The sequence below is a fragment of the Cetorhinus maximus genome, chromosome 2, assembly GCF_964194155.1.
Source record: "Cetorhinus maximus chromosome 2, sCetMax3.hap1.1, whole genome shotgun sequence".
NCBI classification, from domain to species: Eukaryota; Metazoa; Chordata; class Chondrichthyes; order Lamniformes; family Cetorhinidae; genus Cetorhinus; species Cetorhinus maximus.
Genome location: NC_135880.1, coordinates 44,711,769 through 45,000,126, shown reverse-complemented (window position 1 = coordinate 45,000,126; position 288,358 = coordinate 44,711,769). Strand labels below are relative to the sequence as shown.

General features: G+C 44.0%; 1 protein-coding gene across 1 annotated transcript; it reads left to right on the top strand.

Moving 5' to 3' along the window:
• The first annotated feature begins 167,555 nt into the window (after positions 1 to 167,555).
• map1b (microtubule-associated protein 1B) lies at positions 167,556 to 287,471 on the top strand. The gene is made up of 7 exons (XM_078564211.1): positions 167,556 to 167,806; positions 176,220 to 176,321; positions 255,675 to 255,757; positions 264,772 to 264,912; positions 265,408 to 271,381; positions 277,441 to 277,679; positions 280,859 to 287,471. The coding sequence occupies exons 1-7, from the start codon at positions 167,635 to 167,637 to the stop codon at positions 281,012 to 281,014; spliced, it is 6,867 nt and encodes a 2,288-aa protein (XP_078420337.1). The 5' UTR covers positions 167,556 to 167,634; the 3' UTR covers positions 281,015 to 287,471.
• The last annotated feature ends 887 nt before the right edge of the window (positions 287,472 to 288,358 follow it).

Sequence of the window (288,358 nt, the reverse complement as noted above, 5' to 3'; positions counted from 1 at the left end):
GTTGTGGGTGAACCAGTGAGAGCTGAGGAGTGCTTAGAATTCCATGGTGGATACAATCCCTGGGTATCTGTCAGGATCAAGCCCCTTGGATTTTGTAGAAGGCTTGTTTTACTGATGGATTGTTCCTTTTCTGAAGCCTCTTTCTATTTCTCTTTGTCTCTGCCACAGTTAATGTCACTTTCTATCTTATTGACTTATTCTGCTTGGGTTGCTATTCAGTTTATCTGTTCCAAACCTTGGGTCTTCCCTGTAATGCCTTTTCATATTCATTAAATTTTCATTACCTGCGCTGCCAAAAATAGATTAATTATCATCCACCTTATTATCGTTTATGGAAACTTGCAGGATGCAACTTGCCCACTGTTTTAGCTTATAAGGCAACAGAGTTACTTAGCCTGGAAAATAAAAGACACTACGTGGAGTCCTTTGAGATGCTTCTGAGAGACATGATTAGGCACAATTAAAATGTAAGTTATTTTAATTTCTTGTTCATTGCCGCTCCTAACTTCTCTCTAATAAGGGAACAAAATGCTTGTATTTTATACATCTGTTTGTTTTGTTGAGGCTCCCTTGTCAACATGAGAAAAGAAGCATCCCTTAATCCCTACCTCTTCTCATTGCTTGACATATCAAGCTGTGTGAAGGATACTTAATGAAGATTATTAAAAAAAAGGAAACTGTGGTCAGCGTAGTATACCTCTAATTCATAAACGATTCATGAAATCATCTTATAAATTTTTCCCCACCTCCTTTGCAAACTGAAAGTAACACGGCAGCAGAAATTCAAGGTCTGTTGAGTGATGGTGGCATGCAATGACTTTCTGCAAAATGTTGCTCTCACCTTACTCAACAGAAAATGGCAGACCAGCAAATCAGTGGAAAGTGAGAAGCTCTGTGATTTCTAACGCAGTGACTGATAAGAATAAGTGACGCTTCTGAATTATGCTTGGATTTGGCTTCCCAATTAATAAGCCCCATTTATAATTCCCGTTCTGCACCACTTCACTCCAACATTTCCCTCACAGGTTGAGCACATTCTGTTCATGTGCTGAGTCTCCATGTTCAGTACAGTACACACATGAACTGCTTATTCAAAATGCTCTCTAGCATCTTAAAATCTTAAAGGCATGTTGGGGACAGCTAGGTTCTTGGAATAACTCATTGGCTGTTGGGTCATGTTTGGTACACTTTGTTCAGTGCAACAAGAGATTTTCTAAAACATTATTTAATTCAATTTTTGAATTCCCTCTTCAATTATCTTCCCTTTTTTCATGAAAGCTCTTCTTTGTGCTCAGCTTGCTTATACACGATCATTTACTGTGACTTGCATTTGGGTTGATTTGTTATGGTTGGAATGGAAATGGTAAATGAGGTGCTTTCAACACCACGTGGGGCTGGAGTGAGTTTGTTTCCTAAAATATCCCTGCGACATAAACTTAGCATAGAAAGAACGTAATTTAGTTACCAATGTCAAAAAATGTCAACATATTTCAAAAAAATACTAACATGTGCAAAACTGAGAGAAAGTTAGCTTGTCCTGAACTATAAAAATCCCCAACACATCAAAAAATGCCAAGAATCTCTGTTGCAGGCTTTAAGACTGTTTGGACGGTCCCAGGAGATCTCGCATGTATCACTGCCTGAAATCTTTCCTCTGTCAAGTTTGTAAGCAACTGTCACCATTATCATTTATTTTTTAAGGACATCACTCTAGACCACGTTAGACCAAAGATTAAAGTAAAACATTGGTCTTTCTTACATTTACGTTCCTTCTTGTCAGTGCACACATTTAGAGAGGGAAGGGTAAGGAGGAAAGATGATCCAACTGGTAGTATGATAGTAAACTATAGTACAGTGCCGTTTGGAAGTCTGGGGATTGGAGGAGTGTGTTATAATGAGGGAGGAAAAAGGCAGGGTAGGGAGGACCTATAGAATTCCTTGAGCACTTCTTGATATCAGGAAGTTGAGATTAATTCATGAGTAGCATGACATCACGATCCCCTTGGAATAAGCAGCAGCATCTCTCATCTAATGCTCTTTCAAAATTATCTTGCTGTTCCCAAATACTGCACAATAGCTGAAACTGACAGAAGATTTTTTACCTGCATGTCATTACCAGGTAATTGTATTTTCCTTCCTACAAGGGACTTTCTCTTTTGTTAGCTAGACAAGATTGTGTCAATGGCTGTTTCCTAGGCAGCGATTCTCACACTTCCTGTGGTTAATTTGTTAAACTGCTTTAATACTTCCAACAAGAAGCCCTATTATGGAATTGTTGAACAATATAATTCCACACCTTCTTTGGAAGACAACATTTCCTCCATCAGAGGTATCAGACACAGCACAGATACAGAAAGGACAATGAAGACTTTTAGGGCTAGCAATTCATGTGCCCCGTTTTTTGAGTACGGGCTCACAATTTGTGATTGCCCGTGTTGGTTCCGATCGAGGTAAACAACATGAAAATTTGATGCACCCACCTCATCTACATTATTGAAGCATGTGGCTGAAAGGGTCCCACTCTGCTTTTCTCTTCCTTGCTCCACCGTCTGTGTTCAGCAGGGAGCCAAGCAGTGTCGTGCAGATTCCAAGTGGCGCAGCCAGCCATCTCTTCTTAAAGGCAGATTTTCCCACTTAAAGGGCAGCAGCACTAAATAATATTGGCAAAGTTTAAAAGATACTGCCAGCCCCCATATGCACCTCTTGCTGCTTCCACATAGCTCCAGCTATTCAGCTATAACAGGGACATCACACAATCATAGCACTGCACAATCACTGACATTCTGCCTTCTCTGTTGCAGGAAAAGGTGACACACAAAAGGGAGCAAAGCTGGCAGGGGACATTGACTCCTGAATCTCCTGAGTCCTATGAAGGAGATGATTCTCGGCATCACGGGGCCAGTAGCAATAGAGCCTATGCTATCTCATGGGACAGTGGCATTAACTGAACTGGGAAATATCCTAGATGAAAGCACTAAGATAAAAGCAAAATACGGCAGATGCTGGAAACCTGAAACAAAAACAAAAATAAAAATAAAAATAAAAATAAAAGCTCTATCCAGCTCTACCTGTCCCAACCCCCTCAACCAGCTTATATTTCACCTCATTTCTATATTTCTTAGTTCTGATGAAGAGTCATACGGACTCGAAATGTTAACTGTATTCCTCTCCGCAGATGCTGTCAGACTTGCTGAGTTTTTCCAACTATTTTTGTTTTTGTTTCAAATTATCCTAGATGAGTTGGTTGTATTGATGTTCATGGAAAAACCTGCTGGGCCTCCTCCAGAGATAAGAGTTGATTTTCTGAAAAATGAGGAGCAAATTTTAAGGACATTAGGCGGAATCGTCCCACATATGCACTAAGGGTAACAGGTGTGAAAAAAGTCATTTTACCCATCAGCCGCAATGGCGGGTTTTTGCGTCGTATCGTCCCATAATGCATTCACGGGAAACATCTGGTTCGCTTGCAGGGCAGCCTCTAATTCACCTGCCCCGCTGCCACTTCAGGCCTTCAGTAATCCAGGCACCATATTTAAAGGTTGCCCCTGCACAGAGCTAGCAGTCTCTAAGGGATCGAAAGCTGCTGGAAAGTCATGGCTGACAAAGGGTGGAAGTATGCTGCCCCAAATTTAGGACGCCTCCCTCAAGCACCTACTGGATGCAGTAAAGTCCTCTACCCCCCCATTCTGGGTGAAGACCAGCAAGCAAGGTGACAAATCCAGCAGCAGCACCAACGCCCTGCAAAAGAGGACAGCCACCCAGTGCTGAAAGAGGATGAATGATCTCCTCCGCTTTGTCGGGGTAATTCAGTCTTTTTATTACTCTCAACTCGCACATTCACAAACCCATCACTCATCTACAGGGATTGCACTCACTGTCAGTTCAAGGTACATCATCATTCTCTCTCTCACACACACATTCATTTGCCCTGTGGATCGTGTCCTCATCCTGTCCATGGCATCAATCACCACCCACACATGCCAGGCATCCTTGTCATCTGGCCTGGCAGATGTCCTGCTTACGCTCTCTCCATCTCTATTCACGCAGGACAAGCTGGCACACAACTAAAGGGAGATGTCGCTAACTGGTGGAGGATTGCACGACATCAAGGTCCTCGTGGACTTTGAAAATAGAGTCATCCAGCTGGCCAACGATGATCTGGACTGTTCCTGTGCTGATGGTGAGGCCAGAGGTACTCAACCAAGTGAAGATCTAGTAGTGCAGCATCCATCACACAACCATGCTGTCAGTGATGTGTCCTGTTTCACAGGCCACTGCCATACACTAATTATCTCCCCTTGCTTTCACAGGCACATATAGGAAGCAGCCAAGGGGGTCCACGAGCCAGGTCCTCGACTCAGGCCCCGAAGACACCTTGGAAGAATAATCTGATGACCCCCTAATTGGACACCCATCACAGCGCTCACCCACACCCTTCAACAGTGCAGAGACAAACATTGGTGGGACCTAGATCTAGAGTAGCCTTGGGGTCACAAGTTGCTGAGCACATCGCGTTGTCTGATCCATAACAGGCGGCAGCGACAGCGGCAGGGACTTCCCAGGTTTCCGGCACTCAGACGACTGCTGGAGGCCAGAAGCCTGCTGAGCTCGAGTCAGATGAGCAGCCTCTGGACTTGGTCATATGTCAATTGCTGGAGCTACAAAGGCAAGCTCGGGAACATCAGGAAGGGTTGTCTGCTGCACTCCTCAGATTGCAAGGCACAATGGAGGAGTCGTCTGCCTTAAGTCTGTGGTGATAGCACCAGCATGCCAACGCACCGACGTCAACATGGAGACCTTTGTCTAGGACACTGGTCATGCACTGCTGCAGGAGCTGCACTCCATCGCTGAGGCACTTGCAGGCATCCATCAATGTCAATGCGAGAGGGGGGTGGGGCATCTTGAGCTCATTGCATCTGCCCCTTCCACTCAAGGAGTCGGCCAGCGGTCCTTGAGCACCCATAGGGAGGAGGATCAGCAGGTGAACTCCCTGGGGTTATCCACCCAGGTGACTCCGGGAGTGACTGGCCCATCTGAACCCCTGCTTCCTGTGACCCTAGCATCTCCAGCTCCACAGGCCGAGGAGGGTGCCACTGCCACACAGCAGGATCCTGAAAGCAGGCCGGGCCCTCCAGGTTGCAGCCCTCCAAAGGACACCCTCCAAGGTCATCAAAGACAACTGGATGTAGCAGTCAGCAGGCCACCTCCACCTCCACCTCCACTGTGGATGTTGTGGGAGCAGCAAAACATAGCGGCAGGCTTAGAGAGGTCAAGATTTAGTTGCACAATGTGGGAATGGGTGTTAATCACTTGTACTTAATGTTCACTATTGTAAATACACCCAAGAATGTCTCCTTTTCTATGGCTCCTTGTTCTGTTGAGCAGTGTTCGTGTCACTCAGATTCCTGCACAAGATAAAGGCAGGTGTCTCAGTCCACGGCCTCTTCCCTGTGCAGTGTCTAACCTTCAGACCAAAGTGATGGTCTGGCTTCACTCCCACTGGACACATTAGTGATGTCTGCACCTCAATGGTGCTTGTCATTGCTGCCAGAATGTCGTGGGCAGGCGTCACAGAGTTCCATCATTCTCTGTGGTCTCAGCACCTTTGAGGTGGGACTGGCCACCCATCTCTTCAGCATCTGTGAACAGTGACGCTGTGCTCCTGAAGACGATAGGTGCTGAAGGCTAACAGGTGCATTTAAAGTTTCACAGCTGTGTCTCCATAATATGACCCTGATCACAGTGCACAAGCGAGCTGACCTCAGCCAGACAGGAGTCAGGCATTCACAGAGGCAATGTGAAGATCTATGAAGTGTCCTCACTGCATCTCGTCATCATCCTTCACGAATCTCGCAACTATGAGGGCTTCCCGAGCTCACCTACCTTGTTTGGCCAGCGCGATGGCCTCATTGCCGGCATCCTTGCCTTCGAAGACCTCATCACCATCATCCTCTTTGATGTCCTCCTCATTGGAGGAGATGTGCAGCTCTTCCATCTCCTCCTCAGTCAGGTCCTACCCTGTTGCAGCGCCAGATTGTGTAACGCGCAGCAAGCTACGATGATGCGCGACACCATCGGTGGACTATATTTCAGTGCTCCACCAGACCTGTCGAGGCACCGGAACCTCATTTTCAAAATGCCTATTGTTTGCTCCACCAGGTCACGACATGAAGCTTGTTATATAGTTGCTATGCTGCAGTTTGAGGCTACCGCATGGGCGTCATCATCTATGTCCTCTGTGGGTAGCCCTTGTCCCCGTGGAGCCAACCCTGCAGCCTCTGTGAATCCTGAAAGATGTCTGGGTTCTGAGGCCTGCTAAGGATGTAAGAGTTGTGGACACCCCTTGACCTGTAAGATGCATTTGTGGTGGTCGCACACCATCTGAACATTCGATGAGTGGTAGCCCTTGTGGTTGACTGCTTGTTGCCGTGAAGATCTAAGCACCATGTGAGTGCAGTCGATGGCACCCTGCACCTGTGGAAAACCAGAGATCTGCGCAAATTCCAGCGCTCTTGCTTCCTGGCTTTCCTGATCCCGGTCGAAATGCACAAAGTTCTGTGCCTTCACGAAGTTGGCATCCATGACCTCCTGGATACACTTGTGTGTGGAGGCTTGTGAGATCCCACACAGGTCACTTGTGGAGCCCTGGAAGGAGCCACTGGCATAAAAATTGAGCGCCGCAGTCACTTTTATGTCCACTGGCAGTGGATGTCCTCCATGTCCCTGTGGCGCTAAATCCTACAACAGGTGGCATATGTGACTGACCAGTTCCCCAGACATGCGCAACGTTCGGCGACATTAGTGCTCAGTCACCTGCAGGAATGACAGGAGCAGTCTAGAGACCCTGGGTCTAGCGAGGTGCCTATGACCGATGGCTCGCTGTGGATCTTCAGCTGGCTGCGGATCAGGTCCTGCCGCCTGTTCATCTTGTGGGAGATGCTCCTCTTTTTGCTGAGCCAGGCACCTCTGCCGCCCTCTTCTCCACTTTCTCTGCTCCCTGTACACCATGAGGCATACCACTAAATCACCAGGCTCCATGATCCTGATATTCTCCTCCTGCAAGATCAAAGAGAGAGACATGTGGGTTAGCATATTTGTCCTAAGAACCTCTCTTTGCGTACGATCGCAAACTTGTTTCTCGAGGGCGTGAAACCGATTTTTGGCCTCCTCGCCATATTGCCTGCTCACACCCGCCGTGATGCCCGCCGCCAACCAGACTGGACAATTCCATCCAATAATAATCATTGATAGGAAATGATGGAAAGATTTAAGGAACTGTAAGAGAATAAGAACCTACTCAACATGGCATGCACACAAGGGTATTTAGGAAAAGGCCCCAAAATTGGTCACATCCTGGCAGAGTGAATCATTAGAAGTGGAACCTGTGCTACAGGATTGAGAGAAGGTAACATAACGCTGATGGCATTGAATAAAGGCAAAAGTGAGCATAACTGCCGATGAGGAAAAATGATGTATTGTATCCAGATAAAAAAAATCATGAAACACCTGGAAAATTATGGGGTTATCAAGATAAGTCAGCATGGATATATGGGAGGAAGAGCAATGAGATCATGGTTGACAAATTTGTTAGAATTCTTTGTGGCAATCTATAGTTTGTGGATGAGAGGAACTCCTTGGACATAAACTTCAACAAGGCTTTTGGAGGCAGTAGTGTAGTGTAACTGGTAACCAGTAACTAGTCACTGGACTGGTGATCCAGAGACCCAGGGTCATACTCTGGGGACTCGGGTTTGAACCCCACCATGGCAGATGGTGGAATTTGAATTTTTAAAAGTCTGGAATTTAAAGTCTAATGATGACCATGAAACCATTGTCGATTGTCGTAAAAACCCACCTGGTTCACTAATCTGGCCTACATGTGATTTCAGACCCCAAGAAATGTGGTTAACGAGTACAGAACTGGGAGGGTAAGGCAGATGAATGCATAGCTGGAAAGATGGTGCAGGAGGAAGGGCTTCAGATGCCTGGAACACTGGAACTGGCTCTTGGGGAGATGGCACCTGTATAAGCTACACGGTTTGCACCTGAACAGAGCTGGGACTGAGTTCCTTGTGGGGTGTTTTGTTAGTGCTGAGAGGGCTTTAAAATAACTCAACAGGGGCGTGGGAACCTAAAGAAATTATTAGAGAGGAATACCAGAGTGCACAAAATACTGGGTGGGACAGATAGCACTAGTATGGAGAATAGTAAGCTAATAGGTAAAGTCAGGGTGAGGAAGAAAGTAACAAAATCTAAATCAGGGTTACTATGCATGTATGTGAATGCACACAGCATAGCAAATAAAATTGGGGAGTTGCAGGCGCAGATTGCCATATGATGTTGTGGCGATAACAGAGACCTGGCTCAAGGAAGAGCAGAACTGAGTGTTAAATATTCCTAAGTACAAAGTGTTCAGAAATAGGCAAAGAAGGAAAGGAGGAGGGGTGGCGGTATTGGTTAAGGAGAGCATTGCAGTGCTGGAGAAAGAGAAGGTCCCAGATGGCTCAAGGACAGGATCAACTTGGCTAGAGCTAAGGAACAAAAAGGGTGCAATTACATTGCTCGGTGTAGTCTATAGACCGGCAACTAGTGAGAAGGATGTAAAAGAACAAATCTGCAGGGAAATTACAGAGAGATGCAGACATTATAGAGTAGTTATAATGGGGGACTTTAATTACCCAAATGTAGACTGGGAAGTGGTAGTGTAAAGAGTGGAGAGGGGCAAAAGGCCCTAGATTGTGTTCAGGAGAATTTTCTACAGCAGTATGTGTCCAATCCAACAAGAAAAGACGCACTGTTGGACCTGGTTCTTGGAAATGAGGCGGGCCAAGTAGAACAAATGTCAGTGGGGGAGCATTTAGGAGACCCTATTGTATTGTATGTTTTAGGATGATGATAGAAAAGGACAATAGGCAATCCAGAGTAAGAATAATTAACTGGACAAGAGCCGACTTCGATGAGGCAAGAAGGGAGCTGAGCCAGATAGACTGGAATGAAAGATTGGCAGGAAAAACTGTAGCTGAACAATGGGCTACCTTTAAAAAAGAATTGGTTCATGCACAGTCAAGATATATTCCATAGAAAGGAAAGTTATGACAAACAAATCCAAATCTCCCTGGATGAAGAAGGAGATAGAAATTAAGATAAAGAAGAAAAAGTGCACATATGACAGGTGTCAGGTAGAAAATACAATTGAGAACTAAAAGGAATACAGAAGGTCCAGAGGGGAGGTGAAAAAGCATATTAGAGAAGCAAAGAGGGATTATGAGAAAAGCCAACATAAAGGGGAATCCCAAAGTCTTCTATAGGCATATAAATAGTAAAAGGGTGGTAAAAGGAGGTGTAGGGCCAATTAGGGAGCTAAAAGGGAATTTATACATGGACAAAGGGGCCATGGTTGAGGTATTAAGTGAATACTTTGCATCTGCCTTTACCGAGGAGGTAGATGCTACCCAGGCCATGGTGAGTGACGAGGAAACTCTGTCACCAGAAGGGTTCAAGATTGATAAGGAGGAAGTGTTGAATAGACTGTCACTAATTAAAATTAACAAGGCACCAGGAACGGATTAGATGCATTTAAAAATATTAAAGGAGGTGAGAGTAGTAATTACAGGGGCACTGGCCATAATCTTTCAGTCTTCCTAGGCTCAGGGTAGGTGCCAAAAGACTAGAGAATTGCAAACATTGCGCCCTTGTTCAAAAAAGTTTGTAAGGATAAGCCCAGCAATTACAGACCAGTCAGTTTAACTTCAGTGGTGGGCAAGATTCTAGTAACAATTATTCGGGATAGAATTAGCAGTCACATTGAAAAATATGGGTTGATAAGGAAGAGCCAGCATGGATTTCTTAAGGGAGGAAATCGTGTTTAACAAACTTGCTGGAGTTTTTTGAAGAGGTAACAGAAAAGGTCAATGAGGGTAATGCAGTTGATGTGTGGTGTACATGGACTTTGAAAAGGCATTTGACTCAGTACCACACAACCGACTTGTGAGAAAAGTTATTGCTCATGGAATAAAAGCGACAGTAGCAACGTAGAAACAAAATTGGCTGAAAAATAGGAAGCAGAGAGCAATGGTCAATGGATATTTTTTAGTCTGGAGGAAGGTTTGTAGTGGAGTTCCCCCAAGGGTCAGTATTGGGACCCTTGCTTTTCTTGATATGTGTTAATGATCTAGATCTTGGTGTGCAGGGGACAATTTCAAAGTTTGCGGTTGATTCGATGCTTGGGAGTGTTGTGAACTGCAAGGGGGATGATGTGAAACTTCAAGAGGACATAGACAAGTTGGTGGAGTGGGCAGATAGGTGGCAGAGGAAGTTCAGTGCCGAGAAGTGTGAGGTGATGCATTTTGGTAGGAAGAACATGGATAGACAATATAAAAATTTTGAAGTGGGTGCAGGAGCAGAAAGACTTGGGTGTATATGTGCATAGATCATTGAAGATAGCAGGACAGGTGGAGAGCAGTTAATTAAGTATATAGTATCCTGGGCTTTCTTAATAGAGGCATAGCGTACAAGAGCAAGGTGGTTATTCTGAATTTATATAAGACACTCGTTAGACCTCAGCTGGAATATTGTGTACAGTTCTGGGCACCATATTATAGGAAGGATGTGAAGACATTGGAGCAAGTGTGGAAGAGGTTTACAAGAATGGTCCCAGGGATGAGAAACTTCTGCTATGATGATAGATTGGAAAGATTGGGACTGTTCTCCTTGGAGAGAAGAAGGCTGAGAGGAGATTTGATAGAGAAGTTCAAAATCAAGAAGCGGCTGGATAGAGCAGATTGGGAGAAGCTGTTCCCACTTGTAAAATGATTAAGAACAAGAGGGTACAGATTTAAAGTGATTTGCAAAAGAAGCAAGTATGATATGAGAAAAAACTTTTTCAAACAACAAGTGGTTTGAGTCTGGAATGGATTGCCTGGAAGTGTGGTGGAGGCAGGCTCAATCGAGGCATTCAAGAGGGCATTAGATGATTGTGTGAATAAAAACAAAGTTCAAGGTTAGGGGGAAAAGGCAGGGCAATGGCCCTAGGTCATAATGCTCATTCGGAGAGCTGGTGCAGACATGATGGGCCAAATGGCCTCCTTTTGTGCTGTTAAGATTCTGTCATTCTGTGACTCTTAAATGCCCCCTGAAATGATCTAGCAAGCCACTCAGTTGTATCATAATTGTTAGAAAGCCCATATGGAATGAAATGACAATGGCAAACTGTTGACCCTGCAAATTCCTCCTTACTAGCATCTGGGGGCTTGCCCCAAAATTGGGAGCATTGTCTCACAGACTAGTCATATTCACAGAATCACACCTTACAGATAATGTCCCACACACCACCATCACCATCCCTGGGTATATCCTGGACCACTGGCAGGACAGACCCAGCAGAGGTGGTGGCACGGTTGTATACAGTTGCCTTGGGAGTCCTCAAAATTGACTCTGGACCCCATGGCATCAGATTAAACATGGGTAAGCTAACCTCCTGCTGATTGCTACAAACCGACCACTCCTCCCCTCAGCTGATGAATCAGTGTTCCTCCATGTTGAACGCCACTCGGAGGAAGCACGAAGGGTGGCAAGGGCGCAGAATGTACTCTGGGTGGGCGACTTTAATATCCATCACCAAGAGTGACTCGGTAGTACCACTACTAACCGAGCCGGCCAAGTCCAAAAGGACATAGCTGCTAGACTGGGTCAACAGCAGGTGGTGAGGGAACCAACAAGAGGAAAAAATAATTGACCTCATCCTCACCAATCTACCTGTCGCAATGCATCTGTCCATGACAGTATTGGTAGGAGTCACCACTGCACAGTCCTTGTGGAGACAAAGTCCTGTCTTCACATTGAGGATACCCTCTATCGTGTTGTGTAGCACTACTTCCATGCTAAATGGGATAGATTTCAAACAGATCTAGCAACTCAAGACAGGGCATCCATGAGGAGCTGTGAGCCATTAGCAGCAGCAGAATTGTACTCAAACACAATCTGTAACCTTATGTCCCGGCATATTCCCCACTCTACCATTACGATCAAGCCAGGGGATCAGCATGGTTCAATGAAGGGTGCAGGAGGGCATGCCAGAGCAGCACCAGGGATACCTAAAAATGAGGTGTCAACCTAGTGAAGCTTTAACACAGGACTACTTGCATTCCAAACAGTGTTAGAAGCATGCAATAGACAGAGCTAAGTGATCTGACAACCAGTGGATCAGATCTAAGATCTGCATCCTGCCACATCCAGTTGTGAATGTTGGTGGACAATTAAACAACTCAATGGAGGAGGAGGCTGCACAAATATCTCCATCCTCAATGATGGAGGAGCCCAGCACGTCAGTGCAAAGGATAAGGTTGGAGCATTTGCAACGATTGACCTCGGCCCAACCATCTTCAGCTGCTTCATCAATGACCTTCCTCCCATCATAAGGTCAGAAGTGGGGATGTTCGCTGATGATTGCACAAAGTTCAGCACCGTTTGTGACTCCACAGATACTGAAGCAGTCCATGTCCAAATACAGCAAGTCCTGGACAATATCCAGGCTTGGCCTGACAAGCGGGAAGTAACATTTGTGCCACACAAGTGTCAGGCAATGACCATCTCCAATAAGAGAGAATTCAACCATTGCCCCTTGATGTCCAATCACTGAATCCCCAACTGTCAACATCCTGGGGGTTACAATTGACCAGAAACTGAACTGGACTAGTCGTATAAAATACTGTGGCTACAAGATCAGGTCAGAGGCTAGGAATCATGTGACGAGTAACCCAGCTCCTGACCCCCCAAAACCTGTCCACCATCTACAAGGCACAAGTCAGGAGTGTGATGGAATACTCCCCACTTGCCTGGATGAGTGCAGCTTCCACAACACTCAAGGAGCTTGACATCGTCCAGGGCAAAGCAGCCCGCTTGATTGGCACCACATCCACAAACATTCACTCCCTCCACCACTGATAGGCAGTGGCACCAGTGTGTACCATCTACAAGATGCACTGCAGGAATTCACCAAGGCTCCTTCAATGGCACCTTCCAAACCCACGACCATTACCATTTTCAACAAAAAGGGCAGCAGATAGATGGGAACACCACCACTTGGAAGTTCTCCTCCAAGTCACTCACCATCCTGACTTGGAAATATATCGCCGTTCCTTCACTGTCGCTGGGTCAAAATCCTGGAACTCCCTTCCTAACAGCACTGTGGGTGTACCCATACCACATGAACTACAGTGGTTCAAGAAGGCAGCTCACCACCACCTTCTCAAAGGAAACTAGGGATTGGCAATAAATGCTGGCCCAGCCCGTGAATTAATTTAAAAAAATTTTCAGCCAGATTTGCTGGGTGGATAATCCATCTCGGCCTCTATGGAGGTCCCCAGCATCATGAATGCCAGCCTTTAGTTAATTTGGTTCACTCCACATGATATTAAGAAATGGCTAAGGCACTGGATACTGCAAAAGCAATGGGCCCTGACAATATACCAGCAATAGTACTGAAGACTTGTGCCCCAGAACTTACCACGTCCCTAGCCAAGCTATTCCAATACAGCTACTACATTGGCATCTACTCATTGGCAATGTGGTAAATTGCCCAGGTATGTCCTGTACACAAAAAGCAGGACAATTCCATCCCAGCCAATTGCTGTCCTCATTCAAAAACAGAATTACCTGGAAAAACTCAGCAGGTCTGGCAGCATCGGTGGAGAAGAAAACAGTTGACGTTTCGAGTCCTCATGACCCTTCGGCAGAACTGAAGTATAGTTAGGAGAGAGGTGAAATATAAGCTGGTCTAAGGTGGGGGGCGGGGGGAGAGAGTTGAGGGTGGGGTGGTTGTAGGGATAAGCAAGCAGTGATAGGAGCAGATAATCAAAAGATGTCACAGACAAAAGGATCAAAGAGGTGTTGAAGGTGGTGATATTATCTAAGAAAAGTGCTAATTAAGAATGGAAGGCAGGATACTCAAGGTACAGCTCTAGTGGGGGTGGGGTGGAAAGACTAACAAAGTTTTAGTTTTAGATTTAAAAATAATGGAAATAGGTGGGAAAAGAAGAATCTATATAAATTATTGAAAAAAAAAGGGGAGGGGGAAGAAACGGGGTGGGGATGGGGGGAGGGGGTGTTTAAGATCTAAAGTTGTTGAATTCAATATTCAGCCCGGAAGGCTGTAAAGTGCCTAGTCGGAAGATGAGGTGCTGTTCCTCCAGTTTGCGTTGGGCTTCACTGGAACAATGCAGCAAGCCAAGGACAGACATGTGGGCAAGAGAACAGGGTGGAGTGTTAAAATGGCAAGCGACAGGGAGGTTTGGGTCTTTCTTGCGGACAGACCGCAGGTGTTCTGCAAAGTGGTCGCCCAGTTTGCGTATGGTCTCTCCAATGTAGAGGAGACTGCCACCTCTGCTGTCCTCATTAGTTTACTCTTGAACACCAGTAAAATGATGGAAGGGGTCATCAGAAGTGCTCTCAAATGGCACTAGCTTAGAAATAACCTGCTCACTGACACTCAGTTTGGGTTCCACCAGGGTCACTCAGCTCCTGACCTCATTCCAGCCTTGGTTCTAACATGAACAAAAGAGCTGAACTCCCGGGGTGAGGTGAGACTGACTAACATCAAGGAACCTAGCAAAACTGGACTCAATGGGAATCAGGCAGAAACCTCTTTCTGGTTGGAGTTATAGCTAGTACAAAGGAAGACAATGTGGTTGTTAGAGGTCAATCATCTCAGTACCAGGACATCACTGAAAGGGTTCCTCAGGGTAGAGTCCTCAGCCCAACCATCTTCAGCTGCTTCATCAATCACCTTCCTTCCATCATAAGGTCAGAAGTGGGGATGTTCACTGATGATTGCACAAAGTTCAGCACCATTTGTCACTCCACAGATACTGAAGCATTCCATGTCCAAATGCAAAAAGACTTGGACAATATCCAAGCTTGGGATGACAAGTAACAAGTAACATACATGCCGCACGAGTGCCAGGCAATGACCATCTCCAACAAAAGAGAATCCAACCATTACCTCTTGACATTCAATGGCATTACCATCGCTGAATCCCCCACTATCAACATCCTGGGTGTTACCATTGACCAGAAACTGAACTGGACTAGCCATATAAATACTGTGGCTACAAAAGTAGGTCAGAGGCTTGAAATCCTGCAGCGAGTAACTCACCTTCTGACTCCCCAAAGCCTGTCCACTATCTACAAGGCACAAGTCAGGAGTGTGATGGAATGCTCTCCACTTTCCTGGATAAGCCCAATTCCAACAACACCCAAGAAGCTCAACAAGATCCAGGATAAAGCAGCCCTCTTGATTGGCATCCTCCCACAAACATACACTCCCTCCATCACGAACGCACAGTGGCAGCAGTGTGTATCATCTACAAGATGCACTGCAGGAACTCACCAAGACTCCACAGACAGCACCTTCTAAAGCCACGACTGCTACCATCTAGAAGGTCCAGGGCAGCAGATATATGGGAACAGCACTACCTGCAAGTTCCCCTCCAAGCCACTCACCATCCTGACTTGGAAATATATTGTTGTTCCTTCAGTGTTGTTGGGTCAAAATTCTGGAACACCATCCCTAACAGCACTGTGGGTGTACGTACACCACATGGACTGCAGTGGTTCAAGAAGGCAACTTAGCACCACCTTCTCAAGGGCAATTAGCAATGGACAATAAATGCTGGCCTAGCCAGCGACGACCATATGCCATGAACGAATATTTTTAAAAATTCATAGAAGGTTGTTCAATAAGAGAAAAGCAGGGAGTAGTTGGACAATTATGGAAGTGGACCAAAAACTGACAATATTGGAGGAGACGTAGAATGAATGTGTATGGAGCTGCATTGGTTGGCAGGAAGTGAATATGTCGCGCCCCAAGGGCTAGGCCTGGAAACTTTCCTATTCATGTTATGTATCAATGATTTGGAAGTGTGGGTACAGTCAAGACTATCTTCATTTGTGTGGGGAGGGGCAGCAGAAAACAAGTAAAGGTTGTTCAGATGCAGATGAATCCATATAGGTTGAAAAGTTGGACTAAGAAATATCAAAAGAAATGCAACATCAACAAATACAAAATAATGAGATTAGAGAAGAAGAAGAAACAAGAGAGGCTGAAATTTGACAAAAGTAAAATACTGCAGATGCTGGAAATCTGAAACAAAAACAGAAAATGCTGGAAAAGCTCAGCAGGTCTAGCAGTATCCGTGGAGAGAGAAACAGAGTTAATATTCCAAATCCGTAGGTTATATGGACTTGAAAAACCTTAATTCTGTTTCTCTCTCCACAGATGCTGCTAGACTTGCTGAGCTATTCCAGCATTTTCTGTTTTTGTTTGAGGCTGAAATTTGCATTGATTGCAAATTGCATAGGAGTGAAAAACCTCCAACCCTTCCTATGCAGTTCTGTCACAACTCTGGTGGGGTGCAAACATGCTGGGTTTCAATATTGAGCCTATCCCTTCTGGAAAGACCATTGATGTTGAGGAGCAGACACTTAAGTTTCCATATTCCTGAACTCTTCATTGCCAGACAGATCATTAGCAGTAGGTTTGCTGGGTGAAACCAACTGATGTGCTGAATCATGGATGTGGACCTCAATGTGGAGGTTCAGATCTGTGTTTCAGACTGAAAATTTTTCATGAAAATATTTGAGAATCCATAATGGTGCACATGATAAAAACATGCAAATGATGGCTTTTCAAGAATCTGAAGACTCATTTCTTTAGCTGTATAATTGAAAGGCTAGATGTGCTAGTTTTTGAAGTTGACAACTGATAAGACTATTTGGTGAGGATATCTCAGGTTGTCTCAAGGACCTGCAATAAACTGTGGCAGAAGATCTGCGAGAGCAATTGCATATAACCTTTAAAGCAGAGATCCATTACAGACAACAAGAAAAGGTTATAATCACTTTGAGGATCCTCAGGCAATAAGTAGAATTAGAAGAATAATTTTGACAGATAAGAATATTTCCTTTCTCCAAGAAATTCTCTAATTAACTTTCATTTTTATTCATTCTTGGGTGTGGTTGTCACAGGCAAGGCCTTTTTATTACCCAACCTTAGTTTTGCAAGGAAAGTGCAGTTGCAGCTCAATACAACAAAATGGCTTGATAAGCCACTTCAGAGGGTAGCTAAGAGTCAATAACATTGGTGTGGCACACTTTTTTAACTCATTCACGGTACATAAGCATTGCAGGCAAGGCCAGAGTTAATTGCCCATCTCTAATTGCCCTGGAGAAGGTGGTGGTGAGTCACGTTCCTGAACTGCTGGGGTCCATGTGATGTAGGTACACCCACAGTGTTGTTCGGAAGGGAGTTCCAGGATTTTGACCCAACATAAGTGAGGGAACATAGATGTACTTCCAAGTCAAAATGTTGTGTGGCTTGGAGGGGGACTTGCAGGTGGTGGCATTCCCATTCATCTGCAACTCTCATTCGTCTACGTGGTAGAGGTCGTAGGTTTGGATGGTGCTGTCGAAGGAGCCTTGGTGGGTTACTGCATCTTGCAGATGATACACATTGTTGTCACTGTACATCAGTGGTGGAGGGAGTGTATGTTTAAGATGGTGGATGGGATTCAATTAAACAGGCTGCTTTGTCTACCTCACGGAGGCTGAGCGTCAACTCGCAGACACTTCCTCCTACCTCTCCCTGGACCATGACCCCACCACAGAACATCAAGCCATTGTTTCCAGGACTGTCACTGACCTCATCTCCTCTGGAGATCTTCCTCCCACAGCTTCCAACTTGATAGTCGCCCAACCTCAGACGGCCCGCTTCTACCTCCTACCCAAAATCCACAAACAGAACTGTCCTGGCAGACCGATCGTGTCAGCCTGTTCCTGCCCCACGGAACTCATTTCTCGTTATCTTGACTCCCTTCTCTCTCCCCTTGTCCAGTCCCTTCCCACCTACATCCGTGATTCCTCTGACACCTTACATCAACAATTTCCAGTTCCCTGGCTCCAACCGCTTCCTCTTCACCATGGATGTCCAATCCCTCTACACCTCCATCCCCCACCAGGATGGTCTGAGGGCCCTTAGCTTCTTCCTTGAACAGAGGCCCCAACAATCCCCATCCACCACTACTCTCCTCCGTCTGGCTGAACTTGTTCTCACACTGAACAATTTCTCTTTTAACTCCTCTCACTTCCTCCAAATAAAAGGTGTGGCTATGGGTACCCGCATGGGCCCCAGCTATGCCTGTCTCTTTATGGGGTATGTGGAACATTCCTTGTTCCAGTCCTACTTCGGCCCCCTCCCACAACTCTTTCTCCGGTACATCGATGATTACTTCGGTGCTGCTTCATGCTCTCGTCGGGACCTGGAAAAATTTATTAATTTTGCTTCCAATCTCCACCCCTCCATCATCTTCACATGGTCCATCTCTGACACTTCTCTTCCCTTCCTTGACCTCTCTGTCTCAATTTCTGATGATAGACTGTCCACCAATATCCATTACAAGCCTACCGACTCCCACAGCTACCTCGAATACAGCTCCTCACACCCCGCTTCCTGTAAAGACTCCATCTCATTCTCTCAGTTCCTTCGCCTCCGTCGCATCTGTTCTGATGACGCTACCTTCAAAAACAGCTCCTCTGACATGTCCTCCTTCTTCCTTAACCGAAGTTTTCCACCCACGGTCGTTGACAGGGCCCTCAACCGTGTCCGGCCCATATCCCGCGCATCCTCCCTCACGCCTTCTCCTCCTTCCCAGAAACGTGATAGGGTCCTCCTTCTCCTCACTTATGACCCCACCAGCCTCCGCATTCAAAGGATCATCCTCCGCCATTTCCGCCAACTCCAGCATGATGCCACCACCAAACACATCTTCCCTTCACCCCCCCTGGTGGCATTCCGTAGGGATCGTTCCCTCCGGGACACCCTGGTCCACTCCTCCATCACCCCCTACTCCTCAACCCCCACCTATGGCACCTCCCCATGCCCACGCAGAAGATGCAACACCTGCCCCTTCACTTCCTCTCTCCTCACCGTCCAAGGGCCCAAACACTCCTTTCAAGTGAAGCAGCATTTCACTTGCATTTCCCCTAACTTAGTCTACTGCATTCGTTGCTCCCAATGCGGTCTCCTCTACATTGGAGAGACCAAACGCAAACTGGGCGACCACTTTGCAGAACACCTGCGGTCTGTCCGCAAGAAAGACCCAAACCTCCCTGTCGCTTGCCATTTTAACACTCCACCCTGTTCTCTTGCCCACATGTCTGTCCTTGGCTTGCTGCATTGTTCCAGTGAAGCCCAACGCAAACTGGAGGAACAGCACCTCATCTTCCGACTAGGCACTTTACAGCCTTCCGGACTGAATATTGAATTCAACAACTTTAGATCTTAAACTCCCCCTCCCCCCATCCCCACCCCGTTTCTCCCCCCTCCCCTTTTTTTTTTTCAATAATTTATATAGATTCTTCTTTTCCCACCTATTTCCATTATTTTTAAATCTAAAACTAAAACCTTGTTAGTCTTTCCACTCCACCCCCACTAGAGCTGTACTTTGAGTGTCCTGTCTTCCATTCTTAATTAGCACTTTTCTTAGACAAATACCACCATCTTCAACACCTCTTTGATCCTTTTGTCTGTGACATCTTTTGATTATCTGCTCCTATCACTGCTTGCTTATCTCCACAATCACCACACCCTCAACCTCTCTCTCCCCCCACCCCCCCACCTTAAACCAGCTTATATTTCTCCTTTCTCCTAACTATGCTTCAGTTCTGCCGAAGGGCCGTGAAGGCTCGAAACGTTAACTGATTTCTTCTCCCCCGATGCTGCCAGACCTGCTGAGTTTTTCCAGGTAATTCTGTTTTTGCTTTGTCATGGGTGGTCTTGAGCTTCTTGAGTGTTGTTGGAGCTACACTCATCCAGTGTAGTGGAGCATTCCATCACATGCCTGATTGTGCCTTGTAGATGATGGATAGATTTTAGGGAGTCAGAATGTGACTTGTCCAGTTCAGTTTCTGGTCAATGGTAGCCTCCAGGATGTTGATGGTGCAGGATTCATCAGTGGTAATGCACAGAGCACCATTTCAAAATATGCAAGATGTCAAAAAACTTGGAAATATTGTAAACTGTGAGGAGGATAGTGATAGACTTCAAAAGGACATAGATTGGTGGAATGGGCAGAGGAAATTTAATGCAAAAAATGTGAAGTGATTCATTTTGTTAGGAAGAACAAGGAGAGGCAACATAAACTAAAGGTTACAATTCCGAAGGGGCTGCCGAAACAGAGAGATCTGGGGATCTATGTGCATGAATCACTGAAGTTGCAGGGCAGGTTGGAAAGGCATTTGGGATCCTGGCCATTATAAATAGGGGCATAGAGTACATAAGAACATAACATAAGAACATAAGAACTAGGAGCAGAAGATGGCAATTCAGCCCCTCGAGCCTGCCCCGCCATTCATTACAATCATGGCTGATCTAATTTCAGCCTCAACTCCAATTTCCCACCCTCTCCCCTTAACCTTTCAACCCATTACTAATTAAAAATCTGTCTATCTCCTCCTTAAATTTATTCAGCGTCCCGGCATCCACTGCACTCTGAGGTAGTGAATTCCACAGATTCATGACCCTTTGAGAAAAGTAATTCCTCCTCATCTCTGATTTAAATCTACCACTCCTTAACCTAAAACTATGGCCTCTCGTTCTAGAATGCCCCACAAGGGGAAACATCTGCTCCATGTCTACTTTGTCTATCCCCTTTAGCATTTTATATACCTCAATTAGATCTCCTCTCATCCTTCTAAACTCTAGTGCATATAGGCCTAAATTGCTCAATCTCTCCTCTTAAGACAAGCCCCGCACCTCTGGAATCAATCTAGTGAACCTCCTCTGAACCGCCTCCAGTGTAACTACATCCTTCCTCAAGTAAGGGGACCAAAACTGTGCACAGTACTCCAGGTGCGGTCTCACCAATGCCTTGTACAGTTGCAACAACACTTCTCTATTTTTATACTCTATTCCTTTAGCAATAAATGCCAAAATTCCATTTGCCTTCCTTATTACCTGCTGTACCTGCATACTAGCTTTCGGCAATTCATGCACGAGGACACCCAGATCCCTCTGCACTGAAGCATTCTGAAGTTTCCCTCCATTCAAATAATAAGTCACCTTTTTATTCTTCTGACCAAAATGGATAGCCTCACACTTATCCACGTTAAACTCCATCTGCCAAATTTTGGCCCATTCACCTAACCTATCTATATCCATTTTTAAATTCCTTATTTCTTCATTGCAACTTACTTTCCCACCTATTTTGGTGTCATCTGCAAATTTAGCTGTAGTTTCTTCTTTCCCTGAATCCAAGTCATTGGCATAGACTGTAAATAGTTGGGGCCAACCAAAGAAGTTAAGTACCTTTGTAAAGTTAGTTTCAAGTTCAGTATCAACTGGAGTATTATGAATCAGTTCTGGGAACCACACTTTAAAGAATGTGAAAGCTGCTGAGATGGTACAGAAAAGATTTATGTGAATAATTCTAGGGATGAGGGACTTCAGTTGCATGGTACATTGGAGAAATTGGGGTTGTTCTCCTTGAAGAAGAGAAGATTGAGAGGAGATTTGATAGAGGTATTGAATATCATGAGGGGTCGAGAGAGAGTAGACAGGGTGAAACTGTTCCCCTTGGAGGGAGGATGGAGAACCAGAGGAGACAAATTTTAAATTAATGGTGAAAGAAACAAGGGATTTCCGATGAAAAACCTTTTTTAGGCAGAGGATGATTAGGACCTGGGATGCACAATCTGAAAGAATGGTGGAGGCAGATTAATTGTGCCTTTCAAGAGAGAATTGGATAAGCACCTGAAGGTTGCAGGGCTACAGAGAAAGGCTAGGAGGGTGCAACTATCTAAATTGCTCTTGTAGAGAGCTGGCATGATATCAACAGGCTGAATGGCCCCCTTCTGTGATACAACCATTCTATAATTCTATGATTCTATAAATGTCAAGAGGAAATACTTAGATTCTCTAATATTGGAGATTTTTGATAAGGTAACAGAGAGGGCTGATGATGGTAATACAGTTGATATGATGTACAAAACTTCCAAAAGGCATTTGATAAAGTGTCACAAAACAGCCTTCTCAGCAAAGTTGAACTCTCATGCAATAAAAGGGACAGTAGCAGCAATGATACAAAATTGGCTGAGTGGCAGAAAACAGAGTAGCTGTGAATGGTAGCTATTCGGACAGCAGGGAGATATTTAGTGGGGTTAGTGTTAGGATCCCTGCTTTTCTGATATATATTAATGATCTGGACCTGGGTGCACAGGACACAATTTCAAAATTTGTGTGTGACACAAAACTTGGAAGCATTGTGAACTGTGAGGAGAATAGTGATAATCTTCAAAAGGATATGAGGTGGTGGAATATGTGGACAAATGGCAGCTGAAATTTAATGCAGAGAAGCGTGGTGAGTCATTTTTGTAGGAAAAATACAGAGACGATACAAAATGAAGGGTAAAATTCTAAAGAAGTTGCATGAGCAGAAGGACTTAGAGCGATGTGTGCAGAAATCATTGAAGATAGCAGGCAGGTTGAGAAAGCAGTTCATAAAGCTTAGTGATCCTGGGCTTTATAAATAGGGGCATAGAGCACAAAATCAAGGAAATTATGATAAACTTGTATAAAACACTGGTTTAGCCTCAAATGGAGTATTGTGCCCAATTCTGGGCACCACGCTGTAGGAAGGTATTAGAACAAGGTGCAGAAAAGATTCACAAGAATGGTTCCAGGGATGAGGAACTTCAGTTATGCGGTTGGTTGGAGAAGCTGAGGCTGTTGGCCTTGAGGAACAGAAGATTAAGATGAGATTTGATAGAGGTGCTCAAAATATGAGGGGTCTGGACTGACTAGATAGGGAGATACTTTTTCCATTGGCCGAAGGAATCAGAGGACACTGATTTAAGGTGATTCGCAAAGGAAGACACAGCGAGATGAGGAAAAACTTTTTTACGCAGAGAATGATTAGGATCTGAATTGCACTGCCTGAGAGTCTGGTGAAGGCTGTTTCAATTGAAGCCTTTGAAAAGAATTGGTTAATTATCTGAAGATAAAAAAGTTACAGGACTACAGGGAAAAAGACGAGGGAATGGGATGAGGTGAGTTGCACTTGCAGAGAGCCAGCACAGATACAATAGGCTGAATGGCCTCCTTCTGTGCTCTAACCATTCTATAATTCTATGAGATCATTACTGTGTGGTGCAAATGTTACTTGCCATTTATTATCTCATCGAGAGAGGATTGGAGAATTGCAAACATTATACCCTTGTTCATAAAAGGTTGTAAGGACAAGCCCAGCAACTATAGACCAGTCAGTTTAACTTCAGTGTTGGGTAAGCTTCCAGAAACAATTATTCGGGATAGAATTAGCAATCACATGGAAAAATATGGGTTGATAAGGAAGAGCCAGCATGGATTTCTTAAGGGAGGAAATTGTGTTTAACCAACTTGCTGGAGTTTTTTTGAAGAGGTAACAGAGAAGGTCGACGAGGGCAATGCTGATGATGTGGTGCACATGGATTTTCAAAAGGCATTTGATACAGTACCACACAACCGACTCGTGAGAAAAGTTATTGCTCGTGGAATAAAAGCGACAGTAACAACCTGAATACAAAATTGGCTGACAAATAGGAAGCAGAGAGTAATGGTCAATTGATATTTTTCAGGCTGGAGGAAGGTTTGTAGTGGAGTTCCCCCAGGGGTTGATATTGGGACCCTTGCTTTTCCTGATATATATTAATGATCTAGATCTTGGTGTGCAGGGGACAATTTCAAAATTTGCGAGTGATACGAAGCTTAGGAATGTTGTAAAGTGCGAGGAGAATGGTGTGGAATTTCAAGAGGACATAGACAAGTTGGTGGAGTGGGCAGATAGGTGGCAGATGAAGTTCAATGTGGAGAAGTGTGAGGTGTTGCATTTTGGTAGGTAGAACATAGACAGACAATTTAAAATGAGGAGTAAAATTTTGAAGGGGTTGCAGGAGCAGAAAGACCTGGTTGTATATGTGCATAGATCATTGAAGGTGGCAGGACAGGTGGAGAGAGCAGTTAATAAAGCATATAGTATCCTGGACTTCATTAATAGGGGCAAAGAGTACAAGGGCAAGAGAAGACCATAAGACCATAACACATAGGAGCAGAGATTAGGCCATTCAGCCCATCGTGTCTGCTCCGCCATTCAATCATGGCTGATAAGTTTCTTAACCCCATTCTCTCGCCTTCTCCCCGTAACCTTTGATCCCCTTACTAATCAAGAACATATCTATCTCGGTCTTAAATACACTCAATGACCTGGCCTCTACAGCCTTCTGTGGCAATGAATTCCATAGATTCACCACTCTCTGGCTAAAGAAGTTTCTCCTCATCTATGTTCTAAAAGGTCTTCCCTTTATTCTGAGGCTGTGCCCTCGGGTCCTAGTCTCTCCTACTAATGGAAACATATTCCCCACGTCCACTCTATCCAGACCTTTCAGTAATCTGTAAGTTTCAATCAGATCCCCCCTCATCCTTCTAAACTCCATCGAGTATAGACCCAGAGTTCTCAAACTTTCCTCATATGTTAAGCCTTTCATTCCTGGGATCGTTCTCGTGAACCTGCTCTGGACCCTCTCCAGGGCCAGCACATCCTTCCTGAGATACGGGGCCCAAAATTGCTCACAATATTCTAAATGTGGTCTGACCAGAGCCTTATAAAGCCTCAGCAGCACATCCCTACTTTTATATACTAGTCCTCTCGAAATAAATGCTAACATTGCATTTGCCTTCCTAACTACCGACTCAACCTGCAAGTTAACCTTAAGAGAATCCTGGACTAGGACTCCCAAGTCCCTTTACACTCCAGATTTCTGAATTCTCTCCCCATTTAGAAAATAGTCTGTGCCTCTATTCTTCCTACCAAAGTGCATGACCTCACACTTCCCCACATTGTATTCCATCTGCCACCTCTTTGCCCATTCTCCTAACCTGTCCAAACCCTTCTGCAGCCTTGCCGCCTCCTCAATACTACCTGTCCCGCCACCTATCTTTGTATCATCTGCAAACTTAGCCAGGATGCCCTCAGTTCCTTCATCTAGATCATTAATGTATAAAGTGAAAAGTTGTGGTTCCAACACTGACCCCTCCACTAGTCACCGGCCGCCATCCTGAGAAGGACCCCCTTATCCCCACTCTCTGCCTCCTGCCAGACAGCCAATCTTCTATCCATGCTAGTACCTTGCCTCTAACATCATGGGCTCTTATCTTACTGAGCAGCCTCCTGTGCGGCACCTTGTCAAAGGCCTTCTGGAAGTCCAAGTAGATAACATCCATTGGCTCTCCTTTGTCTAACCTACTCATTACCTCCTCAAAGAATTCTAACTGATTTGTCAGGCATGACCTCCCCTTGATGAAACCATGCTGATTTTGCCCGATTTTACCATGCACTTCCAAGTATTCTGAAATCTCATCCTTAATAGTGGACTCTAACATCTTACCAATGACCAAGGTCAGGCTAATCAGCCTGTAATTTCCTGTCATTTGCCTCACTCCCTTCTTAAATCGGGTGGTTACATTAGCAATTTTCCAGTCCTCAGGGACCCTCCCTGACTCCAGTGATTCCTGAAAGATCACCACTAATGCCTCCACTATCTCTTCAGCTATCTCCTTCAGAACTCTGGGGTGTAATCCATCTGGTCCAGGTGATTTATCCACCTTCAGACCTTTCAGTTTTCCTAGCACCTTCTCCTTGGTAATGGCCACCATACTCACCTCTGCCTCCCAACTCTCTTGAACTTTGGGGATGTCACTCGTGTCTTCCACTGTGAAGACTGACGCAAAGTACCTATTCAGTTCCTCCGCCATTTCTTTGTTCCTCACTACTACTTCTCCAGCGTCATTTTCCAGCAGCCCAATGTCCACTTTTGCCTCTCTCTTACCCTTTATATATCTAAAAAAACTCTTGCAATCTTCTTTTATATTACTGGCTAGTTTACCCTCATATTTAATCTTCTCCCTCCTTATTTCTTTTTTAGTTGTCCTCATAACTTTAGAAGTTATGCTGAATTTATATAAGACACTTGTTAGACATCAGCTGGAATATTGTATACAGTTCTGGGCACCACATTTTGGGATGTGAACACATTGGAGAGAGTGCAGAAGAGGTTTACAAGAATGGTTCCAGGGATGGGAAACTTCAGTTATGAAGATAGGTTGAAGTCATGAATGTTGGTGGACAATTAAACAACTCACTGGAGGAGGATGCTCCACAAATATCCCCATTCTCAATGATGGTGGAGCCCAGCACATCAGTGCAAAAGATAAGACTGAAGCATTTGCTACAATCTTCAGCCGTAAGTGCTGAGTGAGTGATCCATCTCAACCTCCTCTGGAGGTCCCCAGCATCACAGATGCCAGTCTTCAGCCAACTCAATTCACTCGAAGCGATATCAAGAAATAGCTGAAGGCACTGGATACTGCAAAGGCTATGGGCCTTGGCAATATTCCGGCAATTGTGCTCCCACTTGGGCCTCCTTTGTGCCATTAAAATTCTGTGATCCTGATCCTGTAATTCCAAGCCTGAATGTTGTCAAGACCTTCTGCACGCAGGCACGGACTGTTTCGTTTTCTGAGGAGTTACGAATGGAGTTGAACACTGTGTAATCATCGGCAAACAACTCTACTTCTGACCTTATGATGAAGGCAAGAAACAGCTAAAGATATCTGGGCCTGGGACACTGCCTTGAGGAATTCCTATAGCGATGTCCTGGGGCTGAGAGGATTGACCTCCAACGACTCAACCATCTTCCTCTAGCTATGACTCCAACTAGTGGAGAGTTTTTGCCTGATTCCCATTGATGCCACATTCAGTCAAATGCTGCCTTCATGTCAAGAGCAGTCACTTTTCCCTCACCTCTAGAATTCAGCTCTTTTGTCCATATTTACACTGAGGTTGTAATGAGGTCTTGAGCTGAGTGGTTCTGGTGGGTCTGGAATTTCGCATAACCCAGACCAGGACTGCAGGCTTCCTTCTGTAAAGGATATTTTTGATCAAGTTGGGCTTTTGTGACAATTAGACAAACTTCTTGGTCTCTTTTAATGATACCAACTTTAGTCCCAGACTTTTTTATATTGAATTCAACTTTTCCAACTGCCATAGTACGATATGCATGTGTGTTCTCTGGTGCAGACTCGATGGGCCGAAGGGCCTCTTCTGCACTGTGTGATTCTGTGTTTATGAGAATTTTACAGGTTCACCGTCACTTTTACTGATAGCCAGAGCCCAGTTTGGTTTGATTCAAATGTCCATTTTGCACCCCGTCCAATTTTATGCTCATTTGAAGTTCATGGAGTGCAGGATTGAGCAGGTAATAAAATGGGCATCTTACTTGAACAGTTCCCGTCTGGTGTATGAGGACAATATATGGGCTGAGCTTTTTATTTCCAGGTTTAAAAAAAATGAATTCAAATTCTCAAACTGCCATATTGGCATTATGAATATACACTCTCTAGATTCTTCGTCGAGGCCTCTGTATTACCAGCCCAGCACCATAACCACCATACCACAGTACCCCTATCTGAGAGCAGCATTTCTATAATTGATTGACAACCCAACATTCTCGAGGTCCATTATTGGGCTGAACTCTTAAGTAATTTAGAACAGGCTGCTTGTTCAAAAGCAATATGGTTGTGGTGTATTACAGTTCATTGCAGGGAGTCCAACTTGCTATGGCAACATGTACTTTGTAGTCTGGAGCTATGAATAGTGATGTTGGAGACTCTGGCATTCTTTCCATCACATGATTGGCCAGGAATCTCTCCCACTCTTCCTGCCTACCATTGGCATATGTTGGAAGGATTTGTAGGTTGATACTCAACCCGCTTGGCAATGTGAAGAATACATCTTCCTTGGCCATCAAGTCCTGGGCTGGGATTTGAATCCAGACAGTCTGGTGCAGAAGCTGGGATGCTAGTCACTGTGCCACAAGGCCTCCTACAAAGCAAGCCTACAGGCTGTATATCTAAAGAGACCACAGTCGCTGGAAACATGCAACATGAACACCTGAGGTATACACAAAGACCTGAGATGTACTGAAACAAGCAATACAATATGGAAGACCGATACATGCAATGTGACATGGAAACCTGAAACATACGTTATTCTCTGGAAACCTGAAACAAGAAAACCCTGAGACAAAAAGATAATGCTACCATGTCCTCTAAATGTACAGGCAAAGTAAAACTTCTGGCAAGAGCAAGTGCCCCTTTCCTCCTGAGATAATCACAGATCCACAGCTGCACATCTATTCAGCCAGCATTCCTAAATCATTTAGTTGTCCATCTGCTGTGGAAAATATTTCTCATCAAGGGAATTTCTATGATATCTCCCACATTATTTTATTTTAACACAAATAGATGTCCACTATATAACAAATGAAACCAATGTTAATGCTGTCTGACTTTTATTTGGCTGTAAATAATTACATTGTTTGTTCTCATTTGTTACACATTTGTTTCCATTTCCCAAATTTTACGTACATAAAACTTTATGAGTATCATTTGTCTTTTTATTTGTCCTGCTGCACCCCAAATTAATTTCAGAAGAACTCCTGTTCTCTTTTCCCTCTGCCCTGTTTTGTCAAACTTTCATTTCCTTTCAAATAGTTCAAGTGTATCATAAGCATACAGTTTTTTCAGTTTTCTCCTCTGTGCTGCGATTTCAGACTTAAGGTAATAACTTTTTCTTTGTTGACAGAATTTCCAATGAAAAATATGAGTTTAAATTATTACACATGTTGTCGACTTACTGATAGGTAGCTGGACTGTAAGGAATGAACTCCTGGCCAATATGGTGGGCTTCAGTTCTTATTAATACCTAAAACAAAAACAGAATTACCTGGAAAAACTCAGCAGGTCTGGCAGCATCAGCGGAGAAGAAAAGAGTTGACGTTTCGAGTCCTCATGACCCTTCAGCAGAACTGAGTAAAGTTAGGAGAGGGGTGAAATATAAGCTGGTTTAAGGTGGGGGGTGGGGTGGGGGGAGAGAAGTTGGGGGGGAGGGGTGGTAGTAGGGACAAGCAGGCAGTGATAGGAGCAGATAATCAAAAGATGTCACAGACAAAGGAACAAAGACGTATAAAAGGTGGTGATATTATCTAAGAGAATGTGCTAATTAAGAATGGATGGCAGGACACTCAAGGTACAGCTCTAGTGGGGGTGGGGTGGAAAGACTGACAGGGCATTACAGTTATAGATTTAAAAATAATGGAAATAGGTGGGAAAAGAAAAATCTATATAAATTATTGGAAAAAACAAAAGGGAGAGGGAAGAAACGGAAAGGGGGTGGGGATGGGGGAGGGAGTTCAAGATCTAAAGTTGTTGAATTCAATATTCAGTCCGGAAGGCTGTAAAGTGCCTAGTCGGAAGATGAGGTGCTGTTCCTCCAGTTTGCGTTGGGCTTCACTGGAACAATGCAGCAAGCCAAGGACAGACATGTGGGCAAGAGAGCAGGGTGGAGTGTTAAAATGGCAAGTGACAGGGAGGTTTGGGTCTTTCTTGCGGACAGACCGCAGGTGTTCTGCAAAGCGGTCACCCAGTTTACGTTTGGTTTCCAATGTAGAGGAGACCGCATTGGGAGCAACGAATGCAGTAGACTAAGTTAGGGGAAATGCAAGTGAAATGCTGCTTCACTTGAAAGGAGTGTTTGGGCCCTTGGACGGTGAGGAGAGAGGAAGTGAAGGGGCAGGTGTTGCATCTTCTGCGTGGACATGGGGAGGTGCCATAGGTGGGGATTGAAGAGTAGGGGGTGATGGAGGAGTGGACCAGGGTGTCCCGGAGGGAACGATCCCTACGGAATGCCACCAGGGGGGGTGAAGGGAAGATGTGTTTGGTGGTGGTATCATGCTGGAGTTGGCGGAAATGGCGGAGGATGATCCTTCGAATGCGGAGGCTGGTGGGGTGATAAGTGAGGACAAGGGGGACCCTATCATGTTTCTGGGAAGGAGGAGAAGGCGTGAGGGCAGATGCGCGGGAGATGGGCCGGACATGGTTGAGGGCCCTGTCAATGACCGTGGGTGGAAAACCTCGGTTAAGGAAGAAAGAGGACAAGTCAGAGGAACTGTTTTTGAAGGTAGCATCATCAGAACAGATGCGACTGATGCGAAGGAACAGAGAGAATGGGATGGAGTCCTTACAGGAAGTGGGGTGTGAGGAGCTGTAGTCGAGGTAGCTGTGGGAGTCGGTAGGCTTGTAACGGATATTGGCGGACAGTCTATCACCAGAAATTGAGACAGAGAGGTCAAGGAAGGGAAGGGAAGTGTCAGAGATGGACCATGTGAAAATGATAGAGGGGTGGAGATTGGAAACAAAATTAATAAATTTTTCCAGGTCCCGACGAGAGCATGAAGCAGCACCGAAGTAATCATCGATGTACCGGAGAAAGAGTTGTGGGAGGGGGCCGGAGTAGGACTGGAACAAGGAATGTTCCACATACCCCATAAAGAGACAGGCATAGCTGGGGCCCATGCGGGTACCCATAGCCACACCTTTTATTTGGAGGAAGTGAGAGGAGTTAAAGGAGAAATTATTCAGTGTGAGAACAAGTTCAGCCAGACGGAGGAGAGTAGTGGTGGATGCGGATTGTTCGGGCCTCTGCTCAAGGAAGAAGCTAAGGGCCCTCAGACCATCCTGGTGGGGGATGGAGGTGTAGAGGGATTGGACGTCCATGGTGAAGAGGAAGCAGTTGGGGCCAAGTATACTGGAAATTGTTGATGTGACGTAAGGTGTCAGAGGAATCACGGATGTAGGTGGGAAGGGACTGGACAAGGGGAAAGAGAAGGGAGTCGAGATAACGAGAAATGAGTTCCGTGGGGCAGGAACAGGCTGACACGATCGGTCTGCCAGGACAGTTCTATTTGTGGATTTTGGGTAGGAGGTAGAAGCGGGCCGTCCGAGGTTGGGCGACTATCAGGTTGGAAGGTGTGGGAGGAAGATCTCCAGAGGAGATGAGGTTAGTGACAGTCCTGGAAACAATGGCTTGATGTTCAGTGGTGGGGTCATGGTCCAGGGAGAGGTAGGAGGAAGTGTTATTACCTATCAAGTAGCATGGCTCCGATATGAGAAGCAAGTGTGCCTTGATTCAACATTGATCCAAAAACACAAAGTCATTTTTGATATGATTGTTTTTAAATACAGGCTGGCTAGATATCAGCTTTACTCTTATCCTGACAATGTTGAAGCCCTTTCACAGATTTACAGAATTGTTACAGTGGAGAAGGAGGCCATTCGGCCCATCACGTCTGCACTGGCTCTCTGAACATTTTAACTTAGTGCCAATCTCCTGCCTTTTCCCGTAACCCTGCACATTGTTTCTATTTAAATAATCATCCAATGCCTTTTTGAATGCCTCAATTGAACGTGCCATCTCCACACTTCCGGGCAGTGCATTCCAAACCCTAACTACTCGCTGTGTGAAAAAGTTTTTTCTCACCTCGCATTTGCTTCTTTTGCAAAACACTTTAAAACTGTGCCCTCTGGTTCTTGATCTGTTTACGAGCGGGAACAGTTTCTCCCTGTCTACTCTGTCCAGACCCCTCATGATTTTGAAAGCTTCTACCAAGTCTCCTCTCAGCCTTCTCCTCTCCAAGGAAAACAGTTCCAACTTCTCCAATCTTTCCTCATAACTGAAGTGTCTCATCCCTGGAACCATTCTCGTAAACCTCTTCTGCACTCTCTCCAGTGCATTCACATCTTTACTATAGTATGGCACCTAGAACTGTACACAATACTCCAGCTTAGGTCTAACTAGTATCCTATATAAATTCATCATAACCTCCCTGCTCTTGTACACCACGCCCCTATTAATGAAGCCTAGAATAATGTATGCTTCAGAAACAGCTCTCTCCACCTGTCCTGCTACCTTTAATGACTTATGTACATATACATCCAGGTCTCTCTGCTCCTGCACACCCTTTAGAATAGTATCCTTTATTTTATACTATCTCTCCATGTTCTTTGTACCAAAGTGTATCACCTCACACTTCTCTGCATTGAACTTCATCTGCCACCTATCTGTCCACTCCAGTAATGTGTCAATGTCCTTTTGATGTTCTATACTGTCCTCCTCACAGTTCACAATTCTCCCAAGTTTTGTGTCACCTGCAAACTTTGAAATTGTCCCCTGCACGCCAAGATCTAGATCATTTATATATATCAGGAAATCAAGTGTCCCAACACCAACCCCTGGGGAACTCCACTACAAACCTACTTCTAGCCTGAAAAATACTCATTAACCATTATTCTCTGTTTCCTACCCCCTCAGCCAATTTTGTATCCACATTGCCATTGTCCCTTTTATTCCATGCCCTATAACTTTCCTCACAAGCCTGTTGTGTGGCACTGTATCAAACGCCTTTTGGAAGTCCAAATATACCACATCAATAGCCTTGCCTTCATCAACCATCTCTGTTACCTCTTCAAAAAAACTCCAGCAAGTTAGTTAGACACGATTTTCCTTTAACAAATCCATGCTGACTCTTCTGAATCAATCCACGTTTTTCCATGTGACTATTAATTCTATCCCGAATAATTGTTTCTAGAAGTTTCCCCACAACCGAAGTTAAACTGACTGGTCTGTAATTGCAGGGCAGATCTTTACAACCTTTTTTGAGCAAGGGCGTATTGTTTGCAATTCTCCAGTCCTCTGGCACCTCCCCTGAATCCAGGGAACATTGAAAGATTATTGCCAGTGCCTCTGCAATTTCCCCTCTCACTTCCTTCAATATTCTTGGATGCTTCTCATCCGGTCCCAGTGCCTTATCAACTTTAAGTACCAACAAGCTTATCCAATACCTCCTCCTTATCAATTTTGAACCCTTCTAGTGACTGAGTTTCCTCCTCTCTCACCATGGCCTGGGTAGCATCTGCCTCATAGATAAAGACAGATGCAAAGTATTCATTTAACACCTCAGCCATGCCTCTTGCCTCTATGTGTAAATCCCCTTTTTGGTCCCTAATTGGCCCTACTCCTCCTTTTACCACCTTTTTACTATTGATGAGCTTATAGAATACTTTGGAATTTCCTTTTATGTTAGCTGCCAGTCTTTTCTTGTAATCCCTCTTTGCTTCTCATATTTATTTTTTCACCTCTCTTCTGAACCTTCTGTATTCAGCTTGGTTCTCAATTGTGTTTTCTACCTGACACCTGTTGTAAGCGCACTTTTTCTTCTTTACCTTAATTTCTTTTTCCTTTGCCATCCAGGGAGCTCTGGATTTGTTTGTCCTACCCTTCCCTTTTGAGGGAACATACCTCAACTGTGCCCAAACCATTTCCTCTTTGAAGGTAGCCCATTGTTCAGTTATTGTTTTTCCCTCCAACCTTTGGTTCCAGTCAATCCGGCCCAGCTCCGTTCTTGCCTCATTGAAGCCTGCTCTCCGCCAGTTATTTATTCTTACTCTGGATTGACTAATGTCATTTTCCACCATCATCCTAAACCTTATGGTACAATGATCACTGTCCCCTAAATGTTCCCCCACTGTCACTTAATCTACTTAGACCACCTCATTCCCAAGAACCAGGTCTAGCAGTGCCTCCTTTCTTGTTGAACTGGACACATACTGCTGTAGGAAATTCTCCTGAACACAGTCTAGGAACGCTTATCCCTCTCTGCGCCTTACACTACCATCATCCCAGTCCGTGGGCGGAATTTTCCCAGAATTGCACTAAGCGCAGAAGCGGGCAGGTAAAATGGAGTCCTGCCCGCCGATGAAAATAGCGGGTTTTCACACTGTATCTTCCCGAGCTCACCTCATTATATATTCACTCCCGCGAAACACGCCGTTTCCATGGCAGTGGGCTCTCATTCGCCCGCTTGCCATCACCCCGCTGTTGCATCACGCCAGCTGGCACCCTTAAAAGGCAGCCTCCGGCAAAGCGCTCATCGCCACCAGCTCACCACCGCTGCCTGGGAGACATGGCCAGCAAAGGCAAAAAGACTGCAGCCCCCCACTTCAATGACGGGTCCCTCGAGTGACTGCTGGATGCCGTGGAGGCCTGACGGGACGTGCTCTACCCTCGCTCTGGCAGCAGGATGGGTAGCAATGTCAGCAACCCAGCTTGGGAAGCGGTGGCAGCGGTGGTCAGCGTGAATGCCTTGCAGAGGAGAACAACCACCCAGTGCTGCAAAAGGATGAAAGATCTCCTCCAGGGAAGTCACTCTTCTCATCACTCCCAACTCACACACTCACAAACCCATCACACATCCACAGGTCCCTCACTCACTGCCAGTGCAAGGGACATCACCATTCACTCTCTCACACACACCGTTATTGTCCTCATCCCATCCATGGGACCACTCACCACCCACACAGGCCAGGCATACTTATCATCTGGCCTGGCAGGCGCCCTGATACACTCTCCCTATCTCTATCCATGCGGGACAAACTGGCTCACAACAGGAGGGAAAGCTCGCAGACAGGTGGAGCGATGCCTGAAATCAAAGCTCTAACAGCATATAAAAACAGAGCCATTCAGCTGGCCGGCTATGACCAGGACCAGTCCTGCGCTGGCGGTGAGGTCGGCGCTACTCTACCAAGTGAGGATCCAGCAATGCAACATCCATCAAAGGCTGTGAGTGGCCTCTTTCACAGGCCACTGCCATGCATTAATTATATCCCCTTGCCTTCGCAGGCACATCTGCCAAACAGCTGACAGAGTCCATGACCCAGGGCGTCCAATTAAGCTTCGAAGAAACCTCTGAAGAGGAATCTGAAGGCATCCTCCCTGAAGTCCCGTCAGAATTCACCCACACCCTCCACCAGCGCAGAGACACACACCTTGGTGGGACCTAGCTTTAGAGTAGCCTCGGGATTACAATCTGGTGAGCACATTGCACTTTCTGTTCCAGAGCAGGTGGAGGCAGGGACTTCCCAGGGCCCCGGCACTCGGAGGACTGCTGGAGGCCAGAATGCTGCTGAGTCTGAGTCAGATGATGAGCCTCTGGACTCGGACATGTCACAGTTGCTGGAACTGCAAAGGTAAGCTAGGGAACAACAGGAAGGGATGTCCGCTGCACTCCTCAGATTGCGAGGCATGACAGAGGATTCCGCCCATCTTCAGGCTGAGGCGATAGCGCCAGCATTGCAACACAACGAGGTCAACCATGGCAGGAAGGCGGCCTCCATGGAGACCTTGGTCCAGGATGGCACTCCTGCACTGCTGCGCGGGCTTAACTCCATCGCTGATTCCATAGTTAGCCTCCAACAGTGTGTACGCAAGAGGGATGCTGGGCAGCTCGATCTCACTCCAGCTACCCCCTCTGCTCACGGAGTCAGCCAAGGGGCCTTGGGGACCCATAGGGAGGAGGATCAGCAGGTGCACGCTCCGGGGCCATCCACCCAGGTGACTCTGGGTGTGACCGGCCCATCTGACTCCCCTCTTCCTGTGACCTGTGCAGATCCAGCTTCACAGGCCGAGGAGGGTGCCACTGCCACATAGCAGGACCCCAAAAGCAGGCCGCGGCCCTCCAAGTCTCGACCCTCCAAAGGACACCCGGTAAAGTCATCACAAACAGGGCATCACAGTCAGTAGGCTCCCTACAGCTCTGCTGTGGATGTCCGGAGAGCATCAAGATGTAGCGACAGGGTTAGGAATGTTAGATAAAAGTATTTGCACAGCCTGGCCATGGGTGTTGATCACTTGTACATATTGTTCACTATTGTCAATAAACTCCTAAGAATGTCTCCCTGCCTGTGGCTCCTTGTTCTGATGAGCAGTGTTCTTGTCACTCAGATGTGAAACCTTTCTGCACAAGATAAAAGGCAGGTGTCTCAGTCCAGGGCCTCTTCCCTGTGCTCTGTGCAGTCTTCAGACCACAGTGATGGTCCAGCCTCACACTCCCTGGAAATATTACTGATGCCTGCACCTCGGCAGCGCTGGTCCTTGCTGCCAGAATGTAGTGGGCAGGCGCCATAGTGTTCTTTCGTTCTCTGTATGCTCTCAGCACCTTTAAGGTGGGGCTGGCCCCCATCACACCAGCATCTGTGACCAGTGATGCTGTGCACCAGCTTCTGAAAGGCTGAGGTACTGAAGCCGGACACAGCATCAGATGCGTCTAAAGTTTCATGGCTGTGTCTCTGAGATGGCCCTGATCATGGAGCGCAAGCGAGCTGAATCGGCCAGACAGGATTCAGACATTCTCAGAGGCTATATGAAGATCTATGGAGTGTCCTCACTGCATGTTGTCATCATCCTCCTGCGATCGAGCGACTATTAGGGCCCTCACTGCATCTTCAAGACAAGAACATTCTCACAGAGGGTATTGGCGCTGCCATAAGCCAGACTGGAGTCAAACGTTCACAACTGCGATGCGAGGATCTATGGGGACACCTCACTGTATGTTGTCATCATCCTCCACAAATCTGGCAGCTATGAGGGCCTCCCAAATGTGCCTGCCTCGTTTGGCCAGTGTGAGGGCCTCATCCCCATTATCGTCACCACTGAGGACCCCCTCACCCTCATCCCCGTCGGCGTCCTCCTCATTGGAGGAGGCATGCAGCTCCTCCATCTCCTCCTCAGCCAGCTCCTCACCCCGTTGCAGTGCCAGGTTGATGATAGGTAGTCAATTTTATATTCCAGATCTATTAATTGAATTTAAATTCCACTAGCTGCCCTGGTGGGATTTAACCCAGAGCTTGAGCTGGGTCTCTGGATTACTAGTCTAGTGACATGATCGTTAGGCCATCGTCTTTATTTCCCTTATCTCCCCTTACTTCCACCGCCCGCACCCACCCACCCCCACCCCACCCCACCCTTTAAATTGTTTTCCATCATTTTCCTGGTGCACAGCAACCTAGAGATCTGTTTATGCGGGTGAGGAGGGAAACCAATGCAAATGAGGAGAAAATAATGGAAAACTGGCATCTGAAGTAATTTTTACCTTGTGTGGGTAGATTGCTGAGCATATGATGAACTCCCAATGTTCAGAGGTCAGCATTAGGATTTCCGATGCCAGCAGTCAGGGCTGTTAGCTGCCCTTAAAACTGTGCTTCTGCTGGGTCTCAGAATTTGCAGGAGGCTGAACAGCCTCCATCAGTAATTGGGTATTAAAGGTCCTGGTGCAGAAGGTCCTGTAGAGGAGGTGACTCTATTTAGAGGTGAATGCTATTGTGTAACATTGAGCACAACCAGAGCTGTATGGATAGAGGTGATGGTACCTCGACCAATGACTTCGAACCAGGAAGCGGGTTAAGAAGTGTATAAACATGTGGCAGCATCTTAATAGGTTGTATCGTGAATCATCTTCAAAATCATAGAATCTTGTAGCACAGGAGACCATTCTGCCTATTGTGACTGTGCTAGCCCTTTTGAAAGACCTGTCCAATTTTGTCCCATATTCAAGCTTCTTCATAACCTTGCAAATTAATCCACTTCAAGTACATGCCCAATTGACTTTCCAAAGTTCCAATGGGGTCTGATCCCAGCACCCTTTCAGATATTGTGTTCCAGATCTTAAAATGTCTCCTTGCCTCCTGTAGTTCTTTATTACTCTTCATTGTTAACATGGTTCACCATCACAGAAGGGGAATACAGTAAACTGTGCTAAATGCTTATCTTGATAAATACACAGGCATACTTACGTCCTTCCATGGTGTTTTGTAATATATCAAAGTGCTGACTCTATCATACACTGAACATGTTAATTAAAAAGCACCAAGTTCCATGCCAGCACAGGGCTCCTTAGAGCTGCGTGTTCGTGTGGCTAGCACTCATTTTCTTTCACAAGCCTTTCCTCAGTCAATGTCCTTTTAACATCTGCTTTCAGGAGAAGGCTACACTAAAGATGGGAGAGAGAAATAGGGAACTACAGTCCAGTTAGTCTGACATCAGTCTTGAGAATTTTTTTTAGGCTGCATTTGCTGTCAACACTGTGCATGCACAGTTCAAAGTGTGTTACTCATGACATCATTGCTAGCGTGAGTGGGCAGTGGCCAGGACCAAAGATGGTGATGCTCAAATTATCATACCTCTGTTTTATCCATCCATAAGGCATCCTTAATGGCTCCATAAAGTTAATACAACAATTCCAAATCCACTAGATGGAGAAAATACCTAAACTTAACTATATGGATATGTATTCAACCAAAACCAATTTGTAGAGGAAGAAGTAATGTGGGTGGAAGTTGTTTGAGATCTGCCCAGGCTGCTCTGTGATTGTCTTCAAGTAGAAGGAGTGCTCTGCACAAAATTTATCATCAGCTCATGCGGATAAAGCGGCTGCAGTGTAGCAGGCGTTCAATTAACCCCAGCAACTGGTAAAAAGACAAATATAAATCTGATTGTACAGCAGCTTTTTTATGAAGCCATTAGTACCATATAGTTTCACTGTGTCTCTGAGGAGGACAACGCGAGGCCATACTGATATCATTGCATATGTGCATAGTGATGTCATTGCTGCTTGTGCACAGGGGTACAGCAAGCTGGGGCTGTGCACAATGGATGACATCATTGGTTTTCTGCATATGTGCAGACAAGTGCGCATGTACAGATGGGTATTGGTGACCATCTTGCGTTGGCAGGAGACACAGTGGCCAGAATTTTCTGGCCGTGCTACCACTGTGGCAGGGCTGGAAAATGCAGCGTGCCAACGAAAAGTCCATTGACTTCCATGCAACCAGAAGATCCCGCCAGCCGGCAGAACCAGAAAATCCACCCAGTGTTCTTGGAATGTGAGCACTGGTGGTAAGGCCAGCATTTACTGCCCATCCCTCGTTGCCCTGCAGAAGGTAAGATATTGGAATCTATTACTAAGGAAGTGTTAATAGGGCACTTAGAAAATCATAATATGCGTAAGCAAAATCAACATAATCTCATGAAGTGGAAATCATATTTTCTGAGGATGTAACTAGCAAGGAAGATAAAGGGAAACCAGTGGATGTAATATATTTGGATTTTCAAAAGGCATTTAATAAGGTACCACATGAGGGCTTATGGACTTGGTGGTGTTATAATAGCATGAATAGAGAATTGATTAAGGGAAGAAGACAGAGAATGGTGTTATGATCCCAGCTGATGTTATTATTGGACAAGCCAAATCCCAGAGTGGAACCCAGCTTGATAGATCCTAACTTTTATTTTTTGTTTAGTAATATGGAGAGTGGCTACTGAACAGAGTCACAGGAGTTGGCTGATGAACTTTTAACAAAATAAAAACCATTTATTAAATGAGAAATGATGAACTATATTACAATACTCCTTTACCCACAACCATATCTTTACAAATATATACAGATTTGTAAGGATAACACAAGTTACAAAAAAGTATCTTATACTCTAATATTCACAGCATGTACACAGTCCATGTAAACCAATAAGTGACCCGTGGTCAGACACACCACACTCTGAAACCAAGTGACAGATGCTACCCCAAACAGTTGCTATGGATTTCTTCTCAACTTCCCCCAGACGCTTGTCACACCGTGAGCCAACCAGTCTCACTGAACTCCGTCTTTCACATGAGGGTTTCCAATTTCCACTCTCAGAGAATGCACTTTGGAACCTTCTCCCAAATGATGCTTTCTCTCAGACGCTTTCCGCAAGGATCTCCCTCCAGGGTTTCAAGCTCTCCATTCCTATGTCCCACTCCCGTGGATTGCCACATGCACTCAAGTTTCCTTCTACGCACTCTTTCTCAAATGCTTAGCCATGCCAACAGCACACTGCTGCTTCACATGCCCATTGTAAAGAGTTGCAGACCTTCAGCTGTCTCCTTGGATCTTCTGGCTTTTCACAAGCCTATGTTACTTTAAATCTGTGTCCTTCAGCTTTGCCCTGTAAGCTTGGAGCCTTTCTCAGCTCCTTACTCTTAACTGCAATTAACAGGACCCTTCCAGATTCCTGTTCATACCCTTTGCCTAGAAGATATTCTCAGGGCCCCTCTTCTTCTGGCCGTTGGAGAAACCTGTTTCCTGCAGCTCCCTCCAGTCCAGCTTCTCCTGGCAGCTGGTTTCAACTTTAGTTTGGGACTTGCTATCATTCCCTCCTATACTGCTTCTTGCTAGCCAACAGCACAGTTTTTTTCTACCTTGCTTGTTTTAACTCCCCTTTGAGTCCTAAAATCTCATTAAAATGCAGGCATCTTTTAAAGTGAAACTAAAACTCAGATTCCATCCACTTAACCCACAAATACAGAAACACAAATTAAGCTTAAACTTAAAGATATACTTAGGGCACGATTTTCGGGTCGCCAAGCGGGCACGGCGGGCGGGTCCGCTCGGCTGGGAAACAGTCTAGTCTGCTGCCCACAATCGGCTGAAGAATATTAATACCAAAAATAAAGATTATGCAAATGAGCAAAACCTGTCCGCACACAAGACACACTGACATGAGCATAAATGTTATAAAAATTATGTCACGATTATTATTTTTAAAATTAATGTTGGAAACCTCATCTCGCCCATGGATGAGGTTTCCTAAAAAATCCAAAGGCCGCCTGGCCGATTTACCCACCTGCCCACCGTAACGTTGGATAAGCAGTGAAAAATAGGTTTAAGTTAATTGATTAAAGGCATTAATAGGCTTCTTAATTGTCAATGGGCGTGCTGCTGTCTCTCGTGCACACCCACCAACTGAAATATCGCGCGAATGCGCGATGACATCGGACGCTTGCCTGATGTCATCGCGCCCTATTTTATGCCCAATCGGGTCAGGCATGCGCCCACCCACAGGACGTAAAATCCTGCCCCTTATTCCTAACATAAAAAAAAATACACATATAGCTTACTTAAACTATCTCCATTTCCTAACGTCCATCCCCTTGAAAGAATGAAAGCATCACAACAGTGAAGGTTTTTTTTACAATGGCCTTAGGTCCGCTTCACACAAACTTAACATCATAAACCTCTATGAATAGCTTATTACATGTTACATAAATACATTTTCTATCTAGTTTTACAGCTGCACACCAAATTGTACAATTACAAAGATTTAAGCAAAACAACATCCGTCAATGTAACAAGACCAGCAGAATTTGTACATCATAACATTACCATAACTCAACTCTTATGTTTCTTTTGCTCCTTATTTCCAGTCTTTTACTCAGAAAAGAATATTTCATTGAAGTCCACAGCCCAAGCATCCTTTTCGTTAACTTTTTAAAAAATTCATTCATGGGATGTGGACTTCACTGGCTGGGCCAGCATTTATTGTCCAGCTCTAGTTGCCCTTGAGAAGGTGGTGGTGAGCTGCCTTCTTGAACCGCTGCAGTCCATGTGGTGTGGGTACACCCACAGTGCTGTTAGGAAGGGAGTTCCAAGATTTTGACCCAGTGACAGTGAAGGAATGGTGATATATTTCCAGGTCAGGATGGTGATATATTTCCAAGTCAGGATGGTGAGTGACTTAGAGGGGAACTTCTAGGTGCTGGTTTTCCCATCTATCTGCTGCCCTTGTCCTTCTAGATGGTAATAGTCGTGGGTTTGGAAGGTGCTATCGAAGGAGCCTTGATGAATTCCTGCAGTGCATATTGTAGATGGTATAGCTACTGTTACTGTGCGTTGGTGTTGGAGGGAGTGAACGTTTGTGAATGTGGTGTCAATCAAGTGGGCTGCTTTGTTCTGGATGGTGTCAAGCTTCTTGAGTGTTGTGGGAGATGCACTCATCAAGACAAGCGGGGAGTATTCCATCACACTCCTGACTTGTGCCTTGTAGAAGGTGGACAGGTTTTGGGGTGTGAGGAGGCGGGTTACTCGTCTGAGGATTCCTAGCCTCTGACTTGCTCTTGTACCCACAGTATTTATGTGGCGAGTCCAGTTCAGTTTCTGGTCAGTGGTAACCCCAGGATGTTGATAGTGGGGGATTCAGTGATGGTAATGCCATTGAACATCAAGGGGTGATGGCTGGATTCTCTCTTGTTGGAGATGGTCATTGCCTGACACTTGTGAGGTGCAAATGTTACTTGCTACTTGTCAGCTCAAGCCTGGATATTGTCCGGGTCTTGCTGCATTTGGACATAAGCTGTTTCAGTATCTGAGGAGTCGCGAATGGTGCTGAACATTGTGAGAAAATCCCCACTTCTGACCTTATGATGGAAGGAAGGTCATTGATGAAGCAGCTGAAGATGGTTGACGCGAGGACACTACCCTGAGGAACTCCTGCAGTGATGGACTGGAGCTGCGATGACTGACCTCCAACAACCACAACTATCTTCCTTCGTGCTAGGTATGACTCCAATGAGTGGAGAGTTTTCCCCCTGATTCCCATTGACTCCAGTTTTTCAAGGGCTCCTTCTTGCCATACTCCATCAAATGCTGCCTTGATGTCAAGGGCAGTCAATCTCACCTCACCTCAGGAGTTCAGCTCTTTTGAACCAAGGCTGTAATGAGGTCAGGAGATGTGTGGTCCTGGCGGAACCAAAACTGGGCGTCAGTGAGCAGGTTATTGCTAAGCAAGTGCCGCCAGATAGCACTGTTGATGACCCCTTCCATTACTTTAATGATGATGGAGAGTAGACTGATGGGGCGGTAATTGGCCGGGTTTGATTTGTCTTGCTTTTTGTGTACAGAACATACCTGGGCAATTTTCCACATAGCTGTGTAGATGCCAGTGTTGTAGTTGTACTGGAACAACTTGGTTAGGGGCGTGGCAAGTTCTGGAGCATAGGTCTTCAAGTACTATTGCCAGAAAATTTTCAGGGCCCATATCCTTTGCAGTATCCAGTGCCTTCAGCCATTTCTTGATATTACGTGGAGTTAATCAAATTGGCTGAAGACTGGCATCCATGATGCTGGGGACCTCTAGAGGAGGCCAAGATGGATCATCCGCTTGGCATTTCTGACTGAAGATTGTGGCAAATTCTTCAGCCTTGTCTTTTGCACTGATGGGCTCCACCATCATTGAGGATGAGGATATTTGTGGAGCCTCCTCCTCCAGTGAGTTGTTTAATTGTCCACCACCATTCATGACTGGTTGTGGCAGGACTGCAGAGCTTAGATCTGGTCCATTGGTTGTGGGATCGCTTAGCCCTGTCTATCACTTGCTGCTTATGCTGTTTGGCATGCAAGTAGTCCTGTGTTACAGCTTCACCAGGATTGACACCTCATTTTTTTAGAGATGCTTGGTTCTGCTCTTGGCAGGCCCCCTTGCACTCTTCATTGAACCAGGGCTGATCCCCTGGCTTGATGGTAATGGTAGAGAGGGGGATATGCCAGGCCATGAGGTTACAGATTGTGTTCGAGTACAATTCTGCTGCTTTCCACAGCGCCTCATGGATGCCCAGTCTTGAGCTGCTAGATCTATTTGAAATCTATCTGATTTAGCAAAGTGGTAGTGCCACACAACACGATGGAGAGTATCCTCAGTGTTAAGCCAGGACTTCGTCTCTACAACGACTGTGCGGTGGTAACTCCTACTGATACTGTCATGGACACATGCATCTGTGGCAGGCAGGTTGGTGAGGATGAGGTCAAATATGATTTTCCCTCACCACCTGCCACATACCCAGTCTAGCAGCTATGTCTTTTAGGACTCAGCCAGCTAGGTCATTAGTGGTGCTACCAAGCCACTCTTGGTGGTGGACATTGAAGTCCCCTACCCAGAGTACATTCTGCACCCTTGCCACCCTCAGTGCTTCCTCCAAGTGGTGTTCATCAGCAGAGGTCCATGGTAATTGGTAGGAAGTTTCCTTGCCCATGTTTGACCTGATGCCATGAGACTTCACAGGGTCCAGAGTCAATGTTGAGAAATCCCAGGGCAACTCCCTCCCCACTGTATACGATCCATTGTGCCATCACGTCTGCTGGGTCTGTCCTGCTGGTGGGACAGGACATACCCAGGGATGGTGATGGTGGTGTCTGGGACATTATCTGTAAGGTATGATTTTGTGAGAATGACTATGTCGGGCTGTTGGTGTTCTCATCTGTGAGATGGCTCTCCCAATTTCGGCACTAGCCCCCTGCTGTTAGTAGGGAGGGCTTTGCAGGGTTCGACAGGGCTGTGATTAGCCAACTGAGCCAACTATTTCAGAGGGCATTTAAGAGTCAACCACATTGCTGTGGTTCTGGAGTCACATGTAAGCCAAACCAGGGGACAACAGATTCCCTTCCCTAAAGGACATTAGTGAACCAGATGGGTTTCTGCAACAATCAACAATGGTTTCATGGTCAGAGTTTTAATTCCAGATTTTTATTGAATTCAGATTCCACTATCTGCTGTGGCAGGATTCAAACCCAGGTCCCCAGAGCATTATCCTGGGCCTCTGGATCACTAGTCCAGCGACAATACCATCACCTCCCCCTGTAGGTGTAATTCCACCCTCAAGCTCATTTTCCAAACTGAAATGCAGTAAATTCTCATTTCGATTTAGCAAAGTCAAAATGGCATTTTTGTGCATTAATATCACATTTCTACTCTAGTCAAAATCTATTTTTCCCATTTCAATGATGTTATTGAGATGCTTTTTATGTTCACACAAGAGGATTTCATACTCCTGCTAGGTTTGTTCATTAAATTTTTTATGATCTTGATGTTTCTCCCAATTCCATTTCGAACAGGTCTTTTCCACTTCTCTTTGGGCAGTGCCAATTGTTTTCCCCCTTTGGAGTTTCATAGTTCATTCCAATTCTTCAACTCTTTTGCATAATCCATGAACTATATCATGCCTCTTCCCTACAGGTTTTGAATGGTCTTTGCAAACTGTCCACTTTCCTGGATTCCAACTTCTGTACCTTTTGTATTAGCACAGGCAAGCACTTGTAAATTAGTGTCTCTGGTCATTGACCTGGAAAGGTCATTTTTCACATTCAGTTCTTTCCATTGACACTTCTTAATTTTCAATTCTGCAGGTGCTTTAGTTGTTTTCATATTGTCCATTACTGAAGTTGATACATCAGTAATGTCACTTGCATCAGTTCTTTGCTCAATTAGATGACAATTTAGCAAGAAATTTTTATTCACATGAACAACTTCAGATTTGTGGCACTCCATACCACACATCTCCTCTTTCATTTTCTCCAGTTTGCGTTGAAGTTCAAGAATCTCATTACTCTTTTCGTGATGAAGTTCTAACAGTTCATTAGTTTTGGTTTTTAATTCTGTATTCGACCAATTATTCTGATTTACCAACAATTCCATTTCCTGTTCAAGGCATTTTCCATGATATTTCATAGCAACTTCTGGTGCTTGAAGTTCATTGAGTTTTAACTGAAGATAGACCTTTGTTAAGTTTGTTTCCAGAAGTTTATCATTCAGACATTTCAAGTTCTCAGTCAAGCGTTTTACTTTCTGTGACTAATTCTCAACTGTTCTCCTGAATTCTTGTTTTTCATTCGCAAACTCCTCTTTTACACATAAAAGTTGGTTTTCTATATTAATCAGGTTTTCCTTCAATTGCTTGTGATCAGCAATAAGGGTTTCATTTTTGACCACAGTAGTTTTCTGAAGTTGGTTAAGTTCAGCATGATCAACTGCCTATTGCAATGCAGTCATTGCCACATTACTGTCTTCGCTAGACAAATCACTACCTAGAATAAAATCTACCCCTTCAATAGGTGATTTAGGAATAATTCCCACTGTAACAATTCCATTTATGAAGTGACTTTGTAAGTTGACTTTACACAAAGAAACAGGTTCATAAATTCCATTAATACCCCTTATTAATACATTTTCCTTCATAAAACTATCCAGAACACAAATTGTATCATCAGCCACCATCAATGGTATCTCAAAGTTTTGATATGTTTACTCATGTTGTTGGAGGAGGAAGGGGATACTTCTCCCTTCAAGACAAAACATCCAGAACCTCTAATAACCTGACTTCCTTCACCAATAATCATAGAAGAATTCTCTGGACTATGCTGAACCAAACCCCCCTTTCCTGTAGGTTCTGAAGGAACACATTTCACCTGCACCCCTGCTACAGTTTTAACAACCATTTCCTTTTCTGATGCAAGTTTTCCTGACGATTCCTTAGGCATTCTCACTACTGCAATAGGACTACCGTTTAGTTTCCAGCAATCTGCCCGAACATGTCCTACCTTGTTACTATGGAAACATTTAGGACTTTGAATGTCACTTCCCCCCTCAGCACCTGACGACAATGAGTGACACCCTCTGTGGACTGTATTGCAGGGCTCCACCAGACTGGTCCAGGCACCTGAATCTCATTTTTAGCATCTCGATGGTTTGCTCCACCAAGTTACGAGCTGCAGCATGAGCCCTGTTACCTTCGCTCTGCTGTAGTCTGAGGCCAGCACATCTGTGTCATCAGCCACGTCCTCTGCGGGTAGCCCTTGTGTCCGAGGATCCATCCATGCAGCCTCTGTGGACCCTGGAAGATGTCAGGGATCTGAGACAACTGAGAATGTAGGAGTCATGGACACTCCCTGGGAACCATGCGCAGACCTGCAGATACGTTTGTGGTAGTCGCACACCAGCTGCACATTCAGCGAATGGAATCCCTTGTGGTTGACATAGTTGATCGTGTGTTGTGACGGAGATCTGAGCACCATATGAGTGCATTCGATGGCACCCTGCACCTGTGGGAAACCTGAGACCTGGGCAAAACCCATTGCTCTTGCCTCCTGGCTTTCCTGTCCCAGGCGAAATGCACAAAGTTATGTGCCTTCTTGAAGATAGCATCTGTGACCTCATGGATGTATTTGTGGGTGGAGGCTTGTGATATCCCACAGAGGTCATGTGTGGAGCCCTGAAAGGAGCCACTGGTGTAAAAATTGAGCGCCGGGGTCACTTCCATGGCCACGGGCAGTGGATGCCCTCCATGTCCCCGTGGCACCAAATCCTACAGTAGTTGGCAGATGTGACCAACCAGTTCCCTAGACATGCGCAGTCTTTGGTGACACTGGTTCTTGGTCATCTGCAGGAATAAAAGGCGGCATCTATAGACCCTGTGTCTAGCTAGGTGTCGAACAGCGACGGCTTGCTGTGGCTCTTCAGTGGCATGTGCGGAAGCCCCAGCCACCCCTTCCTCCTGAGGGTGCTGCTCCTCCCTATGCCCAGCCAGGCACCTCTATCATTCCTTCGTCTCTGCTCTCTGTAGGCCATGAGGCATACAGCTAGGTCACCAGGCACCATGTATCTCATGTACTCTTCCTGCAGGATGAAAGAGAGAGACGCGTGGGTTAGCTTTGATGTTCTAAGAACCTCCCTTGGTTAAGTCTGAAGGTGCCTAAACGCATCACAGAAAGTGCTGGCCACCACTCTGAAACCGAGTGACAGATGCCACCCCAAACAGACGCTATGGATGTCTCATCAACTCCCCCCAGACACTTGTCACACAGTGAGCCAACCGGCCTCTGTCTTTCACATGAGGATGGGAATCTCCACTCTCCAAGAACCTGCTTTGGAATCTTCTCCCAAACGATGCTTTCTCTCAGGTGCCCTCCACAAGGGTTCACCTCCAGGGTTTTGAGCTCTCCTTCCAATGTCCCTCTCCCTCGCCACGAGCGTTCAAGCTTCCTTCTACGCGCTCTCTCTCTCAAATACTCAGCCATGACAAAAGAACACCACTGCTTCACATGCCCATAGTAAAGAGTTGCAGACCTTCAGCTGTCTTCTTGGATCTTCTGGCTTCTCACAAGCCTATATTGCTTTAAACCTTTGTACTGCAGCTTCTCCCTTTAAGCTTGGAGCCTTTCTCTGCTCCTTACTCTTAACTACACCTAACAGGATCTTTTCCAGATTCCTGTTCGTTCCCTTTGACTAGAAGGTTCTTTAGGGAAAAAGCTTCCTACAGCTCCCTTCTGTCCAGCTTCTCCTGGCAACTGGTTTCAACTTTAGTTCAGGACTTGTTATCTGTCCCATTCCTATGCTGCTTCAGCTAGCAACTCCCCTGAACTTTAGAGCACATTGACCAACTGAACCCAAACACTTTCGATTTCTCTGTCTGTCTCCCTTTCTGGCCCCTGTTGCTCAGTAACAGCACAGTTTTTTTTCTACCTTGTTTTGTTTTAACTCCCCTTCAGGAATCCTAAAATCTCATTAAAATGCAGGCATATTTTAAAGTGAAACTAAAACTCAGGTTTTATCCTTTTGACCCACAAATACAGAAATACGAATTTAACTTAAACTTAATGATATACCTTATTCCTAACACATCCAAATACATACATAACTTACTTAAACTATCTCTATTTCCTAACAGTACTAATAAGCACATTTTTTTTTACTAGTGGAGTACTGCAATGATCAGTGTTGGACCCTCAACAACTTACCATTTATTTTAATGACTCAGATGAAGTAGGATACGAAGGGCTGAATTTTCCGTCCTCCAGCTCTGATAGCAGCCTGGCCTGTTGCCAGGAGGCCACCTCCAAGGGGCTGCCATGAGGTTATTTACTTTGGTATGAAGAATAGAAAAACTGAATGTTTTGAAATGGAGACCAACTATGAAATCTTGGAGTTGTCATGACTCACTGGGGATAGTGCGCTGTAGTTACAAGCCCCACTGCTCCTGAGCTGTAACAAATGTGAGAAGTTAGATTAGACCACCAAATTGCCCCAATTCCACCTAACTGTTTAATTTAGGTTAAAAGAATACGAGCACCAGGTTTGTAAACTTAACAAATAAATAACTGTTTATTAAATAAATTGTTTGTAACCAGTGGCAAAAGAAATAAATATGAACTGCTAACTTTTAACTCTATAACTTAAACTCTAACCCTTCTTAAACCCCTATACACAAACACACACACATGCATGCACACACACACACAAGACACACAAAACATGGATTGTAAAAGGGAGATAAAACAGTTCAATTGCACCAATCTGGAGTTCAGGATTAAATGGGTTGACTTCAATTACTTTCATCCAAATTCCTTTCAGGTTGTTGTGGCTGACACGAGGTGGTCTCCCAGCATTTGCAGTCTGTGGTTCTCTGGTTGAAACTTACTTTTAATGTCTCTACTGGTGATTTTTCCCTTTTTCCTCCTGACAGGGGTTTCTCAAAGCAAGCAGGATACAGCAATATGAGGAATAGCCAGCTAGCTACTATGGCAGGATTACTGGAGTCTTACAAAACACAGGAGAGAAAGATTTCAGGTCTTTCCTCTTTTCAGGCTAGGAGCTGATCTACAGCACTATCCTCACACAAAACCTGACCACTCGGTCAGGAGCCAATCAGAACGCCATTGCTAGGCAGTCCCCTCTTAAACCAGGTCTCCTTTCCAGCACCATTCTGTCCAACCTGGCACACACTGTTCCAGGAGGTAGCAACATTGTAGATTTTCTTCTTCTTGCTCTAGTGAACATCTCCTTTAAACTGTAGCCATGGTAGTTTTTAAAACCACAGTCCAATCTTAAAGCCACAGTCCAAAAAATAAAAATATGTTCTTTACAGTGAGATTTGGGCTTCCTTCTATAAGAAACGCAGAAAGCTAGAAAGTAAACAGTTAGGAAAGCAAAGGCCTCTTGGCTTTAATTGCAAGGCGGTTGGAGTAAAGAAGTCTTGCTAAATAGTACTGGGCTTTGGTGAGACCATACCTGGAACACTGGTCTCCTTCTAAGCAAGGATACACTTGCCTTAGATGGTGTGCAACAAAGGCTTACTAGACTGATTCCTAGGGTGAGATGGTTAACTTGCGAGGAGAGATTGAATAAAATGGGCCCAAACTCCTTGGAGTTTAGAATAATGAGAGGTGATCTCATTGAAACTTACAAGATTCTAAGAGAGCTTGTCAGGGTAGATGCAGGAAGGATGCTTCCCTTGGCTAAAGAGCTAAAGAGCATAATCTTAGTAAGGGGACGACCATTTTAGACTGAGATGAGGAGAAATTTCTTCACTCAGAGGGTTGTGAATCTTTGGAATTCTCTACCCAAGATGGCTTTGGATGCTCATTTGTTGAGTGTATTCAAGACTGAAATCAATAGATTTTTGGATTATGAGAGAACCATGGGGCATAGTGATCAGGTGGGAAAGTAGAATTGAGGCCAAGGATCAGCCATGGTCTTATTAAATGGTGGAGCAGGGTCAAGGGGCCATATGGTCTACTCCTATTCCTGTTTCTTATGTTCTTAAATAGGAGGCAGTGCATGCAGACAGGACAAAGGGTCAGCAAAGCTATGACCCTGGACTCATTTGAGGAGAGGGTCAATAAGATTATTGGCATGTAGGCAATAGAGCAACTGGAGGGAAGGAGAACACAGTCTTTCTCCCAGAGCATTGGATTTTCTTTTGATTTCCATTTCTTGTCTCTATATTCTGTCACTCATTCAATCTGTCACACATAAGTAGATACTGAATCATTTCAGTGCATCAAATTGCAATGGTTTGCCTTGTGAAGCCATGTTTCAAGTGGCATCTTTCTGTAATCACTATAAAGTGAGATGTTCTTCGATCTTTAACCGCCCAATAAGAAAATGTGGCTGAGCCCAAGCGAGCATCTCACATCACCCATTCTCGAAATGGTAAACACGATCATAGGTATAATCACGGTGATTCACATTAAGTTTCTCTCACCCATCCTCTGACCTCCTGCCCTCCAATACATTGGATGCAAAATTCTCATCCTCATCTTTAAATTCCTCCATGGCCTTGCATAACTCTTCATGTGAATCTAACCTCTTGTATATCTCCTTTCCTTTGCTGCACCATTGTGGCTGTGCACTCAACCATCTTGGTCTAATCTCTGAAATTTCCTCTCTAAAACCTTCTGTCTGTTCACTTCTCTGCTTACCATTAAAAACATCCTCAAAACACATTTTCTTCACCAAGTTTTTAGTTACCCACCCTAATCTCTATCTACATGGCCCTTGCTGTTTCTCTTATACTTAAAGTCCTTAATAGTTTTCAAAATTACAGACGCTACGTAAATGCAATTTGCTGTTGTTGTTGTTGTCCTTCAAATACTTATCCACTTCCCTTTAAAAGCTACTATGGATTTTGCTTCCGCCACTGTTTCTGATAAAGCATTCTTTGTCCTAACAACTGCCAGCATATAAACTTGTCCTAACCTTTCACTCTATTCTTTTGGTGATTATTGTAAATTTATATCCTGAAGGTTGGAGCTCACTGACTGGGAATAGCTTTTCCCTATTTACCACATCAAGAGCTATCATAATTCTGTACACCTTTAGCATTCATTCATCTTAACCTACTTTGCTGTAATGAAAAGACCAGTTTCTCTAGTCTCTCATAACTCATGCCTCACATTCTTGGCATGATCTTAGTGAATAACTACCACACCCTCTCTATTGCCCTTGATATCCTCCTTAGGGAAGGGCATCCAAAACTGGACACAGTAGGGATGATTCTAGATGTGGTTCATGCTCACATGGAGTATAGATTAGAGATAGGTCCATTCAAATTCAGTTCCCTGACCTGAACTTCCTGTAAGCATTTCTGACCACTGCAAGGTTTAGGATTATCTCTGCCTTTGTACTTTATGCCATTGTTTATAAAGCATAGGATTCCATCCACTTTTTTTCCAGCTCTATCCAGCTTGTTAATGCACTTTGAAAGATTGGGTGGGAAAATGGAATTGAGGCCGAGGATCTCTGTTTCTCAGATAAAAGCAAAACACTGTGGATGCTGGAAACCTGAAACAAAAACAAAAATAGCTGGAAAAACTCAAGCAGGTCTGACAGCATCTGCGGAGAGGAATACAGTTAACGTTTCGCGTTCGTATGACACTTTATCAGAACTGATGAAGAGTCATAAGGACTCAAAAAGTTAACTGTATTCCTCTCCGCAGATGCTGTCAGACCTGCTGAGTTTTTCTAGCTATTTTTGTTTTTGTCTCTGTTCCTCAACCCCTTTTGAAGATTCCCCATCTAGTGCGTGTGTCTATAACCTTGTTATAACCTTCATTAACTTTCATCCAATATCTATCTTCCCAATCTACTAATCTGCCAATGTCCTACTAAAGTCACTTACAGTCCTTTTCACTGTAAATATTCTCCCTATTTTTGTGTCTAATTTTGATATTGCACCCTTAGACCAGGTCATCAATTTTTACCGGGAAGAGCAGTAAACCCAAAACAAACCATTCAGGGACATCACTGTTTACAACGCTGCAGTCTAAAAATATTATCTTGTGACACTCAATTCCATTTCCAGAGATTGTTATTTCCTTTCTGACTTCCCTCAGCTTTTTAAGTACATACTTTCAGTGCCAGGTGCCTCTTTTACCTTGAATGCAATTAGCTTTATCTGTAATAATTCCTATCTATCGTTATCTTCTCTAAATCGCCACTTTGTATTCTTGTACTCTTTCATTCCCATTATCACACATATCATGTATAAAATATGATTACCTTCATGATTATTGCTGCTTCACTAGAACAGTTTCAAATGTCACTGCAGAAATTCTTAGTATCTGATATAGAGTAATTAGGCTACAGTATTGTTCATATGTATTTCCTTTTCATATTTGATCTACATTGTGTGTTAACAAACTAATTATTAATAATCACCTTTCAATGAAACCAACATGAAATCCATGTTATCATAATTTTAAAATAAAAATGTAATTGCATGTTATGGGTAAATTCACGATTTTCTTTTCTCTTTGTGGATGTCTATGTAATATACAAAAAAATGTCATCACAATTTGCATTTGTGCCATCACATGTAGAGTATTGTGCATTCTATTCATGAGCTGGAGAAAAACGTATAATTTTGTAATCATGTGTGAAATTTAAATGGGCACAAATTAATGTAAATTTATCCTTAGAAAAACAAGGTAGCGCTGCAGAGAAAAGTTTGAAATTGCAGCCTACGGAATATGACAGGAAAAGAAAGCAGCTCAGGAATGCATCAGTTCCTGCAGTAATGACTAGTGAGGCATTATGGAGGAGAGAAAAGCTTCCACTTATAATGAGTTTAAGTTTCATGTGATTGGGGCTCATCAGAAGTAAAGAATATTTGGATAGATGTAACCAATATTTAAATGTGCAATTGAAAACCTTGACAGATGTTTCCAAATGTGAACTTCAAACACAGACTGAAGTGCAGAGATGATACACGCCTGATGACTCATTGGAAAGGCTGAAAGAGAGGCATAAGGACATGTTAGCACAATCCAGTAGGGTGATCACTGTCATAGTATCATACAGCATAAAAGGCCACCATTTGGTACACCATGTCTTTGCCTGCTCCATGGTACAGCTATCCAATTCATCCCGCTTTTCTCTCTCCATAGGGCTGTAAATCATTTCTCCTTCAAATTCTTATCCAATTCCGTTTTGAACGTTGCTATTGAAGTTGTTTCCAGTACCCATTCAGGCAGTGTATTTCAGCTCATAACAACTCGTTCTGTACAATGTGTGCCAAGAAGCAAACAGTCTGAATATTTGCTCCCAAGTTGGAAGCACACAATTGGGAAAATCCCCATCTTTGCAAACCCAACCTGAGAGAAAGTGCCCCGGAACTTTGGATTTTCATTCCAGGGGAACTGGGCTTTATGGAAGTCGTGGTGGGTGACCCCAGAAACAGTGTGGAGGCTGCCGAGTGCAGAAGTGGTCAGGGTGGAAGACCTGCTCTGTCTTGGTGCACCGGCACTTTGTTGAATCAATGAGAAAAAATAATTGTCTGGTCCTGTTGGTGGCATGCGTGAATGGACAATATGGCAAGAAGGCCAAAAATTGGATTCACACCGTCATGAATTCAGTTTGCGATCATCCGCTCCACCCATCAATGGTGGGCCACGTTTCCCGCCGTCCAAAGTTGGGAACTTCATTTTAACGCATTTGCATCTCATTATTGTCTCCCTCAAGTCGGAATCACCCTCCCACGTCAAAATTACTGCCCACGTCGGCATGACTTCAGAACGGTGGGCTTCACGGCTACCGTTAAAAGGCGTGCACCTGGTGAGTTGAACTTCTTGGGGAACTCAGAGGTGAGTGCACACAACCTTGCGCAGCGCTTGCAAGCATCGTCTGTAAGACTTCAAGGAAGAGGCACTGTGAATTCGGTGGGGGAACATAGCCAAGTCATTTTTTCCAGGCTGGCTTTCAATGCAGTGCCGGGGCAAGGGCAGTGCAGGTGGGGCTGGGGTGTGGGGGAGCAAGGCAACACAAACTGAAGGAAGTACACATGCTGGGGTTGGAGGTGCGGGGGGAAAGGGGGTGAGGGAAATGGCCACGCATTTGGAAAAGCTTGTCAAAAGCGAGCATTTTTCCACAGCTGAGACCGTTCAGCAGCAGCTTCATTGACATGCTTGGAGTCAGGCCTCTGAAGCTTTTCTGCCCACTCAAGCAACACAAAATCATGAAATGTGCCACCGAATGCTCCAGAACTTTTCACCCTTCAGGCGAAGACCGCAAATTAATGTGTGTTTCAGGGGGCAGCAGAAATTGGCCGACTAGGCAAGTTGTAGAATCCCTAGTGAAAGGTGGCCATGGTGCAATCACTGGTGGAGGCACTCTGAGCCCATTGCAAGTCTTTATTAAGGTTTGTACCAGTATCCCTCATGGTTCAAGCTAAGCCTTGCAGTGTGGGTTAGGAGAATGCCTTCACCTGAGCTGAGAGCACAGCCTGCAGCCCAGTGGCCGAGGCTCCGCCAATTCGTTAAGTGGAGTGGGGCAGAGGTGAGGAGGGTTTCAGAGACTGAAGAAGCTCACTAAACACTGGCCATCCAAGTGGCGGCCCGCACTCTCCGGCATGCGTGAAGCGGCTTTCAGACTTAACCAAGAGAGGTTCTTAGGACACCCATACTAACCCACATGTCTCTCTCCTTGATCCTGCAGGAGGAGAACATCAGGATCATGGAGCCTGGTGATTTAATGGCATGTCTCAGGCCTTACAGGGTGCAGTGAAGAAGAAGTGAGGCAGAGGCACTTGATCGACAAAGGGAGCGGTATCTCCCTCAAGGTGAAGGGATGGCAGGGCCTGCTTTGCACGCAGCTGAAGATCCACAGAAACTCACTGCTCACAGGCGCCTTATTAGACCCAGGGTCCATAGACAGCACCTGTCATTCCTACAAATGACTGAGAACCAGTGTTGCCAAAGACTGCGCATGCCTAGGGAATTGGTTAGTCACATATGCCACCTGCTGTAGGATTTGGCGCCACAGAGACATGGAGGGCATTCACTGCCAGTGGCCATGAAAGTAACCATGGAGCTCAATTTTTACGCCAGTGGTTCCTTCCAGGGCTCCACAAGTGACCTGTGTGGGGTCTCGCAAGCCTCCAGGCACAAGTGTATCCAGGAGGTCATGGACTCAATCTTCAAGAAGGCACAGAACTTTGCACATCACCCGGGATCAGGAAAGCCAGGAAGCACGAGCGCTGGGATTTGCAGAGATCTCTGGTTTTCCACAGATGCAGGGTGCCATCGACTGCACTCACATGGCGCTCAGATCTCCATGGCAACAAGCAGTCAACTAATTCAACCACAAAGGCTACTACTCGCTGAATGTTCAGCTGGTCTGCGACCACCAAAACGCATCCTACAGGCCTGCGCACGATTCTCAGGGAGTGGCCATGACTTCTAGATCCTTAGCAGGTCTCAGATCCCTGACATCTTCCAGGGTCCATAGAGGCTGCAGGGTTGGTTCTTTAGGGACAAGGGCTACCCATAGAGGACGTGGCTGATGACACCCATGCGGAGGCTTCAGATTGCAGCAGAGCGAGGGTATAACAAGGCTCATGCTCCGACCCAGACATTTTGGAGCAAATGATAGGCATTTTCAAAATGAGGTTCCAGTGCCTTGAAAGGTCCAGTGGACCACTGCGATACATCCACAAAGGGTTTCACACATCATCGTAGCTTGCTGCTCACTACACAACCCGGCCTGCAATGGGGGCAGACCTGGCTGAGGAGGAGATGGAGGAGCTGCACATCTCCTCCAATGAGGAGGACATCGAAGGAGATGACTGTGATGAGGTTCTCGAAAGCAAGAATGCCGGCAATGAAGCCATCGCACTGGCCAGATGAGGCAGGCGCGCTCGAGAGGCCCTCATAGCCACAAGATTGGTGGAGGATGATGATGAGATGCAGTGTAGACAGCCCTGACACCCTCACCTTGCATCTGTGAACACTTGACACCTGGCTGATGGCAGTGCACATACCCTCAGTGCTTAGGCTCATGTCATGGAGACACAGCGGAAGCCTTAATAGTCGCTAGAGTCCCAGAGGATGATGACAACATGCAACACTCCCTAGATCTTCACATCGCCTCTGTGAATGCCAGATTCCTATCTGGCTGAGGGCAGCTCGCTTGCGCTCTGTGATTTTTTTTTCATTTCATTCATGGGATGTGGGCTTTGCTGGCTGGGCCAGAATTTATTGCCCATCCCTAATTGCCCTTGAGACGGTGGTGGTGAGCTGCCTTCTTGACCTACTGCAGTCCATGTGGTGTAGGTACACCCACAGTGCTGTTAGGGAGGGAGTTCCAGGATTTTGACCTAGTGACAGTGAAGGAACGGTGAAATATTTCCAAGTCAGGATGTTGAGAGACTTGGAGGGGAACTTACAGGTGATGGTGTTCCCATCTATCTGTTGCCCTTGTCCTTATAGATGTCAGTTGTCATGGGTTTGGAAGGTGCCGTCTAAGGAGCCTTGGTGAATTCCTGCAGTGCATCTTGTAGATGGTGCCCACTGCTGCTACTGTGCATTGGTGTTGGAAGGAGTGAATGTTTGTAGATGTGGTGCCAATCAAGCAGACTGCTGGACGGTGTCAAGCTTCTTGAGTGTTGTGGGAGCTGCACTCACCCAGACAAGTGGGGAGTATTCCATCACACTCCTGACTTGTGCCTTATAAATGGTGAACAGGCTTTGGGAAGTCAGGAGGTGAGTTACTCGTCACAGGATTCCTAGCCTCAGACCTGCTCTTATAGCCATTATATTTGTATGGCTAGTCCAGTTCAGTTTCTGGTTAATGGTAACGCCCAAGAGGTTGATAGTGGGGGATTCAGTGATCATAACACCATTGAACGTCAAGGGGCGATAGTTAGATCCTCTCTTGTCGGAGATGGTCATTGCCTGGCACTTGTGTGGCATGAATGTTACTTGAAGCCCCAGTCAGCCCAAGCCTGTTTATTGTCCAGGTCTTGCTGCATTTCGGCATGCATTGCTTCGGTTTCTGAGGAGTCAAGAAAGGTGCTGAGCATTGTGCAATCATCAGCGAGCATCCCCACCAGGGCCCAAAGATGTATATGGAGAGGTGTCTCCTACAATCGTCAGGGCCTACTGTCCTAGACTTTTAAAATCTTTAAAATTCCAATTACCTTTTTGAAGGTGCTTCCATGTTGAGGTGCCCTGATGTTCTCTAAGCTGCCTTAGCAGCGCCCAGCACTCTTGGTGGTGTTGCTGATGCTCCAGAACTGCCCCGGCCCTCTGGTTGGATCAGCAGTCCACCTGCTTGCCTCAATTGGATGTTGGGCCCAGCAGTTGCCAATTAAGCAGCTGATATCGATGAATACTGCTGACTCAGTCTCCCTGCCTACCTGTGCAGGCTTGGGACTTGCATATGGGCCCAACATCGGGACTTCCCCCATTCCAATAAAATTCTGTCTAGTCAGTCACAGGTTTGGGTTCAAAATATGACCTTATTTATTTTTATGTATGTTGTGATTACTGTCACATCTCAAAATCATAATTGTCTTTCATGGTCTTTTCTTGCCAGTGACAGTTCTGGACATTTATCCTAGTTGGCATCTGTCCCCACAAGAAATACTGAAAAATAAACAAATGCATCCATCCCATTACATTTACCATTTGACAATAATGGACAAACCTACTGACAAAAAGTGACTGCAGTTGAAAGTTTTCTTGAAGTTTTTGGTGCCTCTGTGAACTAATTGTCCACCCCTACTTTGTCAAGCTAACAGTCGTACCATAAACAATAGCCATTGTACAAGATATAAAAGGCATTAAATAATTGCAGCCCTTTCAAGGAACATATTGAAATTTGTCAGTTGGAATATGTGTGAGCGTTAGAAATTTTAGGGGCCGGGAAATACTATTTGGCCGTGAAGGCCCACCCCTTTTTCATGTTATCACAATCCCAACTTTTCACCATATCCCTAATTCCTTTCTCTCTCCAGAAAAACATTTTGCATCTTGAAGTTATGGCCCTGAAAGAAGGTGGGGTTCCCTTTCCCGCCATCCGAAGAGTTGGCGGGGAACACATCCCTGCCGACTCCGATTGCCCCACAGTCATTTCACACTCGAAAGAGCATCAGTTGGCTGCAGGCGGACTTCCGCCCTTCACTCGGGAGGAAGTCCCGCCTTAGAGAGCTGTCAGCCAATCTGATTGTCCAGAGCCCTCAAGTCCCTGCAGCGACAGAAGCTGCAGTGGACAGAAGAGAAAGTTCAGGAAGATACCTGAGCCTAAGTCTCAGGTCTGGACAGCAAGGTATGTTTACGGGGTCCCAGGGCAGGGATGCTAGGGAAGGCCTGGAGCTGGGGGGTGGAAAGTGGGTGATTGAGGTGTTGGGGGACAGGCTGGGGGTCAGGGGGAGGGAGGTCCAGCAGCTACCAGATCTTAAGCGGTGGTGAGGGGGGCAAGGTGGGGGTGGGGGGGGGGGTGGGGGTGGGGGGGGGGGGTGGTGGCATTAAAAGGGGGCTTCTGATGGAGGTGTCCACCTCCTTTCCCGCCCAAGGCCTAAGCCTATTCATTTGCAGGCTTTCCCCACAGCAGGGAAATCCTCCCACCAGCCTAAAAATTGAGGCTGGGTGGGAAATGGCCATTAAATGGCCAATGATAGGCCACTTAAGGGCCTCAAATACGGCAAGGGCGGGCGGCCCATCCGAGGCCTAGCTCACCCCAGCATAAATTCGCTGCGAGGTCAGGGTGGGCTGGAATCCAGAGGGAAGCCCGTTCCTTCTATCTCATGCTCCCCCACTACCTAAAAACCTAGCAGCGGGGGAGAATGAAATTCAGGTCATGATTACTATTTCCTTCAACAATCTTTCCTGTGATTTATTCCATATTTCTTTTACCCTTTGTATGAAACAATCTTGTCTGAATTTCTTATTTCTTCCTGAATTCTTCAATTTAAATGTTATCCCACAGTTTGTGAGCACTAACCAAATTGACTTTTGTGAAATGTCAAGTGAACGTCCGTGTTTTAGTGCAAGCCCCATTATTTTTAATTGTTCTCTACTCTCTGTCTTCTATGTCCTAATTGGTTGGAAGGTAGGAGACAGAAGGCGATATTTTATGCTCTCCCCTGTGGTGAGTCTGGGGGAGGGGAGTGCATTTAATCGGGCCTTCCCACCTCACCACCAATTGAGGCCCTTAAGTGGGCAATTAATGTCCAAATAAGGCCTCATCCCATTGCCACTGATATTGAGAGCACAATGAGCAAACCGATGTGGGTTGCTTGTGATCTCCTGAAGATGGGGGGAGGAGGCAGGGTGTGGTGGTGGTAGGGGGTCCCTTGTTAAAAGGCACTAAGTGCCTGATCGAGGGACCCGGCATTGGGAAGGAGTGAGGATAATGGGCTGGATTTTATGTGCCCTGATGGTGTGTTTTCGGTGGGAGACATGTACAATATGTTGGGCAGCTGGTCTAACACCTTCCGGCCCACCCCCGAGCTGACTCCATGATAAGCTAGGTGGGCAGGCGCTAAAATTGGTGGCCCACCCACTGTATGCAAATAAATAATTAAAGGCCATTTAGACCAGGATAATGCGCTGGTCATACCATAATGCAGTTGGGGAGGCACCTCATTCGGAGTGTTCCCCTTATGCATCGGCGCACCCCATCCAAGATGTCACCTGTCCACTTCCTTCCTTGCTGGTTGCCCTCCAAAATGCGGCTCCCTCTGACACCTCCCTGAGCTCTCGGATCCCTCCCTACCCTAAAAGCCTGGAACCTACCTGACTCCAGCAGCCAACCATCTTCTGCGTGCTTTTGCTTGCAGTTCTGGCAGCACCCACCACTGAGTTCTGGTGCTACTGGGGCTGCTGGAGCTGCCAGATTAGCCAGCAGCTCTTGAGGCTGGGACTCCCTCCCACTGAGGGGTGGAAGTTCCAATCTCTCCTCACTTAGCAAGCCCACAGCACGTTATGGCTGAGGATGCAGGCTTCTTTCCGACATGTTGGTTGCCAGCCAAATTTCCTTCCGGGTGGAAGGATGTAAATAGTCATGTCTCCCAGGTCTCTGTGCAGGTGCCTCAATTTTTAAGTATATTTATAGCTGAATGAATAGAAAGCCACATATCCAAATTTGCTTACAACACCAAGGTAGATGGCACTGTAAATAGTGTAGATGGGAGCAGAAAGTTGCAAAGGGGCATTGAAAGATTAAGTGAGTAGGCAAAATTGGCAGATGGAGTGCAATGTGGGGAATCGTGGGGTCATTTACTTTGTACCTTAGAAAGATAGATCAGAGTATTTTCTGAATGGCAAGAAGCTAGGAACTGTGCAGGAACAGAGAGACATAGAGATCCCAAGTATAGAAATCACTGAAAGCCAGAAGACAGACACAAAAATAATTGGAAGGACTAATGGACTGTTAACTATTATCTAAAGGTGGCTGGAATTCAAAGGGGTGGAGGTTATATTACAGATATATAGATCTCTGGTTAGATTCCATCTAGAGGACTGAATTTGGTTCTGGGCACTGCATCTCAAGAAAAATACATTGGCCTGGGAGAGAGTGCAGTACAGATTCTTCAGAATGATACCAGGACTAAAAGGATTAAATTATGAGGACAAATTGCTTAGGCTAGGCTTGCATTTTCTTGAGTATAGAAAATTAAGATGTGATTTAATTGAGGTGTTTAAGATGATCAAAGGATAGACAGAGAGAAACTAATTCCTCTGGTGCTAAACCCTTCAGGATTGATATCAGGAAACACTTCAAGCAAGGAGTAATGGAAATCTGGAACTCCTCCTGAAAAGCAGTTGAGGCTAAAGTAATTGTAAATTTCAAAACTGGTATTGATAGATTTTTGTAAGCTAAAGGTATTAAGGGTTATAGGACCAAGGCAAGTAGATATAGTTAAGGGACGGTTCAATCATGATCTCGTTGAGTGGAGGAACAGGCTAGAAGGGCTGAATGGCCTACTTCTTTTCCTATGAACCCTTCTTTGTAAATGTATGTTGGAGTAATGAACAATGACTTCAGGCCCAACCCTCTGCCACCTATGGGGTAGAGTATCGATTTACGAAACACAAACAGAATTCATCAGCCTGGAGAGGAATTGTCCCAGATTTTCAATAAGTGCGGTAGCAGGCGTGAAAAAAGACGTTTTACCCACCACCTCAGTGCTGCATTGTTCCCTTCCCAGCGCGTCCCAACTCATTAAAAGTGCATTCACGGGAAACATGCCAGATCGCTGGCAGACGGGCTTCGATTTGCCCACCAGGCCATGACCTCAGCGCTTCCTCGTTACAGGCGCCATATTTAAAGCACACCAGAGCGCATGCCTACTTTCATGTCTATGGACCAGGACTGCTTCAGGCATCAGCTGGCTCGAAAACAAAGGCGGCAGCTGCCCCCAAATTTACTGATGCCTGCTGAATGAAGTGGAAGGCCGCCGCGATGTCCTGTACCCCTGCTCGGGCCACAGGAGGTCCACCAGAGTCACCAATCCAGCTTGGGAGGCGGTGGAAGCAGTGGTCAGCACCACTGGAGCACAGAGGAGGTCAGCCATCCAATGGAGAAAGAGGATAAATGCTCTCATCTGTTCCACCAGGGTAAGTCAACCACCTCATCATTCTCAACACACACTCCCAAGGCCATCACACATTCAAAGGGATCTCACACTTCAAGGGACAACACCAGTAACTCTCACACACACCCTCACATCTCCATCAGACTCATATCCTCTGGAGCTCACTTTCTCATCCCGCCCATGGCTTCGCTCACCACACAAACATTCCATGCAGTGCCATGTGTTCTGCTCCTCCAGCTGTTTTCATGCAGGAGCAGCTGGCTCACAACAAAAGAAAGAGGTCCCAGGCTGGGGATGGAGTGGCTGACATTAGGCCCCTCACTCAGTTTGAGGAGCATGCCATTGCACTCATTGGTGAGGAAGTGGATCCCGCTTGTTGCGATGGTGAGGTAAGCGGCAAACACCCACATTAGGATCCTGCGCCACATCATCCCTCTCTCAATGCAACTGTGAGTGCTCATTCTCCTGTTTTTGGCTGTGCTTCCATGCACTAATTACCTCTACTTTGGTTCACAGGGAGCTCTGCCAAGCGACCAATGCCCTCAGCCAGCCAGTCCCTCAGCTCCATCCAAGTCCTCACCTCCAGCCAAGAGGACACCTCCTCCATTGAAGAGCTGGAAATAAACAGCCTGGAAGGCTCATCACAGCGCTTACCCACATCCTGCACCAGTGCAGAGACACACATCCCGGTGGGACCTGGATCTAGAGCAGGCTCAGGTTCACAATCTGGTAGTCACCACATGGACATGTGTCTGCAGCAGGAGGAGGCAGGTTCAGCCGAGCCTCCTGGCAATTGGATGATTGCTGGGGAAGAGGCATCTGTGAGGCCTGAGCCACTTGACAGGCCTTTGGATTCGGCCTTCCACCTCATCATGGAGAGTCAGCAGAAGGCGGGGAACATCACACAGAGCTGTTGGAAGCCCTCAACAGGGTGGTACATGAGTCGGAGTGCTTCCACCTGCTCTCTGATGAAGTGGTGCCCACATGTGCATGTATGGAGGTCTACATGGGAAGGATGGCGGACACCATGGAGACCCTGGTTCGGCAGAACACGGAAATGTGCGCAGACCTGCACTCCATTGCGGTAGCCATGGGTGAATTCCTGCAGTGGCAATGCAAGAGGGAAATGGGGCACCTCAGCATCCGTCCAGGTGCTCCTTCCCCTCAAGGAGTCACGCTGGGGCCCTCGGGCACCTGAAGGGTCAAGGAGTGGCAGCTGGACACCCCTGGGTCATCCACTCAGGAATCACAGAGCTTGTCCGCTCCATCTGAGTCCCCTTTGCCTATGACCCTCTCAACCTTGTCCTCTGTCACCTCAGAGGGAGCAGCTGACCCACAGGAGGACAGCTATAGCAAGCCAGGGCCTTCAAGGCCTTGACTCTCCCAGTCATCAGAGGCATCATGGCCAACCATTACACAGGCTGTCTCCACCCCTGCTGCGGATGTCAGGGCAGCACCTAGAAGAAATGGTAGGCCTAGAAAAGTTAAGAAATTCTGATCACAAGTGATTGCACAGGTGAACGCATTTTGTCACTTTATAATCTGAAAATATATTCGCTTTCCCTGAATAATGTGAAATGTTGTGTTTCAGCTTTAATGATAGGCTTCACGAGTCCTCCCACTGCATCCTTCCTGCAGCCCGCCTCGCAATTCAGCTGCACACAGCTGGCCCATGAGTGATTCTGGAGAGAGAAGTGTGCGTGTGGGGCAGGGCCTTTCAGTGCCTTGTGCAAGCATCTCCCATGCATGCAGATCCTTCCTCCATCACACTCATCTCACTGTCACGAGCATTTTCAAAGCTGCCTGCTGGGGTTCTCTTTCAGTTGTCCATCTGAGCTGACCTGCATCTCCACCCACCCACTGATCAGACTGCCATGCAGCACCTGTGCCCGTCCAACACGAGGCTCCATTCAATTTCGAAATGAAAAACATGGTCGCAGTCAAGTTTCTCGTAAGCTCCTCATCCTTTCCCCTCCCCCAGTCACCTATGTCCTTTGCCTTATCACAGTTGACCCCGTTGACATCACCTTCGACCACCCCACTGTTACCCTACAGCCCGAATCCTTGTCATTCCAGGATGTCCAGATGAATGTGCACGTTCCCTGCCTTCTTGTGAATCCCACCTACATCCACATTGACCTCCCTGACCTCCTCCTTCCCACCCCAGGTTCCATGTTTGCCTCCGTGTCCCCACCAACCACCCTCACCGCCACTTCTACTGGTACTGACGCACCCTCACCCTCCCACCCTACCAGCTCCCACTGCCTCCTCTCACACTCACCATTCCCTCCTACCACACCCACCCGAGCCCTGAGTTCACTCCCCAGGAGACAGTCATTGACTCTACAGAACCCTCCCTTGCACGTTCACCTGGACATTCCACCTCCCTCTTTACTCCTTCCACCCTTACTCCCTCCTCCCCTCATATTCCCTTCCCCCTCCAAACTCCCTCCCCCCCTGGGCCAGCGTGTCTTCCCACTGGCGTAATTGGGTGTGGAGGGACGATTCCGGTCAGGCCTCACTTTGCACCCCATTAGCAGGATGAAAATCGGGTGTGGGGATAAGGGGGTCCTTCTCAGGATGGCGGCCGGTGACTAGTGGGGTTCCACAGGGGTCAGTGTTGGGACCACAACTTTTCACTTTACACATTAATGATCTAGATGAAGGAACTGAGGGCATCCTGGCTAAGTTTGCAGATGATACAAAGATAGGTGGAGGGACAGGTAGTATTGAGGAGGCGGGGAGGCTGCAGAAGGATTTGGGCAGGTTAGGAGAACGGGCAAAGAAGTGGCAGATGGAATACAATGTGGGGAAATGTGAGGACATGCACTTTGGTAGGAAGAATAGAGGCATAGACTATTTTCTAAATGGGGAGAGAATTCAGAAATCTGGAGTGCAAAGGGACTTGGGAGTCCTAGTCCAGGATTCTCTTAAGGTTAACTTGCAGGTTGAGTCGGTAGTTAGGAAGGCAAATGCAATGTTGGCATTTAGTTCGAGAGGACTAGAATATATAAGCAGGGATGTGCTGCTGAGGCTTTATAAGGCTTTGGTCAGACCACATTTAGAACATTGTGAGCAAATTTGGACCCCGAATCTCAGGAAGGATGTGCTGGCCCTGGAGAGGGTCCAGAGGAAATTCATGAGAACGATCCCAGGAATGAAAGCCTTAACATATGAGGAATGTTTGAGGACTCTGGGTCTATACTCGATGGAGTTTAGAAGGATGAGGGGGGATCTGATTGAAACTTACAGAATACTGAAAGGCCTGGATAGAGTGGACGTGGGGAAGATGTTTCCATTAGGAGGAGAGACTAGGACCCGAGGGCACAGCCTCAGAGTAAAGGGAAGATCTTTTAGAACAGAGATGAGGAGAAACTTCTTTAGCCAGACAGTGGTGAATCTTTGGAATTCATTGCCACAGAAGGCTGTGGAGGCCAGGTCATTGAGTGTATTTAGGACCGAGATAGATAGGTTCTTGATTGGTAAGGGGATCAAAGGTTATGGGGAGAAGGCGGGAGAATGGGGTTGAGAAACTTATCAGCCATGATTGAATTGCGGAGCAGACTCGATGGGCCGAATGGCCTAATTTCTGCTCCTATTTCTTATGTCTTATGGGTTCACGCTAGCCTCCAACGGGATTCGTGGTCCACCATCGAATGCTCCCGAAACCGATTTCTGCCCCTCCCACCAAAAGTTTTTAAATAACGCAAAAGGCAGTTCAGTGCTCGAGGACTGGAGGCAAGCAACTAACTTGAAGAATTAAAGGCCCAATTAAGGACCATTTTCTTGGGCCTCCAGCACTTTGCCGGCAGTAGAGAGGTGAGGAAGTAGCTAGCCACATGCAGGTGGCCTTCCAGCTGTTTCTGGGGGGCCGGGTGGACACCAGAACTGGGGCTCCATGCCTTGAAAGAGGACCAGGACCAGGAAAGGCTTCCCCCTGCAGGGCTCAGAGATATACACAGAGAGGTGTCTCCTACAATCTGCAGGGCCTACTATCCTGGACCTTTTTGAGGGTGCTTCCATGTTGAGGTGCCCTGATGTTCTCTAAGCTGCCTCAGTAGTGCCCACCACTCTTGGTAGTGCTGCTGATGCTCCAGAACTGCCTGCCCTCTGGTTGGATCAGCAGTCCACCTGCTGGCGTCAATTGGATGTTGGGCCCAGCAGTTGCCAATTAAGCAGTTGATATCGATGAAAACTGCCGAAGCAGTCTCCCTGCCTACCTGTGCAGGCTTGGGACTTGCATATGGACCCAACATTGGGACTTCCCCCATTCCGATAAAATTATGTCTAGTCAGTCACATGTTTGGGTTCAAAATATGACCTTATTTATTTTTATGTATGTTGAAATTACTGTCACATCTCAAGATCATAATTGTCTTTCATGGTCTTTTCTTGCCAGTGACAGTTCTGGACATTTATCCTAGTTGGCATCTGTCCCCACAAGAAATACTGAAAAACAAACAAATGCATCCATCCCATTACATCTACCATTTGACAATAACGGACAAACCTACTGACAAAGAGTTACTGCAGTTGAAAGCTTTACTGAAGATTTTGGTGCCTCTGTGAACTAATTGTCCACCCCTACTTTGTCAAGCTAACAGTCGTACCATAAACAATAGCCATTGTACAAGATATAAAAGGCATTAAATAATTGCAGTCCAGGCCATATTCTCTCATGTCTATAAATGAATGTCTTATCTTGCAGATATTATCAGTTCATTCTCCTTTCCTAGACATCTTATTTAGTACAGCATTGGCACAGTTTGCAATAGGTTTGTGAGTGCTATTATGATAATTGCTATACCGTCTGTGACAATGGGCCAGGTTTCACTGTGGACACTGCACCACTGACTAAAAACTCAGGAGGAACCCACCATGATCTCAATGGCTGCCGTGCATAAACTTAACATTGAAAGCAGCGTTAATTGCTTTAAGGCAAGACTTCCACCCCTATCTCGGGAGGAAGTCCCGCCTCAGACAGCTACCGGCCAATTGGATTGGCCAACAGCTTTCTAGTCCCACCAGACCCAGCGAGAGTATTTGCAGCTGCTGAGACTAAAGGCAGTCCCTCCATGCCGAAAAGTCTAGGCAATTTACAAGTTCAGGGTCTGGGGTCTTAGCAAAGGGGCGGGGGAGAGGGAGTCAGTGGGGACCTGAGTTCAGGGTGCCAGGGGGTGGGTTAAAGGGGAGATGACCTTTGGGAGTGGTGGCTTTGATGGGCGCAGGGCACCCCTTCCTTTCCTGATGCCAGCCCAGGCAGCTAAACTTGCCAATCTTCCCGCATGGCATGAGCCTTCCCCCACCGCAGGTAAAATACTGGCACAGCCAAATGAGGCTCTTAAATGTCCATTAATTGGCCACTTAAGGACCTTAATAGGTCAGGAGAGCCACCTGATGCCTCCGTGCTCCTTGTAAAACCTGTGCACAAAAAGCAAGACAAATCCAACCCGGCCAATTACCGTCCCATCAGTCTACTCTCGATCATCAGTAAAGTAATGGAAGGGATCATCAACAGTCCTATCAAGTGGCACTTGCTTAGCAATAACCTGCTCACTGATGCCCAGTTTGGGTTGCGCCATGGCCACTCGGCTCCTGACCTCGCTACAGGCTTGGTTCAAACATGGACAAAAGAACTGAACTCCTGAAATGAGGTAAGAGTGGCTGCCCTTGACATCAAGGCAGCATTTGACCAAGTGTGGCATCAAGGAGCCCAGGCAAAACTGGAGTCAATGGGAATCAGGGGAAAACTCTTCACTGGTTGGAGTCATACCTAGCACAAAGGAAGATGGCTGTAGTTGTTGGAGGTCAGTCATCTCAGCCCCAGGCCATCAGGAGTTCCTCAGGGTAGTGTCCTAGGCCCAACCATCTTCAGCTGCTTCATCAATGACCTTCCTTCCATCCTAAGGTCAGAAGTAGGGATGTTCGCTGATGATTGTACAATGTTCAGCACCATTCTCAGATCTGAAGCAGTCCATGTCTAAATGCAGCAAAACCTGGACAATATCCAGGCTTGGGCTGAGGTGTGGCAAGTAATATTCACGTCACACAAGCGTTAGGCAATGACCATCTCCAACAAGAGAGAATCTAACCATTGCCCCTTGATGTTCAATGGTATGACCATCACTGAATCCCCCACTATCAACATCCTGGTAGTTACCATTGACCAGAAACTGAACTATATAAATACTGTGGCTACAAATGCAGGTCAGGGGCTAGGAATTGTGCGATGAGTAACTCACCTCCTGACTCCCCAAAGCCTGTCTACCTGTGTCAGGCCTGTGATAGAATACTCCCCACTTGCCTGGATGAGTGCAGCTCCTCCAACACTGAAGAAGCTGGACACCATCAAGGCCAAAGCAGCCTGCTTGATTGGCACCACATCCACAAACATTCACTCCCTCCACCACCGACGCACAGTAGCAGCAGTGTGTGCCATCTACAAGATGCACTGCAGGAATTCACCAAGGCTCCTTAGACAGCGCCTTCCAAACCCACAGCAACTACCACCTAGAAATACAAGGGCAGCAGATAGATGGGAACACCACCACCTGGAAGTTCCCCTCCAAGTCAGTCACCATCTTGAAGGGTTCTCAAAATTCCCACATTTTTCATATCATCAACAAGGATATGACTTTTGGACTTTTACCTGAAACCAGACAACGAGATGAGACAGAATATGCATTCTTCCCTTTAAAACAATCAACCCAGAGAAAGACACAAAACTAAAGCCCATCAAAATCTTGCATAAATAATCACTACTAACTACTAAGGCAGGAAGGCAACAATCAATGCAATTATGCGAACCCATCAATACTCCACACATACAATGGCTTTCAGTTCAGGACTAGTTACAGGAGCAGGAAGACAATGATAAACATCATCCGAGCCCATTAAAAACAATGAGACAACAATCACCTGAAGAGGCCCACCAAAAATCAGAGAACTAACCTTGATTTGGATTGAGATAAGAAATTCGAAAAAAACCCAGTATAACTGGGCCAGCAGATCTGAGTGAGGGCAGTTTTTGGGCAGTGAGCAGTTGGGAGCGGTTGAAGCAGAGTTTAAGCAGGGAGCTAAGACAAGCAGAGGAAGGAGATCTGGAGGTTTGCAGGCCCGCAGGCAACATCATGGCGAGGGGCACGGGGTGGCAGGCTCAACCGAAGACAACAAGGCCGTAACCGCAGCCCCCCACGAAGATCGACCACCCACAACCGCACCCTCCACCCAACTGAAGAACCTTCGCAGATTCCACAGACCAGGACTACGTGGGGACGGCAGGCCCCAGAGGACACAAAGAGCGTACCCCAAAACTGCAACCGGCTTACCTGGCTGGATTTCGAACTGTCAAGGAACCCTGGTTGGTGAAGATGATCCCTGACCTCTCCTAGTTCAATTTATTTAGGTTTTGGGGGTGGGACAATGGTAAGGGGATTAGTAGCGTGATTATCCCTCGTTATGCCATGTGTTCCCCATTCTTAACTAATGTAACTTTGTAGGTCTGTATAATCTCAGTGTAATCCTAATGTTATAAGTTCATTTGTGACTTCAATAAACTCAGTTTTTTCTTACACCAAAACCAGTTGTCTGCTGCACTTTGTCACAACCCCCAAATAAGTCCAAGGTCTAGAACCCAGGAAGTGGGAGCAATTCGAACTGCTCAGAAGTCAGAGGTGAAGCTGACACACACCACCACCCCCTACAATCTTGACTTGGAAATATATTGCTGTTCCTTCACTGTCGCTGGGTGAAAATCCTGGAACTCCCTTCCTAACAGCACTGTGGGTGTACCTATTCAAAAGGACTGCAGCGGTTCAAGAAGGCAGCTCACCACCATCTTCTCAAGGGCAACTAAGGATGGGCAATAAATGCTGGCCCAGCCAACAAAGCCCACATCCCGTGAATGAATTAAAAAAAAAAACAGGTCAGAGGCAGGTAGGTAAGTGGCAGGAAGGCCAACCACAGATTTTACGTGCCATCACCACCTGCTGCACCCCCCTCCCCTCAAATCGCATCTTCAAACCCACTGGCAAGGAAGCATAAAATCCAGCCCAATGTTCTCGTTATCAGATATCAGCTGCAGGCTGGAGCACAAGCCTTTCCAGTGACAGGCATTCTCAACAGGCGGCCTAACCTAACATGGCTAATTTAGAAACTTGTTTTTAACAAACTCAACATGATACTGTGAGGTACTTTAACAAATCATTTAATCCTTTGCATTTTATCCTTATGCCTTAGTAGAGTTTATTGAGCATTTTTTTTTCTTTAAAGAACACTATAAATGAAAGTCACATTTGTAATTGTAGTTGTTATTGTTCAAATTATCAATAGTTCTCACAGAGATGTTCACTCTCTTATCCAATATTTGAATCTGCACAGTTCAACAGCAGCACAGCAAATGGGTCTAAGCAGGAAAGAGCTGATGCATAAAGAATGGAACAATGGAAGCAAATGGAATCTCTCCACCAAACTTCCCGTCAGTCAATTAAACAATTGGAAATTGGCTTATTTTATAATGGAAGAGTAAACGGGCAGCTCAACAGAAACAAAAACTATAGTGAAATTAAAGACTTAATTGTACCCCCTTGCTTAGATACAATGCTCATCCAGGCAAGTGTCAGCAATGATGAAGAATTAAGCCTTTATCATCTAAATAATTGTTGGCTCTAATAAGCACATTAAGCAAACTATAATGCACATTGAATCATGCATAGCAGTATTGTTTTACAATTCAGGTCACTAAGAACTAGAGTTCCTTTTGATGTTGACAAAATATTTGTTATTTAAATTGCATTAATGCACTTAACTCGGATACACGCTGCACCATTTAATACAGATATAGAATAAATGCTGTAACATTGTAACACTGAATGTTGACAAGGAATGAGAAATTCCTCTTTTGTTGATGAGCATGTGTGGGATTCTGATTTTGCCATGCACTCACATTGCATGTCACCAAGCGCACACCATGTCGCATCCTCACCCTGTACACTAAAAGTGCGGCCTGTAGCCTGGATGCTAAGCATGAAATGCAACCAATGTAGGTAACCATAGAGACGAAGAGAAAAATGTGGCGGAGAATGTGAGGTGGGAAGTAGAGGTTGAGGAAGGATGCAGTACCCCTGGGTGGGGTGTTGGGGCGGAGCAGAGCATGGAGCGAGCACGGAGAAGGGAGAACATGATCCACTAGCTGATAATGTACCACACATGACTCCAGGTTCACAATGACTGGCCCAAATTTATGTCATGCAGCCTTATGTTGAGTGGGGCCTTGCTTACCAGACCAGCCAGTTCTCATCGCTGCTTCATTTACTTGCTTGTCCATTTAGCCAGCCCCAAACTAGGGAATTAGCTCCTCTGTTTGGTCACTGAACTAGTTTTGTGTCTCCTCACTGAGTCAGTCTTTCCATGCACAACACTGCAATGATTATCCCCCACCTCCAGGTGGACAAGAGCCAAAATTCTGTGGAATCACAGTAAAGTCTTTAACAATGTGGCAACTTTCAGCTTTAGGTGAGATGCAAGGAGAGACTGCGATACAACCTAATAATGCACAAGTCCTTCAATGTCCTTCACATTCCTCAAAGGGGTTGGATGCTTAACGGAAGAAGCAGTTGAGCAGCGTGGTGCTTCCAGAGGGACTCCTCCTGCACCTGATCTACCCATTCTGCTTCGTTTATTCAAGCAATTGTTCAAATACACTCATTCAGGGAGATGACAATGCTGACAGATAGCAAACATTACTGGATAGTACCCAGTGCAGCACTGAGCAGAAGCAGTTAGTAGGCAAGATGAGGAGGCATCTTCCCACTGGTGCCATTAGCAACAACTCTCAGCTAAGATTCTAAGACAACAATCTCAGGGGTCTAATCTGTTAAAATCAAAGATTCAGGAGTTTTGGCTTCATGGACAGACTGTGGAGCCAATCTCTCCCCTGGTGTTGCTGATGACAGGCCAGTTGGAAGAGTCCAAAACTCACAAATGCAATGTACTTTGAGAGGCAGGACATGAACTGAGGAAGATCTTGTTGACTGGCAGTCTAGCAGAACAATCCAGTCAGACATTAGGGTATAAGACTTGCAGTTAATTCTGTACTGGCAATAGTTACTGCATTCAGGGATGGAAGTAGCCTTGACTGCTCAGAAACTGTAGTTTCAACATAGTAGTTGTCTTCTGGTCAAATTTGTGCTCCAGGGTGGAACTCCCGTGAGATTGCAATTCAAGTTCAGCTTGTCAGTCCTAACCAGCCCCCTACCAGTTCGTTTGATTCAGATGGGTGGATAGCCAGCAGAATGATCAGGGCGGCAGAGGGGTCATGGGGAGAGAAGTCATGGTAGAAACTGAGGTGGCTGGTTCTCTTATAGAATGTTACTGAGAGACTCTGCCCCACTTCACTTGCTGACCCAGAAGTGAGTGGTTTTTATAAGGAAAGCCCAGGCCTTTATTTCAGAGGCAGTTGCAAACAGGCTGTTCCTCAAACAATATCTTAACTCCTTTGTGTAATGCCGGTTACTGAGACTCAAGGGAATTATTGAATGTGCTGTGACCAGGGCAGAGAAGAGACAGTAGGGTCACCAGTATTAGAATAAAAATGAATTCAAAGATAGGAATGATATCAAGAAATTATTCTTCACAGAAAGAAGGATTGACAATTGATTTAAGGTGAGCTGAATGGCATCGCTCATCCAGAGTTATCCTGGGGCTGAATCTTCCAGTCAGCGTGCAAGGGGCAGGCCCAACACGCTGGCGTGTAAAATGACACACAATGACGTCGGGCGTGCATTCTGATGTCATCATGCATCATCTCAACATTTCATTCGGCGGGCGCACACCGGAGGTGGCTGCGCTCCCGCCAAAATGTCAATGGCCTATTAAGGCCATTAAGGAAGTAATTAAGATAGTTCAGAATGCTGCCCGTCCAACTTTAAGGTTGGCGGGCAGGCGAAAAGCCCAAGCGACCTTCACGTTTTTCAGGAAACCTCATCCACGGGCAGGATGAGGTTTCTTGAAGCTTTTATAAAATAAATACATAAATTTTCCCACCTTTACAAACATGTCCCAACTCATGTGATACAGTCACAAGAGGGGACATGCTTGAATAAGTTTTTAAATCTATTCTTTATCAATTCTCATAACCATTCAATCTGCCCGAGGCCTCAGGGAGATTGCTATGCTCTTTCGGGAACATGTGTGAAGGAGCGCAGAGCCCGATTCTCCCTCCTCCCCCAGCCCACACAGGTAGTGCTGAGTGCTACCAGCCACGCATTAGGCTGAGCAGGCCTTAATTGGACCCCCACGTAAAATGGCAGCACACAGCCAATCATGGGCGGCGATCGGCACTGCGCCCGCCCCCACCTGCTCCCGCCCAGCCCAGCCCAGCCCGCCCGCCATAGGAAAAATCCAGGCCCTGGATTTTTCTTTTTGAATGAGGAAGAGAAGGAGCAATAGAAGGAGGATGAGCAATATTCATATAAATTCAGATAACCTAATCTGTAGGAATGAAGAAGAGGCATTGTGCAGACTGGAATGTCTGCACTTCCAAGCAGCTATCACCTGTATTCCAAAAGACACTGTCCATTATCTGCAGTGGTGGAGTAGAAGGCAATACTACTGTCTGTTGGCCCCCGTACCTGCCTGTCATCTTTCCCGCAATTCGATGTTTGAACCTCTCTGATCGTGTTTTGAACCCAATCAAAGTAAAAAATGATTCTCTGTGATTGTGGCAATGGCGCAATACTCTTCTTCAACTTTATTTCAGTAGTTTAAACATGGTTCACCATGTAATCCTTCTCCAATTTCTCTGACTCGTTGACCAGTTGAGTGAGAATGTTCTTGCTTTATTCCACTAGTGCAAGAGAATATCCTGCAGTGTCGTCTCTTCCCTGCCCCCACAGCATTACCTCTGGAGTTCTCCATGGATCTATCCTTGGCCCTATCCTATTTCCTACCTGAATTCTGCCTCTAGGTGATATTATCCGAAGACTCAACACCATGTATATTGGCAACAGCCAGTTCTACCTCACTACCTCCTCTCTCAATTCCTCCACCATCTTTGTATTGTCAGACTGCTTGTCCAACATCCAGTCTCGGATGAAATACAAACTCCTCTAATTAACAATGAGGAGACAAAAGACCCACCATAAACTGTATTCCCTCCCTAGCCATTGTCTTAGGCAGAAACGGTTTGTTTGCAAGCTTGGCAACCTAATTGATCCATATCCTCTCCATCACAAAGACCACCTACTTTCATGTCCACCACATTGCCTATCTCAGTGCCTGCCTCAGCCCATCTCCTGGTGAATGCCTCACGCTTGCCTTTGTTACCTTCAGACTCTATCTATTCCAATGCACTCCTGACTGGCCCTCCCATCTTCCATCCTCGAATTCATCCAAAACTCCTCACCTGCAGCAAGTCCCAATCATGCTTACAACACTTTAATATTAAAATTATCATTCTCAAGTTGAAATTCCTTCATGGCCCCGCCCCTTCATATTGAATTCGGTAGTGTTAATGCTGTTCATTGTCTGAACTTGGTACAGTTAGCGCTGTATGTTCTCTGAAATCAAAAGTGTTAGTCTCTGTGTTCTCTGAGCTTTGGAGGGTTAGCGTTGTATATTCTTTGAACTCCAGAGTATTAGTGTTTGTGTTCTCTGAATTCCGAAATGTTAATGTTTTACATTCTCTGAATATGGTAATATTAGCATTGTGCTTTCTGTGAAGTCAACAGTGCTGGCACTATGAATTCTGTGAACTTGGGAATGTTAGTGTTGCACACTCTCTGAACTCAATAGCATAAGCGCTTTCTGTTCTCTGTTCCCTATGTGTAAACTTTGCCAGATGACAATGACTGAATCAGATTCCGGATAAAGTATTGGGGTGAGTACTGTCCTTCCACTTGTTGATGGTGAGAATAAATTTGTCTATTTGCAATGTCTATTGGTGTCAATTGACTCAGAAACTTTATTGAGCTAGCCACTGAAATGACACTTTAATCATTCATGATTGATGTCGGACCTATTGAATATTGAAACAGTAGATAGTCCATGCTTTCTTCTGTGGCACCTCGCCGCTTTCCCGCTTACCTTTGAAAGCCTGTTGCTCCAAGACAAAGGAAGATTAATTTTTTTTATTTGTTCAAGGGATGTGGGCATTGTTAGCAAGGACAGCATCTATTGTGAATTCCTTGATGCCCTTGAGAAGATGATGGTGAGCTTCCTTCTTGATCGGCTGTAGTTCATGTGTGTTCTTGCAGTGCTGTTAGGGACAGAGTTCCAGGATTCTGACCCAATGATGATGAAGGAATGGCCATAAATTTTCAAGTCAGGATGGTGTGTGACTTGAAAGGGAACTTGGATGTGGTGGTGTTCCCAGGTGCCTGCTGCCCTTGTCCTTCAAGATGATAGAGATCATAGGTTTGGAAGATGCTATCAAAGGAACCTCAGTGAGTTGCTGCAGTGCAACTTGTATATAGCACACACTGCTTCCACTGTGCATCAGTGGTGGAGAGGGTGAATATTTAAGGTGGTGAATGGGGTGCCAATCAAGCTGCTACTTTGTCTTGGGTGGTGTCAAGCTTCTTGAGTGCTGTTGGAGCTGCACTTACCCAGGCAAGTGGAGAATATTCCACCACACACCTGACTTGTGACTTGCAGATTGTGGAAATGCTTTGAGGAATCCTGCGGCGATTAACTCACCTCCTGACTCCCCAAACCTGCCCCCCATCTACAAGGCACAAGTCAGAAGTGTGATGGAATATTCTCCACTTGCCTGGATGAGTGCAGCTCCAACAACACTCAAGAAGCTTGACGCTATCCAGGACAAAACAGCCTGTTTAATTGGCACCCCATCCACAAACATTCACTCCCTCTACTACCACTGAACAGTGGCAGCAGTGTGTACCATCTACAAGATGCACTCCAGAAACTCACCAAGGCTCCTTAAGCAGCACCTTCCAAACCCCCAACCACTACCATCTAGGAGGGCAGGGGAAGCAGACATGGGAAGCAGTCACTCACCACCCTGACTTGGAAATATGTCGCCGTTCCTGCGCTGCCACTGGGTCAAAATCCTGGAGCTCCCTTCCTAACAGCACTGTGGGTGTAGCTACACCACAGGGACTGCAGCAGTTCAAGAACGCAGCTCACCACCACCTTCTCAAGGGCGAGTAGGGATGGAAAATAAATGCTGACCTATCCAGTGATGCCCACATCCCATAAATTAATTTTAAAAATTAAAAAGAGTCAGGAGGTGAGCTACTTGCTGCAAAATATCTAGCCTTTGATCTGCTCTTGCAGCCACAGTATTTATGTGGCTGATCCAGTGAGGTTCCTGGTCAATGGTAGCCCACAAATGGGGGATTCAGTGATGGTAATGCTGTTGAACATCAAGGAGAGATGGTTATTGGAGATGGTTATTGGCTGGCACTTATGTGCTTGAATGTTATTTGCTGTTTATCAGCCCAAGCCGGAATGATGTCCGGGTTTTGCTGCATTCAGGCATTGATTGCTTCATTATTAGAGGAGTTGCAAATGGTACTGAACACTGTACAATTGGCAAATGTCCCCACTTCTGACCATATGATGGAGGTAAGGTCATTGATGAAGCAGATGAAGATTGCTCAGCCCAGGACACTACCCTGAGGAACTCCTGCAGCGATGTATTAACTTTTAACTCACCAAGGTGTCCAACAAAAATTGATAGCCATTCCAACATTTTTCCTAACCTTACCAAAGAGAGTAAATATGAAGCACACCTGAGGAACCAGGCCAGGATTGAGACCAGATCCCTGAAGATGAGGAGCTAAAAATTTATTTTTTAACAAGTGGCTATTTAACCACTGGAGACATTGAAGGTTTCTTTCTTCAGGGTGAGGGGAGGGAGATGTCAGGAGAACCTGGTCCCAGGCTGACAGACATTTACTGATCTTTTTGGTCACTTTGACTTGGGGACACCTCAGACTCATCTGAAATCCACCAAATGCCTGCTACTCATGAACCCTCCCTCCGATCCTACAGATGTAATTAGAGTCAACACTGTAGGTCACAGGTGAGCACATCACAGCACCTATACCATTTGTAGCTCAAAGACTGGTGTGGGAGAATGGGTTCTGGTTTGTGGGGCATTGGCACCAGTACTGGGGAAAGTGGGGTCTGTACTGTTTGGATGGGTCCACACCTGAACCGTGCTGGGATTGATGTTCTAGCAAGCTGCATAACTAGGGAAGTGGAGAGGGCTTTAAACTAAATAATGGATGCAAGGGATCAAATTTAGGAAGATGTGGTAGACCAAAGAGTAGAGACAAGGCAATGGAAAAAGCTTGTATATGGGAAATGATAAACAGAATGTGACAGGAAAGGACAGATTGTCCAAATCTAAGAATAAATCAGCAGATAAGGCTAAACATTACAAAAATAGTAAAAAGACAAAATTAAAGGCTCTGTATCTAAATGTGTGTAGCATTTGAAACAAAGCAGATGAACTGATAACACAAATAGAAATAAATACCATCTGATAGCCATTACAGAGACATGGCTACAGGATGAAATAGATTGGCACCTGGATGTTGAAGGGTAAATGACATTTAGGAAGGACAGGAAGCTAGGAAAATGTGGAAGGGTGGCTCTGTTAATTAATGATGGTATTAGCGCATTAGAGAATGATGATCTTAGTTCAGGAAACCAGAATGTAGAAACAGTTTGTGTTAAGATGAGGAATGATAAAGGCAAAAAGTCACTTGTGGGAGTGATGTACAGGCTCCCTAATTGTAACTACACTGTAGGACAAAGGATAAAGGAAGAGATAATGGGAGCTTGTCAGAAAACTACAGCGATAATCAGGGGGGATTTTAATTTACAGGTAGACTGGAAAAATCAGTTTGGCAAAGGTAGCCTAGATAAAGGGTTCATAGAATTTTTCGGGTTAGTTTCTTAGAACAGCATGTTCTGGAGCCAACCAGAGAGCAGGATATACTGGACACGTTATTGTGCAATGAGATGGGATTAATTGATAATCTCATAGTGAAGGCACCCGTAGGTAGCAGCAATCATAATGTGATTGAATTTTACATTCAGTTTGAGGGAGAGAAGTGTGGGTCCAAGACTATTATTTTAAACTTAAATAAGGGCAATTATGACGGCATGAAAACAGAGCTAGCTAAAGTGAAGTGGCAAATGAGGTTAAGGGATAGGTCCATAGAGATGCATTGGCAGACTTTTAAAGGGATATTTCAGAATACACAGAATATATACATTCCAATAAGAAAGAAAACTTGCAAGGGAAGAACCCACCATCCATGGTTAACTAAAAAAATTAAACATAGTATCAAACTTAAAGAAAAAGTATATAATTGCGCAAAGACAGGTGGCAGGTCAGGAGATTGGAAAGAACATAAAGAACATCAACGAATGACAAAAAGATTAATAAGAAGGGAAAAGTTAGAGTATGAGAGACAGCTAGCTTGAAATGTAAAGATAGATAGTAAAAGTTTCTATAGATAGTTAAATAAGAAATGAGTTAACAAACTGAGCATTGGTCCTATAGAAAGTGAGTAATGGAAAATAAGGAGATGGCAGATGAGTTGAAAAGGTACTTTGCATTGGCCTTCATTACAGAGGATACAAGTAACATTCCAGAAATAGCTGTAAATCAGGAAATGGAAGGGAGGGAGGACTCAGGAAAATTACAATCACCAGGGAAATGGTACCTAGCAAATTATTGGGGCTGCGGACTGACAAATCCCCAGGTCCTGATGGAATTCATCCTAGGGTCTTGAACGAAGTGGCTAGTGACATAGTTGATGTGTTGGCTTTAATTTTCCAAAATTCGCTAGATTCAGGGGATGTTCCATTAGATTGGGAAATAGCAAATGTAACTCCTTTATTCAAAAAGGGAGGGAGACAGAAAGTGGAAACTACAGGCCAGTGAGCTTAACATTTGTCATAGGGAAAATGTTAGAAGTTATTATTAAAAATGTTATAGCAAGGCACTTAGAAAAATTTAAGGTTATCAGGCAGATTCAATATGGTTTTGTGAAAAGGAAATCATGTTTAACCAATTTATCGGAGTTCTTTGAAGGAGTCACATGGTCTGTGGATAAAGGGGAACTGGTGGATGTACTGTACTTAGATTTCCAGAAGGCATTTGATAAAGTGACACATCAAGGGTTATTGTGGGCAAACAGAGTGCAACCAACTGAGTGAAGAATTGTGGCAGGATTTTCAGGTCATCGGGCGGGTGCGACAGGCAGGCCCAGGAGTGGCCGGGAAACGGCCCGCCACCCGCAATCAGCCCCCAACCACGATTTCATGCTGGCTGACCAATTAACGGCCAGCCAGTGTGAAAGGCTGTCGGGATGGGGGTGGGAGGAATGTGAGCGCAAAAGTCTGCACTGAAAGCTCCCTGAAGGCAGAGAGCTGAAGAATTTTTTAAAAATTCATTCATGGTTTGTGGGCTTCGCTGGCTGGGCCAGCATTCATTGCCCATCCCTAATTGCCCCTTAGAAGGTGGTGGTGAGCTACCTTTTTGAACCGCTGCAGTCCATGTGGTGTAGGTACACCCACAGTGCTGTTAGGGAGGGAGTTCCAGGATTTTGACCGAGCGACGGTGAAGGAACGGATGATGAGTGACTTGGAGGGGAACCTCCAGGTGGTGGTGTTCCCATCTATCTGCTGCCCTTGTCCTTCTAGGGTAGAACCCAAAATAAAGCTTTTGAAAATCGGGAAAAAATGTCCCCACGTAGGACTCACTCACTCACATAAACATAAACAGAATAAAAATTTTGTCAAAACATTTTTTTTAAATTAACCTTATGGATGAAATGGACGCCTGGCCAATTCCCCCATCCGCCAACCGTAAGATTGGACGGGCAACGACAAACGGCAGTTAATTGAAACTTTAATGTGCTTAATAGCCCTCTTAATTGTCGACGGGTGAGCTGCTGCCCGCCATCCGAAAGATTGCATGAGTGCGCGATGACGTCAGGACACTCGCCCAACATCATCGCGGCTAAACGTCATCGCAGCTATTTTATGCCCAATTGGGTTGGGCATGTGCCCGCCTGCAGGATGTAAAATCCTGCCCTTGGAGTTTGGTGAGAGGGGAGTTTTAAGTGTCAATTTTGTTCTCAAATTTTCCTCTTAAAATCTAATCTAGTCCGTAATTAGCAGTAACTGGAAAGTACATTGTAAGCAGGCTAAGTTCTTTCTTTCTTGCAGTTTAAACAGGGTAAACTTACTCTCAGTTGCAGGAACTGAATAGTTAATTAGCTAACTTGTTGAATCTGGTTATTGTAGCCCCAGTTCAGTTTACTATAAATTCAAAGTTCTTGCATGCATCCTTGGCAAAAGGAGTGCAGCTGACTAACTAAGTGAAAACTTGGAGTTGGTGAGAGGGAGAGAAGGAGTTGTTTATTTGCCCTTCCTATCTTTCTTACCCTTTAGAAATTGGTTCTTGCTCTGCTACATGGTGGCACGAGTATTGATGAGTATCTGGTAAGTGGGTAAGTTCTATTCTATCCCTAAGTTTTAAAATAGTACACAATTTGGTGGTAAAGTTAATAAAATATATAAGAAAGTGACATAAATAAGTGATTAATATAATTAAATATTTAAAACCTTTGAGGTTCTGCTTCTTAATTTGGTGCCTAGCTCCTCATACTGACTATGCAGAGCCTTCTTCCTCATCCTGCCTATGTTGTTGGTACCTACATGGACTATGACAACTGGATCCTCACCCCCCACCGCCCCACCCCAGCTCGCCACTAAGTTCCTCTCCAGTCCTAAGCAAATGTCCTGAACCCTGGCACCGAGCAGGCAACACAACCATCTGGATTCTCGCTCTTTAGTGCAAAGAACAGTCACAAAAAAGGAATGAAACTGGACGGACCACTCGGCATCCACCTAGGCACTGGAAAAGACAACGGCAATCGCAGCCCTGTTGACCCTGCAAAGTCCTCCTTACTAACATCTGGGGGCTACTGCCAAAATTGGGAGAGCTGTCTCACTGACTAGTCAAGCAACAGCCTGAAATAGTCATCGTCACGGAATCATACCTTACAGGTAATGTCCAAGACACCACCATCACCATCCCTGGGTATGTCCTGTCCCAACGGCAGGCCCAGCAGAGGTATACAGTTGGGAGGGAGTTGCCCTGGGAGTCCTCAACAATGACCCTGGACCTCATGAAGTCTCATGGCATCAGGTCAAACATGGGCAAGGAAACCTCCTGCTGATTACCACGTACTGCCCTCCAGCTGATGAATCAGTGCTCCTTCATGTTGAACAGCACTTGGAGGAAGTATTGAGGGTGGCAATGGCATAGAACGTAGTCTGGGGGGGGACTTCAATGTCCATCACCAAGAGTGGCTCAGAAGCACCACTTCTGACCGAGCTGGCCGAGTTCTAAATGACATAGCTGCTAGACCGGGTCTGCGGCAGGTGATGAAGGAACCAACAAGAGGGAAAAACATGCCTGACCTCATCCTCACCAACCTGTCTGCCAGAGATGCATCTGTCCATGACAGTATTGTTAGGAGTGACCACTGCACAGTCGTTGTAGAGACAAAGTCCCAGCTTCACATTAAGGATACCCTCCATCGTGTTGTGCGGCACTACCATAGAAACTAGGAGCAGGGGTAGGCCATTCAGCCCTCGAGCCTGCTCTGCCATTCATTATGATGATGGCTGATCATCCAACTCATTAGCCTGTTCCCGCTTTCTCCCCATATCCTTTGATTCCTTTTGCCCCAAGAACTATATCTAACTCCATCTTGAAAACATACAATGTTTTGGCCCAGCTACTTTCTGTGGTAGTGAATTCCACAGGCTCACCACTCCAGGTGAAGAAATTTCTCCTCATCTCAATCTTAAATGGCCAACCCATATTCTCAGACTGTGACCCCTGGTTCTGGACTCCCCCACCATCGGGAACATCCTTCCTGCATCTACCCTGTCTAGTCCTGTTAGAATTTTGTAGGTTTCTATGAGATCAGCCCTCATCCTTCTGAACTCCAGCGAATACAATCCTAACCAACTCAATCTCTCCTCATATGTCAGTCCCACCATCCCAGGAATCAGTCTAGTAAACCTTTGCTGCACTCCCTCTATAGCAAGAACATCCTTCCTCAGATAAGGAGACCAAAACTGCACACAATATCCCAGGTGTGGTCTCACCAAGGCCTGTATAATTACAGCAAGACATTCCTGTTCCTGTACTCGAATCCTCTCGCTATGAAGGCCAACATACCATTTACCTTCTTTACCACCTGCTGCACCTGCATGCTTACCTTCAGCGACTGGTGTACGAGGACACCCATGTCTCGTTGCACATTCCCCTCTCTCAATTTAAAGCTATTCAGATAATAATCTGCCTTCCTGTTTTTGCAGCCAAAGTGGATAACCTCACATTTATCTACATTATACTGCATCTTCCATGCATTTGCCCACTCACTCAGCTTGTCCAAATTGCATTGAAGCACCTCTGCATCCTCCTCACAACTCACCCTCCCACTCAGCTTTGTGTCATCTGCAAATTTGGAGATATTACATTTAGTTCCCTCATAAGTAAGATAGGACATAGGAACAGAAATTAGGCCATTCAGCCCATCGAGTCTGCTCCGCCATTCAATCATGGCTGATAAGTTTCTCAACCCCATTCTCCCGCCTTCTCCCCGTAACTTTTGATCCCCTTACCAATCAAGAACCTATCTTTCTCAGTCTTAAATACACTCAATGACCTGGCCTCCACAGCCTTCTGTGGCAATGAATCTAAATCATCACTGCCTGCCATTCGAAAAAAGACTCGTTTATTCCTACTCTTTGTTTCCTGTGTGCCAACCAGTTTTCTATCCATCTCAATACACTACCCCCAATCCCATGTGCTTTAATTTTACACGCTAATCTCTTACGTGGGACTTTGTCGAAAACCTTCTGAAAGTCTAAATAAACCACATCCACTAGCTCCCCCTCATCAACTCTACTAGTTACATCCTCGAAAAATTCCAGTAGATTTGTCAAGCATGATTTCCCTTTCGTAAATCCATGCTGACTCTGTCCAATTCTGCCACTGTTTTCCAAGTGCTCAGCTATTAAATCTTTTATAATGGACTCTAGAATTTTCCCCATGACCGACATCAGGCTGACTGGTCTATAATTCCCTGTTTTCTCTCGACCTCCTTTTTTAAATAGTGGGGTTACATTAGCTACCCTCCAATCTGTAGGAACTGTTCCAGAGTCTATAGAATCTCGGAAGATGACCACCAATGCATCCACTATTTCTAGGGCCACTTAAGTACTCTGGGATGTAGATTATTAGGCCCTGGGGATTTATCGGCCTTCAATCCCATCAATTTCCCTACTAATACTGATTTCTTTCAGTTCCTCCCTCTCTCTAAACCCTGTGTTCCCCAACATTTCTGGTACATTATTTGTGTCCTCCTTTGTGAAGACAGAACCAAAGCATAGGCTGAATTTTGCCATAGGCGAGCAGGGGGCGGGGCCCACTCGCCGACATGTAAAATGACGTGGGATGACGTCGGGCGGAACCCCCAATGTCATCCCGCCCCATTTAAATTTTCAGGAAGGCGGGCCCACAGCAAAATCAGCTGCGAGCCCGCTGACCTGTCAATGGCCAATTGAGGCCATTGACATGATCAATGAAACAATTAAAGGACCTGCCCGTCCAACCATAAGGTTGGCGGGCAGGCCAGGAGCCCTGGCGGGCAATAGAAAAAACTTGAAACCTCATCCACCGGCGGGATGAGGTTTCATGAAGGGATTTAAAAAGTTTAATAAAATTTTAGTGTAATTTATGAACATGTCCCATCTCATGTGACTTTGTGACATGAGGGGAACATGTTAAGGATTTTGTTTTTTCTATTTTTAATGTTTTTAAAACTGTCAGCGATCTCCCTGAGGCTGCACTTAGCCTCAGGGAGATGTGCGCTCTTTCGTGCGCATGTGCGAAAGAGTACACTCTCGCTTTTGGGGAATCCCTCCCCACCCCCGCCCACACAGGAAGCACATAGCACTTCCCGCCGGGCGTCACGCTGGGCGGGCCTTAATTGGCCCGCCCACGTAAAATGGCGGCAGGGCCCGCCTTTCCGGCGGGGATCGGCTCCCCGCCCGCCTGCCAGAAGGCAGAAAATTCTGCCCTATGTATTTAGTTGGTCAGCTATTTCTTTGTTCCCCATTATAAATTCCTCTGTTTCTGACTGCAAGGGACCTACGTTTGTCTTCACCAATATTTTTCTCTTCACATACCTATAGAAACTTTTACAGTCAGTTTTTATGTTCCCTGCAAGCTTATTCTCGTACTCTATTTTCCCCTTCTTAATTAATCCCTTGGTCCTCCTTTGCTGAATTCTAAACTGCTCCCAATCCTCAGGTCTGTTTTTTCTGGCTAATTTGTATACCTCTTCCTTGGATCTAATGCTATCTCTAATTTCCCTTGTAAGCCATGGTTTGGTCACCTTTCCTGTTTTACTTTTGCGCCAGATAGGAATAAACAATTGTTGCAGTTCACCCATGCGCTCTTTGAATGTTTGCCATTGCCTATCCACCATCATCCCTTTAAGTAACGTTTCCCAATCCATCATAGCCAACTCACGCCTCATACCAGCATAGCTTCCTTCATTAAGATTCAGGACCCTAGTCTCAGAATCAACTATATCACTCTCCATCTTGATGAAGAATTCTATCATATTATGGTCGCTCATCCCCAAGGGGCCTCGCACAACTAGATTGCCAATTATTCCTTTCTCATTACACAATACCCAATCTAGGATGACCTGTTCTCTATCTGGTTCCTCAGCGTATGGATCCATAAACCATCCCGTATACAGTCCAGGAATTCCTCCTCTACGGTATTGTTACTAACTTGATTTGCCCAATCTATATGCAGATTAAAGTCACCCATAATTACAGATGTTCCTTTATTGCATGCATCTCTAGTTTCCTGTTTAATGCCATTCCCAACATCACCACTACAGTTTCGGGGTCTGTATACAAACGTTTTTTGCCCCTTAGTGTTTCTCAGCTCGACCCATACAGATTCCACATCGTCAGAGCTAATATCTTTCTTCACTATTGCTCTGTGCTAAATCGGATAGATTTTGAACAGATCTAGCAACTCAAGACTGGGCAACCTTGAGGCGCTCTGAGCTATCAGCAGCAGAACAACTGTACTCGAAGACAATCTGTAACCTCATGGCCTGGCATATCCCCCACTTTATCATTACCATCAAGCCAGGGGATCAACCCTGGTTCAATTAAGAGTGCAGGAGAGCATGCCAGGGGCAGCACCAGGCAAACCTAAAAATGAGGTGTCAACCTGGTGAAGCTATAACACAGGACTACTTGCTTGCCAAACAGCATAAGGGTTAAGCGATCCCACAACCAACAGATCAGATCTAAGCTCTGCAGTCCTGTCACATCCAGTCGTGAATGGTGGTGGAAAATTAAACAACTCACTGGAGGAGGAGGCTCCACAAATATCCCCATTCTCAATGATGGAGGAGCCCAGCACATCAGTGCTAAAGATAAGGCTGAAGCATTTGCTACAATCTTCAGCCAGAAGTGCCGAATGGATGATTCATCTCAGCCTCCCCTAAAGGTCCCCAACATCACAGATGCCAGTCTTCAGCCAATTCAATTCACTCCACGTGATGTCAGGTAACGGCTGAAGGCACTGGATACTGCAAAGGCTATGGGCCCTGACAATATTCCAGCAATAGTACTGAAGTCTTGTGCTCCAGAACTTGCCGCGCCCCTAGCCAAGCTGCTCCAGTACAGCTACAACACTGGCATCTACCTGGTTATGTGGAAAATGCCCAGGTATGTCCTGTACACAAAAAGCAGGACAAATCCAACCCGGCCAATTACCGTCCCATCAGTATACTCCTGATCATCAGTAAAGTAATGGAAGGGGTCATCAACAGTGCTATCAAGCAGCACTTGTTTAGCAATAACCTGCTCACTGACGCCCAGTTTGGGTTCCGCCAGGGCCACTCAGCTCCTGACCTCATTACAGCTTTGGTTCAAACATGGACAAAACAGCTGAACTCCCGAGGTGGGTGAGAGTGACTGCCCTTGACATCAAGGCAGCATTTGACAGAGTGTGGCATCAAGGAGCCCTAGCAAAACTAGAGCCTATGGAAATAAAGGAGAAAACTCTCCACTGGTTGGAGTCATACCTAGCACAAAGGAAGATGGTTGTGGTTGTTGGAGATTAGTCAACTCAGCTCCAAGACATCACTGCAGGAGTTCCTCAGGGTAGTGTCCTCGGCCCAATCATCTTCAGCTGCTTCATCAATGACCTTCCTTCCATCATAAGGTCAGAAGTGGGGATGTTCGCTGATCATTGCACAATGTTCAGCACCATTCACGACTCCTCAAATACTGAAGCAGTCCATGTCCAAATGCAGCAAGACCTGGACAATATCAAGGCTGGGCTGACAAGTGGCAAATAACATTCGCGCCACACAAGTGCCAGGCAATGACCGTCCCCAATGAGAAAGAATCCAACCATCACCCCTTGATGTTCAATGGCATTACCATCACTGAATCCCCTACTATCAACATCCTGGATGTTACCATTGACCAGAAACTGAACTGGATTAGCCAAATAAATACTGTGGCTACAAGGGCAGGTCAGAGGCTAGGAATTGTGTGATGAATAACTCACCTCCTGACTCCCCAAAGCCGGTCCACCATCTACAGGCACAAGTCAGAAGTGTGATGGAATACTCTCCAATTTCTTGGATGAGTGCAGTTCCCACAACACTAAAGAAACTTGACACCATCCACGACAAAGCAGCCCGGTTAATTGGCACCAAATCCACAAACATTCACTCCTTCCACCACCGATGCACAGTAGCAGCAGTGTGTACCATCTACAGTATGTTTTGCAGGAATTCATCAAAGCTCCTTCGACAGCACCTTCCAAACCAACGACCACTAACATCTAGAAGGACAAGGGCAGCAGATGGATGGGAACACCACCGCCTGGAAGTTCCCCTCAAAACCACTCACCATCCTGACTTGGAAATATATCGCCCTTCCTTCACTGTCGCTGTGTCAAAATCCTGGATCTCCCTTTCTTCCAGCACTGTGGGTGTACCTATACCACGTGGACTGCAGCAGTACAAGAAGGCAGCACTCCACCACCTTCTCAAGGGCAACTAGGGATGGGCAATAAATGCTGGCCCAGCCAATGAAACCCACATCCCGTGGATGAATTTTTAAAAAATTAACTACAGGCATCATGGTACGTGCTGTAGATGAAGAAGAGGGGAGAAAATTGGTTGTTATTGATTCTTTAGAATATGTATTATAGGCTGCAAATACCTATAGATTATTATAGATATTAATCGCTCTGACATATTGGAAGTGTAGAAGCAATACTGTGGCCTGTGTAGTTCCTTTCCATAGCTACTGTAATTGAATACAAATATATCTACAATATACATGGACTAGTCAGGTACACAGAGCAGTGGCAAATAGAATTCAACCTGGAAAAGTGTCAGGTAATGCACTTGGAGAGGGCTAATAAGGCAAGGGATTACACTATGAATGGTAGGACCCTGGAAAGTACTGAAGATCAGAGGTACCTTGGTGTGCATATCCACAGATCCCTGAGGGTAGCAGGGCACGTAGATAAGGTGGTTAAGAAGGCATATGGAATAATTGCCTTTATTAGCCGAGGCATAGAATACAAGAGCAAGGAGGTTATGCTGGAGCTGTATAAAATGCTGGTTAGACCACAACTGGAGTACTGCAGTTCTGGTCACCACATTATAGGGAAGAATGTGATTGCACTGGAGAGGGTGCAAAGGAGGTTTACCAGTGTGCTGCCTGGGCTGGAGGGTCTGGGCTATGAGGAAAGATTGGATAGGCTAGGGTTGTTTTCCTTGGAACAGTGAAGGTTGAGAGGGGACCTGATAGAGGCGTATAAGATTATGAGGGGCATAGATTGGGTGGATAGGAAGGCACTTTTTCCATTAGTGGAGGGGTCAATAATCAAGGGGCAAAGATTTAAGGTACGAGGTAGAAGGCTTAGAGGGGAGTTGAGGAGAAATTCACCCAGAGGGTGGTGGGAGCCTGGAATTCACTGACTGAAAGGTTGTTTGAGTCAGAAACTCTCTTAACATTTAAGAAGCATTTAGATATTCACTTTTGTTGCTATAGCCTCCAGGGCTATGGGCCAAGCACTTGAAAATGGGATTAGTGTTGTCAGATCTTTGTTGACTGGTGCAGACATAATGGGCTGATGGCCTCCTTCTGTGCTGTGAACATCTATGAGTCTATAATATATATAATGTCATCCTTTAATTACACTGGGATATATTTAACATGGAAGCTATCAACAATCTTACATAAATATGATATGGGCCAATGAACAATGATTATTTAACTTTATTATTGCATGTTTTGTCTGTCCACAAAATGAAATCTGATATCAAATAATCAGCTATGCTTAGTCAGCTACTCCAGCCATTAAAAGTTTCCTTGCTACGGGGGAAATATGAGATGTATTTGACTTCTATTCATATTGCAAGGTGCTTTGCTTCTTTCCAAAGTGCCTAGTACCTTAGTCCAACAGATAAAGCACAACTGCTCCATTAACATTAAATATGTTTAAGTGTAATCTGGAATGTTAACAATGCAGTAGACTAAAGAAGGATGGCCTACACTATGTACAAGTCCTAATTTTTTAAATTACAGGGATTTAGCAGGCTGCCCGTCCTTGCCAAGGACACAACCAGAAGAGCATCTGGAGAGACATCTCAGCTTGTGACAGAAACATGAGAAATACTGTCGATCCTCCTCGATATTCTGTCATAGTTTAAATATGGAATACCACGAGAATATCAAACCCGCCTATGGAACTCTCACTCAAATATTAACATTGGCTAGAAAGCTATTTTTTGTTCAAATATAGAGTTAACTATCATGGTAAACCAAATATATTGGATGTGAGTTTGCCAACTGACATGTCAGCACAAGCATTTCAGATTGGTTGCTCTCAGTCGCCAAGGTCAGTTTTGTGAGTCAGCTGTTGTTGTGTTGGTCTTTGGCTGTGTTCTTGCTGTTACACCATCTAATACATAAAGAAAAACATCAGGCTGTCAATAGGAAAAAACATTGAAGTAGTTTCTATATGGTGATCTACAAACCCAATTGTATCTTTACTTATAGCAATGGGCAACAAACCTGTTAATATTCCCCTTATTAGATTTTAACTTGATTCTGCAAGTATTAAAGAGAAATCTGAGATTTATCCACTTCAAATCAGAAAGACTTGTCCTTGCCTTGACAGCCCCAGTTGCTCTTGCCACCATAATATTTTCCTTTTTGTTATTACCCATGAGCCCAACTTTAAACTTCACTAAAGATCCTGCCTTCAAATTATTGAGAAGCTTTGTTGGCTGCAGAATGCATTGTATGAGAATTAAATTGTGGTATATGCCTTCAAAGTACATGAAGCCAGGGTAGAAAGCTATGCAGTGATGTCACCACCTTTGATATTATGATAAAACATGTGATATAAATGCAGAGAGTAAGAACAAAGAGAATGTTATCTTCCACAGTGCTGCTCTTAGACTAGCTGGGCATGTGCCTGGGGGTGTAGACCTTATTAACAGTCTCATTATATTTCCTTGAACATCAAATCACTATTTTTCTGTGGAAATTATGATGGCAGTTACTGAAGCAGAAGTAATTCCGGAGACATGATGCTCATTACACTACTTTTCCTCCTCTCAATGAGCATTAATTTAAAAAGCATGAGTATAAATCTTGTAGTTGTATTTATAATTAATAGTTATATGGAACTGGTCTATTAACATGTTTCAATCATCCCTGAACAAGTGGTTCTGTGGTATGAAATATGAGCAATGCGTGATGAAATGCATTTGTAACCCAAAGTGAGTCAGTTTGGGCCATTCAGGAACTATTCATAAAGTTATGAATTTGATCCAGTTGGATCCACTCTTAAGCTTTGAAACAACCGCACAAAGCAAATGGCATCTCACTGTGTGTATGTGTGGTACTGTTTTTTTCTGTCTGGCCCTAATGGCAAGTGCAGCAGCTGACAGCTGTGTCTGAAGCCACTACACTGTGTTTAAAATAAAAACATTATTTGTATGCCTATGATCTAGTTGGGGAGAGGTCAAATCCCTGGTAGCTTACTGGAGTCTAATACTTTGTGGCCTATCAATGGAATGTAGTTTTGATGTCTGCAAATCGAGGGAGAGATGATTTATTTGAGCCTTTGATGAGAGTGAGGGTGGTCGAGATCAGTCCCTTGGAATGACGATGACGTCTGCCAGGCTCCATGAATTGTGTGTCCACAGGTAACTCAGTAAGCCAACCCAGGAGCCACAGCTCCTTGAGCAGAGGGGACAAGAGTTACACCGAGGAAGGGGTGGGGGTCCTCTTGAGTCAGGGGGCAGAATTTTTCCCTTGGCGGGCAGGCTTGGCGGGGGTAGTGTGGGAAGCTGACCGCCGCCCACGATCAGCACCAGACCGTGATTTCATGCTGGCGGGCCGATTAAGGCCCGCCCAGCATGAAACGTGAGCGGCAGCGCTACCTGTGCGGGCGGGAGGGAGGAGGGCGAATGGGCCGAGTGCGAACTTCACGCGTGCACGTGAGTAAGTGCTTCATAATCTCCCTGAAGCACAGAGATGAAGCGTTGTTAAAAAAAGAAATAAAAAGGTAATGAAACATGTCCCCTCCCTCACATAAGCAGGGACATGTTATTAATTCAGTTGTAAAACTTTTATTTTATTTTTATTTGCTTTTGGAAACCTCAACCTGCCCATGGATGAGGTTTCCAAAAAAATGCAAAGGCTGCTTGGCTTTTTCGCCTGCCCACCAACTGTTAGGTTGGATGGGCAGCGAAAAATTTAGGTTCATTGATTATTTAATGGCCTTAACAGGCCTTCTAATTGTTGGCGGGCGCACTGCCAACTTGGCGCGCGCCTGCCGACCGAACTATCGTGGGACTGCGCCTTGATGTTGGCACGCTCGGCCAATGCATGTCATTTCATGTTCGAGCTGGTCGGGCATGCGCCTACCCGCTGAGCGAAAACTTCTGCCCAGGGTTCTGCTTTATTTCCTTCCAATTTTGTCACTTCTCCGCGACAGTTTGTGCCGTCAGTTTCCAAGCGTGTTGCAGCTTGTTGGGTGAGGCACCACCAGGTGGCACAATTTGCACCAAGTTCCTCCATTTGGTTCCCTTTTCAATGAGGCCTTCGGAATGTCTCATTTCTGTAAAACGTTTTCTGTGACCTCCTCGAGATCAGGTGCCATGGTTAAGTTGTAAAGGAGGATCTGCTTCAGAAGCCGATAACTTTGGCATGCTGGTGCAGTGTCCAGACCAGCGGAGCAGGTTTCACATGATCATGGTTGCGATACTGGAGGAATTGGCTTCATTGAGGATGTTAGCGTTTGTTTGCCTGTCTTCCCACTTGATTTTGAGTGCGGGTGGTAAGTAACAGTCTGCTGCTATACTCAAGGGTTATAGGTCCACATTTCCTGGAATTCTATGTCTAATTTTAGATTGCAATTGATCATCAGAAATCTAGTACGGAGTCTAGGTTTTGGCCTCAAAGAGATTAGAATTCCAGCTATTGAAGCCAAAGCCTAAGTTTGCAAGAGCACCCACCTCTACTGCAAATCTTGTTTATTGCTGCTACTTGATAATGTCAATCCACGTTATAAAGCAAATATTGTGGTGTTCTCTTATGCACTATTCAAGTAGCAGTCAATACATGTCTCCTTTAGGTCCATTCCCTCCACCAACAGAGAAACAACATATTAACCGATGCAAATTAACAGGCGCTTAATTCTAGATCTCTCCTGCAAATCCCAATTTGTATCCTGCTGCTGGGAAGCACAGGAGGGTGAACCAGATTAACTTGTCTTTTCATTTTCCATCTTTAGCCTTCACTCAGCACCTGCCCTGCACCTCAACTGGAATGAAGAACTTAACTGGGTTGATTTTGACTTGGGGCAATAGTATAAAATGGGCAAATATTTGATCAGCTGCCCACTGTAAATGTGTCTCAATTTTTATTCCTATTGAAGACAATGGCACAAAGTCAAAATGATTCCCTCTGTGTGGAAAAATAGCGGACTGAAGCATATTTCCTTTAGTTCCTGCCACAGAAATGTTAGCACATACTGAACTGTCTCACATAAAACTCAGTTTGCGCCAGTAGTCAAGTTAAGCAGTGTTTCCAACAAATGTTTGAAACAGCAATGTTTTTATATATTTCAGTTGAGATGAATGGGTCATTCTCAGGTTGACAAACTGTAAATAGTGTTATGGAACAGAACCCAAAACTATATATTTTTAAAAATAACTTTATCCTTATTGTTATTTCTTATTTTTAAATTGGACTTTTGGCTGACCCTCTGTCTGTGAGTCACCAGAACAAAAGAATTCACTTCTCAGTTTTGAAAATATCACACCTCATTATGTCTGAAGGATTTCTAATAGACTACCTGGAACTGCACAGATCAACTTCAAAGAGTGGCCTTCACATGAAGGCAATTTGCATTTGATAAGCCAAACGTGTTAGCAGAGTCCTCCCTTCCCTCCCTTCTTCTAACTATGCTTCAGTTCTGCCGAAGGGCCATGAAGGCTCGAAACGTTAACTGATTTCTTCTCCGCCGATGCTGCCAGACCTGCTGAGTTTTTCCAGGTAATTCTGTTTTTGTGTTAGCAGAGTCAGTGTGTCTAAGAAGACAATGATTTCCCAAAAACCAGACCCTCAACAAATAGCACCTCTTTCAATCCATAAAGACTGAGCCATTATCAGTCCAGTACACAAAGCCAATTTCCAGACACTGGATAAGCATCCTTCATTGAAGTCATTGTGGAGAAGTAAGGTCACGTGACCTAAGACTCTGGCTTGCTGAACAGGTTAACATGACTAATAAAAACAGAAAATGCTGGTAAAATTCAGCAGGTCTAACAGCATCTGTGGAGACAGAAACAGAGTTTCTCAGAGAGAAGAGTCATATGGACTCGAAATGTTAACTCTGTTTCTCTCTCCACATATGCTGTCAGCCATGCTGAGCTTTGCCAGCATGTTTTGTTTCTATTTCAGATTTCCAGCATCCGCAGTATTTTGCTTTTATCTTAGGTTTAATATTACCCTTTGAGCTGCAAACCTCAGTCTGCTGTTTAACATCTGACTGGCAAGTCACTAGGTTGGACAACTGGCCCCCATTTAACCTGACTCTGTTGGGAAATTTTTGAACAATTGCCTACAGAACTGGTTCAATCTCTACATGCCTATTTATTCTTGGGACATCAACACCATAACACCACAACACCACCAGTCTTCAACCAGCTGATTTCTGCGAAAGAATTCCTCATTGGACTTTAATTCTGGACTCTAGAACTCACATGAACCAATATTCATTCTCTCTGTTGTCCTTGTACTATATGACCTCCTTTTCTCCATCCTTCCCTTTACTGTATCAATGTGGAGTGGGACGTTGCAGATGCTTCTTTTCACACTTATTTTAACGTGTGCAATAAACTAACCTTCTGAGTTAATTTTCACTCAAGTTTGCTGTGGGGTTATCAGTAAAAATCAGATTGCACAAAACTCAAGATGTTGGGAAATACGCTACCACTTATTCAAAAAAAAAATTCAAAATATCTTCTATTTCCAGATAGGTGGTAAGAGGAAAAATCAGGGCTGTTTGAACTGATCCCCTCCTGTCCCTAACAGAAATTGGGAGTTCAAATCCGGGATCACCCTTTGGAATTTAGCCAGAGTCCAAATTTAAGATGCGAGCCAAATCTGATTATAAAAGAGCCAATTAGAAGCCAAAAGAAAATCCTGGGGCAGAATCTCCTGGTTGGCGAGCGGGGGTGGGTCCTGCGCGCCGACGCATAAAATGACGCGCGGTGACGTCGGACATGCGTCCTGACGTCACTGAGTGCCATTCCGATCTTCAGTTCAGCGGGCGCACACCGGAGTCGGCTGCGTGCCCGCCGAACTGTCAAAGGCCTATTAAGGCCATCAATCAACTAATTGAAATACTTGTCAGGACTGCCCATCCAACCTTAAGGCTGGCGGGCAGGCGATGAGTCCAGGCGGCCTTCGCATTTATCATGGAACCTCATCCACGGGTGGGATGAGGTTTCATGAAGGACTTATTAATTTAATAAAATGTTTCAAGTAAATTCATAAACATGTCCCAACTCATGTGACAATGTCTGAATGATTTTATTTTTTTATTTCTCACATCTTTATGAGTTTTATTAGTCTCCCTGAGGCAGCTCTGTGCCTCAGGGAGATGTCTGCGCTCTTTGATGTGCATGCGCGATAGAGTGCAGGCCCCGACTCTCCCTCCTTCCCCCGCCCACACAGGTAGCGCTGAGCACTTCCGGGTGCGCATCACGCTGGCCGGGCCTTAATTGGCCTGCCCACGTAAAACAGGGGCACACAGCCGATCACGGGCGACAATCAGCTGCGCGCCTGCCCACACCCACTCCCACCCAGCCCACCCGACCGGGGGGGTGGAATTCTTCCCTTGGTATCTGGACCGAATTTTAAAACACAGTAAATTACCACAGCAAATTCCTTTTCTCTAACACAAAGAAAATGGCAACTTTCAATGCCCAGATATGGGTCAAACAAGGAGATCTAAATGGTGAAACATTAATATCCCTAAGCACAGAGCAACTGAAAGCTGTAACTAGGGAGGTGCAGTTAAAATTACCCAGTAAAATGAACTGAACTGATCCAGTTGCTGTTGGGCATTTGGATCTCATGTATCTGACAGTGCAGGTAAATGAAGAGCTCAACCCTGACTCCAAATCCCTTCCCCTAGCCAAATTTGAGCTGGAAAAGCTCATGATGCAGCTAGAATATCAGGAGAAAAAGAGAGAGAGAAAAGCAGAGAGAGGAATTCCAGCTGCGAAAATAGGAAATGGAACTAGCATCTCAGGGGGAGAGAGAGAGACCAGACAGCTGGAAACTGTGAGGGCAAACCTCTCTCTACCTGGTAACAGGCCCCATCTTCCTACCTCAGAGCCATTCTCTGAGGCCCCAAGTATGCTAGATTCATTCCCAAACTTGAAGAGATTGTTGTGGATTCATTTTTTGCCACTTCTGAAAAAGCAGCAGGATAGCTAAAATCAGATATCTGGACATTTTTTAATTCAAGAGCAGCTGCCAAGGAGAGCCCAAGAGGTCTACTCCATGCTGACTCCTGATGTGTCTATTAATTATGAACAGACTAAGGCTGCCATCCTAAGGCTTACGAGTTAGCCCCGGAGGCTTATTGCCAGCAATTCAGGAACACTCGTAAGAAAACCATACAAACTTACGTCAAGTTCAAATGGCTGAAGTAAATTGCGTTTGATCAGTGGGTCAGTTCTTTAAAAATCCCATGCACTATGAGGGATTACATGAGTTGATATTGTTGGAGGAATTCAAAGATTGATTGGCCTCCAACCTACAGATGCACTTAGAGGAGCAGACGATCCTCACAGCCAGAGATGCCGCTGTCACAGCAGACAGCTACGGTCTCATCTATAGGCTTGGACACTCAGAACCTTTCCAAACCATTCCCATGACCATTGGAGAGGTAAGCAGGGTGACCTAGATAGGAAAGGCCACCCCACCCACCCCCCGCCCACCCTACCCTGACTCATCCAGTAAAGAAATCACAAGTAAGGGTGCGAGAATTCCTCCTGCAGCCCGAAAGGAGAATACCTGGATACCGGCGTGTTCCCATTGTCATGAAAAAGGTCACTCCAGACTTGAGTGCTGGAAGTTACGATGAAAGCCCGTGGGACTAATAAGGCTCCATAAGAGTAGTCCCCCGAAGGATGTCCCAATGGATAATGTGGCAGAGCAGGCAGAGACCCTCACTGAAGAAACTTACCCCTATGGGGGCATGGCATTACGTGTGTTCGAGACAGACAAACTGCCAGAGTTCTTTTGGAGTTTTGTCCTTTCAGGAACAGGGTGCCCGTACCCATCCCAGGATATGAGCAAGTCCGTTGTACTGCTCTGAGACACAGGGCCACTCAGTCCTTAATGCTGGAGGGAAACATAAACCTACCCCCGAGTCCTCTCTGAAGGCTAAGGCACTGATCAGTGGAGTGGGAGGAGGATCTGTGTTTTCCCTCCTCCATAGAGTCCACCTAGAGTGTGACCTAGTTTCGGGCCACATCACGATAGGAATTGTCCCTAAACTACTGGTGGCAGGAATCGATTTCCTCCTTGGAAACGATTTGGCTGGCAGCAGGAGTGTAGAGAGCTAATGAAAATTCTGAGGCCCGAAAGGATGAAGTGGAACTTATCACCATTGAGCGAGAACTGCTTGAAGTTAACAAGGCCAAAGCCAGGCCAGTAGATTTAAACGAGGTCCAGGAAGGCCCAATAGAATTTAAGCCAGATTTAGAGAATATTCCAGATTTAAACAGGGACTAGAGAAGTCCCAGAGCAGGGAAAGAGACAGTGAAGGAGATGCCCCATGTAGTCGAAGAGCCCAAGGAAAGGCAAATTATTAAACCAGGAATAAAAAAAGGTTAAGGAATTGCCTGAAGCATGGCTGGTAGAAACCTTCTTTCCAAATTTAAACAGGGTAACATAAGAACTAGGAAATGGAGTAGGCAATTCAGCCCCTCGAGCTTGCCCCACCATTCAATACGATCCCCAAGCAGATGAACAGATAGGGATCGAGATGCCTCATCCAGTTGAAGAGCCACAAGGGAGTATATCAGGAGCTGAAACTCCACTTAAGGGCAGAAGTGTTCCGGGGGCATGGAACAAGTTAGGAGAGCACCGACTCCCAAACCAAAGGCACAAGCTAAGGAACCAATGATTGGTTTAGCCAAAAGCTTTATGTCAAAGTTAAATGGGGACCAGGAAAGTTCCCAAATAGAACCAGACAGAGTGAAGGGTGATGCCTCACCTAGTCAAAAAGCAACAGGAAGTGCAGTGGGAGCTGACCATCCACCAGAGGGCAGTAGTGTTCCAAAAGACATGGAACAGCTGAGAGGAGAGCCCATTCCCAAAGCAAAAGAGAGAACATGGAACAGTAACAATGAATTGCAGGGATACACAGCTGAAGACCATATTTAAACTCCTACTTTTAGCTCTGAAGAAGAGTCGTAAGGACTTGAAACTTTAACTTCTGTTTTTCTCTCCACAGATGTTGTTAACTCTGTTTTTCTCTCCACAGATGCTGTTAGACCTGCTGAGTTTTTCCAGCATTTTCTGTTTTTGTTTTAAACTCCTACTATTTGGCTGACCAGAGAGTTTCCAAGATTGGACCCTGCACTCATCCATCTTAATGCAGAATCGCGAGACAACCTGACAGAGCTGCTCACTGCATTTACAACGACATGTAAAAACACATAAGGCTACATCATGGTAACCCTACCTGGTATGGATGTGGAAAGTCTTCCTATCATCTGTACCCAACCAGGCTGGCCCAATGTCCATCATTAAGAATGCTGACCGAGCTGGCTGAGTACTGAAGCACACATCTGCTAGACCAGGCCTGCGGCAGGTGGTAATGGAACCAACATGAGGAAAAACCTACCAGACCTTGTACTCAAAAATCTACCTGTTAAAGATGCATCTGTCCATGATAGGATAGGTAAGAATAACCACCACACAGGTCTTTGTGAACTCCGGGTCCTTTGCTCACACAGAGAATTGCTTCCATCATGTTGTGTGGCATTACCACCATGGTAAATGGGCTAGATTCAGAACAGATCTAGCCGCTCAAAACTGGGCATCCGTGAGGTGCTGTTGGCCATCAGCAGTAGGAGAACTTTATTCAACCACGGTCTTTAACCTCATGGCCCAGCATATCCCTCACTCTACCATTACCATCAAGCCCGGGGATAAACTCTGGTTCAATGAAGAGTGCATGAGAGCATGCCAGGAGCAGCACCAGGCATACCTAAAAAGGAGGTGTCACCTTGGTGAAACTACAACACAGGACTAGTGGATGGCAAACATGCAATAGACAGAAGCAATATGCAATAGACAGAAGCAATATGCAATAGACAGAGCGAAGTGATTACACAGCAAATGGATCAAGTCTAAGTTCTGCAGTCCTGCCACATCCAGTCGTGAATGGTGGTGAACAATTAAACAACTAACTGGAGAAGGAAGCTCCACAAATATCCCCACCCTCAATGATGGGTGAGCCCAGCACATCAAAGCAAAAGATAAGGTTGAAGCATTTGCAACAATGTTCAGTCAGAAGTGTCGAGTAGATGATCCATCTTGGCCTCCTCCTGAGGACCCCAGCATTACAAGTGGCAGTCTTGAGCCAATTTGATTCACTCCATGTGATGTGTAGAAATGGCTGAAGGCACTTGGTGCTGCAAAGGCTATGGGCCCTGACGACAGCTTGGCAGTAGTACCGAAGACCTGTGGTCCAGAATAGCCATGCCCCTAGCCAAGCTGTTCCAGTACAGCTTCAACACTGGCATCTATCCAACAATGTGGATAATTGGCCAGGTGTGTCCTGTCCATAAAAAGCAGGACAAATGCAATCTGGCCAGTTACCACACCATCAGCCTACTCTCGATCATGAGCAAATTGAGGGAAGGTATCGTCGAGAGTACTTTCAATTGGCACTTGAATTCCTTTTCTCTTCTAATTTTCACTCTAAACAACCTCTCGAGAAAGATCTCCCACTGTTGTACAGTTGTGTGGGTAGAGACAGCTGTTAGGCACCTATCCAAATCAATATTTTTTGAGAGTGAGTCTGGACAGTGAGTGACAATAGCTGCAATTCTATCCTCATCTGGCATCACGCTCAGTTCTAACAACAGTTGCTGGATCACTTTTAGGCTGGCTGCTCTGTATTTTCCTTAGTCCCCTGAGATGCTCACAGCCATTGCTCTCTGGATGCTGCAGCCTTTAAGAGCCCAGCTACTGACGAAACAGTCAGGGCCAGCTGGAGTTCAAGCACTATGGTGGGTGTTGGCTGAGCAGCTGGTAATGGATGAAACATGCAGATGTCCTGAGAAAGGTCTACACATTTTTCACACTTGTTCCCTCAACCTCCTTCTATTGGGGCAATGGCAGATCAGTCCTGTAACTCTGTGGGAGAACATTCTGGAGGAGATAAGTTAAATCTGGAAAACCACAATGTACTCTGTCCTCCAACTTGTCTAAAGTGAAGCAGTCTTAGGAACCCAAAGTTTGCATAGCAGCCGTATGAGCCTGTAGGCAAGCAACAATGGATGGTAACAGTCTTGCAAACAGTCACTCCTCTTGTAAACATCTGGTTACTGTTTCATAAAAGTGGCCACATGATCCATATTACATTGCAAAGTCGAGAAGCCCTTCTAACACCTCACAGCACTTGACCGTATTAGTTGATGTCTTGAAGTTGGCTGAAGATTAATTTGGTTTGTGGGATATGTGGTTAATGGAGTCATCCTGCTCTGGTGGCTCACCAACATCATCACCATTACCAATGTTTAAGGTGCTGCTTATCTACAGTGCCTCCCCCTCAGCTGCTGCCACTTTCACTCTGTCTCACAGTCCCCTTTGCTGGTCCTGGGCCTCTACATGGCATTTCTTTTATCCTTTTATGTGATCTGAGTGTTGCTGGCAAGAAAGTAGTGGTGAGCTGCCTTTTTGAACCACTGAAGTCCATCTTGTGTAGGTACACCTACAGTGCTGTTAGGGAGTTACAGGATTTTGACCCAGTGACAGTGAAGGAATGATGATATGGTTCCAAGTCAGGACGCTGAGTGGCTTGGAGAGGAACTAGGGTTGCCAATTGTGATTGAATGTATTCCTGGAGGCTTCATCACATGTCTTTCCCTCCCCCGTCCAACCATTCGTCAGCTAACACATCCATCCTTATGACTTACTTCCTACGTCAATTGGAAACCAAAAAGACACATTACCCATTTGGATGATGTTTGACTGTTAGCCAAACAGCCTTTATTTTCCCATTTTCAATATTTTTAAATCTGGTGAAGAGAAACATTCAAAGAAAGTGACAAAAAAAATCTTATTAATGTCCGTATGATTTTTCTCCAGAGCTGCACACAACGATTCCTGGAGACTCCAATCTTGAAGGTTTGGCAACTCTAACTGGGGGTCAGGGGAGAGATGGTGGCATAGTGGTAATGCCACTGGACTAATAATCCAGAGGCCTATCCTATAGGGGTTTGGGTTCAAATCCCACCATGGCAGCTGGTGGAATTTAAATAAATCTGGAACTGAAAGCTAGTTTCAGTAATGGTGACAGTGAAACTATCAATTGCCATAAAAACCCATCTGGTTCACTAATGTCCTTTAGGGAAGGAAATCTGCTGTCGTCTGGCCAACAGCTGACCCCAGATCCACAGGAATGTAGTTGACTCTTAACTGCCCTCTGACATGGCCTAACAAGCCACTCAGTATTAGGGATGGGCAATCAATGCTAGCCTTGCCATCAATGCTAGCCTTGCCAGCAATGCTCACATCCCATTGTCACAACAGCAGATCACAGCAGGAGAACATCAACTAGACATCCCTGCAGCTTGCAAGTAAAGGTCTATTTCTCTCTCTTTCTGTCGCTGGAGGCATGTCAGAAAAGCTGCAGTCAAAAAGGAAACAGGACAACTCCTTTCAGCTAACCTGCAGAACCAAGAATCTCCAAACCAACTGCTTATCTGCCAAAGTCAGCTCTACCAGAACCACCCAATTTAGCAGCCACAATGTTTCGCCATCTACTCCTCACAGCCAAGACGAGGACTGATTCGCATATCTTCTTTTACTTTTATTTCTGGATTCACTGGATTTCTAATCTATGTGTATGTGTGTTGCGCTTTTATTATTTTTCTCGGGTTTTTAGTAACTAATAAACTTACTCTTTCTTTGACTTAAGAAAGCTCGGTTAAATTGGCTCCTTCTAAAACATAAATACATTTGGACTGGGAACAGGTATCCACGAGGGAAGGGATTGTTTTTAAATTAACTTTGTTGTGACCAACCGAGGGGGGTTGAACAAAGAAGGGGAGCCAGCACATTCCTCCTCCACCCGAAGCATAACAAAATTGGGGTCCCCTTTGGGAAGTTAACAATTTGGGGTATCTCATCCGGGATTATAACAAATTGGAGGACCTCGCCCGTGGACCGGTCACATCAAACTGGGGGCTCAGTTCTACATTAACGAGGCGTTTAGGATTAGAATTTCGTCCGAAGGCCAGAAAACCCGAAATTTTAAAAGGGGTGGCCAATGGTCTATGGGTGGAAATTGAGGACGAAGAAATGGATAGAGTAGCGGCAGAGAGATTAAAATTGGAGCAGTGGGAATTAGAATTTCAGGAAAAAGAAAAGGAAAGGGAAAGGGGAAGAGAAAGAGGAAAGGCAGGAAAGGGCACGGAGAGAAGAGAGAGAATATCAGGACAGAGAGCGGGAGAGGGAATTTAAACTAAAACAGCTCGAGCTGAGGGGCAGGAATCCTACAGTTTCCCTTGAAGACACCACTAGCTGAGACATCAGTTTGATGAAGCAGAGATGAAAGCCTTCTTTATCTCTTTCGAGTGGTTAGAACAGCAGTTAAAGTGGCCAGTCCAACATTGGTCTCCTACTACTGCAGAGTAAGCTTTCCAGCTCACAAGATTTACTCCCTCCTGCCTGAGGAAAGCGTCACTGATTATGAGGCGACAAAGGGCTATATTAAGTGCGTACAGTTAGTGCTGGAGGCGTACCGTCAGAGATTCCGTACCCTCAGGAAATGGCCTGACCAGATGTATCTGGAATTTGAAAGGCTGAAGCAACTGGCTTTTGACCGGTGGGTATGGGTACTTAAGACAGAAACCACTTACAACAATCTCCACGAAATAACTCTCCTTGAGGAGATTAAAAACTTCCTACCCTTCCCAATAAGAAAACACCTAGAGCAGCAGAGGGTAACAGGGGCCAGGCAGGCAGCCATACTGGCTGACGATTATGAGTTGATCCACAAATCCTTGTCCCAGAAGAGACCCTCCCCTTGCCACCCCCAACTAACTGGAAAGGATAGAGGTGGAGAGAGTGATAGGAAACTGAGCACCCATGGGAGAGAGGGAAATGCTGGGGGCCCTCCTCATGACAGAAAGGGTGATGCTGAAGATGAAAAGTGAGGCCAAGAAGCCTGTGTATTTTAACTGCTGAAAGGTAAGGCACCTCCAGGCCAACTGTTGAAAACCAGTGGGATTTATTGGGGCACATACACCCCAAACAGAGAATGGGAGTCAGTCAGATATAGCATAGCATAGCAAACCAGACTATGGCTCTGAATGCTGCTGCGAATCCCTGTAGAAGTATTCCTGGGAGTATGGATGAGGTTAAACAAATCCCTAAGAGTTACGAGGATTTTGTATTTGAAGGAAGGGTGGCCACATTTCCCCAAGGTGAGGCAAGTAAACCTGTAGTGATACTGAGGGATACAGGGCCTAGCCAAACCCTACTGCAGGGAAAGGCATGACCTATCCACCAGAGAGCGCAGTAACTGCCAAGATGTTGATGAAGGGAATTGAAGAAGGGTAAATGCCCATCCCCTTATACCAGGTGCATTTGAAGTGCGACTTTGTGTCAGGACCGGTGACCATGGGAGTCATCCCCAGTTTGCCTGTGTACAGGGTTGACTTGGTCCTCGGCAATGACCTGGTAAGATCGAAGGTAATAGCATCCTTAGTGGTCTCAGAGAAGCCCACTGAGGCCAGGGAGACAGCAGCTACAGGAGAAAGTGCTTGGCATTTTCCCTAACTGTGTGGTAACACAGTCAATGGCAGACAAGCTCTGTCAATGGAGGCTGAGGTGGTACTACAGGCAGAAGACCCTACGGTCTGGTTATCTGAAACCTTTTTTGGGAGTCTAGAAGACCCTCACGAGGTAATAAATAGATCTTCCTTGGTAGCGGCCCAGCCAGCTGACCTACTGTTAAAAACATTAGCTCAGACTGCACACACTGAAGCTGAGGTAGAAGCAGTCCCTGGACGCTACTACATTAAAAATGAGGTGCTGATGAGGAAATGGAGACCCCCTCACAGACCTGAAAATGAGGAGTGGACAGTGATCCACCAGGCCGTGGTGCCACCGAGGTAGCAGAGGGAAATATTACGGCTAGCTCATGAAATTCTGAGAGCTGGGCATGTCAGTATATGAAAACCCCAAGCTCGCATCAGCCAGCAATTTTACCGGCCTCACATCCACAGAGAGGTACTAGGGTTTTGAAGAACCTGTCACGTCTGCCAGGTTGTGGGGAAACCCCAGCCTGCAATAAAACCTGCACCTATGATTCCCGTGCCGGCTTTTGGGGAACCATTCAGCAAGGTGTTACTGGACTGTCTGGGGTGCCTGCCCAAAACAAAAGAGGGCTGGCTCCCAGCATATCCTCACCATCATGGACTTGGCTACCCACTTCCCAGGGGTTGTTCCCCTGAGAACCATATCTGCCAAAACAGTGGTGAGGGAATTAACCCAATTCTTTACCATGTATGGTCTGCCCACTGAGATCCGGTTGGATCAGGGCTCAAATCTCATGTCCAAATATTCCAGGAAGTCATCGGTAACCTGGGCGTGACCCAGCTGAAACCTTTAGCATATCACCCGCAGAGGGCACTAGAACGGTACCAGCAGACCCTAAAAACAATGCTCAGGGCATACTGCCTTAAGTACCCCCGTGACTGGGATAAAGGATGAAGTTTTCTTCTATTTGTTACCAGGGCCTCATCCAATAAGTCTACCGGTTTTACTCTGTTTGAATTAGTTTACAGGCATCAAGTGCGAGGGCCTCTGAACCTAATCAAGGAGAGGTTTTTAGAGCAGAAGGAAGAAGTCTCCAGGTTAAACTATATAACAGTGTTCCAGGAGCGACTCATGAGAGCCTGTGATGTGGCCCAAGGACACTTGAAACTCTCCCAGTCAGCTATGATAAAACAGGCAGACAAACATGCCACGGCCCGAACCTTTTGGCTAGAAGACTATGTGTTAGTGATCCTACCAATACCAGGTGAACCCTTTAAAGCTCGGTTCTGTGGCCTATACAGGGTAGAAAAGAAGCTCAGGGAAGTAAACTATTTAATTGAGACCCAAGATGCGGGGAAAAAGTGAAGGCTGTGTCATGTCAGCATGATAAAGCAATATCACAGGTGAGAAGGGGACAAGCAGGTAAGGGTCTGTCCCATTGCCACCAACCTAGAGGATGAGGGTAGCAGTGGGGATGAATTGGAGGGACACGTGAGTGAGGCCCACATTGAACGCCTTAATATCAGCTAACCAACACAGAAATACTAGAGAACTTAGACTCCTTCTTCGTCCACCTAAGTGCAGAACAGCAAGCAGACTTGAAGAGGCTGCTCACTGCATTTAAAGACTTACGCAGAGACAAGCCAGGCTGCACCATACTAGCTCTACATGATGTGGATGTGCGAGAGGCCCCTCCCATAAGACAACATTCCCATTGTCTAGGCCCCGAAAAGCTGGCCCAGATTCAGGAGGAGTTAACTACATGCTGGAGCACCAACTAATAGAGCTTAGCAGCAGTAGCTGGAGCTCCCCAGTTGTGCTCATGTGCAAGCCAGACAGCTTCACAAGGTTCTGCATTGACTCCTGAAAAGCTAATGCAGTGAACAGAGCCAACTTCTACCTGTACCCTGGCTGGAAGACTACATTGTTAGGGTAGATAAAGAAGCCTACATTACAAAGATAGATTTACTCGAGAGATACTGGCAGGTCCCCTTGACTGCCCATGCGAAGGAAATCTCTACCTTCGTAACTTCGGATGAGTTATACCAATGTCGAGTCTTGTCATTTGAACTCCAAAATGACCCAACAGCCTTTTAAAGGCTGATGATCCATGTAGTGGCAGGCTTATCCAATTGTGTAGTATGTCCAGATGGCCTCCTAGTGTACAGCGATACCTGGGAAGCTCTCTTAGAGAAACCGGAAGCCCTCTTCCAGAGAGTACAGTCAGCTGACCTAGTGGTCAATCTCACAAAGAAAGAGTTCACTAAGGCTCAGGTGACCTATCTAGGACATGTACTGGATCAAGGACAAGTACTGCCTAGAGCGGCAAATGTACAAGTAGTAGCATAATTCCCCATTCCCACAACAAAATCGGGAAATCATGAGGTTCTTGTGGGTTCTGCTGCAAGTTTATCCCAAATTTCAGCACAGTAGCTGCCCTGCTGACAAAACTACTACAGAAAAAGCAAAGGTAGCATGGACTGAGAAACGTCAGACAGCTTTCGAAAAGCTGAAAATTATTTTAATAGGCGAGCCTATGCTAGCAGCTCTGGACTTTAACCAAGCATTTAAAGTAGCCATCGATGCGAGTGACATCTGGGTAGGGGCTGTCCTCCTTCAGGAGACGAATCACGGATAGAGAGACCAATCAGACACTTCTCCAAAAAGCTAAACAAGCATCAGAAACAGTACTCCACAGTGGAGAAGGAGTCTATTGGTCTATTTCTGTCTCTCAAACACTTTGAGATATATGTTTGAAATGGATGCAGGGAGATCACAGTCTATACTGACCACAACCTGTTAACCTTTGTGGAAAAGTTTAAGACACAGAATGCCAAGCTATTCTGAAACTCCAAAGTACCACATAAAAATCCCCCACATTGCCGAGAAATCAAATATGATTGCAAACGCCCCGTCCAGAACTTAAAGAAACCTGGTCAGGACTGAAGAGATAATATTGATCAAGGCTAGGAGAATCAATGTGTGTGTGAGTGCATTTGTTGTTTTAGGATTTCTTTTCCCCTTTTGTAATGAAATGATGAATCTCATTTCATTCGTCATGTGAAGGAACTGTCACGACAGCGGATCACAGCCCCAAATTACTTGTGGGCGTATTGAACTTTTTAAGGAGGTTGTGTTTTTTTTTAAAAAAGACACGCAAGCAAAAGCTGACTGAGAATGTAAAGTAACCACTTTCTTGAAAACCCCTATGTGTATTATACTTGACTGCCTAGTTCAGAGAGAACATGGAATGTTGCACCAAAAAAGGTATCAAGGCCTACTTCAGACAGAGACACTTGAAAGGAAGAGATGTAATGCAAAAGACTGAACTTTAATCTCCTGTGGTTGCGGAGACAATGGCGACTGATTACCACATCTCAGCAGAGTTATATCTCAGAATATGGAAATGGTCTGAGTTGAAAAAAAGCAGATTCTGGGCGAAAGGCTTGTTTGTTTTTTCCCTTCCTGGAATACACAAGGAAATGGGTTAAAAAGCCAGCTGCTGACCTGATCTGTGTGTTCTAGTTCTGGTGTGCTACTGTGGGCAGTGAGGATCACAGCAGAAGAACATCAACTAGGCTTCCCTGCAGTTTGCAGGTAAAGGTCTCTATCTCTCTCTCTCTCTGTGGCTGGAGGCAAGTCAGCAAAGCCACAGACAAAAAGGAAACAGGACAACTCCTTCAGCTAACCTGCAGAACCCAGTGCCTCTAAACCAACTGTTCAACTGCAAAAGTCAGCTCTACTGAAATCACCCAACTTAATGGCTGCAATGTTTTGCCACCTACTCCTCACAGACAAGCCAAAGGCTGATTCATATATCTTCTTTTACTTTTATTTTTGGACTCATGGACTCAGCCTTTCATTTCTGATCTGTGTGTATGTGTGTTGCATTCATATTATTTTTCTCAGGTTTTTAATAACTAATAAACTTGCTCTTTCCTTGACTCAAGAAAGCCTGGTTAAATTAGCTCCCTCTAAAGCATAAATACACTTAGACTGGGGAAGGTATCCACGAGGGAAGGGATCCTTTTTTAACTAACCTTGTTATGACCAATCGAGGGGAGGGGGGGTTGAATAAAGAAGGGGAGCCAGCTCATTCCTCCTCAACTGGGAGCATAACAAAATTGGGGTCCCATTTGGGAAGTTAATCATTTGGAGTATGTCATCTGGGATGATAACAAATTTGGGGACCTCACCAGGAGACCAGTCGTAATACCATGAATGAATAAAGAAAAAAAAAACTTGCAGGTGGTGATGTTCCCATACATCTGCTGCCCTTGTCCTTCCAGGTGATAGAGGTCATGAGTTTGAAAGGTGTTGTCAAAGGAGCACACTTCTCTTGCAAAGAGGGAAGTAGAGTTCTATGATTGGCTAGCAAGAATATGTGCTTCCTGTCAGTATGGTGCTTCTAGTGGAAGTGAGAATCAGGCAGATGTAACAGGAATAGGGATGCCATGCATTTCCGGAGTTTGGCTGCAATGTGAATTGAGGAGGCTTGTGAGAGGAGGTGCAGGTTGATCAGCTCAGGGGAGATGAGATGATATGAGAATGTGCATATTGGGAGTAGTGAAAGGAGGAAGTGGAAGGGGACAATATGTAAGGGGTGAGGATGAGAGATGGTACAGTGATTCGACAGATGCATTATAAAGCATACCATAGGTATACTGAAACAGCAGCTCTGGTGCCTTGATAGATACAAGGATGTTCTTCAGTATAACCCAGCCATACTATCCTGGATCATTGCAGTCAGTTATATTCTCTGTAACATTGCAATTCAAAGAGGATCCACTTGGAGCAAGACCCTCTGAAGAGAAACCAGAGATTATTACTGAGGTACCTGAGCAGCCAGAGGAGTCATTAGCATAATCATCTTTGGCAACTCCAAGAGCAGTGTGCCATCCTTAATATAGGATGCTTTCTTCTAAGATCGTAAGATCATATAAAATAGGCCATTCAGCCTATCGAGCCTGCTCCGCCATTCAATCAGATCATGGCCAATCTGATTGTGACCTTAACTCCACTTTTCTGCCTTCCTCTAATAATCCTTGATGCCCTTGTTGATCAGAAATCTGTCTAACTCAGCCTTGAATATATTCAATGACCCAGCCTCCACTGCTCGCCAAGGAAGAGAATTCTACAGATGAACGACCCTCTGAGAAAAGATATTTTTCCTCATCTCCATCTTAAATGGGAGACCCCTAAATTTTAAGCTGTGTCCCTTCATTCTAGATTCCTCCATGACCCTTCCAACAAAAAGTCCTCCCATTTCCTTTATTAACCATTGCAATAAACCACAATCACCCACTTTGTATGCCTGCCCTATTTCCTGATGGCAGCTAGCCCACAATAGCAGGGAAAGAACAAGAGAGTTAAACATTCGTTTGCTAGCAACCATGACATAATTTCCAGACTTATCATCTTAGTTTCTGGCTCAGTTAAGATACCCATTGTGGGAAACACACTGGGCGAAATTGTCCCAGATTTGCACAAAGTGCAGTCGCGGGCAGGAGAATGGATGTTTTACCCGAAGGCCGCAATGGTGGCTTTTCATGCCATATCGTCCTATTCTCGGCGCATCCTGCCTCATTAATTATGCCTTCACGAGGAACACGCTGGCTCACTGGCGGGCAGGCGGGTGGGCTCGGATATGTCTGCCACACTGTGACCTCAGTGCTTCCTTGCTCCAGGCACCATATTTAAAGCGCACCAGAGTGTATACTTACTTCATCTCTTCAGAACAGGACTGCTGCAGGTGACAGAAGGCACTGAAAGCAAAGAAGACGGCAGCCCCCAAATTTAGTGACACCTCTCTGGGGCACCTGCTGGATGCAATGGAAGGCCTCCGCAAAGTCCTCTACCTCCACTCTGGCTGCAGGAGTGGTGAGTGGAGCCATGGACAATGTCCTCTACCTCCACTCTGGCTGCAGGAGGTCCACCAGAGTCACCAATCAGGCCTGGGAGGTGGTGGCAGCAGTGGTCAGTGCCATCGGGGCACAGAGGAGGACAGCCTTCCAGTGCAGGAAGAGGATGAATGCTCTCACCTGGTCCACCAGGGTAAATCAACCACCTCATCACTCTCGACTCATACACTCACAAACCCATCACACATCCACAGGGATCTCACACCTCAAGGGACAGCACCACTAACCCTCACACACCCTCACATCTCCATCACTCATATCCTCTGGAGCTCATGTCCTCATCCTGTCCATGGCTCCACTCACCACACAAACATTCCACGCAGTGGCGTGTGTCCTGCTCACATCCTCTCCATCTGTTTTCATGCAGGACAAACTGGCTCACAACAGCAGGGAGAGGCCCCTGACCAGGGGTGGAGTGGTCCACATTAAGCCCTGCTCACTTTGAAGAGCGTGCCATCATGCTGACTGGTGAGGACATGGACCGTGCCCGCGGCTACGGTGAGGACGGCAGCGAATATCCATGTGAGGATCCTGCACCAAATCATCCGTATCCCAACATAATATGAGTGCTCTCTCTCCTGCTTTTGACTCTGCTGTCATGCACTAATTATCTCTACTTTGGTTCATGGAGACTGACACCCTCAGCCAGCCAGTCCCTCAGCTCCATCCACGTTCTCACCTCCAGTGAAGAGGACACTTCCTCCATTGAAGAGCTGGAAATAAGCAGCCTGGAAGACCCATCACAGCGCTTACCCCCGCCCTCCACCGGCGCAGTGACACGCACTTCAGTTGGACCTAGACATAGAGCAGGCTCGGGTTCACAATCTGGTGGTCACCACATGGACACATATCCACAGCAGGACACACGCCACTGCGTGGAATGTTTGTGTGGTGAGTGGAGCCATGGACAGGATGAGGACATGAGCTCCAGAGGATATGAGTGATGGAGATGTGAGGGTGTGTGAGAGAGTTAGTGGTGCTGTCCCTTGAGGTGTGAGATCCCTGTGGACACGCACTTCAGTTGGACCTAGACATAGAGCAGGCTCGGGTTCACAATCTGGTGGTCACCACATGGACACATATCCACAGCAGGTTGAGCCGAGTTCCCTGGCACTTGGAGGACTGCTGGGGAAGAGGCATCTGTGAGGTCTGAGTTAGATAACAAGCCTCTGGATTCGGCCTTCCAATTCATCGTGGAGAGTCAGCAGAAGGTGGGGGATCATCATGCAGAGCTGTGGGAAGCCCTCAACAAAGTGGCACAGGAGTTGGAGGAGTGCGTCCGCCTGCTCTCTGATGAAGTGGTGTCCACATGTGCATGCATGGAGGTCTCCATATGAAGGATGGCAGATGCCATGGAGCCCAAGGTCCAGCAGAATGCAGAGATGTGCACAGATCTGCACTCCATCGCGGTAGCCATCGGTGACATCCGGCAGTGGCAATGCGAGAGGGAAATGGAGCACCTCAATACCCCTCCAGGAGCTCCTTCCCCTCAAGGAGTCAGGCCAGGGCCCTCGGGCACCCGAAGGGAGGAGGAGTGGCAGCTGGACACCCTTGGGTCATGCACACAAGAATCTCAGAAGCTGTCCACTCCCTCTGAGTCCCCTTTGCCTGTGACCTCCTCAACCTCGTCCTCTGTTGCTGCAGAGGGAGCAGCAGGTCCACAGGAGAACAGTCAAAACAAGTCGGGGCCCTCAAGGCTTCAGCTCTCCAGAAGACGCATGCCGAAGTCATCAGAGGCGACAGGGCCAACCATTGCACAGGCTGTCTTCACCCCTGCTGTGGATGTCAGGGCAGCACCTAGAAGAAGTGTTAAGCCTAGAAAAATTAAGAAATTCTGATCACAAGTGGCTGCACTGGTGAACACATTTTGTCACTTTATAATCTGAAAATATATTCACTTTCACTGAATAATGTGTAACGTTATCTTTCAGCTTCATTGACAGTCTTCACGAGTCCTCCCACTGCACTCCCCCCACTAACAGTTCAGCTGCACACAGCCAGACCATGAGTGATTCTGGAGGGAGAAGTGTGTGTGTGGCAGGGACTTTCGGAGCCTCATGCTAGCACTCTCCCACACACACACGGAGCCTTCCTCCATCACACTCACCTTACTGTGAACCCTTGCTGGGGTTCACTTTCAGTTGTCCATCTGAGCTGACCTGCATCTCCGCCCACCCACTGATCACACTCCCATGCAGCACCTGTACCCGTCCGACACGAGGCTCCACTCACTTTCGATTTCAACAACCAAGGCAGTCGTTAAGGTTCTTCTTAGCTCCCCCATCTTTTCCCCTCCGCCAGTCACCCATGTCCTTTCCCCCATCACCGTTGACGCCCCTGGCAACACCTTCCACCTCTCCACTGTCATCTACCAACCAGAACACTTGTCTTTCCAGGATGTCCAGGTGAACATGTACGTTCCCTAATTTCCTGAGAATCCCAACCTCATCCTCATTGACCTCCCCAATCTTCTCCTTCCCACCCTCAATGTCCGTGTCCGCCTCTGAGTCCCCACCAACCGCCTTCGCTGTCCCTTCTACCACTACCATCACACCCTCGGCTTCCCACGCTGCTGACTCACTCTGTCCACTCTCATTCCCTCCTACCACACCCACCCTCAGTTCACTCCCCAGGAAGCAGTCATTGCCTCCACAGACCCCTCCCATGCACGTTCAATTGGACATCCACACCCCTCACCTTTACCCTGTCCACCACCCTTACTCCCTCTTCCTCCTGGAATCCTTCCTCCTCCTGAAGTCCTTTCTCCCCTGAACTCTTTTCCCCTCCGAACTCCTTCCCCACTCCAAACTCCTTCCCTTACACCTTTACACCTGCCTCCCCAGTTCCAGCATTGCCCTCCGTTACACCCTCCTCCCCCCTCCCGGACTCCCTCCCCCCTCTCCCAACTTCACCCCCTGTCAAAATCATCCCTCCCCTCCCAACCACAATGCCCCTGACACCTTCGTTCCCCCCCTCCCAACCTCACCTTCCCCCTCAGTACACCTTCCCCTCCCAGTCAAACCTAGATCTTCCTCTCCCACCCTGCCCCAGTACACCTTCCACTCCCAGTCAAACTTAGACCTTCCTCTCCCAACTCCCTACCCCGGTATACCTTCCTCTCCCACTCACAGCTGGACCTTCCTCTCCTGCCCCTCGCCAATCATCCATAGCAGCTCATGGCCAAGACTGTGATGTTCCGAAGCAGACTCCAGACATCAACAGAAACCTCCCGCCTTCCGTGAGCTGCTTCGTGGCAGAGCCATGTCCATGAGGATCCACTCAGCATGCGATGCACATGTTCCTCCAGGGTCCGGTAGCTATAGGGCTCCAGCATCTCCTGCTCCTCTGATGTCCACAATGTGAGCAAGGCCCTAACGGTAAGTCCTGACTTCTGCACGTCACACTTGTCCAGATGTGTTCTGTGCCAGCGTGTTTTCCCGCCTACTCGGGCAGTAAATTTGATGTGGGGGAATGATTCCAGCGGGCAGGGAAGATGATGAGATGCAAATGCATTGAAATTAGGTTCCCAAAGTTGGACGGTGGGAAAGGCAGCCTGCCAAATGCGGGCAGAGCGGACAATGGTTAGCTGAATTCATGATTGCATGAAACCAATTTTTGGCTTCCCGCCATATTGTGTCCCCCCCCCCCACCCGCCATGACGCTCACCGCCAACAGGGCTGGAGAATTCCGTTCACTGTGTTTTTATAATTACCTTACTTGGCTGGGAAATTGAGCCCTGTTTTTCAAACAAAAAGTGAGGATGAAAATGACTAATTGTGTGGGAGTAAGCCCTGAGCACCAAGGATGCCTGAAATATGTCTGACCCCAAGTTAGAGTGAGCCATGTTCTTTCATTCCTGGCTAATGCTTTAAAAAGCGTAAATCTTCTTGCATGCATTAATGAGGGCCCACTGCCTATTCCGGGACAACTTCTGGTAAAATGGTCAGTGAGCATTCTGGGCATAGTCACTAAAAAGTGCCTGATCTATTACAGAGGAAAAAAAGGAAACAAGAATATTGCTGTTAATTATGGTGATAACCAATTATTTTAATATTGATTTATGAGAGGGGAAAGGAGGGCAAAAGAGGTGACGAAGAAACATATGAACAAGTTGCATGGGCATAGACCAAATTCTCCATCTAGCCTGTCCCACACAGTCATGATATAGGGGCACTGCCTCCTCTCCTGGAGTCTCGTAATCCCCTGGGACTACTGAGAAGCTGGGTGAAAAAAAAGCAAATGAGGGAAAATGTTTTGAAGAGGTCTTATCCTTTCCTAAAGTTTCTTTATGACTTGAAATATTGATCAGAATAAGCCATTCAAAATGTGAAGATTGTTTTCCCCTTTGATTCCCATAATTCTGATATTATAACCTATTTATCGGAAAATAAATAATTAGTGCACAACATCAAATCCAGTCTTAAAATAAAAGTAATTTGCTTAAAACTAAAGGGTGTGTTTGAAAATTTTGATTCTGCATCAACTTATTATCCTGATATAATGAAAAAGATCAATGAATGAACCTACATTTTGACAGGCTAGAAAATTCCTTAGAGCTGCTCCCACTCTGTCAGCATTACTGGCGAACGTATGGCAGAATGTTCAGTTCTGGTGAAATAATGAGTGGGGGCAGCTACAAGGAATGTTATGGCCACAGTGTCTCTTGTCTTTGGGAGGTTCCAAAACATTTTTCAGCTAATGAATTACTTTTGAATTGTAGTCATTGTTGTTGTGTAGGGAATGTAATCCACAAAGGACCATTGGGTATCTCTTTCCATTAGAGAGAAAGAGAGAGAGACAATTGGTTATATAGCTTGAGGGGCATTGTTAGGAAATAGAGATAGTTTAAGTAAGTTATATTGGTATTTGTAGGTGTTAGGAATGAGTTTTAGCTTTAAAATTTAAGTTTGATTTGTATTTCTGTATCTGTGTGTTAAGAAAGGTCAAATTGAGTTTTAGTTTCACTTTAAAAAGGTGCCTGCATTTCTAGTGGGTTGTAGCTAGGTTAAACAAACAAGAGTAGAAGAATTGTGCTGTTGCCCAGCAACAGGGGTCCAGAGAGGCATGTCATTCCCACAGGCACACACAGAAGAAAAACAGCAGTTTGATTTTGGAAGCTGTTTGAGTTCAGTTGGTTGAAAGTAGCTGCCAGGAGAGATTGGAGCAAAGGGGATAGATAGCCAGTCCCAAGCTAAAGAAATCCAAAATCCAGCGGAGTGGAACAGGAGGAAGTCCCAATAAGACCTTCTAGTTAAAGGAAGTATAGGAACCTGGAAAAGATCTTATTAAGTGAAGTTGAGTGAGGGACAGAGAAAAAAGCTCCAAGCTTCAGATTTAAAGAGACAAAATCTGCAGAAAGCATATTTAAATTGAGAACAGCTTGCTGGAGGCAAGAAGGCCCAAAGAGACAACTGAAGGTCTGTAACTATTTGCTATGGGCATGTGAAGCAGTGGTACTGTTGACAGCTGAGTCAGTGAGAGAGATTGTGAGGAAGGCATTTGAGAGAGAGCATCGCTTTGGGAGTAGATTCCAAGCGAGGTCTTGGAGAGTGGAATTGGAAACCCTGTGTGAAAGACAAGAGTTCAATGAGACTCGTTGGCTCACGGTGTGACAAGTGCCTGGAAAGGAGTTTAGGAGAGATCCATAGCATCTGGTTGATGTCACACCTGTCACTTGGTTTCAGAGTGTGGTGTATTGTAATATAGTTCATCTTTTCTTCTTTAATAAATGTTTTATTCCTTTGTTAAAAGCTCATCAGCTGACTGCTGTGACTCTGTTCAGTAGCTACTCTCCATGTATCTAAACAAACAAACAAAAGTTATGTTCTATCAAGTTGGGTTCCATCATGGGATCAGGCTTGCCCAGGGGTAATCTCAGCTGGGGATTGTAACAGGCACCACCCCACATCAAATTTGGAGCAAAGCAAGGAGGCAGGGCTCCGTGAACTGAAGCCAATTTATATATAGCAAGCATCCAGCAATGAGGTATAAGACCAATTACTCTATTTTCGCAATGTTGGTTGAGGGATATTGTTGGCCAGGGCACTGTGGAATTCCCCAGCTCTTCTTTGAATAGTGCACGTAATGCATAGTACTCGATATGCATTTTGAAATTGTTATCTTCCTTTACAAGTTCATTTACAGTATGTGGTGGTTTCTCACTTGGCCAATATAGTTTCAGTGGAAAAATGGAGGAAAACACTTACTGTGCTTTTCCACCAAAGTTATGATGAAGAAGTAGGGGAATCCTTGCAGAAATTACTCCATTATGTGTTTAAATATATTTGCCTCTTTCACCCATTTTTTCTTTACATCACCTGAAGGCACTGATTTTTAAAATCTTTCATTTTATTTTTTTATTCATAGAATATGGACAGTGCTGGCATTTATTGCCCATCCCTAACTGCCCTTAAGAAAGTGGTGATGAGCTGCCTGCTTGAATACAACTGAGTGGCTTGTAAGGCTATTTCAGAGGCCAGTTAAGACGCAACCACATTGATTTAGATCAAGATTCAGGGATAGGTAATGACAGAAAGTTCCCTTCCCTAAAGGACATTAGTGAACCAGATGATTTTTTCTACAGTACTCCAATAGTTTCATGGTCACCATTATCGATACTAGCTTTTTATTCCAAATGTATTTAATATAATTCTGTATAGCTGTCATGGTAGGATTTGAGCTCACTTTTCCAGATCATTAGTCCAGGTCTCTGGATTGCATGTCCAATAATTATAACCACTACACTGCCATACCCTCAAGCCTTTTATGATGTGGTTTCACAGGCACCAGATGGTTTCTGTTACATGCATCACTATCCTGCTGAGGGTGCATGTTTATGGATGTCAGGTGGGGACAAAATTAAGCTCAGTAGTGATGCTCCATGTGGTGCAATAGCCTGCCAATAGTTATAGTCAAATTTCACACTTGACAAATTGTACCTTTGTAAAAGACCTGAGGTAACCACATGCCAAAAAGGACTAATGCTCACAGGAGTGGGAGGGGGAAAATTGACAAGGAAACAAAAATGAAAAACCAATGCAAACTCATTTCAGTTAGGATCTTGGCAGCTATTGGTGAGGTCTTAAAGGTGAAAGAACATTTTCCTAACTCATATTCTAACTCCAATCCCCACAATCTCAACTTTTCAATAGATAAATACAAATATAAAACTCTCAAGCAACATACATTTTCGATAGTCCTGTACCAACCCCCAAAACAAAACTATCTATATGTCTAACAATTACAGTGAAATCCTAGTCTGACTGAATGGGTAAATGAAAGAAATTATAAGTATCATTTTTTACAAGGTAATGATTTTCCATTTAAATGCTGGATATGGAGAAAGTAAGCATTTTATAATGTTGACTAATTATCAGAGTCTGATAATCATTTAGCCTTTTCAGATTTTTGGATGTGTATACACAGTCTTGGAATTCAAGTCTGGAATACAGCAATTTGCAATTACTATATTTATTTCATTGTTGGTTATTTATTGCCACTGTTCTCAGTTACAACACATCTATATATTATCAAAATACTTGCAAGTGGAAAGCATATCCTGCCCAAAAACCTTACTTTCTATTCTCACAACCTTCCAAAACACTTTAATGTCAACATTTATACTGAAAAAATCCATAGGAATATATTAGAATTTCAACATTGCAAATTCCTGTGTCTGTATTTGTAGCTTTCTGGTCACTGTGCTATGAAGTGGTAGTTGCAGGCCTCCCACCATTGGTGGTGCTATGATACATGTTGCCTAAATCTGGCCCAATCTCGTTTTGTCTTCTTCATGTGTCAATTTAATTCTGTCTATTTTTAAAAATATGTTGTCTCCCAACCTTTTTCTCCCATACTCTCGCACCCCTGCTGTGTCTATCACCCTTCCCCTGCTGACCAGCTACCTCTACACCTTTTAGCTCATTCAAAGTGCTGCTTCGACCAATATTCACAGTTTCCACCTGCCCATTACATCAATTGACCGCTCTTCCACATCCTCTACCTGCTTTGTAGATTTCCCCACCACCTTCTGGCCTTTGTCACCATCTGCCACTGGTCTTGACAGCCTCTGGTCACATTACAATCACTCATTTGTGTGACGTATTCAGAATGCTATAGGTGTCTTTGGAGTTAACCTGATAACTTGTTAACTGGTGCTATTTGCAGACCATGGTATTCATGATATTTATGTTATCTTGGGGGGCTGATGTGCTGTGCTTTGATCACAGAATCACAGAATCACAAGGTCCCACATGGGAGACTTATAAAGAAGCAAAGGCACATGGGATACAGGGTAATTTGATAAGGTGGATTCAAAATTGGCTTAGTTGTAGGACACATCGGGTGATGGCAGAAGGTTGCTTTAGTGACTGGAAGCCAGTGTCCAGTGGCGTACCACAGGGATCTGTGCTGGGACCCCTATTATACGTCATTTATATAAACGACATAGATGACTATGTGGGGGGTAGGATTAGTAAGTTTGCGGATGGCCGGATGGTTAACAGTGAGGTTGAGTGTCTTTTGCTACAGGAAGATATAGACAGGATGGTCAAATGGGCAGATAAGTGGCAGATGGAATTTAACCCTGAAAAGTGTGAGGTGATACACTTTGGAAGGAGTAATTTGACAAGGAAGTATTCAATGAATGGCATGACACTAGAAAGTTCTGAGAAACAAAGGGACCTTGGCGTGTGTGTCCATAGATCTCTGAAGGCCGAGGGGTATGTTAGTGGGGTGGTGAAAAAGGCATATGGGACACTTGCCTTTATCAATTGAGGCATAGATTACAAAAGTAGGGAGGTCATGTTGGAGTTGTATAGAACCTTGGTGAGGCCACAGCTGAAGTACTGCGTGTAGTTCTGGTCGCCACATTATAGGAAGGATGTGATTGTACTGGAGGGGGTGCAGAGGAGATTCACCAGGATGTTGCCTGGGATGAAACATTTAAGTTATGAAGAGAGGTTGGATAGACTTGGGTTATTTTCGTTGGAGCATAGAAGACTGAGGGGCGACCTGATCGAGGTGTACAAGATTATGAGGGGCATGGACAGGGTGGATAGGGAGCAGCTGTTCCCCTTAGTTGAAGGGTCAGTCATGAGGGGCCACAAGTTCAAGGTGAGGGGCAGGAGGTTTAGGGGGCATGTGAGGAAAAACCTTTTTACCAAGAGGGTGGTGACGGTCTGGAATGCGCTGCCTGGGAGGGTGATGGAGGCGGGTTGCCTCACATCCTTTAAAAAGTACCTGGATGAGCACTTGGCACGTCATAACATTCAAGGGCCAAGTGCTGGTAAATTGGATTAGGTAGATAGGTCAGGTGTTTCTCACGTGTCGGTGCAGACTCGATGGGCCGAAGGGCCTCTTCTGTACTGTGTGATTCTGTGGTTCTGTGACTGCACTTTCACAACTAAAGTGCTGGGCTAGTAATGTTAATAGGTGCTTCTCCTGCTTCTCTGATGTAAAATCACCATTAGTGCACTTTTATATGTGTAAATGGGATTTCCATCACAATTTGGCTGCATTACAGCTGCAAAGTGGGAGCAACTCTGAGGAACTTTCCATGCCCTGTTTTAGTTGTAGACATCACACGATGCTGCAAACTGGCACCCCACCACTGAGTGAATGGCAAGAAACACAACAAGACCCTGGTCTCCAAATTAACAAGTGGCACCCCTTTCCCTAACACAGCAACCCAACATAATAACAAGCATCAATTCCTCAAATAGCCTCAGGAAAGTTATGCAACATCAAAGCACAGCACATCAGCCCCCCAAGATAACATAGATATCATGAATACCATGGTCTGCAAATAGCACCAGTTAACAAGTTATCAGGTTAACGCCAAAGACACCTATAACATTGTGTGAATACATCACACAAAAAGACCAAAGGAATGGAGTAAAGCATAAACTGCATTTGCTAAATTTGTTTTCTGTATAAGCCATGTCCAAAATTTAGATCAGGAGATTGGGAAAACTGCCCACCTTGTCTGTGACCCCACCCCTCCACCCCAGCCCTATGCCCACATGTGCAGCCAACTTCGGAGGCATGTCTGCAAGGTATTCCACAGGGTTTGATTATTTTTTTGCGTGGTCATCCTTCAAGCCCCTCTGTAGTGCCAACACAGACATGGGGCAGAATTTTATGATCTCCCACTGTCAAGTTCGCAGATGGAGGGGGCCCATAAAATTCCTTGGATGACCTTCCCACCACCCTCTCACCCGCTCTGATCTGTCAGCAATTTTATGGAAGGATGGGCAAGGCCTAGGCCGCCCTCCCATTCCCCCTTAAAATCGGAACTCATCAGAGACAGAATAGTGGCAGGAGTAGCAGATGACGCACTTTCTGACCTCCTGCAAGCAAAGGAAGATCTAACCTTGGAAAAGGCAATCCAGACAGTTAGTCAGTCAGAACTCGGTGAGCAGCACATGGCCATTTTAAGGGTAGAGAATAAATCATGGTGCAGAGACCACCCCACAGTGCAGCTAGTTAAGCAATAAAGACACAGAGACCAGAAAAAGCAGTGCCCGAACCGACCAACAGAGCAGCCACGCCAATCCTACAGAGCAAAGCGCCCCCACAGGTGAGATCAGTGTCCTGCAACTTCAGCCCAATAATTCCAGTGCAACAGGATTGGACACGACAGCAAACTGTGCAGGGCAAAACTCTGAAACGCGCAGAAGGCCCAAAGATTATCCACAAGGTTGAGACTGCAAGCTCGGAAGACACACAGCCATGCTTCTTGAGTGGTGTCAAAATTTTTGGTTTCTCATTTTGGAATACGGACATTTCAGTCAATGGCCCTCACTTCTCTTCACTTTTCCAGAACCGCTTCATCTAATTAAGGGTCATGGGGAGTGGGAACCTATCCCGACAGGCAACGGGTGCTAGGTGGGGTACACCCAGGACAGAACGTCAGTCCTTCACAAGGCACACACTCACACTAAAAGGCGATGTACCATAGCCAATCCACCTAACCAGCACGTCTTTGGACGGTGGGAGGAAACTGGAGCACCCAGCAGAAAACCTCGTGGACACGAGGAAAATGTGCAAACTCCACACAGGAGTTTGCATGTTTTCAATGGCCATTTAGCAAATTTTAAATTAGACACAGAAGCCAGAGTAACAGTCCTGTCAGACAAAGAACTGTGGCTAAAAGACCTCCTGACTTTGAACAACAGGTGCTCCGCTTTATGGGCCTGGAGGAATCCGACTTCTAGTCACTGGTATGATGCTGGAATTACTAAGGCACGGTGGCAAACTGATCTTTGAGCTGATGTATGTCATCCATGACCAGCCTTCCTCTCTCCTAAGCAGGGACACCCTGCATAGCCTTGGATCTACTCAAAACAGCAAATGATGTCAAGACAACCACTGCCGTTAACCAAACAGAACTGCACATTCCCGAGTACTCAGTAAGAGTAAAGATAAAAGCAAAAAAACTGTGGATGCTGGAAATCCAAAACAAAAACAAAAATACCTGGAAAAACTCAGCAGGTCTGGCAGCATCTGCGGAGAGGAGCACAGTTGACGTTTCGAGTCCGTGTGACTGTTCAACAGAACTAAGTAAAAATAGAAAAGAGGTGAAATATAAGCTGGTTTAAAAGGGGGTGGGACAGGTAGAGCTGGATAGAGGGCCAGTGATAGGAGGAGATAACCAAAAGATGTCATAGACAAAAGGACAAAGAGGTGTTGAAGGTGGTGATATTATCTAAAGAATGTGTTAAATAAGGGTAGAAAGCAGGACAAGCAAGGTACAGATAGCCCTAGTGGGGGTGGGGTGAAGGGAAGGGATCAGAATAGGCTAAAAGGTAGAGATAAAACAATGGCTGGAAATACATTTAAAAATAATGGAAATAGGTGGGAAAAGAAAAATCTATATAAATTATTGGAAAAAAAAATGGGGGGGATCGGAAAGGGGGTGGGGATGGAAGAGAGAGTTCATGATCTAAAATTGTTGAACTCAAAATTCAGTCCGGAAGGCTGTAAAGTGCCTAGTCGGAAGATGAGGTGCTGTTCCTCCAGTTTGTGTTGAGCTTCACTGGAACAATGCAGCGGGCCAAGGACGGACATGTGGGCATGAGAGCAGGGTGGAGTGTTGAAATGGCAAGCGACAGGGAGGTCTGGGTCATGCTTGCGGACAGACCGAAGGTGTTCTGCAAAGCGGTCACCCAATCTGCGTTTGGTCTCTCCAATGTAGAGGAAACTGCATTAGGAGCAACGAATTCAGTAGACTAATTGAGGGAAGTGCAAGTGAAATGCTGCTTCACTTGAAAGGAGTGTTTGGGCCCTTGGACGGTGAGGAGAGGGGAAGTAAAGGGGCAGGTGTTGCACCTTCTGCGGTTGCATGGGAAGGTGCCATGGGAGGGTGTTGAGGTGTAGGGGGTGATGGAGGAGTGGACCAGGGTGTCCAGGAGGGAACGATCCCTGCAGAATGCCGCCGGGGGGGTGAAGGGAAGATATGTTTGTTGGTGGCATCATGCTGGAGTTGGCAGAAATGGTGGAGGATGATCCTTTGAATGTGGAGGCTGGTGGGGTGATAAGTGAGGACAAGGGGGACCCTATCATGGTTCTGGGAGGGAGAGGAAGGTGTGAGGGCGGATGCGTGGGAGATGGGCCGGACACGGTTGAGGGCCCTGTCAACCACCTTCAACACCTCTTTGTCCTTTTGTTTATGACATCTTTCGGCTATCTCCACCTATCACTGGCCCTCTATCCAGCTCTACCTGTCCCACCCCAACCCCCTTAAACCAGCTTATATTTCACCTCTTTTCTATTTTTACTTAGTTCTGTTGAAGAGTCATACGGACTCAAAATGTTAACTCAGTAAGAGTATCCTGACTGGGACTTCAGCTCTGAACTGCCTTGTCTCTTTGTGGAGCAAGTTTGTCCATTCATGTTACAGCTGCCAGAAAACCTTCAATGCTCAATCCAGCCTGCCACCCAGGAGGTAACCATGACGCCTCCAGTGGAGGATGTAAAAGAGCGTGATCAGCAGTCCAATGAGCCTCAACCTCTGGCTCCAATGACAGTACAGCATTTCAACACTGCAACCATCGAGAATATGCTGCAGCTCCCAGCCAGCATGCCAAAGCCTAAAAACTTGCTGGAAAGATAGCAGCTGTCCATTGCTGACAGTGAAATGCAGAGGTGGGTATGTCAGCAAACCTCATTCTCGTCACAGGAATGCTGTTCCTCAGTCACAGAGGACATCGAGACAATCCACACAATGATGGGAAAGCAAAAGAGGCGACAAGGAGATGAGCAAAAAGTTCATCCACCCCGCAAGAAATGGCTTAGAGTAGCAAACACTGATCAATGCCACAGCCGAACCGACTATGTGCAATTCTACATGAAGGAATGGAAGAAAAGATGAAAAGATGATAAGGTACCAAGATGCCAGCTCAACCTCCAAACCAATAGAAAGAACCAACAATGACAGAAGCTACCACTCCTCCAACAGTAGTGTGAATAGTGCATGGAAGGATTATAAGGCCTCCAGGCCAGTGAACCTTTGAATTGAAGGACTTGTAGAGGGGAGATGGGGTAGAGCTAATTTAGTAATACTGACAATGTAGTAATAACAATTTAAGACATGAAGTAAACTAGTATAACACTAAATATATTGGATAAATACTTGGGGAGGTGTAGTATAAGGGTTTGGCACATGTAGGGTTAATATGGGGCTGAGCGTAGTACCGCCTACACAGTGATTTTTAAAATTCATTCATGGGATCTGGGCATTGCTGGCTGGGCCAGCATTTATTGCCCATCCCTAATTGCCTTGAGAAGGTGGTGGTGACCTGCCTTCTTGAACTGCTGCAGTCGATATGGTGTAGGTACACCCACAGTACTGTTAGAGACGGAGTTCCAGGATTTTGACGCATCAACGGCGATAGATTTCCAAGTCAGAATGGTGAGTGGCTTGGAGGGGAACTTCCAGGTGGTGGTGTCCCCATGTGTCCGTTGCCCTTGCCCTTCTAGATGGTAGTGGCCATTTGGAAGGTGCTGTCCAAAGAGGCTTGTGAGTTCCTGCAGTGTAACTCGTAGATGGTACACACAGCTGCCACTGTGCATCAGTGGGGGAGAGAGTGAATGTTTCTGGATGGGGTGCCAATCAAGCAGGCTGCTTTATCCTGGATGATGTCAAGCTTCTTAAATGTTGTTGGAGTTGTTCTCATCCAGGCAAGTGGAGATTATTTCATCACACTCCTTACTTGTGCCTTGTAGATGGTAGACAGCTTTGGGAAGTCAGGAGATGAGTTACTCGTCACAGGATTCCTAGCCTCTGACCTGTTCTTGTAGCCAATTTATATGGCTGATCCAGTTCAATTTCTGGTCAATGGTAACCCCCAGGATGTTGATAGTGAGGATTTGGTAATGGTAATGCCATTGAATGTCAAAGACCAATGGTTAGATTCTCTGTTGGTGGAGATGGTCATTGCCTGGCACTTGTGTGGCGCAAATGTTACTTGCCACTTGTCAGCCCAAGCCTGGATATCATATAGGCCTTGCTGTATTTGGACATGGACCGCTTCAGTATCTGAGGAGGTGCAAATGGTGCTGAACATTGTGCAATCATCAGTGAACATCCCCACTTCTGACCTTATGATGGAAGGAAGGTCATTATTGACGGAGATGGTTGAGCCTAGGACACTACCCTGAATAACTCCTGCAGTCATGTCCTGGAACTGAGATGACTGATCTCCAACAACCACAACCATCTTCCTTTGTGCTAGGTATGAGCTTTCCCCCTGATTCCCATTGACTCCAGGTTTACTAGGACTCCTTGATGCCATACCCGGTCAAACGCTGTCTTGGTGTCAAGGGCAGTCACTCTCACCTCACAGCTGGAATTCAGCTCTTTTGTCCACATTTGGACCAAGGCTGTAATGAGGTCAGGAGCTGAGTGGCCCTGCCAGAACCCAAACTGGACATCGGTGAGCAGGTTATTGCTAAGCAAGTGCCGCTTGATAGCACTGTTGATGACCCCTTCCATTACTTTACTGATGATCGAGAGTAGACTGATGAGGTGGTAATTGGCCAGGCTGGATTTGTCCTGCTTTTTGAGTACAGGACATACCTGGGCAATTTTCCATATAGCCAGGTAGATGCCAGTGTTGTAGCTGTACTGGAACAGCTTGGCCAGGGGCGCGGCAAGTTCTGGAGCACGTGTCTTTAGTACTATTGCCAGAATATTGTCAGAGCCCATACCTTTGCAGCATCCAGTGCCTTCAGCCGTTTCTTGATATCACGCGGAGTGAATCGAATTGGCTGAAGTCTGGCAACTGTGATGTTGGGGACCTCTGGAGGAGGATGAGATGGATCATCCACTCGGCACCTCTGGCCGAAGATTGTAGCAAATACTTCAGCCTTATCTTTTGCACTGATGTGCTGGGCTGCCCATTGAGGATGGGGATATTTGTGGAGCCTCCTCCTCCAGTAATTTGTTTAATTGTCCACCACCATTCATGACTGGGCGTGGCAGGGCTGCAAAGCTTAGACCTGATCCATTGGTTGTGGAATCTCTTAGCCCTGTCTATCACTTGCTGCTTATGATGTTTGACACGCAAATAGTCCTGTGTTGTAGCTTCGCCAGGTTAACATCTCATTTTTTGGTATGCCTGGTGTTGCTCCTGGCATGCCCTCCTGCACTCTTCATTGAACCAGGGTTGATCCCCTGGTTTGGTGGTAATGGTAGGGTGGGGGATATGCTGGGCCATGAAGTTACAGATTGTAGTTGAATATAACTCTGCTGCTGCAGATGACCCACAGTGCCTCATGGATGCCCAGTGTTGCGCTGCTAGATCTGTTCATAACCAATCCCACTTAGCACGGTGGTAGTGCTGCACAACATGATGGAGGGTATCCTCATTGTGAAGATGTGACATCATCACCACAAGGACTGTGCAGTGGTCACTCCTACCGTCTATCATGGACAGAAGCATCTGCAGCAGGCAAGTTCGTGAGGATGAGGTCAAGTATGTTTTTCCCTCTGAAGAAGAGCCACGAGGACTCAAAACATTAACTCTGTTTCTCTCTCCGTAGATGCTGGCAAACCTGCTGAGTTTTTCCAGCATTTTCTGTTTTTATTTGCTTTTTCCTCTTGTTGGTTCCCTTCCCACCTGCTGCCAACCCAATCTGGCAGCTATGTCCTTTAGGATTCAGGCAGCTCAGTCAGTAGTGGTGCTACTGAGCCACTCTTTGAAGTCATTTGTACACTCAGTGTACATTCTGTGACCTTGCAACCTTCAATGCTTCCTCCAACATGGAGGAGTACTGATTTATCAGTTGAGGGGGTGGTAGTACATGGCAATCAAGAGGAGTCTTCCTTGCCCATGTTTGGCCCTGATGCGATGAGACAACATCAATGTTGAGGACTCCCAGCAACTCCCTCCAGACTGTATACCATTGTGCCACAGAGTCAAAGAGGGCTGAGTTTGCCATGGTTGTTTTTGGTGCTAAGTGGTCTGACTGGTTTCATTCCTTTTAGGTTTTTTAGCAGTTTGATACAACTGAGTGGCTTGACTAGGCCATTCCTGAAGACCGTTAAGAGTCAACCACATTGTTGTGGATCTGGAGTCAGATGTAGGCCAGACCAGGTAAGAACAGCAGATTGAACTAGATGGGTTTTTGCAACAATTGACAATTAGACTTTTAATTCCAGATTTTTATTGAATTCAAATTTCACCATCTACTGTGGTGGGATTCAAACCCTGACCCTGGTCCCCAAGCATTACCCTGGGTCTCTGGAAGACTGGTCCATTGACAATACCACTATGCCACCACCTCCTGCTGTGCAATGTCCAGTGAAGTAAAAGAACACATGACCCGCACCTAGGGGTCAGTGTGGTGTTGAACAGAACCGTGTGCAGACATAAGCATGGAGACAGCTGCTACTGTATATTTATAAATAGTTCTAGTAGTTAATAATGATTACAGTTAACCTGCTTCAGACGACAAAGATTTCATTAAAACCAACTGAGATGTAACCCACATCCCACATCAATTTTGGCAGGGTCTATGGTGATAGATCATGGTGGCTGGTAGAGCAGAACTCCTAGAGAATTCTGGATGTTGTTGTTGCTTACTTTGTCTGATCAAATCAAACGTTCTTTAATCCTTTCCTTTCTTATAAATTTTAAATAATTGATTAAACTATCCATCTTGCATCTTTTTCATGTGGTCTGTTAGTGTAAGGTCTGCAGGTTTGAAAGGTAATTCGGATTAACAAGCTGTGATGTTTGTTTATTGTAGCCATGGGTGAAGGGTCACTTATTGGGCATTTAGCAATGCACTGTACTGGATTCCTGCTGTTCCTTACAAGGCTTCATGTCTTGCTAGTTGCAAATCCTCCCCATGTCATTTCCCCATGGGTATGTTTGATGTCCTTGGGAGAGAGAGCTTGTGTCATTTGGATTTTCAGGAAAGGGATCATGTTGACTGCTGCTCCTGTAACTACATGTGGAAATTGTATATACTACCTTGGTGAGATTGACACATGTCTTTTACAAGCCAGACTCTCTCCCAATTCTTCTCACTCATCATATACAAATCACAAAAATAGTTTCCGTAAAGAAACCTGCATCTCATATGAACTGCAACTTCCTCAATTGCAATGCAAGTAATTCAAAATGCTGCAAAGCTAAGTTACCCTTTCACCTTTGTATCTGGCATCAGATCTCATGTGGATTGCACATCACCATTTACTCCCATATGCTTCAGTAATGTTCACATAAGACCAAAAGAAAATAGGAGCAGGAGTAGGCTATACTGCACATGGAGCTTGCTCTGCCACTCAATATGATCATGGCTGATCTTCAGCTTCCAGTCCACTTTCCCACCAGCTTCCTAATATCCTTTGATTCCCTGAGAGACCAAAAATCTGTCACTATCAAACTGTTGCTTTCAGGCTAATACCAACAGGAACATTTATTTACAAGTAAGCAAATTACATAGAAGTAGGATCTAATATTACAATACTTGACTTACTGCTTATCTATTCCAAAGTATAAAGAGCAATTAATAATTCTTGAACTGTGTCTTTGTCTTAATGTTTCATGGTAAAGACCTTCCCTGGAATCCCACCAATGGCCTCTAACGGCAGTCATGGTAGAGATTTGAAACTCCTGAGAATGCTGTTCAAACATAACTCTTGAATTTTTGAAGTTCAATTGACATGTAACCATGTCAGACATGAGATTATATCCTGAAACTGGACAGGCAATCCCGAGTAGTATGCACACATCACATTTCATGCCAAAAGGAATTTGGCTAACTTGCCAACACAAGTCTGCTTTTAATATGCTAATTATCATAATTGGGTACTGCATTTCATGTTTTCCACACAAGCTCCATTCCATGCTTCTCACCCACATAAAATGGGTTCATAGCTGAAACACTGGCTTTGCCTGCTAGAGTTTTTATTCAAATAGTTAACACTAAATATTTTCTCCATAGAAGCATTGATGGTTTATTGTATTTTACTCCCTGCATTAATTTCTGGTGCCTCTGGGGCCTCTTGAAGCAGGGGGAAGAGGCAGTCACCCGCCTGCAGAAATTACAGCTGTGCTCACAATTACGGTTGTATCCAACAAACTTCTCCAATTTCACAATGCTGGATGCCTGGGCCTAACAGGCAGCCCGTGTGTTTAGCATTCAATCAGGGCAAATAGCAGGAAACACATAATGTCGTGTGCATGTTACATCACTCGGCCTGATGATTAAAAAGTGTGGGAAGCAATTTTCCAGCTAACCCATCTAGACGTATCAAAAAACAGAAGGAGGTTGCTATGTTTACAATTGCCTTATCCACATTCCCTGAGGAAAGGAGACATCAGCTCAACAGGGTGCGGAATTTCTATCAGCTGGCTAGGGTGGGCCAAGAATACCAGGACATAATAGATGTCACCCGTTTGAGCATCAGTGCACCAAACATCAACCCTCACAGCCTCCATGAACATATAGTTTCCATTCAGTTAATGTTCAGGCGGAGTCTAACCACAAAAACACCATAATGCAATAAATATTCATGATCCAGGAACCACCCATAAAGCCTTCATTAGGCTGCACTTCATGGTGCTCACATTATTTGAAAGCTCAGATAAACTAAATGGATGGTTTCAAGGAGAACAGGGCATTCCTGTACAGTCACGGTTGATGATCTCACTGAAAAGCTGGTAAACAGCAGAACAAAGTAAATACAATGAGTCACTGACTTCAATCAGAAATGCTACATGCCAGGCCCTTTGGGATACTAATAAAGGAAAGGATCCCAGTTATAGTCACCTTCCGTGAGCCTGCACTATACTGGCTGTATGCTTGATGTCTATTCCTTGTCATAATTCACAGAGAAAATGCAATATTATGCTAGCAAATGAGTGCACTGTAAATACATGGGGATGGTGGTGAAAGCAATGGATCACATTTTTAGGGGTTCTCCGGATCTCCAGCCATAGCTTTAATGGAAAATCAGTGGCATGTCTAGTGAAAAGATGCATTTAAGCCATTTCTCTGCGATTGTCACTGACCTTCTGATGAAGTTCTAAAGTGGGAGATCAGGAGATTCCTAGCAGAAATGTGGCCCCTAGTGAATATTGCCAGAGTGCTGTGCCTTTTCAGTGTCATGTTCCACCAAACTTACAGTGAATTACTAAGATAAACTTACAGTGAATTACTGTTGCTATGGTTGTGGGTCTTTTGCTCAAATATTTCTCTTGTTTTTAGCAACAAAGTACACATACTGTAAGTTGCAGAAATCATGGCCCTTATTAAGTGTTAGCTGTGGTTCAATTGGTAACATTCTCACTTCTGAGTCACAAGGTTGTGGGTTCAAATCCCACTAGAGATTTGAGCACAAAATTTAGGCTGACACTTCAGTGCCGCACTGAGAAACCATTGTCTTTTAGATGGGATGTTAAAGAAAAGCCATGGGTGAAATTTAGTGCCCTCCTCCGTGGCGGGTTTGGTTTTGGGGGTGGCATTAATCAGGCAGGTAGGTGGTGGGGACCCCACCTGTTACCCTCCCACCTGATTAAATGCCCCCCCCACCCCGCAATTAAGTTTGTGGCAGGAAGCTCCGTGGACGGCCTTCCCTAAGGAGGGGACATAGGGCTCTCGTGGTTCTTCAGCCAGCTGGCGAGACCCCCATTACCTTCATTAAATACCATCCCATAGTTCTCTGGTTTTACAATGCCCTAGACTTTTCTGTCTGTGGCAAAGGAATGGCACTCATTATTTACCTCACTGCCCATTGGGTTTGTCTGGGCTTCTCAGTGTAGGTTTCCTCTCATTGCCAGAATGGCACCCAGATTCTCCAACAGTTCTGTGATGCCTATGAACAGGGGAAGCAACAGTGAAGCTCTTCAACCGACCAGACTGAAAAATGCTCACTGAGATATGCAGAGTCAAAACCAAGAAGTATAAAGCAGGAAAATAAATTAGAATTAAATGATGCACAGGAAGAAAAATAAATATTGGGAAATATAACTAGTATCAAGGCAGGGGGGCGTATAAAAAAGACAGAAAAAGTAAAAAAAATACTTATTTAATTAAGTTGTTTAATTTATTTTTTGAAATCCCCAACACTATTTTTTTTCTGAGGGACTAGGACTCCACTCCATAATTTTTCAGGGTCAAAGTGGTTGTTCAGCAGTAGTTATCATTGATTGTGCTAATAAAATCTCACTTACTCCTAAATGCACCAGCCTTACCTTTTTCACTTGCCCCCAGTATATTTGCAGGATTTATGGGTGGAGCCTGTAAGTGCAGGCTTCTGCAATGTGGGGGTGTATCTGAGGCACCTTTTCTCCCCTTTCTCACCTGACAAGTCTGCCCCTGTGCTTTCTATGTTGGGGGAAGCTTATACAAGTGTATAAAAGAAAATTTCCTCACCACCTTCGGGAGTTCCATGCCTTGACACTGGCTTAGACTACCTATTGGGCCTCATTTGTGCACTTTAGGAGACCAGTATGTTTCATCTCAATTGTCACAACATCCTCCAACCATACACTGCATCCTCATTGAGGTCAACGATGTGGTAACTCATTACGTGGAGAGTTCTGTCCTCAGCTCCACAACCTGTGTGTGCAGGTTCTGCCCCAAGCCAGGACACTGAAAACCCATCCTTAGGCCAGATCCCAGCAAATTTAAACAGAGTTTCTGGCTGTTCTGGCAGACCCAGAGAACAATTATAGTCAATCAGAACAGCCAAGCAAATTTAGGACCTATACTAAAATCACATTTTCAAAGAAACAGCTACTCCAAGATATTTGTGAACTCTATTCAATCTCCTTAATAAATTTCATTTGTTTTATTCTCTGTTTGTAAAGAAAAATCAGATGCAATTCATGTGTTTAAACACTCGCCAGTTACAACCATGACATTCAAATGTAATTTTGGACAATCTGTTGAAACATTTCTCCCAGTGAAGCTCGTCATTCTCTGAGAACAACTGACATTTGGATTTCTGAATACAGTCGCCATAGATTTTCAACTAGTTATTATTAAGCCAAATGTCCCTTTGGCAACTGAGCTCTAACACAGCAGAATTAACAGCTTGTTGCTTTGAATACACTTCCTGAGGCCAGGCAAAAGCTTGTTACCTACCTCAAAGGCCAAGTTTGCTTATAAATTGAAAAAATACTAGTGGCTTCAAACAAAATCTGACTGGAAGGCATCAAGGCATTTTAGGCACTAATACAGAAGTGAGTGCTTTATTTGTCTATGCTGGACAGTCTAGAGCAAATCCTGATTGGCAACACCTTAAATCAACACCCACAATGTAATTAAGTCCCTCACATGGGATTTAGTAAGAATTAATCAAATATATCACCTCAACAAGTGAGAATGAGGCTCTTTATGTATGCCAATCTATTCTAACAAATGCTCGTGAACATTACATCCAATGGTGATTAGGATTGCAAGATGGAAGCACAGGCTAAATTCAAAGGTGACCATCTTTTTGTGGGATGGGATCTATTTATTTTGGCATGGCAATTGCTGTTTGAGATCCTTGTTAACATGAGAGCTAAGTGGCAGAAGAAGTGTATGCACAGGCTGAAGTGTAAAAGACGAAAGATGAGGCAGAGGTCCGGGTGAACAACTGCTGAAGACGCAGTACAGATGCAGATGACACCAAAATAGGTGGGAAAGTGAGTTGCAATGAAGAAATAAGAAATTTACAAATGGATATGGACAGCTTAGGTGAATGGGCCAAAATTTGGCAGATGGAGTTTAACGTGGATAAGTGTGAGGTCATCCATTTTGGTCGGAAGAATAAAAGGGTGACTTATTATTTAAGTGGAGAGAAACTTCAGAATGCTTCAGTGCAGAGGGATCCAGGTGTCCTTGTGCATGAATCGCTGAAAGCTAGTATGCAGGTACAGCAGGTAATAAGGAGGGCAAATGGAATTTTGGCATTTATTGCAAAAGGAATAGAATATAAAAATAGGGAAGTGTTGTTGCAACTGTACAAGGCATTGGTGAGTCCGCACCTGGAGTACTGTGCACAGTTTTGGTCCGCTTACTTGAGGAAGGATGTAGTTGCATTGGAGGCGGTTCAGAGGATGTTCACTAGATTGATTCCAGAGATTCGGGGCTTGTTTTAAGAGGAGAGATTGAGCAGTTTAGGCCTATACTCGCTAGAGTTTAGAAGGATGAGAGATATATTGAGGTATATAAGATGCTAAAGGGGATAGACAAAGTAGACGTGGAGCGGATGTTTCCCCTTGTGGGGCATTCTAGAACGAGAGGCCATAGTTTTAGGCTAAGGGGTGGTAGATTTAAATCAGAGATGAGGAGGAATTACCTTTTTCAAAGGGTCATGAATGTGTGGAATTCACTACCTCAGAGTGCAGTGGATGCCGGGACGCTGAATAAATTTAAGAAGGAGATAGACGGATTTTTAATTAGTAATGGGTTGAAAGGTTACGGGGAGAGGGCGGGAAATTGGAGTTGAGGCCGAAATGAGATCAGCCATGATCGCAATGAATGGCGGGGCAGTCTCGAGGGGCTGAATTGCCTACTCCTGCTCCTAGTTCTTATGTTCTTATGTTCTGACCAGGCTTTGTTGAATCTTACATGGCAAATGGACTCTGACGCTTCTGTTTATACATCCTTTTCTCAGACCAACAAGTTAGAGGCACTTCAGATGCTGGTCATGAGAAGATCTTGTACATTGGTCTGTTGTGGTACTGTGCCTTCATGTACAGTAGATGCAAAATAAAATGTGAAAACTGAAAAAAAAACAATGTGCTTCATTTGGCATGCAAAATATACCAACCAGAGAAGGGCGGATTTATGAATGAATTAGAGGTCCAAAGAAAAGTCAACAAAGCTTCCAAGATTCCACAAATTCCAGAGGATTGTGAGAGGTGGTTCAACAATCTCAAACAATGAACAAAATTGAATTCCACAAGCAAAGGTTCACACCACACCAGGAGAGCCCTGAGGTGCTGAAGTAAATATACATGTAGGGTGACAGAATCTGTGATTTTCTAGTCCTATGAACACAGTAGCAGAGATGATTATGAGGATAAAGCACTTCACCAGAATGTTGGCAGCTTTGAAAGTGTGAAATGCAGTATTTCTTCCAAAACAATGCCCTGAATAATAAAAATAGATCGAAAGCACTGTTCATAATAACATCATAAGATAAAAGCAAAATACTGCAGATGTTGGAAATCTGAAACAAAAACAAAAATACCTGGAAAAACTCAGCAGGTCTGACAGCATCTGCGGAGAGGAATACAGTTGACGTTTGGAGTCCGTATGACTCTTCCTCAGAACTAAGGAAATAGAGAAATGAGGTGAAATATAAGCTGGCTGAAAGGGGGTGGGACAGGTAGAACTGGATAGGGGGCCAGTGATAGGTAGAGGCAAAGAAGAGATTGCCAAAGATGTCATAGACAAAAGGACAAAGGGGTGTTGACAGCGGTGATATTATCTAAGGAATGTGCTAATGGGGACATAAATGGGGGCTCATCTTCCGACTAGGCACTTTACAGCCTTCTGGACTTAATATTGAGTTCAACAATTTCAGATCATGAACTCTCTCCTCCATCCCCACCCCCTTTCCGATCACCCTTTTTCCAATAATTTATAATTTAAAAAAAATATTTTCCTTTTCCCACCTATTTTTAAATTTATTTCGATCTATTGTTTTATCTCCACCTTTTAGCCCATTTCGATCCCTTCCCCCCACCCCACCCCCACAAGGGCCATCTGCCACTAGCTTGTCCTGCTTGCTACCCTTTATGTCCCCATTAGCACATTCCTTAGATAATGTCACCATCGTCAACACCCCTTTGTCCTTTTGTCTATGACATATTTGGCAATCTCTTCTTTGCCTCCACCTATCACTGGCCCCCTATCCAGTTCTACCTGTACCACCCCCTCTACCAGCTTATATTTCACCTCATTTCTCTATTTCCTTAGTTCTGATGAAGAGTCATACGAACTCGAAACGTCAACTGTATTCATCTCCGCAGATGCTGTCAGACCTGCTGAGTTTTTCCAGGTATTTTTGTTTTTGGTTCATAATAACTACCTTGGTAAACGCGCTAATAACCACAGTTTCAATAATTCAGATGAAAAATCTCCTCTCAATCTGCCGGAGCCCTTCTGCATTTCTGATGCATATGCAGTAGAGCATACTCAATGAACAATGCTTCTCACATCTCCACAGATCTGACTTCTTTTTATTCAGCTCCACAGCATTGATTGGTGAGGTTAAAACCTTCTCAGAAGCAGACGGCAACCAAACACTGGGAGATAGCAACTGTTAAGTCAATAGGGAACCATTTGCAGCTACTAAGTACGGCTCCACTCTATATAGCCAGGTGTCAAGAAGCAGCTCGCTCCTCCATGGAGCCTTTCTGTATTGTACACTGTGCAAGCTGTAGTGTATGCAAATAAGTTCACCTGGAGTACCGCACTCTGGGATCAACTTCGCTGCCTTCCTCTAAATTGTCTCTAGTGTTATAACATGGCAGATTATGTGTGCCAGATGGATCAAATCCATGAGGGAAACTTGATCACGCATTCACAACTGTTTTGCAATTTGTATTTTATTTCAAGATACATACCCTAAATTCAGAAGTAATAAGACTACCCTGACTTCAAAGGTTTTCAGAATACTAAATTAAACATTTATTAATAAAAGAAAAGATTTCAAGCATATACACAGGTCTACAAATTACTACTATAATAACTCCTGAAACCCCTAATTAATTTAGCTCCCAGTTACACCTCCGTTAAGGCAACAGTAAAAACAAATAGATTTAAACAGGCCCAAGCAAAGCAACACAATACCCTGGGCAGAGTTTTAAAGTGAGTTTTCTCAGCTTTGGTTCCTGTAGACAGCAACTTGATGCACAGAGGTTGGAGGCTTTTCACACTTGTGTTAGATTTTAGAATGCTTTTCCCTCTTACACACAGCCTCATCTCCTTTATACAAGTTTCACCCTTTTTAATGAAAATTCCATTGTTCCAATATGCCTTTGGAACTTTACCTTTCTCATAATATAAATCTTTTCATTGTATTATTTTTATCAGTAACCTTTGGGAAAAATAAACACACTGTTTGGCTTGGCTTCTTCTGGCTAGGTGTAACATCTTATCATCTCTTTGAAATTCAAACTAACCTAATTTATCTAAAAATGCAAATGTTCCTTACACCTCACATTCTAAAACTTCAGCCATGTTTAAGTATTTAACATTTCAAACGTAGCTTCTTGTTGATAACTCAAAGCTTCCAGGCCAGCTGTCTCCAATTCAAATAAATCCCACACACACACACACACACACACACGCATACACACAGAGAAACAAATCCCAACCCCACTAGTAACCCACTTTTACAATAAATCACAATAATATTATGAAAACTATTATGTTTTCATGACACTAGGGCTTGGATTACTCCTGCATGTCACAGCAACTAGAACTCTACCTGGAATTTCGATCAGTGCAACATGAGAGAATCAACAGAGGCCCTGGAGGAAATTCAGAGAATAGCAACAGAGCTGATCCCCAGTGTTACAGACCAGAGCTAACAACATGGTAAACTACATCTCCTTTGCCTCAAAAAGAAACATCTCAAAGGGAATCGAGCTGTGTAATAGATATAATAGTATAAGGAGAACAGGTTCAATACAATACGTTCAGATGTGTCAGGGCACAAGGATAAGATGACACAGATTCAGGTTCTGAAGGGCAAATTTAGAACAAATTTCAAGCAGTAATTTGCTAAACACAGAGAGTGATCATCAGCTGGGATAGGTTACTAGGAAGGACAGTTGAGATCAGGACAAGAGACTTACTTCAAAGTGTTTTCATGTTACAAAATTGTAGTTGACAGCAAAGGCGCAGTGCCTTACCATAGCATCACCTGTAAACATAAACAATCCAGCCTAGCTCATTCCCAAGGGAGTAAAGACCTACTTTTTGTGGGAATTCATCCTGTTGGAAGAACAACATCCTAGCTGCTAAGCACACAGAGCTGATTCAGAGCATTAGTATTAAATTCTCTCTTTTGCTTGTACGCATCTAGTTTTAAATCTGCACTCATCGATTCACTACACTTTAAGATCCAGTTTTGGTGTGATGTTAATACAGCACTTCATTATCAAAATGAATGAGTAATGGGCTATCATCATGCAAACATACAAACAAAGAGCAGGAATAGGCCATTCAGCCCCTCAATCCTGCTGCACCATTTAATAAGATCATGGATGGTCTGATAATAACCTGAAATCTGCATCCCACCGACCCCCGATAACCCATCACCCCCTTGCTCACCACCTATCTATCCACCCCAGCCTTAAAAATATTCATAGACCCTGCTTCCACCACCTTTTCAGGAAGTGAGTTCCAAAGACTCACGAAACTCTGAGTGAAAAAATTTCGCCTCATTTCTGTTTTAAACGGGCGACTCCTTATTTTTAAACAGTGACACCTCGTTCTAGATTCTCTCACAAGAGGAAACATCCTCTCCACATCCACCCTGTGAAGACCCCTCAGGATCTTATATGTTTCAATCAAGTCGCCTCTTACTCTTATAAACTCCAGCAGATTCAAGCCTAGTCTGTCCAATCTTTCCTCATAAGACAACCCACCCATTCCAGGTATTAGTCTGGTAAACTTTCTCTGACCTGCTTCCAACACATTTACATCCTATGATCGAGCTGGCCGAGTCCTAAAGGACATGGCTGCTTGACTGGTTCTGCGGCAGGTGCTGAGAGAACCAACTAGGGAGAAAAACATACTTGACCTCACCCTCACCAACCTGCCTGCTGCAGATGCTGTCCATGACAGTATCGGTAGGAGTAATCACCGCACAGTTGTTGTGGAAATGAAGTCCTGCTTTCACATTAAGGGTACCCTCCATTGTGTTGTGTGGCACTACCACCATGCTAAATGGGATAGATTTCGAACAGAACTAGCAACTCAAGACTGGGCATCTATGAGGCGCTGTGGGCCATCAGCAGCAGCTGAATTGTACTTGAAACCTCATGGCCTGGCATATCCCCCACTCTACTCACCCATCAAGTAGAGGATCAACTCTGGTTCAATGAAGAGTGCAGGAGGGCATGCCAGGAGCAGTACCAGGCATACCTAAAAATGAGGTGTCAACCTGGTGAAGCTATAACACAGGACTACTTGCATGCCATACAGCATAGGAAGCAAGTGATAGACAGGGCTAAGCAATCCCACATCTATCAGATCAGATCTAAGCTCTGCAGTCCTGCCACATCCAGTCATGAATGATAGTGGACAATTAAACAACTCACTGGAGGAGGCTCCACAAATATCCCCATCCTCAATGATGGAGGAGCCCAGCATATCAATGCAAAAGATAAGGCTGAAGCATTTGCTACAATCTTCAGCCAGAAGTGCCAAGTGGATGATCCATCTCGGCCTCCTCTGCAGGTCCCCAACATCACAGATGCCAGTCTTTAGCCAATTCAATTCACTCCACGTGATATCAAGAAAGGGCTGAAGGCCCTGGATACTGCAAAGGCTACGGGCCCTGACAATATTCCGGTGTTAGTACTGAAGGCTTGTGCTCCAGAACTTGTCGCGCCCCTAGCCAAGCTATTCCAGTACAGCTACAACACTGGCATCTACCCAGCCATGTGGAAAATTGCCTGGGTATGCCCTGTACACAAAAAACAGGACAAATCTAACTGGGTCAATTACCGTCCCATCAGTCTACTCTCGATCATCAGTAAAGTAATGGAAGGGATCATCAACAGTGCTATCAAGCGGCGCTTGCTCAGCAACAACCTGCTCACTGACACCCAGTTTGGGTTCCGCCAGGGCCACTCAGCTCCTGACTTTATTACAACCTTGGTTCAAACACGGACAAAAGAGCTGTACTCCCGAGGTGAGGTGAGAGTGACGGCGTTAACATCAAAGCTGCATTTCACCGTTTATGGCATTAAGGAGCCCTAGCAAAACTGGAGTCAATAGGAATCAGGGGGAAAACTCTACACTGGTTGGAGTCATACCTAGCACAAAGGAAGATGATTGTGGTTTTTGGAGGTCAGTCAGCTCAGCTCCAGCTCCAGGACCTAGCCATCGCCCCTTGATGTTCAATGGCATTATCATCATTGAATCCTTCTACTATGAACATCCTGGGGGGTTACCATTGACCAGAAACTGAACTGGACTATCCATATAAATACTGTGGCTACTATCTACTGTGGCTATCATGGTGTGTACCATCTACGAGATGCACTTCAGGAATTCACCAAGGCTCCTTAGACAGCACCTTCCAAACCCAGGACTGCTACCATCTAGAAGGACAAGGGCAGCAAATAGATGGGAACACCACCACCTGGAAGTTCCCCTCCAAGTCACTCATCATCCTGACTTGGAAATATATCACTGTCGCTGGGTCAAAATCCTGGAACTGCCTTCCTAACAGCACTGTAGGTGTACCTACACCACATGGACTGCAGCAGTTCAAGAAGGCAGCTCACCACCACCTTCTGAAGGGCAACTAGGGATGGGCAATAATGCTGGCCCAGCCAGCAAAGCCCACATCCCGTGAATGAATAAAAAAAAATGTGACCAATACTGTACACTGTACTCTAAATGTGGTCTCACTAATGCTCTGTACAACTGAAGCATACCCTCCCTACTTCTGTGCTCAATTTCCCTCGCAGTAAATGATAACATTCTATTAGCTTTCCTTATTACTTGCTGTATTTGCATACTAGCCGTTTGTGATTCATGCACTAGGACCCCCAGATCCCTCTGCACCTCAGAGCTCTGCAATATCTCACCATTTAGATAATATGCTTCTCTCTTATTCTTCCTGCCAAAATGGACAATTTCACATTCTACCACACTACACTCCATTTGCCAGATGCTTGCCCACTCACTTAATCTATCTATATCTTTTTGTAGCCTCCTTATGTCCTTTTCACAACTTACTTTCCTACCTACCTTTGTGTCATCAACAAATTTAGATTTGTACTCTATCCCTTCCTGTCATGGTCTGTTTTTCATTTCCTGTAATAATACCTTTTTCTTTTGTCTTGTCTCTGCTTTTTGATTTCCACATCTCCCCAAATTTGATTCTGAATTGAAACTGCTCAAACTTCAGACGTGTTTACCCTGGATCACAATGTCCAAGAGCTCCCACATGCTGCAGCTGTGACACATCACCTTAGTCACTTACCAGATACTCACCAAATAACTAGCTTCCTCTTCTGTAGCAGAGTACGACCACTTCCTGAAGGCTGAGAAAGTTAGAAAGCAGAAAGCAAAAGAGAACTTCTTTCCTTTTCTTCCCTAACTCCCTTAATTACCCAACTCCCAGCACTCTATTCTAAGTCGCACTTGTTGCAGTAAACATTACCTAAAGCTCCTCTTTCCCCCTATGCACTGAATTCCCACTTTCAACCAAATTCCCAAATATACTCACTCAGTCTCTGTTTCACTCAGGCCAAAGTCTCCCCTCACTGATCGTGCGCCTCTTACTGATCATGCTGGTAGGAAATAAAGTGAACTCCATAAATTTGGTGATGATGTCAAATATGCTTCAGTGGGATCCCTCTCATGCTTCTAAAGTCTAGAAAATATGGGAACATTCTACTCAATCTTTTCTCATAGGTTAACCCTAACCCTGACCTTATGTGATTGTAGATAAGGCTTCCTTATGACTCCAACCTCCTAGCAATAAAGGCTAATATAACATTTGCCTTCCTAATTGCTTGCTGCACCTACATGCTAACTTTAATCACAGAATTTGTACGGCACAGAAACAGACCATCTGGCCCATCATATGGCTTTCTGAATGAGCAACTCACCTAGTTCCATTCTTCTGCTTTCACATGTACAAGGACCCAAAATCCCTCAAAATACCAACACTTATTCCCACCTCTGTGAAGAATAGTTCTCCCATTACTCCCCGTTACACTTTCTGCTGGAGTTTAGCAAAACTCTGCTGCGAAGGAGAAAGAACCTTCAATGTGCTAGGTGCAGTTTCCGTGATATTATATTGGGTACAAATAAAAATCTTCCTGAAAGTACCAAAGGGTTACTATTGGAATTTTTAAAAAAAAATGCTACGAGGACATCCTGTGTGGCAGATATTCCAAATAGACATTTTACCATTTTTAAAATCTTTTCAAAACTGGCCCATGGCAAAGGTGCACAAATGTAACACAATACAATGTTCCCAGGCACATTGCAAACCAGTTCTAATGGGTCTACAGAGACTACCGGAATACAAGAGCAGCATAATAGGGAGAGTGGTGGGTGGACTGACACCTGAATGAAGAAAGTGGTAATATAAAAAGACTATAATGGGAAGGCAGAAAAGATAGCATTCTGCAAGGATGAGATGAAATGGTTCAAAAGACCTTTTTCATCGAAATGAATGTTACCTAGAAAGATAAAGGAGTTTACAGCACAGAAAATGAGGCCATCTGCCCTTTGGTGTTCATGCTGGCCAAGAAAGAGCTGTCCAGCCTAATCCCATCTAACAGCTCTTGCTCTGTAGCCCTGAAGGTTACAGCAAATCCAATATCCAAACGTTTTTTTTTAAGAAACATTTTAAAAATTGCAATGAGAATTGCTGCCCATGCTTTTAGGTATGGGTTCCAGACACTCACCTCTGAGTGAAAATGTTACTCTTCAACTCCACTCTAGTCCTTTTACCAAACACTTGAAGTCTATATTCCATGGTTATTGACCTCTCTGTTAATGGAAATAGGTTCTTCTGATCCACTTTATCTGGGCTCTTCATTAATTAATACTAATTAAATCTCCTCTCAGCCTCCTCTGTTACAAAGGAAACAATGCTAGCTTTTCCAAACTTTCCTCATAACTAATATTCTCCATTTCTGATAACACCCTCATAAATCTCCTGTGTACCCTCTCTAGTGTGTTCACATCCTTCCTGTACTGCAGTGACCAGAACTGTAGGTGATACTTTAGCTGTGGTCTAACTAGTGTTTTAAACTGTTCTAGTATAATCTCCCTGCTCTTATGTTCTGTGCTTCAGCTAATGAAGTAATCCTGTATGCCTTCATAACCACCTTATCTATCTGTCCTGCTACCTTCAGGGATCTGTAGACTTAATCCCTTGGTTCCTCTACAATTCGCAGAATACTACCATTTATTGTGTATTCATTTGCCTTGATTGCCCTCCCAAATACATTATCCCACACTTTTCTGGGTCGAATTCCATTTACCACTTTTCTGTCCACTTGACCAGTCATTGATATCTTCCTGCAGTCTATAGCTTTCTTCACTATCAATCACATGGCCAATTTTTGTAACATCTGCAAATTTCTTTATCATACCCTCTCCATTTAAGTCTAATTCATTGATATATACCATGAAAAGCCAGAGAGGGACCTCATACTGATTCCTGAAGAACCCCTTGGAACAGCCTTCCAGTCACAAAAGCACTCGCTGACTGTAACACTTTTCTTCCTGTCACTGAACCAATTTTGGATCCAACTTGCCACTTTCCCTTTAATCACATGGGTTTTTAATTTATTGATCAACCTGTCATGTTGGATCTTGCCAAAAATCTTGCTAAAATTCATGCAGACTACATCAAACGTGTGACCCTCATTGATCTTCCTTGTCACATCCTCAAAAAATTCAATCAAGTTAGTCAGACATTACCTTCCCTTAGCAAGTCCATGCTGACTGTTCTTGATAATTTCTGTATATCTCTAAATGATGATTCATACTGTCTCCCAGTAGTTTTTCCACTAATTTGCTCACCACCAAGGTTGCGTTGACTGGTTTGTAATTACTCAGGCTATCCCTTCCTCTGTTTTTAAACAACAGTAGCATATTAACAGTCCTCCTGTTCTTGGCACCATGCCTGTAGCCAGATAAGATTGGAAATTGATGGCCAGAGTCGCTGCTGTTTCTTCCCTTGTTTCTCTTAGCAGCTTGGGATTCATTTCATCCGGGCCTGGTGAGTTATTCACTTTCAAAGACGCTGGACATCTTAATACTTCCTCCCTCACTATGTTTATCCCATGTAATATTTCACACTCCTGCTCCTTAACTACAGTGTCTTCTTCATCCCCCTCCTCTGTAAAAACAGGTGCAAAGTATTTTCATTGAGAGCTATCCTCATGTGTTCCACCTCCATTCACAAGTTACCTTCTTGGTCTCCCATCAGTCCTACTCTTTCCTTGGTTATCCTCTTCCTCTTTACATATTTACAAAACATCTTTTCTTTGATTTTACTTCCTGCTGTCTTGTAATATCTTACACCACCACAATTGTCCCACAGTCGACTGAAAGTTGGTATGTGCATTCTACATCACATGACTGTTGGGCAACCTGGTAGCTTCATGCTGATGTGGCCATTTTGCATAATATTCTGGAACTTACTGACAACAGTTCTCTAAATAAATTGTCTTACCATGCGGCCCACCTATCGGTGCACAAGCAGGAATTCTCTTCTCTGCTTTGGAATGTTGCAATTCATAATTCCATAAGTCTTCTGAAGGTCCTTTTGGGGCTAAAATGCAGATTTCCGGTGACTAAAATGCCACTTTGCCCCATTCAGTATCTCAGCGTGTGGGGAACACTATCAGCACAGGAACCACCGGAAACTTGACAAATCCGTGAAGCAGACATAATTTTAATATCTTAACTCATGTCAGGTCAGTGTTACAACCCTGTTCCAAAAAAGGGGAGAGGGATAAACCTAGCAACTACAGGATAGTCAGCCTAACATCGGTGGTGGAGAAACTTTTAGAGACAATGGGCGGAATTTTCCCTTCCAGGACTAAGCCCCGTGGTGGGGTTGGGAATGGGGAATTTTTCCCTCCATGGAGGCTGGTAGGAATTCACGCCAAATTGCGCGATGCCAGCGTCATTAATTATACAGTCGGGGGTTTCTCAATGTTTCGCGCAGTGGAGCGGGCTGGATGGCATGCGCCCCACCACCATATCCAGGTACCATATTCAAAAGGTGCCTAGATGACAAGCTACCCACCGCTCAAGGAGGAGGTGGCCCAAAGATCACAAATTGTTGCAGCCCCCAGATTCAGTGACACATCCGCGAAAGTCCTGCTGAATGAATTGGAGGTCAGGGGAGGCATCCTCTACCCAGAGAATGGAGGCCAAGCTGGCAGATGAGCCTAGCATGGGATGAAGTCTCAAGGGTAGTTGGTGCCCACAACCTCCACCAGAGGACTGCCCTGCAATGCAGGAAACACATGAATGACCTCATCCACTCCACCAGGGTAAGGGAAACCTCAATTTCTCACACTCACCTCACTGAATGGTGGAGGGGACATGAGTAGCTACAGAGATAGTGGATGCACTAGTAATCTTCCAAGAATTCTGGAAAAGTCCCAGAGGATTGGCGAACGGCCAATGTAACCCCTTTATTCAAAAAGGTAGGGAGGCAAAAAACAAGTAACTATAGGCCAGTTAGCTTAACATCTGTCATTGGGAAAATGTTGGAGTCTATTATAAAGGATGTAATAGCAGAGCATTTGGAAATACATAATCTAATCAAGCAGAGTCAGCATGGCTTCATGCCTAACAAATTTATTAGAATTCTTTGAGGAGGTAACAAGCAGGATAGATAAAGGGGAACCAGTAGATGTAATAAATTTGCATTTCCAAAAGGCGTTCGATAACGTACCGCACCTAAGGCTACTTAATAAAGCCTATGGTGTTGGGGGAAATATATTAGCATGGATAAAGGATTGGCTAACTAATAGAAGACAGAAGGTTGGGTGGGATAAGGGGGCATTTTCAGGATGGCAACCTGTAACTAGTGGAGTGCCACAGGGTTCAGTGCTGGGGCCTCAATCACTTACAATATATCTTAATGACTTAGATTGGGGAAGTGAATGTACTATCGCCAAGTTTGCGGATGACACAAAAATAGGTGGGAAGGCAAGTGGTGAGGATGACACAAGGAGTCTACAGAGGGATATAGAGAGGTTAAGTGACTGGGCAAAAACTTGGCAGATGGAATATAGTATGGGAAAATGTGAGGTTATGCACTTTGGCAGGAAGAATAGAGGAGCTGAATATTATTTAAATGGAGAAAGACTGCAAAAAGCTGCAGCACAGAGGGATTTGGGAGTCCTTGTGCATGAGTCCCAAAAAGCTAACATACAATTTCAGCAAGTAATAAGGAGGGCAAATGGAATGTGGCCTTTATTTCAAAGGGAATGGAGTATAAGAATAGGGAAGTCTTGCTAAAACTATACAAGGCACTAGTTAGACCACACCTAGAATACTGTGAACAATTTTGGTCTCGTTATCTAAGGAAAGATATACTGGCATTGGAGGAAGCCCAGAGAAGGTTCACTAGGTTGATTCCGGGTATGGAGGGATTTTATCATGAAGGGAGGCTGAGTAGGTTGGGCCTGTACTCATTGGAGTTTAGAAGAATGAGAGGCAACCTTATGAAAATATACAAGATTCTTCGAGGGGGTGACAGGGAAGATCCTGAGAGGCTGTTTCCCCTTGTGGGAGAGTCTAGGACTAAAGGGCATAATCTAAGAGTCACGGGGGCGCCAATTTAAAATAGAGATGAGGAGGAATTTCTTCTCTCAAAGGGTATTAAATCTGTGGAATTCTTTACCGCAGAGGGCTGTAGAGGCTGGGTCGTTAAATATATTCAAGGCTGAGATAGGCAGATTTTTAATCAGTAAAGGAATCAAGGGTTATGGGGAAAAGGGAGGAAAATGGAGTTGAGGATTAGCAGATCAGCCATGATCTCATTGAATGGCAGAGCAGACTTGATGGGCCAAATGGCCTACTTCTGCTCCTACGTCTTATGTTCTTATGGATATGGGCCTCAGTGGAGTGTGATAAGGTGATGCCTCATGGCCCCGACTGCAATTCATCAACTCTGCAGGTGGAGAGGCCACTGTGGATCCCTGACCCTTCGATACAGAGAGCTCGCATGCTGTCTGGGAGGGAGGTGGGGTGGCAGGGAAGGCACTCAGGCATTCTAGGAAGCACTGCTAATAACATGCCTCTGTAAGCCTTATCCTTATATCTGCATGTTTTCACCTTGCTGGAGGGTGCTGCACCAGAACCCTTGTGGACAACTCGCAGAGCAGCAGTCAGATGGCACACAATCCAATGGATCATCTGTAAGACTGGAAGCATGAGGAAGATACATGAAACCCAATAACCCTCAGCTCCCTTCTCTTTTTGCGCAGGAAATGCTAAGGCACAATAGGAGAGAGAAGGAGAAGACGGGAGGGGGCCGGCCTGAAGAACCTCACTGGACTTTGAGGCGCGGGGAGCCCAGCCAGCAGGGGAGGAACCTGACTGAGCCTGTGGAGATGGAGAGATGGGCTTGCAGCTTCCATCTCCCCCGCCCCCGAAGACCCACTCCCATGCAGCATCTCGAGATCTCCATCATGAGGCTTTGCATAGTTTTGAGCAGCCATGGTACGAATAACATTTGTAGTCGAGTCCAATACCATTACTCCTCCCCCTGTCACCCACACCCTCTCTCCCATAAACATTGATCCCTCCCACACATTCCCCAGATGCAACATTTAACCTCCCTACGTCACCCTTTAACCCTCCCCAATCACCGTAATCCCTGCGAGCTGCCCCAGGCCTTCTTGCTGGTAGGTCCAACGTTTGCATACCACATTGGTCCAGACATGTTCTGGACTGGCATGAGAAGCTGCTGGTGGTGCGGATGATTGCACGGCACTTTCCACCATTCCGTTGAGACTTGACGTAGTATGGCAAAACTCCCAGTCCTGTGCAAATTTGCAAAACTCAGTGCCTGAGAATTGTGGGCCGTTATCTGATATGAGCACTTCAGGTATGCCGTGGCAAGCAAAAATTGATTTTAAATGATTTATTACAGTGATGCTCTTACTATCATTTCTCAGCAGCACAGACTCAAAAAACTTTGAGTAATAATCTACTGCTAGTAGGTACTCAACTGTTGTCCAATGTGAACAAGTCCAATCCAATTTTCTGCCGGGGCCTCTCTGGAGCACTGTGTGGTCGGAATGGTTCTTTCTGTAGTGACTGACTGTACTTTTGGCACACTGCACATGCATTCACCATTTCCCCAATTGTGCTCCCATTCCAGGCCAAGACATTACATCTCGAGCTCTTCTCCTGCATGTTTCTATGCCGAGGTGACTTTCATGTATGCACTGCAACATTCCTTTCCTCAGTGTTGCAAGAATTATGATATTTTTTCCTTTGAAAAGTATTCCTTTTGCTACATGAAGTTCCTCATGAAAGTTCCAGTACTCTTGTACAGCAGAAGGGGCTCCGCTCCAATGTGAGGGACAGCCAGTATGCACAATCTGCTGCAGTTTTCTCAGGGTGGCATCGTTCTTGGTCGCTTCCCTGATCTGATCCAGTTTGGTTACAGCCACAGGTAAGCTGTTTGTCAGCATGTGAACCTGTGCTTCCGTTTCTTTATCCTCTTCCTCCATGATGGGTGGGTATACACGTGACAGAGTGTCTGCGATGTACATTTCCCTGCCCAGTTTGTATTTAACTCTGACCTGGTACTTCTGCAGACGCATTAGTGATCTTTGGATTCTTGGTGGCACACAGTTCAGGGGCTTTTTAAGTATAGCTTCCAAAGGCTTATGATCAGACTCTACCTCGATGTCTTTGCCATAGACAAACTGGCAGAAGTGTTCTAGACCAAAAACAACTGCTAGCACTGCTTTCTCTATTTGGACATACTGCTGCTGTGTTTCAGTCATTGCCTATGAAGCGTATGCCACTGGTGCCTCATTTTGCAAGAGGACAGCTCCCAGGCCAGTCTTTGAAGCGTCTATTGAAATCTTGACCGGCTGATTGATATTGTAATACTTTAACACTGGTGCCTGGGTCAGTGTTCTCTTCAGACTGCCCAAAGCTTCCTGATGACTTTAATCCCAGTGCCATTCCACATCATTTTGTAGAAGTTCTCTGAGAAGTGTCATAGAGTCATAGAGTTGTACAGCACAGAAACAGGCCCTTCGGCCCAACGTGTCTGTGCTGGTCATCAAGCACCCATCTATTCTAATCCCGTTTTCCAGCACTTGGCCCGTAGCCCTGTATGCTTTGGTGTTTCAAGTGCTCATCTAAATACTTCTTAAATGTTATGAGGGTTTCTGTCTCTACCACCCCGTCAGGCAGTGTGTTCCAGATTCCAACCACCCTCTGAGTGAAAAACTTTTCCTCAAATCCCTCTAAATCTCCTGTCCCTTACCTTAAATCTATGGCCCCTGGTTATTGACACCTCTGCTAAGGGGAAATGTTTCTTCCTATCTACTCTATCTATGCTCCTCATAATTTTGTATACCTCTATCAGGTTCCCCCTCAGCCTTCTCTGCTCTAAGGAAAACAACCCTAGCCTATTCAGTCTCCCTTCATAGCTGAAACGCTCCAGCCCAGGCAACATCCTGGTGAATCTCCAATGCACCGTCTCCAGTGCAATCACATCCTTCCTATAGTGTGGCAACCAGAACTGCACACAGTATTCCAGCTGTGGCCTAACTAGCATTTTATACAGCTCCAACATAACCTCCCTGCTCTAATATTCTATGCCTTGGCTAATAAAGGCAAGTATCCCATATGCCTTCTTAACCACCTTATCTACCTGTGTTGCTGCCTTCAGGGATCTATGGACATGTACACAAGGCCCCTCTGATCCTCTGTACTTCCTAGGGCCCTACCATTCATTGTGTATTCCCTTGCCGTGTTAGTCCTCCCAAAATGCATCACCTCACACTTAGCAGGATTAAATTCCATTTGCTCTGCCCATCTTACCAGCCCATCTATATTGTCCTGTAACTAAGGCTTTCCTCCTCACTATTTACCACACCACCAATTTTTGTGTCATCTGCGAACTTACTGATCATACCTCCTGTATTCACATCTAAATCATTAATGTACACTACAAACAGCAAGGGTCCCAGTGCCGATCCCTGCTGTACACCACTCGTCACAAACTTCCAATCGCAAAAACAATCTTTAACCATCACCCTCTGCCTGCTGCCTCTAAGCCAATTTTGGATCCAATTTGCCAAATTGCCCAGGACCCATAGGCTCTTACCTTCTTGACCATTCTCCCATGTGGGACCTTGTCAAAAGCCTTACTGAAGTCCATGTAGACTACATCAACCGCACTACCCTCATCTACACAACTATTCACCTCCTCGAAAAATTCAATCAAATTTGTTAGACATGATTTCCCCCTGACAAAGCCATGCTGATTATCCCTGATTAATCCCTGCCTCTTGAAAAGGAAATTAACCCTGTCCCACAGAATTTTTTCCAATAATTTCCCTACCACTGATGTTAGACTCACTGGCCTGGTTTATCCCTACTACCCTTCTTGAATAATGGTACCACACTCGCTGTCCTCCAGTCCTCTGGCACCTCTCCTGTGGCCAGAGGGGATTTGCAAATTAGTGTTATAGCCCCTGCAATCTCCTCCCTTGCCTCACACAGCAGCCTGGGATACATCTCATCTGGGCCTGGGGATTTGTCCACTTTTAAGCCTGCTAAAACCGCTAACACCTCCTCCCTTTCAATGCTAATTTGTTCAAGTATATCACAGTCCCCCTCCCTGAGTTCTACACCTACATCCTCCTTCTCCATAGTGAACACAAATGAAAAGTAATCATTCAAAACCTCACCTATATCCTCAGGCTCCATGCACAGATTGCCACTTTGGTCCCTAATGGGCCGCACCCTTTCTCTGGTTATCCTCTTGTCCTTAATATATTTATAAAATGCCTTGGGGTTTTCCTTTATCTTGCCCGCCAGTGTTTTGTCATGCCCCTTCTTCGCACTCCTAATTATTTTGTTAAGTACCCCCCTACACTTTCTATACTCCTCGAGGGCTTCCGCTGTTTTCAAGTCTGACATGTTCAGAATGAATTTCCCAAGGTAGGTCACCATTTCAAAAAACCTCTCCAGGTCTTTCTTACATTCTGGGGGGTGGCATGGGGGTGGGACTGCTTTGATTTTACTCGGGGCCGGCTTCAGTCCCTCACTTGTTAGCACATGATGCAAGTATTTGATTTCATGAAGACCTGTTTTGCACTTTTCCTTCTTCAACTTGAGGTTCCTTTCTCTAGCTCAGGCCAGCAGCTGCCTCAGTCTGTGGTCGTGTTCTTCTCGTGAGGCTCCTCAGACCAGCACATCGTCAATATAGGTTTCCACGCCCTCTAACTTTTCAAACAGCTGCTTCACTGTTCTATGGGACACCTCTGGAGTGGAATTAATACCAAAAGATAAGCACAAAAACCTGTATTACCTGTATGGTGTGTTGAAGGTACAGAGATAGGAGCTGCGTTCATCCAGCTTGACCTGCCAGCAGACTGAACTCCCATCCAAGACTGAATAGTATTTAGCATCAGTTCGTTTACACGTGATCTCTTCTACTGTGGGCAGCTGGTAATGCTCTCTTTGTACTGCCTGGTTCAGGTCTCTGGGATCCAGACAGACTCGCAGATTCCCATCTGATTTTTCTACAATTACAATTTGATTAACCCACTTTGTTGGTTCATCAATTTTCTTGATGATGTGAAGTTTCTTCACTCTGTCCAACTCTACTTTCAGTCAGTCTCTCAGCATTACTGGTATTTTCCTGGGCGGGTGTATTTTGGTTGCCATAGTTTCATCAGTCTTGATGGTGTGTTCTCCTTTTAGGCAACCAATCCCCTGGAACTCATCTTCATTGTCACTTAAGATGTCATCAGTGGTGACAGTCATTATTCTCTTGATTAGCTTCAGATTTTCACAAGCTTTGATTCCATGAATGGATTTGGCATAAGTTTTTCACCACTATGAATGGAAGTGCTTGAGACTGTTTTTTGTAGTTCATTTTAAGTGTGCACTTACCTTCTACAGCAATGTTTTCACATGTACAAGTAGACAGCTTCACTTTTGTTTTAGTTAGTTGTTTTTCTTTGTTTATCTTATGTTGCAGGTTTATGGGAATGACATTTGCTTGTGCACCTGTGTCAAGCTTGAAATTCACCACCATGTTGGCAATTTTTAAATCAACCTTCCATTCATCTTCTTTTGAATTTGCTGTTACTGCACCAATGAAAAGTTCAGTTCCAGTGCCTGTGTCAATCGTGTTCAACTTTCTTCAATTTACACATCTTAGCGAAGTACTTTGGTTTATCACAGTTCTTACACTGCGTCCCGTAGGCTGGACAACTACGTGGTAGATGCTCTGTTCTGTATCAGCTGCATTTAAATGTTTTAATAGCAGTTTTGTTCCTTTTTACGTTCAGACTGTCCATTTGTTCTTTCCCGGGGCTGTTTCTGTTTAACTGCATCTAACTGCTTGACCGTGTGAAGCTTATCATCTTCTGTCATCTGTTTAATCAAGCATTTCGTTGTCTCTGCTGCTCTGCAGATATTTATTGCTTTCTCCAGTGTGAGATCAACTTCTCTCAAAAGCCATTCTCTCAGAGAGTCATTTGTGATTTCGCAAATTATGATATCTTGGATGAGTGATTGTTCAAACTCTCCAAATTCACACAATTTAGCACTTTTCCTCAGCTCAGTTACATACTGACTAATGTTGTCACTGCCATGAGTGCACGTAAAAAATCGATATCTCTTATACGTGATGTTTTTCATAGGGCTGGAGTAGGCTTTGAATTTTTCTATTATTTCTTTCAAGTTATTTTGTTCCACATCACTTTCAAACATGAATGTATTATAGACTCATAGGGCTGTTTCCCTGACTACATGAAGAAGATGGAAGGTTGTACCTCAGGTCTTTTTTTATCACTGCCGTCGCTGTGAGGTACAGTTCGAATTGCTGCTGGAACCTCCTTCAGTTTTTGGTGACATTTCCCTCCAAACTGAGCTTTGTCAGTGGTTTCAGAACCTCCATTGTTGTGTTTAGTTTACTTCTGACACCTTCTCTTGCTTTTTCTTTCAATGATGCACACAGGCTGTTGACATTGTAGCTGAGCTAACTTTATTGATAACACATTTTCCTAACATAATCACATATCTGCAGTAACTGAATTCTATCAAGATGGGCTCCAACATGTGCTATCTGACCTTCAACTCCCAGGTCCGATGACCCCCTATCTAGTACAGAGTACCGCATAGTATCTAATACTGGAGTCCACTACTACAATCAATGATTATCACAATGCTCATGACCCTCCGAGAGAAAAATTTCACCTCATCTCTGTTTTAAATGGGTGACCCCTAATTTTGAAACAGTGACCCCTAGTTCTAGATTCTCCCACAAGAGAAAACATCATCTCTGCATCCATCCTGTCAAGACCCCTCAGGATCTTATATGTTTCAATAAAGTCACCTCTTACTCTTCTAAAGTCCAGTGGATACAAGCCTAGCCTGTCCAACCTTTCCTCATGAGACAACCTGCCATTAGGCCTGTGCACACTGACCTTTTGCCCTTCACACGCTCATCTGTCCCAATGCCCTTGTAAGTACTACATGCTGGGGTTCCCGTTCAGTTGTCCAGTTGAGCTGAGCTGCATCTCTACCTACCCCCAATGACCCACTCCCATGCAGCATCTCGAGATCTCCACCATGAGGCTCTGCATAGCTGCGAGCAGCCATTGTGTGAGTAACTTTCAAAGACAGGTCCAATACCTTTACTCCTCTCCCCATCACCCAGACCCTCTCTCCCATAAACATTGACCCAACCCCACAGATGCAACATTTAACCTCCCCACCCTCACCCTTCAACCCTCCCCCATCACCGCAATCTCTGTGAGCTGCCCCTGGCCTTCTTGCAGATAAGTCCAGCATTTGGCCCAGCCATACTCTGGACTGGCATGAAATCCTGCTGGTGGCGTGGATGATTGGGCACGGGAGAGGGGAAGGTTCCATTTGGGCCTTCATCTGCATCCCATTAATGGGATACAAAATGGTTTCACGCCAGCCGCTGGTGGGAATGGCGACCCGCCATGACGGGTGGGATCACATGTTCCCACTGTCATTTTATGCCAGCGGGAAACCGACTTTACAGCTCCCGCCGCATTGACCTACACCTGCCCTTCTTTAAAGCCGCTGCAGGGGGCTCTAGAAAACTCTGCCCAATAACCATGGACAAAGTTAACTGGCACTTTGAAAAGTGTGAACATAAGCAATAGGTGCTGGAGTAGGCCATTTGTCCTGTTGAGTCTGCTTGGCCATTCAATAATACCATGGCTGATCTTCTACCTCAACTCCACCTTTCAGCACTAACCCATATCCCTTAATTCCCTTAGTATCCAAACATCTAGCGACTTCTGAGTTGAGTCAATAACTGAGAATCGCCATCTTAGTGATAAATGCTGGCCCCTTATTCTGAGGCTGTGGCCTCATCTTCTAGGCTCAGTAGCCAGGAGAAACATTTTCTCAGCATATATCCTGTCAAGCCGCTGAAGAATTTAATATGTTTCAATTAGATCATCTGTCATTCTTCTAAACCTCAGGGAATATAGGCCTAGTCTACTCAATCTCTCCTCATAAACCAGTGCCCTCATTTTATTTATTCATTTACAGGATGTGGGCGTCACTGGCTAGGCCAACAGTTATTGCCCATTCCTAATTGCCCTTGAGGAGGTGGTGGTGACCTGATGTTTTGAACCGCTGCAGTCCATCTGGTGTTGATACACTCACAGTGCTGTTAGGGAGGGAGTTCCAGGATTTTAACCCAATTACAGTGAAGGAACGGCGATATGTTTCCAAGCCAGGATGGTAAGTGGCTTAGAGGAGAAATTGAAGCTGGTGGTGTTCCTATATATCTGCTATCCTTGTCCTTCTAGATGGTAGTGGTTGTGGGTTTGGAAGGTGCTGCCTCAGGAGCCTTGGTGAGCTTCTGCAGTGCATCTTGTAGATGGTACACACTGCTGCCACTGTGCATCGGTGGTGGAGGGAGTGAATGTTTGTGGATGTGGTGCCAATCAAGCGGGCTGCTTTGTCCTGGATGGTGTCAAGCTTCTTGAGTGTTGTTGGAACTGCACTCATCCAGGCAAGTGGAGAGTGTTCCATCACACTCCTGACTTGTGCCTTGTAGATGGTGGACAGGCTTTGGGAAGTCAGGAGATGAGTTACTCGTCACAGGATTCCTAGCCTCTGACCTGCTCTTGTAGCCACAGTATTTATATGGCTAGTCCAGTTCAGTTTCTGGTCAATGGTAATGGTAAGAATGTTGGTAGTGGGGGATTCAGCAATGGTAATGCCATTGAATGTCAAGGGGTGATGGTTAGATTCTGTCTTGTCGGAGATGGTCATTGCCTGGCACTTGTGTGGCGTGAATGTTATTTGTATCTTGTCAACCCAAGCCTGGATATTGTCCAGGTCTTGCTGCATTTGGACATGGACTGCTTCAGTATCTGAGCAATCGCGAATGGTGCTGAACATTGTCCAATCATCAGCAAACATCCTCACTTTACGATTAAAGGAAGGTCAATGATGAAGCAGCTGAAGATGGTTGGGCCTAGGACACTACCCTCAGGAACTCCTGCAGTGAAGTCCTGGAGCTGAGGTGACTGACCTCCAACAACCACAACCATTTTCCTTTGTGAAAGGTATGACTCCAACCAGCGGAGAGTTTCCTCCCTGATTCCCAATGACTCCAGTTTTGCTAGGGCTCCTTGATGCCACACTCCGTCAAATGCTGCCTTGCTGTCAAGGGCAGTCACTCTCACCTCACCTCAGGAGTTCAGCTCTTTTGCCCATGTTTGAACCAAGGCTGTAATGAGGTCAGGATCTGAGTGGCGCTGGCAGAACCGAAACTGTGCATCAGTGAGCAGGTTATTGCTAAGCAAGTGCTGCTTGATAGCACTGTTGATGACCCCTTCCATTACTTTGTTGATGATGAACAGTAGACTGATGGGGCAGTAATTGGCTGGGATAGATTTGTCCTGCTTTTTGTGTACAGGACATACCCAGTCAATTTTTCATATTGCCTGGTAGATGCCAGTGTTGTAGCTGTACTGGAACAGCTTGGCTGGGGGAAAAGCAAGTTCTGGAGCACGAACCTTCAGTACTATTGCCGGAATATTGTCAGGGCCCATAGCCTTTAGAGTATCCAGTGCCTTCAGCCGTTTCTTGACAACACGTGGAGTGAATCGAATTGGCTGAAGACTGGCATCTGTAATGCTGGGGATCTCCGGAAGGGGCCAAGATGGATCATCCACTTGGCACTTCCAGCTGAAGATTGTAGCAAATGCTTCAGCCTTATCTTTTGCACTGCTGTGCTGGGCTCCTTCATCATTGAGAATTGGAGTTTTTCTGGAGCCTCCTCCTCCAGTGAGTTGTTTAATTGTCCACCACCATTCATGACTGGATGTGGCAGGACTGCAGAGCTTAGATCTGATCCGTTAGATGTGGGATCGCATAGCCCTGTCTATCCATCGCTGCTTATGCTGTTTGGCACACAAGTAGTCCGGTGTTATAGCTTCACCAGGTTGACACCTCATTTTTAGGTATGCCTGGTGCTACTCCTGGCATGTCCTCCTGCACTCTTCATTCATGGATTGAGTTCCTTGATGAAGTAATAAAGAGGGTAGATGAGGCTAGTCCAGTTGACTCTACATATATGGACTTTCAAAAGATGTTTGATAAAATACCAATTAATAGAAATGCTAGCAAAACTGATACCATGAGGTTAAAGGGATGGCATGAATACAAAATCTGTTAAGGGACAGGGTGCAGATACAGTGAACAGTGGTTTTTCAGACTAGAGGGAAGTCTCCGGTGGGAGTTCCCCAGGGGTCAATATTAGGACACTGAACTTTTTGATTATATATTAATGACCTGGGGTTATGTAATCTGTATGTAAGCTTGCAGGTGACAGAAAATTTAGAGATGCAGTAAATCAAAGAGGAGGACAGTAATAGACCTCAGTAAGACATAGACTGGAGAAATGGGCAGACACACATTTTAACTTCTAGTTCTGGGCCCTAATCTTACACTTGCAGTATCTTGGTTGAAATCTTACTGCCCCAAAACATTTTTTATTTTCCTTTATTTTGTTAATGCTGACCCCAAAAAACAGGGATAGTGTTACCTGAATAAAATTGTTTTCACTCCAATAGGTCTGCATATCTATTACTCATCTGAATTGTGAGAACGAATTGCATAATGTCCCTGCTCCTCCTGGATAATGTATCTTGGAAGAGACAAAAGATCCTCATTGTATCCATTTCAAATAGACTGATTTTTCACAAATGGTCCCATTTGACTTTAATACACATTTCAATGCAAGCAGCCCGTGGGTTTTTTAAAACCTGTACGAATTCACTTCTGTGTAAGTTTATCCCCAAAATCCTTTTAGTGACAAAAGAAACGATCAAAAATCTCAAAAAGTGAGTTTTCCTTATATTCAAAAAACAGAAACACCAGGCAGAATCGCCCCAGATTTGCAGGAAGTGCGGTAGCGGACGGGAAAAACGACATTTTACCCGTAGCCTTTCACGCCGTATCGTCCCAAACCCACTGTATTAATTATGCATTCCCAAGAACCATGCCGTTTCCATGGCGGGTGGGCTCTCATTCGCCCGCCGCACCATTACCTCGCCACTTCATCATGCCAAGCGCCATATTTAAAGTCCAGCCGTGCGCACACATCTCAGTGCTTCCAGCCCAGGACTACTGCAGGGAAGGTGTCCACAAAAGGCAAAAAGGCTGCAGCCCCCAGGTTTAATGACACACCACTGGAGAGCCTTTTGGACACAGTGGAGGCCCGCCACGATGTCCTCTACCCCCACTCTGGCTGCAGGATGGGCAGCGGCATGACCAACCGGGCTTGGGAGGCAGTGGCAGTGGTGGTCAGCACCAACGCCCTTCAAAAGAAAACAGACACCCAATGCCACAAGAGGATGAATGATCTCCTCCATCCCACCAGGGTAAGCCACTCTTCTCATTACTCTTAACTTACACTCTCACAAACCCATCACACATCCACAAGGCCCTCACTCACTGCCGGTTCAAGTTACATCACCATTCACTCTCACACACACCTTCATTGTCCTCATCCTGTTCATGGGACCACTCACCACCCACACAGGCCAGGCATACTTATCATTTGGCCTGGCAAGCATCCTGATACGCTCTCCCCATCTCTATCCATGCAGGACAAGCTAGCAAATAACAAGAAGGAGAGGTCGCAGACCAGTGGAGGAATGCCTGAAATCAAGATCCTCATGGACTTTGAAAACAGAGCCATCCAGCTGACTGGCGATGCACTGGACAGTTCCTGTGCTAACGATGAGGTCACAGTGCTCTACCAAGTGAGGATCCAGCAGTGCAACATCCTTCAGACAATCATACTGTGACTGATGTGCCCTGTTTCACAGGCCACTACCATGCACTAATTATCTCCCCTTGCTTCCGCAGGCACATCTGGGAAACAGCCGACAGAGTCCATGACCCAGGGCCTCTAGTCGACCCCCGAAGAAATCAAAAGGAACCTGGAGGCACCCTACTTTCCTGTCACAGCGCTCACCCACACCCTCCACCAGCACTGAGACTCACACCTTGGTGGGACCTAGCTTTAGAGTAGCGTCAGGATCACAATCTGGTGAGTACATCGCACTGTCTGATCCATAGCTGGTGGCGGCAGGGACTTCCCTGGTGCCCAGCACTCAGAGGACTGCTGAAGGCCAGAAATTTGCTGAGTCCGAGGCAGATGACAAGCCTCTGGACTCGGTCATCACAGTTGCTGGAGCTGCAAAGGCAAGCTCAGGAACATCAGGAAGGGATGTCCGCTGCACTCCTCAGATTGAAAGGCACAATGGAGAAGTCTGTCCATCTTCAGGCTGAGGTGATAGCACTGCCAACACACTGAGGTCAAAACTGGTAGGATGGCGGCTGCCATGGAGACCTTGGTCCAAGATATCACTCCTGCACTGCAGCGCGGGCTCAACTCCATCACTGATGCCATAGTTGGCCTCAATAGTGTATACGCAAGAGGGGTGCATGGCAGCTCGTTCTCACTCCAGCTACCCTTTTCCTCAAGGAGCCAGCCAGGGGCCCTTGGGCACCCATAGGGAGCAGGATCAGCAGGTGACTCCAGGAGTGTCTGGCCCATCTGAATCATCTCTTCCTGTGACCTCAGCAGCTCCAGCTCCACAGGCCGAGAAGGCGCCACTGGCACACAGCAGGACCCCAAAAGCAGGCTGGGGCTCTCCAGGTCTTGGCCTTCCAGACGACACCCACCAAGGACATCACAAGGATGGTGTAGCAGTCAGCAGGTTACCTCTGCTGTGGATGGCCGCGGAGCACCAAGGGACAGGAAAGTGAAGAAGATGTAGTTGCACAGCCTGGGCACGTGTGTTAATCACTAGTACGTACTGTTCACTACTGTCAATAAACTCCTAAGAATGTCTCCCTGTCTATGGCTCCTTGTTCTGATGAGCAGTGTTCATGTCACTCAGATGTGAAACCTTTCTACACAAGATAAAGGCAGATGTCTCAGTCCAGGGCCTCTTCCCTGTGCTTTGTGCAGCCTTCAGACCAAAGTGATGGTCCAGCCTCACACTCCCTAGGCATATTACTGTTGCCTGCACCTCGATGGTGCTGGTCATTGCTGCCAGAATGTTGTGGGTGAGCGTCACTGAGTTCCATCATTCTCTCTGTGTGCTCTCAGCAACTTTAAGGTGGGGCTGGCCTCAATCTCTTCAGCATCTGTGACCAGTGATGTTGTGCCCCTGAAGGGGTCAGGTGCTGAAGGCTGACAAAGAATCAGGTGCTTTTAAAGTTTCATGGCTACACCTCTATGATATGACTCTGATCACAGAGCGTGTAAGCCAGACTGGAGTCAAACATTCACAGATGCAATGTGAGGATCCATGGTCTCTCCTCACTGCATGTTGCCATCATCCTCCACAAACCTAGCAGCTGTGAGGGCCTCCTGAGTGCGACTGCCTCGTCTGGCCAGTGTGAGGGCCTCAGTGCCATCATCATTGCCTTTGAGGACCTCCTCACTTTGACCCCCATCGACGTCCTCCTCATCGGAGGCAACCTCCAGCTCCTCCATCTCCTCTTCAGCCAGCTCCTCTCCCCGTTGCAGCGCCAAATTGGGAAGGGCACAGCAGGTGACAATGATGCTAGAAAAAGTAGCAAGCCTGAGGATTAGGAGCAGTTTAGAATTCAGCATAGGAGGACCAAGAGATTGATTAAAAGGGGAAAATAGAGTATGAGAGAAAACTTTCAAGGAACATAAAAGAGGACTGTAAAAGCTTCTAAAAGTATGTAAGAAGTCAAAGATTAGTGAAAACAAATGTAGGTCCCTTACAGTCTGAACCGGAGAATTTATAATAGAGAACAAGGAAATGGCAGAGCAATTAAACAACTACTTTAGTTCTGTCTTCACTGAGGAAGGCACAAATAACTTCCCAGAAATACTAGGGAATTGAGGATCTAGTGAGAAGGAGGAATTGAACGAAATTAGTATTACTTAAAAAACAGTGCGGGAGAAATTAACGGGAGTGAAATCTGATAAATCCCCAGGGCCTGATAATCTACATCCCAGGGTACTAAAGGAGGTGGCCATGGAAATAGTGGATGCGTTGGATGTCATCTTCCAAAATTCTGTAGATCCTGGAACAGTCCTGGCACATTGGAGGGTGGCAAATGTAGCCCCACTATTTAAAAAAGGAGGGAGGGAAAAACAGCGAATTACAGACCGGTTAGCCTAACATCAGTAGTAGGGAAATCAGTAGGAGGGATGTGATAACAGGACATTAGAAAATATCAATGGGATCAGACAAAGTCAACATGGATTTATGAAAGGGAAATCAAGTTTGACAAACCTACTGGAGTTTTTTGAGGACATAACTAGCAGAATAGATAAGGGAGAACCTGTGGATGTGGTGTATTTGGATTTTCAGAAAGCTTTTGATAAAGTCCCACTTAAGAGGTTAGTGTGCAAAATTAAAGCACATGGGATTGGGGGTAATATATTGGCATGGATTGAAAATTGGTTAGGACAGACAGGAAACAAAGAGTAGGAATAAGTGGGTCTTTTTCAGAATGTCAGGCAATGATTAGTGGGGTACCATAGGGGTCAGTGCTTGGGCCCCAGCTACTCACAATATGTATCAATAATTTGGATGAAGGAACTAAATGTAATATTTCCAAGTTTGCTGACGACACAAACTAGGTGGGAATGTGAGTGGTGAGGAGGATGTTAAGAGGCTTCAAGGCAACTTAGACAAGTTGAGCGAATGGGCAAATACAAGTTGAGTGAGTGGCAGATGCAGTATAAGGCGGATAAGTGTGAAGTTACCCACTTCGGTAGGAAAACAGGATTACAGAGTATTATTTAAATGGTGATAGATTGGTAAATGTTGATGTACAAAGGGACCTGGGTGTCCTTGTACACCAATCACTGAAAGCAAGCATGCAGGTGCAGCAAGCAGTTAAGAAGGCAAATGGTATGTTGGCCTTCATTGCACCTGGAGTATTGTGTGCAGTTTTGGTCTCCTTACCCAAGAAAGGATATACTCGCCATATACAGCGAAGGTTCACCAGACTGATTCCTGGGATGGCAGGATTGCCGCATAAGGAGAGATTGGGCCGACTAGGCCTGTATTCATTGGTGTTTAGAAGAATGAGAGGACATCTCATTGAAGCATATAAAATTCTGACAGGGCTGGACAGACTGGATGCAGGGATGATGTTTCCTCTGGCTGGGGGTTCTAGAACAAGGGGTCACAATCTCAGGATACAGGGTAGACCATTTAGGCCTGAAATAAGGAGAAACTTCTTCACTCAGTGGAATTCTCTGCCACAGAAGGCTGTGGAGGCCAAGTCACTGAATATATTTAAGAAGGAAAAAGATAGATTTCTAGACTCTAAAGGCATCAAGGGGTGTGGGGACAGAGCGGGCGTATGGCATTGAGATAGAGGATCAGCCATGATCATATAAATGGTGGAGCAGGCTCAAAGGGCCGAATGACATACTCCCGCTTCTAATTTCTATGTTTCCCTTCGTGTGCTAGAGGTCCCTGGCCTGACTCCTTGAGGGGAAGGAGCACCTGGTCAAGGTGCCCCATTTCTCTCTTGCATTGCCACTACAGGACATCACCCATGGCTACCATGATGGGGTGCAGGTCTGCGTGAATCTTCACGTTCTGCTGGACCAGGGTCTCCACAGCATCCCACCCCCATTCTTCCCATGGAGACCTCCATATGCAAACTTGTGGGCACCACTTCATCAGAGAGCAGACGGACGCACCCCTCTGACTCATGAGCCATTCTGTTGACGGCTTCCAACAGCTCTGCGTGCCATTCCCTGCCTTCTGCTGACTCTCCACAATGATTTAGAAGGCCGAGCCCAGAGGCTCGTCATCTGACTCAGACCTCACAGATGCCTCTTCCCCAGCAGTCGTCCGAGTGCTAGGGAGCTGTGCTGAACCTGCCTCCTCCTGCTGTGGACACGCGTCTGTGTGGTGACCACCAGATTATGAACCCGAGCCTGTTCTAGATCTAGGTCCCACCGAGGTGTGTGTCTCTGCACTGGTGGAGGTTGTGGGTAAGCGCTGTGATGGATCTTCCAAGCTGCTTATTTCCAACTCTTCAATGGAGGAGGTATCCTCTTGGTTGGAGGTGAGGAACTGGATGGAGCTGAGGGACTGGTGGCTGAAGGTGTCGGTCGATTGGCAGAGCTCCCTGTGAACCAAAGTATAGATAATTAGTGCATGGCAGCAGAGTCAAAAGCAGGAGAGAGAGCACTGACAGTTGCATTGAGAGAGGGATGATGTGGTGCAGGATCCTCACATGGGTGTTTGCCACCGACCTCGCCATTGCCGCAGGCACGCTTCACTTCCTCACCAGTCAGCGCGATGGCACACTCTTCAAAGTGAGTGGAGGGCCTAATGTGAGCCACTCCACCCCCGGTCTGGGACCTCTCCCTTTGAGTTAGCTTCTACTGCATGAAAACAGGTGGAGAGAGTATGAGCAGGATGCATGGCACTGTGTGGAATGTTTGTGTGGACGGGATGAGGACGTGAACTCGAGAGGATATGAGCCTGATGGAGATGTGAGGGTGTGTGAGAGTTAGTGGTGTTGTCCCTTGAGGTGTGGGATCCCTGTGGATGTTGTGGTGGGTTTGTGAGCGTGTGAGTTGAGAGTGAAGAGAAGAATGACTTACCCTGGCAGAACGGATGAGACCATTCATCCTCTTGTGGCACTGGGTGGCTGTCCTCTTTTGCAAGGCATTGGCACTGACCACCGCTGTCACCACCTCCTTTGCTGGATTTGTGACCTTGCTTGCTGGTCTTCGCCCAGAGCAGGGGGTAGAGGATATCGGGGTGGGCCTCCATGGGGTCCAAAAGCCGTTCCAGGGACACGTCACTGAATGGGGGGGGGCTGCTGTCTTCTTGCCTTTTGGAGCCATGCCTTCTGTGCCGAAGTCCTGGGCTGGAAGCGCTGAGAGGTGTGCATGTGGCTGCACTTTAAATATGCCGCCTGGCATAAGGAAGTGCGAAGTGACGGTGTGGCAGGCGAATTGGAGGTAGCCCGCCATCAAAATGGCGTGTTTCCTGGGAAAATATGATTAATGAGGCGGGATTGGGTTGATACAGTGTTAAAAGGCACTATTGTGGCCGGTGGGTAAAATGTTCTTTTTTCCACCCAGTAGCGCAAATCTGGGACAATTCTGCCCAAAAGCAGAAAATACTGGAAACACTCAGCAGGTCGGATAGCATAGTGAAGTGAACAGGGGAGTTGACATTGCAAGTATCTTCCCTTCATCAGAATTAGAGTATACTTCAGCTGACATTCTGGAACAATTGAAGTTTACACTCCTACTACCTGAAAGGTCTTTTTGTTAAGGAATCAGGTGAAATGAAGGGTGATCTGGAACTGAGGGCCAGAAGAGCTCTAAAATAAAATGGTGAATAGAGACTAGGATATGTGATAGAACATGTTGGAGGTGGTTGGTTTCTTGAAGCATCAAAGGCAATAGTTAGAGGAACATTGAGTATCACGGTGATATGGATGATCATAGGTGGGTCTGGAATTGGAAGGGTGAAATTCGAGTCAGACTCCACGCCATATCTGCTGACATGCTGAGAAAACATTGAATACTGGCTTCCTGGGATGGATCACAAAATAAGGACATACGAGGAAGGTGCTTTTACCCATCTATCTATAACAAGCCTATAATAAACCTCCCAATCATATCACCCAATTGTACCTGAGATGATGCAAACTCTGGCCCAGATTTTCGCTCCCAGCTCCGGTGCGCAGAGACGGGAGAATTCCCAACTCTGTGAACCCAAATTTTAAAAATGGCAGCCCACAGTTCTGATTTTTGTTCCGGGGGTGGGCGTTGGGGGGAGCGGCTGGATTAGACGTTGGGTCCACCGCCCCCAGAACGAGTGGGGAGGCTGCTGGGTGTGGAGGTGGGCTGGGCAAGGCCTGCCCCTGTGCCCTAGCACTTTGTTGAATTAAATTTTAAAAAGCTCTCCAGCCTTCACCCCTCACCCCCCCTCACTGCCCACAGTCCCCATGCCCCATCCATGCCAACCTCTGCCACCTCAGGCTGCCCACTCACTCCCCATGGCTCCTCATGCCCCAATGCAAACCCATGCCCATCTACCCACCCCCTTTGGCCCCTCAAACCCCCTATGCCAACACATGTCCCTCTAGCCAGCCCCTTGGCCCCACAAATCCCCTATGCCAACCCATTCCTCTCCACCCACTCCAATTGCCCCTCTTTTCCCAATACCCTCAATATTCCCATGGCACTTTATGCCCCCAGTGCCAACTTAGTGCCAACTCATGCCAACCCATGCCCCAGCCTGACACCCTTTGTCCTTATGCCCTCCATGCCAACTCATCTAGTGTCCTTTGACAATTCTATGACATCTTTGCCAATTCTTTGACAGTTTTTCCAGTTCTTTGATAGCACTGACAGTTCCGATGAGTTTATGCACTTTTGATGCACAATCATGTTTACTTTTAACAATCCAAGAGTGCCTTGTCTAATCTGCTCTGGGTTTCACACTCCTGTCCTACCGAAATACCACTTCAGTTAGGGCAGCTGATGAGTTAAAAGGTCAGCTGCCTACATAAACTGCGCATGCACAAACCCCCACCCAACTCCAGTCCCACCTCGCGAAAATAGGAAATGCCATATTGGGGGCAGGACTTAGGGTTTCCAGGCTTGTCTGCCAGTTTTTCCAAAGGCTGTCTGTCAGGAGAAAAATCTGGGCCTTTGCCTCTACTGCACTCTACTCGTTTTTTTTATTCATTCATGGGATGTGGGCATCACTGGCTAGACTGGCATTCATTTCCCATCCCTAATTGCCCTTGAGGAGGTGGTGGTGGTGAGCTGCCTTCTGAAACACTGCAGTCCATATGGTGTAGGTACACCCACAGTGCTGTTAGAGAGGGATTTCCAGGATTTTGATCCAGTGACAGTGAAGGAACGACGATATGTTTCCAAGTCAGGATGGTGAGTGGCTTGGAGGGGAACTTCCAAGTGGTGGTGTTCCCATCTATCTCCCATCTTGTTCTTCTAGATAGTAGTGGCCGTGGGTTTGGAAGGTGCTGTCTAAGGAGCCTTGGTGAATTCCTGCGGTGTATCTTGTAGATGGTACACACTGCTGCTATTGTGCGTCGGTGGTGGAGGGAGTGAATGTTTGTGGATGTGGTGCCAATCAAGCGGTCTGCTTTGTCCTGGATGGTGTCAAACTTCTTGAGTGTTGTTGGAGCTGCACTCATCCAGGAAAGTGGGGAGTATTCCATCACACTCCTTACTTGTGCCTTGTAGATGGTGGACAGGCTTTGAGGAGTCAAGGGAGTGAGTTACTCGCAACAGGATTCCTAGCCTCTGACTTGCTTTGATAGCCACAATATTTATGTGGCTAGTCCAATTCAGTTTCTGGTCAATGGTAACCTCCAGGATGTTGGTAGTGGGGAATTCAGTGATGGTCATACCATTGAATGTCAAGGGGCGATGGTTAGATTCTCTCCTGTTGGAGATAATCATTGCCTGACACTTGTGTGGGACAAATGTTACTTGCTACTTGTCAGTCCAAGCCTGAATATTGTCCAGGTCTTGCTGCATTTGGATATGGACTGCTTCAGTATCTAAGGAGTTGCAAATGGTGCTGGGCATTGTGCAATCATCAGCGAACATCCCCACTTCTGACCTTATGTTGGAAGTAAGGTCATTGATGAAGCAGCTGATGATGGTTGGGCCTAGGACACTACCCTGAGGAACTCCTACAGTGATGTCCTGGAGCTGTGATGACTGACTTCCAACAACCACAACCACCTTCCTTTGTGCTAGGTATGACTCCAACCAACGGAGAGTTTTCCCCCTAATTCCCAATGGCTCCAGGTTTGTTAGGGCTCCTTGGTGCCACACTCGGTCAAATGGTACCTTGATGTCAAGGGCAATCACTCTCACCTCACCTCTGGAGTTCAGCTCTTTGGTCCATGTTTGAACAACTGTAATGAGGTTAGGAGCTGAATGGCCCTGGCAGAACCCAAATTGAGCATCAGTCAACAGGGTATTTCTAAGCAAGTGCCGCTTAATAGCATTATCGATGACCTCTTCCACCACTTTACTGATGATCGAGAGTAGACTGATGAGGCAGTAATTGGCCGGGTTGGATTTGTCCTGCCTTTTGTGTACAGGACATACCTGGGCAATGTTTCACATATCTGGGTAGATGCCAATGTTGTAGCTGTACTGGAACAGCTTGGCTAGGGGCACAGCAAGTTCTTGAGCACAAGTCTTCAGTACTATTGCCGGAATATTGTCAGGGCCCATAGCCTTTGCAGTATCCAGTGCCTTTAGCCGTTTCTTGATAACAGGTGGAGTGAATTGAACTGGTTGAAGACTGAAACAAAAATTTCTGGAAAGACTCAGCAGGCCTGACAGAACCTGTGGAGAGAAAGACAGAGTTAATGTTTCGAGTCTGCATGACTCTTTTTCAGACTTCTTGAAGACTGGCATCTGTGATGCTGAGGACCTCCGGAGGAGGCCGAGATGGATCATCCACTCGGCACTTCTGGCTGAAGATTGTTGAAAATACTTCAGCCTTTTCTTTTGCTGGGCTTCCCCATCATTGAGGATGGGGATATTTATGGAGTGTCCTCCCCCAGTGAGTTATTTAATCGTTCACCACCATTCATGACTGGATGTGACAGTACCACAGAGCTGCCAACATTCCAACTGTTAATCACTCCCTGCATGAAAACATTTCAACGTTGATTCTTCACCCTTTGTCTAAAGGCCTTCCTGATATTGGTCTTTCATCAGTTTTAACATTACACTACTCCTATGGTCCTGATTTTCCTGTTCATATATGCCATGTGGTTATTGTGAGGCCTTGCACTTCAGAGAAGCATGCTGCCAAATATGGAATAAAAGCAACATTGGCTGTGGATATGAAGTTGGCTGAGTGACAGGAAACAGAGACTAGTGGTGAGCGGGTGTTTTTTGCACTTGATGAATGTATATAGTGGTGATCCCTATTGTTTGGTATTAAGGCCACTGCTGTTTTTGGTCTATATGAATGACATGGATGTGCATGACATTGTTTCAAAATTTGCAAACTATGTTAGACTGCGTGATGACGTAGAGCAAGATTGTCGGGTCATCGGGTGTGCGCAGCGTGTGGGCCCGAGAGTGGCCAGGAAATGGTCCGCTGTCTGCGATCGACCCCTGACCGCGAATTCACATTGGCTGGCCAATTAATGACCAGCCAGCGTGAAACGTGCACTGAAAGGCTCAGTGCTGCCGGGGTGGGGGCGGGAGGAGGGTAAGCGCTGAAGCCTGCGCAGGCGTAGTGGAGAGTGCAATGAAAGCCCCCTGAAGGCAGGGAGATGCCTCAGGGAGCTGAAGAATTTTAAAATCAAAAATAGAGATTTTGAAAATCTGAAAAAAATGTCCCCACATAGGACTCATTCACATGAACATAACCATAATAAAAAATGTCAAAATATTTTATAAAAAATTAATGTCAGAAACCTCATCCCGCCCGTGGATGAGGTTTCCTCAAAAACGCAAAGGCCGCTTGGCCGAATCGCCTGCCCACCAATCGTAAGGTTGGACAGGCAGCGAAAAATCTGCCTCAATTAATACATTATTGGCCTTTATAGGCTTCTTAATTGTCGGTGGGCACGCTGCACACGCCCGCTGACCAATATATCACAGGAATGCACGATGATGTTGGGACACTTGCCCAATGTCATCAGGCGCGATTTTATGCCTAATCAGGTCGGGCGCGCGCCCACCCACCAGACGTAAAATTCTGCCCATAGAGAGGCTGTTGGAAGGGGTGCACACTTCCCAAATAAAACTTAATGCAGAGAAGTGTGAAGTGACACATTTCTGTAGGAAGAATGAGGAGAGGCAATCTAAAATAAAGGATACAATTCTAAAGGGGGTGCAGGAACAGAGAGACCTGGGGGTAAATGTGAACGAATCATTAAAAGTAGTAAGGCAGGTTGAGAAAATGGCTAATAAGGCAGACAGGGTCCTGGGGTTTATAAATAGGGGCATAGAGGGTGTAGTCAAGGTTTACAAGAATGGTTCCAGGGACGCAGGACTTTGGTTATGTGGATAGATTGGAGAAGCTTGGGCTGTCCTCCTTAGAGAAGAGAAAGTTGAGAGGAGATTTGATAGAGCTTTCAAAATCATGAAGGATCTGGGCAGAGTAGATAGGGAGAAACCGTCTCATTGGTGAAAGGGTCAGGAACCCAGAGGACACTGATTCAGGTTGATTGGCATAAGAACCAAAGTGACATGAGGGAAAACTTTTATGCAGCGTGTGGTTAGGAACTGGAATGTACTGCCTGTGTGTGGTGAAGATAGATTCGATCCTGACTTTCCAAAAGGAACTGGATTATTATCTGAAGAGAAAACATTTGCAGATCTACAGGGAAAAGATGAGAGAGTGGGACTAGCTAAGCTGTTCTTGCAGAGAGCCAACAGAGACATGACAGGCCGAATAGCTATCTTCTATGTTGTAACCATTCTCTGATTCTCTGATTCTTTATGAAAATGGTGGACATCAAACCTGGCCCAAATTTATTACAGCATCAATGTCATGACTAGACATTCCCACTCACCCACAACCATTTGATATTCTAGGAGAGGCAAAAAAACCCCAGGAAAAATACAGGACCAATAAGGGAAAAAATACTCTGGAAAGTTCTTCTCCAACCCCATCAGGTGATCAAAACCAGTCTAGGAAATCATATCAACCATGTGCCAGGTGTAAAACCATTTACCTTCTATGCGATTCAACCTCTGCTGTAGTCAATAGCTGGTCCAGCTTCCTCCTGAAGGCGTGAGGAGAGCCAGCATCAGAAATACCAGTTAGGCTATGTATTCCAGAGGCTCACTGCTCTCTGAGAAAAGAACAAGAGCCTAATACCTATTGTATTCCTACTCTCAGGCAGTTTAAATGCAGATCCCTTGGTCCTCCCTAGAATGTTAAACTGGAATAATCTATCAATAGGCATGCCATCCAGTTCTCTCATTATTTTATAAAACTCTATTAGATCGCCTCTAAATCTACGCTACTTGAAAGTAAATACGCCAAATTGCTTAAGCCTACCTGAGTAATTAAGTTTCTTTAAGTTAGTAACCATTTTTGTAGCACTCCCCTTTCCCAAGGCCACTATGCCACTCACCACCTGAGGGGGGGCCAAAAACTGGACACAGCACCCCAGATGCGGTCTAATCAGTGAGATGTGTAATGATAAAATGGTGTATTTTGACTTCTACTTAAGGATTCTATAAATGCAATCTAATTTCCTGATAATCAATACAATCCAATACACTGTTACAGTTTGTTTTTTCCATGGGGGAAGTGGCAGAAATGTTGGTTTTGAAATCTAAGGCTTCTGTAGCTTGCTTGAAGTGGGCAGCTATCTGACTAACTTGCAAATGTCACCAGAAATGGCTTGAAAGCGTCTGGTTGTTTAAAAGTTCAATGTTTTTGTGACTTATGCAAGAATATGCAGGGTATCCCTGTGCTAGACAATGTTTGCAGAGCAGGCTCCACTGGTTAGTGTAACTCCTTCACAGCCTTTCTCCTGCAGCAGAGGCAGTGAAAGCAAGTTCCTGAGCAGGTTCTGAGTTAGTGCCTGACATCTGCCTTTCTCCCCCCTGCATCTTCTCCTCTTCCTCCTCCAGATCTATGACAGTCATTGGCAAGGCAATGAAATGCTGGCACTATCAGAGCTGAGCTAGGTAGCAACAATACTGTGGCAAGAAATCTGTGCTAAAGGAATTTCCAAAGATTTGGAGGGCAGAGCCATTGGAGCTCAGGGCCACCTGCCCAATTCCATAATACATGCATATTGTGCACATGGTGTACTCTATGCGCATCTCTCTGAAAGTGAGATTAGACTGGAAAACTCTTTTATGGCCAGCACAGACATGATGGGCCAAATGGCCTCCTTTTAAACTTTTCAATGTTTCCATGGTTCTATGTCATTACACTGTGTGTCATTGACGTGTTGACATTCATGTTAGCTTACTGATGTAATCATGTGTCCACTGAGTGATAGTCAAGAGTTAATAATTCAAGTCTAGGATTATTTAGTGGGCTTGCTTAAGTAAGTGAAATATCCCTCATGTCATGATTCACTTCAACAATATCCCAGCTATTCCCGAATAAACATTTAACAATTGGAGGCGTTAATTAATCCTGGATATATCCTGACCTCGATTATCGGGGCACGGTGCTGTTGGGAAACCAAAACAATAAAACTTGGCGGAATCTTTGCCTGCACTGTAATCTAATGATTGCTGCAAACTGGAGGACGTTTAGCCTCTGCTTGCCGACGGTCTGATTCGCTGCTGATGACATCAGTTGGCGATGTCAAGTAGGCAGTTTCGTTGTCTCTCCTCCCCGGGACCAGGCAAACGTCTGCGCTATAAAAGCGGAGGAGCCTCGCTTCCCAGGCTCACTCGCTCCCTGTCTAGTGCCCGGTACGGACAGAGAGGCTGAGGATGGCGACCATAGACGAGGACCCAGAAGCTTCGTGTAGCAAACTAAGCCCATCACCATCAAACACAAGCCTGACTCACCGATTCCTCGACAATAAGTTCTATTTACTAGTGGTTATTGGGGAAATTGTTACCGAAGACCATCTGAGATGTGCCATTTCAGATATAGAGCGAGGTAAGGGGCTTGCCAGCAGTATTAACTGGTGTGAACGCGGGAGCATTAGGAATAAACGCCGGGGGAAATGTTCAGTATGTAAATACTGAATTTAAATGTAATATTGCAACATTTGAAAAAATCACATCTCAATGATTTGGAAGCTAAGCTGGTCTTGCTTTTGGAATTTTAACCTGTACTGTATTTGCGACTTAGAGATAACCTTGAAGAAATCAATACGATGCAGGGCACCGATGCATTTAAGAGATGCAGTTTCATCTGATTCGTAATTTATATTATGGATAAAAATATATACTTTACAGCTGAAGGCTATGAAACCCCTCCCTGTCTGCCCCACATTAAATCATCTGTTGGCGTTGCGGATCTAAGTTACCATTAAAGGCAATTGCGGAAATCTGGATCGCTGGCTTGATTTTTTTTCTGTTAAGCGCATTTACTTGAAGCAGAGAAAATTCTGATCAGCGTACAGTATTTAACAGTTTAATACTAAAGTGTTGTTTCAAAGGTAGAGGCAGGATTGATGGAACAGTGCATTAAAATCCACTTGCCCTCGCCTTTATTACCTCACTGCGTGTAGATCTTTTGCCAAAGCATCTAAACAACAGAAAAAGTACGACTAAAAATGGTATTGAATCACCAGCATGCATAACAATGCACCCACCCAGCTTGTACGGTGAACCGAAGCCACCCTTTTATTGTTTGGCCATTGGCTGCAAACTTGTTGTAAAATCTTTACATGTGTTCTTTAAGATATGTTGTATTTGATATTTGGCATCGGTGGGTTCCTTTTTATTGCTTTTCTTCTGGGTGGGACATTGAGGCGTTACATGGATTTAGTGAGTCGAAAGGCGTTGTCCTTCCCCCCCCCTCCTCCTCCTCCCAATGTAAGAGCGATTGAGTCTCAATTGAAACTGTCTAAAATTGACAGCAACTGAATTCTCATTTGATCACATTCAACCTGTACCTAAGCGAGAAATGTACAAAAAAAATGTTTTTTTTTTATTTGTTTAGCGATGGGGGAAAATGTTGAATGTTAAGCAGGGTAATAAAGAGAGAAAGCTGGTGAGAAATGTGCTCTGCGATGCCCAGAAGCTGCTGCTGCTGCTTCTCATTCATTGAGCCGGTACCGGCTCGTGGGCGTGGCGCACTCTCCGCACTGCGGTCTCTCCGGAAGCTGCGAGTGAACATTCAGACAAAGGGAGGGACACTGGGCCAGACGCCTGCTGGGAATTGTAGTCCTGCAACTTCTAGGAGCTCACCCCCACCCCCCCACCAACCCCCACTATGTTCTGAAAGCTCCAACACCTTCAGAAATGAACGCCAAGTGCTTTGATTATAACTTGCTTGACATTGGTTTGCTGCAGACGTGAAGGTGAAGGGTGTGTAAATGGACAGAGAGCTTGGTATGAGCAGCAGAATTTTTCTGTACCTTTTAAAAGAAATGGAGGTGCATTTTCCTGCGGTTTTAAAGACACATTCCACATGCATTAGATTGTTCTGGAAAATTGAACTGTTGGCAAGCATTATTGGGTGTTCACAAGAGATACAAACATGTATTTCAAACCAAGACCCCTTTGGGGATTAATTAGTGTGACAGGGGTAATAATTTGCAAATGTTTTAAGTAAAAAGATTTAGATTTTATATTGAAAAAAATGCAGCAATTCCAGTAAAAAAAAGTGTGTATTACAACCATTCAATATGAACGAAAAGCATAGTTTACCGATTTTTGCAGCTTTGTTTTGACTGTAAGCACTGTGTGAGTGTAAATTAATGGAAGAATAGAGAATGAATTATATTTCCAAGAACACATCCATCACCCCTCCTCACCACTGAGTGTAGGGGGCATATTTACATTTTTAATAAATTTATTAATAATTATTGCTGTGCCTTCCCCCCAGCTCCACCTGTCTGTCTTTGGCTCGCTTCTCTATTTAAATTTCCTTGGGCTTCTGGACTCCATGTCTCATTGTTCATTCGGATGGGTGGGGCAACTAGAGCAGCAGATTTCTCCATAATCACTGGTTGCTACTCCATGCTCAGTCAACAGGGGACATGCCTGCTCAAAGGTTGGATTAGGTTTATTTTTTTTCATTTTACCCTCTGCTACCAATTGATATTGGAAGGTTTGAGCTCATGGCATGACAAAGAATCTTTTGTGGCTGAATAAGGGAAGCATATACTTCACAGCATTATCCATAAGTATATGCTTGTGTTTATGAATAAAATGAGTGATATGTGAGACGTGATGCCCATCAATCTTCAGGCACCAAGTTGAAGCTGGTGAATGTGTCGCTATATAAAGAAAACATCATGAAGAAAAATTTAAATATTAGGGCTGTTCTTTTTGAACCAATTTGTACTTTTTTACAATTTTAAATGAGTTTTTATTTAATTATAGTGCTTTCCCTTTGTAGCAGGAATCATGATCTTATCCATCTGTTCTAAATGTTCATATTTTCCTAATTTTCATAAATGCATTATAAAAATATGGATTTTTAATCAATGGAGCAGATACCTTTTTGATTTACTGTATGTATTGCCTTTCCTGTTTATCTTCCATTTTCACAATGTAAGCATCATTGACTTCTCCCAATCCTGCAATCATAATTTAAATTGAAGATGGGAAAAAGCACATATGCAGCACTTTCTAAATAAATATCATGCTGTAATAGAATATCTATTTGAGAAATTTTGTTCAAGAATATAAGTTAAATTTCTACTAAGTTGCAATATTTTATAGAAAAAAAGTCAGAGCTTTCTTGTGCATTCTTTTGACTTCAGGCTGTATCATTACGGTACTTGGTTTGGTAATGTAATGGTTAAGTTCCTAGACTAACAATCCCAAGGCCTGGACACATGATCCCACCATGGCAGTTTGAGGATTTTAATTAATTTTTTTTTAAAAATCTGGAAACAAAAATAGAAGCCTGTATCAAGTGACCACAAAGATGCCAGTTATTGTAAAAACTCAACTGGTTCACTAATACCCTTTAGGGAAAGAAAGGTGCTGTCCTTACCCAGTCTGGCCGATAAGTGACTCCAGTTCCACCAACGTGGTTGACTCTTAACTACTTTTGAAGTGGCCGAGTAATCCAATCTATTGTATCAAACCTAGGGATGAACAACAAATGTCAGCCTGCTAGTGGTACCAATATCCCAAGAATGAATGATTGATTTTTAAAAGATGATGTTTTCCAGCTCATTCTACATTTTCAGTGAACAATACATTGAACAGGTATTTTAAATGACTGCTGTGACATGGGGATATTTGTTACTGAAACAGATGGGTTTAAGATGCAATAGTGAAATGTAACAAGAATGGTAGGTGATGAGAGTCAGTTGTACCTGTTAGATAGGGAGAGATGCATGCTGAGAATCAATCAGGTACTTTGTGAGCCAGCTGATAAGGGGAGTCAAGAAAGTCACAGCAATAATCTAACAGATACTAACTTTGGTCCCAAAGAATTGCCTTTGAGGTAACCTATCCTTTTCACTGCAGTGATTAGAGCTAGGAATTGGATTCATGCCTGAACATTAAACTAATTAGTCACAGTGTTCTTTGCTGCTTTTATGGCTTGCAAGAAGAATTAAATGTATCTGAGTTTGGCACAGGTAACTAACTGTAAATAAATGCAAGGTTAGGACTTTGGATTTTATTGGCTTGAGACCAATTCAGCAATTTAATACTTGGCTGCAGGAGCCAGTCAAAATTTTGGTTAGCAGAAAACAAACTGATTTGTTCAACTTATAGGGCCAGAGGCATTATTGTATGCATGATTCCTTTTGTATTGCTGCCCAAGTAGGAACATGCTCTCCTATTTCCTTAAATCACACAAGGAAAACCAAATGGATAGATTGGGGATCTAAATAAATATTTTCAGGAATTTTATCAAGATTTGAATGAGATAGATCAATGGTAGCTATCAACTAAGATCATTAAGAAACTTCAGTTATTTCATTGTAAGTGATAGATATACTGTGAATTGAACAGCATTATTGACTAAAAGCTGCTTTGTTACTCAGTATAGATATGTTACTGTGGTCTGTGAGGGAAGATGTGATGGTGAAAGTGCTGGGTTCTTGGAAGGCTCATTGCACTTCCAGTCAAGGACATCAGCATCCCTTTGTTCCAGTTGAATCACTGTTAAAACAATGGGAATCATCACACTTCTCTACCATTTCCTTAGGTAAAGGAGAATACTGACAGACGTTTCCCCTTGTGGGAGAGATCAGAATGAGGGCACACAGTTTAAAAATAAGAGGTTTCCAATTTAAGGTGGAGATGAGAAGAATTTTTTTCTGAGGGTTGTGAGCCTGTGGAGGTCTTTTTCCCCAGAGTGGTAGAGGCAGGGTCATTGAATATTTTAAAGTCAGATATAGATCCTTTAACTTGTCTGTCTTCCTCCAAATAAAAGGTGTGCCTGTGGGTACCTGCATGGGCCCCAGTTATGCCTGTCTTTTTGTGGGATGCGTGGAACATTCCTTGTTCCAGTCCTACTCAGGCCCCCTCCCACAACTCTTCTTTCGGTGCATCAATGACTGTTTTGGTGCCACTTCTCGCCTGGATCTAGAAAATGTTCCCAATTTTGCTTTCAATTTCTATCCCTCTCACCTTCACATGGACCATCTCCAACACATCCCTTCCCTTACTTGACCTCTTTCTCTCTATATCTAGTGATAGACTGTCCACCAATATCCATTACGAGCCCACCAACTCCCACAGCTACCTCGAACACAACTCCTCACACCCCGCTTCCTGTAATGACTCCATCCCATTCTCTCAGTTCCATCGCCTCTGTCGTATCTGTTCCGATGATGCCACCTTCCCAAACTGTGCTCCTGACATATCTTCCTTCTTCCTTAATCAAGGTTTCCCACCCACTGTGGATGACAGGGCCCTCAACTGTGTCCGACCCATCTCCCGCACCTCTGCGCTCACCCTTTTACTTCCCTCCCAGAAACATGATAGGGTCCCCCTTGTCCTCACTTTTCACCCCACCAGCCTCCTCATTCAAAGGATCATCCTCTGCCATTTCTGCCAACTCCAGCATGATGCCACCACCAGACACATCTCCCCCCCCCACCCTGGTCAGCATCCTGTAGGGACCATTCTCTTGGTGACACCCTGGTCAACTCCTCCATCCCCAACTCCTCATCCTCTTCCCATGGCACCTTCCCATGCAATCACAGAAGGTGCAACACCTGCCCCTTTACCTCCTCCCCCCTCACCATCCAAGGGTCCAAACACTCCTTTTGGGTGCAGCAGTGCTTCATTTGCACTTCCTTCACTTTGGTCTACTGCATTCTCTGCTCCCAATGCAGTCTCCTCTACGTTGGAGAGACCAAATGCAGACTGGGTGACCGTTTTGCGGAACACCTTCGGTCTGTCCGCAAGCATGACCCAGACCTTCCTGTCGCTTGCCATTTCAACACACCATCCTGCTCTCATGCCCACATGTCCGTCCTTGGCCTGCTGCAATGTTCCAGTGAAGCTCAACGCAAACTGGAGGAACAGCACCTCATCTTCCGACTAGGCACTTTACAGCCTTCTGGGCTGAATATTGAGTTCAACAACTTCAGACCATGAACTCTCCTCCATTTTGATGCCTTTTTAAATCATTTATTTATTTATTTACATATATATTTTAAAATATTTTTATTAATTTATTTATTCATTATTTTAATCCTTTTTCCCCAAGCTACCCTCCCCACACAGGGCCATCTGTCATTTGTTTATGTTTTGCTTCTGCAGAGTGCTGACCCTTGTTCTGCTATTAACACCTTCTGCTATCTTATCTTTATGGCACTATCAGCACCTTCTTTACTCTTTACCACTACCTTTAACATGCCCTTTGTCTTGTATCCATGGCATCTTTGTCAATCTCTCCTTAGCTGCCACCTATCCCTGACCTTCTATCTTGTTGCACCAGCTCCACCCCCTCATAAACAATATAAAATCCCCCCCCATTTCTACTTCTCTTTAGCTCTGAAGAAGTCATATGGACTCGAAACGTTAACTCTGTTTCTCTCTCCACAGACGCTGCCAGACCTGCTAAGCTTTCCCAGCATTTTCTGTTTTTATTTCAGATTTCCAGCATCTGCAGTATTTTGCTTTTACCTTAGATAGGTTCTTGGCTAACAAGGGAATCAAAGGCTAATGGGGGTAGGCAAGAATGTGATATTGAGAGAACAATCAGATCTGCCATGATCTTATCAAACGGCGGAGCAGGCCCGTGGAGCCAAATGGCCTACTCTAGCTCCTAATTCATATGTTTGTATGTTTAGTAATCAAGGGCATTCATGATGAATAAGTAGGAAATGTAACATCTGGAATCAAAATAAACCTCTTTTGAAATATACCATTTGATGATGTGTCAGTGGTGTAACTGCTCATTAAGCCTCTTATGTGTACGTGCCAACAATACAGGCAGCTTCTACCACGGACCAGTTTCTCAAACAGATGTTCTAAGTGTTAAGATCCTCTTAGAGACCAATCATTTTATAAAAAGTGATATGGATTTCCCAGTGACCAACACAAACAACCACACAAGATCTCACATTTTAAAGTTTTTACTGTAACACAAACTAAAATCAACATTGACTGAACATTTACTTAGTAAGCAGCTAATACACTAAACTACAGAAAAGGTACTTCCTATTCACTACATAATGCAACTGAAAACTCACCTAGGGCCAACCATCTTCAGCTGCTTCATCAATCACCTTCCTTCCATCATAAGGTCAGAGTGGGGATGTTCGCCTATGATTGCACAATGTTCAGCACCATTCACGACTCTTCAGATACTGAAGAAGTCCATGTCCAAATGCAGCAAGACCTGGGCAATATCCAGGCTTGGGCTGACAAGTAGCAAGTATAATTCATGCCACACATAATTCAAGAGCACGGCAATGACCATCTCCAACAAAGAATCTAACCATTGCCCCTTGACACTCAATGGCATTACCATTGCTGAATTCTCCCACTACCACCACCCTGCGGGTTACCATTGACCAGAAACTGAACTGGCCTAGCCATATAAATACGGTACAAGAGCAGGTCAGAGGTTAAGAACTGTGTGGCGAGTAACTTACCTCCTGACTCCCCAAAGCCTGTCCATCATCTACAAGGCACAAGTCAGGAGTGTGATGGAATACTCTCTATTTGCCTGGATGAGTGCAGCTCTAACAACACGAGAAGCTTGACACCATCCAGGACAGAGCAATCCACTTGATTGGCACCCCATCTACAAGCATTCACTCCCTCCCCCACCGCCGCATAGTGGCAGTTGTGTGTACCATCAACAAGATGCACTGCAGGAACTCACCAAGGCTCCTTAGGCAGCACCTTCCAAACACACGACCACTACCATCTAGAAGGACAAGGGCAGCAGACACATGGGAACACTGCCACCTGGATGTTTCCCACTGAGCCACGCAGCACCCTGACATGGAAATATATTGCCGTTACTGCACTGTCGCTGGGTCAAAATCCTGGAACCCCCTTCTTAACAGCACTGTGGGTGTATCTACACCACATGGACTGCAGTGGTTCAAGAAGTCAGTTCACTACTACCTTCACAAGAGCAATAAGGGATGGGCAATAAATGCTGGCCCAGCCAGCAATACCCACATCCCATGAATGAATAAAAAAATTCATAACATAAGATTGATCATGAATTTGTGATGTTATACTTTATCAATATTACATGAGTTAAATGGAAATAATCTGTTCACTGAAATGTTATGAATTTTTACTGCTTTTATTCTGGTTTCCCTGCAAGGCATTGATTTATGTTGGAGTATCGATCAATGGGGTTCAGTGTCCACTAGTGTCTCCGCCAAGTGCACATTCTCTATGTATAAGGCTGGACAGGCAGTGTCACCAGGCTGTTTGGTCTTGAGGGGCATTTGAACCAAGCTCAATCCTGTCTTGGCCTTATGGCTATACGCATGCACACATGAGCATAGGTATTTGGTTAGGGATCAGCTGTAGAATCCCTGTCTGATTTTCCTTTCTCATGATCAGTGGGGCCGAGACCAGTAGTAGCACTCCGACTAATGACTGCCTGGATCTGCTAACTCACCAGATTAAACTGGGACTTTCCTGACATGTATGGTTCAGCACTGGACGCTGTTCATTAAATTAAAATTAAGTACTGTATTACTCTTGAGCTGTCTCAATGCAATATATTATGAGCTTGTAAATTTTTCATGTTTTCTGGACATTCATGAGGAATTATTGGAAATACGGTTTCTTCAGGTGCAATGATCACATGCAACCTGAGGGTTACCAAATGGTTATGATTAATTCAGTTACATAATCTGTAATAAAGATTGAGCAAAGTGAATGCTTTTTACTGTGGATTCAGGTACGTGCCAGAAATAATCCCATGTCGCTGCTTTTCTTTCCAGGTATCCGCTCCTGGGACACAGACTTGATAGCCTGCAACCTAGACCAGGAACTCAAACTCTTTGTATCACGCCATTCAGCTAGATTTTCAGCAGATGTTAGAGGTAAGGCTTGTTACAAATGTAACCAGGATTGTAAGTAGCACACTAGATTATAAAAATAACAGTTTATTTTAGCTTGTTTGATTATAACCATGAAGCAGAGACTTTTGCTTGGCCGGCGGGCGTCCGACCTGCTCGAGCATGAAATGATGTGTGTTGACGTAGGCCGAGTGTGCCGACGTCAACGTGCAGTCGCGTGATAGCTCGGCTGGTGGGCATGCGCCAGAGCCAGCAGTGCGCCCGCCGACAATTAAAAGGCCTGTTAAGGCCATTAAGTAATTAATTAAATTAAATTTTTCGCTGCCTGTGCAACCTTATGGTTGGCGGGCGTGCGAAAACACCAAGTGGCCTTTGCTTTTTTTTTGTTGGAAATCTCATCCACGGGCGGGATGAGGTTTCCAAAAGCAAATAAAAATCAAATAAAAACTTTAATTTTTCACTAATAACATGTCCCTGCTCACACATGAGGGGACATGTTTCATTACGTTTTAATTTATTTCATTATTTTATTTCATATCTCTTCACCCCTGCCTCAGGGAGATTATGAAGCGCTCACTCGTGCACAGGCGCGAAGTTCGCACTGGGCCCACTCGCCCTCCTCTCCTCCAACCCCCCCCCCCCCCCCCCCCCCCCCGCCTCCCCCCCAGCACTGCCGCTCGCATTTCACTCTGGGCAGGCCTTAATTGGCCCGCCAGTGTGAAATTGCGGTCTGGTGCCGCAATAATTCCTTCGAATTATTCATTAATTCATTTCATACAGGAGCATAATCAAAATTAATTTAGTTTTTCAAAAATACCAAACTTTTATTAAATCAATAATGTTTAAATATTTAAAAATACTAAAAGAATATTTGAAGATATTAGATTGCATGAACTTGCAAAGCACAACAACCCATGCTCACTCAAGCTAAGAATTATATGAATCTTCTGCAGGTCTGTAATGCTATTCATTTTTCACCACTTTCTCTGGATTTAGTTCCATTTGACAATATTTTGCTTGAACAATGCACAAATTAATAATTTAGAAAGTATTTTTAATCAGTTGAGAGATTCAAGTAGCACAGGATACAGACTGTTAGTATGTGGATTCAATTTGGTTTTACACAATGTGGTTGAAATTTTGTAGGGCTTCCACTGGTCACCCATTGTAACTGTGTTTCCATAATTTTCTGTGAAAATTATGCTGGATTTATGGTAAAAAACCAGTGGAACCTCAACAGAATTTCAGGATCAAAATGTCTGCAGCCTGGAAGTGCGATAGACATGTTCAATTCCATTTGTGGTTCCAGCAAGCACTGCTGCAGCTTGTGAAACCAAGTATTATGGAAAAGCAAATGAATAAAAGTGATTTTTAAAATACTGTTAATGGCTTGCAATATCTGCCTGGTGGAAACCGGATATGGGGTTGAAATTTGATGTAACTAACCCCAACTTTGGCACTTTTATTGCATGTAATCCCAGAATATTTTGGTCACCGACATGTTGTGTGGCAGTTGTGATATACAGTAATGTATTTATGAAACATGCCTGCTGGAGAAAAAAAATTGATATCTTTGCAGTTTGATTGTATCTTCCCACAGGAAATATTTTCTGTTAATGAATTAAAGTGTCTAAAATCATGGATTTGATTTAAATATTATTTATATTATGTCTATATTGTGTCTAGCTGAAAGCCTTTTTTATATTTTCTTAAATATGAACACAGTAACCAAAGAAACCCCACACAGCAGCTCCCTGAATGGCCAATGGGCTGGATATGCTATTGGGCATTGTATTAAGCCAAACAAGACAAAGGTTTCAGGATTGATGTTTGGCTAGCACAGACCAGGAAAACAGTTGGCTTCTTCTGACTAGTTTCAACAACCTTGCAACAGGGAGGGAAAATCAGCAAGGGTTCCCAGTGCTGATTATATCTAGTGACTCTGGCTGGAAATTCACATGTGTGGCCATCTGGTTTAAAAACAGGACTGCTGTGAAACCCTCTAATGGGGGAGTAAACCTGCTAGCACTCAGCGTCTACTATGACAGCAACCACTTACATGTATGTGACAGCTTTAAGATAGAATGTGCCCCAAGGCACTTCACACGGTAAGAAAAATATGGCTTGTATACGGAGAATGGCTACGTAATCAGGACACTCGAGGATTCCTACTTCCTGTGGAGCAAGGGAGGAGCACAGAAAAAAAAAATTGAAAAAAAAATTGAAAAATAGACTGACTCGAGGGGGGGAAAATATACACTGGCTCATAGAGATGTCAGCATCAGAGGCGAATTGAGTTAAAGTTATATGTAGCACAAGATTTGTAGATGTTAACTGGTGAATATTATTGAAAATTCTCAACCAGGTCAATACTGAAATTTAAAAAAAAACACAACTCCTTTTTTCCTACATTTGTGTTTTTAAAGAGTATTTTGTTGGAAAGCAGCCATCTATTTTGGATCAAGAATAGAAAAGAGTGTCTACTGGGGCAGCTTCCTAGACAGATGACCTCATTGAATAGATTGCAGATCACCAGTGCATCAAGTACTTCAGAGAGATTGGCTTTAGAATATCTGAGACATTAATCCTTGGATGCATGGCTGTCTGGAATACTGGGACAGTGGACACATTTGAAATAAATCAATATTTTAAAAACGAAAAGTAAGGATAATAAAGTTCTTTGTCAGTTGCTCTTTTCTACCTACTGGCACACTATTTCCAGGCTGACAGCAAGTGGCATTGTTTTAGCAATAGAATGGACAGGATTGTCTTGCCATTTTATCATTTTTGTCAAGAATTTGGTAAATTTATCTATAGGCAAAATTAATTACTTTTCACAGTTAATGTGCAATTTGGCCTGATATGGATTTGAAATTTCATTTAGATCCCAACCCCAGTTTTTAGAAATAGGTTTTAATATTTATCACAGTGAAAATGTACTTATAAGTTGTAAGACGTTATAAAAAGCAGGGGCTGGTCTGGGCAATGGACAAACTATAAAATAAATAAACATTGAGATTAGATTAAACAACTGTACCTGGTTTTGTCAGGCCACAAAACTCCCATGAGTGCCTGGAACTTGTGCCCTCTTCAACTAATCACTGAAGCATGACATAATGACCAAACATTGATGCTCTCTTGTCTTTTACATTCTGTCATGAAGAGGTGCCTGGTCTTCACTCAGTATCTCTCTGCAGACATTGGGAATGTAGGAACGTACAGGAAATGACACTGCTTGATGATGCAGCTAGTTACTATACTACAATATTACTGAATGTACTCCTGTACTGTAACCATTCACTCAATTCAATCTAATGGCACCTATTGAAATTTATGCTTTTTCAAGATATAACCAATATGTTATTCTGCCAGTTCACTATAAATCAATTTATTACTTCAGTTTTCAAAAAAAAAGTCTTTGGATCATTGAAGATTCATTTAACTGAATGGTATCACATACTAACTAACAACCCAAATATTACTGTTTCTAACTGTGATGCAGCAAAGATTTTGACAAAAGCTGTGATCTAGAACATACTAGCTAGAAATGGCATTTAATTGATGCTCTTATAACGTTTGTGGGGGTTGGGGTTCACTGCAGAGGGAGAAACACTCAATATGGGGCTGGATTTTCATCCTTGAGGCAGGTAGCAGGAGTTGGGAAAATTCCTGGCTCAGCCCATCCACCTTGGGAGAAAGTGCCAGGAAAGACAGGATTTTCATTGTGGGCGGGGTGGGTGCGAGCTGCACTCGGGCTAGCTGACCGCAGACCGGAAAGGAGTTTGGACGCAGTCACGGGGGCTGCCAGTTGTGGAGGTGGGCTGTTTAAAAGGCTTTCCTTAGTGCTGTGGGACTTGGTCCCAGTTATAATGAAAAAGTCAGACTTCTAGCCCTCACCCCAACGCATTCCCCATGCCCCATCCATGCTACCTCATGCACCCCCTTGCCGAGGTCTGCCCCACCCACTCCCTATGGCCTCTCTTGCTCCCCATGCCAGACTATGGCACCTCTGTACCCATTCACCCACTGTACATTATATAAAACCAATGAACCCTATAGTGATAATAGGATGTGTTTTTTTCAAAAAAGCTTTAAAAAGAAACAGTCATTCATTTATAGCTTTCCATTTTCTTTTTTTTAAAAACTGCTTTTTACTACATGTCAGTAAGTGTCATTCATCCAGACCTTCTTAAGTATCAATGGTAGAAATTGCAAGCACTTGAAACCTCTTTATCTTGTGGAAATAAACATTGTATAATTGACAGAATAAATCAGAGAGCCAGAGCTGTCAATTGTGAAATGTTTCCCTGGGGCTGAGGTGTTTCTAGTGGATGCTTGGGCTCTCAACCAAGCCTTATTATACAGACATTGACATGGGGGCATGAGGGGTTGTGCGGGGTGGGGGGGCATACCTCGGCATAGGGGGCATGAAGAGGACCTTTTGAATTTGTCTTTCAAAAGGTTCCCTTATGCAGACTGCATGGTTCTCTATGCTTCTGTGGTGACAAGAACCACGGCTCTTTGAAAAGCTGACCCAAGTCCTTGATCATTGTGGAAGACTAGGACATGCCTATCCCCGCAATTGAGCCACCCAGGTTGGGAGTGCAGGGTGCGGGCTTGTGACCCGAACCAGCCCGCACCCTTAAAAAGTACTTCTGAAAATTGGAAACCTCGGGAATGGGATTGGAAATCGGCTCCCGGCCACCATTTTCACCCCTCCATGGAGTCTCACCAGCTCCATAAGAAACAAGCCCAGGGTGTGAGTTATCTTAGGACATCATAGCTTTTATTCCCAACAATATACTTTATTCCTAAAAAATTGTAAAATTACATTTCATAACAGTTCATATTGGATACTACAAAAAGTGCAATACAGTTCTAAATATTTCCATACAGCATATGGCATTCTTGAGGTGCTTCAATATGACTGCAATTAAGTGTGATACTTGCAATATATGCTCCATACAGTGATACCATCTGAGGGGTTTTACGTAGTTTCCAGCTCCTCGATATACCCTAGACAGTGTCCTTTCCCATTGAGCCTTTGTGGCAGCTCCCCCAAGCCTTAGTGCATCCCTCAGCACGTAGTCCTGGACCTTGGAATGTGCCAACCTGCAACATTCAGTTATATACAGCTGTTTGCACTGGAAGACCAATAAGTTTCAGGCAGACCAAAGAATGTCTTTCACAGAGCTGATGGTCCTCCGGTAGCATTTGATGTTTCATGGTAGGAGCAGCCTGTAGCACAGAGTCCTATGTCACAGAACTGCTTGGGATGAACTTCAACAAAAACCTCTGCATCTCCTTCCAGACCTTCTTTGCAATAGCACAACATAACTTAGGAAGCAAACCTTCAAAACTGCATTGTAGTGTGGAGCAGAAAAGTGACACTCTTCCTGCTGTTGGTCTGCCTCCTACACCTGAACATTATTTCAAAACATTATTTAAAATCTGAACTGGATTTTAATGTGTCAGGTGTTATGACACAGCCGTTGGTAAAGGCGGAGTTGTTTAAATCCCAGAGAGAAACTTGAACAACTGTCATAACTTATATTTTCAACTGGTGTGCTTGAGATGCAGCTCTGAATTCAGGAATAAAACCACCAAGCCTCAAGAGGTTTTTTTTTATATAAAACTAAATTAAACTTTTATTAATTTAATAACAAGTGAAACACATGCGCATGGCTACAAATTACTACCATAATAACTTTTAAACAAATCCCCAAATTAATCACTCCCAGGTAAATCTTCACCAAGGCAGCAGTAACCCATAGGCACCAGGCAAAGCACATTTGACCCTACGAATTCAAAATGAGGTTCCTTTCAATTTGTTTCCTTTGCAGACACAGTTGTAGGCTTACAGGCTGGTTAGATCTTAAATGCCTCTGACTTACACATACAAGCTCCTTTCTGTTTATACCTAGCTTTTCCTTTGAATATAAATTTTCCATTGTATTACTAGGTTTTTTTAATTTTACCTCTCCTAACAATGCTTTCATTCCACCAATTTTATTAGTAATGTAAACACATTGCTTGGCATCTCCCAGCTAGGTACAAGATTTTACTCATTCTTTTGAATGGTTTATTCAACAAATGCAAATTTACATTTTACCTTCTCCTCCTTACATTTATCTAATTAACATCTCAAAACTACTATGCATCAAAGCACCCAGACTAGCTGGCTTTAATCCAATTAAGACACACACACATACACATACATAGACACAGGCACCACTAAACTCTGTTTAAAAAAAAAAAAAAAATTCTGATAACCTAATGGACATTAATATCTCTTCATGACACAAGTTAGTGTTGCTAAGTGAGAAAAGCATTTTTAAAAGCAAGTAACTCAAACTGAATGGACAATAAATGCTTGCATAGTTGGTAACACAGTGATGTCCAAGCTATAGTAAAGCTGAATGTGGCAGGACTATTCAACTGTCTTTCCGCATGTGAGACTGTGCAAAGCATATTTATCACAGTCTGTAATTTAATTCAGTTTCAATAAGAAAGTTTGAAGAAAAATGATCAGGAGCAAATGTATCAGTTCTGTGATGTCTGCAAAGAGCAGTGAGCTGACAATTATTTCCTGAAGCTGGTCAATTAAAAGCAGATTTGACAAAAAAAAAAGGATTCTGAACATGTAGACTTACAATAAGTATTCTTCTTCAGATTCCGTCATTCCATTCATCGCCCTTGAGCTTCCATATTGGGCAATTTCATGATGATCCAGACTTCTTATTTACGTTTTACACAGTTGTAAATCTTTAGTCTTCTGGCTGGTTTTATTGGTTTTTCCTGAGCAGCTCCAGACACTGTTTACATTACTTTCTTCAGCCCTCTATTTATAATTTAACTTGATTGGATGTTCAAAACATTATTTCATGCTCCAAACTGACAGGTTTTTTTTTATGAAGGGGCACTCTTCCTGTCTAATACACAATGTAGTAATATATAAAACACACAATTTCCAGGAAATAATCTTTCTTTTTTTCAAGATATTATTCAATATAACAGAAGTAATCTTAGGTAGAAGTTAGGCTTATTATTGTTATTTATGAGTGTGCCCAATACAGTAATTACAAAGATGATTTCTGTTTAGGGTTACTAAAATACACGTGGACCTAAACGTTAATGAATATTTAGCAGTCATGATTTTTCTGTGTGCTATATTTTCTTATTAATGAGAAGGGGTAAAATTATAAATAGCCAGCTCAATTCGACTATCATTAGCAATGATTGGTGTTTATAGAACGTACAACAAAACCTCAATTAATAAATAAGTTTGGGAAACAAGTTATATTTAATTTTGATGTTCAAATACAACTGGAGTTTTCTTTTCAAGGGTTAAAGATGAAATCACCCCAAAGTGCTGTTCTTAGGATTTTAAATCTTTGTATTAAGCAAAGCCACTTTATCAACTATACACATGGCTGTTATTTATGGAAAATATTGATTTTCATGGGAGATTTTTGCTTTAAGTGTATAACTAATGCTGTTTTGCACTGCAAGGTATGGGATTGTCAACACTGTGAACATTATAAGATGGCTGAAAGATGATGGCATTTTATCTAATACATTGATGAGGTGACTTTCCTTAGATGACTTTAGAACCAATAAATTGATATATCCTACTTTTGTGCAGATTGTTGTAATAATGTGTTGCATTGGCATTAAGTTTTATGCCATTGATTCCCCAAAAAGTATGGTTACAATCTTCTTGGCTTGACACAAAGAGAGAGAAAATTAGTGTGGTTATCAGCCAGCATTGCTTCGGAATTCTTCTCGCTGGCTGTTTACAGAGCACAATGGACCGAGAAAGCTCATCTGCCAATTTTGCCAGTCAACAAATGATATGTCGCAAAAGGACATGTGAAGAAGGAAAAGTAAACTGATTTTGCAAAACAAAATGTTGGCTGGGGGGAGGCCGATAGTGAGCAATAAATGTAAAATTTTAAATGAAAAGATAATTTAATTGTGTGGTTGCTATAGGATAGAATTGTTTTTCTAAAGCATGTGTAATCTAAGTAACATTTCTTTAGGATTTGTCACTTGAAGGGAAAAAGTATGCCCACAGTTTATATCTAAAAGTGAGATGAACAAAATGTGGTGGAATAACAGCTCAGTCATTTTAATGTGGGATGTGCCATCCCAGCTGACAACAGTGCTGAATTATTCTGTCAGTTCTGCTGAAATCCGCTAAGTATGCAGCAAGCAGTGCAGTGAGTGGCCTAACATTCAGACATAGAGGGGGTGGCAAAGGCCTGTAATGAGATGACAATTTCAAGTTTGTTGAGTAGGACAAATAATGCTTTACATTAGTGTAATGATATTCTTATATACGGCTTATTTAAAAACTTAAAAGTAAAATTGAAATGATGTTCTTTGTGCATATCATTTATGTAATCTCTAATTTAGAGAGGAATCCATAGGATTTTTATCTACAGCTGTTGAACTTCAACTAATTGCATTCTAATTTTCTTAAATTTTCATTTTAATTTCTTTCCCCCATCAATTCATCTGGGTTTGGCAGCCTTCCACTACCTTGGTCAGTTGGCCATTCTCCAAGTATGAGTCTCAGCACTCTATGGAGTCTAAGGGGGAATTTTCCCAGGCAGCGTAAGGTATGTGCAGGAAGTTAAATCCCCAAAAAGTTTCACCCAGGCAAATTTGAAGGCAAATGAGGGACGCCCATGCTTTTATGGGGTAAGCATTTAAATATTCAAATAGGTCATTAAGTTATAAGGTTATAAGCAAGGATTCTGGCTTCAACAGCCTGTTCCCTGAGCTTTAGCAACTCGTAAGGTCCCCCAGGTGAGTGCATAGTGGGGGATGCTTCTTCAGTGAAACTGACAGGCTCCAAAGCCTTTGATCAGTAAAACTGAAGAGCTCTGGCCATGGCCTAGTGAGAGGCTGTTGCTCACACCCTCCTTCTCAGAGAGCGCTTTCACTGTTTGACAAGTGATTTTTGACTTCTTGGAAGTCATTTCACTGACTTTCATCTGCATTTTCCTACTGTCAACCTTCAAGTCATGGGGGCAGCTTATGCCTCTACCTTGCACCTCTGAAGCTGAAGAGGAGAAACAGCATCAGCAGCAGTGCCAGCTGCCTTTGCAGTCACATGCCACTCCACAGGTCAGAGGGAATAGACATAAAGATCCAGCTGGAAGGAGGTGAGACTCCTAACATGGTCTACACGCAGAGGATCAGCTCTCAACAAGTGTCAGCAGCAGGTGCCTGAGGAGACTCAGATTTTCATGAAAGGCCACTGCTCACATCTGCTGCCCTCTGGGCCAGACCTCTTTCTCACCGGGCCAATGAGCACACGTTGCCAATAGCTGTCAAGGTATCTGTCAGTTGAGGGCCATCCAAAGAGTCTCTGCCTCTTCCCAATGTATTCTTCTCTCTTCTCATACAAAGAGAGAAAGCAGAGAGTTATGGATGTTAGCAATACCTTATGTGGGTAGCAGGAGAAGGGTGGCCATTGTGGTGGGCGACCGTGAGGAGTGGCTGCAAGAGGGCAATAGGCTGGGGGTGAGTGAGTATTGGCTGTTCAGAGAGAAATGTGAGGAGGTGCCTGGAGAAAGATGAATGAGTGGAGCTGTGAAGTGTATTGTTCTGAGGAACAGTTGCAGGAGAATGCTGGGAAAGTCAGAATGTGGGATTTGGCACTGGAAAGTGTTATAACGCCTTTTCCACCTGCCTGAGGTCCTGGGTCTTCTGTGCAATTTTTCTCAGTTAGAGGAAGCACACTCCTGCTGCTGACTTCCTTGGCCACTCCACACCTGCTTGTTTGGAGAGGTTGGCCACTTCCTCTCCTCTTTGGGAAGGATCACTACAGCCTCTCTCATCCAGAAGCAAGACCTTCAGGTAAGATTGAGAGACCCAGGGAGCAACCTTTCCAAGTCCCCCCTCCATTCCTGTAAATTCAGTTGGTCCATTATAATCCATGCCGGGACCCCTTTAATTAGAAATCCTTCCTCTGACATTCCACCCGCAGCTCTAAACCGGGAAGGAGGCTGCAAATACTGTGGCTCAGTTAAAGAGCCTTGGCAACATCCGAGTCCAAAGAGCAGGGCTAAGGTGAGAAAATTCCACCTTGAATATCTGCAGGCATTTTGACCTTGGGTGCATTGACACATAGTGGGTGTGGGGGTGTTTAACTTTTTTGACCTGCTGGAGTGTGGTTGGGGGTGGGGGGTTGTGTCGGGGGACCTGGTAGAGCATTGGAAAATCTGGGTTTCCCTGCACGCTGAAGTTTTAACTGCACAGCATGGATGTGGAGTCACCGAGCGGTTGCCTGCCCGGCAACCAGTCTGATTGACAGGCTTGGCTTCCATTTGAGTGTGGAGCCATCCAGAGGGAGGGGCCACAGGACCAGGTAGGTCCACACCTAGGAGGATCCGATCCTGAGTGGGGGAGGCCAGTGGTTTTATGGGGAAATTGGAGGCTGGGGGAAGGGGGGTGAGACATTGGAGAACTTGTTGGGGTAGGTGGGAAGAGAGATTGGAGGCCTGGGGGTGGACGGAGAATCAGAGGCTTCAGTGGGGGCAATGAGGTCAGAGGGGGAGGTTGGGGGTGTGTTTGATCACAAGGGGCTGCCCAGGCAGGCATTCTGGATTCAGTAGGCAAGTGGAAAGGTACTTACCTCCTGATCCAAAAGTCCCTCACCTCAGTTTAACTGAGGCCTGTGTCAAATGGTGAATAAAAATGAGGCACATAGCTTCATTATAATATTTAAATTGTCCGCCTGCCGCCCTAAAGTGGGTTGGTTGCCTAACAACCCCCACACCACCCCTCCTCCGGTAAAACCAAAAGTGGGCGATTGGGGTTCTCCCTGTTATCAGGGGCAGGAATTCTGGATGATTCCTCTTTCTCAATCTGCACTGACCTTCTCATTCATATGCAGTGAGACAAATTAATTCTCCTCTTGGCCTGTCTGACTGAGAAGATCAATTCTATTTGTTTTAAAATTCCATCCCCAGAATTATTTTAATATTTATTTTATTGGGCGTGTCCTGCTCTTTTCATCCTTCCACAGACAGCTGCTCCAAAGTTCTGCTGATGCTGTTGTTCTTCCTGTCATTAGGAAATGTACAGAAGAGGCTGTCAAGTTTTAGCACTATCTTCCCTAGAGGAAAAACCCTGCCTTTGCTTGGTCCTCTGCTTTGAGCAAATTATGGGTGTGAACCTTTGCCCATTTCACAGTATGATGCATTGGTTGCTTCAACGTTGTGTGCTATCAAGCTGCCTTAAAGAGGTGTTATAACTCTTGAAAGGTTATCAGCAGGAACTTTGTCAATTTTTAAAAAATACTCTTGCGTTATTTGCGTTGTGATTTCATTGATTGTGATTCATTAATCCGACTTCTACGCTCTTCTTTCCCAAAATGTGATGATACTCCATTTTAATAGTAATCTTTCTTCAAAGGCACTATTGATTCTAAGTGGCAAGGGATGTCACCTTTTCACCAGAAAATCACAGCTTTGAGTCCTGACATTGTCTCTCACTCAAATCTGTTTCATTAAGCTTAACCCTTTAGATTGCTAGATTTAGATTCTCACTATACAATGCAAGATATTCCAAACCATTAAGGGGAACAGCTGGCTGCACCAAGCTCAGCTTTCAAAACTGCAGGCATGAAATTATTCTTCGGTGGAAGCACAAGTTGGGCAACAGTGAATCAACAAAGTAAATGGATAAGAAAATCAGACAGGGTGTTAGAGGGATTGTCGATTCATCGCCACCTGCTTTGCGATATCACCAAGGACCAATTTCACCTCCTGCATCTCCTGTGGGTTGATTATTGGCTGCTTTTGATGATTGTGGCAGGTAAGATGTCATGAAATTGCCTCAAGTGCATAACAGCCACCTGGCTTAAAATAGAAACAGTGCACCACATTGCTTTGCCTTAATGTGATATGAATTGTCTACTGGGGGAAAAACTGGGAAGAAATGTAACATTAAAGAAGGTATCATTAAAGACCATGTTCAGTTACACATGGGAAAAATGATCCCAATGTTGCAATTAAGTCAAGTGGTTATCTATATGCAATTAGTATATTTTAAAGGCTCCTTCACCTGGGTAAGGTGAAGGGTGTAATTATACTAGGCTCCACCTGCAGCTCACATAATAAAGAGTAAGGGTCACTCTGAAGCATACACAGCCTTTGGAAAACATTTAAAAATATAATTGTTGAGCTATATTGTAGAGGATATAATTTCTGTTAATATTGGGATGTACTGTTTTAGACGTTATGGCATTTCAATATGCTGATAGCAAGTAGCATATATTAAGGAAAGTTAGGAATGCATTTTAATAATGCCTTAAAATTCTTTTGTGTGCAGGATTGATCATGTATATCCAATGATGTACCGGTGACATGATTTGTATTATTTTACATTCAGTTTCCTGTGGAGTCTTCATGGGTAGTTGCTTCTCCTAAATGATCACATTCAAACACAAGGTATCATGAATGTACAGAATGTCAGGAGGTTCACAGAAATGAAACATTTCTGTTATTTTGTAGTTGCAAGTGCCCACTTTGCTGACAGTGAATGCTTCTCATTTCACTTTCACATAAGTTCTTTGCTTTTAACTGACCTTATTGCAATATCATATCAATCTTATCTAGCATTTATCGGTGTCTTTTCTCTACTATGAGAAAAGTATATTCACTGTCTAGCCATGAAATAAAATAGCAGCATTTTCTTTTGTTTAGGTGGTGTAGCAGTTCAACCAATCAATAAACACAGGGAATCCCAGAGAACACACTATTTCTACTGCAGAATCTTTAATACATCTATATGGCTGTACCTATAATATGCTGTGTCATTTCAATCAAAGTTTTGCATTAGTTGCAGAAACGGATTAGTTAAATTCTCGTAGTAATCTTTTAAAATTTTACTTTTTAGCTGGAATAAAAGGCTGTCTGTTTCATCAAATGGCCCTTGTGGTCGCTGGTAGATCTTTCTTTATCCTTGGAGCTTCCCTAGTGAGAGCCTTTGTTATGTAGCTTGTGAAAAATACAAGCCCTGCAATTATAACCTGAGCCACTATTTCTACACTGCTGAGACAGACTAATGTCTGGACCAGCAGAAATTAACACATATTGGAAAGTCAGTGAGAATCTTTGGTTTTAATGGAAGTGGAATAATAGATTGACTATTTTAGAATACCCTTGTAAAGAAATCTATTTGGTACATTTACCAACCATTATGGTACAGAAAGCCAACGTATAAATTCACAATTTAAATTTTGTTTTTTGTTTTGTCCCTTATTTGCACCAAGACTTTCTTAAGTGTTCATTTCATCACCAAGTTTTGTTCATTTGGCTTAATTATAGAATTTTCAAGATACGTAAGATCATATGGTAATGTTTATCCTGTTTAGTAACAGCTCTCTAAGGTAAAATGTAGAAAAAGGACAAATCTTTTTATCAATGTAGATAAAGGATAATTTGGAGCTACCTTGTTTGTTTGTAGCAAATATTCCTTCAAAATACTCTGTTGAATGGGGACCAATGACATGCCTGAAGTTGGTAAGTTACCAGGTAGTGAATTGCTCTGGATGCATTAATATATCCACAAAAGAGTAAATGGAGTTCTTCAGGACTTGACATACTGAGGTTGTTTCCCCTGACAGTGGAATCTGGAACATGTGGGCACAGTCTCAGGATAAGGGGTTGATCATTTAGGACTGAGATGAGGATAATTTTTTTCACTCAAATGATTGTGAATCTTTGGAATTCTCTACCCCAGGGGATTGTGGATGTGTTATGGCACAGCGGATGGTAAATGCTGAGCTGTTCAAATCCCAGAGGGAAACTTGAAACAACTGCCACAACTATTTTTACAAATTGTATTTATTTCGAGATGCATGCCTTGAATTCAGTAGTAATAAGACCATCGAGTCTCATAGGTTTCTTACAAAACTAAATTAAACCTTTAGTAATAAAAAAAATGATTTTAAGCACATACATAGGTTTACAAATTAGTACTATGATAACTCCGAGCTCCCCTTGAGCTCCCCTAGTTAATGTAACTCCTAGTTACACCTCTGTTAAGGCAATAATAAGACACATAGATTCTAAAACCCCCAGGCAAAGTAACACAATACCCTGAACAGTCGAATTCAAAGTGAGTTTGTCTTAGCTTCGGTTCCTTGTAGCTAGCAGCTTGAGGTTAGATGCTGGAGGCTTTTCATACTTATGTTAGATCTTAGAATGCCCTCTTTCCTACACACAACCTCATCTCCTTTATACAAATTTCCCTTTTGAATGCAAATTCCCATTGTTTCACTATGTCTTTGGACTTTACCTCTCTAATAATAAAAATCTATCATAGGACCAATTTTGCCAGTAATTTTTGGGAAAAATAAACACAGTTTCTTAACTTCTCCTGCTAAGTGAAACATTTCACCCCCTCTTTTGAATTCAAACTAGTTTGGTTTATTCAAAAATGCAAATGTTCCCTTTACCCCTCACATTCTAAAACTTCACCCATGTTTACCAACTTAACATTTCAAACCTAACTTATCTTCTGATACATCAAAGCCTTCAGACCAGCTGCCTTTAATTTAATTATGTCCCACACACACACAGACCCATAGACTCAGACCCCACTATTACTCTACAATAACTTCCAATAACATTATGAAAATTATTATGTCTTCCTGACAGGATGCTCTATCTTTGAATATATTTAAGGCTGAGGTACACACAATTTTTGCCTCCAAGGGAATTAAGGGATATAGAGAGTGGGTGGGAAAGAGGAATTGCTACTCAAGATCAGCTGTGATCGCATTGAATGATAGAGCAGGTTCGACAGGTTGTATGGTTGACAGGTCTGTATGGTATCCTACCTTGTGTGTGTTCTTGTATGTGTGTTAAGTACAGATCCTGCACATGGAGTTAGGGTTGTTTCCCCTCCAGGATTGGCCTAGAGTCTCCAGGAATTGAAGATTAATGTCCAGGACACTGCTGTGTGTAATCTTGGAGAAAAATAATCGGGACATTAAAGATTTTATTGGTCATTTTCTTTGAAGATTTCTCTTTACCAGATATAAAAATATTGAACATGGGAAATAAATGCTGTTTGGCTGACCGTCAAGCATCATCCAATTGGGTAATGAATTTTTGCTTTCCAATTGGTGTAGGAAGACAGTATGTCACAAAGAGGGATGTGTTGCTGATTAATGGCTGGAGTGTGGGGGCAAGTCATGTGAGGACACGTACAGGAATGCATTTAATCACGTTGGCAACCCTACTTAGAGTTGAGGTACAAGCAGTGGTCATGAACAGGCTGAAGGAGCTGATTGGCCATTTCCTGATCCCATCTTCCAACCTGCTTGGAGATGACAAGGAGGGAAATGACAGAGGGATGGTTAGGGAGTCCGTCATGATTGAGGAGCTGGGAATGATTTGTGACAGAGGGGAAGCAAACAAAGTGGCAGCTGAAGACGGATATCGGGTGACAATTTGCTATAGAAAAACGAGTTGTGATTTGACCTTTATCCTTCAGAATGATCCTGGAGTAATAGGAGGATTTGGGTATGGAGGAGCGGATGTGGTACGACTCGACATGATGGAACAATATTTATCAATCACATGATTCATCAACAGGTGGCCTTCAGGCTTTAGGGGTGGAATTTTCCAGCCCCACTGCAGCAGGTTCCCCATATAGTGGGGCCAGCGAGCCATTGAAATCTCCGTTCACATCAGCAGGATCAGGAGATCCCGCCGGTTTGAAGGGCTGGAAAATTCTTTTCTAGGATACAGAGGTGGGATTTATACCAAGAGAATGATGCGGGTGAAATAGACAATGAATGCAATAAAATTAATGCAATGAGATTTAGAAAGGAGCTGGTAGTAATAGTAGGCCTAACACTTTCAATGTGGTGAAATAATTTAAAAATTGCTAGAATTTATACTAGAATTCACAGGCAGAACAATTGAATACAGCTTTACAGGAGACGTACTAAGGCTTTACGTTGCACAGATCAAACCAATGAGCTAACATGTCGTGAGAAAGCAAATTAGGATCATTTGGTATTACAGTTGCCTCTGAATAAGATGTTTATAGGTCCAAGTCCCACACCAGAACTTGACATGTAATCTGGGCTGAGAGTGCAGTATAGTTTGGTTGGGTACTACATTATAGAAGCTGCTATCCATTGGATAAAGCTTTAGACCAGTGTCCTAATCTTGTCATTTAGATGGATCATAGATCCCTCAGCACAATGTGAAGGAGGGCAGGAAGTTGTCCTGCTATCCTGGCCAGTGGACGGTCTCCAATGAACATCACTAAAAGAAAACATCACTAAAAGAAAACTGCTGATGTGGGATCTTGCTATGCACAACTTACATGCATATCAACAGTGACTGTACTTCAAAACTTTGTTGAGACATTAGGATGTGATCAAGTACTGTAAAGTGTAAGGTTCATCTTCCTTCCCTGTTCTAATGTTCTGATCCTGTGATATGCAATTCACTCTTTCACAAACACATCTTTGTTTAAAAGCTTTAGTCTGAAGGTTTTTTTTTCAGACTGAAGAAAGGCATTGCAAGTTTTATTTAGAGTCCCTTTTTTTGTGTTGCCATATTGCTGGATTGCTGAGCAGCTACAAAGACAAATGTGGTAGCCGGATAAAGTTTCAGACTTGTGATCCAGAAATATTGACACAGCACTTCTTCCAACTGCTAATATTTTTTGGAAGTCAAGGGCTCAAATTTTTAGTGAATTATGATTTGATTAAATAATCTTTAATTAACTTAAAGTTAAATAATCTTCCAGCAGCTTCTTTGGTTTCAAAATGCAATCCTTTGCATAATGATTTAATAATTTGTATACCTTTACAACAAATGTTTATCATTTCCAAGTTCCATTTTTATTAGAGGGTGATTGTTTTCTAATTCTCAAATTAAACAAAAGATATACTCTGGTTTTCAGATTTCCAGTATCTGCAGTATTTTATTCTTGTAAAAGAATTACTGTTTTGATGCAGTCCTGAAATGGTTAAATCTCGAGCAAATGTTGTCTGTTGTACCCTTAAGCTCCTCCAAGCGAAGCTGGAGATGAATGTGTAAATGTTTGTTGCCTGTGGTCTCCATCCCCCATTTGTTATCACATTGCCACTGATCTCATGAGACAACTAAGGCTGTTTACAACTAGACCCTTTTCCTGTGCTAGTCAAATATGCAGATTTATTTAGTACTTGATATTTAAATTTGATGGATCATTTAAATGCCTGTTTTTAATCAAAGTTAATTATTTGGCCATGACAAGAACGTAATTCTTTATCGTTAATTAGTACAAAATGGACAGTTTTTATAAAACTAGTCATTATTTCAGAGACAGCAGTGATGCAGACTTGAAAGCTCGTGTTTATGGTGACTAATGAAACAAGTTTTAAATTGATGCTTTGGGCTGGATTATCGCGGCGTCGTAGGGACTTGGGAGCCATTTAAAAATGGTAGACAGGACCCAATTCCAGGATTCCCACCTCATCCCTGGTACCCCCCAATTTTTTTGGTGGCGTGGGATAAGGGCGCAAGACCTGCTGACCTGGCCGGCTCCATTGTGGGACTAGGCATCTCTTAGCCCTCCACAATTTTCATGCAGTTGGGCTAGCTTCTCCAAGACAGCCCTTCAGAAAAAGGCATGAACCATAGTCTGGATTCAGAAACCTTTTCAAAGGTCAAAAGGTCTTACCCATGCTCCTCCATGACAAGTTGTGCCTCCTGTCCACCCCATGGCCCCCTCATACCTTTTATGCCAACTGTTGCCCCCCCACCTACCCTGAATGACCCCTCATACTCTGTATGCCAACTCATGGCAATTCCATGCCCAATTACCCAACATACACCCTGTACAGAACAAATGAACCCAATAACAATAGCATGGAATGCTTAAAAAACACCCATTCAGAATTTTCTTAAAAACTGCAGTTGCTACAACCCTATTAATGAATCAACCAATCAGAGCTTTAAACTATCAATGACAGAAGCTAGCAGCGCTTCACACCTCCTTTATCTTGTGCAAATAAACATTGAGTCATTGACAAAAGCGATAACAGGTAAAATAAGTTATTATAATATCATAAGACTGTAAATCAAGCAAAGCTTTCACTTCTCTGCTCCTGTGTCAACATAATTAATCCTTCTTTGGGAGTCTGGGATCTAGCATGTTGAAGACCCGCCCACTGAGAGCTGCCGGCCAATCAGAGGCATTAATGGCCCATTTAAGGGCCTCATTGGCAGCGGGGAGGGAAGGCTGTCCATGAGCCTTCCCATCATGGAATTAATCGGAGCAGAGGCAGGAAGGCGGTGGGGCCCTACCTGAATAAATTCCCCATGCCACCAAGCTTGCCGTGGGGGAAAGGCAGTAAATTCCATCCAATATCCCAGGAACTCTGAACAATTCTTCATGTAGCACCAAAGGAGCTTTTGCATCCTTGTCAACCTCAGTGTAACGTTGCATTTGAAAGGAAATGCTTCTGACATTGGAGCACTTTCTGAGTCAAGTCCTGAAGTACATGTTTCTAAGGTGACAGTGCAAACAACTTAAGCAGGAATCGCTGTTGGTAATTTAATTTTATAAATATTAACATGCCTACTTACTAAATTTATCTCTCCAATATCTTTAAAATAACAAAGATAACAATTTAGTAGAAGCATGTTTTGTGAGGTGAGAGTGACTGTCTTTGACATCAAGGCAGCATTTGACCAAGTGTGGCATCAAGAAGCCCTAGCAAAACTGGAATCGGGAGGAAAACTCTCTGCTGATTGGAGTCATACCTAGCACAAAGGAAGATGATGTGGTTGTTGGAAATCAATTATCTCAGTTCCAGGACATCACTACAGGAGTTCCCCAGGGTCGTGTCCTAGGCTCAACCATCTTCAGCTGCTTCATCAATGACCTTCCTTCCATCATAAGGTCAGATGTGGAGATGTTCATTGATGATTGCACAATGTTCAGCATCATTCGTGACTCCTCAGATACTGAAGCAGTCCATGTCCAAATGCAGCAAGACCTTGACAATATCCAGGCTTGGGCTGACAAGTGGCAAGTAACATTCACGCCACACAAGTGCCAGGTAATGCCCATCTCCAACAAGCGAGAATCTAACCATTGCCCCTTGACATTCAATGACATTACCATCGCTGAATCCCCCATTATCAACATCCTGGAGGTTACCATTGACCAGAAACTGAACTGGACTAGCCATATAAATACTGTGGCTACAAGAGCAGGTCAGAGGCTAGGAATCCTGTGGAGGCTAACTCACCTCCTGACTCCCCAAAGCTGTCCACAATCTACAAAGCACAAATTAGGAGTGTGGTGGAAAACTCTCCACTTGCCTGGATGAGTGCAGCTCCAACAACACAAGCGCTTTACACCATCCAGAACAAAGCAACCTGCTTAATTGGCACCCCACCCACAAACATTCATTCCCTCCACCACAAACACATAGTGGCAGCAGTGTGTGCCATCTACAGGATGCACTACAGGAACTCACCAAGACTCCTTAGATGGCACCTTCCAAACCTATGACTGCTACCATCTGGATGGACAAGGGCAGTAGACACATGGGAACACTACCTGGAAGTTTCCCTCCAAGCCACTTATCATCCTAACTTGGAAATATATCGCTGTTCCTTCGCTGTTTCTAGGTCAAAATCCTGGAACTCCCTCCCTAATAGCACTGTGGGGGTACCCCACATGGACTGCAGCGGTTCAAGAAGGCAGCTCACCACCACCACCACCTCCTCAAAGCTAATTAGGGATGTGCAATAAATGCTGGCCTAGTCAGTGACACCTACATCACATAAATCAATTAAAAAAAATGTTTGGCATGATATTATCGCTGACAGTAACTTTTACCCTCAATGTTCTTTTAAAAGATAATTTCTCTTGATATAAAACAATTATAAAGCCACCAACAAGTTCATGAGCAACTGTAAAATAAATTAATCTTGTCCAAGTTCCTTTGTTTCTGCATTCTGTTTTAGTGCAAATAAACTGGTTAGGCAATGTGGTTAAATTCATCCCATGACATCTATCCATTGAAATTAAAAAAAGAAGCAAAACTTTTGGCACAACGAAAACTGTGCAGAATGCAATTGTGCAACTTGATTCAGCAACTATTTCATCTCTTGCAAACATGCATTGTATTTGTTGCACATGTTGTAAAAGCTACAGTATTGATGCCACTGGATTCAATTTTCCAGTGGCATCAGGACGATATGGAGGTCCCAGATCTGTGCCAGCTCAGCCTTCCTGGAGGCGGCTCCTAATTGGCCGCCTCCCTGTTCGCTGTCCTATTAAGGGTGGCAGGAAGATTCCCGAGGAGGGAGAGGTGGGTGCTGCTAAGGCAAAACGGAGATCGTGAGGTTGCCTCAACATTGGTATGTTCCCTAACGCTTCTGCAATTTTGAGAATGCAGAGGCCTTACAGCTGGTAGAGCTATCGACGTGGATGAGGAACCCCTCCATGGGGTTGCTTTTGGTTGCGGCTGCCGGGCTCCGCATTCGACGAGGGATTGCTCCGATGGCAGGGAAACTGCCCCTTCAGAAAATGACTCCTAAGTGGGTCTGTAATTGGTTGTCCACCTGGCACAGGCAACTGACTTTTTGTTCCAAGCCTGACCTTGGGAATTTCCCCAGAGGTGGAGCTGTCCTGAAGCAGCTTTCCACTATTTTCCTGATCCCCCTGTCTTCGAACCTGTCTCCACAAGGTCGGAGAAATTACCCCAACAATGTTTGTGGTGAAGTCTGATCGGGAGTTTTATCAGGTTGTTTTCCCCCTCTCCTGAAGACATTGACTCTTGAGACTAGTCTCTCTCATGCTATGGGTTTCTTATTCTTAGTCAGTGTTATTCTTATTCTTATTCTTGTTCTTAGTGAATGTTCTCAGGCAATCCAACTGTAAAGCCAGTTCTAACTTGATTCACACGTTTGCAAGGAGTCACTGTTGACAACATCCTTCCCTAACCATGGGTGCAGTGGGCAATTGCAGTATCACTTCTACTATCCCCAATAAGGTCAGATCTACCTTGTCTTAGCTGCTCAATCTTTTGAGTTCAGTGACAGAAGTGTTTGGCCATTTCAACTCTGAATTCTTCAGTACCATATCCTGACATTCAGAGATTACTGGATGCTTCTGAACTAATGATTATGTGACTGTGATCGCAACCTATCTCCTATGGGCATTGATCTTTGGAATTGATATCAGATGACTTCTGTCTTTATTAACTAGCCTGAGTCACTAATTTGTGATTGGGACTGTAATTAGTTGAACATTATAGGGTAGACAATTCTTTAACATGGATTTAGTTATATTTCAATTAGAAAGGGTTCCCACTGCTCATAACATGTGACTCAGTATGACAGTCAGTCTCCTTGTTGTTTCCTATGTGGTATTACACAGCACTTTGAAGCATAAAATAGCATAAATGTGTTCTTCAAGGTTCACTTTCGTATTTTCATTGACAAAAGGATACAGTACTCCCCTGTATCAATACAGATCAGAGCCACCTTGGGGCTCATATGTCAGCTGTGGTTGAGTTAGTATCACACTTGTCTCTGAAAATGTCCTAAGTTCAAGTCCCAGTCCAGGTCTTGAGCACAAAAATCAAGGCAGCTGCTCCAGTATAGTCCTGAGACTCTGTTCCCCTGGATTACTGAGTCTGCCCTCCAGCACCAACTCACAAGCTCACATTCAGCTCTTTGTCCGCGCTGAGCAGAATGATATTTTCTCCAAAACACTACCGTTACCCCAGTGGCTGTAGCATGGAATCATCAACCTTCTGCTGTGTTTTTTGATCACCATGGCTTCTCTTGATCCTTCTTTGTTCACCAGGGCTTCTCCTGAGCCCTCACCACTTAGTCTGCTGGCTGCAGCCCTTTTTTTTTAATGCTTGGAGCCTTTCTCTGGTCGTCGTTCTCCTTAACACTGGGACCTCTCCCTGTCCCCTGCCTGGGACTCTTCCCAATTATGGTACTTGCTCCTGGGTCACATGACCAGGGTTTTCATGCCATTTCTTTTTGCGCAGGCGAACTGGACCTGTCCTTGGCCCAAAGAACTTCAAAAATGCTTGATTGAGCATGCGTGAAACTCCTGAGGAATGCTGGGAGTTGTGGTTCCCAGCCTCCCAACAACGAGGTAGGTCTGGATTTCTTGACACCTCCTTCCTTGAATAAAGGTGATACATTTGCCGTTTTCCATCTGCTGGGATGTTTCTAGAAACTAAGGAATTTTGGAAAATTATAACCAATGCCTCTATCTCTGCAGCCACTTCTTTTACGACCCTAGGATGCAGACCATCTGATCCTGGGACTTGTCAACCTTAGGCCTAATAGTTTACCTGGAACCTTTCCCCTAGTGATTGGTTTTTAAGTTCCTCCCTCCCATTCACCTCTTGGTTTTCAAGTATCTTTGAGAAGTTTTCCAAGTGCTCTACTGTGAAGACAGACACAAAATACCTGTTCAACCCCTCTGCCATTTCCTTGCTTTCCATTATCAAATCTCCAGACTCATCTTCTATAGAGGACCAACATTCACTTTAGTCCTCTTTTTGCTATTTAAATACTAGTCTTAGACCCACACTGCTCCCCTTCGAACTCAATGTGAAATTCTATCATGTTATGATTGCTGTCACCTCGAGGCTCTTTTACCATAAGGTTATTGATTAATCCTGTCTCATTGCCATCACCAGATGTAGAAAAGCCTGGTCCCTGTTTGGTTCTAGAATGTACTGCTCTAAGAAGTTGCTCTGAATACACTCTTGAGTTCATTTTCCAGGCTACCTTTGCCAATCTGATTCACCCAATCTATATGTAGATTAAAGTCACCTTTGTTGCACTACCTTTCTTACACACCGCATTTCTTTCTTCCTGTATACTCTGTCCTACAATGTGACTACAGTTAGAGGGTCTATAAACTACTCCCACACTTGGCTTGTACATGATTGGCCAATTAGTTGAGATACATGAGGGCTGCTGGTGTCTGGAACTGTAGCACATGCAAATCAGCACCTTCAGGTGTGGGGACCAGAAAACTGGAAATGTACTCCTTTATGTGGGACCACCGTTACTAGGGTGGCAAGTCTGCATAATATAGCATATTATCCAACAGAATTTTGCCCTTTTGTTCTTCTGATGCTCAAATTGGCACTTCTGATACACATCTTGAAAGATAGTAAAGGTTTACCTTAAAAGTGTCACATCAAGTTAATTGTTTCTAATTAAGTTAATTATTCTCAGTAATAATTATGCTAATACAACTTTTAGCTATGCAACAACAGCAGCGTCCTTAAATAGAACAGAACTTCTGTTTTCACCATAAGTTTGCAGTGTATGCAGTTTTTGCCATTTTTAATTATGATGTGGTGGTAACAGTATACACAGCCCTAGGCTTCTAATGTCCAAAATATTAATGAGAATACTCTGTGTGCCTTGGCTACAGGTTTAGAAACCAGTGCCAGTGCAGGAATGAGTCATCATCACAAATCTTTCTGTCGCCAGTACTGAGTGAAAGGGGCTGGTACAAACTGATGTTTTATATGTTTGCAGTCAGTCAGTCCAACAGCAACTCTGTGAAAGGGAGGCTGTTGCTGAAGTAGTGTGATCACATCTCTCCTGTTTTAAGCTCAGTTAATGAGTTTGAAATGGTTTGGAGCACTTCAAGCTCAGCATAAATGAAATGTGTGGAATCGCAGATACAAAATTTACAAAAGAAGGATTAATAATATATGCGATGAAGAAAAAAAATCCAAAAAACCTTTGATAACATTGTGGTTTGAAAAGGCATGAAATGAAATTTTATAATCAACAATTTGTGCAAAACAATAAAGTCTCCATAGGGGTGAATTTTATGGCTTGCGCTGGTGTATTTGAAGGTGGGTGGGGGGAGTGAGAAAGGCATCCAGCAGCCTGCCTGCTCCAAAGCCTATTCAAACATGGACAAAAGAGCTAAACTCCAAAGGTGAGGTGAGAGTGACTGCCCTTGACATCAAGGCAGCATTTGACAGAGTGTGGCATCAAGGAGCCCTAGCAAAACTGGAGTCAATGGGAATTAGAGGGAAAAGCCTCCACTGGCTGGAGTCATACCTAGCACAAAGGAAGATGGTTGTGGTTGTGGGAAGTCAATCATCTCAGTTCCAGGGCATCACTGCAGGAGTTCCTCGGGATAGTGTCCTAGGCCCAACCATCTTCAGCTGCTTCATCAATGACCTTCCTTCCATCATAAGGTCAGAAGTGGGGATGTTCACTGATGATTGCACAATGTTCAACACCATTCGCGACTCCTCAGATACTGAAGCAGTCCATGTCCAAATGCAGCAAGACTTGGACAATATCCAGGATTGGGCTGACAAGTGGCAAGTAACATTCATGCCACACAAGTGCTAGGCAATGACCATCTCCAACAAGAGAGAATCTAACCATTACCCCTTAATATTCAATGGCATTACTATCGCTGAATCCCCCACTATCAACTTTCTGGAGGTTACCATTGACCAGAAACTGAACTGGACTAGCCATATTAATACTGTGGCTATGACAGCAGGTCAGAGGCTAGGAATCTTGCGGCGAGTAACTCACCTCCTGATTCCCCAAAGCCTGTCCATCATCTACAAAGCACAAGTCAAGAGTGTAATGGAATACTCTCCACTTGCCAGGATGAGTGCAGCTCCAAAAACACAAGAAGCTTTACACCATCCAGGACAATGCAGCCCGCTTGATTGGCACCCCAACCACAAACATTCACTCCCCCCACCACTGGCAGCAGTGTGTACTGTCTACAAGATGCACTGCAGAAACTCATCAAGGCTCCTTGGCAACACCTTCCAAACTCACAACCACTACCATCTAGAAAGACAAGGGCAGCAGATAGATGGGAACACCACCATCTGGAAGTTCCCCTCCGAGTCACTCATCATCCTCACTTGGAAATCTATCACCGTTCCTTCACTGTCGCTGGGTCAAAATCCTGGTACTCCCTAACAGCACTGTGGAGGTACCTACAGCAGATGGACTGCAGTGGTTCAAGAAAGCAGCTCACCATCACCTTCTCAAAGGTAATTAGGGATGGGCAATAAATGCTAGTGTAACCAGTGATGCCCACATCCCAGAAATGAATTTTTCTTAAAAGTTGACAATTTAAGGCCACTTGGGGACCTCATTCCAGCTCTGCCGCCATAATACACTGCAGGGGGGAAGGCGGAAGGAAGGTGACCAGCCCACAACTTTAGCAATTCGAGCTAAAAGGTGGAAAGAAGGTGGATTCCTCCTTTTGGGTGGTGAGGAGGGGGCAGCCCCCCACAAGGTTGTACCCCTTCTCTTTGTGCCTCCCATCCCGTCTTCTAAAACTCGACTCCAACCCCACCTATCCTTGCCCGACTAAAATTCCTGGACTTAGCTTCAAGTCTGGTGTCTGTGTTCTTTCTTCCTGGGGCCTGTTGGTAATCCGAGAAGTGGCCACTTCTTGCTTGTAGCACTCGAGGGGCAGAGGTCCCACTCTCAGGTAATTCAGGCCGCCTCCAGCATATTATCACTGAGTCAGGCGGATTTAAAGTTGGCAAGGTGCTGACCGACTTTTCAACTATGCGTAAGAAATATGTCCCTCATAAAATTCATCCCATTAATATTGTGCAAAAGCAACCTATCCCTTGAATCCAAAATTTTGAAGCCCCAAGGTTTACATTTGTCCCCTCATGCAGTCACATTAAACTCACAAGCATAGGTGCAGTATTGGTAGAAGTGATCTCCACACAATCTTTGTAGAACCAAGGTCTACAAGAACTGCTGGGGACATCCTCTATTGTGTTGTGTGGACCTACCACTCTGTTAAATGGTATACATTCAGGACAGATCTAACAGCTCATAACTGGGCATTCATGAGATGCTATGGATCATCAGGAGCAGTAGAACTGTGTTCTACCACAATTTGTAACCATATAGCCCATCATATCCCTCACTCTATCATCACCATCAAACCATAGGACCAACCTTGGTTCAATGAGGAGTGTAAGAGAATATGCCAGAAGCAGCACTATACATCGATGGAAGATTGGCTAATGGACAGGGAGTGGAGAGTAGAGATAAATGGGGCATTTTCAAGTTGACTGGCTGTGACTCATGGAATGCTACAAGGATCAGTGTTGGGGCCTCAACTATTTACAATCTATTAATAACTTAGATGAAGAAACTGAGAGTAGTATATCCAAGTTTGCTGATGATACAAAGTTGGTTGGAAACATAAGCTTTGAGAAAGACAAAAAGCAACTACAAAGTGATCTAGACGGGTTAAGTGAGTCGGATTATCTTTGTATCAAGGAAACCTTTGAGCAATTGTGGCATCAAGAAGTCCCAGTAAAATTGAAGTCAGTGGGAATCTGGGTGGACTTTCCTTTGGCAGGAGTTATGACTAACACAAGCACAACCACCTCAGCCCCTGGGCGTCTCTGTAGGCGTTCCTTACATCAGTGTCCTAGGCCTAAATATTTTCAGAAACTTCCTCAAAGACCTTTCTTCCATCGTAAGATCAAAAGTGGGGATGTTTGCTGTTGATTGCATAGTGTTCAATTCCAATCACAACCCCTTAGATAATGAGCTCCCATGCTGCAAGGAATGGACAGCATCCAGGTTTGGACTAATAAGTGGCAAGTAACCACACAAGTGCTGGCAATGACCATTTCTAATGAGAGTGAGTTTAAACACATCCCTTTAATATTCAGTGGCATTACTATCATCAATTTCTTCCACCATCAATATCTTTGGGACAATATTAACTAGAAGCCTAACCAGTCCAGCCACACAAATTCTGCGGCTAGAAACCAAGTCAGAGGCTGAGAATTCTGTGACGAGTGACTCACTTCCTAGCTCTCCAGAGCCTTTCCACCACCTACAATGTGCAAGTCAGGAGTGTGATGGAATATTCCCCACTTGCCTGGATGAGTGCAGCTCCAATAATAGTCAAAAAGGTCAATGCCATCCAGGATAAAACAGACTGCCAGATCAAAATCCTGTCCGCCACCTCAAACATTTATTCCCTGCAGCAATGTGTACCATCTACAAGATGCACTGCAGCAGCTCACCAAGGCACCTTCCAAACCTATGACTTCTACCATCTTGAAGGACAAGAGCAGTAGGCATATAGCAACACCACTGCATCAAATTTCTCCTCCAAGCCACACATCCTGACGATGTATATCGCTCTTCAGCATCGCTGGGTCAAGCTCCTTGAACTCCCTACCTAACAGCACCATGGGTGTACCTACACCAGATGGACTGCAGCAGTTCAAGAAGACTGCTCATTCCTTGAGGGTAATTAGGGATGGGCAATAAATGTTGGCCTTGCCAGCGACATTCACATCCTATTAATTAATCAAATAAAATAGAATTTTTGTCATCAATGCAAGATAAGGAATGCTGGGTATATCTCGAGCTCAAGTTACAGCATCCATGTACTTACTTGTTTTCATATTTTAACATAATTGAACTGTGCACATTGATGGCGATTTATTGGTTTAGTGCCTTTTGACCTGATGCACATGATGCCAGTTATTAGTTTTAGCTAAAAGAGCTCTCATGCTGGGTGGCACCCTACTGGTATCGTCTGTAATGAATACTTCAAGGAAAAATGATTTAATATGTCAGTGATTTTCCGCATTCTTCCTATTGCTTTGTAGGGTTAACTTTTCTTGCCACTTTCATTGCAAATTGTCTTGTTAAACCCTCCCTTGTTCTCTTGAAATAGTTATTTGCATTTTTGACATTGGTTTATCCTAGTTTGCTAAATATATTCAAATTATGATCATTGATGCCACCGTATCCATTTCCAGACATAATCTGAGTAGCTTATTGTTTACTGATTATAAATGCAAGCTATCTCTGATGGCATTTCAAATACAGTCACCCATTACATTTGCTTGTTCAAATTCCAGATTAATTTACATTCCCTGTTTATACCTGTTATCCCTGTTGATTAAAATTCACCATTAACATGATCCTTCTATGTGCATCTACCCTTCATTTTGTTTTGGCCTGTTGTTCAGTTGTAAATCCTGCTGATTATAAACATTCCTTTAGTCTGACTGCAAATATAAATCATTGGTAAGAATACCACCTTTCTAAAAGCCCCTCAGGTGTACTTGCTATTCTAGCTCCCTTTCTGCCTTGATGAATACTATATTTACTGCTGTACTTATCATTAAGGGTCAATCCATGTTCTTGAGATTCCTAATAAATCATAGTTCCCGATTGTTACAATAGCCTCAAGTTCAATGGCCTTGGGCAGAATCGTCCTACATTTGCACTAAGTGAGGTAGCGGGCAGAAAAAAGGATGTTTTACCCGCAGGTCGCAGTGGCGGGTTTTTGCACCATATCGTCCCAATCCCACCTCATTAATCATGCATTCACAGGAAGCACGCTGTTTTGCTTGCGGGCGGCCTCTGATATGTCCGTCACGCCGTCACCTCGCAGTTTCCTAACGCTGGGCGCCATATTTAAAATGCAGCTGTGCTTCCAGCCCAGGACTGCTGCACAGTAGACAGTGTCCTGAAAGGCAAGAATACTGCAGCCCCCCCCGATTCAGTGACGAATCCCTGGGACACATTCTGGCCACCGTTGGAGCCCACCACAATGTCCTCTACATCCACTCTGGCCAGGAGGCCCATCAGTGTCACCACTCTGGCGTGGGAGGCGGTGGCAGTGGTGGTCAATGTCAACACTGCACAGAAGAGGTTCTCCATCCAGTGCAGAAAAAGGATGAATGATCTCATCCGTGCCACAAGCATTGTAAGACAAGCATTTTATCACTCTGAACATTTTATCACTCTGAACTCACACACTCACAAGCCCATCACATTTTCACTGGCATCTCACTGCCAGCTCAAGGGACATCACCACTCACTCTCTCTCACACACACCCTCACATCTCCATCTGGCCTCATCAGCCATCACCCTCTTGAGGCCACTTGCACAGATCAACATTTGCCCCACACACACTGTGGGTTATCCCCCATCCACAGTACAACCCTCGCCCTGCAGACTCTTCCCTTGCCTGAGGCCACTTCTCCCCCTTCCCCAAGCAAGCCATAGCCCTTCAGCTATTGAAAAGCCACCCCTGCCTTGCAGCTGGTCTCTATAAGTAGAGACCTGCCCGTGAGCCTCCCTAAAAGTGATGTGGTGCTGCCTGCGAAGCCTGGTGCTGATGACCGCGAGTAATGCCTGAAGCAAGGTAGGCAAACAAGCCTCAAAGTCCCGAGTGAAGTGCAGCTCACCAGGTGCACGTCACTTATGTACGGTTGTGAAATACGTCGGCGTGCCTGGATGATCCAGCATGGATGTTGATTCCGGCGAGCAGGGCTTGTAATGATATGCAGATGTATTAAAATGAAGTCCCCGACATCTTGCAGCTGGAAAGGCAGCCTGCCATTGACAGGTGGAGAGGATGATCACAAACTGGTTTCACGACATTATGAAACTGATTTTTGGCATTCCTGCCATATTGTCCATTCACGCCCGCCATGATGCCTGACCTCAACAGGCATGGAAAATTCTGCCCCTTGTTACAAATTCTTCTATCTTTCATATATAAACATCTGAATTATTTAAGTCTATTGAGCAAATCTTTACTTCTTTGATCTTTTTGTTACTGCAGCATGCCATTAGTTTTCCTTTTGGTCTGTTTTTTTAATACTAGCTTAAATTCTGCCCTCTTGTCCACTTACTCAAATGTAAGAATGCTGACACCAATTGTTATAGACAATAACAATCATCTAGTACCTCTTCCAAGTTGCTCTTCTTGAAATGTAAGTGGCAGCAGGCCTTTTTATCGTACATGTTTCAGCAGCTCAAACAGAGGGGGATCCCCCAGTTGATGTTCATTTGGGATGACTGTTTGCTGCCTCTGAACCCCTTCCTATTCCTAGCTGCTCTCGACATCCACATTCCAACAGATGTTATTGGATAACAGTTGACTGTGGAGACACTGGCTTTGTTCCCTGTTTCTCTGACCAGGGGAAACCAAAATAGCTCCAGGACTATAGGGAAAAGGGTTTGGAAGGAACTTATTGGTAGCTTCTTCCAAGAGCTGACTCAGGCACAATGGGCTGACTGGCGTCCTTCTGAGCCTTATGATTCTATGAAATTGCAGCCCCATATTTTACTCTTCTTGAAATCAACTAATGCAATACAAACTTAGGAACTTCCTGATCAAATGGCTTGCTACCACTTCAATTAACTTTGAAATGTGTAATTAGATCACTCTGCTAGACATAGAGTGCTACCATCTAAGGGAAGCAGACAATATATTACAAGAAGCAGTGGTACATTGGCAGAGCCCCCAGAGTAATTGCTGATGTGGCAGTTGCATATATTATAGAATGTGTGTGGTTAGTTCATTCAGAGAGGCTGTTGCCATCTCTTATCAGTGAAGCTCAAAGCCCACAAGCCACATTAATCAAGTACAGTTCCCATGAAAATCCTTTTCCGTAGGATCAGCTGAGAATGGGAAGATATGGCTGGATCCATGGCAGCAGTCAGACAGCCTAGATCTGGCTATGCAGTAGTAAAGCAGCTATTTAGAAAGATTGGGTATGGTATTTGAAGATTTGAGCTGTGAAAGCAATTGTTCTGTATATTATTATATTACAGTCACATGTAATCTAATTTACTTGTATCACATCAAAACAAGGAGCCATTTCTGCACATTCCGAAGTCACTACATATAGAATAGATAATGGAAATTCTTATATTTACTCTGGTAGAAGTGCATTAATTGTGAATTTTAAAATGAAGAGAAACTCATGCATATTCTGTTAATCATTTCTGCAACCCGTTATTTTAAGGACAATAATTATTATTTTAACTTTTTAAATAATGCACTGTTATCTTGCTATAATGAGAATGCATGCCGTGCTTCTGGAAAGACTATTGGCACACAGCACGGGCTCAGAGGAAATACATTGTTGTGAAGATTATGAAGATTACCTTACTTCATGTCAGATTGTCTGAATGAGGAGGTGGTCATATCACCTGACAGTTAAACCAATAGATAGAAAGTTATTTGGAATTTTACACAGAGCAGGTACTGATGCAATAGAATTTTGAACAATGTGGAAAGTATAATATAAAAATTGGGTAACCTTTTCATTTTTGACTCAAAAAACAGAGGGGAAAAAAATGGAGCAAATTAAACTGGAATTCTGGTGCAATGGTCAACATTGGAAGCAAACTTTTAGGAAGCAACTTAATGATTAATATTCCATTAAATCCTTTTAAATGGAGACTGGAAGAGTAAATAAAAGAAGGAAAATGGGGTATTGTTATACCTGTCCTGGGCTAAAAAACACAAAACGGGTGAAACCTCTTCAACAGTAATTTTAACTTAAATGACGAGTATAAAGTTGTGAATTACTAGTCCCGATATAAATCCCTGCCCCCCCACCCCCAACTCCGACGTGGGTGATAGAAGGTTGGGAAAGGGATTAAAATTGAAAAAAAGTGGGTAAGATGATGTACCATGTAGGCATCTGCTGCCATTTTTACAGAAGAGGGGGATACTGCATTAACACGTTTAAATCAGTTTCCCACATCATAATTGGAAGCCCAATTTAAATATTACACTTGCTCTGCATATTTTCCAGGGGCTGTAAGACTAGGCAGTAAAAGGGAGATAGAAGCTGCCAACTCCAGAAGGAAAGCATCTTTTCTAACAGTCCTTGTGGCCCAGGAGCAGTAGAAGTGCTACTCTGCTGCCCAAGGAAGCCATCCACGTCTGTTTTGCTGATCATGCCTCTCCCTCCCCTGTTGCACTCGTCAGCCTCCTTGCTTCCCAGCTCCACCATGCCACTCCTCCCCAAGCCCCGATCTCTGGCAATATCTCTCCTAATTGCTACCATCTTTCACCCCTGCTACTCAACAAGCCTCGATCTCTCGCTCCCTCCCTCCTGATTGCCAGGGATTGTTCCCAAGTATCCCTGGCTGCAGCCTCATTCACAGGATGTGAGCGTGACTGGCAAGGCCACTATTTATTACCCATACCTAATTGCCCTTTCTCACCCAGCAACTAGCCAGTTTAGCAATTTGGCTGGCACTCAAGTGGGAAAGGAAGAAAAAATTATAGTGAGTTGCTGCCATTTAAATGCAGCATGACCTCTGCGTCCTCGACATCGCTGGGTTTTCCCAGTGCTACCACGTTCCCCGCACCCTCCCCATGTCCACTTTTTTTTTAACACTACTTCCCTAAAATTACAGGGCTAGGCACAAATCACATGGATAAACCCAGGTTCGTTCCCTTTCGTTCACTCTGCTTACCCTGCTATGTGTTGCCACTTTCATTTTTTAATGCATGTTAGGATTCCAGGCAGGGGTACAAGACATGCTGACAAATTAGAAAATGCATGTCATCTGGATAAGATCAAGTTAGCTTCACCCATTTAAGTCCTTCGGAATTGTGGAAATATAACTGGTTAGAAGGCTTTTTCTTTAAGTGCACAATGCCGTGTTGCTGAGGTTGAGGATTTCCCTTTTAATTCCTTTTACTTGGGGATTAAAATCATCGCACGTGGAATTTATCCTCATGCTAATCTGTATGAAGATAATCCTCTGGGAAGGTGGACATCACCTTTTATCATGTTAGTGCAACAGTAATAACAACTCATTTGGAAATTGTTGTTCGCTCCCACCGAGTCCAGCTGAAGGAGGATTATTTAGCCTAGTTTTCATATAATTTTGTTTCTTAGCTTTAATTCGTATTGTACCATTTCTGTGCTGTTGTCTATAACTGTATCAAGAAAAATAAATGTATTTCAAAAGCAATGTAAACCCTTATATTTAACCAGATTTTCCATTAAATATTAACAGTCAGGGGGTGCAGCTATTTGGAAGTCAAGCACAAGATTGTTGAATATTAAATTGCGAGGAGGCGTCATCAGTTCATCTTTATTAGCGCTAGTGCCAGATGTAAAAAGTAAGTATCTGAAGGTATTCGGCAGTTCTCTGTATGCAGCACTGAGCTACCTTCTAGATATATTATTCAAGGGTGATGAGTCACTTGTCAGGCACTCTAGATAAAATATGTATGTTAAAGTGCTTTTTGCCCCACTGATTCCCTGCAGTGAAATGGCTCCTCCTCGGTATTCATGCTGCATCGAAATGCAGCTTGGCTGTGGATGCTGATTGGCTACAGAAGAGTCACTGGGTGCTCATGAATCATTGCAGTCAGTAATTATGCTGCGTATGGGTACCAGCCATATACGAACTAGTGCTCAAATGGGCAGTAAGGAAAGAAAGCATGCAGAGATGTTAAGATGAGAGTTGCTAATTGCACTAGTGGAATGAACTAAGGACTTTCACACTTGAAACTTTTCCCCCCATACAGAACAGTTAAGGTTGTTTAATATCAAGTTTGTCCTCATTGGTATTTTTCCCCAATTTACATTTTTCTCATATTTCATAACTTTGCTAAATGCTGAGAAAAAGTTGGCACATTAGATTAAAGTGGAACTGATCTGGGCAGAAATTTCAAGTTAAACCGTGACTGCAAGACAAGGTATTCAAAATATAAACTTGTAAAAGGCAAGTTCAGGACATGCGGAGTGATTAATAGCCAGAATGATGTTCTGAAGAGAAATAGTGAAGGAGGGAACTTTGGAATCATTCAGAAAGCAGTTGGATATTTTGGGGGTTGACAATTGTTGGCCAGAATTCCTGATTTCCTAACGGGGTGGGATCAGGTTAGTTAGAGACCGTGTGCTTTCCCACAGAGAAGAAGAGAGAAGAAATAAAGAAGGTGCTGCACTTCTGCTCTTTTCTAGCATTCAGTGGAGAACAGCATTACAAGGGACTGGAGAACTGATTGCTTGGTGGGCTAGGGATGTGCTAGGTTTGATTTTCAGCCCTCTCTGGGGCTGGGAACAGAGGCAGAGGGGCATTGAAAATAGCATCACTTGCCTGCATGCCAATTTAATGGATTTTCAGTCGGCCCCCAGATTCCTGGAGGCTGTTGGGGGACAGCTTAGCTGCCTGGAGGTGGCCTCCCAGCAGAAGACCAGGGGCCCGTGCTCCAGTTAGGCTTAGAGGTCCTCCCTCCCTCCCTGGGTACGGCAGTAGCTGCTGGTTGCCCTGTACAGGAGTTTCCCACCCGACTTTGGTGGTCTGGCTGTAAAAGCCAGTTTTTATATTTTTAATGTTTTTGAAGCATCCTCTCCCAAGCTTATCATCCATGACATTCTGCTGCTGTTTTTAAGCTGCAAGGCTTCTGGCCCTGCAGCTTCAAGAGCCCGCCTGTTGTCTCTAATTGGACAGTGAGCCCACCTAATGAGCATTCATTGGCTCTCTGAGGAAAATCACATTGAATGACTGTTTTCCACATGTTGGGCTTCTGACCCACATTCGAAACTGACAGCGCGGATAAGAGACCTGCAGGAAAAATCCTGCCCAACAGTGCCGCTCACATCTGGCTATGGTGCAACAAGATTTTGGTGTTTGCTAAATGCAGCTTAATTTTGGTTAGCTTACTTGGTCTGGAAAAATATATATTACACAGGCATTATAAAAAAAAAAGATTTGTAAGAATGAATGGATTTTGGTTAAATGGGTAGGTTTGATTGTAATGAATCTAGAATCATCCAAGTCAATGAATCTCAAAGCCACTATCTCTTCAGTTTTCCCTAATCCCCTCTCTTGAAGTTAGTCCTCCTACTTACCCTATTTGTCAAGATAATGAGTATTGCTAGGCTATGCAACTAATTGTGGACCATTACATCCCAAGCCTGATTATTTTCGAACCCAACATCCAAGTGCATTGATTTTTAAAGGGGGCAATGGGACTAGTCAGGAGGAGGAACTCCTGTGTTTTTTTTCCCCCCTAACCTGTAGACATTGAGGCAGATTGTGCTTGACCAACACTCTGGCTGGGATCAACAAACTCAGCACAAAATGGTACAAAATACATTACTCACTGTCTATATTTTCTTCTTCTCACAGTCTATTATTTACATTTACTATTTACATCCCACAAAACCTTGTGGAGACCAGAGGGAACTCATTGTATTTAGCTGACAGAGCAGCGCTTGCACGTGACCTCAAGCTCTAGAATGGGAACTTAAACCTTTGCTGTGATGTTGGAGGAAATTTACCTATTGCTAATTTTTCCAACAGCTTTTCTCTTGTGATTCTATGCTCAGGTAGTTTCTGTACAGAATATTACAATAAAATTTGCATTTTTCCTCTCTGTAATTTCAAAGTATTCTTTCCAGCAGCCTATAGTGAGTGAAAGCTATTTAGATGCCCAAAAACGATTGACATTCATTTACCTCATGCAAATACCCTGACTTTCAATGAAATCAAATATTGTACTTCACTGTACTTGGACATCTGAACCAAATTATAATGAAATGTATTAATGTTAGGTTTCAGACGGTGTAATATTTTTAATTCACACAACATTAATTACTCACAGCTATCTATTGTCAGAATATTGGTTTTTTCAGGCCAGATGGGTATTATTTCAGTTCAGGCACCTTCAAAAAAGAAACCTTTAAAGTTCTCTCCCAATTCTCCCGGAATTGATTTAATGGTTAAATATAATGCCAGGTGTGATACAAAGTCAGAAGTGGCAAATGTAATCACTGGTCTGACTGATCTCAGTTGGGCAGCAATTATGTTGTCCGCTGGTCAAAATCAGAGAATCACAGAATTGTTACGGTGCAAAAGGAGGCCATTTGGCCCATGTCTGCACTGGCTCTCCAAATGAGCATCATGACTTGGTGCCATTCTTCTGCTTTTTCCCCGTACCCTTACACATTGTTTCTAGTTAAATAATCATCTAATGCCCTCATGAATGCCTCGATTGAACATTGTTTCCCCTCCATCCTGCCTAGACAAATGACAGTTCCTGTTCTCAAGTGCTGTGTGCTGCAAAATGTGCATTTTTGGACATTGACAACAACAGATTACCTCAGTTGTGATGTCTTCAACATTTAAATGACCTATTCCAAGTCGCTGTCAAGGTGAAGAATGGCGACTTGGGCAAGATCCTGAAGAGGATTGTAGAATGTGCCTCACTTATTTAGGAGGAAATTGGGGGCAGATGAAGGGAAAAAAAGTTGTCCTTCACTCATTCCTGACAAATTTGCTTGTTTTCCTGTAGATAGTGTGTTTCCCTTCACTCTTCACTGCTGCAGATTTTTCTTAAGTTCTAACTCTGCTTCCTTAATTAAGTCTCCAGTATAATTGATATGCTTTGCTTTTCCATCCATGAGGTGTATCCAATGTCAATACAACTAACCTTTTTTCCAAGACACAGGGTACAAACTGCTGAGGTTTAATGGTGGCTGACTTATGATTGACAAAAGTTTGAGTTCCATTATAATGGGCTTGGCTGATAGATTGAGAGCCGATAGGATGCAGCTGGTCCATTTGACAGAGGTTATTGGCCATATCATGTTCTCTGTGTGGCTTCCTGGACTGCTGTCAAAATGGCTGAATGAGATGGTATAGCCAGGACTGGTGTTGATTCTTGTCTCTTTGGTTGCAGCCTTCCAAAACGCCCAGGAACACTGCCAAATTATTCTGATCTCCAAATAACATGTAATTCCCAGCAGATGCACAATCATACTAACTGCTTTAACGTATTCTCCCCTAAATATTGTGCAGTTAAGCTATATGTAACAAAATATTTCCCTTTTCTGAGAAAAAGATAGGAATTGAAAAATTTGAGCACAACCAGAAATTTGTAACCTTTATGTTTTATGGTTTATGATGTCCTTACGCAGCAGGCAGAGAATATCCCCCAAGAATAAAGATGTTTCCTACAACCGGTAATCTCCAGGGAAACAGTCACATTTTAATTGACTTCAGGAGCACCTGAGAAAGAGTGGCTCTGACTGTTGAATCTGCAGTTAGACCTTGCAGCTTTTAAAGAAAGGCTAGGTTGTGTGACACTACACCTTAGCAGCAGCAGCAGCATAATGCACTGTGCATCACATATAACACAGCATATCTTCTGGCTTACTGTCAGGAACTGAGGAAATATACATGCAGTTTACAGCTGGTACATGCCGGGCTGAAATCAACAGTCCAAACTATAATTTGATGCCTAATGCTCCTCTAGTGGCCACTCCAAGGTGAGATAAAACGTGTTATTTTTAGTGCGCCACGTTTTGTCCAAAGAATTAATATCAGTCTTTGATACATTAAAAACTTTATCATCTGTGCCCACAGCTTTTGTTTTTAAGTTGCAGTCCTCTTCCACAATATACAAGTCAAGCAAGAATTATGCAACAGTTGTGCAAATGAAAGCTGTAAGATAAGTAGTGAGATGGAAATGAAGCTGTCAGAACAGGTGACCTGTGTTGATGTCAGGGCACAGATGGGAGCTTGCATCCAGCCTGCAGGCTTTACAGAAATAAAGAAACCAGCTGGGAGCTGCTTTTAGGTGAGCTGGCAATTTAGTCTGAACAAATGGGCCACCTCATCAGCTTCAACCCGAGAAGGAGCCTAAGTACCAGTTAACAAAAGATTAGAAATTAATTGTTCAGTCAAAGCTTACAATTGCTTTGAGAAAATTAGAGAAATTACACTTTATCGCATCTACATCTAATTTTATGTGACATAGGAACATTAATCTTGTAACTGTTTTTTTTTCTGCCTGAGATCATCATGTTTTTTAGACGGCAAGTTTTCCTTTATGCTTGAGTACATTTAATTGCATATGTGGTAGAGTAATTCCATTTACTTGATTTGCATATTTTTGCAGAGCAATAAAAATGTTTTCCAACTATCATTTTGTCAACGGTACATTTAATAATTTCACTTTATTTCATTTCTTCAGCTTTTCCCATCACTTTAATTGCTGAAGTTGGAAAGAAAAAGTTCAGAAATATATTTTAGTGACCTGGGAGACTCCTGGGTACTTGGAACCATTGTCTTGTCAGATTATTAATGTTCCACATGGTAGAAGATGTGGTGTTGTTAGGATGTAATGATGAGCGCATGAAGTATTCTTAGTTTATTTTCCTCGGTGAAATGCCCTGGAAATATCCCCCTATACTTGTGTTTGGATTGAAAAAGATTCTGAGTTCTAAAACGAGGATGGCAGCAAGGCAGAATTTGACAGAGTATGGCATCAAGGAGCCCTAGCAAAACTGGAGTCAATGGGATTCAGGGGGATTCCACTGGCTGGAATCATACCTAGCACAAAGAAAGATGGTTATCGTTGTTGGAAGTCAATCATCTGAATTCCAGGAGATCACTGCAGGAGTTCCTCAGGGTAGTGTCCTCAGCCCAACCATTTTCAGCTGCTTCATCAATGACCTTCCTTCCATCATAAGGTCAGAAGTGGGAATGTTTGCTGATGCTTGCACAATGTTCAGCACCATTCATGACTCCGCAGATACTGAAGCAGTCCATTGCCAAATGCAGCAAGACCTGGACAACATCCAGGCTTGGGCTGACAAGTGGCAAGTAACACTCACGCCACACAAGTGCTAGGCAATGACCATCTCCAACAAGAGAGAATCTAACCATTGCCCCTTGACATTCAATGAATCCCCCATTATCAACATCCTGGGGTTACCATTGACCAGAAACTGAACTGGACTAGCCAGATAAATACTGTGGCTACAAGAGCAGGTCAGAGGCTAGGAATCCTGCAGTGAGTAACTCACCACCTGACTCCCCAAAGCCTGTCCACCATCTACAAGGCACAAGTCAGGAGTGTGATGGAATATTCTCTACTTGCCTGGATGAGTGCAGTTCCAACAACACAAGAATCTTGACACCATCCAGGACAAAGCAACCCAATAGATTTGCACCCCATCCACAAGCATTCACTACCGACACACAACGGCTGCAGTGTGTACCATCTACAAGATGCGCTGCAGGAACTCACCAAGGCTCCTTAGACAGCACCGTCCAAACCCATGACTGCTACCATCTAGAAGGACAAGGGCAGTAGACACTTCGGAACAGCACCACCTGCAAGTTCCCCTCCAAGCCACTAACCATTGGGACTTGGAAGTATATTGCTATTCCTTCACATTCGCTGGGTCAAAATCCTGGAACTCCATCCCTAAGAGCACTCTGGGTGTACCTACATCACATGGACTGTAGTGGTTCAAGAGGCAGCTCACCACCACCTTCTCAAAGGCAATTGAGGATGGGCACTAAATGCTGGCTTCACCAGCGATGCCCACATCTCATGAATGAATAAAAAAAAGTACAAGTGATTTGCGATGATGAATTAAGAGTACTAGGTAAAAAATGTATAAACACTAAATTAGCTACAAATATACACCTGCCAATGAAAACCTTCTAAATAAGCACTTGTATGCAATCAGGTTCATTATATTTTTTTGAATATCTTTCCCTCAGCTATAAGTATATATATTTATATTTCTATAGCTTTAGAGCTAAACCCCAAATCAGTTCACATACTATACTCAAAAATGAGAGGTTTTGGATACAATCTTCTTTGACTGTTTGTTTCTAACAATATCACTAACATCTTTTAAAATGCACTTATTGAACCAAATCATGGTGGCATAGAGCATTTTACATTGTACCCTGTGAGTTAGATTTTTTCCTGCATGCTTCAACTTGAAAGTAGCAGGACATCTGTGACAATAGTTAAGGGCAGGACCCACAATTATAATAATTGGGCGAGACAGTGGCATCATGATAATGTCATTGGACTAGTAATCCAAGGGCCCAGGCTAATGCCCTAGACCCATGGATTCAAATCCCACCACACAGCTGGTGAAATTTAAATTCAATTGATTAATTTTTAAAAAAATCTGGAATTGGAAGTTAGTCTCAGTAATAGTGCCATGAAACTATCATTGATTGTCGTAAAAACACTCATGCCCTTATGGAAGGAAATCTGCTGTCCTGACCTGGTCTGGCCTAGCCTACATGTGACTCCAGACCTACAGCAATGCGGTTGACTCTTAACTACCCTCCAAAATGGCCTAGCAAGCCAGTCAGTTGTACCAAACCATTGCAGAAAAGTCAAAAAGGAATAAAAGCAGACAGACCACCTGGTATTGACTTAGGCACTGGAAAAGACAATGGCATACCCAGCTCTGTTGACCCTGTAAAGTTCTCCTTACTAACAGCTGGGGACTTGTGCTAAAATTGGGAGAGCTGTCCCACAGATTATTCAATCAAATATAATGCTACTCACCAGACCATACCTTACAGCCAATATCCCGGACATCATCATCACCCTCTCTGGGTATGTCTTGTCACACTGGCGAAGTGGTGACACAGTGGTATGCAGTCGATGGGTGGGGGTGGTGATGCCCTGGGAGTCCTTAACATTGACTCTGGACCCCATAAAGTCTCATGGTATCAGGTCAAATATGATCAAAGAAAGCTCCTATTGATTACCACCTACCACCCTCCCTCAGCTAATTAATCAGTACTCCTCCATGCTGAACACCATTTAGAGGAAGCACTGAGGGTGGCAGAATGTACTCTGGGTGGGGGACTTCAATCTCCATTACCAAGAGTGGTGCAGTAGCACCATAGCTGATGAAGCTGGCCAAGTCCTGAAGGATGTTTCTGCCAGACTAGGCCTGTGGCAAGTGGTAATGGAACCAACATGAGGGAAAAACCTACCTTACCTTGTACCTTACCTTACCAATCTACCTGTTGCAGCTGCATTTGTCCATGATAGTATAGGTAAGAGTGACCACTGCACAGTCCTTTTGAAGACAAAGACCTGTCTTCATACTGAGCATACCCTCCAATGTGCTAAATGGGTTTGATTAAGAACAGATCCCGCAGCTCAAAACTGGAAATCCTTGAAGTGCTGTGAGCCATCAGCAGAATTGTACTCAACCACAATCTGTAATCTCATGGCCTGGCATATTCCTCCCTATACTCTTACCATCAAGCCAAGGGATCGACTCTGGCTCAATGAAGAGTGCAGGAGGGCATGCCAGGAGCTGCACTGGCATATCAGAAATGAAGTGTCAACTTGGTAAAGCCACAATACAGGACTGGTTGTATGCCAAACAGTGGAAATAACACGTGAAAGACAGAGCTAAGCAATCCCACAATCAACAGATCAGATCTAAGCTCTGCAGTCCTGCAACATCCAGTTGTGAATGGTGGTGGACAATTAAACAACTCACTGGAGGAGGAGGCTCCACAAATATCCCCATCCTCAATGATGGGAAAACCTAGTTAATCAATGCAAAAGATAAGGCTGAAGCATTTGCAACCATCTTCAGCCAAAAGTGCCAAGTGGATGATCCATTCTTGGCCTCCTTCTGAGTCCCCAGCATTACAGATGTCAATCTTCAGCCAATTCGATTCACTCCATATGACATCAAGAACCAGCCAGAGGCTGTGGATGCTACGAAGGCTATGGGCTCTGATAACAGCCTGGCAGCAGCACTTGTGCTCTAGAACTTGCTGCGCCCCTAGCCAAGCTGTTCCAGTACAACTACAACACTAGCATCTACCCAACATAGAACCATTGAAAAATTATGGCACAAAGAGGCCATTCAGCCCATCATGTCTGCGCCGGCCGAAAAAGAAAAAAAATAAAACAAACCATCCATTCTAATCCCACCTTCCAGCACCAATCTGTAGCCTTGCAGATTACAGCACTTCAGGTGCAGATCCAGGTACCTTTTAAATGAGTTGAGGGTTTCTGCCTCCACCACCAAACCAAGCAGTGAATTCCAGACCACTCTCTGGGTGAAGAGGTTTTTCCTCAAGTCCTCTCTGATCCTTCTACCAATCGACAATGTGGCAAATTGCCTAGGTATGACCTGTCCACAAAAAGCAGAACAAATGCAATCTGGCTGAATACCGTCCCATCAGACTACTCTCAATCATCAGCAAAGTGATGGAAGGTGTCACTGACAGTGGTATCAAGCAGCACTTGCATAACAGTAACCTGCTCACTGACACTCGGTTTGAGTTCCAGCAGGGTCACTCAGCTCCTGACCTCATTACAGCCTTGATCCAAACATGGACAAAAGAGCTGACCTCCAGAGGTGAGGTGAGTTTGACTGCCCTTTGCAGCATTTGGCCAAGAGTGGCATCAAGGAATCTTAACAAAACTGAGGTTAATGGGAATCGGGGAAATCTCCACTGGTTGGAGTCTTACTTATCACAAAGAAAGATGGTTGTCATTGCTGGAGCCAAATCATTTCAGTCCCAGGTCATTGGTGCAGGAATTCATATGAACATGCATACAAATTAGGAGCAAGAGTAGGCCATTCGGCTCCTTCAACCTGCTCTGCCATTTGATAAGATCATGGCTGATCTGATTGTGATCTGAATTCCACTTTCCTGCCTACCCCATTACCCTTAGATTCTTGATTGACAAGGGAATCAATCTAACCTTGCCTTAACAGGATTCAATGGCCCAGCCTCCACTGCTCTCTGGGGAAGTGAAGTTCATAGGCCAACGACCCTGAGAAGAAAATTCTCCTCAACTCCAACTCCATCTTAAATGGGAGACCCCTTATTTTTTAACCATGTTCCCTAGTTCTAATCTCTCCCACAAGGGGAAAAATCCTCTTATGGCATCCACCCTGTCAGATCCCCTCAAGATCTCATGTTTCAATAACATCACCTCTCATTCTTTTTCTAATCTCTAATGGATACAGGCCTAACCTGTCCAACCTTTCCTCTTAAGATAATCCCTTCATCCCAGGAATCAGTCGAGTGAACCTTCTCTGAGCTGCTTCTTCCCATGTTACTATAGGCTGCGTTTGTTGCTACTGCAACTGCAATAGGCACATTCACTGGACATGCAGTCACTGTGCCTGTAACTTCACTGCAGGTAGCTGCCTGTATCAAAGAATGTAAAGATATTTAAACAAGTGCAGCATCAAAATCCTGGGATCGCAGTTGTGATTTGCTTGCCGCCCTGCTTGCTACCTTACTGGCCACCCCCGCTCCCAATCCATCACTGCCTCCCTCCTGCTCTCCACCCTGCTCCCTCACTGTCTACGGGCAGCAAGCGGGGTGGTGAGCAAAGAGGCCAAGAGTTGGGAGCGGGGTGGTGAGTGGGGTGGCAATCAAAGTGGCGAGTGGTGCGGCAAGCAGGGTGAGCAAGTGGACGGAGAGTGTTCAATGTGCGCACGATGATGTCAGCAACATCGCGCATGCGCCTATGGGCGGAGTGGGTGCCAACTTCCTGTTCCAGTTGCACAATGATGATGTCAGCAGCAGCGACTTCCTGTTCCTGTGTAGTGGCAGGAGATAAAAGTAAAATATATTGTATTATATGTTATATTAATTCTTCAGGGTAGTGTCCTAGGCTCAACCATCTTCAGCTGCTTCATCAATGACTTCCCTCCATTATAAGGTCAAAAGTGGGGCTGTTTGATGATGATTACACAATGTTCAGCACCATTTACAACTCTTCAGGTACTGAAGCAGTCCATGCCAATATGCAGCAGGACCTGGACACCGTTCAGGCTTGGGCTGAAAAGTGGCGAGTAACATTGGCGCCACACAAGTACCAGGCAATGATATCTCCAGCAAGGGAGAATCTAACCGTTGCCCCTTGATATTCAATGGCATTACCATCACTGAATCATTCACCACCAACATCCTGAGGGTTATCATTGACCAGAAACTGGACTCGGACCAGCTATATAAATACTGCAGCTGCAAGAGCAGGTCAGAGGCTGGGAATTCTGAGGCTGGTAACTCACCTCCTGACTCCCCAAAGCCTGTCCACCATCTACAAGGCACAAGTCCAAAGTTTTTTTTAATTCATTCACAGGATGTGGGCTTCACTGGCTGGGCCAGCATTTATTGCCCATCCCTACTTGCCCTTGAGAAGGTGGTGGTAAGCTGCCTTCTTGAACTGCTGCTTGTAGTCCATGTGGTGTAGGTACACCCACAGTGCTGTTAGGGAGGGAGTTCCAGGATCTTGACCCAGTGACAGTGAAGGAACAGCGATATATTTCCAAATCAGGATGGTGAGTAACTTGGAGGGGAATTTGTGAGGGAATATTCTCCACTTGCCTGGATGAGTGAGGCTTCAATGACGCTCAAGAAGCTCGACATCATCCAGGGCAAAGAGGCCCATTAATTGAGACACCATCCACCAACTTTAAACATTCACACCCTCCACCACCAACACACAGTGGTAGCAGTGTGTACCCCCATATACGAGATGCACTGCAGCAACTCACCAAGGCTCCTTTGACAGCGCCTTCCAAACCTATGACCTCCTATTTTTGAAGAACAAGGGCAGCAGATGCACGGGAACACCACCACCTGCAAGTTTCCCTCCAAAACACGCACCATCCTGACTTGGGACTAAATCATCATTCCTTCACTGTCACAGGATCAAAATCCTGGAACTCCCTAACAGCACAGATGGTGTACCTACACCACATGGACAGCAGCAGTTCAAGAAGTCGGCTCATCACCACCTTATCAAGGGCAATTAGGGATGGGCAATAAATGCTGGCCTAGCCAGTGATGCCCACATCCCATGGAAGAATAAAAAAAATGCATTCCTTTTCAGGGATTGTAGAATTTAGCTAATAAGATCTGTTTTGATAAATGGGATTATTGAGGGAGAATCTTACTGTTGTTTATTATGCTGCAAGCTAGTTGTAAATATTGCTTATCTTTTATTTTCCCAAATCTTCTAATCCTGCTCTAAGATCAGTGACTCAAGCTGGAATATGGTTTCATGGATGCTTGCAGCTGCATAGCACTGTGGCCAAATGACCATTTAACTGGGGGTGGAGTTATATACACGCATGAGATGTTAGAACAGGGCTCACTGGATAGGAGCAGGAAATCAATTGGATTTGCGCCCCTTCAACAACTACCCCCCCAGCCCACAATAGCAGTGACACTGAACTCAATTCTTGTATCTCTACCGCTCTTGGCGGTAATCTGTTAAATCAGACTAAAGATCAAATTTGGAACTTTGCTGGCCTGCATGACCCTGTAATAAATCAGCCACTGCGTTTAGCCACTGACCCATCAAGTGTGATGAATACAGATTAGTTACATGGATTAATGTTTGTTTTTCTCGGGACTCATCAGAATTCAGTGAGCTTCCCAGACAGTAAAGGATTTCTGCATAATTAATGTTTTTGGTGTTTGGGAGTGATGCAAGTCATTTGTAACAAAGCTTTGGTGAAGAGACACATGCATGTATTAAGAGTTGAGGCAGGGGCAGTTTGATAATTAGAGGGTGTAGTTTTGGGGGTAGGGCATTGCTCATGACAAAAAAAATTGGGAAAGACACCTGCTTCCTTTCTTTGCTCCCTCCCCCCAGAGCTGCTGTGCCTATGGCCTATGTTGTAATGTGAGCACATTGGATACCAGTCAAAGATAGGAAAAATGGAAAATAAAAATACTTCTGGCGATCAACAATTTTGGTTGACAACAATCAAATCAACATTTTTTTGTTAATGCATTTGTCAAATGGCTTTTCAGATATTAATGGGACATCATTGCTCAGTAAAACCATCAAAGAAAATACCACTGACACTAGTGTTCACTAAACATTTGGCAAACAGAGTTCTACGCGATCCTGTGACAGGATATAATGAACCAAGATATGCAGGTGGAAGTTGTGACACTTCTGAAGCACTTGCAGCCCTAGAAAGTCATATTTGTCCCAGAATAATGATCACCAAACAGTACAGGACAGAGCAGGTTGTTCTTTGTGTCCCATTGTTAAGCTGTGTATGAGTGTTTCTCCCCCTCTAGAGTAGCAACACATCAACCAGGCCTTCCACTCTTGATTGCTGTGGAGTGATACCTTATTATCACCCCTTCCCTGTTGTGCATGGTTGTCAGGTAAAGACAGCAACAAGTCCAGCTATGATGTTCTTTGTGATCAGATGGTTTGCAGACACACACTGTTAGACTTCTGCCTGAAGAATGTCCAGCTGGTTTACTGCCACCACTGTGGAGCCTGACCCCTGCAAGAGTCATCACCTTTAGAAAAGAAGGAAAAGATAAAGAAGGTGGAAAGGTGTTGATGGCCTTTCATCCCTTCATGAGATGCAATCTAAACATTACACCATGGTACATTTTTATCTAATCAGCACTATTGTATTGAGGTTATTGTGATATGTTGATGCTTTACATTTAGATTAAATATGGATTTTGCCAGAAACCCAGTCCAGCCACAGAAACCCTGTTCCAGCACACAGGAAATTTCAAAGCATATACCAGTCTAAAGGAACAGCTACCCTTCATAAAATATTGAGTGAAGATTTCAATTATGTGCTAGATACGATGAAATGGTAAACTAGTTTACAAATAATGAGTTCATGCTATTGCTCTACCAGATACTCAGGAAGTCTGTCCCCACCCAATGCCCCATACCTTGCTCTACTGTGATTTCCCCAATGTATAATTGCAGCGTGCAACATCACGAGGTTTGCTATTTTACAGAAAGAAATTTATAAAGCTTCAGTCAAGCCATAAGAGCTCTTATGATTTTGTTTCAGTCTAATCCCACCGATGCTTACAGGAGAGCTCCAGGTGAATGGGATAGTTGCTCCCCTCAGCTTGCCACCTCCCGCATTGGGAACTCTGCCATTTTGAATGCAAAGGCATCGGAGCTGCAGCTTGTATGACATCAATGTTCTGGATGCACTGCTGACACAACCAGCTGCTTGCAAAATGGCTGGTTCATGAATATTCATAATTGGTAAACAATATTCTAAATACAGGGAAATCATTTGTAAAATAAACCTATTTTAAAATGAAATTACAGATCATCTTTCAGAGTTACTTCACAGAACCTGATAAGAGGATAATCCATTCTATATAATTAAGCAGCATTTATTTTATTTGAGTCAGCTCTTACAACTCAAATCTTTTAAATTTGATACCTTGCAAGCAGAATTATGTCCAAAACTGAAGCTTTGCACAAATGAGCAAATGGAATTAATATGGAAGAAGTTATTTCTTTTGATGTTTTTGCTTCATAACTGCTTTTAATGAAAGCAGGAGACCAGTTTCTACTTTGAATTCATCCCAAGGATGATTGCAGGCTGCAGAAATGAAATCAGCCTATAGTAAAACTGTAGGTCAAGGAAGCCAAATTACTATAAACCCCCCCTATCCTTGGCAGATTTAATTATATCAAAAGACACAGATGTAGTCCAAAGCCTTTGGAAATAATAGCTCTGCTAATGCTTCAGTTTGTCAAGGAGAACTTCTTGCTTCCTCAAATAGTATGTTTTAGAAAGTTTTATTACTTCAGTAATGCTGCTTGAAATAATTTTAGTTGAACTGCTTCAGTAGCCACTGGTTGAAGGATGTGCTTTTAATTGGCCTATTTCCTTCTGTACGGAGTTGTGGTTAACACTGATAGTATCTGATTCATGAATAGGGTAAATCAATTAATATCTTCATTATCAAATAAATAATCTGAATTAGTACTGAGATTTTCATCTAGCATGATGCTTCAACATTCTTAAATATTGGCATTACTTTACTGAATTGTATTGTATATTTTTGGACATATGGGAGGAAAAAAAATCAAAAATTCATCTTTAAATCCTGTTTATTAATCCTGAACTTTTTAAAAAATGCAAGAAATTTGGATGGAGCAATTGTAAACATGACAATGGCTATAATCACAGAACAATGTTATTTGAATAATGCAATAGGATTGTCCATTTTAAACATTTTCGCCAAATGGGCTTCTCTAATGGATAAATGAATAAATCCACTGCATGTTCTAAAACCAAACCATGGAGATCAGGAAGGGCCCAAGTTTAATCTCTGGTCTTTTCTCAATTAGCTGATCTCTACCATGGTGACCACTTAATGCTGACTTAAGGGTCTCATCCTGTCACTGCTGGTATTAACCTAGAGGCAGGTAGAGGGCTCGCCCTGTAGGGAGCACAGCAAGCAAACCCATGCAGGGTTGCTAACAGGCTCCCAGGGGACCACATTCAAAGGCACTCAGAGTCTGATCAAGGCACCTGGCATTGGGAGGGAGGGAGGGGAGGGGGACACCACTGAGACCCTTATCCTTGCAGCCCTTGACCCCCACCCTGCAACCCCACCTCCTGCCATCACTCACCTGTGGCCTGGGACCCAGTGATGATACTGGGCCTCAAGCTCTTGGCAGTCGGGACCTCCACCCCAAGAGTCCTTGATCCCAGGAAAGACCCAAAGCTGTCCAGTTAAGTGCCTGATTTGTGGTTAATTTGGCAGACCTTTCCTAAAAGAGGCAACTTGGGGCTCTTGACAGCTCTGCAGCCAGTGGGCGAGACCCCTGTTGCCTCCATTAAATACCAACCCAACAATTCAAAAGCTTGGGAATATATTTTAAAGCTGAGGAGTTCAGGAATGAATAGGGAATTCAAGAGGACATTTTGGGTCATATCGGGAAAGTGTTAAAACAAAAATTATAAATCAGTTGAAAAAATAATGGATTGAAAACCAAAATAAGAAGGACTGAGAAGTGAAGATGAGAAGGTTGGGTTGAGATCAAATGAATGAAATCAGATTTATGGGGAAAAAATAGCCTATGTCTGTTCCTAAGACATTCCTATTTTCTAGTGATATATCTTAATTTCATATTAGTTGCGATCCTACTTTGTATCAAATGATTTAAAGTTAGATAGAATACTCACATGAAATAATAATTCAAATCATTTCCATTGCAAATTTCACTGAATACTTGCTTCTTACCATCACTGAAAAATTTTTGTTACCAATTTTAGACAGCTTTGTACCTTTCCAAAAATAAATTATAGATATAGTGAAACTGTGGCACTGTCTGTCTCATAAGATGGTGGTTTGCACCATGATGATCAATTCTGTGGGTGGAATTTTTCGGCCCCATCATGGCGGAGGCGGGGCCAGAGTGGTAAGATACGGCGAGCTGTCCAAAAGTCCATTGACCTCCAATGGGATTGCAAAATCCCGCCCTGTGTTAAGTATCGCAGGGTGTGGCTCTGGAGCCCCATTTTGTCATGCCATACTTGCTGCAGAGAAAGACAGTGGGCTGAGGAGCTGCAGGAGAATACTAAAATTACTGCATTGTAATCCATATAATGTATGGATTTCATTAACAGGTTATTCTTTCAAAATATCTTTAGATTTTTTATTACATTTTATGTACATCAGACTAAAGATAGTGTTTTGGTCCCATGCTACTTAAAATCACCTGAGAAACATTGTGTATTGCATATTACTTTTTAAAATTATATACCATTTTGCTTGTTTCAAAAAAAAACCCCAGCAGTATCCTGATCTATGTCACATAATACAACAGCAGTTCTTGAAAGTGGAAATTATTCTGAACCACCTGAATGGATTGCTTTCACTTCCAAAAGAATTGTTTATGGTTGGAACATGTTCCATTTTTGCAAGACAGTGAAGTGGACGAGTGAATTAATTTGCTTAGGGTTGGGCATTGGACACTAAAATGAAAAATCTAACCTTTTAATTTCATTTTTCATTAAAAAGGAGCAGTGATTTTTCTGACTCTTGGGGTTTAACTGCTGATTCAGAAGATGGGCTAGAATAGATGTTCTGATATCATGTGACTGCAGTAGCGACTGGACTTCTGTGTTAGGCGTGATGAACACTCAACAGTATAATTTGGAAAAGTGGGAAAATACTGTTGGTGTCCATTAGTGTTTGTTTCCTTACAATTTTCTCCAAAAATTTGGCACAGAAATTTGAGTGTGATATTTCCAATGTGGCCAAAATGAAACAGATGGCAAATATTATATTGTTTTTAATATTTTACTATCAGGTTCTCGTGGCACTGCTCGTGGTAACTCAGATGATGCACTCGTTTTTATAAGATCAGAAATATTTTAAAATGGTGAGTGTGTGCCCCTTTAAGGTCAGCCACTTCAGCTATGAAATAAACACGAGGTGAGTTCAATAATGTTGGCACTGATATTTTTTGTTTCTGGAGAAGTTATTTGTTTCTTTTGAACTGTAACAGAAAATTGCGTCTAGTACTACTTATAAAGAAAATACTGGCGTGCATGTCACACTATAAGAACTAGGTTTAGTTATACATGGCACTAATTATTTTTGTTTTCACTGTTATTAGTGCTATTCAATGGTAACGGTCCTGAGTTTGTTTGGGCTGGAGAGGGCATACGTTCACCCTTTGGAGCCGGGTGTAGAATTTGGGCCCCATTTAGGCTCTGCCAGAATTCTATCATATTTGGACAGACCTTTAAGTTCTGGATGCGAGTGTGGGTGGATCTCCTGTTGCCCTCTTTCCATGTCATGGGGACATGTCGAGAAGAATTACCAGAGTTTTCTGACAAGCTCTTCGCCTTTTGTCTTGAAAGGTATCAGCAGAATTCACCCCAGTTGAGACCTGACATGAGCCCCCTGAGACCTTCTTTATAAAGCTTCAATGAAGTAATGTAATTCATCCTGATGGGAATTGATTATCTTTTCTAGTTGGAATGGGCCCACTGGGACCTGAGATCAGAGAGCTTAAAACTTTCCCCAGCACAGTTAGATACTTGCAGGAGGCTCTGCTCTGCTTTAGGGTGGCAGATTGGCTTGGGCTGGAGTGCCAATCACTGATGCACCTTTGTAGGTGCCAGCAACCCACCCCACTATGGAAGCGAACACATCTGGAAATTTAGGATGGGGTCTGGTCTTAGGTGGCACTTCCAACATTTACACTAATTGAACAGTGTCTCAGGAATCTCCAGAAAAGTGAGTAAAAAAACTCTTGAATTATTAATAAATCACTTCTACAGAATGCCTCATTTGGTAATTTTTTAAGCATGATGCAAATGATAGCTATATCATAGAATAGAGTAGGTTACAGCTTTTCCAGTGATACATACATGTGAAAGAAATTAAGGAATTCAATATATCTTTAGTGTAAGTCAGGTCCTCGAACTGTAATAGTTTTATAGTATAATTTTATAACTAATATAATTTATTTTTTTCCCTATCTCTTGTATTAAGCTGTCATTTTCCCCATCATTAACCAGCTCCTTGATCATTTCTCTCTGCCCACTGTAAGGCTGCTAGGTGAAATTGGTCTCTGCTTAGGAAAAATGTGAAGTCCGGAGAGAAGTGAGAAGAATAGCACCTGTCAAGTTTTACTCATGTATTGCTTCAAATTGTAGAAATGGTGCTTAAATAAACACAAATACCAGTATACTATATTTTAGTAGGAGGGGTCTGCTTCAGTTGTATAGGGCACTGGTGAGATAACATTTGGAGTACTGTGTACAGTATTGGTCTCCGTATTTAAGGAAAGATGTAAACATGTTAGAACCAGTTCAGACAAGGTTTCCTAGACTAATACCAGAAATGGGTGGGTTGTCTTATGAGGAGAGGTTGGACAGGTTAGGCTTGTATCCACTGGAGTTTAGAAGACTAAGAGGTGACTTAATTGAAACCTTTAAGATCCTGAGGGGTCTTGACAGGGCGGATGTGGAGAGAGGATGTTTCCTCTTGTGGGAGAATCTAGAACTAGGGGTCACGGTTTAAAAATAAGGGATCGCTCATTTAAGACGGATGAGGAGAAATTATTTCTCAGAGGGTCGTGAATCTTTGGAACTCTCTTCCTCAAATGGCAATGGAAACAGGGTCTTTAAATATTTTTAAAGCAAAACTAGATAGATTCTTGAGTCACAAGGGGGTGAAAGGTTAACTGGGATAGGCGGGAGATTACAATCAGATCAGCCATGATCTTATTGAATGGTGGAGCAGGCTTGAGGGGCCGAGTGGCCTACTCCTGCTCCTAGTCATATGTTCGTGTGTTAGTGGGCTTCTGGAGAACTCTCAGCTGATTTAGAAATTCCTGGCACACATTTCAAATGAGAAAAGAAGGAACTTTCATCTATATTGTAATGCAACATTATGGCTCAGGATATCACAAAGCACTTCATAGCCGTGACTTATTTGTCACTGTTGTAAATACAACAGGCAATTTTCATATAGTTCGACAATCAGCAAGTGAAATGAGTAGCCAGTTTCTTTGGTGCCGTTTGAAGAAGAAAGCTCTGGCTCAGAAACTAAGGAACTCTCAATTATACTTCAGAAAGTATCTAGTGATCTCTAATGCCCACGTAAACAGGTCTCCAGTTGAATTTCTCATCCAAAGGACAGAGTCTCTAACAGTGCAGCACTCGTCTTCAATACTTCAGCTTAGCTCTTGGAATTATGTTAAAACCAGCATTTTCTGACTCAAAGGAAAGAGCGCTAGCAGCTGCAATTTAAATCATATGGTGGACATAGCTTGATGAGGGAAAGTCTGCAAGAAGTAACGTGTGTCTGCTTATTAAATATACACGCTTGAGTTTAATCAAGGAAAAGTACGTTATAAATAGGTCTTTAAAAACCATTTCAGTGATTAATATATACCAAAAGCGACACAAGAATGATTCAGATTGTTACTCAGACCAGTAAGATATTGGTGAATTTTTTACTTAGTTAACTGGTTACTCTGAAATGCTGCACAATTTCCTTTAAAACCATGTAATTTTTATAAACTCCTTCAGGAAAGAGAAAGGTCCCAGTGCTATTAGCCAGATCAAAGTGACAGCAGTGAAAATGACCAAATGAGTGATGGATTACGTGAATCACCTTCTGACCTCAGAGAGAGAGAAATGCCTCAAGAAATCACTCACATTTAGAATTTAAATTCAGGGGAAACTGGAGAACTAATTACAGTCCCCTGGGTACTTTCAAAGAAATAAATATAGTACATTATTTTATTCTTCACTTATCAACTACCTTTATTTTTCTACCATTAATAATGTTCTTTTTCAAACTGGATTTTAAACATTCTGTACTGTGTCATTATTCTCCACGACATCTCCTCCAGGATTTCTTTTCTTGCTCCCAGCTCCTGCTAATAGCTACCAGCTAAGGAACGTTGGCAAGCCTCATCAAAAGAGCCTGAAATCAATTTCCATATTATTGATGAAGGTTATTAAGGGAAAAGAGTACCTAATTCTATTAAATAAAAATGATTAATGATATAAAATCAAACTGGGTGATCTGCTCATGCATGAACTCACTTGTATCCAGTTTTGTTTGTGTCTTTTCAATCTGTACAGCCGCAGATGTCAACAATATATGTTAAATAAATAACTTTATTGCAAGGGCTACGGTCAAATTTATGTCTAGGGATCAAAATGAATGTCCTTTAACATGCCCTTGTGTAAGGTTGACACTGCACAAAGCAAGGCCCAAAGCCCCATTTTTAATTTAACAATGCACCTTGCCGCTGATGTCTGTGAAATCCCCATTCATCATCTGATGCCTACTTTTCAAAAATGTATACAGTTCCAGTTCTGTAGATCAAAAGTTTTGCAGGACCAAATAATTTCCATAAAAGCCTCTAAGGATAATTTCTAATCATGTCAATTTTCTGGGGATCGGTGTTAAAAGGCAGTCCTCCAGATGGCATATGAAATAAAGATGCATTTTGAGTTGGTACAACACTGCAAGACAGGAAAGTCTAAGAGAAGAAATGAACATTGTTATCTTTGATTAACATTTATTCCTGGAGCATTTCTGCACAAAGTGGTTATGACAGAGATACTTCTATTTGTCTTTATTCTTAGTAGGGCTGTCTGTTGGATGATGATGTCTGATTCTTTTGACATTTAGCTCACTTAGCATTGTAATGCAGAGAAGTGATTTAATTGTTCTGGCCTTTAAGTGGTTTGCCACTGTCATCCAGGAATTGGATGTGTCCTGTTCAATGCAATGCTAGACCGGCTGGACGGCCAGTGTGGATCAGATTGATGCCAACAGCACGTGGTTCAATCCCTGTTGTGGCTTGGGTGTATTCAGGACTTGCCTCCTTGCCCTAGCCATGGTGGAGGTCATGCTGCTGTGGGTCAATCCTGAGCTCGGGAAGATAGAAAATTTATGGCACAGAAAGAGGCCGTTTAGCCCATTTTCAGCCTGCACAGAGGAACAGAGCTATCCAGTCTATGCACTTTTTAGCCCTTGGTCTGTAGCTCTGTAGGTTGTGGCACTTCCAAGTGCATATCCAAGTATTTTTTTTAAATGCAATGAGGATTTCTGCCTCTAACAGTCTTCAGCTGCCTTCTCGGGTCTTCAGGGCTCCTCTCGTGCCCACTTCGCTTAAAGCATGCTCCTTGCAGCTCGCTCTTGAATTCAGAGCCTATTACCCTGCTCCTTTCTTATAACTTTACTTGATGGGACCTATTCCTGTCCCCTGTCTTCATCCCTTACCTGAGACTACCTTTTGGGATCTCTCCCTGCCCCCCTCCCAGGTTTGGGGACCCCCTCCCTGCTCCCCTCCCGTGTCCTGCTCCCTGGGGCACACTCCCTATGATGGCACTCCACATCAGGTCATCTGACTTGCCCCTTTGCGCCGTTTTCTCTTCCCTTCTGTGCAGGTGCACAGGGCTGGTCCCAGCCTGAAGAAAGTTATATAAAAAAAAACCTGAACTGCACATGTGTGGCCAGATCCCGGCTGTGCATGCGCAGGAGGTTCAAGGTTCATCGCTCCAAAGGTAAGTGTAGGTTTCTTAACTATTAAACTTCTTCTATGGCCTCATTCATTCCAGAGAAAACAACCCCAGCCTATCCCATCTCTCCTCATAGCTAAAATTCTCCATCCCTAGCAAAATCCTCATAAATCTCCTCTGTACTCTTTCTAGGGCAGTCGCTTCCTGGCTTAATATGGTGACCCAAACAGTATGCAGTACTCTAGCTGTGCCCTAGCTAATGTTTTGTACAGTTCTAGCATAACCTCCTTGCTCTTATATTCTGTGCCTTGGCTAATTAAGGTCCTGTATGCCTCACCTTTACCTGTCCTGCTACCTTCAGGGGCCTGTGTACATGCACTTCAATGTTCCTCTGTTCCTCCGCACTTCTCAGAATCCTACAATTTGTTGTGTATTCCCTTGTCTTGTTTGCCCTTCCCAAATACATTACCTCATTTAATGGGGGATGGGGTGCTATTCCAATAATATTTAGTGGCTGCAGTTCTCCCACAGCAATAGACTAAATGAATTGGTATTGTGTGTTAGCCTTGGCTCAATAGTAGCTCTCTAGCCTCTGAGGGTTGTGGATTTGAATCCTATTCCAGGGAGCTGACCGTAAAATCCACACTAACATTTCAGTTTTGTGCTGCACAATCCAAAAATACATACGAATTAGGCCATCTAACCGTTCAAGCATACCCTGCCATTTGATAAGATCATGGCTGATCTGATTCTGGCCTCAACTCAACTTTCCTCTCTAACTCCTATACCCTTAGAGTCTTATTAACAAGGGAGTCAATCTTAACTCAGCCTTAAAAAAATGATATACTCTGCCTCCACTGCTCTCTAGGGAAGAGAATTGCACAGACTAATGAATGAGACATTAAACAAAGGCCTCATTTACCTGTCAGATGGATGTATAAGACCTCATTGCATTCCTTGAGGGAGAGCAGGGGAGTACACCCTAGTGTTCTGAGCCAGCAATTATCCCTCAACCAATATCTCCAAAACAAATTACCTGGTCATTTTCATATGTTTCTGAGCCTTGCTATTTGTAGGGAGATAGTGGGCATTGTGGTAATGTCACTGAGCTAATATTCCAGAGATAAAAACAAAACTGTTGAAGGGTCATGTGGACTCGAAACGTCGACTCTTTTCTTCTCCACCGATGCTGCCAGACCTGCTGAGTTTTTCCAGGTAATTCTGTTTTTGTTTTTAATATTCCAGAGGCCTAGGCAATGCTCTGGGGACATGGACTCAAATCCTGTTGATCTGGGGTCCATAAGACCATAAGACATAGGAGCAGAAATTAGGCCATTTGGCCCATCGAGTCTGCTCCGCCATTCAATCATGGCTGATAAGTTTCTCAACCCCATTCTCCCGCCTTCTCCCCGTAACCTTTGATCCCCTTACCAATCAAGAACCTATCTATCTCCGTCTTAAATACACTCAATGACCTGTCCTCCACAGCCTTCTGTGGCAATGAATTCCATAGATTCACCACTCTCTGGCTATAGAAGTTTCTCCTCATCTCTGTTCTAAAAGATCTTCCCTTTACTCTGAGGCTGTGCCCTCGGGTCCTAGTCTCTCCTACTAATGGAAACATCTTCCCCACGTCCACTCTATCCAGGCCTTTCAGTATTCTGTAAGTTTCAATCAGATCCCCCCTCATCCTTCTAAACTCCATCGAGTATAGACCCAGAGTCCTCAAACGTTCCTCATATGTTAAGCCTTTCATTCCTGGGATCGTTCTTGTGAATCTCCTCTGGACCCTCTGCAGAGCCAGCACATCCTTCCTGAGATACGGGGCCCAGAATTGCTCACAATATTCTAAATGTGGTCTGACTGGAGCCTTATAAAGCCTCAGCAGCACATCCCTGCTTTTATATTGTAGTCCTCTCGAAATAAATGCCAACATTGCATTTGCCTTGCTAACTACCAACTCAACCTGCAAGTTAACCTTAAGAGAATCCTGGACTAGGACTCCCAAGTCCCTTTGCACTCCAGATTTCTGAATTCTCTCCCCATTTAGAAAATAATCTATGCCTCTATTCTTCCTACCAAAGTGCATGACATCACACTTCCCCACGTTGTATTCCATCTTCCATTTCTTTGCCCATTCTCCTAACCTGTCCAAATCCTTCTGCAGCCTCCCCGCCTCCTCAATACTACCTGTTCCTCCACCTATCTTTGTATCATCTGCAAACTTAGCCAGGATGCCCTCAGTTCCTTCATCTAGATCATTAATGTATAAAGTGAAAAGTTGTGGTCCCAACACTGACCCCTGCGGAACTCTACTAGTCACCGGCCGCCATCCTGAGAAGGACCCCCTTATCCCCACTCTCTGCCTCCTGCCAGACAGCCAATCTTCTATCCATGTTAGTACCTTGCCTCTAAAACCATGGGCTCTTATCTTACTGAGCAGCCTCCTGTGCGGCACCTTGTCAAAGGCCTTCTGGAAGTCCAAGTAGATAACATCCATTGGCTCTCCTTGTCTAACCTACTCGTTACCTCCTCAAAGAATTCTAACAGATTTGTCAGGCATGACCTCCCCTTGATGAAACCATGCTGACTTTGCCCGATTTTACCATGCACTTCCAAGTATTCTGAAATCTCATCCTTAATAATGGACTCTAAAATCTTACCAACGACCGAGGTCAGGCCTGTAATTTCCCGTCTTTTGCCTCACTCCCTTCTTAAACAGGGGGGTTACATTAGCGATTTTCCAGTCCTCTGGGACCCTCCTTAACTCCAATGATTCCTGAAAGATCACCACTAATGCCTCCACTATCTCTTCAGCTATCTCCTTCAGAACTCTGGGGTGTAATCCATCTGGCCCAGGTGATTTATCCACCTTCAGACCTTTCAGTTTTCCTAGCACCTTCTCCTTGGTAATGGCCACCATACTCACCTCTGCCCCCCGACTCTCTTGAACTTTGGGGATGTTACTCGTGTCTTCCACCGTGAAGACTGACACAAAGTACCTATTCAGTTCCTCCACCATTTCTTTGTTCCCCACTACTACTTCTCCAGCGTCATTTTCCAGCGGCCCAATGTCCACTTTTGCCTCTCTCTTATCCTTTATATATCTAAAAAAACTCTTGCAATCTTCTTTTATATTACTGGCTAGTTTACCCTCATATTTAATCTTCTCCCTCCTTATTTCTTTTTTAGTTGTCCTCTGTTGGTCTTTGTAGGCTTCCCAATTCCCTGGTTTCCCACTGCTCTTCGCTGCATTGTATGCTTTCTCTTTAGCTTTTATGCTGTCCCTGACTTCCCTTGTCAGCCATGGTTGCCTCGTCCTCCCTTTAGTATGCTTCTTCTTCCTAGGGATGAATTTTTGCTGTGTCTCCCAAATTACTCCCAGAAACTCCTGCCATTGCTGTTCCACTGTCTTTCCTGCTAGGCTCATCTCCCAGTCAATTCTGGCCAGCTCCTCCCTCATGCCTCTGTAGTTGCCTTTATTCAACTGTAATACCGTTACATCTGATTCCAGCTTTTTCCTCTCAAATTGCAGGGTAAATTCTATCATATTATGGTCACTTCCTCCTAAGGGTTTCTTCACCTTAAGCTCCCTTATCAAATCTGCCTCATTACACATCACTAAATCTAGAATTGCCTGTTCCCTAGGGCTCCACCACAAGCTGCTCCAAAAAGCCATCTCGTAGACATTCTACAAATTCCTTTTCTTGGGATCCACTACCAACCTGATTTTCCCAGTCTACCTGCATATTGAAATCCCCCATGATCACTGTAACCTTGCCTTTCTTACACGCCTTTTCTATCTCCTGGTGTATCTTGTGCCCCACATCCTGGCTACTGCTCGGAGGCCTGTACATAACTCCATTATCGTTTTTTTACCTTTGCGGTTCCTCAACTCTACCCACACAGATTCTACATCATCTGACCCTACGTCATTTCTTGCTATTGATTTAATTTCATTTCTTACTAACAAAGCAACCCCACCCCCTCTGCCAACCTGCCTATCTTTTCGATAGAATGTATATCCTTGGATATTTAGCTCCCAGTCCTGATCCCCTTGCAGCCATGTCTCTGTGATGCCCACCACATCATACCTGCCAATTTCAATCTGCGCCACAAGCTCACATGTAGGCCAGATTTAAATTGAATGCTACTCTCAATAATGATGACCATGAAACCATCATCAATTGGTTCACTAATGCCCTTTAAGGAAAGAAACCTGCCATCCTTACCTGTCAGATGGAGTGGAACAGCAGTAAGGTCTGGCCTACATGAGATGAAGGGGTTGACTTATCAAGAATGGCTAAACAGATTAGGCCTTTGTTCATCAGAGTTTAGAAGAATGAGGGGTGATCTTATTGAAACGTACAAGATTCTGAGGGGCCTTGACAGGTAGATGTTGAGAAGATATTTCCACTAGTGGGGGAATGTTGAATTAGGGGGTATAGTTACAGAATAAGGGGGCACTCTTTTAAAACTGAGATGCGAAGGAATTTCTTCTCAGAGGGTAGTGAATGTCTGGAATACTCTACCTCAGGGTTGTGGAGGCTAGATCACTGAAAGTATTTAAAGAGGATGTAGATAGATTTTTGAACTATCGGGGAGTTGAGGGCTATGAGGAGCTGGCACAAAAGAGGAGTTGAGGCCTGGGGCAGATCAGCCATGATCTTATTGAATGGCAGAGCAGGCTTGAGGGGCTGAATGGCTTACCCTTGCTCCTATTTCTTTTGTTCTTATGAACCTGTGACTCCAGACCCACAGTAATGTGGTTGACTCTTAACTGCCCTCTGAAAGAGCCTAGCAAGCCACTGGGTTCAAGGGCAGTTAGGAATGGGCCTTGCCAGTGATGGCATGTGGGCATGAAAGAATAAAGGATAAAAAAATTCACCAATTGGTTTCTGCATTTCCTTCATTATAACAATGACTACACTTCAAAAGTATGTCGATGTCTTTAAAATGCTGTGGTAACCTGAGCTTGTGAAAGATGCTATATAAATGCTATCCTTTCTTTCCTTAATGACACTCCTGGCATTTGCTGCATGATCTGTGATTGACACAGAGATTAAAGGGTGGAATTTTAAGCTCCAGCAGCCAGTGAAGGACTTTGGCCTGTCAATGATGTGTTGCCGCTTTATTTTTTCAGCTGCTGGCGAATTAAGTTACCTTACTAGATTTGGTCATTGAACACCAAACAATGGCAACAAGGAAGTATGATGCAGTATTAAGGAGAGAGTTGCTGAGGTGCTTGTTAATTTAAGTATATTTGGATGTATTCATGAGCATTATATATATTGAGCAGAATCTTGTGCTGTCCTCCTAGCAATTTTGGTGGCAGGGGAACATTTAATTGGGCAGAAGGGTGGCAGGTGAGATCTCCGAATAAGTCCAGGGCAGGAAGGGCCATGGACAGTCTCCCCACTCCACTGCCAATTGAGGCCCTTAAGTGGACAAATAATGCCTACTTAAGGGCCTCATCCTGCTGGCACGGGGAGGGGTTTGACATGCAGAGAGCACAACAGGCTCCCAGCAAGGGTTGGGGTGGGGGGGCCTTGATCAAAGGCACTCGGGGCTTGATTGAGGGACCTGGCACTACGAAGGGGGATGGCCCAATGCAAGCTGCCCCTTGCCCTTGTTGCTGCCCCCCGCCCCCCATTATCGCCACCCCTGTGAACTCCTTCCCACACTCACTCAGATGTGTTTGGGTCTGCCCTCGGGTATAGTGCCGGCAGCAGCCACTGCCTCCCCCGGTGTCACTGCTGGGTACAGAAGAGCTCCCGGCCTATGGCTGGCCAGCAGCTCTCAGTGGGCAGGGCTTCTGTTCCCGGGGTCCCTGATCCCAAGGGAAGGCCCACTGCTGGCCTGTTAAGGGCCTGAGTCCTGAAAAGAGGCAAGTTGGGTGTCTCATTGGCTCTCCAGCTGACGGCTGAGACCCTCATCATCTCCACAAAATTCCACCCATTTCGTGCAGACTCTATGCGTGGTGCCACGTCTGACTGTATGTGGGTCTCCGTGCACACTGGATATTTGGTAGACCTCAGTCTCTATGCCTAATAGTGCAAGGCCCTGGTATTTGAAGCACTGCACTGTTTTGGTCATTGGATCATCAGTCCCATAGGTGTACAAACCAACTTGCCTTGGGAGACGATTAGTGCAGCACATTAGCGCACTTTGAACTGTGCCTTAAATATAGCATTAGGACTAAGATAAAGGCAAAATACTGCAGATGCTGGAAATCTGAAATTAAAAACAGGAAATGCTGGAAAAACTCAGCAGGTTTGCAGCATCAGTGGAGAGAGAAACAGAGGCCGGGATTTTCCATGTCTGCCGGCATTGGCGTGTTCAGTGGCGTGAGCGGACAATATGGCGAGAAGACCAAAAATCGGTTTCACAACGTCATGAAACCAGTTTGCGATCATCCGCTCCCCTCCATTGGACGGCTGGAACCTCATTGTAATACATCAGTGTATCATTATAAGGCCATCCCACTGGACTCATTCCCCACCAATCGCCCCCTCCCACCAGCCCCGCACTGGTTCATCCACCCATTTTGGCAGGAAAACATGTCAACGTGTTTCACAACAGCATATATAAGGCATGTACATGGCGGGTTGAACTTCGCTCGGGACTTCAAGGTTTGTTTGCTACCTTCCTTCGGGCAGCACCCGCAGTCATCAGCACCAGGCTTCACAGGCAGCACCACGTCACTTTTAGTGGGGGCTCATGGGCAGGTCTCTACCTACCAGATCAACCATATGTGCTTGGCTTTTCAACAATGTCTTGTTGGGGAACAGGGAGAAGTGGCTTCAGGCAAGGGAAGTAGCTGCAGGGTGAGGGCTGTACTGGGGAAGGGGGGTATCCCAGGGTGTGTGTGGGGCACATGTCGATCTCTGCAAGTGGCCTCAAGATGGTCAGGGCTGAGGAGGCAGTCTCCAGAGGAGATGAGGCCAGATGGACATGTGAGGATATGTGTGTGAGAATGGGTGGTGATGTCCCTTGAGCTGGCAGTGAGTGAAATGCCAGTGAATGTGTGATGGGCTTGAGTGTGCGAGTTTAGAGTAATGAGATGGTTGCCATACCCTGGCTATACGGATGAGATCCTCTATCTCACGCCGGGCACCATATTTAAAATGCAGCCGCACACACACCTCTCAGTGCTTCCAGCCCAGGACTGCTGCACGGTAATCATTGCCCCGAAAGACAAGAAGACTGCAGCCCCCCGATTCAGTGATGCATCCCTGGGACACCTTCTGGCCACAGTTAGAGCCCACTGCAATGTCCTCTACACCCGCTCTGGCCAGGAGGCCCATCAGTGTCACCACTCCGGCGTGGGAGGTGGTGACAGAGGTGGTCGGTGCCAATGCTACACAGAAGAGTTTCATTATCCAATGCAGAAAGGGGATAAATGATCTCATCCATGCCGCCAGGGCAAGGCAACCATCTCCTCACTCTAAACACACTCAAGTACCTCACACATTCACTGGCATCTCACTCACTGCCAGCTCAAGGGACAGCACCACCCATTCTCACACACACCCTCACATCTTCATCTGGCCTCATCTCCTCTGGAGCCCTCACCATCTTCGGCAACTTGCACAGTTTAATATGTGTCCCCACGGATACCCTTGGGATACCCCCCTTCTCCAGTACTGCCCTAGCCCTGTAGCCTCTTCCCTTGCCTGAAGCCACTTGTCCCCCTTCCCCAAGCAAACCGTAGTCCTGCAGCCATTGAAAAGCCACTTCCGCCTTACAGCTGATCTGGTAGGTAGAGACCTGCCCATGAGCCACCCTAAAAGTGATGTGGTGCTGCCTGCGAAGCCTGGTGCTGATGAGCATGAGTGCTGCCCGAAGCAAGGTAGGTAAATAAGCCTCAAAGTCCTGAGTGTGCAGCTCACCTGGTGTTTACGTTCAGTTGTGAAACACATTGGTGTGCAATCACACCGACTTTCCCGGATGATCCAAGGTGGTGGGGAAAGTTCCAGCGAGCAGGACTTTCTGCCATCAGTTCCTGACGTCTGGTGGCTGGAAAGGCAGCCCGCCATTGACGGGAAGAGCGGACGATCACAAACTGGTTTCACAACGTCATGAAACCTATTTTTGGTTTTTCTGCCATTTTGTCCGCTGACACCTGCCATGACACCCGATGCCAACGGGCACAAAAATTTCCACCCTCAGTCTCTGATCAGAAGCTGGCATTCTGGAGGCTTCAAGTCTGACAAAGTACTTCTTTTAAGAGAGAAGAAGAAAATCGGAGGACCACAGTCAGTGTTGCTGTTGCGTACCATTTGATGCCATGTCCAAGAGCACCATTGGTACATGCCTGAAAGCAGTTTACCCACTACCTGAGTGAGTGAGCAGTGGAGATGAGGGTAAAAGTTAACAACAAGCTAATGTAAATAGTATAATGGCTTCAACAACAAAAACAGAGAATGCTGGAAAAACTCAGCAGGTCTGGCAGCATCTGTGGAGAGAGAAACAGGGTTAACGTTTTGATTCCGTATGACCCTTTTTCAGAGCTGAAGCACTGGCTTTGTATGCTGTGGTAGCGTTTCTATATCAAATGACATAGAAATGATTCATTTATTTATGAAATGGTCCATGAGGTGCTATGTTTTTTTTAAAAGTTGCATGAGAAATGAGGAAAAAATTTTTTCAAAAAGAATGCATAATTGGATGTTGAAAGTGTTTAACATTAAAAGGATTTAGGTTCTTTGTAGCACTGGTGCATTAAATATTGGTTACCATGTGTTCTGTAACAGATGGGCTTCATATTCACTGACCGAGTGCCAAATATGGCCTTCAACTGCTTGCTTGCTCTTCAGAAATCACAACATTCATAGGCTTGAATCTTCTGGTCGATGTGCAGGGGTAGGCCCCACGTCCCGACTTCACCGCGCATCCATCAGATCTTCAGTTTGGCGGGCGCACACCGGAGGTGGCTGTGAGCCCGCCGAACTGTCAAAGGCCTATTAAGGTCATTTAAATAGCAATTAAAACAATTAACAGGGCTGCCCGTCCAACCTTAACATTGGTGGGCAGGCGAAGAGCCCAGGCGGCCTTCGCATTTTCATGGAACCTCATCCACGGGTGGGATGAGGTTTCATGAAGGTTTTTAAACTTTAATAAAAATTTTAACTAAAATACATAGACATGTCCCAGCTCATGTGACATTGTCACATGAGGCGACATGTCCGAATAATTTAAAAAAATCTTTTATTCACTTTTTGATAATGAAATTAAACTCCCTGAGGCAGCTCTGTGCCTCAGGGAGATTTCTGCACTCTTTCATGTGCGAAAGAGCACAGGCCCCGACTCAGCCTCCTCCCCCCACCCACAAAGGGAGTGCACAGCGTTTCCGGATGCACGTCATGCTGGGCGGGCCTTAATTGGCCCACCCACGTAAAATAGCGGCACACGGCGGCAATCGGCTGCACTCCCGCCCACACCTGCTCAGCCACCCCTGACAGAGAGCAAATTCACCCCATAATTTCAGAATTCAACAGTACTAATAATTTGATTGTAATTTGAAAAAAAAGAGGGAAGAAAGACATGCTTGCTGTTTAATTTTATGTGTCACAGACAATGCAGACCATAAGCATGATTACATGAAAGAAAATTGTTGCCAGTGTAAAGGAAATTGGCTGGTGTCTACCTCAAGTATAACACTGCAGACTTGCAGTATTATTTTACAAATTGTAAATTCTGATAAAAAGCAGTGATCCATGGTGACTGATTACACAAAATATTGGTGCTGTTGTAGCTGCCTCTGGGTCCAGGCCGCAAGGACCTGTCATTGGATCATCGAGGAAATACAATGAGACTGCAGACAAAAAGAATGATACAGTTACAGTTCTCGCATCCCCCGCACTGAAAGTGACAGCAGAATGGGAGTTAATCTATTTTTAATTTGTTTTGACAAAATGGGAACAATTGTGACAGATTTTACCAATAGAATCTCATTAACAATATTGCTCGTGATTCTACAGCTAACAGTTCCCACCGCAAGCAGTACTAACTTTAAACAGTGAGGTACTACCCTGTCCTACAGGTACCTAGCAACTTGGTGACATTTCATCTGCTTTCTCATCCTAAGTTATTAGCAAAACAGACACTCGCTGTGGAGTGCCCAAGATTGGGCAACTGGTAACCAGGACTTCACATTTGACCATTGACACTGAGTAAAAGCTGCTAATTCAGTCGCATCTATTGTCTGACATGCACGCTGTAAACAGAGGATTGTGGCCCGCATAACAAATCGTGTGCCTGAAATATTACATCACTGCTGAACAGAAACTGGCTTCAGAAAAATACAGATGAGAGAGGCCACTTGTTTCATCCATGCTGGAAAAAATATATATAATCTTGACCTCACACCACTTAATTGTATCTTGATTGAATCTAATCTTTACCCCCTCTGTTTGCCATATTAACATGTTCCTGCCAGTTCCATACACAGAGAACATAGGAAGTTTACAGCATAGAAGTTTACACTCAGTCCATTGTGTATTGCTGCTGCTTTTCTAGAGCAACCAGAGCCAATTTCTCTGCTCTATACACCTCCTATAGCCAATGTCTTCAGTGCTTCAAATAGCCTTCCAGCTTTCTCTTTTTAAAAAAAAATCAGTGATTTCTGTTTGAACACCCTGTGGCAAAGCATTCAATGTTCCACATTCCTCTTCATAAAGAAGCTGTCTGCACCATTTAAAACCTCCTGTCCTATAATGTTCCATCTCCGTCACCTCCTTTCAAGTATAAAGAAACCTGTTTGCTGTGTTAGTTTCAGTAGGCAAAGGCACCAGCTCTTCACAATTACTGTATGTTCCTGAAACTGGCACCTTTTCACTTGACAGTTTATTCATAGGCCCACATAATCATTGGTCCATGATACCATCAGTTCACGAAGCATAAGGCTGTTAATACTGTCGAGTTCAGCCAAGGAATAAAAGCATGCATGTTTTCAATCAGTGGCACTCTCTCCTTTTTTTAAGTGCTTTTTGACATTTGACAAAGTTTTATATCTCATCTCCATGAGGTTGAACACATCTGCCCACAAGCCATCAAAGCTGATTTTGAGTCCTTACTAATAACAATCACATCTGCTCATAGACATTTGATACCACACTCCATGAGCAACAAACTCAATTCAAGTGAACACCAGCACCTCCAGGAGATATCAGTTGCTTCTAACCAAGCAATTTTTGACTGGAGCAGCACAAGCTGAATTAGATCTATCCTAACAATATTATGAACACATTAAATTTTATTTTAGGCCCTAAGTATGCCACATCTGTGATCTTGTAAGATGATTACTTTTATCTGTTATAGAAAAATATTTTGCATTTTGTAAGCTCCTGAAAAAAAATCCTGCTAACAAAATATCAAATTGGTTCATTGTTTGCTTGATTTCAGTTCTTTGTAACAGTCTGAGATGTTGCATTGTTTAAAAAATAACTTAAAGAAATTAAGTTAGAGAATTAGCGTTTGGGCTCAAAATAAGCTAGTTGGGCATTAAGCTTTTGTGTTGGATTACTATGCCCAAATATGGAATGGCTGGTTAGAGTCTGTATGCCCAGGGATATTCTTGATTGGTAGGATTGGAAAATGCATAAGGATTTCTAAAGGTAAAATGCTAAAATTAAAGGGACTTGGTACAGTTAAATAATCGGATGGTATAATTTGTTTGTCTTGCTTCAGAAGTTCTCAGTTGTAGGCATTCTCCTTGTAATAAAAATGGGCAGGATTAAATGTAGTCTCTATAGCACTTTACTGAGTCGTTTGTCCCTTTCGTGCTAGGGTGTATTCTGTGGAGGGCAAAGAAGAGGAAGATGGGCAAACAAAAACTCTTTTGTGTTCATTTCTATGGTGGCCTATTTGTTTTAGTAAGAGAAACATTCTGTAAAGTTTTGCAGTGCTTTCTCTCTCCATTCTCACCAATGTCAATATTGATTTGAATGCTGCGGTTTGGCCAGAATAAATATCATATCCTAAACCTAGCCCTTGAATCAATACTGTCTTGTTATAATAAGCATATTACAATTGTTGAGACTGAAACAGTATAAAAAAAGATGAGCAAATATCTATTGATCGTGTGGAGTGGGGGAGGCGTGTGGTGGCAGGGAATGTGGCGAAATTTCTGCCTTTGCTAATTTTAGTTTTGGTGTGAATTCAAAACTGAATTTTCAACACGCCTGCCAAATTAAACAAAAATCACAGAATTCTTATGGTGTAGAAGAAGGCCATTCGGCCCATCATGTCTGCATTGGCTCTCTGAATGAGCATTATGACTCAGTACCATTCTCCTGCCTTCTCACTTTAAATCTGTGCTTTCTCATTCTTGATCCTTTTACAAGTGGGAACAGTTTCTCCCTCTCTACTCTGTCCAGTCCCCTCATGATTTTGAACACTTCTCCAGTCACCCTTCTCCTCTCCAAGGAGAACAGTCCCAACTTCTCCAATCTATCTTCATAACTGAAGTTCCTCATCCCTGGAACCATTTTTGTAAACTCTTCTGCACTCTCTCCAATGCATTCACATCCTTCCTAAAGTGTGGCACCCAGAGCTGTACACAATACTCCAGCTGAGGTCTAACTACTGTCCTGTACAAGTTCAGCATAACTTACTTGCTGTTGTACTCAATGCCCCTATTAACAAAGTCTAGGATACTATATGCTTTATTAACTGCTCTCTCCATCTGTCCTGCCAACTTATGCACATATACACCCAGGTCCCTCTGCTCCTGCAACACCCTTTCAAGTTGTATCCCTTATTTTATATTGTCTCTTCATGTTCTTCCAACCAAACTGAGCCACCTAGTTAATGCCAAAATCTCACCCCCTGATTGAGAATGGAGTTGTTGCATTGGGAGCATCATAGATTGAGATCAGTTACTGTAGATGGGCAATGGTTCCTGCTCTGTTGGACCAGTTTTTGGCAAGAGGCAGAGATATATACTTAAATGAGATATGAGAATTAAAATGGCCTGGGAAGTTTCCTTGATGAAAGGCCAAATTGCGTGGATATTGGCGTGAGTCACAATTCCCTACAAGGAGGACTGGTGGATATCTTCTAGTCTGGCTTTTGCCTTTCAATGTGTCTGACTTTGGTGGCCTTCCTGAGGGTTATAGGCCCAGCAAAACTCTCAGGGGTGTAGGAACGCACACACACCACATCACACCACACCAAGGTGCAGTTCCTGGGAAAGGATTGGAAGAGAGTGGCAGGAGAAGCATAAAAGACTAGAATCAGAGTAACTGAGAGTTCGGGAGAGGGATAGCGGGGTGGGGGCAATATAAGGCTGGAGGAGATGAAGAATTAGTGTAGCATAAGATTTTAAATTTAATTCATTGGAGGAGATGTTGAAAAGAATATCCAAGCAGGGAGGCTTCTTTGAGTTTCTACGTATGATTCATGTTTTTGTTAATGCCAAGGTAACAAACATCACCCACAATGTGGCTATGGATGACAAGGGCCTCATTCATGACTGAACGAACATTTTAGAGAAAAATACAAAGGGGATGGTAATTGTTGATCTGCCATTGAGGTTAGTGTGAGTGGGATGAGGAGGAGGTTGGTGAGGTTAACTCCTCAGAAGTTGCTGGCCGACATAGTGCAGAAGTGTGGAGGATAGGGCATGTGTCAGGAGGGAGCATTGGACCCAGAGGACAAGCCCATGGAAAGAAACTGAACAAAGCAATTGGCTTTCTCATCTGGGATTTGGTCCTGGAATGATGGTCGGAGAGAAAGTAGGCTGAGGAGTAATCAAGTGACAGTAGGGACTGGGTTGGCCTAATGCTGGAGAAGGGTAAGATGAAAGGATAAAAATTGGCCTGGCTTGATTGGGGGTGGGGAGAGAGAGCAAACTTGAGAAGACAGCTTTTGTCCATAAAATTGTCGCACATCAAGAATAAATACCTGCAAGAGAATGGGAAAGAAATCTAGGAAAAATGTAGCACTTGATTCTTAACACAGAATGTATCATGGACTAAAATAAAAGCAAAATACTGCAGATGCTGGAAATCTGAAATGCAAACAGAAAGTGCTGGAACTACTCAGCAGGTCTGGAAGCATCTGTGGAAAGAGAAACAGACTTAAGCATTTCACGTCAAATATGATTCTTTGGAATTTGGGAACAAGTGCCATGGTTTCTTCCTTAAAGAATGCAAGCCACAATTATTAGAATAATGCTTTAATCTGTAATTACAAACACCGTAGGAAACATTAATTTCAACTTACTTTAATAAGACTATGATAGAACAGAAATGTTTTAATATCAATTTTCTTTGAATATGGCTTCAGTGACAAATAATAATGAACAACAGAATACTGTTGTGTCCACGGTATTTAAATGACAGAACTAAAATCTACCAAAATTCTGAAAGCACTAAGTAAGTCCTCCTCCGAGCTTGGAAAGCAATGTGATATCATCTACCGGCTGCCTGCCCTTTGGTAGCCAACAGCTAGAAAAGAAGGGATTGATTGATCTGTGCTCATACCAAACATATGATCTTGCACGAGTCTGATTGAATTAACAGAACAATGCTTGTTCCAAGGTGATGAATGTGCTCTTGTGGACCATGTCTGGGGTCAGACAAAGTCCTGGTGACAATGTGCCTGTTCATACAGCAGGACAATGAGTTAAGACCTATCGCTTTGAACTCACACATTGTGTTGATACGCTGGCTGTAGGAAAGAGTGAGTGTACCAGTCTGGATGCCTTCTACTACAGCACCACAGGGAATCATTATCAATGTGAGTCACCACATGAGGAAGCTGTTGCTAACCTAATGGCATAGCCAAGCTTTTCAGAGCCCCTTAGGCATTTTAATGTAACAATCTCTGTTCGTTAAATAAAAGAAAAATAAAGCTTGGACTGCTTTGGTAGATTGCATTGTAACATCATTTCAATGTTAAATTGCTTATTGGAAGATAATTTAACAATTGCCAAATGTTTGTTAGCACTTGCAGAATGCGCCAGAATCTAATTATGCTGAATTATACTCAAATATTTAAGGTCAACCCGAAGAAGAAAAGAATAGAATTGCAAACTTAATGAATGCAGCTCAACAACAAGTTATTTATTTAAAGTTATTTATAAGTATCAGTCAGTATATTGATAAAGTTATTGGGATGAGGAATAGAGTATTTGATATATGGTGTTTCTCGCATTGGTCTTTTAGAGATCGTCCACGGGCAGAATTTTGCCCTTGATGGGCAGGCGGGCCCCACTGGCTTGGCGACAGGCGGGCAGCCGATTGCTGCTGCCGAAACGGGCCCTGCAGCCATTTTAAGTGGGCGGACCAATTAAGGCCCGCCCAACAGGAAGCGCTATGCATGTGTGAAAGAGCGCTCATCTCCCTGAGACTAAGTGCTGCCTCAGGGAAAGCACTGACAATGTTTCAAGCTTCAAAAATAGAATAATAAAAAAATGATTAACATGTCCCCCTCATGTGACAATGTCACACAAGATGGGACATGTTAATAAATGTCACATAAAGTTTATTAAACTTGTTTAAAACAGACATGAAACCTCATCCCGCCGGTGGATGAGGTTTCATGTTTTTTCAGAAGCCCGCTGGGGCTCCTGGCCTGCCCGTCATCCTTAAGGTTGGATGGGCAGGGCCTTTAATTGCCTTAATGATCCTGTCGATGGCCTCAATTGGCCAATGACAGGTCGGCCGGCGGACAGCTGATCGCGCTGTCCGCCCGCCTTCTTGAATATTGAAATGGGGCGGGATGACGTTGGGGGTTCCTCCCAACGTCATCCCACGTTATTTTCGCGTCGGCGAGCGGGCCCCACCCCCAGCTCACCGACGGAAAAATTCTGCCCCATATATTTGATTTATATATTCAGTTGGCTTAAAGTAAGCTTTGTATAGCGTAACTAATAACATTTAAGAATAATTCTAATCCAAGCAGACAACTACAATGCACCAAATCAAAATCATATTCATTACTGTAGCAAGTTTCCAATCCAGCCTTCATTACACAATGTTATGTTCCAAGTATAAAATTTTACGAAGTGATCTAGTTTTGAATGCTCAACATACAGCAGAGGTAAATGAATTGCTGTTCCATTTAACCTAGAGGTCATATAAACTAAGTGGAAGCTTGATTGCATGCATAAAATATAAAATTTTATAAAGTACAATAAAATATGACAATGCTAAACCCGTGGAGGGTGAGACTGGGGAATTAATGGGGAGACAAGAAATGGCAGAGACATTAAGCAAGAAGTTTGTATTAGACTTCACAGTAGAAGACACAAAAAGCACCCCAAGAAGAGTGAAACAGCAGGGGGCAAAAGGGAGGGAGGAACTTAAAATAGTCATGATCACCAGAGAAAAAGTACTAGCAAAACTAATGGGACTAAAGGCTGGCGAGACCCCTGGACCTGATGGCCTGCATCCTAGAGTCTTAAAGGCAGTGGCCGCAGCGATGGTTGATACATTGGTTGTAATCTTCCAAAATTCACAAGATTCTGGAAAGCTCCCAGCTGATTGGAAAATTGCATATGTTACATCAAGAAAGGAGTGGGACAGAAAGCAGGAGGCTTTCTAACTAGGCCAGTTAGTCTCACATCTATCATTGGGAAAATGCATTGGTGAGACTGCACCTAGAGTATTATGTACAGTTTTGGTGGTCTTATAAGAAGGGATATACTTGCATTGGAAGCAGTTCAGAGAAGGTTCACTAGGCTGATTCCTGGAATGAAGGGGTTGTCTTATGATGAAAGGTTGAGCAGGTTGGGCCTACACTCATTGGAGTTGAAAAGAATGAGGGGTAATCTTATTGAAACATAAGATTCTGAGGGCGTTTGACATGGTGGATGCTGGAGAGGATATTTCCTTTCATGGGGGAATCTAGAACTAGCGGACACAGTTTAAAAATAAGAGATCTTCCATTCAAGATGGAAATGAGCAGGAATTTCTTCTCTTAGAGGATCGTCAGTCTTTGGAATTCTCTTTAGTAGAGAGGAGTGGAGGCCAGATCATTGAATATATTCAAGACTGAGTTGGACAGATTTTTTGATTGACAAGTGAGTCAAGGGTTATGGGGGACAGGCAGGAGAGTGGAAGTAAGGCCACAATCAATCAGACATGATTTTATTGAATGATGGATAGGCTCGATGGGCCAAGTGGCCTATTCCTGCTCCTATTTCTTATGATCTAATGGTAGCTGAGTTACTTAAAAATAATTGGAAACAAAGGTTTGTTGTTTTAATTTTCAGTTTATAGAAATCCTGATCCAAGCTCAGGTTGTTTTGGGAAACTCGTGTGATGGACCATCTGTCCTAAAGGAGCTCTTTCAGTTTATCTGCATGGCCTTGTGTGTAAATCATCAACAAGTAGCACCTAATAGAAAATATATAATTGGCAAAGTGAGGGAGCCTTTTCCTTCTGGCATACAGAATACTTCTTAACAATTTCTGTCCTCATTTCATTCATGCTCATTTTCAATACTGCTGGGGTTTCTGAATTTCTGGGATATAGGTTTATGCCACTAACACCATTTGGCAAAAAATGAAAGATGTTGGGCTGCATTTTACGTGCCCCCGCTGGGCGTGTTTCTAGCAGGGAGGCACATAAAATAGAGCGGGTGCTCATCCCGTCATCTTCCTGCTCACCCCCATTATGCAGGGGGTGGGTAGGCACCGAAATCGGCAGCCCGCCCTCCATGTTTAAATAAATAATCAAGGGTCAATTGGGCTTGTTAATAAGCCAATTGACTCCAATAATATAGTGCCCATGCCATAAAACAGTTGGTGTGGGCAGTTGGGTGGAAGTGGGCAGGCCGCTTTTTAATAAAAAAAACTTCTTCAAAGAGCAAGAAGGAAGGAGGGTACTATCTTCAGGGGGTGCCCATTGTGGATTGGGGTGCAGCACGCCTAAGATAGTGCCTCCCTTTCTTCCTGCTCTAACACACCATCTCCTATCCCCCCTAAACTGCCCAAACCCTCCCTGCCCAAGACCCAGGACTTATCCAGCTCTGGGATCCATGGGTTGCCTTGTTCCTGGTTGTAGACCTGGCAGCGTCCGCTAATGTGCTCTTGGCACTGCTGGGACTGATGGAGCTGTCAGCCAATTGCATTGGCCAGCAGCTCCTGAGCTTCCCAGTGAAGGGCAGAAGTCCCACACCACCCCTACTTAGCCTGCCTGCAACGCGTTATGGCTGCGGGGTGTGCTGGCATGGAGCAGATCGGCTTGACGCCGACCTTGCTTCCAGTGTTGCAGGGGGAGGAGCCAACTGCCCACACCCCCCCACCCCCTACCCCCTTAATACTCTGCCTGCTGTGTATCATTCTTTGAAACTCCAAGAATTATCCTGCGAAATAAGCAGTGGTTTAAAAATGAATGTACAAAGCGGAATAGAAAATCTGAAGGAAATAAAAATAGTCAGAGAAATAAAGCAAAGAATTGGTTTAAAAATAATAGGGGTAATTTTATGAGGCTCTGTTAATTGCATATAACCCTGCTGGACAAGAATTTGCATTCCGAATGAAACTTTTATTAAGCGTGAGCACTAAACAAGAATTTGAGTTTGCAGCTCAGGGGATGTGGCTGAAAGGGCAATTTGAGCAAGCTTGCAGTCTCAACGCAGAGCTTGCCTAGTGGGAGCACATGCCCAAGTCTTATGACCACAGCCAATGTTAGTTGCTGCGTAAACCAAATCCCAAAGGGAAACTTGGCTTACGGGCCCATACCCTTTTTTTTTATATTCAGAAAATGAGAAGACGATGTACTGATCTCAGCATCAAGAAGTGCAGTAACACTTTTGGGATTTTAAAAATTAAAAGTAAAAGTTTTATTAACAAGGGTAAAAGAAAACTTAAGCACACAAGATTGCAGTTACACAATTAATCTTAGTTTTACAAAACATTCCCCCAAAAGACTCTCTGCTTTGTCAGACCCACAAGTAAAACCCTTCCAGGCAACACTCCCTTATAGATGTTTAACTATAAAAATCCAGTAATATTACCCAAGGCAAACTGCAGTAGCTTTAATAAAGGCATATCACATGACCTGTAATTCTCTTCCACTTCGCTGTGGAAATCAAACCTCAGAATAAAATTGCTTTTTGCAGCCTAAGACTCTTCTGTCTTGACTGGATGGCTGATTCAAACCTGCTTCTTTTCCCAGCCCAGAGCTACTAGCTCCAGCAGCTCCCAGCTCAGCTTAACCTCAACAACTATAGTTCACAGCTACAGTAACTCTATATCTTTTTCCCCTTTCATCTCAGGTTCCATTGTTCTCACACCTCTTGAAACTCACATTCTTCCAAATATAAAATCTTTCATGTCTCTATTTTGTCTTTGCTTTCAGGTCAATAAAATATAATATTCCCATTTTTCTATCTACCTATGGAACTCCTGAAAGATGCAAACATCATGTTTCTTGCCACTTCTGACTTCCTTTGATATTCAAACAAACTCTCAACTTATCTAAAAATGCAAATGTCAGATCTAACCTATTCACTTACACCTCAAACCTAAGACCTCTATGCTTTTCGTGTTCTAAACCCCCCCAAACAACCTGTCTCCTATTAATCTCTGCCCAGTTTAATTAAATCATAGACACACGCACACGGCGTGCGTGCATGCACACACACACACAGTCTTCTTTACAGAATAACACCATATTCACCAAAAATATTTATAAAAACATCAATTTTTCACACCAAAATAGAAACAATACAACATAGAATACATTATACAAATATATGCCGCCGACATGGAGCCTTATTTTCTTTATTCATTCATGGGATGTGGGCTTCACTGGCTGGGCCAGCACTTATTGCCCATCCCTAGTTGCCATTGAGAAGGTGGTGGTGAGCTGCCTTCTTGAACCGCTGCAGTCTATTTGGTGTAGGTACACCCACAGTGCTGTTAGGGAGGGAGTTCCAGGATTTTCACCCAGCAACAGTAAAGGAACTTAGATATATTTCCAAGTTAGGATGGTGAGTGGCTTGGAGGGGAACTTATGTCAGATGTACATACTGAAAATGAGGGCATGGAGATTAGCATGTTGTACTGGAGCTTCCAAGGACCACTGACCTTTGAACTCAAATTCTTGTTTAGTGCTCACGCTTAATAAAAGTTTCATTCGGAATGCAAATTCATAAAATCTACTCTTACAGACCAAATTCTCCAACCTGTGTTCACTGTGAGAGAACCTCTGTATTAATAAAATTACTCCTAGGCCAGAATTTTATGCTCCTCCCCATTGGCGAGTTCTGAGACAGGGAAGGGGGGAGTATGAAATTGCATGGATGGGATTCCCTCTGGGATCCCACCCCTCCTGACCTGGTCACAATTTTACACTGGGGTGGGCAGGGCCTGGGATGGGAAGCCCGCCTTTGCCCCAGTTAATGGATTCTTAAGGGCCTTTTCCCGCCCACCCTCAATTTTTAGGCTGGCAGCTGAATGATAGATTAGAGGGGGAAACCTGAAATTGAACAGTTCGATCTCAGTTGGGAAGGTGGGATGGGGGTGGGGGGCGGTGCCTCCATCAGAAGCCCCCTTCTGACTGGGGGCACCCTCCCCTTAGGGCCCAGAGATCTCCAGACCTCCATCCCCAACCAACCTATCACCTGAGACCCCAATCACCCCCTTGACCTCTGCCACTTACTTCTCTTGGTCCCAGGAACTTAGTTCCAGGCAGCTAGTTGCAGTGCCTCTTCCGGCCAATGCACCACTGTTCCTGGAATGGCTGGAGAGCTGCTGGCCAATCTGATTGGCAGGCAGCTTTCCAAGGCGGGACTTCCTCCAAGTGATGGGCAAAAGTCCCGCTTTCTGCCAGTCAACACTCATTAGTGCATCAAATGGCATTGGGGCTGCTAGAGTTGGTGGGAATGTGTTCCCAGATGACTCCTCGAATAGTGAGGGCTGAGCCCCTGCCATCCTGAAAATTCTGGCACGAATGTTTTACGTTTACTGTGACTAAAGTCTCAGCTGGTGTCAACAAGACAGCGACAGTTGGTGACATGTTTTTATTGGTGCTAAATAGTGCTTTCTTTCCTCATATATTATTGATGCTTCATGCAGGGAAGCAAATTCTTTTAAGTTCACTTGTTCTTTTTGTGGCTCATGTACTATATAAACCTAAATTTACATTTCATCCGAGTTGAGAAACTTCAGACCACATCAAAAATAAAGTTATCCAGTGAGGTTTGTGACACCACAACCACCTGCCTGTTTGGAAATCTAGGAGAGGAATGTTGAGTATTCAGATAAAGACTATTTGATGCACAGTCAATCGCCTCTAAAGTTTGCAAGTGGGTGGTGGCGGCAGTCTGGTTGGTGGTGTTTTCATTATACAGCCTGGTAATTTTCTGAGCACAATGTAACCTGGAGGCAGGCCTCTGGAGATTGGATTGCGCTGACAGCTCAGTTTGTATCGATGAGGAATGCAGAGCACCAGTCATGCCGTGCTGTCAGCAGCACTCTGCCTGCATTGATTCCCCAAGGTCTGAGTTGCCTTCGTGCCTTCCTATGAGGGTTGACTCTCAGAAACAACCTGCAGTGAAGTTATTCTGCATCATTCCTACCAGTTCTCCTTAAATTGGTGCAGCAGTGTTATGACTCATTCTGTTTAATGGGTTTGTGTTTCAATGCAATCGCGTTGTACAGTTTTTAATATCTGATTTTCTATCCTTCCATAGTGTGAATATAGGAGCATTCAGAAGCACATAACATGCTGATTTTTGTATTATTTTCATAGAGTGCCAGATATTTTGAAGTTTATAGTCAAGATTTTCTAGTGGAGCTAGTTCCTTGGGGTCATTTGAGTTGGGTGGCATTAGAAAATCAGACTGAGAATTCCACTAGTTCTCTGAGACTCCACCAATTCCACCACCTCCGCCATCCACCCCACCGCCCGCCCCCACCAGAGGTGAGGTGAGAGTGACTGCCCTTGATATAAAGGCTGTATTTGACCGTGTGTGGCATCAAGGAGCCCTAGCAAAACTGGAGTCAATTGGGAATCGGGGGGAAACTCTCCGCTGGTTGGAGTCATAGCTAGCGCAAAGGAAGATGGTTGTGGTTGCTGGAGACCAATCATCTCAGTTCCAGGACATCATTGCAGGAGTTCCTCAGGGTAGTGTCCTAGGCCCAACCATTTTCAGCTGCTTCATCAATGACCTTTCTTCCATCATAAGGTCAGAAGTGGGGGTGTTCGCTGATGATTGCCTAGAGGTGATGGGTGGGTGAGGTGGCAGATGGATGACACATGTAGGGTGGAAAATGGGTGAAGTTGGGGTCAGGTGGAAGGTATTGAGGTGGTTGGGGGGGGTGCTAGTCAGGTGTTCAATATGAGTTATTGAGGGTCAGTTGTGTTAGTTATCTGGGAGTTAGGCCAGGTTTTAACTTGTTTAACATTTCCTGGGCAATTATCCAGGTAAGTATGTCGAAACTGTCCAAAGTCTCCGATTCTAACTTAGGGTTGGAGACATTTGCAGAGGGTCCCAGGGAGCAGGGGAACTACTCGGGAGTCGAAACTTCTCAGACAATTTCCACATAGGTCAGAGCATTAGGGCCTCCACAGGATCCCAATGTGCATACGTACAGACTCCAACAATCTGAAGACCAGAAGATTTGGGCCCATGTTTCAGAATCTTCAAACCAAGCAACTGAAAAGTCTGCACAGATAGTGTCCTGTTAGCCTGATATAGGGTGTGTGCTCTCTTACTGTAAGGAAACATCACACTTGCCTAAACCAGAGAGCTCAGTTGTAGCTTGGCAAGAGGTAATGATTTAGTTTGATTTAATAAAAATGTGTAGTTTTTCGGGCTTTGGTTTTCAGGATTAGCAGGAGCCAAGTGGAAAGATTCCTTTTCCTCAGTGTCTGGCCTATTCCATAGTTCCCAATAATTTGCTCGATTGACTGGTCAATCAACAACAGTGCCTGAGCCTAAACCAGAACTCAAAAAGGTCAGAAAAATGTCTATCATTTAAAAATCAAAGGAAGAGAGAGATCTATGGGAGAGAGCTAAAAGTACATGATGACTTGGATGGTTTAATTAAACAGATAATTCCATAATTGTGTGATCTTTTGGCCTCCTTCTGAGCTTTAAGTTTCCATTAATCCAGGTGCAGAGCTTCACACGTCAGGAATGCATACTGAGAGTTCTGGGCATATGACCCTATTTATCTGTGATTTTAATGGGTAAAAATCATGAGTGGCGATGGTTAAGAGTGCTGTGCAAATAAAGTCATAAAAACCCAGTAAAATTTTGGGTTTTATATATAGCGGTATAGAGTACAAATGTAATCATGAATTTATATAAAACATTGGGTTAGGACAGTTTAGAATACTGTGTGCAGTTTTGGACCACCAAGACATTACAGCCAGAGAGAGCATTCACCACAGTTATGCAGAGATGGGGAAACTAGAGTTATGAGGAGAGACTTGTGATGCTGGGATTGTTGGAGCAGAGAGGTGATTTTATAAAGGTTATGATGGATTTTGAGTGAACAGTTAGACTCCTTACTTGAATTTGGAGACTCTCGCATAAAAGAAGGGAAATGTTTCTCAGCTTATTTTATGCTTTTGAAGTAATATATATTCCTAACATCTTTGAATGCCAAATCATTACTATTGCTATTCTGGAGCTTTGCCGAAATTCAGTTGATGTACTTTGAGGGAAAATATTCATTAAATCAGAAACACCAATGATGTTACCACTTGGGAATGGACATTTTCTTTGTCAACTTGCCATTATCACTGTACGGTGAAATAATCCAAAAGAACACTTATTTATTTTAATAATTCCTAAGTTTATACTAATTAAGTTTTGGAAGGTTAACAAATAATTGGTCTAAATTTGGCATACAGGGATCCTAATATCCTGATAGTTTTATTTTATTCATTCATGGGATATAGGCATCACTGGCTAGGCCAGCATTTATTACCCATGCCTAATTGCCTTTGAGAAGATGGTGGTGAGCCACCTTCTTGAACTGTTGCAGTCCATGTGCTGTAGTTGTTGTTAGGGAGGGAATCCCACGATTTTAGCCCAGCGACAGTTGAAAAACGGCGATATATTCCCAAGTCAGAATGGTCTGTGGCTTGGAGGAGAACTTGCAGATGGTGGCGTTCCCATGCATCGGCTGCCCTTGTCCTCCAGGTGGTAGAGGCCACGGGTTTGGAAAGTGCTACCAGAGGAGCCTTGGTGAGTCGCTGCAGCGCACCATGTAGATGGTACACACTGCTGCCACCGTGCATCAGTGGAGGGAGTGAATATTTAAGGTGGTGGATGAGGTGCCAATCAAGTGGGCTGCTTTGTCTTGGATGGTACTGAGCTTCTTGGGTTTTGTGGGAGCTGCACTCATCCAGGCAAGTGCAGAGCATTCCATCACATTCCTTATTTGTGCCTTGTAGATGGTGGACAGGCTTTGGGGTGTCAGGAGGTGAATTACTCATCGCAAGATTCCTAGCCTCTGACCTGCTCTTGTAGTCACAGTATTTATGTGGCTGGTCCAGTTCAGTTTCTGGTCAATGGTAACCCCCAGGATATTGAATGCCAATTTAAAAACTGTTTGCAATTTCTAAAATTGATGTAAAACATTCTACAACAAATATCCAAAGATATATTTGTCTTTGGTATTATTCTTCCTGACTTCGGACTTTGAAGCTGTGTTCATATTCAAGTATAAATGGTCATCTACAATGAAAACAAACTGCCGGAAACACTCAGCAGGTCAGGCAGTATCTGTGGAGAGATAAACAGAGTTAACGGTTCAGGTCCAATACTTTTCATCAACCTGCTGAGTGTTTTCAACTTTTCCAGTCTTTATTACAGATTTCCAACATCCGCAGTATTTTGCTTTTGTATAAATGGTGGACAGTGTGTTTGTCTTAGGAGCAAGTCCTATTTGGGGGATTCACTATTCAGTTCACACTGAATTCTTATGATTTTTATTTAAACACGCTTCTTTTCTTTGTGATAGGTCAGAAAATCCTTCACCACAGAAGTGATGTTTTGGAAACCGTTGTCCTGATCAACCCTTCAGATGAGGCAGTGAGCACTGAGGTAAGAGAACTGCAGGAAGTAGACAGCTAGCAAAAAGCGCAAGGCAATGAGATAGCGAAGTTATCAAAGTACAACACTGATTATTCTGTGTTATAACTTGCTCCCTGTGATTTTTATAGGTTAAAAACTGTACTTAATGTTGTGCAGAGCTTGTCATGGTGGTAAAGGGGGGTAAAAGGATAGAGTTAATGTTGTTGGGTTCAAAGCTCTTTATGGAAGTTGTACCATAAGCCCAAGCCTAGACTAGTAGTCATGAGTTCAAGTCGGACCATAGCAGTTTGAGAATTTGAATTCAGTTTTTTTTAATCCAGAAATATAATGCTGCTATCAGTAAAAGTGGCAGTGAAGCTGTTGGATTGTTATAAGAACACATCTATTTCTCTAATGCCCTTTAGAGATGGAGCAGTTAATAGAACTTTGCTTTTGGTGAGTTCCTCAATTCCTTCCTTGAAAAATCAGGAAAATCTTCCTCAATATTAACAGTGCTTGTTAGTCCTTCACCACTCCTTTGATTAAAGAACATTGAAACCATCAAACAACTACAATGCCATTGACTCTCTGACAATGCAGCTAACTGAACATGAGGGTGCCTCATAATAGAGGTCAGAGAGGTGAAAGTTAAATTTCTTTTTTAGAGGGGCCAAGCAGACAGGTCCCTCCGATTAGATGGGAAAGCACCTCCAGTACTAGCAATGGCTTTTGCTGCCGCCAGCCCCCTCCTTGGGGGATGGTGCCTCTGGCTCTGATGCCACCACTGCTCCCCCATCACCCCTACCCCAAGCTGTTGCAAGGAGTCTGTCTCCATTACCTGCCAGGCTCACGTGGTAGGGGGGCCATTCTGCCACAGTCAAAATGCCAGCGAGCACACTCAATTGCCTCCATGTGGGGCCTTAAACATACAAAAATACAGATTAGCTGCCCACTGCCTTACAGCAGGGAGCCAATCCAACTGACAGCCCACCCCTGGGAAACTTGTGCACTGGCAGGAAATTGATTCCACTTACTCATCTTCATTGTCTTCATATGCACAAGAAAAATCAACCCCAAATAGCTGCACTCATCTTTTTAGACATTTGCAAAAGAATTATTTCAGCCCCCCGCCTCCGCTTCTGCCACTCTGAGTTGATCTCATTGAAACATATAAGATTTTGAGAGGACTTGACAGGGTAGACACTGAGAGACTGTTTGCCCTAACCTGATAATCTAGAACTAGAGGGCGAGGTCTCAGAATAAGGGATCTATCATTTAGGACTGAGATCAGGAGAAATTTCTTCACTCTGACGAATATGAATTCTTGGAATTCTCTGCTCCAGAGGGCTGCGAATGCTTAGTTGTTAAGTATAGTCACTGCTAAGATCAGCAGATTTTTGGGCGCTGAAGAAATCAAGGAATATGGAGAGTGAGAGGGAAAGTGGAGTTGAGGTTGAAGATCGACCATGATCGTATTGAATGGCGGAGCAGGCTCAAAGGATTGTTATGGCCTATTCCTGCTCCTGTTTCTCATGTAATCATCTCATCAGGCACTGTATGCCAACAGTGGGATGTAATGCAACTGGAAAGAATTCCACTCCCTCAATGCCCAGCTGGTGTGACCATGTGCAGTGAATCATGCAGGTCAAAAGACCAGTGTCCTGGCAGCAGTCATTATGTCTTCATCCTGTGGCAGTCTGCTGCGTCATCTCCATTTAAGCCACAATGACAAAACATAGGAAGTAATTTTACGCCAGTAGGATTTTACGGTCCCACCGAAGTCAGTGGAGTTTAGAATGGCTCGCCGCATTTTACAGTCCCATCGCCGTTGCAACGGGGCCATAAATTGGGGCCTGAGAGTGGCACTGAATGATAAGGGCTGTCCACTCATGACATAGCTTATGATGCTGGTACGCAATCTATGCGTACAATGAAAGCCATACTGCCACAGGAAATGCAATAGAGCAGATCACTGGTGTGCGAAAACAACATTTCCTCTGCCTGGACCTCTGTGGAGTGGAGAAGCCCTGTAATACTTTGGCAGAGCAGATATCAAGATAATGCACAACTACGCCATCATTAGGGCACAGTCCCTGCCATTAGCCATATGGCAAGTAGGAGGGAGAGGAGGAGGAGGAAGCAGAAGGGAGAAGGCAATTTTAACAGCCTTTTTCTGGCGAGGCTGTCCATGAGCAACTCATCCAACTACAATACCGGAAATAACAACCCCAAGTTCCCATTCACAACAGGCTATTTTAGTGCAGTGTTGTGTAGTGAAAAAGGGTTCATTGATAACCTTGTAATAAAGGGGCCTCTAGGGAAGAGGAACCATAATATTTTAGAATTTTATATTGAGTTTGAAAGTGGTTTAGCTAAGCCCAAATCACGGGTCTTAAATCTGAATAAAGAAGTCTGAACAAACTAAGGTATGATGAGCGAGTTGGCTAAGGTTGGGAGGTGGAAAACTACTTTAAAAAATATGATGGTACATAAGCAATGGCAAAAATTTTAAGAGATTAACTCAATTTTGCGCAAATATTCATTCCCTGCAGCAACTGTGGTTAACAAGAAGTTAAAGCCATTATTAGATTAAAAAGAGGGACTTATAATGTTGCCAATAAGAACAGAAAGCCTGAACATAGCTTGCTCTGCTGTCAATAAAATCATAGCTGATCTGGTTGTGGCCTCAACTTCATTTTCCTGCCTGTTCCCATAACCCTTGTTGATCAAAAATCTATCTAACTCAGCTGTGAATAAATTCAATGACCCAGCCTCCACTGCTTTCCAAATGCTAATGACCCCCTAAGGTGAAAAATTCCTCCTCATCTCCTCCTTAAAAAGGAGACCTTTTATAGCAAAACTGTGTCCCCTAGTTTCTCCCACAAGTGGAAACATCCTCCCTGTATCCACCCTATCAAGCCCCCTCAGGATCTTATATGTTTTAATAAGATTACCCTTCATTCTTCTAAACTCCAATGGGTATAGGCCCGACCTGTTCAATCTTCCTTCATAATAGATGCCCTGCAACCCAGGAATAAGTTGAGTGAACCATCTGTGAACTGTTTCTAATGCAACCATATCCTTTTTCAAATAAGGAGACCAAAACTGTACACCGTGTTCCAGATGTGGTCTCACCAAGGCCCTGCACAGCTGCAGTAAGATTTCCCTACTTGTATATCCCATTCCCCTTGCAATATGCCAACATTCAATTTGCCTTCCTAATCATTTGCTGTACCTGCATACGAACCTTTTGTGATTCATGTACCAGGACACCGAGATCCCTCTGCACTTCAGAGTTCTGCAATCTTTCTCTCCTAAATAGTACATTGCTATTCTATTTTTTCTGCCAAAGTGGATAAGTTCACATTTTCCCATAATATACTCCATCTGCCAAATTTTTGCCTATTCACATAACCTATCCAGATCCCTTTGTAAACTCTTGACAACTTACTTTTCTACCTATCTTGGTGTCATCAGCAAATTTAGTTACCATTATTTGGTCCCTTCATCCAAGTGGTTGATATAAATTGTAATTAGTTGAGGCCCCAGCACTGATCCCTATGGCACCCTACTAGTTACAGCTTGCCAATCTGAAAATGACCCATTTATCTCTACTCTCTGCTTCCCGTGAGCTAACCAGTCGTTTATCTATGCTAATGCGTTACCCCATACACCATATGCTCTTATCATATCTTGAAGTGGCACCTTTTAGCAAAATGAAGAACAGGAGGATTTTAGAATTCAGCACAAGATGACCAAGAAAATAACAGAGGATATGAGAGTAACCTTGCAAGTTACATAAAAAACCGATTGTAAAAGTTTGTATGAAAAGACATTAGTGAAAGTAAACATGGACCCAGTAGAGGCAGACACAGGATAAAGTATGATGGAGAATAAGGAGATGATGGGAATATTAAATTAACCTTTCGTACCTGTCTTCATGGTAGAAGGCATAAAAAAGTTCCAGAAATAATGGGAAACCAAGTTCCAAAGAGAATGAGGAACTTAAATAAATTAGTAGTTGTAAAGAAATAGTACTGGAGAAATTGATAGCTTTAAAAGTCAACAAATCCCTTGGATCTGATGGTCTGCACCCTAGAGTTTTAAGAGGTCGTATAGAGATAGTGGATGCATTGGTTTTGATCTTCCAGAATTCCCTAGGGCCTGAATTTTTCAGATGGTGTGGTCTTGTTTCCCGCTATCTGAAGAGTTGGCGAGGAAACACATCCCCGCTGATTCAGACTGCCCCGTAGCCAATTTATGCTCCAATAAGTGTTAATTGGCTGCAGGCAGGACTTCCACCCCTCAGATTGGCGGCAGCTCTCCAGTCCTTGCAGCGATAGTGCTGCAGTGGACAGAAGAGGAAGTTCAAGAAGACATCAGAGACTAAGTCTGAGAACCAGAGGCCCAGGTAAGTTCAAGGGATCCTATTGCAGGAAGGGTAGGGAAGGCCTGGGGTGTTGGGGTGGGGTGGGGGGGCGGGGGGCAATCAGCATCTTGAGGGAGAGGCTGGGGGTGGGGACGGAGGTCAGGAAGCCACCGGACTTTAAAGTTGGGGTTTGGGACCACCCGAGTTCAGAAGTGTGGCCGAGGCAGGCGGGAACCCAGAGGGAATCCCGTCCCTTCAATTTCATGCTTCACCACCAACACCCCCCAACCCCGCCTAAAACCTGCCAGTGGGGGAGCGTAAAATTCTGGTCTAGATTCTGGAGGGAAAGTACTAGAATCTATTATTAGGTACCTGGTGACAGAATATTTAAAAATCATAATATGGTTAGCCAGATCTATGAAAGTAAAATCATGATTGATAAATCTGCCAGAGTTTTCTGAGGATATAACCAGTAGGATGGGTGGGGAGGTGTCGGTGAATGTAGTGTATTTGGATTTTTGAAAGCATTCAACAAGGTGCCCTACAAGAGGTTATAACAGAAAATTAGGACTCACGGGATGGAAGGGAATATATTAACATGTATTGAGGATTTGCTAATGGATAGATAGCAATGATTTAAATGAGGGAACTGAGTGTAATGTATCCAAGTTTGTTGATGATACAAAGTTTGGTGGAAAAGTAAGCTGCGAGGAGGTTCCAAAGAGACTCCAGAAAGATATTGGCAAGTCGTTTACAAGAATGTTTCCAGGGATGAGACGCTTTAGTTATGAGGCAAGATTGGAGAAGTTGGGACTGTTTTCCTTGGAGAGGAGAAGGCTAAGAGCAGATTTGATAGAAGTTTTCAAAATCATGAGCGGCCTGGACAGAGTAGATAGGGAGAAACTGTTCCTGCTCGTAAACGGATCGAGAACCAGAGGGCACAGTTTTAAAGTGTTCTGCAAAAGAAGCAAATGCGAGGTGAGAAAAAACTTTTTCACACAGCGAGTAGTTAGCGTTTGGAATGCACTGCCCGGAAGTGTGGTGGAGGCAGGTTCGATTGAGGCATCCAAGAGGGCATTGGATGATTATTTAAATAGAAACAATGTGCAGGGTTACGCGGAAAAGGCAGGAGATTGGCACTAAGTTAAAATGCTCAAAGAGCCGGTGCAGACGTGATGGGCCGAATGGCCTCCTTCTCCACTGGAACCATTCTGTGATTCTGTTGGGCGAATGATAAACAACAAGGCAGCTGGAATATAATGTGGCAAAGTGTGAACTTATTCACTTGGTAGGAAAAATAAAAAAGAATATTTTGTGAATAGCAATAGACTGGGAACTAATGGTATTCAGAGGGATCAGGGTGCCCTTGCACACACATCACAAAGTTAACATGCAGGCACAACAAACAATTAGGAAAGCAAATGATATGACATAGCCTTTAAAATCCTGGAACTCCCTCCATAACAGCATTGTGGATGTACCCACACCACATAGACTGCAACGGTTCAAGAAGGCAGCTCACCACCACCTTCTCAAGGGCAACTAGGGATGGTCAATAAATGCTGGCCCAGCCAGCAAAGCCCACATCCTGTGAATGAATAAAAAATAAATAAACATTACAATGGGGTTGGACTGTAAAAGTAAAGAAATCTTCAGACAATTGTATAGGGCTTTGTTGAGATTACACGTGGAGAACCATCTATGGTTATAAAAACAAAAAACTGCGGATGCTGGAAATCCAAAACAAAAACAGAATTACCTGGAAAAACTCATCAGGTCTGGCAGCATCGGCGGAGAAGAATAAAGTTGACGTTTCGAGTCCTCATGAGTCCTCATCTATGGTGTTGGTCTCTTTATCCTCTTCTCTAGGGGCAGGGCATCCTGCCCTGCCACCTGAAGAGTCGGTGGGCATCACACCCCGCCAATCACGGCTGCCTCTTAGCCATTTTGGAGACGGGACACACGCCCTCACTCGGGAGAAAGACCTGCCTTAGAGAGCTGATGGCAATTCTGTAGCCCTAGCAGCACCACTGAGAGTGGCCACTGCAGGGACAACAAGCAGTTCCACTAGTTGAAGTGCCAGAACCCTCAGGACCAGGTAAGTCCAGGGCTTCGTGGTGAGGAGGGGAGAGGAGGCCCAGTGGAGTGGAGTGGGGGGAATGGTTGTAATTCCAAGGTCAGGTGGGGAGGGAGCACCTGACAGTAGTGGAAGGGGACAGGTCTTGGGGGGGTGCCTGATCTAGAAAAGAAATCAGCGATGGAGGCGTTCTCCCCCCCCACCAACTCTCCTGGCCTTGTGTTTCCCCTTCAAGAATTGAAATTGAGGCCAACAAAGGAACTTAATGTTGAAGAGTCATACGGACTCGAAACGTTAACTGTGTTCCTCTCCGCAGATGCTGTCAGACCTGCTGAGTTTTTCCAGGTATTTTTGTTTTTGTAAAGGAATTTAATGTCCTCACTTCCTTGCTGTCTTTTCACTTGAGCTGGTGAGGTAGTGGGCTGGCCTCCTTCATTCTGCCTTCTCCCTCTGCATGTATTATTTAGGCGGGAGTGGAATATGGCTCTTAACTGGCCATTAATTGGCCAGTTAAGGACCTCAGTAGGCCTAAGGGTGGGCGGGCTGGCTGACGTCTTACCCGCCCACTATATTTTGGTGGACAACCCAGGGGTGGGCAGGAAGGTGGTGGGCTAGCCATTCATTCTATATCCCTGCAAATATGGTGGATGGGGGGTCTGTAAAATTCCCCCATAAAATTCTTAATCGACTTGACAGGATAGATACTGGGAGGATGTTTCACCCAGCAGGGCGTCTAGAATTAAGGGTCACAGTCTCAGAATAAGAGTTTGGCCATTTGGGACTGAGGTGAATCTTTGAAATTTTTTACTCCAGAGAGCTGTGGATGCTCAGTCATTCAATATATTCAAGATAGAGATTGATAGATTTTTGGATACTAAGGAATCAAGGAATATGGGGACACCATGAAGGAGATGATGTAAGTGATCAGCCCTGTGCTAACTGAATGTTGGAGTAGGATCGAAGAGCCATATGGTCTACTCCTCCTGTTTGCTATGTTCTTATGTTCTAACATCCCACACCTTACTTTCCCTCTGTCACTGACTAATACGGTGTCCACTTGGCCACAATACAACAATAAAAGCCAACAAAAAATAAACATTCCAAACTAAATTTATAAATTAAATCCTGCCTTATTACTTTCAAATGTCAACTAGTCATCATTGTGCATTCCCTTAGTGCCTTTTCTCCATATGACAGTGCTAGTCCAGTGGCTGTTGCTGACTTTCAATGCATATGTCCTTGCAGGACGACCTTGAGTAGCGCATAGGAGGCTTGGCTTCAGTTTGTACAATCTTGGCATAGATGAGAGTAGTCTGCTCTCCTGGCAACAGCAAGGGTACTGATAGACTCTGAAGTGGCAGTATTGGCAGGACGAATGCTGTCATTATGAGAGTGACAGCAGATGTGTGCTCCCCGGAGCCACTACCACTCCCCCGGGGTTGTGCCTCAACAATTCTAGTAATCTGCTGGAGGACAGATTGCTGGGCTATTGTGATGCTCTGCAAGCCCCTTTGAACAGTGGTATCTGCAGCTATGATGGCAGCAGTATGAGCTTGCAGGGCTGAAGTCTGAGCTTCCACTGTAGCACTAGGATGTGTGGCTGCTGCTTGTGTTACATTGGAAGCTGAGGCATTAGTCACCACATGATGCATCATGGTTGGGACCACAAATGTGCTGGTTGAGTTGGCGACCAATTCCATACTAGATAGGGTGGGCTCCAAGCTCTCTGCAAAGCCCTTTGCAAAGTTGGTGCCGGACTCCCCCAAGCTCCTTGATATTACACACAAGCTTTCTGGCAGGCCTGCCAATGCGCCAAACACTTGGTCTGATATACCCATCAGCCACCTTCTGTATCCTGCCACACTGAAATGCTCATCTGATTCCTCAGCAGTAGATCTCATGTGTGACTTCGCCCTATAGCATACTGACACCTGTGCCCCTTGCCCTGGGTCACTCATGCCCAATAACTCATCGCATGCAGACTCTGCTCCTAAATTGATGCACAGTGTCGGTATCTGAGCCATTGATTACAAATGTAAGATTTAGTGACTGTGTTTCTCCATCGTCAATGTCTCCTTGCTGTTCCACCACTCCCAGGTTGTGGTTCTTAAGTACCTGAAAGAAGAAGAACATGATGATAGGGCTGTTGTAGGTGAGGGGGGAATGCTGGAGGTGCCTACTTACATCATCTGCAGCTTGTAAATCAGAAGACATTGGGAGATGAGGGAACAATGATATGAGAAGGAGAATTAGGTATAAGCATACCATCATCTTTGATAGTTCAGCCCTGGGCCTCAGCCGTGGCCACTCCAATAATGGTGACATGTTGTGCCATTTATTATATCTTTTCTATATCAGAATGAGCTTCACGATGACCTTCAGCATCTGCTCCAGCCACAATGTTCAATGTGGGGACTGCAAATCTGTAAAATTTACCCATGCTCCCATCACAGACTTTCATGGACTGGGAGAACACATTAGGTAAATCCTAAAGGGAGGTCAACAGTCAATGGAAGCTTCATCTAGGAGTGCAAGTTTGTAAAATATACCCTTGTAGCTATTGGCTCTACATTTCTAAGCCACAGATTCTTTTCCTAGGTACGCCTCTTGATTACTGATGCTGCTCGACACAAGTTGCTGGTGCTAACTGGACAGTGCTGTGAAAATACAGGGGAACTGATTCTGCAATCTGGTTCATTCTCATTTCAGAACTTTATTGAAATTTTTACAGATCAGGAGGTAAGTAAACAAATGCTTTGCACTCTGGTATTGTTAGTAAAACATTGTTTTGACCAAATTGCTTTGGATCCCTGGATATCTGGTCCACAAGAGGTGGCAAGAAAATGACCTCAAAATACATGTGCAAACATGAACGGAATAAATACAGTTCTTACATCTTTGTAAATGGATGGGGATTTACTGAATGGAATTGCAACTAAGAGAAAAGTGAAAGTGCACACAAACAAGTTATGAGTTCTGGTATCGTTATAATTTAACTACACAAACATTAAAATTAGCACTTCAAAATATTTACATCCATTTTTGGTAATGGAAAGTACAAATGGAAGGATGCTGCACGGTTTCTTTCTGCTGCAAGCATTCCTGATAAGGAATTATAATTTATTTGGCAGGAATTGAATGTGGTGCAATCTATTTATAAAAGGCAACTCAGTGTTAATTGAGGTCTTTCAAAACTAATTACTAATTAAGTATTATCTTTTATTCTGCTGTCAGATTGGAGAACTACTAAGCACCACACATCCAGCCAATAAAGCCAGCCTCACATTATTCTGCCTTGAGGAAGGCGATTGGAAAAACACAAACCTGGAAAAGCATAACCTGCAGGACTTCATCAATATAAAACTGAACTCAGTCTCCATTCTACCAGAAATGGAAGGACTTTCAGAATTCACTGAATATCTCTCAGAATCGGTTGAGGTACCATCATCCTTTGACGTATTGGAGCCCCCAGCATCAGGCGGCTTCCTGAAACTGTCAAAACCTTGCTGCTACATTTTCCCTGGTGGAAGAGGGGACTCGGCTTTGTTTGCTGTGAATGGATTTAACATGCTTATAAATGGGGGTTCAGATCGTAAGTCATGCTTCTGGAAACTGGTTCGACACTTGGACAGAGTTGACTCCATTCTACTCACCCACAATGGAGCTGATAATCTCCCTGGAGTCAATAGTTTGCTGCAACGTAAAATAGCAGAACTAGAAGAGGAGCAGTCACAAGGGTCCACTGCTAACAGTGACTGGCTGAAAAATCTAATCTCACCTGAGCTGGGGGTTGTATTTCTTAATGTCCCAGAAAATATTGCAAACTTGCAGCCTAATTTCAGGGTCAGGAGAAATACCGAGGAAACCTGCCTTACTCTCCAGTACTTAAACAAATTGTCTATAAAACCAGAACCCCTGTACAGGACTGTAGGAAATGTTATTGATCCAGTAATACTGTTCCAGAAAATGGGTGTGGGAAGACTAGAAATGTACATTTTAAATCCAGTGAAAGGAAGCAAAGAGCTACAATTTTTCATGCAACATTGGTCCAGCAATAACAAAGCTAAAACTGGGCTAGTGTTACCAAATGGCAAAGATGCAGAAATTTCATTCCCGTACTTGACTTCAATATCCTCACTGATTGTATGGCATCCAGCTAACCCAACTGAAAAAATAGTACGTGCCCTGTTCCCAGGAAATGCTCCACAGTACAATATCCTGGATGGATTAGAAAAACTCAAAGATTTAGACTTCCTTAAACATCCAGTGGTAACTCAAAAAGAGCTAACAGCTGGTTTGGCTGTCCCAACTGTTAAACAGGTCAAGATGAAACAACGGAGTGACAGCAAGGAGAGTCTTAAATCTAATTCTAAACCAACCGCTGCTAAAGGAGTTAAGAAGGATGCCAAGGAAGAAACACCAGATGTGGTGAAACCTACTGCAGTTAACCAACAAGAGGCTATTAAAGAAAAGCTTCCAAAGGTAGAGAAAAAGGAAAAACCTGCAGTTAAAAAGGAAAAACCTAAAACAGACTCACAATCAAAGCCTGAAGAAAAGGAAACAAAAGCAAAAGAGGAAACAGCTAAACAGGAACTTGAAGAAAAAACACAGAGCGATGACAAACTAAAAGCTGAGAACAAACCAAAACCTGTAAAGGAAAGAATTGTGAAGAAAGAGGTCAAAGCAAAGAAGCCAGAAGACAAGAAGAAAGAAGAAAAGGAAGTGAAAAAAGAGAGTGTAAAGCCAGAGACAAAGGAAGACAAAGCTGTTATTAAAAAAGAAAAGATTAAAAAAGAAGAGAAACCTAAAAAAGAAGAAATAAAGAAAGAAGCAAAGAAAGATATTAAAAAAGAAGTGAAGAAAAAAGAAACACCATTGAAAGAAGTGAAAAAGGAAGAAAAGAAAGAAATCAAAAAAAATGACAACGATGTCAAAAAAGACCTGAAGAAGCCTGTTAAGGAAGTTAAAAAATCTATGACTACAACCGAGGCGAAAAAATTACCAACAAAACCCAAAGTGGAAAGGAAAAGTGAACCAATAAAGAAGGAAGACACTACAAGTAAACCAAAAGAAAAAGGAAAGCCAAAACCAGGCAAGAAAGAGACCAAAATTGAACATGTTGCCATGGCGGGGGCAGCAGCAGCAACAGTAACAGCAGCAGCAGCAGCAGTAGTTGCAGTAGCTGCAGATGAACATGAAATTGAACGATCATTAATGTCTTCACCAGAAGATTTAACTAAGGACTTTGAAGAACTTAATGAAGAAGAGAAAAGAGAAATTCAAGGACCTATTGTCCCAACAGAAAATTCAAGAAATAATGAAGTGCAAGAAGCTACACTAGTGAAAAAAAGAGGGTTTATAATTCGTGGGGATTCTTTAGAGACAGATGAATCTCCTGATGAAGGAATAACAACCACTGAAGCAGAAGGTGAATTTGAACAGTCTCCTCAAGAATACATTGAAACTGGAAATAAGGTTACATTAGAAAGATTTGAGGATGAAGGTGCTGCTTTTGAAGAATCCTCTGAACCTGGTGACTATGAAGAAAAGGCAGAGACTGAAGATGTTGAGGAGCTAGCAGAAGATATAGTGGAAAAGATGCCTCCAAGCAAAACTGAACATGTCTTAACTGGGGGAAAAGCTGAGACCGAAGACATTGAAGCAGAAGAATTAATTGAAACTGAAGAACCAGTTGAGGATGAAGAGGTAGTAGAAAAAGAAGAGACGGAAGAATCTGAAGCTGGAGATGATCGTAAAGAACGAGAAGACTTTCTTGAAAAGGCTGAAGCTGAAGAAGAGGCAGAAGATGAAGCGAGCAGAGTAGATCTTAGCAAAGAAGCTGAAATTTGTGAAGAGAAGGATATAGGTGACACTAAAACCGCTGAGATACATGAAGTAAAAGTTCCATCCCCTGGTGCAACTTTGGATAAATTCTCTGCACTTCATACTTCAATTATTGATCAAACATTGTCAATTCGTAATGAGACAATACCAACTGATTTTGAAAGTGAAATAACAGTTTCTGATGAAGAAACCCATGAAGAGCCACCAGAAGAATTTACAGCTACATCAGGTTTTACTCAATCTACAATTGAAATTTCTAGTGAACCTACCCCAATGGATGAAATGTCCACACCTAGAGACATTATGAGCGATGAGACTAACAATGAAGAAACTGAATCTCCTACTCAGGAGTTCGTAAGCATGACAAAGTTTGAAACTACTGTTATTTCTCAGGGTCGTGAGGGAGCCAAGCTTTCTCCTGTTCCTGACACTTACAATGGAGTCTCATTAGAAACTTCAAAAACTGAAGTAACACAAGGTGATGATTATCCAGCATCAGCCTCAACAATATCTCCCACATCTTCAATGGAAGAAGACAAATGCTTTAAGTGCCCATCGACTGGCATTCCTAAACCTGATGAATTTGAAAAACAGGAGGACCTAGATATTGAGAAACAGGATAATCAAATAAAAGACCTTGAAGCCAAATTAAGCCCTGTAAGGAGCCCAGTTGGGTCATCGCCACAGTCTAGGACACCTTTGAGTGATCAAAATGTCAACTTTGATTTGACTCCATCAGATAACAAAGCATCCACAGATCTTACAACGTCTGACCATGAAATTCCAGATGATCATTGCGCTAGTCCCGAAGAAAAAACCTTAGAGATGGCATCTCCCACACAGTCTGGTTCTCCTAGTGCTGGTCACACCCCATTTTATCAGTCTCCAGTAGATGAGGAAGACAGTAAAGCTGCAACTGAATTAACGGGAAAATTCCCAACTCCAATTATTATTGAGACTGATGATATGAAAGTTGACGAGACCAGTCCAAGATATAGCCCCATGGATGAGCCTGTACCTGATTCAGAATCACCTGTAGAAAAGGTTTTGTCTCCACTACGAAGTCCACCAATGTTGGGTTCCAGTTCCCCTGTTGATAGTTCTCCAAATGATGGAGAAGAATTCCCAGTACAATTCCTTGAAGGTGCAATGGAACTCTCAAGTGAAAAGCTTAAACTACTGTCTTCACCCCACCTTTATCCATTTAATGATTTTTCATCCAGTTCTGCAGCACCTGAAAAAGAACGTGCGGCAGCTTTTGAGTTGTTGACTCCCAAAGATAGTTTTAGCCAAGGATGCAAAGTGGAAGAAAGTGCTGTTGCAACCTTCCCATCACTTGGTCCCTTTGAAGCTCATAAAACAGCAGCTGAACTGTCCCCGACACTGGTAGATCTCAGTCAGATCGGTTCTCTTAAAGAAGACAGCAAAATGTCTATTTCTGAAGGAACCACGTCAGACAAATCAGCTACTCCTGTCGATGAGGTGGTAGCAGAAGACACTTATTCCCATATAGAAGGTGTTGCTTCAGCCTCAACAGCATCTCTTGCCACAAGTTCTTTTCCAGAACCTACAGCAGATGATGTATCTCCCTCATTGCATGCGGAAGTTGGGTCTCCTCATTCAACTGAAGTAGATGAATCCCTTTCAGTATCTGTTGTCCAAACGCCTACAACTTTCCAAGAAGCTGAAGTTTCGCCTTCTAAAGAGGATTGTCCAAGGCCAATGTCAATCTCTCCTCCTGAGGTGTCTCCAAAAACTGCAAAATCCAGAACTCCTGTACAGGAAGTTAGGTCACCTGAACATTCGACAATGTCTGTGGAGTTTAGTCAGGACTCACCTGAACAGTCTTTAGCTTTGGACTTCAGCAGACAATCTCCTGAACAACCTGCGTTTAATGCCAGTTTCCAGCACATATCTGAAAATGGGCCCACTGAAGTAGATTATAGTCCATCAGATATGCAGGAGCCTGGGTTTATCCAACATGCTTTGCCTACACTTGACAGATCATTCTATGGTCAAGAAAGGGATAATTTGCAATTTGGTTCAACCCCACCAACAGAGGCTTCTCCATCAACTTCATCTGCTCGTACACCACAAACAAGCTCTCCACTCCAAGAGGAATATGGTGTTTGTACTTCAGCACTATCTGGAAAACCAGTTACTTCTGGAGTGCCACTACTTTCAGAAAGGATATCACCTGCCCGTTCACCACAGAGAAGCTCTCCACTGCAAGAACAGGAGGAACTGCAGATGTCTGATCTTTCACAGCCTCTTTCACATGCAAAAGAAGTGTCTCATCTGCACACATCAGATTCATCAAGCTTGGGTCTTCTGCAGGAGAAGACTCCAGTGTTATCAACCATGATATCTCCTTCGGAGCAAGTATCTGCTGTTTATGCATCACACCCATTACAAGAGCCTGCCCTCTCTCAAAGCAAAATTCCAACAATGCAGTCTGACTTGGAAGAAATGGAGGCATTCAGCAGCAAACAAGATAAAGCCAAAGATATACATGAGCTTGGAGATGGATATTTTGCATCTGAAACAGTGCACCCAGCAGAGGTTCAACATGCTGCCAATACATGTTATAAAACTCCTACTTCATTCAGGCTTAATATAGCTGATCTTTCCCCTTCTTTCATCAATCCAAGCCCATTAGAATTTTTTGAGCAAGATGATACCCCTGAAGACCTTGAACGACCACTGACACAAGGTGGAGGAGCCCAACCCCCATCTGGTGGAAAGCAGCAGGCACGGCAATGTGATGATACCCCAGCAACATCAGTCAGCGAGTCAGCTCCATCACAGACGGATTCAGATTTTCCTCCTGGAACAGAAGAATGCCCTTCAATCACTGCAGATGCTGCCTTAGACTCTGAAGATGAGTCAGAAACTCTTCCTACAGACAGAACACTTGTACACAGACAAATAGATCCCCCACCTGTTTCGTTAAAGGACCCTAGTCCTCCTCCACCACATCCAGATGTTTGCATGGTAGATCCTGAAGCATTGCCGACTGAACAGAACTTGGCGAAGGCAGATAAGCCATTGAAGAAAGAGGTCAAAGAGAGAACAAAGACCAAAAAACAGGCCACAAAGACAAAGTCTTCCTCTCCTTCCAGAAAAGCCGACAGCAAACCAAAGCATTCCAGTGCTCCTTCCAGAACAAATACACTAGCATCTGCTAAGGAAACAGCTGATAAAACTGCAAAAACAGCTTCTCCTAAGAAGAAGGATTCAATGGACAAAGGAGCCAAAGCTAGCACTAATCCAGAAGTAAAGGGCGCTCGAGGCGATGACAAAGAAGCAAAAAATGCTACTAACACCACAAATTCAAAATCTACACATACTACTAAAAATCCAGGTAAAATGCTTAGACGTTGTATAGTGACTGGATGTATTGAATGATTCAATTTAGAACCAGAATATCACACTGAGTATTAAGCTTTTTTAAAATAAATACATTTATTTGCCTGGAATTTCCAAAAGTGTTCTCTTGATCTCCCTCCATAACCTTGGTGGAAACCCAGGAGGAATTTATGCCAATTTTCAAGGATTTCTGCTGATCATCCACCAAAGTTATAGTAGGTAATTGGGAGAACGGTATAGAAACTCTCCCACCTTAAACTGTACAAAAATTCTCCCACCTTGTATCATCACCTCAATTTTGTAAAAGTTAGTGTTAAGGAGAAGCAGGAATGCACTAAATGATTAAGTACTTGTTCACTCATAGTGCTCTTTATTATTCTTCGATTTTGGTACACTTTTGCTATCGTATTATGCTATTTTGCTATAGTATTTTGCTATAGTATTCCTCAGAAATAAAACTATTGACCAGGAGCCATATATTCCTCTTATTTTGAAAGCTACTCTGCGAGTTTGACCAACTAAAACTGCAGTTTATTAGCACAGAATTAGATAAACTTCCTCCTTCTTGTTTTGCTAGACCCTACGTTACTCATTAGATTGTTGGATGTCAGAAATATTTCGAGCATCAGTGGGATGAATGCCATCTGACATGAACCTGCACATCTCTTTATTGAGCTGGCTGGTCAATGATCAATAGTGCTTGGAATACTGTAAACCTGCCTGGTCATGTAACAGATTATTGAATAAGAATATAGGAGTAAGGAGCAGGCAAAGGCTGAAAGCTATTTGCCCCTTTGAGCCTGCTCCATCATTCAATAAGATCATGACTGAACTGGTTGTGGTCTTCACTCCACTTTCCTGTCTGTCCCCATAACTCTTCATTCCCTTGTCTATCAAAAATCTATCTAACTCTGCCTTGAATATATTCTATCACCCAGTTTCCACTGCTCTCTGGGGAAGAGAATTCTACATATTAACAACGCTCTGAGAAAAAAAATTCTCCTCATTTCCGTCTTAAAAGGGAGAATTTTAATAGTAAAACTGGTTCTAGTCTCCCCCACGAGAGGAAACGGTATTCACCCTATCAAGTCCTCTCAGGATCTTATGTTTCAATAACATCACCTCTCATTCTTCTAAACTCCAATGGGTATAGGCTCAAGCTGTTCAACCTTTCTTCAAAAGATAAGCCCTTCATCCCAGGAATAAGTTGAGTGAACCTTCTGTGAACTGTTTCTAATGCTTTTTTTTTCAAGGAAGGAGACCAAAGCTGCACGCATTACTCCAGATATGGCCTCACCAAGGCCCTGTACAGCTGCAATAAAACTTCCCTACTTTGATATCCCATTCCCCTTGCAACAAATACCAACATTCCATTTGCCTTGCTAATCCCTTGCTGTACCTACATAGTAACATTTTGTGATTCATCTACCAGGACACCCAGATCCCTCTGTACTTCAGAGTTCTGCAATCTCCATTTAAATAGTATACTGCTTTACGATTCTTCCTTCCAAGGTGAATAGGTTCACATTTTCTCACATCATACTCCATCTGCCAAATTTTTGCCCACTCACTTATCTATATCCCTTTGTAGGCTCATTTATTCCTCTTGACAACTTACTTTTCTACATATCTTTATGTCATCAGTATCATCAGCTACCATACATTCGGTTCCTTCATCCAAATCATTGATAATAGATTGTGAATAGTTGAGACCTCGGCACTGATCCCTGTGGCACTCCACTAGTTACAGCTTGCCAACCTGAAAAAGAACCATTCATCCATACTGTCTACTTCTCGCTAGATAACAAATCCTTTATCCATGTTAATATGCTATCCCGTGTACCATGTGCTCTTATCTTGTGTAGTAATCTTTGATATAGTACCTTATCAAACACCTTTTGGAAATCTAAAGTACACCACATCTACAAGTCCCCCTTTATCCACTTTGCTTGTTTCTTCCTCAAAAAAATTCTAATAAATTAGTTAAACATGATTTCCCTTTCACAAAGCCATGTTGACTCTGCCTGATCACATTTTCCAAGTAACCTACTATAATCTCCTTTTAATAATGGATTCTAGCAATTTTCCAAGACAGATGTTAGGTTATCTGGCCTGTAGTTTCCTGTGTTCTGTCTCTTTTCTTGAATAAAGGTATTACATTAGCTATTTTTCAAATCCGCTGGGACTCTTCCAGAATCTAATTAATTTTGGAAGATTATAACCAATGACTCTTATTATCTCTGCAGCCAACTCTTTTAAGACCCTAAATGCAGGAAATCTGGTCTTGGGGACTTGTCTGCCTTTAGGTCTAATATTTTTCCCAGAACCTTTTCCCTGGTGATAGCGATTGTTTTTAAGTTCCTCCCTCCCATTCACCCCTTGATTTTCAAGTATATTTGGGAAGTTTTCCAAGTCTTCTTCAGTGAAAACAGACATAAAATACCTGTTCAATGCCTCTGGCATTTCCTTGTTTTCCATGATCAATTCCCAAGACTCTCACTTTCTAGAGGATCAACACTAGCCTAACCTACACTTTTCCTTTTTAAATACGTCTGGAAACTCTTACCACCTGTTTATATGTTATCAGCTATCTTTCTCTCATACTCTACTTTCTCCCTCTTTATTATGTTTTTAGTCATTCTATGCTGATTCTTAACATCTGACCAATCTTTTGACCTACAACTAATCTTTGCAGATTTGAACAGTGTTCTTTTCAATTTGATATTATCCTTAATTTTCTTATTTCGCCCCTTATTTCGCCACAGATGATGATCCTTCTCAAAAAGTCTTTCTTCTCACTGAGATAAATCTTTGCTAAGAGTTACTAAATATCTCCATAAAAGTCTGTCACTGCATCTCTACTGTCCTACCTTTTACCCTAGATCCTCAGTTCACTTTTGCCAGCTGTTTCGCCAGCAGAATGTGAAATTCTATCATGTTATGATTGCTATCACATAGAGGTTTCTTTACTATGAGGTTATTGATTAATCCTGTCTCATTGTTCATGACCAGGTCTAAAATAGCCTGCTCCCTGGTTGGCTGTAGAAAGTACTGCTCTAAGAAATTGTCCCGAATATATCTCTATGAACTAATTTCCCAGGCTACCTTTGCCAATCTGATTCGCCCAATCCACATGTGGATTAAAGTCACCCATAATTATTGCGGTACCTTCCTTACACACCCTATTTCTTTCTTGCTGTATACTCTGTCCTACAGTGTGACAACTGTTAGGATGCCTCAGAATGAAAGTATCACACAGATAGCATGCTTTGATGTACTTAATTTCTGGTGGCAGTCCATCAACTGTCAGTGTGCAACAATGTCCTTTCCTGTTTAGCTATTCCATAGAATTGTTAATAGACATGAATTACTAAACGTGTACAGAAAATGATACCTGTGTAGTAAAGCTTTTGAGCTTATTTCAAACTCTTTAGTGCCTTTGCTGTTGCTTGCTTCTAAACTGTTAAGTAGGTGCATGGCATAACAAGTCTTCAGTTGATACCTTCACAGAGCAGCAGTCAGCAAGATAGCTGAATCCTGTGATGCCGTCAGTGCTTGGGAAAGACCTTGTGGCATTAAACTTGAGAGCACTGGTGGCCTTCACTGTAATAGAAGTTGACTATCCCTGCAAGGCCTCTCTGTTCAACCTAATTATTACACCTTTATCAAGCTCCCTGGTTGTTCAAGCTCTTGTGTTAGATCTAATGTTGGGAAGTTTGTTCTCCAAGACCTTAGCTCATCTGCTGTCTGGATTCTTGGGTTGTTCTCTTCCAGCAACCCAGGTGTAACAAAAGTTACTCAGCAATGGCTGCTGCATTCAGTGAGCTGAAAGCTCCTCTGTACCATTTACTTTTGAATGCTATGGATACATTGAAATCTTGCCCTGTGTAACTCCATTCTGAACTGGAACTTGCGCTTTTTTTTATCTTCTGCTCGTCTCCTGGCTGCATAATTCTGACCAAGTTGCTCTTGATTGGCTTTCAATAATCTGCCTTAATAAGCAAAATGTTCTCTCTCTCTTGGTACTTTCCGTTAACACATATTGGAATAGGAGGAGGATATAGAGTAACATTAGAAACAATCTTTTACCATTTTCTTCCTGTCTTACAGCTTTGTTTGAATTTGGATAGTTCTTAATTAAAATGAATGCACCAAGAAATAAATGGTCTTAAGCATTCAATCGCCTTGGCTTTTTTGGCTGTAAAGTTCCCTTGTAGTTGTGTAATTTTAAATTGAAATGTATCTGGACATACACTTTTTCACAGTTCAAAGCATCTGTCACCCCAAAGGTAGCTTCTGAAATAAACATGAAGCAAAATAATGTAGAAAACAAAATGACGAGTAATATCTAAAACAAAAGCTGAAAATGCTGGGAATAGCAAGTCAGTGTGGGGAGAGAAAAGACCAGTTAGAGTGTCATGTTGATCTTTTGTCCACATCTGAAACATTGGGCCAGACTTGTTTGAAAAGATACCAATATCTGAATTACATTTAATATTAATGTCCAAATTGGCCAGCAATTTAGAGCGAGGGAGGGATACCCCATGAATTGCAAATCGCTACAAGTCTCGGACCAATTTGCACTGCTCTGCCATTAGCTTTAAGAAAACGGCATCCTGCATTAACCTCTCTGAGTTTCATGAAGTTGCTGCATTTTTCACATTAATTGCCTATTAAACTTGCCAGAGAAAGTTAAACCTAGTAATTACAACTAAGTATCCTTTTAATGATGTGATAATTGATAATTAATTCCATTCAACCTCTCCTGCCCAGAAAGTGAACAATTATAACTGTGGAGTCTCACTCCTTCATGTTGTGAATTGTTTTCTGAGATTTTAAAAATGTAATGTTTTAAATTTAAACAGTTTTCTTACTTTTATCTTTTCTCTTTTTTCTCTCTCTTAACCCAATCATTCATTCCCTTTCTTTATTTCTCTTTCTGAACCTGATTTGGCATTGAATTCATCCACTCTAGATCTCCCTCCTTCTCAGTTCTTCCTCTTTTTACTCCTCAATCCTTAAATCTTATTGGTTAAGGAGATACACTATTTGCCCCATTGCTCACCAAAATCCCAGTTGTCTTCACAATTCCAGTAACTTTGTTGGCAACATGTTTTAAAACCTATACATGCACAACAGGCTTGTGTTTGTGTTTGTCAAATTTGTCTGGAAGTTTCACAACAAAGATTTTCAAAAAACCTGCACGTTGTAATGCATTTTAGGCAATAATTAATGAAGAGGTGTTTGAAATGTGAATTGATATGATCTATCTGCATTTTATAACTGAGCACAGACACTTCTAGTCTGGAACAATCATCATATTTACCAGCCCTGTATTAATTGCAACAATTGAAGAGATGGGATTTATTTAATTCAAGCTAAAGCCAACTGTTCAAAAAATGCCCCATGTCTATTAAAATGCATGACAAATAATGAACTTTGCTCCTCATTGGGTAAAAGTGCTATCTAATTGGGAACTCAACTATAAAACCAACAAAGTCTCAAGTTCAGTTACCAGCTGATGCTGACTTTACTGATCTCAGCGAGGATTACAGGAGCTCACAAAACCCATGGCTTCAAAGGAGGTCAAAAAGAAAATCAAGCAGAGTTTCCACTCCTAATCTTAAACTCGTGCTTCCTGCTGGAAAGTGTATCAGGTGGAAGCTTTGGGTGTTGTCTCACAATAGAACTGAATGAGGCATAGCATATAATAGGTAGTGATGTGATACCATCCAAGACAAAGCTGTACACCATTGTGTGTAGACATCAGGTAAGGATGGTTTAAGCCTTCAGTGGTTGAATAGCCTACCAATATGCATTTTCTAGGCTTGTCAAATTGCTTGACCAAGGTACTGTTGGGCTACCAGCACCTGCAGAAAAATACCCAATATGAATTAGTGCCTCCAGGAACAGCATGGAGACATAGACGAAAAAAGCGTTTTAAGTATTGTCGCTGAATTAGTATGTTTATAACAAAACTTTGGAATTCACTTTCTCTTTGTAGGGAATTGATTTTTGCCATTATAGTGAAATGTTGAATCCTTTCTGTTTAAGCTTCCAGCGGCAGTAAGGCAGCAGGAATGCCATTGGTGCCCCCGGGGCCGCCTGTGTACCTTGACCTGGTATACATTCCAAATCACTGCAGTGCCAAGACTGTGGATGCAGAGTTTTTCAAACGAGTGAGATCTTCCTACTATGTAGTGAGTGGAAATGACCATGCAGCTGAGGAGCCAAGCAGGGCTGTGTTGGATGCTCTCCTGGAGGGCAAGTCTCAGTGGGGTAGTAACACGCAGGTAAAGTCACTAACTCTTTCTTTCAGTGCTTTTTTTGGTGTTCTTTTTAGTGTTTTTTTCTTTTAGTGTTCTGTTACTGTTTTTACAATTTTCCAAGAGTATGTTTGTATCATATGTTTGTAATAACAGCTGAAAAATATACTTATAATGTTTTAAATTTTTACTTGCACAGCATATAACTGTATTTTCCCATTAATGCTATTGCTGGTAAGTTGAAGTGAATACTGATATTATAATCAGTACAAACAGTAGTATGTCAATGAACTTTACTGCCGGCTGCACTGCTATGAAATACGATTAAGTTTTCTGGCAGTGTAATGGCTGAATTGCTGCAGCTTGGTTTTTTGCATACCCTTCAATGAAGCAATAAAATCTTATCTTTCAATTTTTGTAACATATAACCCTCTTAATCTCTTGTTATATTCAGCATCACTGTTTCCCCAAATGGAACTCCTGTACTTCATTGCTGAGATTATCTTTAAGAATCTTGGGCAGGATTTTCGGGTCATCGGGTGGGTGTGGCGGGCGGGCCTGGGAGCAGCTGTGAAAGGGTCTGCTGCCCGCAATCGGCCCCCAACTGCGATTTCACACTGGCCAGCTAGCGTGAAAGGCGCGCTGAGAAGCTCAGCGTTGCCAGGGTGCGGGCAGGAGGTGGGCGAGCGCAAAGGTCCACGCATGCGCAGGGAGCGCACACTGAAAGCTCCCCGGAGGCAGGGATTTTAAATTTTAAAATCAAAAATAAAGACCCTGAAAATGAAAAACAAATGTCACTTCCATAGGACTCACTCACAGGACCATAAACATTATAAAAATTATGTCGAAACATTTTGTTTTCATTAATGCTGGAAACCTCATCCTGCCCGTGGATGAGGCTTCATAAAAAATCTAAAGGCCGCCTGGTTGGCTCGCCCACGCGCCAACTGTAAGGTTGGACAGAGAGTGAAAAATATGCTTCAATTAATTAATTAAGGACCTCAATAGGCCTCTTAATTGTCGGCAGGCGTGCTACCGACTCTCGCGTGCGCCTGCTGACCGAAATATTGTGCGAGTGCGGAATGACGTTGGGACACTCGCCTGACATCATTGTGCGCTATTTAACGTCCAATCGGGTCGGGCACACGCCTGCTCGCAGGACATAAAATCCTGTCCTTGGTTTCCTCTTTGACTTTGTAACATAGGGCTGGATTTTACGCTGTCCCGCTGGCGGGTTTGGAGGCTGGTGGGTATGTAAAATCAGCAGGTAGCCTTCCCACCTAGCTACACACCCACCGCTGACCTGTGTGAAATTTTCAAAGGGCAAGGGAGGGAGCCTAGCCAACCTTGAGTCTATTAAGGTATTTTACCTGCAGCAGGGAGAAGCCCAGGCCCACACCTTGCAGAAAGCCCGGCAGCTTTACTTGCGCATGTTGGTGTCGAGCAAGGCATAGAGGGATCTCCTTTGCAGGCCCCCTGCCTTGGGCTATTGGAAGATCCTCCCCCCCCCCCCTCCAACTCACACAAGATTACTGCCCCCTTTTAACTCTCACCCTTGGCCTCTTGAACCAGACCCCTCATTCTTATCGCCACTGTGGTGTTGGCAGGCCTTGACGTGGCCTCTAACTCCAGACTTACCTGGGTTCTTTGGCGTGGTGGGACTGCCTGTGGCCCTTTAGGTCCTCCACAGCTGTGGGACAAATGGAATCAGGCTATGGAGATGGCCAATGCAGCAAGTGAAATGTTAAATAATCGGAGCTTGTAACAAAGATAGTGTGATGATTGTGATCATTATAGACTGGACAGATCAAATTGGCATGTGTCTGGAAGATAAATTAATAGAATGCTTTCACGACAGCTACCTAGAACAATATGTGTGGAACTAACTAGGGATAAAGTTGATTTAGATCTAGTATTGTGTAATAACCATCCTAGGCCCAACTATCTTCAGCTGCTTCATCAATGACCTACCTTCCATCATAAGTCAGAAGTGGGGATGTTCGCTGATGATTGCACAATGTTCAGCACCATTCACAACTCCTCAGATACTGAAGCAGTCCATGTCCAAATGCAGCAAGATCTGGACAATATCCAGGCTTGGGCTGACAAGTGGCAAGTAACATTTGCACCACACAAGTGTCAGGCAATAACCATCTCCAACAAGAGAGAATCTAACCATTGTCCCTTGATATTCAAAAGTATTACCATCGCTGAATCCCCCACTATCAACATCCTAGGTGTAATCATTGACCAGAAACTGAACTGGACTAGCTATATAAATACTGTGCCCACAAGAGCAGGTCAGAGGCTAGGAATTCTGTGGGGGGTAACTCACCACCTCACTATCCAAAGCCTGTCCACCATCTACAAGGCACAAGTCAGGAGTGTGGTGGAATATTCTCCACTTGCCTGGATGAGTGCAGCTCCAACAATACTCAAGAAGCTTGACACCATCCAGGACAAAACAGCCCGCTTGATTGGCACCCCATCCACAAACATTCACTTTCTCCATCACCAACGCACATTGGCAACAGTGTGTACAAGATACACTGCAGGAACTCACCAAGGCTCCTTAGACAGCACCTTCCAACCTCATGACCGCTACCATCTAGAAGGACAAGGACAGCAGACACATGGAGCCACCACCACCTGGAAGTTCCCCTCCAAGTCACTCACCATCCTGACTTGGAAATATATCGCTGTTCCTTCACTGTCACTGGGTCAAAACCCTGGAACTCCCTCCCCAACAACACTGTGGGTGTACCTACACCGCATGGACTGCAGCGGTTCAAGAAGGCAGCTCACCACCACCTTCTCAAAGGCAATTAGGGATGGGCAATAAAGGCTGGCCTAGCCAGCGATGCCCACATCCCACGAATGAATGAAAAGAATCTGGTTCAGTTCAAACTTTGTTCAAAAGTTGCTCCTGTGAAGTGCCTTAGGGTTTTTAACTACATTAAAACTGCTGTATGAATGCAAGTTGTATTTGCTTATATTAGCTGGTATTTCAGCTGTGTTTTATAAGATGTGAATTCCGCCCTAGCCAGGAACTGGTTCAGTTCTCTTTTTAAGCGTTTGCAAAGGGTTTCATAGGTATAGTTATCCTCATATTGATGACTTACAGAATTGTGAGTAGTTATGATTCTGATTGTTCAGTAAATAGTAGATGGAGTAGAGTTTCACCATGGTTTTGTGTTGGATTATAGGTTACTCTGATCCCAACCCATGACTCCGAAGTCATGCGGGAATGGTACCAGCAAACTCATGAGAAGCAACAAGACCTCAACATCATGGTGCTAGCAAGCAGCAGCACTGTCGTCATGCAAGATGAATCGTTCCCTGCGTGTAAGATCGAATTGTAACTGGGAGTCCCATAAAACCAGAACATTCAACCAGTTGTCTAAGGGGAAGCACTCAAATGGAAATTTAAAAAAAAAAGGAAGGAAAGCAGATATAAATCAGTGTCTGCTGAATATTGTACGATAGATTTGTTATACAGGTCACTAGCGTGTAACACTTTCCAGACTATTTAGTTCCTATGCTAAGGCAAAACTTTCGTATTCCTAAAAAAAATGTAACAACAGGGTTTAAAATACTTGAATCAGCCAAGCTCCGAATCCATCACATTTGTGGTGTGGTTGATCCTGGTTCAGGATTTTTGTGTTTGGAAGAAACTGATTTAGTGAAAGAAAGTTACATGGTTCTTACCTGTGGGAACAGAACTTTTACATGACAATAAATCATCACAACAACAGTTTTAAAAAGTGTGAAATGTAGCTTTTTAATGACTACAGTGCTGTGCAAGGCAGTATACAACTCCATGTGGTAACGCAACATGTACTAAACTCACAAGTATTTTGAACCCTATTCACGTAACTAGCCCATCCACCCACCCCCCCATAAATATGCAGAGATATTTAACTAAGGCATGTTCCCTGTGTACCAGCTTCTGGACAGATTTAATTCTGCATTTGAACATGGCATATTGCCATTAAGCCTTGATAAAACTGCATGCTTAAAAAAAATGACAGCTAATACACTTAAGCAGAAACCAAAGGAGTTGGGAGTACACATACTAGTCATTTTGCCTTAGACAGTGACTTGAATGTAATGTGATCTAGGTTGCACTTTTTTTTAAAATGGGAAGTGTATGAGGCAGACAACAGATCAGTAGTGAAGATCAGTATAGGACAGTAGTTTGAGTAGTACTGTGATGTGTGTGTGTGTGTGTGTGTGTGTATGCGACACCACGATTTCCTTGAGATCAGTCATAGCAGATGTTCAAATGTGATGTATACTTTTTTTTCCAAAAGTAGTTGTTTTTAGCAAGGATCTGGCAGAATTGGAATATGGAGAAAAATCACTCCAAGTATGCAGAAAGTCTTGTTTCTTTTTGGTTATGTAACATGTTATTAATAAGTAACCTATATTCTTTTTGCATGAATTAATTATTTTTTAGTCAAAAGAAGTCAATAAAGGTTCACTAGCTGGGTGCGTTATGTTGACTGGGACAGAGACGGTGCTCGCTCTTGTAACTAGCTTAACTATTGACCATTTATAGTTCTAAAAATTACCTTGGGGAGAACCTTATTGATGATCCTTATAGCTTAATATTACATCCAAGTCTGACTAGGTCTGGTAATGTGCAGTCATTGGTGTAATACTGTTAATGTTGTGGAGCTAAAATTTGAATTAATTTTGTTTTAATTCACATATGAAAAAGATCCAACAGTGGAAAAATATTTTGGTATATCTTCTTCAGTATGTTGTACCTGCAAACCATTTGTAATTGCAAAACCCTTTGTTGATTGTTTTCCCTTGAAACCACACACAAGACCCAAGTTGTAAGGTGTAAGTCTAAGTGTACCAGAGTATATGGTGAACAGAATTGTAGTTATGTGTCATGTAAGGGATTTAGAAGTGTTGAATGCATTTCTTCACACCATTGCTTTATTTGGTTAAAATCAGTCAAGTCTATATGACTTGAAAAGTGAAAAAGTGCAGTGTCATAACCTGGGAAGCGCTTAAGAATTCTTTTTACATTGTTTTGGTAAAAAATAAAGTGTGCTGCATGTTTTTGTGCAAATAAATTAACAATTTCAGATTGTATCAGACTGGATTCCCAATTAGAGATGGTGCTATTGGAAATATTGGGAGAATTTTCCGAAATCAACTTGTACCTTTAACAAAGTTAAAATGTGTGTGGATGATGATAATGATCAGTTAGTTAAAGACTAAAGTAATGCTGGAAACGTTAAAGCAATTTCAAATCAAAGTTATTTCAAATGGTTTACCAGCAGTTCATCAGTGAAATAGATACTTGCAGTGAAGGTTTTGGGAATTCTTCAGCAGTATAATTGGAGTCCACTAAGACGATTGCAAATGCCATCTCTGTAAAGCTTAGTCATAATTTTGTTCCTACTTTCCTAGAAAAGCTAGCAAGGAAGCTTGTATATTTTTGAATATATTTTTGTGTTGAGAATGTATTTGGTGTATATTTTAGTAAATATATTTGGTTTGTTGAAATAGGGGAAATTAATTTTAGGAGAAATGCAGGTCAACACATGCTTAAATGTTCAAAAGAGATACTTTGAGATCCACAGTAGTTCTGTTTTAATCTGATAAATGGTAGTGCAGTATAAAACTCAATGCCACATAAGATGTGAATGTGCAATGTTAATGATAATCTGGAGCCCATTATTTTCTGGCAGTTTTGATTCATTCTTGTTTGCTTACTATTCCAAGGCTTGCAGTTTCCCAGTTAAAAATCCTAATAGCTGAGAGCAGGATACTGTGTACATTTTTGTGACAAGAATGCACTTTTCTTTTATATCAAATATGACAGCAGTTTCTTCGCTAAAATGCTTGCATGTGTCCACCTCCAGCTAAATGTGCAGGACCAGAAATCACTTTGGATTGTGATATCATGTCTCATTCAGATGTTGGATTCTTCAAGATTTTTGATTGGGGTTAAAAATTATGGCATCCAACTACTTTGGTGTAAAACACAAATAACATGTAGATAGTGTTGTGCACACCTGCCAGAATACTGATAGGGATTGTTATTTACAAAAGTGGATCATTACTCTATTTACATGATGGGATTTCTGCCCCGACACAGAATGATTGACCGGTGCACAGAAAAAGAAATGCATGAGTGTTGTGAAAATTTACTGAAACTTTTTGTAACCCTTCATATCTGATTTAACTTCCACTCCATTGTGGTCTAAAATATCCACTGTTGGATCTTGGTAATGAGCCTTAGTCTGGATTTAGATGACCTTTGACCCCACTGATTGTAACTTTGTCAGATATACAACTCAAGCAGCTGCTTCCCCACAGATATGACCTCATTTTTGTATAGTACCTTTTTTTTAAAAAAAAGCTGATTATTTTATTTTTAAATACTTTATATGAACAAAAGTGTGATGCAAAGTTGTTTTAACAGAAAATGAAAGCACCATTATGTTTGCACTGTTTTTGTACACAGCTTTCCTAATGTGGGTAGGCTTCATTAGAGTCAAACTTTATCGTGTTGCTTCAGCCACTAAACTTATGCAATATTACATTTGTATTATAACGTTTTGTTATTGCGGTATTTTATTTGAAGATATTTTTCCAAGTGGGTTATTTAAGAAGGATTGCTGAAGCACATGGTTTTAAATTATTTGTTTTTGCTATTTAAAAAAAAACACCTTTTTAATTTTAGCTTCTGCAGTTAATGCCAAAACGTCAAGTCAGTTTTAGACACTTGAAAGGTGTTTGTTTTATATCTGTATGGTTAAATGCTGGCTAAATTAAAGCCTTTTCTTTTAAAGGATGGCCTCACCCTAATTATAATTATGTAGAAGTTTAAAAAGGCAGTGACCATTTACTTTATATTTGGCTTGTTTGAGCTGCACAAAGTTGCTGCTGTTTGAAACTATGTGGTGTTGCTCTGTCATGGTCCTCTGATATACTACAGGGTGACAGAATTCAACTCCTACACATTGTGGTCCTATTGTCAGCCACATTGTGAGGACAAAGAGTCAAGTGAAGTCTCTGGTATTTTCCCACAAGACAACATTTTTACATGAATGAAGCCCTAGGCCACTCTTGCACATCATCTACCAGTTGGCTCAAGAGCAGTGTAGTAGAGGCTGGGGGCAGACAGTAGGTGGGAATGAGGGAGGGGGTGGCAGGGGTGAATCAGCCATCTTATAAAGGTCCAAATGTGACACCACACTACCTTCTTCCTTGTGCTCATTACATTGTTGACTAGCCTTTTACTTCTAGAATCACGGAGAAATACAAAAAATAGCTAAATTCAAAAGTTTTTTTTAAAAAATGATTCTTTCACGGGATGTGGGCATCGCTGGCTGGGCCAGGCCAGCATTTGTTGCCCATCCCTAATTGCCCCTGAGAAGGTGGTGGTGGTGATTGAAGCATATTGTTTGGGTCTTCATACAGGGGAACATTCTTAACACAAAACACACAAGACGTGAAAAATGTGGCAGCCTTGGGGCAAAGTTTTATGGCCCCGTTGCAGCCAGCAGGGGTGGGGCCGGAAACTGCGGCGAGCCATTCATCTGCTGGCAGTTGGGGCTGTAAAATCCCACCCTCGGCTTCATCACTCCAGTTTCTTGATATTAGTAACTATGTTCTTGTACTAACCTATTTAAATACAGATTTTTTTTGAAGATTTACTTCCATTATAGTCCATATCTTTCTGACTGTACAAAATTACAAACTGTAAAATCAAAATTACTGAGTTTTTTAAAAAAAAACCCTTTCCTGATTGGCTCTTTGAAAGAGCAGTACAGACCTGCTTCTGTGCTGTATGATTCTCAGATAGAACCAATGGTTGAATCTAAAAATATTGTAAGATAAGCTGTTCTAATTTATGTATTTTTTGCAAAGGAGTTTGTTATGACTGTTTCAGATAAATTGCCCTTCCCTACACTTCTTTGGAACCATAATGAAACCTCAAGTAGATAGTTGTTATTATTGGATGAGTGCTGAGAGAACGTGCACGTGGCATGCTGTTTTATTGATGTCTCTGTGTAAAATGTTTGTGGAGACTTGCTTCAAGTTCCTTTTGAATGTGTCTATACACCTTCTCAAATGGTACTGGTTGAAGAGGCACGTAATTTGCCCAGAGCAAGGTGCATAAATGCACAGAGTGGTACATAGCTTTTCCTAATGGTACACGCTTTTTGATAGGGGGTGCAGTTCTTCAAATGCTTCGTTGAACTTTTAAAGCTTAGCTTTCCATAAGTCCCTTCCCCTGGCTTTTTTTTTCATTCATTTCTTCTGAAAAGCAAGAGTATTTTGTAGGAATCATTTTTTCATGATAAAAATAAAACATCAAAACCTACCTTTCAGAGAAGAGATTAAAATGTTGTAACAAAGCATGGAATTAGGGTGGTGGCAACAAATAAAAAGCAGGTAAAGCTCAGATAGTCAAGTGTGATTTTTGTAAAAAAAAATATAAACAGCAAGTTGCATTTGCTGATTGCACCCCGGTTTGTTTCCTGTTTCATGTTTACATTTCCTGCAGGCAAAAAGGTAATTTTACTGAGTTGGACAAATCATTGTTGTGTAATTGTCAGATTGCACTATGGTAATAAATGTCAATATTAAAAGGAGCTTGGTGAGAAGTCGAACTTTGTACCGTGGAAGCATGGAACCTCCAGGATAGATTTTTATGAAACGAGTTTACCTGAATTTAACAATGTATGTACATTTTCTTTTGCTGTGTGGTGTTTTTAAAAGCCTTCAAACTCACAATGTCAGTAAGGTGAAAATGATTGTGCACTTATTTTTGATGGTTCCCAAGGACCTTGAGGATCAAAGAGCTAGCCATGATGAATTTCCATAACTAAGTGGGTTTGAACATGTTACATTCTGACAACCAACCATTTTTTGAAATAGACAATCCACTGATATCCTGCCATAATTAATTTTCTTCCAGATTTGTACACTGCAGCAAAACTAATGTACTGGGTTTTGATGAAACATTTGTTCACAATCCACTTGCACGTTTAAAATTTGCAATGCAACTCATTTCCACCTTACTACAAACATGTCCCCGTTATGGTAATCTGTGGATCAAACGGGTATGTATTGTGAAGTTTGTTTTAATAAAAAGAAAAATTGAGTACACTAAAATTGGGATAGCAATCGCGGCGAGGGAATTGCTCACTTTTAGATATCAGAATGAATGCGTGTTTGGGGTTCCGAGTGTGTTTTTAAAACAAATCTCATTGTTAAAGCTGAATTATATGTGTGACATCACATTATGTAGCTGTGACCTGATGATACGTCAGCTGATTTACTAAGTGATGCTGTTTGTGGGATGTTTGTGACATTACAAAGTAATAGTGACCAAAAACTGTTAATGCCTAATGCCCGGGTAAGTGACTGCAACCAATCTTGTGACTGTCCAAATTTACTCTCATCCTTAACTCTCAGAAGTTCTGCTGATGACTTGTAAAAATGAATAGACTGCGAACATTAAAAAAAAATCTGCTTAAACACTTGCATGCAGTTTTATCTTCCAAATATGGAAAGCACCAGCCTTACTGCTGGCTGAGCAGCAACTCACAATCCTCCCATTATCTGAACAATGTTTTATGTGTCAAACTGCAGCTGTGTATGGTATTTATGTCTTATAATCCTGCAAAATTCTATCCAGTCATATCTAATGTAGAACTTAGTTTTCAGTGAAAGTATTATGTAGTGCTTTTCAGATATTGTGTGCAATATCCCCTGCCACTGGAGTATTTGATGTAAAGGGAACAATTAAATTAAAATCCACAATAAAATGAAGTACGACAATTGAGTTATGGTTATTTTTTTCCCAGCAATGTTTGTGCAATGAGCAACAAGTATGAGACAATTACATTTCCCACTTGCTGTCCTAGTCTATCATTATTTTAATGGGAAGTTTGTACAGGGCTTTGCTAGAATGAATAGGGAAAAGTATTTTCCTTTGTTTAGGGAATCGGCAATGAGGGGGGTTATCAATTTAAAATTGTCACTGAGTAAAGGGAGAAATTTCTGTACACATCAAGTTAATGTTTTTATTTTATTCTTTCACGGGATGTGCGCATTGCTGGCTAGACCAGCATTTTTATTGCCTATCCCTAATTGCCCTTGGTGGTGTGGCTTGAAGTAGTTGAAGAGATCATTGCACCTTTTACAGAGAGAATGCATAAATGTCTGAAGCAGAAGGATAATCCAGGCTATGGGGAGACATCAGAGAGGTAATGCAATGGGTTGAATGGCTGCCTGTGCTGTAAATTTCGATGATTCTAAATAGAATATAATCAACCCTTATGGAAATAAAACGCTGCAGTATGTACTGTACTCTAATACATTAAGTAATGATATCCGTAAACAAATTGAAGCCGAGACTATCAATTTCTTTAAAAAGGAACAGGATACTCAGGCTGCGATGAGATTGATGGTTTTAAAATGTAAACACATAGCGCTGAATTTCGCATTTGGCGTGCATGCAAGTCGGTGGGTCCAGAAGCGAAATGCACTTTTGCCTACGATTGGCCCCCCGAATTCAATTTCACGCTGGCTGGCCAATTAACGGCCAAGCCTCAGAGAAAGCCTCAGCACTGCCAAGGGGGGTGGGAAGAGTGAGGGCTCTTCTAGTGAGCTCCCTGAAGGCAGACAGCTGCAGCGGAGGTGCCTTAGGGAGCTGCAAACCTGGA

Excerpts from the sequence above, each read along its gene's own strand:
- map1b (XM_078564211.1), top strand. The coding sequence starts at position 167,635 with ATGGCGACCATAGACGAGGACCCAGAAGCTTCGTGTAGCAAACTAAGC. Across the intron at positions 255,758-264,771 it reads ATGAGGCAGTGAGCACTGAG|GTACGCCTCTTGATTACTGA; the intron begins GTAAGAGAACTG and ends TTCTTTTCCTAG. Across the intron at positions 264,913-265,407 it reads AAATTTTTACAGATCAGGAG|ATTGGAGAACTACTAAGCAC; the intron begins GTAAGTAAACAA and ends TTCTGCTGTCAG.